Below are 217,039 nucleotides of genomic sequence, written 5' to 3' on the forward strand. Positions count from 1 at the left end.
AGGGATGGTTTTAGAGAAACCTGGAAAGATTTACATGAACTGATACAGAGTATAATGAGCAGAACCAAGAGAATAATTAATACTATAACAACAGCATGGTAAAGACAAACTTCAAAAGACTAAATGAAATGATAGACTATCATTCCATATCACCAAATGCCATGCACCTCCTAATAAAAAAGGTGATGGGTTCAATATAAAAAATGAAACATATATCTTTAGCTTGACCAATATGAGAATTGGCTATGCATATTAATTCCAAAGATTTTGCTTTTCTCTTTTTTTTTCCAGGGGATAGAGTAGGAGATAAAGAAAATAAATGTTTGTTAACCTAAAAAATTAAGAAAGAAAAAGTCATGGGTGGGGATAGATTGATGATAGATGGATAAATAAATGCAAACTAATTAACAAATAATTTAAGGAGGACCCAAAATGGCCAATGAGAATGAAGGTGGAGGGTGGCAGAGAAGTAAGTCGGTCATAATAGACCATGCAACTAAGTAACTCAAGCAAAGCTAATTGCAGAGACAACATAAAACAGAAAGGGGACAAAAATCTAAAGAACAATGGAAAAACAAATGGAGAAAATTACAAATTTAGCTTGCATAATTTTAAATGTGAATCGATGAACAAACCAATAAAACGAAAGAGACTAGCACAATGAATAAGCAAACAAAGTCCTATGATCTGTTGTTTACAAGAAACATATCTAAAAAGCAAAGATACACACAGAATGAAAATGAGAGTCTAGGCAAAATGTACTAATGATTAAAAGGAGATATATTAAATATTTATGCATCAGATAACATAGTAACCAACTGAATAAATGAATTATAAAATGATATGGATATTAATTTAATAATAGCAAGAGGTTTTAATATTCTCTTTCAGAACTGGGAAATTTAACAAAAGAAAATTGTTATCGTTGTTGTTATTGATTCTTCATTCTCAAAGAGAAACAATGACATCACGAAGATGATGTCTTGACTTGCATGTGAATTGGATTTGAGTGAAGCAGAGCTGAGCAAAGTCCTCAGTCTTGCTTTCTTCTCCAGAATCACTGGAGTCCAGTGGCAAGACAAAGATGAAGACAACAGGCAACGACCCAGGATGCCAACAGGGAATTTACTATATATTGAAGAAGCCCATTCAATGTCTACAAATGTCTAATGTTAGGAAATGTATCCTTGCCTCAAGTCTAAATTTGCCTGCTTTTCACTTCTATCCCTTGCTTCTGATTTCTCCTCTTGTGATGGACAGAACAAGTATATACCTTTAAATTCCTGTCAGTTTGATTTATAGGTACAGGCATTCATTTGTATGACTCTCCAGTAAAGGCAAAGAGATATTTCAGGGGGAAACTGTAAATACTTTGTAATCATTCAGCCAGTTACAAATATTTATCGAGCAAAAAATTATGCATGCAGCATCACAGAAGCTTAGATTTAGAAGTGAACTTACAAGTCATCTAGTCTAGGGGTGGAGAACCTGCAGCCTCGAGGCCACATGTGGCCCTCTAGGTCCTCAAGTGTAGCCCTTTGACTGAATCCAAACTTCACAGAACAAATCCCCTTAATAAAAAGATTTGTTCTGTAAAACTTGGATTCAGTCAGAAGGCTGTGCCCAAGGACCTAGAAGGCCACAGGTTCCCCACCATTGATCTAGTCCAATCCCATAATTTTATGGATGAGGAAACTGAGGCTAGGAGGTATCAAATAACTTGCCAAAGGTCACAGAGATACTAAAAGGGAATCAAATTGAGGTCCTCTGATTCCAAATCCACTGAACAAGTTTGCTTCCCAACATTAGCTATTATTTAAAAAAAAAAAGGAATATAAATTCTAAACAAGAATTAAAATATAAAATTGAGCAAACTCTAAGAGAATTTGGAACTAAAATATTAAGGCACCTTCTGAATGGAAATATTAAAGCTTACATGTTCCTCAGTGCTGTATAGCACCTTTCCAAAAAATAGACAATGCATTTTGATACAGAGAACGCATTTTTTAAATTAATAAAAAGCATAAATACGGCAGGAGTTGTGGGAAAACAGGCACATTAATGCACTATCAGTGAATTAATTGGTATATCCATTCTAGAAAGCAATGTGGAAGTGTAACCAAAAAGTCACTAAACTGTGTACAACTTTCAAATCAGAATACTACTACCAGGGTTATACCACAAAGACACCAAAGGAAAAAAAAAGATCTCATATATACAAAAATATTTATAGCAACATTTTTTTGTTATGGCAAGGAATTGGAAACAAAGTAGGTGCTCCTCAATTGGAGAATAGCTGAGCAAATCACAGTGTAATAATGTAATGGAATATTATTGCACAATAAGAATAATACTACTGCATTTCAAGAAATGATGAAATTAGCAAATTCAAAAGATTTATAGGAACTGTTGCAGAGTAAAGTGAGTAGAACCAGGAGAATTCTTTATGGCATGACCGTAATATTATACCAAAAAGACAATTTTGAAAACTTAAGAACTCTGATCAATGCAATAACAAATTAATAGTCATGATTCCAGAAGAATGATAATGAAGCATGTTTCCCACCTCTTAGTAGGGATGTGATGCAGTGCAGAATGAGATGTACAATGAAATAAACATTTTCATTCATGACCAATATAACACAAATTGATTTTTTTTAAAGAGAAAAAAAGATCATTGGCAAAAGCCTACCATCTCCTTTTCTTATTTCTCTACCAAAGGTCTGTGAATGCATAAATACTTTATTCTCCAGTAAATTATAGAATAACATCTACTGCCAAGCACCCACAACAGTTATTCAGCCTATGGATATTCAATAGCATTCATTGGCAGACAAATTGCTTGGAGTTAGGCTCAGAATGGAGGCTAGAGTTGGGCTGGGAGGTGTGGTTGCTTTCCTCTCTAGTCTTCTAGCTGTGCCAAAGGGCCATCTGGGATGCATCCATAAGGAAGAGAGGGTCTGGGTAGTGCCAGTTTTTCTTGTCAAACAATTGGGTAACCCTCTCCCTTGCCCCACCTGCTCCCTCTGAGAGGCCCAACATATGGATCCTGCTCTGACATCTCCATGGTGACTGGGAACAGAGGAGTTAGCTCTGCCTTTTTATCCCTGTACTACCTAGCCCTCTCCTACCACCTCCACTCCTTTCCTTCCTGTCCCCACACTAGGCATGTGCCTGGCCTTGGCTCCTCCCAAGTACTCAGGATTCAGACAGAACCTCCCTTTTTTTCAGTGCTATTTGCCATCTGTTTTTCTCCCTTGGCTGAAATAAATTGCAGATGTAAAGTCTGCTGCTCTGATCCTTTGCAGTCTCCAAAAGAATAATAGACAGACAAGACCGTGGGGTTTTGTTGTTGTTGTTGTTGTTGTTGTTATTGCATGTTTGCCTGTTGCTGTTGTTTGCCTGAGCAAAACAAGTTCAAATAAACTCTGCCCTGAATTACTTACCTAAGTTGTATCATTTAAAATGTCTATCTCTTGCCATCAATGCTTATCATTTGCAATTGTGCAGGCACATGCAGCTTAGGTCCTACGAAACCTTCTCCAGGGGTTCTTTCATTTCTATTAGCCAAGTTAACTAGTTTTTCCTCTGTCCCAGTAACAACATCTGGCTCATTTGATGTTCCACCAAAGTTTGTACCATCTGTAAACAAAAATAGCCCAGTCTTGATTTCATTACAGGCCCATGAATGGAACAAAAAATGTTCCAAACTGCCTCTGCCATGAGGCCACAGGCTCAGGGTAAGATTCCTTCTGCTGTGAAGAAAGGCGACAAATTCTATGCAGCAACTCCTCCAAATGGAATCAGGATTGGCTCCCTGGGTAATGGTCCCCAGGGTTCCCTTTGATCCCCCATAGAAATTTATCCTTTGCTGGAAAGGACAGATCCACATTTCTGAAGTAATAGCCTCTTTTGCCCAGCAGAATATGAGAAAAGAGAATGAGTTCATCATCTTTTTATAATAGACTTCATCACCTTTTACTTTTGACTCTTCAGCCCCCTTTGGGTTACTGGCACTAGGGCAGATTAGGCATGAGGAGGGAAAGTTCCTTTCATGCATTAGACTAAACGATCCTCTTCACTTTTCTAAGGGAGGAAGGTGGTATGAGGAGATCTAGTGGGAGAAGTACATTTCCAGACATTTCTCCAGTGTTGATTGTCTATAGAAGCCAGCCTTCTGAGGCTATGGCTGCACCATGACATTTCAGGGCTCTTCTCTCTCACTTCTCATAGGCATTTGTTTTCTTATGTGTCCACAGCACTTTCTGGGTTTTCATTAGTACAAGACCAAAGCCTACAATCCTTTGAAGAGGATCAGATTGTTTGGGAGGATTCTATTCAAGTACTTTCAAACCATTTAGAAAGAATTCTATTTGATTCCAGTACCTTTCCAGTCATTCTAGTGGTTGCATGGTCCTGATAAAGGAAATATGGAGAGTATGAAGGAATTGGGGAGAAATGGGCCCTGTCCTAGAGGAACTTATAATCTTAATGGGGTCACTAGGCCTACAGAGGAACCAGTTGGTGATGCTCCAAGGTAACAGTGAAGGAACTACATGCTGAAGCGGCACAGATTGTGCACTTAGGTGCTGAGTAAAATCAGACCAGAATGAATATATGACAATATGTCCCAATAATGGCACAGTGACTTATGTTTGTGAGAAATTTCTAAAAGTTTCCTAAAAGGCTTTCATATAACCCTTCTCTAATGATAAATACTAAAGGATAGTTGTTCTGAAAAGAATTCTCCTCTTTATAGGTCTATAAACACTCCTAAGAACTTTCTCATTCTCAGTGGGATTTCAGGAAAGGAGAATTCTCCTACTTGAGGCAAGATGAGCCTCACTCCCTATTTGATTGGTTCTTATGAGAAAAATCCATCAGTACTTCATTAGTGGATGCCCCATATTTTGGGGCTGACAGGAAGGCTTGAGTAGGGTCACCATGCTTTGTCATCTATTTTTAATATCTTTCAAATGTAATTTTATTTTACCTTTGTTTTCAATTAACATTTATTTTCTCTCCCTCTCACCTCCACCCCTTTTTGGGACAAAAAGAAAACAAAATTCTTGTAATAAATACACATAGTCAAGCAAAATTAATTTCCACATTAAATTCCACATTCCAAAAATGTGTGTCTCCTTCTACATCTTGAGTTCATCACCTCTCCTCAGGAGGTGGGTAGTGTGATTCATCACTATTCCACTGGAACCATGATTAACCATTGTGTCGATCAGAGTTCTTAAGCCACTCGAAGTTATTTATCTTTACCATGTTGTTGCTATTGTATTAATTATTTTCCTGGTTCTGCTCCACCTCATTCGTACCTTAGTTTACGGAAGTCTTTTCAGTTTTCTCTGAAATCATCCTGGTCATCATTTCTAGTGTCACAACAGTATTCCAATTTGTAATTTATTTAGCCATTCCCCAACTTATTAGGATTCCTTTAGTATCTAGTTCTTTGCCGCTACAAAGGAGTTGCCATGTATGGTTCCTTTTTTTTCTTTGTTTAACTTCTTTGGGTTAGAAGCCTAGTAGTAGTATTGACAGTCTAGTGACTTTGGGAGTACAATTCCAAAATGTTTCCAAAATGGCTGGACTAGTTCATAACTTCACCAATGTTATTATTTTCCAAGGGTGAGTTCTGGAAGTCTGCTAGAAGAAGTAATAGGAATACTATTGCACTCTAAGAAATAATGAAGCAGATGAATTCAGAGAAATCTAGGATGATTTGTATCAACTTATACAGAGTGAAGTGAGCAGAACCAAGATTTATTTGATGTAACAACAATATTATAAAGAAAACAACTTTGGAAGACTTGGGAATTTTGATCAACACAATGACCAACCCAAGTCCAGAGGACTCATGATGAAACAGGCTACCCACATACTGATAATAAAGTTGATAGATGAGTAGATGGACTCTGAGTACAGAATGAGAAATATTTTTTAAAGATATGGCCAATGCAGGAATATGTTTTGCTTAACTATACATGTTTGTAACAGCATTTGCCTTTCTTGCTTTTTCAATGTGGTCTGAGAGGAGGGGCAGATGGGAGAAAAGAAGCCAGACCTTAATAAAAATAAAATAATATCTTTTTTAAAAATAGGAAATTGTGGGAACCACACTGCTTCCTGAGGAAACCCATTCCATTTTTGTTTAGTTCTAATTATTAAGATTCTCCCCTCGCCACCTCCCTTTTTTTTTTTAACTCTCTGGGATTCAGCAGAAATCAGACCTGGTCTGAATTCAGGCCAGTCCAACGGTAGTTTAGATCTAATATTGGAACAATGTGAGACACTTGTAGGTGTCTCATTTTTAAAAAGAGAGTTCACTTAGTAACAGCAAGAGAAGAATATTTAATAAGGAGAAGTGCTGAAGACACCTCAAGTTCATTCAATTAACTGAAGTTTCCTTTCCTGAGAGGCCCATCCTGGTCTTCCAAGTATCAGAGAGAATGCCTGAAGCTTCTCATGGGAAGGGGGGGCAGTAAGATGAAAGGAAAAGAGAATAAGCATTAATATAGTGCCTACTGTGTGCCAGGCAGTATGCTAAGTGCTTTTACAAATATTACCTCCATCAATCCTCACAACAAACCTGCAAGGTAGATGCTATTATTATTCCCCTTTTACAGCTGAAGAAATCGAGACAAACATAAATAAATTGACTTGCCCAGGGTCACGCACCTACTTAAGTGTCTGAGGCTGAATTTGAACTCAGGATTTGAATTCCTCACTCCAGGCCCAGAGCTCTATCTACTGTGCCACGAGCTGCCTCATGACTATTTTATACCTAGGTGACTAGGAATTGAGGTCAACAGCCTAAGCCTTATTCCCTGAGCCAACTTAGTCTCAAAGAAAAAGAAAACCCCAAATAGGGTCACAAAGAGTTGAACACAAATGAAAGGATTGAACAATAATCAACATTTATAGTTTGCATTAAAGTTTGCAAATTGCTTTCATTATTACATCATGTGAGCTTCACAACAAACCTTTGAGAGGGGATGTTGCATGCATTATTATCCTCATTGCACAGATAAGGAGGCTAAGAGAGATTAAATGATCTGACCATGGCCACATAATAAATATCAGATGCAGAATCTGAATCCACATCTTTCTGAGTCAAAGTCGAGCCCAATGACAATCATCATTTATTTCTACCACTGTCTAGCAGAGCAAGAAATTGAATTGGTTGGGTGTAATTCTCCTTCACAAAGTTGCTGAATTATCTTCTGGTGGGAAAAGGATGCTTCTAAATGATTTCTAAATGATATTTGGTTGATTTGTTCTGAGAAGGAGAATTCTCTTCATAGCATATATCTCCTCTTCATAAGCACTTCTAAGAACTTTCCTATTCTCAGTGAGATTTCAGGAAAAGAGAACTCTCCTACTTGAGGCAAGGTGAGGCTCACTCCCTATTTGATAGGTTCTTATGAAAAAAAAATGTGGATTCTCATCTATCTCATCCTATTCCCCCTTGCCCACTTTATTAAAATCAGGCATAGCATTTGTCCTTTTGCAATCCTTAGTGACTTCTTTTGCCTGTTCTGATTTCTCCAGCATACTAGCTGCTTTACAGTGACATCTGCCAGGTCCTCAGATACCCCAGGCAGCTAGTCATCAGGCCCTACTGGTCGGAATCCATGTGATTTTCCTAAGTACTCTAGATCATTTCTTTTCCTATCCCAGTTTCACCCTTCCTCCACTGAAACGAGAACTTGTTCTAATCAACTGTTCATATCTGATCTTGGTATAGGTTAAAGTGAAGAAGTTATTAAAAAGCCTGGGCCTTTCCCTTCCAGTCTTGAATTGGGGTGGAAGACACAAAGTTGGAAGGGAGGGTATGAGATTTTCTCCAGGGTGACTCCTTTTTTTTTATTATTTATTTATCTATTTTCTCTCCCACCTCCCATCTCCCTTTGGAAAAAAAAAAAGACAAAATCCTTGCAGTATATATATATGAATAGTTGGCTATGTCCAAAAATATATATAGCTCACTCTTCGCTCTGAGTCCATCTCTTGGTTTTTGTTTAATATACTTTATGGACCCCTCATTGACTAGGTCCATAAAACCACCTAAGAAAGAGGGACTTTTCAAAAGACAATGATTAAACCTCCCCAAATTTATTGGAATTGATTTTGTAAATATTTTGTATTTACTTATCTGTACTTGTATTGTTCCCCACCACCACACCTACTCCCATTAGAATGGAAGATCCTTGAGGAACCAGGGTTTTTTTTCCCCTTTTTTGTTTTTTGTAGCCCCAGCACTGTGCCAGGCACAGTTACACAATTGCCAATTAAGGCAATTAATACATTTTTGTTGATTTGAATTGAATTGAACAGGATCTTCCTTCCCTCCTTGGCAAGCTCATAATCTTCATTTTCCATTTCAAGTCTTCTGGTCTCCCCACCTTCCACTCTTCTACACTGGCTTTCACATCTCCCTTTTTTGCTTCCCTATGTCATGCCTTCCAAATATTCCTCTAGAGGTTCCTTCTCTGGAGCTTAGGACCTAAATATCACCCAGCAAGCACATTACTGGTACCCTCAATATGGGGGAAGACCACAAGGAAAACTTAGAAAAGAAGCTTTGGAGGATTTAGGTTTGGGCTTCTGTCTGTGCGGAAACTGAAGGGAGATCAGTGGTGTGGAACAGAGACATCTACTGGCTACTGAAGAGCGTGGGACCCTGGAAAGCCCTGAGAATCTCTCTGCTTTTAGTCCAGGATCAGCTATTCAGGTAAATGCAGCTATTTGGCAGCTTCTGGTTCTCTCTGGGTCTGTTTCCTCCTCTGTTAAATGCTGAGATTGGATTTAAATGATCTCATAGCTCCTTCAGGACTGATAGTCTGTGGTCCTAGACTTCTTTCTCCTTCACTTTCCTAAGGCTCTAACCTGGTCCACAGGAAGATGGGTCAAGACTCTTCCCCCAATCCCTCTCCCCTCTCCCTATTCCACTTGTCCTGTCTCTGAGAACAAAGGCCTAGTGAAAGGGACAGCATTTGTGGCAAACTAGTGCTTCTCACAAGAGGTTGATCAAAGGGTGAGTTCTAAGCACTGGAAGCTGGGATACAGCCATCCTTTACAACTTAAATAAACAAAGGGTGGTTTTCTGTCTGTGATGCAAATTGAAAAATAACAACCCACTCCCAAGCTGATTTGATGTGGAATAAGTTATCCAGAAAGAACTAAGGCATCCCTGCTCCTCCTCTCTTCCTCCCAATACCTTTGAATCACTGTTTATAACCTGCATCCAAAAGGCTGTTTGATGCCGATAAATGAAGCATACCATTCAGGTTAATTGCCGCAATTTGACAATTCAAATATTGAGCTAGGGTGGGGTAGGAGAAGGGAGGTTTGGAAGGGATGGGGGATGTGCTGGTCTCTGGGTAATCAGTGACCTAAAGCAGTGGTCTCTAAATGTTTTTGATCCTGTACTGCTTTCAATCTAAAAAAAAAAGATTATGCACCCCCATATGTACATATGTACAAATCTGGATGAGGAGACTCTTCTACCAATGCAAATAGACACATTCTGTGTAATGAATAGCCTTAGGGAGTTGCCTAGATAAGAAGTTAAGTGACTTGCCCAGGGTCATAGAATCAGCTGTAGGTGGCAGAATCCAGATTTTTTACAGATCTCCATCCACAGTCATATTCTCCGTCATACTATTACTATACTATTACTGTGCTAATAATAATATAACAAAATACAAAAAATGGACATCTAAAAAGGCTGAACTAAAGATGACATAATATTTGATCCTCAGGTCAATAGGGAGACAGTAGAGTTGATGGAGTGGAGGAGTGACGCGGTCAGATATATATGCTTTAGGATATCCTTTGGGAGTTATGTGGAGAATAAATTAGAGGGGAGAGTCTTGAGGCGGGCAGATTAATTAGGAAGCTATTGTAATAGTCCAGGTGAGAGGTGATGAGGACTAAACCAGGATGGCGACTATGTGAGTCAAGGCAAGGGTATCTGCGGGTGAAATGTTATGGGGGTAAAAACCACAAAATTTGCCAACTGCTTGGCTATGTGGGATGAATAAGTTAGGTGTCGAAGATGATATTATAGATTTTGAGACCCTGAGATTGGAAGAATAGTGGTGCCCTTGATAGAGCTAGGGAAGTTTGGGGAAAAGATAATGGGTTCTCTTTTGGGCAGATGGAGTTTGAGATGCCTACAGGACATCCAGGCCAAATGTAAAAGAGATTCCCCTAGATAGGTCCATTGGAAGTAATATCCATATTGATGAGTTCACAGATTTCCCCCAGTATTCATAATTACTTAAGTAAATAAATAAAAGCATCCATTAAGTATTCCCTATATGCCAAGCACTGCACGACATACTGAGAATACAAATATAAAAATTAAAGAATCTCGGACCCCAAGGAGCTGACATTATAATGCGGCAGACCATACATTATAGTCTGGAAAGGCACAAAAATGGACCCACTAGAGCAGTCCATTAGGACATATTCTTTCTAGAGGAAATGATAGCAGTGATTTTACTTCTGAGAGAAAAGGGTAGAAAGCAGAGAAAGGGGTTGAAAGCTAGGTACACTTGTTGATTGGGTCTGTTAAAAGAAAATCTTTGTTCAGGTCTTGTCCTCAATAATGAAGCAAACTCAGGAGAAAATTAAAAGGAGTTTATTAAGCACATCAAGGCAAAAGCATTGAGCATAGCCAGGCAATGGTTTCATACTTCCTACTGCTTTTATAGATAACTTAAGTAAGGGAGTCCTTTTAGATAATAGGTTTCTAAGGGGCAGCTAGGTGACTCAGTGTGTAGAGTACTGGGCCTGAAGTTACAAAGACTCATCTTCCTGAGTTCAAATATGGCCTCAGACATTCACTAGCTGTGTGACCCTGGACATGTTATTAACCCTGTTTGCTTCAGCTTCCTCATCTGTCAAATAATCTGGAGAAGGAAATGGCAAACCACTCCAGTATCTACACCAAGAAAACTGCAAATGGTATCATGAAGAGTAGGACAAGACTGAAATGTTTGAACAACATTCTAAAAGGGGGTGGGTTAGTGCCACCTCAGCCCTTTCCTTATTACAGCATCATGCAGATGCCCTTTCCAACATGTTGTCTGACACGTACTCAAAGTTTTAAACAAGATTTTAAAATGGAATTGACAGACTGACTCAGAGTAAATAGCTGACTTCCCAAAGGTCCTATATCTCTACTAGATTATAAACTCCTGGGACTAGGTCTCATTTATAATTCACTAGTTCCCACTGTTCTTATTTTGCAAATAGCAGGCAACAAAATTACTGAATTCTTACTACATTCTGTTGTTGTTGTTGTGACTGGTATCTTCCCAGATTCTACACCAAACCTCAGAGCACAAGAAAGTCTCTACACCTAGTGCCCAGAAGTCTGTAGTCAACCCAAATTAGAAGGTGCCTTGTTGGGATTCAAATGGAATGCTCTAGGAGCATCCACATCAACTATAATTTGTCAAACGTGTTAGGCAATGTATGTAATGAGAAGAAATAAATTCTCCTTTCTATGAGCTTATCTTTCTGCCTTATTCACTAATTGGAGGAGAAGGAGAAAGGAGAAAAAAAAACACAGAAGAAGAAGGAAGAGAAGGAGGAGAAGGAAAAAGGAGTTGAGAAGAAAAAGGAAGAAGAAAGAAGAGGAAGAATAGGAAAAAGAAAAGAAGTAGAAAAAAGGAAAGAAGGAAGAGGAAGAAAAAGAGGAGGAAAAGGAGGGGAGAAGGAAAAAAGAGGAAAGGGAGAAGGAGGAAAAGGAAGAGAAGGAAGAGAAAAAACAAGAAGAGGAGGAAGAAAAGGAAGATTATATACAGTAACAGCAATATTGTTCAATGAAGAATGGTGAATGACTTTCAACAATACAATGATCCAAGACAATCCCAAAGGACTAATGTTGAAATATGCTATCCACCTCCAGAGAAAGAACTGATACCGACTGAATACAGAGTGATGCATGCTATTTTTCTTTTTGTCTTTCATTTTTTTCTTTTATTTGAGTCCTCTTGTACAAAATGACTAATATGAAAATGTTTTACGTAATTGTACATGTATAACCCATATCTGATTGCTTACCATCTCAAGAAGGTGGGAGAGGAGAGAGGGATAGAATTTGGAATTCAAAACCTTAAATAAAAATGGTTTTTTAAAATTTTTTAAAGGAAGAAGAGGGAGAGAAGGAGGAAAAGTAGAAAGAGAGGAAGGAGCAGGAGGAGGAGAAGTAAAAGGAAGAGAAAAAGAAGAAAAAGAGGAGGAGAAAAAGGAAGAGAAGACGACAGAGAAGGAAGAGGAAATAAAGGAAAAGAAGGACATAGCTCTGAAAATAGTTTGGGAAAGTCTAAGAGAAGTTTCTTTGCTTCCCTTCCCTTTTTGGGACCCATCACCCCTCCAGAATGTTGCTCCTAATTCCACTGGTTCTCATGCAGTGTCTAGTGTACTTTATGCTACCTACTCCATGCCCAGGTCTCCCACCTCAGGCTTCATCATCCTGGGCAATAACCTATTCTCAGGACTGACCACTTTTCTTTCTCCATATCAAAACCTACTCTCAGATACTAATCCTTGGAAAGGAGACAATGTCTGCTCAAAGGGAAATGCTAAGGTTAATTAATTATTAATCATTAATCTTAACAGCATCCAGGATTAAATGATTTTGATATCAAATTAGTCACTATTGACTTGCAATCTCCCCTTGCCTTCCTCTACATTTCCAATGATATAACCTTCATTCAAGCTTTCATCACTTCATACCTGGATTATTGTAAAGGCCTCCTAATTATGTTACTTCATTCCAAGTTCTTCTGTCCCTCCTCATCATGTCACTCTCTGATCAAAAAATCTTCAGTGATTCACCGTTGTTTACATTATGACATTCTTACCCTGGCATTCAAGGCCTTCCATTATTTAATCCTAACTTACTTTTTAAAAAAATTTTAATTTATCAAATAAAATAAGAATTTCCATAACATAGTATAATAAAAAGATGATTGTGCATGAAACTGAAAATCCATTATGTATAATTTGCTATTGCTTTTAAATATATAATGAAGTTATGTATATTTCTTTTTTCCTATTTTTCCTCCCTCCCCCCACTCTAGAGATGGCTATCATTAGACATAAATATGTGTGTGTGTGTGTGTGTATATATATATATATATATATATATATATATATATATATATATATATATGTATGTTTTATATATATGTATATACACACACACACACACATAATTATTCTGCAGAGAGCATCTTTCTTCATATGTCCTTTATGGTTAATTTGGGTATTTATAATAGTCAAAATGACTTATTTGTTCAGTTATTCTTGAAACTGTATTGCTATTACTGTATACAATGTTTTCTTGGTTCTGCTCATTTGTCTCTTCATTATTTTGTGCAAATCTATCCATGTTTTCCTCAGATCGTGTAGCTCACAATTTCTTATAACACAGTAATATTCCATCACTATCATATACCACAACTTGTTCAGCCATTCCCCAATTGACAGGCATCCTTGCAAATCTCCAACTTACCTTTCAACAGAGCAATAATCCTAAGGAAAATTTAAGCCAGGAGTGGTAATAGAGATCTTGTAGTCATAGGCTTAATAACTTCATGTGATAGCTGGACATCTTTACAAAGTTTCATCCAGCCCAAAGGTTCTTAACCGTTTTTTGTGTTATGAGTCTTTCTGGGAGTCTGGTGAAACTGATGGGCCTCTTCTAAGAAGAATTATTTTAAATGCATGCAATAAAAATAAAACACATAGGATTATATAAGATACCGAAAGTAAGGAAAAATGAAAGTGTAATTTTTTTTCATATTCAAGCTCATGGAAGCTTTGAATTTTATCCATAGACCCTAAGAGGTCTGTGGACCCCAAATTAAGAACTCTTGATCTAGTCCAAGCTTCTTGTTTAATGAAGAAGGAACTGAGGCTTAGAGAGTCTGTGACTTGTCCAGAGGAATATAGGTAGTAAGTAGTTCTAAGTCCATAATGTTTCTACCATCTACCTCCCTGGAAACTGAAGCTCAAGAAAGCAACATCCCAGAATCACATAGGAAGGAATAGAATACACATCTCTTGACCCCTGTTTCCCCTTCCTAACTGTTAGACATCCCAGGCCTACAGAAGGCAGAGCATCTGAATAGAAACTTCAGCTGCACAAAAGGATGAGTAGACATGGAAGCCATCCATAGAAAGCATGCAATAGTGTTGAGAGAGACAGAGAGAGAGAGAGCTTTGTGTGAATGTATGTGTGTAGGTTCTCTCTCTCTCTCTCTCTCTCTCTCTCTCTCTCTCTCTCTCTCTCTCTCTCTGTCCCCTCTCTTCTTTATGGTTACTTATCAGTGTACAAATTGTACCTCCACCCCCAAGGAGTTTACATTGGTAGCACAAATTGACCTCAAATACCTACTAGCTGTGTGACCCTGGGCAAGTCACTCTGCCTCAGTTTCCTCATCTGTAAAATGGGATAATAATAGTGCCTACCTCCCAGGATTGTTGTGATAATAAGATAAGATGATATTTGTAATCAAGCCATTAGCACTGTGGCTGACACATAGTAGGCACTATATAAGTGTTAACTACGTTATCATCATCATAATCTTCATCATGATGGCCTGTTTCCTTTTCGCCTCTTTTATGCCACATGCCTAGCAGATGATTCTGTGTGTAGTAATTGTCCAATAAATATTCGTTGAATTGAATTGAGTTACAAGACAAAATCTTAGCTGCTAAATTGAAGTAAAAGGGAATGAAAAGTGTCAAATACAGAGTAGAATGAAATTCAACTATGAGTGCTTCAGAGAAGTAATAAGTTTTTCACTGGACCTTGAAGGGCTGATAGGTATGGATTAGCAAGGAAGCCAAGACCTTGAGGCTGGAAGGGAACTTAGAGGTCATCTAGTTCAACTCCTTCATTTTGCAGGGAAGGAAACTCAGGCAAAGAGGAAGAGAAGTGACTTGTCCAAGGTCATTTAGCTATTAAAAGGCAGAACTGAGATTCAAACCCAGGTCATGACAGAAAATAATATGTTCTTATCATGGGGCTCTGCTCTCCTTCTGCATCGCTGAGTCAGGAGAATGGCACACGTAAAGAACACGAAGATGGGAGTTAGCAGTTTGTTTGGAGAAACAGCAAGCAGTATCTCTTAGCTGAGGTAGGAGGAAGGTGGTAGGGACCAAGGAATAACAAAGTAGGAAAATGGGATGTTTGTGGGTAGGGGGAAGGGAGGGAGAAGAGACATCAAGATGCCACTGAGAAAATGTGTCTCATTGAAAGGAATTAAAAAACCAAGGCCACAGCTGCAACTTTTGGATTTTGCCTGCAATTGTCTTATTGCTGGGCAGGTCTGCACAGCTAAAAGCAGACCCTACATGTTTGTTGTTGTTATGGATGGCCCAGCAATCTCCTAGCGCTTAGAACCAGACAGGCATATACACACATGTGCGCACACACACACACACACACACACACACACTCCCCACACTCACATGCTTTTGGATCTATTATAGAAGACAGGTTCCATAGCATAAAATTTCTATGCTATGCAGTTCTTACTCCTTCCTCCCACGAAAACAGTGCCTGGGAACTCAGGTGAACTCCCCCACAACCCCTCCTCCAAGCCAGTGAGGCCAAAAAGCAGGAGAATGCTGAGTTGCCGGGGTCAGGAACTCCAGGAAAGAATGTAAAATATGGGAGCATTTTGCTTACATGAACAAAGTGTGGGTGGTTAGAATCTGCAGGAGATTTTAGATTAAAAGAGTTTCCAAAGACATTTTTTCATAGGTCAGTAAGGAAAGAAAAAAGCATATCACATGCCTTAGGCCTCAAAATTCCTAATGCTGGGACCCCTTCCTGGGAGTTATGGTTTAAAAAAATTTCTTATGGACTCCTCTGATATGGGTAACTCCCATCCCCATGAAGCCTTTCCCACTACTTGGAATTTGAAGTGGAAATCAAATCCCTCCAGATTCCTTCTTGCGGCTTTTTGGTACTCTACATCCTGTATTATTAACAGAACACCTTTGATATCCTGTATTTTTAACCCTTGGAGTTGCCTCTTTAATATATATTTCTATAGAAAGAGCATGAGATTTAGTCAGAGGACTTGAGTTCAAATCCTAGCCATGCAATCTCCTACCTATGTGGCCTTGAGCAAATAATTAAATGCTTCTGAGCTTCAGTTTTCTCATTCCTAAAATGAGAGAGGTTGGACTAGATCAGGGGTGGGGAAGCTGCGGCCTTGAGGCCACATGTGACCCTCGAGGTCATAGGTTCCTCACCCCTGGACTAGATGGTTTTAAAGGAAAGGTCCTTTCCATTTTTAATCTATGATTCTTTGATATTCTTGTGGAGACCACAGCTGGATCGTCCTTCTCAGATCTAGTCAGGTATGGTGTTCAGGTAACTTTGCAATGTGTCTAGGGATTCAAACTGGTGCTGCTCACTCCCTGGAGGAATGCCCCATGGCGAGAAGCTGGATTAGCATAAACTGACTTTTTCTTCACCTTTCTCCCCCTTTTCATCAGAGCATTCCTTTGAGCTGTGCAAAGACATTCCCTGTCTGCCCTCCTCTGAGAAAGGGTTCGCTAGCTAAGGCCACACAATATACCTCTTACCCCTGGGCATCTGTTGGCAGGGTAGCTCCCCTCCAATGTCTGTCTCCTCCAGCAGGAGAGTCAGGCTTCCCAGCATGGGGCAGGAACAAACATTTGGGTTGGATACCTCAATCTAGTAGGTGGCCCTGGCCCTTAGAGATTTCAATAGTAATACTGAGTAGAGGATAGGAAGAGGGCTTGGAAGGGCTGTGTTCCAGGAAGTCTTTAGAATTCAAAGTCAAGGAAGAGGCAATTAAGTTCATGTGAAATTTGTCAGGAAATGGCAACTGCCAGTAACACTGCCCTAGTGAATAGAGCCTTTTAGCACCCCCTGATAAGGCGCTGAATATCCCTGGATCCAGCATCCAGTGAAATACTCCAGTAGATAAAAAGGTAGACAGGTAGATAGGTAGGTAGGAAGATAGACAAACAGATAAAACATGTATTAAGCACTTACCAAGTGTCAGCCATTGTACTAAATGCTGGGGATACAAATACAAATAAACAAGATAATCCCTGACCTCAAAGAGCTTACTTTCTAATGGGAGAAAACACAGTTTGTAAAAGGAAAGATAAAGGGGGTAGAGGGAAAGGACTCACAAAGTGGTAGAAAGTGCTGTAGAGGGCAGCTAGGTGGCACAGTGGATTGAGCACCAGCCCTGGATTCAGGAGGACCTGAGTTCAAATTTGGCTTCAGTCACATAACACTTACTAGCTGGGTGACCCTGAGCATGTCACTTAACCCCATTGCCTAGCCAAAAAAAAAAAAAAAAGAAAGTGCTGTAGAAGCCTGGATCCGCGAAGATTAGGCCAAATCTGATCTGTCAGAACCCAAGGAGGTTCCAGGTACAGAGTCTAATTTTCTGATGGCCAAGAGACTGAAATGATGATAGAAGCAGAGACCTTATGGTGTGGAGATTGCAGGAAAGGAAAAAAACAAGTTCATTATGAAATAATTTGGATCTCAAGGCAAGTTCCTATCCTTCCCCATGAGCTTTTCACATGTAAATCTTTAAGGCTGTGGAGAAAACTCCATTTTAGTCAGACTTTACCCTTTTCAGACCTAAATTCACATATGGAAGGACCAGGCATTCACTTGACAATTAGCATAGACAGTGATCTTGCCCTCTGGGCATCCGTACCTTTTCCTCAACCTATTTATTTACGTGGACAAATGGGTGAAATTCAGAAAGGAAGAAATGGTAGAATCCTGAACACCATAGCTATTCTGTGGTTTGGGAGAAAAGAATCATTCCCTGGGTTATAGGCTGAACTGGAGGGGTGAAAACTTAGGAAATATATTTGTTAGGTCTCTAAGGGCCCAAAGGGCAGTAGCAGAGAGCAGCTCATGGCCATGAAGTCAGTACATAATGACTCTGAATATTTGGATCAAGAAAAATACCTCACTGGCCTAAAATGACAGCAAGTGACTATATTCAATGTGTAACCTATGTTCCATGCACTCAAAGAAAAATGGTACCAACTGGTGCTACTTATCCAGAAAGTACAGTACCAGCAAGCCTCAGGAACTTGTATGTATTGACTTTCTGTCTCTAGGAAGATGTAATAAAAACATAAATCATATCAGCTGCGACTGTTTTATCCAGTGCACAAAGGCACAAAGGCAGAAAGTTACTACTGTTGCTACATTGTTAAAAGGAAAATACTCCTCTGGTTACAGTTTCTTGCCAGAATTTACTTCAAGGTATTTAGTAGTTTGAAGACAAATTGCTTAAGGATACATTCATCTTGGCCTGAATCAAGAAATCTAGAGGCACATATACCAATGCATGAGCGTTTCAACCACACTCTGCTGAATATGGTAGCAACCTTAAGGCCAGAATAAAAATCTCAATGGAGTCAGCAGTTAACATTACCAGTGCATGCAAACAATGACACAATGATGTCACAGGCCACAGGAGCTAGTGTGGTCACGGGACCATACTTGTCAATGTTTGATCAAGAACTCCATTTGCTTATTGTCTTGTAATTTGAAGTTTTAGAAGACGGAAAAGATATAGAGACTCATACATGTGTTAACTGGGAGATGTGTTGATAGAGGCTTACTGATTAGGTATGGCCTCAGCTCAGAAAAGTCCTGGCAGAAATAAGTGACAAGACTTACTTTCCTCTCTACTTGTGACCTCTGTGGGTGTCTACTCTCCATTTCATGCTGTGTATAGGAGAGTGTGCTCCCAGGTTTTTAAGGAACAAATTATGTTTCTTATTGTGCCATTTCAGTAAATGCCTTTGCTTTCAACTTTCTTTAGCTGTTGAAAGGGAACTACAACAATTCATTGAATGAATGAACTCCTTGGTACACTGGGTGAAATAGTGAGTCATTACTTCAACATAGTTTATCAGTCAATTCATACCAGTTCCAAGAGCTTGCTAGTATATATACTTTCTAGGCGTGTATATCATCAGGGACTTATGATCTATAATTTTGAGATTGCAGGCTCACAGAGTACCTTGAATCTAAGGTAGCTGTTCCCTGGGGAACCCAATTTGCTACTGTGAGTTGAGTTGGGGGAAGTCAGAGGGGACTCTGCAAGTCTTCATCAACTGCTTTGTGATTAAATAAATCTTATAATACAGCAGCTTCTGGAAAATAGACTTGAAAAAGGAATTGGAATTTCTGAGTTGGAAGGAATCCTAAAGAATTGTTCAACCCTCTTATTCTATAGTCGAAGAAACTGAGGTCACAAAATCACAGAATTTGAGAGAGAGAATGAACCTCAGCTTCTATCTAGTCCATCCCATACTCGAAAGGAATCTCGGTTACAACGCACCTGAAAATGGTCCATCATACAGCTTCTGCATGAAGACCCCCAATGAGCACAAACCTATCACCTCTCAAGGCAGCATACCTTACTTCAAAATTGTTGTGCTTATAAGGAAGTTTTTTGTTTTGTTTCTTTTCCCTAATGCCAAGCCTAAATTTCTCTCTTTGCAATTTCTATCCATTGCTCCTGGTTCAGTCTCCTAAAACCAAGTCTAATCTCTCTTCCATATAATAGCCCTTGAGATACGTGAAGACATCTATCATGTACTCACTGAGTTTCCTCTTCTCCGGGGTGAATATCCCTAGTTCCTTCAACTGATTGATGGGACAAGGACTTAAGGCTCTTTGTTCTCATGATTGACCTCCTCTGGACAATCTCCATTTTGGCAAGCAAAGCATGGCTTTCAAATCAGAACTCAGAGAGATGTGGCCTGACTAGGTTGGAGTCCAGGAATACTATCACCTCCTTATTCCTAGAAGCTAAACATCTCTAAATGAAGTCCAAAATGACATTAGCCTTTTTGGCTGTCATGCCATGTTTCTGAGTCGAATTAAGGTCACAGTCCATTAAAACCCTTGGATCATTTGAAAAAAATGCCATGTAACCATACCTTCCCCATTCTGTACTTGTTAAATTCACTTTTTTGAACCTGAGTGTATAAAACTTTAAACTTATTCCTGTTGGATTTCATCATTTTAAATTCAGTACAATTCTCTACCAGAGTGGATCACTGGCCCAAAATGATCAGTGAGGATAAGCAGAACAAGATGTAATTGGGAAATGTTTAACAAAATAAATAAAAATATAATACAGCATTGATGTTGCTAATTTGTGATTTTCTAAGTCAATATGTCATTTGTAGGATTCCTTTCTGAGTTTGAAACCATTACTCTGGCAGATAGGTGGTACAGTGTGTAGAGTGCTAGGACTAAAGTCAGGAAGACTCATTTCCCTGAGTTTAAATCTGGCCTCAGACACTTGCTAGCTGTGTGACCCTGGGTAAATCACTTAACCCTGCTTGCCTCAGTTTCCTCATCTATAAAATGAGCTGAAGAAAGAAATGGAAAACCACTCTAGTATCTTTGCCAAGAAAACCCCAAATGGGATCATGAAGAGTCTGAAATGACTGAACAACAACAACAATCATTGCTCTAGGCCAGCGGTCTCCAAAGTTTTTTTGATTGTAAACCCCTATTGGTAAATTTCTCTTGAGTACACATTCCCAGTATGTGTATATTTACTTATTTTTAAATAATATATATGTATTGCTGTGCTATGATCAGGTACATTATAAAATTTACATTAAAATGGACATTTTTAAGTGGATAAATGTGAAATAATAGGAGAGGATGGTACTAGAAGCTGGGAACCAGGGTGCGTATGAGGATAGTGGTGCCCTTGACAGTGATACGGAAGTTTGGAATAGGGGTAGGTTTAGGGATAAAGATATTGAGTTCCATTTTGACATATTTTTTGAGATGCCTATGGGACATCTGGTTTGAAATGTCCAGTAGGAAATTGGTGATGTAGGACTGGGGCTCAGGAGCAAAGCTGGGACCACATTATCAATCTGGTCATCATCAGGATAGAGGTGATAATTGAACCCATGGGAACTAATTAGATCACCAAGTGAGATAGTATAGAGTGAAAAGAGAAGAGGGCCTAGGGAGGAGCACTGGGAGATACCCATAGGAGTAACACGGAGAATGATCCAGCAAAGACTGAGTAGAAGCAATCAGACAGGAGAAGAACCAATAGAGAATAATGTCATGAAAATCCAAAGAGGAAAGATTATATATAGAGAATGTGATCAATAGTGCCAAATGCTTCAGAGAGTTTAAGAAAGATAAGGATTGAGAAAAAACCACTAGTTTTAGCAATTAAGAGATCAATGGTAAAATCAGAAAGAGCAGTTTTGGCTAAATGATGAAGTCAGAAGCCATGTACGAAGTATTTCAAAAAAAAATGAGGGAAGAGAAAGTTGAGGCGCTTGGTATATGAAGATTTTTTTCAAAGACTTTAGCTAAGGAGAGATCAAAAGCCAGTAAGGATTATAAGGTCCAGTTTTTTGTGTTGTTGTTGTTTGTAAGGATGGGAGAAACATAGAGGTGTTTGTAGGCAGTAAGGAAAAATCCAGTAGATAGGGAGTAATTGAAAATTAGTGAAAGAGTGGGAATGATAGCGGGGGCAATCTGCTGCAGAAGGTGGCAGGACATACGATCAAGCTTGCATGTAAAGGGGTTGGATTTGGCAAAGACAAAACAGCTTCTTCATCAAAGACTGGAGTGAGTGGGGCAGGGAGGTAGAGAAGATATCAAAGAGGTACAAAAATGAGAGAAAGGGACAAAACGGCCTCAAAATTTTTTAGGTGAAGTATGAGATGAGGTTTTTGGCTGTGAAGGTGAAAGGGGAGGAGCATGTCATTCATGGGAGGCTTGGGGAAGGAAAAGAATATTTAGAACAGCTGCTGTGGTGAGTGAGACAGAATTAGAGGGAGTAGGCTTGCCTTACTGCAGTGAGGGCCCATTTGCAATTAGATAACATAAATTTGTCATGGACTCAATCGGCATAGTTTCATGATTTCTTGAGCTCCATTTAACAGCACATGAGTAGGAGAGAAACAGGTAGATGGTAAGAGCAATCATAGGAGATAACCAGGTAGTTCAAGGGATAAAGCACTGGGCCTGGAGTCAGGAAAACCTGAGTACAATTCTGGCCTCAGACACTTACTAGCTGTGTGATCCTGGGCAAGTCACTTAACCTCTGTTTCCCTTAATCCACTGGAGGAGGAAATGGCAACAATTCCAGTATCTTTGCCAAGAAACCCCCAAGGACATCATGGTTCATGTGGTCACAAAGAGTTGGACATGACTGAACAACTGAATAGCAACAAGAGTAATACAAGGTTGGGGTTTGGCAAGGCATGGTTAGGGATTGAATGAGGGGGCAAAGGATGACAAAGTCAAATTGCTTTGGTTCACCAAGGGATTGAGACTAGGAGTGGAAGAAAGTGTAGCCAGAGCAAGATATGATACCCTGGGAATGTGATCAGAAGTGCAGGGATTGAAGGTTATGGTACTAGGTACCATAGGTACCATATGGTATAAGGTACCAAGATTAAGAAAAGTTGGAATAATGAAAAATTATGAATAGAATTATGATGAAAGAATTCCAGATATTACAACTGTGAACATGGAACATGTTTTAATTATTTGTTATTTATCCAGCTTGCTTTTTACATATTTATTTGCATGCTATTTCCCCTGTTAGATTGTAAGCACCTTGAGGGCAGGGACTGTCTTTTCCTTTTTTTTTTTTGTATCCCTAGTGCTTACCACAGTGCCTGGCACATAGTAGGCACTTCACAAATGTTTTTTGATTGATTGATAGGGTGATGGCGAGATCAAGGGTGTGATTATCCTTGTGTATAACTCAGGTGGACTGAAAGAGTAAATAGGTCATGAGAGTTAAGTAGATTGAGGAACTTGGAAGTATTTGAGGGAACACCAATATACATGTTGAAAACTCCTAGGATGAAGGTAGGAGTTAAGGTGGAAAGGAAGACTGTGATCCAGGCATTGAACTCACTGCAGAAGGAGGGAAAATGTTCTGGGGGTCAGTAGATAATTGTCACCAGAGTCTGGGATGTGTTGCACATGCAGTCTAAAGTCTTTTTTTTAAAAAATCAGTTACACGTGAATTTTTTTCTCAGGTACCGCATATTTTAGTTCATTTTTAGGTCTTGGGATCAAAAAGCCTAATTGGTGTGTTTCTGAGGGTATTTCAGTACTTTGAAATGAGTCAGACATTTTAAATGATGTAAATTACAACCCACCCATTCTTTGTGACGCCAGTCTACATATTCCAGTAAGATCACCACAGCGGGTCCACCCCCTGTGTCTCTCCTTTTGAATATTTGACATTGTGCGCACTCTGAGGTGGTACGCTAGATGTCCCACCCTTTGCTCCTATCATGTGACCAGCTCATCTTTTCCTCCAGTCATTATTTTTTTTTCTGATGACATCATGTATAGGCCTTCTCTATGACAGTTCTTCCTTTGTTATGTGTTGCAGCTTACTCATGTCTGTCTCATCTTTAGGGTGATAATAGGAAAAAGGCTAGGAGTTCTATAGACTGATCCTAAGCTCCCTTTGGGGCACTTATCCCTTCCTTTTCAAAATATCCTTGCATTACATGTATCTTTCCTGTCCCACTACTGTCAACATAAGCCTCCTCTCACTGATCCATTCTTCTCCCCAAAGGAATATGCAAATAGTAGATTCTTTGGGGAGAATTTTCACTTTCTAGCAAGCATCCTTCTCAAATTCAGCCATATGTGCTTACTGTATGACTCTGGAAAAGGTAAAATCTCTTTGAACCTCAGTTTCCTCATACATAGTGGAGATAATAATAACAGCTACTTCACTGGGTTGTTGTGAAATTAAAATGAGATATATGTAAAGTACTTTGCAAACCTTAAAACTGCACAAATGCTTGCTTCTACGTATTATTAGTAATCGTATTATTATTATTTCTCTGTTCACTGGCTACCGAATATACAAGATGGCTTAAAGAAAAGGAATTCCAAAAATGGAAAGTCTCAAAATTCAAAGCAAAGGGAAATGAGGTAGGAGTGAAGGTGAAGAGGAAAGGAAGAATCCCTTTAGTGTGAGGATCTCAACAAGGCCAAAAGACATCTGCTCCATGGTCTGAGTGGCACAAATCTGTGTAAACTTGCTCCCTCCCTGAATCAGTGCCTAGAACAGGCATTGTTCAATAGAGTTCTAAAGCTTCCCATCCCCCTAAGGCTAATAGAAAAGAATCTCTGCAGCCTGGAGTACGTTATCCAAAACTAGAGGGCAATTTACTGATTATTATAACAAGCCATTCTACTGACTAAGGTATTGAGCCAGGGCCATATTTTTTTTTAAATAACAGAAAATGTAGGCAAAAAAATAATAGAGTTGGAAGAATATGGACAAACAAAAGCAAAATGCCAAGATCTCAAATGTTAATAGTCTTTTCACCTCTGGCCTATGGACTGAGATTCTCATTGCTGTTTTAGGGCATTCTGCCTAGACAGTGACATCTGTGACTGTCCCTTCACCATCCACAGCTGACAAGTTTGGACAGAGAAAGATGGAAAGGCAACATTAGGACGTGGGTTTCTGTTGATTCCTTTTACTAAGGTTCCAAAGAGAAGAGTCAGCTTAATGGGAAATTACTCGCAGGATTCATCAGATGTGGGGAATTTGGGCTGGGATAAGATTCCCTTCCAGCTGGAGGGAAAAAAGAAAGAAAATAACTCAATGTTCTTAACTCTCCCCCCACTACACACACCTCCTGGGAGGCCTTGATCTCTCCCTTGTCAAAAAAGAAGGTTCCTTTAATCATCACTCTAAGTAAAGTGTGCCTCTATTGTGGCTATTTGGGCTGCTGTCATCAGAGCCAACACAAAAATCTGGAAATGAAAATGTCAGCTTCACTGCGGAGTTTAAAAAAAAAATCAAAAACATATAATGATGTAGATTATGCTCCAGGTTAAACCTCATTATTTTGTCTCAATTTAGGAGACCCTTATATTAAAAGACATTTACTTTTCTCCTGTCCTTGAATGTAGTTGAATTGTCAAGTGACACTTTGTTGGAAATATTAAAACCTGGAGGTCAAGTAGAACCTGGCTTGAAAGTAAGGAGACATTCTTTGGTTTTAGCAAAAGTGCATATTTGGAATTGTAAATGCAAATTCTTTGGAGACAAGATTGCCTTTCTGGCCAACAAGTACATGTGAAAGCAGGTTTTACTTTCATTTTCAACAGATGTTAGAAATAGATACTTATTCTCAGCTTTATCCAGAGAGATCTAATGAAAGTTGTTGGGAAGAGGGCCAGAGCAGAGAGAGAGAAAAGGAGGGAAAGAAAAGGAGAGGCAGTGAGGAGAAAAATAGGGAGAATAGGTGAGAAAAAGAGAGTAAGGGGGAAAAAAGAGGGTAAGACTAAGAGAAATAAGGAGGAGAAGGAGAGGGTAAGGAAGAGGGAGAGGGAAAAGGAGAGAGAGAGAGAGAGAAGAGAGAGAGAGAGAGAGAGAGAGAGAGAGAGAGAGAGAGAGAGAGAGAGAGGGAGAGAGAGGGAGAGAGAGGGAGAGAAAGAGAGAGAGAGAGAGAGAAGAAGAAGAAGAAGGAGGAGGAGGAGGAGGAGACAGAGAACAGAGGGGAGAGAGAGAGAGAAAGAGACACACAAACAAAGAGAACATGGCATCTAAAAGTCATTTGACAATTCAAATCAAGTCTTTCTACTAAGATCTTTGCAGTGAGGGGGTTTAAAGGAGAGTTGTATAACCATAGACTCAGAATTGGAAAGGAGCTTGGAAATTCTCTAGCCTATCCCACATCTGAAGTATGAATCCCTTCTACTACATCTTTGTTGTTGTTCAGTCGTGTCCAACTCTTCTTGACCCCATGGACCACAGTGTCCATGAGGTTTTTTTCTTGACAAAGATACTGTAGTTTGACATTTTCTTCTCTAGCAGATTAAGGCAAACAGGTTAAGTGACTTGCTTGGGTCAGACAGCTAGAAGTATCTGAGTCTGGATTTGAACTCAAACCTTTCTGACCTTAGGTCTAACACTGCACTGAACCACCTAGCTTCTTCCTTTACTACATCTAGCCTCTGCTTAAACATTTCCAGTGATGGAAAGTTCACAACTGTAGCTCATACTCTTGGGTTACTGGCAGCTCTGATCCTCAGAGGGCAGCTGGCTACTTCTTCACTCAGGAGGCTAGGGAACCCTGAGGAGCTAGAGTGTGGTTTTCTGATATAACAGCTAGAGCCCCCACCAGTGTGCTTCTGCAAATTAACTAGGCAGATCTAGTTATCTTTTCAAAAGATGTATTTACTAAACTGGTACGTACTAAACAGGCCTAGTAAAGAGGGATAGCACAAAACATGCCCCTAAAAGTCTTTGACACACTTCCCTACAAGTATAGACAGAGTCCATGGGAAAGTAAACTCAAGCTTTGAAGACATGATATGGCAAAAAGGGTACTTCACAGCTCCTCAAAGTTCTCTTTTCCCCCCCCCTTTGTGGGTCCCTTATCAAATTCCTCATGGATAAGGTGAATTTTTCTGCTGGGCTTCTTGTAGAGTATGGAGGCTGCCTTTTCTCAGTGTGCCCATGTTTCTCCTTAGCTCCTTAAACAAAAACTGCCACCAGTCACTGTTCTTCTGGGAGTATTATTAGGATGTATTTGCTTCTAGAGGTGGTAGGGAGCCTCTGGAGTCTACAGAGTAGGGAAGTGACGTGGTCAGACCTGCCCAAGGCACTTGGCTAGGTGTCAGGGATGCAAAGACAAAAATATTAATTAATACTTTTTCCTTTGAAAGGAAGTCTACTGATGTCAAAAGAATTTTCCCATACTATTTTAGAAAAGTTATCTTTACGCTGATCTTTTTGAAAGAAGAATCACTTTGTCCTCTTTTAGTTTCTCTTTTATCTGGTCAGACCTAATGTGATTTCTCTCCCTATTACTCAGGTTGTCTGAATATTTATATAAGGGAATATCTATACCGATGATATCATAGTTCCATAAGAGCATTAGAATAAGGCCTCTCCATATCCTAGGGAAGTGGAGTGGTCCCATGGTACAAAACATAAGGGGATTAAAACAGAAAAGTTAAGTGACCAGATTAAAGTCATTCAGCAGTAGAAGAAAAAGGACCAGAATTCACAGACTTTGTGCTTCTGTGACACAGTCTGGGCCTGGATAAAGAATTGCTCCTATGTTCCCTCTAGACCCAATGGAAAGTTCTACTATGGGCAACAGAAAAGGAATCCAAGAACATCCCAAGGCCCTTCACTTTTGTTCTTCAAATTTTTCCTCATCTTACCCACCTCTCTTAACCCCATGATCACCAGTTTAATTCCTGCCACCTTTTTATTTCCAACCTGTAAAAGATGAAAAGGAAGGAGAAGATAAGTGACATTTGAAGGATATGAAAGAAAGAAGGAGGAAAAACTACTTATTGGGGGTGGGGATGGGGAGAAGATTAATATCTCCTTCATAGAAAAATATTATAACAAGTGTTTTTCACTCTGTGGTATTGATAAAATTAAGGGAATTCTGTTTTTCTTTCAGCTTTAGGCCAAGTTCATAACCCATATGTCACCCAAACACTTGCCAAATATTGTTGCTTCTATTGCCACAGTATTTCTTGCAAATACCCCTTTCTCTCCATTTGCTCAGACACTGCTGTAGTTCATACATTCATCATTTCTTTCCTGGATTGTTGCTTACTAATAAACTTTCTAATAACAACTTACTGATGAGCTTTCCTGCCTCAAATATCTCTCAATTCCAAACCACTGTACTTTGGGTCACCAAAGAGATTTTCCCAAAGTGCACATCTGATTATGCCACTCACCCCCTTTCAATAAATTCCAATGGCTTCCTCTTACTTTGAGGATCAAATGTAAACTCCTAATTGGCATTGAAAGCTTTATATATACTGGCCCCAGATTACTTTTCCAGGCTTCTTGCACATGATTCCCCTCTACATAGTCCACTTATATGGACCCAGTTGCCACTCCCTGCGTGTGAGATCTCTTTATATAAATGGTCCATTCTAGTTCGTTTTCCCATGTTTGTTCTATTTCTTTTTAGTTCTATTTCCTAGTATGGTTCAAGTGTTCTGGTTCTACTATTTATTGTGGAGGAATATTTTTTTAATTTTTTGCAAATCTTTTCCAGTTTTCTTTTATTTGTAGTCTTCCATTTACATTCTTTAAATTCCTTTGATTAGGGGGAAACTTTGCTTAGTGGGAGACCGCGCCAAACTTTCTTTAAGCTGCTTTTACTCTCCGTTGTTTCTCTCTTCTTTATGAAAGATAATGCTCACAGAGATTTATCATTTTCTCTCATAAGGATGATGAGTTTATATTCCAAATTGGTATTGTCTTTAACATCCATTTCTTTCCACTTCATAATTCAGTCAAATGTTAGCTCACTAAGGTAATTTCTGGGCTTTTTTGTTATCCTCATTGTAGCAATTAATTTGGTTAAACTTTTATATTCTTATAACTGGCATCAATGTAATTTCTATTATACATTTCCCATTTTCTGTTATCAATTATTCATGTTTCAATATTGATACATTTTATATATTTATATATGTGTATTATATATATTTGTTATTCTTTCTTCCTGTTTTTTTTTTTTTACTAATTATGATGTTAGCTCTGACATATAAATGGTCAATTGTACACAGACAGCTGATTCGGGAATCCCATATAAATGACAGATTTTTAAATTTTTTTTAAGTTATTTGTTACTTACCATGTCCAGTAACTACTAGTTCTTTTCTCCAAGGAAGTGTTCATGATATAAAGTGAGTTTTCTGTATAATCTGTCTTTGATCTCACTGTGTCTTTCAAAACTGTGCTTTCCTATATATTTCTCCTCATTCTCAACTTTTCCCACCTTTCCATTGAAATCATCAAGTATCAGAGTATACATTGATTTAACTTAGTGAGTCACATCAATTTTTAATAGAATTTCTCCAAGTCATCATCTTCAGCAAGTGGTGTTGGTACATAACTTGCAATAATTTTTATGATGGGCTTTTTGCAAATATTAATCATCTATACTACAACATGCAATGGATAAATGCAATATGAATTAATGTTTCTGATTTTTTTTAGGGCTATGGTAAAATGCACTCCAATAATTCTTTTTTTACCTTGCCAAGCAATACCTGTGAATCATTCTTCCAGTTGGATGGAACTTCCTTTGTTCTTCTGGCTTCATTTCTAGGCAAGAATGTCAAAATTGATGATTCAGCTCTTCCAGCAATATGTCCACTACATTGAACAAGGATCTCACATTTTAGAGTATCAACAATCAAATTGAAACTTTTCATGGCCTAAATTCCTAGCAGCCTCGGCCCCCATTTGTACCACTCTGCTACCCTCACAACCAGAAGGAAGATGCCTCATATGATTAAAAGCCATTTCATGTTTTTCTTTGTCATGGGTTGCCCTGACAAAAAGAAAGAAAGGAAAATAGAAACAAAGGAAGGAAGGAAGGAAGGAAGGAAGGAAGGAAGGAAGGAAGGAAGGAAGGAAGGAAGGAAGGAAGGAAGGAAGGAAGGAAGGAAGGAGGGAGGGAGGGAGGGAGGGAAGGAAGAAAGATCTTCACCATTTAGCTTAGGTTACTGGTGATGTGCATCTCTGTAATTAGCTAGGTTGATCTTCTGAAAACAGTCTGTTAAAGCCTTTCCAACATGGTATATCTTTCCAGAGCTTACATTCTACTGGCATTTAAAACCCAATATCTAAATTTCTAGAACCCAATATCACTTATATGCCATAATGAAGCATCAGAATAAGAATTTCATGATGAAGCAGTCTAATGAGAAGGTGAGAATGGGATTTGTCTGAAGGAACCAATGTATATGCAAACAGAATTAACAAACAACTTAGATTTTAAAAAATAAATGTACAGAAAATGGAAGCAAAGACAGGTAATAGAGTATAACAAGCCATTCAGAGATATCCCCTAAGAAATGTGTTTCAAAGAGATAGTATTCCCTACCAAGCTCAGGAAAATGTAGGATCTACCAGAAAGTTTTCACTAGATTGGGTGGGATTGTGTTAGCATGAGAAATTGGAACTTGGCTATGGGAATGAGCACGGAAGAGAGAGAAACTGGTGGTAGAGAGGGACGATGGCAGCATCCCACTAAGAACTTAATGAAATGAGCTATGATAGAGAAAGAATTACAGCTAGAGGATTTGAGCGGGGAGTAGCCAAAAGAAGACTATCCTATACGAACTGAAGCAAAGCAGCAAAAGGTTTAAATCCTGTCCCTCTTCTCCCAATTTCTCTCCTTGTGCCTGGTGTGCTAACTGGTGATATAAACTACATTTTCTTTCCATCCCTTTACTTACTTATTTGTCTCCTCTTGTTTTCTCTTTGCATAAAGACTAAGATTGATCACAAGTATATACATTGTGTATAAAATGGAAATATTTAAAAGGGTGGCCAGATGGGAGCCAGTGGCTTTTTGAAAATACACAAATTACCTAGACTAGAGGGATATACCTCAGTTCAATCATCTGGGAATTTCATCTGACTTGGATCTTAGCAACTATATGGTTTATGATTTTTTTTAAAAAAATTAGTGATTTATGCATATTTCCAAAATAGTAGAGTGCAGTGTGGATTTAGAGCTTTTCTTTTGCCTCTGGACTAAGTAAGTCATTTTTCACCACCATAGCAGATCCTTGATGCTCATGAACCTCCCACTCCCAACATGAGAGCAGGAAAAATGGCAAAATGGAGAAGAAGGTTATGGCCAAAAGGGAATACTCCACCTAATGCCAAGACCCATGAATAGAGATAGGCATAGTCTAAGAGAATCAGGTCTTTCCTCTCCCTATTGAAGAAAGCCCTCTAAGAGTTGGCTTTTTTTTTTTTTGCTATTTTGGAAGAAAAACTAGGATCAATGATTTGGATCCTTGGAGAGACGAGGCTAATGATAACTGACAACAGAAAGAAAATGGAGCTGATCAGTTCTTGAACCCATGTTCTCCTGAATCCAGGCCCAGCATTCTAGCCATTACAGCACATAACCTCATATCTAGAAGGGCAATCAGGGTTTAGAAAGGTTTTATTAAGAATAGGTCAGGCTGAGGGCAGCTAGGTGGCACAGTGGATAGGACTCTAGTCTTGGAGTCAGAAGGACCTGAGTTTAAATCGGGCTTCAGACACTTGACACTTACTAGCTGTGTGACCCTGGGCAAGTTACTTAACCCCAATTGCCCCACCAAAAAGTAAAAAGAAAAAAGAATAGGTCAGGCTAAGGGTGACAAAAATGGGAACACTCAATGTTGGAGGGGTTATAGAAAACAAGCACAATAATGCATTATTGGTAGAGCTGTGAATTGGTACAACCATTCTGGAAAACAGTTTGAAATTATGCCAAGAAAATGACTAAACTATCTGTCCCCTTCAACATAGAAATTCAATCCCTAGGCATGCATCCCAAGAAGGTCAATAACAAAAAGAAAGACCTATATCCAAACATTTGTAGCAGCACTTTTTTGTGGTAATAAAGAACCGGAAACAAAATCAATCTCCATTGATTAGGGAATGGCTAAACAAATTGTGGTGCACAAATGTTAGAATATTACTGTGCTGGAAGAACCCATAAACTGATGAATACAGACATTAAAGGAAAGACTTACATAAAATGATTCAAAGTGAAGCAAGCACAACCAGAAGAACAATATAAAGAATGGCTACAACAATGTAATTGAAAGAACTACGTTAACAAAGCAAAAATTATATGTTGCAAAATTATATTGACCAAGCTTTACCCCAAAGAAAAGAATTAAAAGACACTTCTCATCTACTTCTTTCCAGAAGTAGGGACCTTGGGTGTGGAATGTTGTATACAATATAAGCCTCTTTTATATATGTTAGTTTTTTGGAACTTGGTTTCCTTTTCGCTCTTTTTTTTTATTCATTAACATGAAGGGATAGCTCTTGGGGATAGGGATAAGGGTTAACCCACAGAAAAATGTAGGTGATGTAAAAACAAAAAGTATCAAGAAAGTGTATTTTTTAAAACTGACTAGGTCATGATAAACTAATCTCATTTCCTTTTTTCCTTCTCATTTCCTACAGTATTGCTAAATTATCAGCACCAATCATGTCTGGCTCCTCCTGACCCTATTTAAGGTTGTCTTGGCAAAGATACTGGAGTAGTTTGTCATTTCCTTCTCCAGCTCATTTCCCAGATGAGGAAACTGAGGCAAACAGGGTTAAGTGACTTGTCCAGCATCACAAGTAGTACGTGTAAGTGTCTAAAACCAGATTTGAACTCAAGTCTTCCTGACTTTAAGCCTGGCACTATATCCACTGTGCCACCTAGCTGCCCTTGAAAACTATTAGATTAGGAGATATCATTTGTGGATATGTAGATATGTGGATATTATTTACCTAGATTTTAATAAAGGTTTTGATAAAGTCTCTTGTAGTATTCTTGTTGAAAAGATGTTGAGATATAGATTAGATAATAATATAATTAGCTAGATTAAGAACTGGTTAGCAGTAGTTTTTATTGGCTCACTGTCAAAACATCATGGAATCTTCAATGGAGTATGCCAGGGATCTGTGCTTGGCCCTGTGCCATTTAAATTTTTTATCAATTATTTGGATAAAGATGTAGATGGCATGCTCATAAAATTTGTAGATGACACCAATCTGGGAGGTATAGTTAATATATTGAGCAAGCATTGCCAGGAAATAAAAAGAACTTGACAGTCTAGAACATGGACCTGAATTTAATAAGATGAGATTCAAAAGAGATAAATGTAAAGTTTTATGTTTGAGCACAAAAATCAACTTCAGAAGTATAAAATTGGAGCTATGTGGTCAGATAATTGTTCTGAGAAATATCTGAGGGCTTAGTGGACTGAAAGCTCAACATGAATCAATGATGTGATGTAACTACCAAAAAACGACTTTACCATTTTGGGCTGAATTGAGAGGCACAGCTTCCAGGAACGGGAAGATGATAGTGTGATTTTCCTCCACCACTATGAGACCTTCAGACACAATAATTTAAGAAGTACATTGATAAGAGGCAGCTAGGTGGCTCAGTGGATACAGCACCAGCCCTGACATCAGGAGGACCTGAGTTCAAATCTGGCCTCAGACACATAACACTTACTAGCTGTGTGACTCTGGGCAAGTCACTTAACCCCAATTGCCTCGCGCCCCCCCCAAAAAAAAAGTATATTGGAAGAATGTCCAGAGGAGGGCAACCAAGATGGTAAAGGGCCTTGAGTTCATGTCATTTGAGGACTGGTTGAGGAAACTAGGACTGTTTAGCCTAGAGAAGGCTAGACAAACTATAAACATGATAAATACAGAGAAAAATGAAAAGATTTATATCAATGATATTAAGTGAAGCAGGCAGAACCAAGAAAATAAAGCAAAACGATGATTCTGAAAATGGAAATGGAAAGAACTACAGTGAAAAAACAGAAACTTTTAATCCTGAAAAATTAAATTCACCAAGCTTGGCCACAAAGAAATAATATGAAATGATACCTCTCCTTTTCTTCCTCTTTTTTGTTGGAAGATAAATTGTTGGATTCTCCCTCCTTGGAAGTCTTCAAGTAGAGACTGGAAAACTACTTGTTGGGGACATTATAGGGAGAATCCCTTTTGTTGAACTATATGACCATTGAATTCTTTCAACCATATGGGTTAGACTATACTACCACTGAGTTCTCTTCCAATCTTCATATTTTGTGAATCTATAATTCTACAAGGGGAATGTGATGGAATAAATTCTCAGTTTGTCCTGGCATTGGTTCAACCCAGAAAACAGTGTAGCAGAATTATCCCGTTTTGAAGGAATGACAGTCTGATAGTTAATCAGTAGTACATAAACTCCCTGACTGTTTTATGTTATTCCTCTGTATCCCCATCCCTTAGCATACTACCCTGCGCATAGTAGGCTTTGAATAATATTTGTTGATTTCAAATAACCACTCTATTACACCTTAAGCTCCATAGAAGCATGGACTAGGTCTTATCTAAACTTAGTTATCTCTCTTAACCCTAGCACAATGTTCTGCACACAGAAAGAGCTTAACTAATGTTTATTGATTATATGAATGAATGAATGAAATAATGAATCAATGAATAAGAAGGGCCCAGCTCTGCTATTTCCCGAACCAGCTGAAGCCTCAAAGTCCTTTCCAATTGTCTTCACAAATACCATTCCAGTACAATCAGCTTTAGTTTTACTCCCAAATCCACTGGCTGTTGATGCTATTATGCAGTCATTTTGCATATAATTTGCATCCTATTCGTTTACGCTCAAAAATATCGCCCTTCCTACCACCCTTTATTTTACTTCCCCTCGTCTCTCTTCATTTTATCCTCCTTGTGCTGAGTCTAAATGGGCTAACCTAGCCAGAAAAAAAAAAACAATATAGCTGAAAAAATGAGTGGTTGGGTTTGACACAAATGCTGTCAGGTTCAGCAGTAGCCCTCAGAGCTATTCAGGACCTTTCTCATTCCAAGCTGTCCCCTGAGCTGCTCTGTGGCGTGATTTGAAATGTTTCTATCTAAATGACACCAGAACAAAGCACTTGGTTGGATCCAGTTGGGAGCCTGGTCCCTGTGGATAATACCACAGAGTGTCCTCCATTTTCTTCATTTGAATTGCTTTGTTCTTGTTCCAAGCGGGGGGGGGGGGGAACATTTGGCCTAAAATGAAACATTTTCCTCTTAAGTCAAAAAACTTGAATAAGGTTCGAAGAAGAGAGTGTAAGCTCTGTAATCTTAGTCCTTAGCAATGCAGCAACATGCCTGCAGTTTCCTTTCTAGAAGAGAGCAGTCAGTGAAAGAGGTCCCAAACGATGCAGCACCCATAGTTATCAGGGCACAAGAAAAAGGGATTCTTCACAGACTCCGTCCTGCAGTGGCTCTGAAACCTTTTCCTAGAATGCAGCTGGTCCTGCCCCTCTTTAAAGAGGGCCAAATCTGTGCTTTGTTTCAGTTGTAAAGAAACTGCCTTGGCAGCTTTTCTGTAGCTCTTAGATCTCTTTTCACTTCATCCTTCTATGGAAACTGTTGGCCAAGCCCATCTTCCGTGTCTGGGGAAATATCCTTTGTAAACCCAGTGTTAGCCAGCTGGATGTCCTATTATTACTGGAATATAGGATTGATACCAGAAACAGATCTTAGACATCATCTTGTCAACTCCTGTCAGTTGAAAGAAGTAGAAATTAAGTTTGGAAGAGATTTCAGATATCATCTAGTCCATTGGTTTTCAAAGTGTGCACCAGTCCAAGGACCTGTGAGCATCCCCAATGACCTTTTAGGATATCCACAAGGTCAGATTTATTTTCATAATAATAGCAAGATGTTCACCTTTTTTACTCTCATTCTCTCATGAGTACACAGTGGAGTTTGCCAGAGGCTACACAATTTGTGAAATAAAAATTTATCTACAAAGGTAAAAACTGAGAGTTAATATCTTATCTGCAGAATTGTACTTTTCCCTCATAAATAGATAAATCTACAAACATGACTGGACCTGCTGTTCTGTTTATATTCTTCCAATATCAGCACCAGCTAATCATTGAAGAAGATCTTTTATGTAAATGCTTGGCAACAAACACAAATGATGTTGAAATATTCGAAGCATTGGATAACTTTTGAATCTCATGATTTATCCTGGAACAACTGAGTTGACTTCTGCAGATTGTGCCAAAGCAATTTGCAATTTATGTTTGCAAAAAGGTAAAACAATGCCACTTTTCTCACTAATTTTTTTTTGTTTTGGAAAACATAGTTATCTGCATAAAAATATATTATTTATGTTCATGTATAATGGGTTTGTTATTGTTATTTTACTGAATTAATGAATAAATTTTTTAAAATTTAACATTTTTAATTAAAAAAATCTCATTTCTAATATGGTAAATATCAATAGGTATAATGCATATAAACAAAAGCTCTTTGGTGTCAATAATTTTGAAGAATTTAAAGGGATCCTAAGAACAAAACTTTTGAGAACCACTTTTGAGTCCAACCAACCCACCCACCCTACATTTTATAGAGAAGGAAAATGAGGCCAAGAGAGGGGGAAAGACTTGCTCAAGGCATCATAGTGAGTAAATAGTGCAAGTGAGACAAAAACTCATTGACTTCCAGCATGAGCTCTTTTTTGTAGCCTCATGTTAAGGGGGTGTAAAGCTAGAAGCCCTGCTACCTTTGGACCAAACCAGGCTGATCACAGAGGGAGTTGAGTAAAACAAACATAGGACCTAGCAGTGTTTTGTTGTTGTTGCGTTTTTATGTTATTCAGAGAAAAAAAAATAAAAGGAGAAAAAAGGACTACACTAAGGAAGAAATAAGGAAGAAGGGAAGGAATTTCTTAATTGGGATATATTAGAAGAGTATTCAAACATGAAGGAAAGGGTGGGTAGAGAGCATCTCGCTGTTTTATACGAGCCAGGCAAAGGAGATTGAACACACTCACAGAGTTTGTTGCAGAAATATATTTAATTCAAATGATGAATTAAATTAATCAAATGCAACAAAGAAGTAGACAGGGATGGGTAGAGGAGCTAGTTTTTTAAAAGAGAATAGAATTGGGGAAGCAATAGTTGCAAGTAAATCAAACTTCCATTGAGAGGGTAAGTCATAAAGTAAGAATTAAAAGGAGAGAAAGTAAAAGAATCTCTGATCAAAATCTGGCTCAGTGAAGAGAGAAAGAACACAGGAATGAGGCAGACCCCTTCAACTATAAATTAAGAAGAAGATAAAAGGATAGAATGGAGAAAAAACACAATTAATGATCACAACTATGAATGTAAATGGGACAATTCACTCATAAAATGGCAAAGGGTAACAGAATGGATTAAAAAGAATCCAATAATGTGTTCTTTAAAAGAAACTAATTTAAAACATAAAGATTCACACAGAATTAAAATAAGGAGTAGAAGCAGAGTTTGTTATGCCTTGTGCAAATTTTAAAAAGCAGGAGTTGCAGTGATGATTTTAGACAACAGTAAAAATAAACATGATTAAAAGAAATAATCCAAGAAATACATTATGCTTAAAGTCGCCATAGATAATTAAATAATATCAATACTTAACCCATGAACATCTAATGGAATGGCAGAAAAATCTGACCAAATTATAGGGAGAAATAGGCTTTAGAAATAAATAGAATAATAAATAAGTTGAATATTTAGAAACAAAATATCATGTTCCTTTCATTTCTAGACAAATTTAATAAAAAGATAATTAAGAAAGAAATTAAGACCCTTAATAGATTTTTTTAAAAAATTATATATGGTTGCTCTTTGGTGATTACTGAATAAGAAGCAAAAAGTAGTATACTCTTTTTTCAGTCATGCATAGGTTTTTTACAAAAAAATTGACAACATTCTATGGCATTAAAAACTCATAAACAAATGCATCAAAGCAAAAATACTAAATGCATCATTTGCTGATCACAACACGATAAAAATTTTAATCAATAAAAGGCATTTTAAGAATGGAGACAACACAATACTGAAGAATAAGTGTATCAAAAAATAAATCATGGAAAAAAGAGATAATTTCATTAAGGAAAATTTCACTAAACAAAACTAAAAAACATACTTAATTTTTGGGTTGCAGCAAAAGGAGTAATCAAGAGAAAATTTATGCTCTAAACACCTCAATTAACAAAAAAAGAGAAACAACAAATCAAGCGATCAGGCATGCAAGTTTAAAAAAAAGCTAGAAAAGCAACAAATCAAAAATGCCAACTAAATACTAAAATACAAATTTTGAAAAGGAAAGAATAGAAAAATAAAAATGGAAAATACAAAAGCCATTAAATTTATAAATAAATATAAGAACTGGTTATTTAAAAGGTATGAGGACTAGATCTATAAATTGCACTGGTTAAGAGAATTCTCTCTGCCAATGCAGGTTAGGACCTTTTGCAGCTCATAGTCTTAGAGGGTTGCATGGAGCACTGAGAGGTTAAGTGACTTGCCCAGAGTCATACAGACTAGATAGATAGATAGATCAAAGGTAGGATTTAAGGGCAGTAAAATCAAATTGTCAAAATCAAATATGAAAAAGGAGAATTCCCAATGAATGAAGAAGAAATAAAGAAACATTTTGCCAATTATGTGGCAAAACTGATAAATGATTGAATTTTTTCAAAAAATATAAAATACTAGGGGCAGCTAGATGGCACAGTGATAGAGAACTGGCCCTGGAGTCAAGAGAACCTACCTCAGACACATGATACTCACTAGCTGTGTGACCCTGGGCAAGTCACTTAACCCTGATTGCTTTGCAAAAAAAAAATACACACACACACACACATATACGTGTGTGTGTGTGTGTGTGTGTATATATATATATATATACAATATGTATATATAAAATACTTACGTTAACAAAACAAGAAATAATTTAAATAAACAAGCAGATGGATTTATAAATGAATTCTATCAAGTAGTCAAAAATAATTGACTACAACATAAAGTGTTTGCAAAAATAGAGAAAAATCATATTAATAAACTCCCATAAGACAAATATGGTCCATATATAAGCCATAGGAGACGAATGGATGGATGGATGGATTTATTCAGCACTTACTGTGTGCCAGACATTGTGCTTAGGTCTGTGAAAATGAATGTCAAAAGAAAAAGATAACAGTAGTAGAAGAGAAATTTGGAAAAGAAATGAGAGTGATGCAAGAAAATTATGAAAAGAGAATTAACACCTTGGTAAAGAGGCACACAAAAAAAATACTAAAGAAAATAACACCTTAAAAACCAGAATTGACCAAATTGAAAAAGAGGTTTAAAAAATCACTGAAGAAAATAATTCCTTAAAAATCAGAATTGGGCAAGTGGAAGCTAATGATTCCATGAGACATCAAGACACAATCAAAGTCAAAAGAATGAAAAAAAATAGAAGAAAATGTGAAATGTCTCATCAGAAAAATAACTGACCTGGAAAACAGATTGAGAATAGATAATTTAAGAATTATTGGACTACATGAAAGTCAGGATCAAAGAAAGAGCATAGAAATCATATTTCAAGAAATTATCTAGGAAAACTGCTCTGATATCTTAGATCCATAGGGTAAAATGGAAATTGAAAGAATTCACTAATCACCTCCTGAAAGAGATCCCAAAATGAAAACTCTCAAGAATATTATAATCAAATTCCGGAGCTCCCAGGTCAAAGAGAAAATGCTTCAAGCAGCCCAAAAGAAACAGTGAAACATCACGGAGTCATAGTCAAGATCACACAAGATTTAGCAGCTTCCGCCTTAAAGGATCAGAGAGATAGAATATAATATTCTATAAGGCAAAGGAGTGAGGATTACAATCAAGAATAACCTACTGAGCAAAACTGAGTATAATTCTTCAGGGGGAAAAATGGATATTTAATGAAATAGAAAACTTTCAGACATTCCTGATGAAAAGAGAAGAGCAGAATAGAAAATTTGACATTAAACAGATGATTCAAGAGAATCATATAAAGGTGAACATGAAAGCTAAATCATAAAAGACTCAATAAAGTTAAACTGTTTACATTCTCTAGTAAAAATGATACATGCAACTCTCAAGAACTTTATCATTATTAGGTAGTTAAAAGGAGTTTACATAGACAAAGAGCATGGGTATGAGTTGATTATGTTGGAATTATAAAAAAATAGGATAGAGTGAGAAAGAGGGATGCACTGGGAGAAGGCAGAAGGGAGAGGTTGAATGGGGTAAATTTTCTCATATAAAAGATTTGTTGAAGGAATGAGCTTTTAAAATGGAAGGGGAGATGGGGAAGGTGGTGGGCAATGCTTGAACCTCAAGTTCAAGAGTGAAATACATACATACATACATACATACATATATATGTATATAAATGTATGTACGTATGTATGTGTATATATATGTATGTATGTGTGTGTGTGTGTGTGTATATATATGTACACAATTGTGTATAGAAATAAAAACCCAATAGGGAAATAGAAGAGATAAGAGATGGGGTATGATAGTTGTATGAAAAATGCTCTAAATCACTACTGATTAGAGAAATGCAAACTAAAACAATTCTGAGGTACCACCTAACACTATCAGATCAGCTAACATGACAGAAAAGGAAAATGACAAGTGTTGGAGGGAATGTGGAAAAATAGACGCTAACAAACTGTTGGTGAAGTAGTGAATTGGTCCGACCATTCTGGAAAACATTTTGGAACTGTGCCTAAATGGCTATAAAAATGTGCATACTCTTTGACCCAGTAAGTCTATATCCCAAAGAGATCAAAGAAAGCTGTTCTTTTTGTAGTGAAAAAGAATTGGAAATTGAGGAGATGCTCATCAATTGGGAAATGGCTGAACAAGTTGTGGCATACATGTGATGGAGTGCTATTGTGTTATAAGAAATGATGGGGGGCAGCTAGGTGGTGCACTAAATAGAGCTCAGGCCTTGAAATCAGGAGGACCTGAGTTCAAATCCACCCTCAGACCCTTGAAACTTACTAGCTGTGTGACCCTGGGCAAGTCACTTAACACCGATTGCCTCATGGGGAAAAAAAATGAAATGATGAGGGGAACAGTTTCAGAAAAACATGACAAGACCTATATAGACTGATGCAAAGTGAAGTGAGAAGAACCATATCACTGTGCAGTAATAGCAGTGTTGTAATGATCAGCTGGGAAAGACTTAGCTACTCTGATCTATTGATCTATTGATCTCTGATCAAAGATCCAAGAAAATTCCAAAAGACTCATGATGAAAAATGCTATCCACCTCCAGAGAGAGAACTGATGAATTCTGAGTGTAAATTGAAATATAATATTCTTGTTTTCTTTATTTTTCTTGCCCTTAAAAACGGCTAATATGGAAATATGTTTTACACGATTTCACATGTATAATTGATATATTGCTTATCTTCTTGGTGGATAGGGGAGGGGTTAGAGGGAGAAAGAATTTGGAACTCAAAATTTAAAAAGAAAAGAATGTTAAAATAAATAAATAATAAATTGAATTTTAAAAAAATTAGCAAGAAGGTTATAGCTACACATGTAAAAGACCCTGTAAGCAGCTGCTTCAACATGACTCCTAATTTTGCGAAGAGAATGATGACTCAGTGCTGTGTCCCTGCATAAGGGGGAAAATCAGTGGAAGCACTTTGGAAAGAATAGACATTTCTCATATAGGCTTTGAGAAAGGACACGTATGATTCCAGTTTCTCTTTAGAGAGAAACCAGCAAAGAGTGAGGAAAAAAAGACTTTGGGAAATCGGAGATAACATACATGATTGTAACAATGGATGGAGGAAAAAAATACAACATCCCTTTATTTGACACTAAAAAACACAAGAATAAGTTTCACTTGTCCTTAATATGGTAACTAATAAGAGCAAGCATTATGTTTACAGGAGAAATTCTAAAGGCCTTTCCCATAGGCTTAATGATAAAGCAAGGATGTTCACTATCACCATACTTATTTGATATAGTTCTAGACATGCTGTGTATAGCAATAAGAAAAGAAAAAGAAATTGAGGGGTGGCTCCAGGCCTAAAGTTAAGAAATTGTTCAGGCATTCAGTCATGCCTGACACCATAAAGTGCTTTCTTGGCAGAGGTACAGGAGTGGTTTACTATTTCCTCCTCTAGTGGATTACAGCAAACAGCGGTCAAGTGACTTGCCCAAGGTCACACAACTAGTTAGTGTCTGAAGCCAAATTTGAACTCAGGTCTACCTGACTCCAGGCCCAGTACTCTATCCAAAAAGCCACCTGGCTGCCTCCAAGGCAAATGGGATAAGTGACTTGCTTAGAGTCACATAGCTAGTAAATGTCTGAGGCTGGCTAGTAAGTACTTCCAGGTCCAGTGCTCTATCCACTGAGCACCTAGCTTCCTCTAAGTCCAAATCTGGCCTCAGACATTTACTATCTCTGTCACATAACCTGCTTGCCTCCATTTCCTCATCTGTAAAATGGGGATAATAGGAGCACCTGCCTCCCAGGTTTGTTGTGAGGATCATATGAGATAATAATTGTAAAGCATTTATCACGATATGTGGCAGATAGTAAGCACTGTAAATGTTATCTATTGTTACTATTAAACATAAGTGAAGAAGCAAAATTATCATTTTAGATGATAAGATGGTTAACTTAATCCCAGATATCAATTAAAATTTAGTAGAAATAATCAACAACTTCAATAAAGTAGCAGAATAGAAAATAAATCCACAAAAATCATTAGCATGTCTATATGTTAACAACAGAACTCAGCAAAAAGAGATGAAATAGATACAGTTTGGGATAGCTAGGTTCCTTTCCAATTGCAGAATGAACAAATTACAGTATATAGATGTAATGGAATATAGTTGAGCTATGAGAAATTACAAAAGGCATAGATTTAGAAAGAGTTTGGAAAGACTTGCAGGAGCTAATGCAGAGTAAAGTGAGCAGAACCAGGAAAAGACTGCAACAGTAATTATGTTATATATTACTGAATATTTGTCTTGTCAATTTGTGCTGTCTTTTGCATTTTTTAGTATTTATTTTGGATGGAGCGTAGGTTATGTTCAAGGGAGATTAGTGTCTCTGATATAAGGGCTGCCAAGCCCTTTTTAGGGCTGCTTTCCACTTTCAGCATTCACCTGATACACCCTACTGTCACTTGTGTCTACAAGAAGTTATAGCAGGGGCAGTGGCCACAACCCATAAATAGTTTTGGCAGATGGGAGTAGATTGAGGGTAACCAAAGGGTCTCAAAGCTGGCAGTGAGTTGGAGGGTTCCACCTTAAGCTGTGAAGACTTCCTCCAGAAGAATGGGTGGATATTCCAATGGCCATGAAGATGGCTGAAGCAGGCTCTGTGAAGTATTTAGAGGTTGGTAAGAGAACGAAGACATCAAGGTCATCACCAATTGTCTTAACTTTCATTTTGCTGCTGGATTTCAATGACTCTGGAAGAGAGTGAAGCCAATGACTTCATGCAACTCTGCCTCACTTAAATCCAATCTATGCATGAGTCAAAAGACATCACCCATACTATTTTACCATTTTTACCTACCTCAAAGCCACAGACAAATGACGAAGCAGTAGATGTGGATACACTGTAGTTACAACTCTGAACACAGATCACCCAGGCCATAAGATTGTCTTCTCACTGGATTGAAGCAGCAATGAGATTTGGCAGCCACTGGGTGAATGAGCAGCCTTTTTAAAGGACTGCACTGCTCATCTCCTGGCATGAGGAGGGGGCTAGGAAAAGTGCCCTAAAAATTGTTTGTTTCACCTAACCCTGGTGGAGACCCCACCATGCTGTTAACACACACACACACACACACCACACACACACACACACACATGAAAATATACAAAAACTTGCAAAGATGACTCCATTCACCATTGGTACATGGCAAGTGCACATACTTATGGACAACACAAAATCCAGTAGATCTGAAAGATGAACAGCTCTTGTTGTAAGAAAACTCAGTAGGTATTGCATCCAAATAGCAGCCCTAAGTAAAAAAAGGCTGGCAAATGAAGGTCAGCTTATCTAAGTCAGAGTTGGATACACATTTTTCTGGAGTGGCCACAGTGATGGATAGTGCCAGATTTTGCAATGAAAATGAATCTAGCTAACAAACTTGTGTGCCTACCAAAAGGAGTGAATGATAGGCTCACGATAATGTGATTGCCACTTGCAGGAAGTATCATGTCACCATCATCAATACATATGTTCCCACTATAAAGAACCTGATGAAGAACCCTAAAGAGAATTTTTATGAAGACTTGGAGACCCTCTTCATCAATGTGATGAAAGAGGACAAGCTTATAATTCTAGGTGACTTTAATGCCAGAATAGGCACAGGCTACCAGACATGGCAGGAAGTCCTTGGGAAGAATGGAGTCAGAAACAACTATGGCAATGGTCATTTACTACTGAAAACTTGTGCATCTTGTGACCTTCTCATCACCAACACTGTCTTCCATTTACCTAAATGCAATAAAACTTCTTGGATACACCCTTGCAGCAAACATTGGCATTTAACAGACAATGTCATTGTTAAAAAAAAAAAAGACAGGATGTGAGAGTGAAGAAGGTGATGTATGGTGCAGAGTGCTAAACAAATCATAGACTTACCCTCTTCAAGCTAAATATTCGCATTCAACAAAAGCAGCTGCCCCAAGGCAAGACAGCTACCAGAAGACAATGTCAACAGCTGGAACAGTTCGTTACTAACTCAGTAAGGTCTTTAGAATTGATTGTGTAGCATGGGAAACCGACAGAAGACCACCCAGTATGCCATGCCTGCATCAAAGAAGGCACTGTTCTCTATGAGTGAAGCAGAATTACAACAGCTCAGAAGAATTCTGAGATGCTCAAATTTAAGACGTTTCCACTCCAAATGTTTATGTGGACTATTTGGCCTGACCTGTGGTAGAGTCTTCTGGATTCATGCTGGTCTGATCAACCACAGTCAGACACACTGCACCTTAACTCCAACATAGTGATATCATTTTGGTCCTCCTTGAGAACAAAGGACAACAATCAACCCACCAACCAATTTATTTTGGGTATAGAAAATAAATATCTGTCCCATACTTGAGTAATATTGTACATTGGGGATCTTTCTACTCTGATAGGATTAGTATTTACTAACCCCTTTCCCCTACCTCCACTTCAAATTTGATTAGACCAGGGGGCTATAATTATAATAACAATAACAACAACAATAAAAATGACTAGCATTTATATAGCACATTGAAGTTTGCAAAGCACTTTCCATGTTATCTCATTTGGTCCCGATAACAGCCCTCTGAGGTAAGTGCTGTTGTTATCTTCATTTAACAGATCAGAAAATGAGATTGAGAGAGTCAGGTGATTTTCCCAGGTTCTCACAGCTGGTATCTAAGGTGAGATTCAAACTCTGGTCTTCCTGATTCCAAGTCCAGCACTCTATCCATTGAGCTACCTAGCTGCCTACATTGTACAAACAGCAACACCATTGATGCCGTTTCTAGTTGGCAGTTCTAGCAAGGTCATGTTTGACATGGCTTCATAAGAGCATAAAAAATATCCACCCGTGTAGACTCAGCATTCAGACTTGGTAGACATGCCAGGGCCACATGAGTCAACATACCATGCGCTATTGAGAGGACACATTTCCATATGAGGGGATGAGGGGTAGGAAACTACGTATAGCAAAGCTAAATGTTGCATACTTCTTGGATATCCTTTCTGTTACAGTGAGAGAGATAAGTGCATCAGTCACCTTAGGCCCAGCAACAGTTTCTTTTCTTTTCTTTCTTTCTTTTTTTTTTTTTTTTGCTAGGCAATGGGGTTAAGTGACTTGCCCAGGGTCACACAGCTAGTAAGTGTTATGTGTCTGAGGCCGGATTTGAACTCAGGTCCTCCCAGGGCCAGTGCTCCATCCACTGCACCACCTAGCTGCCCTGCAGCAACAGTTTCTTGTGGCTTAGTCTAAGATAATTGCTTAGCTCCAAACTTCTTATACCAAATGAGGACTCCTGGCTAATAGAGGTCTCTATCAGACAATCCCATCCTTCTAATAAATATTGTTTCTAATACATCTGATCACTGGACTCAATGTGGAATGATATTCTTCAACCTCAATTCTCTTAAATATGATTAATATTTTCAGTCCTCATTCTCCCTGGCCTTTCTGCTGCTTTTAACACTACCTACCACATACCCTGCCTACACACTTCCTTGGTTTCTGTGACATTATCCTCTGCTAGTTCTCCTTCCTCTTGTAGTTTCTCATTCTTCTTTCTTGGCTCATCCATTTCCTCCTCTCTAATCATGATCCCCCCCCCCAAGGCTCTGTCCAGGGCCCTCTTCTCTTATCTCTCTACATTTTCTCTCTTAGTGATCTCATCTACTCCCAAGAGTTCAATTATCATCTCTACACAGATAACTCCCAAATCTACATTGTGGAAGAAAAATTCTATACTCTTCATTTTAGCCAAAATCTGTCAGAGACAATTTGTTAATATATAAATATTCCTCTGGGAGAGAAATTCAGAGTTCCCTCTGCTAAGCAAAAGATCTTCTCTCCCAAGCTATCTTCAAATTACATTTTGTAGCAACCCTGAAACAAAACAAAATTCCACAGCAAAGTAAAACAAAGATACATAGTTTTTAAGTTTCTTTCCCAAGTTCTGATTTACTTAAACAGAACACTAGTAATGTTAGTGTTGATGTACCCTTGAAGAAAATAACTTCTTGACATGAATTACTTCCTTTTTAAGCATGCTAAGGATTCCCCCTTTCAATCTTGTCAAAGGTGAACAAAGAGATAACCTCTTTTAACTATATTAAACAAACAACAAAACCCCATTTCTACTCTTAGTTTGGTCATCATAAACAATATGAAATCCCTTTAATCATCCTAGTCTCAAGGAATTAAGATCTGTCCCTGAAATTAAGTCTCCTGTTCAAGGCAGATTCCTTAGTTCTTTGATTCAAATGAGACCAAGGACTTCAGACTAGGATACCATCACAATGTTATTTCCTAATCGGTTGCAACACAAGACCTTCATGATATATTGTTCCATTACGCCTTAATCTTTCTTGTGAAGTCTGGTCTTGCATTTTTAAATGCCTGCTAAACATTACCTGGATATCTCATCTCAATTTCAACACATCCAAAACTGAATTCATCATATTTCCCCCTAAACCTGCTCCTTCTCTAAAGTGCCTACCTCTGTAACCCAGATTCGTTACTTTGGAATTATTCTTCCTTCTCCCCCATATCCAATCAGCTGCCAAGTCCTGCTGATTCTATCCCTAAAATATCTCTCATTTCAGCCTCCTTCCCTTCACCGACATAAACACTACTTCATTTTGTAAAAATAATAATGATGATAATTCTGATTAAAAAAATAACAATGGCTAATATATGTGTAGTGTTTTAAGATTTGTGAAGTGCTGTACGTTTTCTATTCTCTCGCTGTGCTACTTCACTTGATGATCTCATCAGCTCCATGGATTTAATCTCTATGCGGATGATTCTCAAATCTACCTGTCCTCTTTGTTGACCTCCAATCTCACATCTACAACTGCCTTTCAGACATCTCAAAACAGACATCTCAAACTCAAGATGTTCAGAACTGAACTCATCATCTTTCTCCCTAAATCTTCTCACCTTCTGTTCCCTATTATTATACAGCGAAACACCATCTTCCCAGTCCCTCAGACTCATGACCTAGATGTCATCTGTACTACATGACTGCCTTTCATCTGCCCATATCCAAGCTGTTGCCAAAGCTTATTGATTTCACTTTTACCACATCTCTGAAATACACTTCTTTCTCTTCTCTGACACTACCACAACTCTAGTGCTGAACTTCAGCACCTCACACCTGAATTATTGTAACAATCTACCAGTAGATCTGCCTGCCTCAAGTCTCTCCCCACTCCAATCCATCTTCCATTCAGCCATTGAAGTGACTTTCCTAAAGTACAGGTCTGACCATGTATACACACACACACACACACACACACACACACACACTCTCTCTCTCTCTCTCTCTCTCTCTCTCTCTCTCTCTCTCTCTCAATAAATTCCAGTAACTACTTATTGCCTCCAGGATCAAATATAGGCATACCTCAGAGATATTGCAGGTTCAGATCTAGACCACTACAATAAAGCAAATATCACAATAAAGTCATTCACATGAATTTTTTTTGTTTCTCATTGCAAATTAAAGTTGTGTTTACTATACACACATCTATTAAGTATGCAATAGTATTATGTCTTTTAAAAAACCCAGTATATATGCCTTAACTAAAAAATACTTTATTGCTAAAAAAAAAAATACTAACCATTATCTGTACCTTTAGTGAGTTGTAATCTTTTTCGCCGGTGAAAGATCTTGCCTTGCTGTTGAGGGCTACTGAGTGATTGGAATAGTACTGTTAAAAGTCAGTATGGTTGTGGCAATTTCTTTTTTTTTTTTTTTAGGCAATGGGGGTTGAGTGACTTGCCCAGGGTCACACAGCTAGTAAGTGTCAAGTGTTTTGGTCTGAGGCCAGATTTGAGCTCAGGTCCTCCTGACTTCAGGGCCGGTGCTCTACCCACTGTGCCACCTAGCTGCCCCCAGCAATTTCTTAAAATAAGATGACAAGGAAGTTTGAAGCATCCATTGACCCTTTTACTTGAACACTTAGAGACTACTGAAGGGTTATTAACTAGCCTAATTTCAACACTGTTGTGTCTGGGGGAATAGGGAGGCCTAAGGAGAAGGAAAGAATGAAGGAATGGACTGTCAGTGGGCCAATCAAAACACACAACATTTATTAATTAAGTTCACCATCTTATATGGGTGAGGCTTGTGGCAACTCAAAATAATTACAATAGTAACATCAAATATCACTGATCACAGAGCACTGTAATAGATATAATAATAATGAAAAAATCTGAAATATTGAGAATTACCAAAATGTGACACAGAGACACAATGTGGGCTCATGCTATTGGAAAAATGGTGCTGATAAACTTATTCTATGCAGGGTTGCCACAAAACTTCACAACTTTTTTTTAAAAAACCACCATATCTGTGAAGTACAATAAAGCAAAGTACAATAAAACTAAGTATGCTGTATAGAATCTTCTGCTTGGTGTTCAATGCCCTTTATAAACTAGTCCCTATCCTACTTTTTCAGTCTTCTTACACCTTACTTTCTAAGAGGTTCTCTTCAATCCAGCGACACTGACCTCCTTGTTGTTCCATGAACAAGATACTCCATCTCTTGGCTCCAGGCCTTTTCTCTGGCTATCCCTCACGCCTGGGAGGTTCTTCCTCCTCATATCTACCTACTGACTTCCTGACTTCCTTTGAGTCTCAACTAAAATTCCATCTTCCACAGGAAGCCGTCCCCAATCCCTCTTAATTCCAGTGCCTTTCCTTAATTATTTCCCATTTGTCCTACATACAGCTTGCTTTGTGTATATTTATTTGCTTGTTGTCTCCTCTATTAGATTGTGAACTCCTTGAGGGCAGGGATTGCCTTTTACCTCTTTTTATATCTCCAGCACTTAGCATGGTGCCTGACATATAGTAGGCATTTAATAAATGTTTATTGATTGACTGATTGATTGATTGATTGAAAGAGTTGCTTAGAGCATTAGAGGTTAAGTAACTTGCCCAAGTAGTTTGTGTTAATGAGCAAATTTTACTGGTTTTGAGAACACCTTTCTATCTACTATGTCATGCAACCTCTTTGGTATTAGTAAACATTTTTAAAAATCTAATTTCTTGAATTCTCCTCTGTCCATGGTCCCTGTATATTAGAGCTACTTTTCACCTCCACATTTTCTGTTTCCAATATCCATGAGAAAACATATAATAGAAAGAATGCTAACTTACAGTCAATGAACCTAGGCTTCCTCATGCATGTACATATAATTTCCTCCAATAGTATACAAAAGACTCTTTCAGTTTAGTTTTGGTATTCCCAGGACCTACAACTGTTGATACTGTTCTGGAGGAGCACATAGTATGTCCTTAATAAATATATGATTATTGATTAATCATTTACCTCTTATATGTGTGACTTTGGGCAATTCATTTAACCTCCCTGCCCCTCAATTTCCCTTTCTGTAAAATGAAGAAGTTGGATATGATAACCTTAGTGATTACTTCCATTTCTCAGTCTATGAGCATGATCATAATCTATATTCACTTAGATTCTCAGAATTATGAAGCTAGATAGAATGGACCTTGAGAGATCATCTGATTCTGTCCCAGGCCTGCAGACAACTCCACATTCCGCTCATTTGGTTCTGTTGAGTATTCTCTTCATTTCCATTGCAATTGTCTCATTCCTAACTCTCTCTCACACATGGGCTTGTGACAAGCCCAGTGACTCATACATAGTAGGTTCTCAAAAAACATTTCTTTAGTGAGTTAATCCCACCCCCTAGTGTTTTTCATTTTTTTCATACTTGCTGTAGTTATGGAGATAATGGTAAGTCAACCCAATTCATGCACAGCTATAGCCTGATTTTTTTTTTTATATTCAACCTTCTAAGCTGGTCAAACTCAAAAATGACTATAAGAGAATATAATATTACATTATTAATTAATGTGATATTAATTATATTACATTAATTAATATTACATTATAGAAGTTCACGTTTATATGGCTTTTTATGGTCACAAAAAAGGACAGCTAGGTGGTTCAGTGGATAGACCACTGGGCCTGGAGTTCAAATCTGGCCTACTTGCTAGCTGTGTGACCCTAGACAAGCCACTTAACTCTGCCTTAGTTTCCTCATCTGTAAAATGATCTAGAGAAGGAAAAGGCAAGACACTGTAGTATCCTTGCCAAGAAAACCCCAAATGGGATCACAAAAGGTCAGACACAACTGAAACAACTGAACAATAATTATAGTCACAAAAGCCTTGATCATTATTATGTCCTTGATCTTCATGTAACAGGATATTGAAAATTAACGTCCATTAATGTATAGAAATTTAGCAATGTTTGTTTGCTTGAGAATCTGACAAGTCATTCCGATTGTTACTGAAAGTCTAGCCTCTCTCTCATTTAAGACCAAAAGAAGAGTGAGAGGGGCAGCTAGGTGGCACAGTGGGTAGAGACATCATTTCTGGATAGTCATTTTATTAATAATGCTAGCATTTTAATAAAAGAGGTCAGTGTAACTATTGAATGACAAAGACAATCATGGCAGCAGGCTCCCAGTTGATATGCCCTTGGAAGAGGTATGTTCTGAGGGTGGCAATCACCTCTGATTGGTTAACATTTAATAAAAGAATGAATATTACAGAGGGACTGGACCTATTCTAATGAACTTTGATTACATCATTTACTTCTAAATTACCCCCAGCCTTGGGCTATCTAATCAATACATTTATCCCTACCCAAACCTGAGTAGAACACAATGGGATTTAATTCCTTATAAGGGTAGGTGGGGTCTGACCAAGATTGAGGAGAGTTAATTCAATGTCCTTCAAGAGACTGAACTTTGAAATGAGGACTACAGAAAAAGGTGAGACTCTAGATCTCCTCAAATCATTGGTTAATAATTTCTCTCATACTTGAATTGGCTAGTGGGATGGGGCCTATGAGTTACAGAAGATAATTTAGGGAAGTGAATAATTGAGAAGGATCATGAAAGCCTTCACCTAAAGGTGGCATCTGACATAAACCTTGAAGGAAACTCAAGATTCTAAGAGACCAGAATGAAGGGAAGTATTCTAGGAATGGAGGGAAGCCTATGAAAAGGCATGGAATCAGAAGATAAGACAGGAATGCAGAGTGCAATAGGTCAAGTTGAATTGTTCATCATTTTGATTGAAAAAATGAAAATTTGGGTGAAAAAATCCATTAAATTTTCGCAATACAAGTATCTCTGATGCAATAGAGCTGCAAATTCCGCTTTTAAAGAATCAAGAAGCCAGAAGGCAAAGGAGTTTGGATTACAACCAAAAATCATCTACCTAGCAAAATTGAGCATAGCCTTTCAGGGGGAAAGATGGACATTCAATGAAATAGGGGGCTTTCAATCATTCCTGATGAAAAAACCAGAGCTGAACAAAAAATTTGATCTTCACATACAACACTCAAGAGAAGCATAAAAAGATAAACAGGAAAGAAAAAAAACCATGCTATTCAATAAGGTTAAACTGTTTACATCCCTACATGGGAAGATGATACTTGTGATTTTTTATAACTGTATCTTTATTATGGCATTTAGAATGGATATACATAGACAGATGGTGTGGGTATAAGTTGACTTTGATGTGATAATAAAAAAAAATAATTTAGGGGTGAAAAAAAAGGATTGTACTGGGAGAAGAGTAAAGGGGGAGGCAGAACAGGATAAATTACATCACATGAAGAGATGCAAAGACCTATTACCCTGGTGGGAAAGAAGGGATGGAGTGAGCTATCATCAGATTTGGCTTAAAGAGGGTGTAACATACACATTCAGTCAGTTATAGAAATCTATCTTACTCTATAGAGAAACAGGAGAAAGGGGAAATAAAAGGTAGCAAGTGGATAAAAGGGAGGGAAGAAGTAGTAGGGGGAAGGGGAAAGAAAAGGGAGTGGGGCCGATAGAAGGGAGGGCATTTGAGAGAGGTGGTGGTCAAAAGCAAAGCACTGGTTAGGAGATAAGGGGTGAAAGGTAAGAGAAAAGTATAAACCAGGAGAAATGGGATGGAGAAAAAACACAGTCAGTAATCATAACTGTGAATATGAATGGGATAAACTCTCCCATAAAATGAAAGTAGATAGCAGAGTGGATTAAAAAACAGAATCCTACCTTATGTTGTTTACAAGAAACACATTTGAAGCAAAGATATACACACAGAGTAAAGGTAAAAGGCTGGAGCAGAATATATTATGCATCAGCTTGAGTAAAAAAAGCAGGAGTAGCAACCCTGATTTCAGACAAAGCGAAAGCAAAAATAGATCTAATTAAAAGGCATAAGTTTGCTACGCCCTACTGAAAGGTACCATGGACAATTAAGTAATAGCAATATTAAACATATATTCACCAAGTGATATAGTATTCAGATTCTTAGAGGAGAAGTTAAGTGAATTATAGGAAGAAATAGACAGCAAAACAATACTAGTGGGGGCCTCAACTTCCCCCTCTCAGAACTAGATAAATCTAACCACAAAATAAACAAGAAGTTAAGGAGATTAATAGAATTTTAGAAAAGTTAGATATGGTAGACCTCTGGAGAAAATTAAATGGGGATAGAAAGGAATATACCTTTTTCTCAGCAGTATATGGCACCTACACAAAAATTGACCATGTACTTCTAGGGCATAAAAACAATCCAATGCAGAAAGGCAGAAATATTAAATGCTTCCTTTTCAGATCATGATACAATAAAAATTACATGTAATAAAGGGCCATGGAAAGACTGAAAAATTAATTGGAAAGTAAATAATCTAATCCTAAAGAATGAGTAGGTCAAACAACAAATCATCAAAACAATCAATAACTTCATCAAAGAGAATGACAATAATGAAACAATATACCAAAAACTTATGGAATTCAGCTCTAGCAATTCTTAGGGGTAATTTTTTTGTCTCTAAATGCTTACGTGAGTAAAATAGAGAAAGAAAAAAATGAATTGTACATACAATTAAAAAGCTAGAAAAAGAGCAAATTAAAAACTCCCAATTAAATACCAAATTAGAAATTCTGAAAATCAAAGGAGAGATTAATAAAATTAAAATTAAGAAAACTATTGAACTAATAAATAAACTAAGAGCTGGTTTTATGAAAAAAACAATGAAATAGATAATTTTTTGTTAATTTGATTAAAAAAAGAAAGAAAAAACCAAATTGCCAGTATCAAAAATGAAAAGGGAATATAATTATAATATATATATAATATATATAAATACAATAATAATAAAACAATAACTAGGAGCTATTTTGCCCAACTGTATGCCAATGAATCTGATAATCTAAGTGAAATTGATGAATAGTTATAAAAATATAAATTTCCCAGGTTAACAAAAGAGGAAATAAATACTTAAATACCCCATTTCAGAAAAAGAAATTGAACAAGCCATCAATGAAGTCCCTAAAGAAAATTGCTAGGGCTGGATGGACTTACAAATAAATTCTACCAAACATTTAAAGAACAATTAATTTCAATACTATATAAACTATTTGGAAAAATCGGCAAAGAAGGAATCCTACCAAATTCTTTTAATGATACAAATATGGTGCTGATACCTAACTGAGATGAGCAAAAACAAAGAAAGAAAATTATAGACCAATTTCCCTAATGAATATTGATGCAAAAATTTTAAATAAAATATTAGCAAAGAATCAGGAAGGAAGAATTTACATGGTATTTAAACTCCCAAACCAAAAAAATAAAGTGAGAACTTCAAAAATAAATCTCAGAAAGAATTCCCACATGTAGTCAAGTGTCTGTCAGGTTTGTTTACTCAAAGAAGAAAATAAAGCTCATTTTTTGAGCTGCTGCAGGAGTAAGGAGCAGAAATCTCACTCCATCTCCTTGGGTCCTACCCTTGGAATGTGGACATCACCAATCCAGTCACCCCTCTCCCTCCTACTGAGAGGGACCTACTCTCTAGTTGCAACCTTCAGCTCTACCCTTATAAAGGGCTTTGTCTGTGTATGCAGAGAATTGAAAAAGGCAATATGACCACATTATGGCACACCCTCCCATCCCCCTCCTCAACCAGGAAGCCAATTGCTATTTTTAGCTCTTAAGAAAGAAGATCCAAATCTATGTTTATTCTACTTCAAGAGATTTATAAAAATAATTTACAAAGGCCAGCTACATCTCCCCTCTGGGTTCTAGGAGCACCCCAAGGGTTCAGGAGGTTTCTTTCCCTAATGCTAGGGGTTTAAGCCCCCATTCTGGTATGTTCTACCCATTATTACCTGCCAGTTATTAGAGTCCAGTTCAATTTAACCAATTCACATCAATTAGCTTTTACAAAAATATATTTATTTTGAAGGTATAACAACAACAACAAAAAAAAAAGGAAGTACAAACATCACACCCTGTCTTCTAACACTTGGGGCACTCTCTATCTAGATCCTTAAAGAAACTGGTCTCAAACTTAATGCAGTTTTTACAAAGCATTTGTCCCACCAATTTTACTTCTAAATTTAGCATGGTCAATAAGTGGCTGAGTCTGCATCTTTGTTACTGATGGATAGGTGCCTAAGACTTTGATCCTCACTATTTGACTTCAGGAAAATCCCAGCATGGACTCAACCCATAGACCTCTGGTGGCTTGTCTCCAAACCTTTCAAAGCTCACAAGGTTTCAATTGTTCCTGATTTCCTTCACCTAAAACAAGAAAGAATAAATACAAATTGGAACAAAGGCCCATTCACATGCCACACATGGGCCTAGAATGAGGAGTCCGGAGGCTTCTCCCCTTATAGCTTGACCTCTCTCACCAGATCTTACATCCAGACAGGAAAAAAGAACAACCAGGCCCTAGCTGGTTAGTGCTTTTTTTAATACACCTTAGTTCTAGCTATGAAGCCAATCAACAGACCATATTCTCATCACATGGTTAGCAGACTGGAACCAGCTACAAAACATCTGGGAATGCTCCAAATTGGGGAACAAGGCATTATACATCACCAAACAAGCTCCCAACCTTTTCCATGTGAAGATTAAATCAGACTCCTTGTTACAATAGGAAATCAATGTCAATAAGAATTTCTCTCATTCATCTTCTGGTCCCCCAGTTGAGGAGTGGGTTATAGAAGGCAAGAAGAAAAACGCACTGCCCAGTGATTCAGACAGATCATATGTTCTCTATCTTTCTATATGAATACTTGCCACTCTTCCTCTCCATTTTTCAGTTCCCCAGTCAAATAATAATGCATGTCACCATGCTCAATCAATTCTTTGTCTAAGTCACCTGTGGTATTAATTAAACTAGGAAGCATAAATCAACTTTATTTTTTTTTTATTTTCACATTAGTCATGTTGTAAAGAAGAATTGGAACCAATAGCAGAAATCACAAGAAAGAAGAAACCAAACAAAACAGAAGGAAAAAAAAGATTAAATAGTATGCTTCGATCTGCATTCAAACTCCATAGTTCTTTCTCTGGGTGTGGATAGCATTTTCTATCATGAGACATTTGGAGATGTCTTAGATCCTTGCATTGCTAAGAAGGACTAAGTCTATCAACATTACTCATCACACAATGTGGCTGTTACTGTGTACGACATTCTCCTGGTTCTGCTCACTTCACTCAGCATCAGTCCATACAAGTCTCTCCAGGTTTTTCTGAAGTCCTCCTGCTCATCATTTCTTATAGCGCAATAGTATTCCATGACATTCATATACCACAACTTGTTCAGCCATTCCCCAATTGGTGGGCATCCCTTCAATTTCCAATTCTTTGCCACCACAGAAAGAGCTGCTATAAATATTTTTGTGCATGTGGGTCCTTTTCCCATTTTTATGAGCTCTTTGGGATACAACCTTAGACGTGCTATTGCTGGGTCAAAGGGTATGCACATTTTTATAGCCCTTTGGGCATAGTTCCAAATTGCTCTCTAAAATGGATTTCACAACTCCACCTATAATGCATTAGTGTTCCAATTTTCCCACATCTTCTCCACCATTTATCATTGTCCTGTTTTGTCATGTTGGCCAATCTGATAGGTGTGATGTGCTACCTCAGAGTTGTTTTGATTTGCATTTCTCTAATCAATAGTCATAAATCAACTTTAAAGAACAGGAAAATCTTGAACTCAAACTCTGCTCTCTCAGACAGAGAAAGGGAGAAAGTAGACAGATATACTATATGGTACTTATTCTCCCAATTGGAAATCTAGCCACCTACATAGCTCAGACAGTCCTTCTTTGGAGCCTCAGGCTGTCTCATAAGGCCACTTCACTTCACAGAAGGTGAAAGCACCTGCAGTACCCAAAGCTGGAGCAGTGACCTCTCCACAGTCCCACTGAATCAGTTCTCAATCTCCCTTTCAATTTGCATTCCAAGCCAAATGTAAAACCTAAACTGTCTGTACTGCTGTACCTGCGTGTGGTTTATATTCCTGCCACATGGAGGAACTCTGGCCACCCCTCTGTGGCTATACACATGCTGTCTCTCATGAGGGTCTCTCTGTCTTTTGCAGGGTAGGGAGAAAAACCACACTATCCCTTTAAGACACAGTCCCTCTTCACTTCTTGGTTCTGACATGCCAAAAAACTCCATTCCTTTAGCAGAACTTGATTCCTCAGTATACATTACTGTGTCAGATAAGTACCAGATTACACTTAAAAAAAAAAGCTATATAACTTATACTTTCATATACAATCCTCTCTTTCTGTTCTTCTTTGTATATGGAAATGAGTATGTTGTCAAATTTATGAACATTTAAAAAAACATTTAAAAAAATAACCATCTGGACATGAGGACTGTGAAGGACAAAGTAGGTGAGCAGGCCCACACAAGCTAATTCACCATATGGGAAGTTCTGGTCAAGGTAGTGTTGCTCTAGGAAGAGACATAGCCAAGGAGGAAGAAAACAAACTGGGAGTTTGGAGGGGGGAGGTGAGGGGAATGACCAGAACTGAATATGGAGATATAGGAAGTCAAAGTTCACAGGGTTACTGTGAACAGGCTCACCCAATTCAGGTATACCTGTCCAACAAGTAACTCAGTGATAAGCACCCTGCCTGATATTTTGTATAATTGAAGGAAAAAGAAAAGAAAAAGAAACAATCAAGCGCCTGGTACCACCTTTGGGTTGATAAGCCAATATCTTTCATCTTTTTTTTTTTCTTGATGACTGAAGTCCCCACTCTGTGCCCTTCGGCTCAAGCCAGCCACACTGGTAATAGTGACAAGACTTTGATGTCCCCCTCATTCAACAGACTGTTGTTTAGTTCAAAGGGAAGAACAGAGGCGATTCTTTGCTCTTAAATTATTAGCTGCCTAAGTCTTCTGTAATGGTATAGTTTGACTGAAGTGTGCAGTTTATTAACTACATAAAGACGATATTATTAGAACGGGAGAAAAAGCGGTTGGAAGCTTTGCCTTTCAGCTCCCCAGCAGGAGTTTTCTGATACTTTGATCTCCATCAATACTAAATGTCTTTGTGAGATAGAGGGAGCAGTAGAAATTACCTTTGGCATGGTGGCTCCATCAATTATGCAGGCCCTTTTGCTGCTAAATTAAAGTATTCTTCAACTTTTACCCCACCTGGGAGTCCTGGGTTTGGTTTTTTTTTCCCCCTGTCACGAGAAAGGCCCTTGGAATAAATCTCTCTCCTAATGGTAAGCCAGCTGACCTTTTGCAAATCTGTCCTCCACACCCCCCCTCTCACGCACGCACACACTCTCCTCTACCCTCAAGCTCATGTCTTCTCCCAGCTGACATAAAGAATCAGCTAGAAAGAAAGGGGACATTGTTCCAATTTGTCTACTGGCCAAAATGATCAGCCGAGGCTAATGAAGTGGCCCTTAAAAAGAAATTTTGGTATTGGGAATATGCAGACCAGGAAGAAGTTGTTCATTATATTTCTAGAGATATGGTTTGATTGCCTTTCTATCAAATGAGATAATATTTGTAAAGTGCTTAGCACTGTGCCTGGTACTTAGTAGGTATTTCATGTTTCCCTCCCTTCTTTCCTCCTTCTGCTCAAATCTCCATTCTTCTCCTCATCCAAGTGCTCCCCCCTTCTCTTCTCCACTCTTTATTTCTTTATTGTCTAATAGATACACACAAGTTATCCCCACCTTTGACCTATTCATAAGTACTTGAAGGAAGTGCCTACGTTTGAGAGATAGTATGCTGTAGTGGATAGAGTGTTGGACTTGGAATAAGGAAGAAGCAAAACTCTGACACTAACTGTGTGATCTTGAGCAAGTCACTTAACCTCATTTATAAAATGGGGGGATTGACCCTTAGTAAGGGACCCTCAGTTTCCTCATGTATAAAATGAAGGGGTTGACTTAGACAACCTCTAAAGTTTTGGGGGGGTTTTCCATCTCTTAAGCTATGATACTATGACTCCAAAGCCATCTTCAAAGCCTACATGGTAACTCTCATTCTTGGACCTTGTTTTCTGCTGTTAAGTATGCTATTTGATAATCCCTAATTGGTCAAGCAAAAAAGTATTGTCTTTATCTTTCTTGACCTCTCTGAGTTTTTGACACTATTGACCATCCCTTCCTTCTACGTATTGTTTCCCTTCTCTAGGTATGCTTAACAGCACCCTCCCTTCATTCTTCTAGTGCCTTCCCTCTGTTCATTATTTGCTGTTTATATAGCTTTTGTTGTTTGCATGTTGTCTCCCCTCTTATTGTACCTCCATGGCTTAGCATAGTAGTGCCTGACACACAGTAGGTGCTTAGTAAATGCTTCTTTTTCAAAATTTTATTGATCTTATTCTGAACTTAAGAAATAAAACAAGCATCTCCATAAGAGGGAAAAAAAAAGATGATTGTACATGAAACTGCTAATCTATTATGTACCACCTGCTATGCCTTTTAAATATATGTTATTATGTAAATTTCTTTTTCCCTTTTTTCTTCCCTCCCTCCTACCCTAGAGATCGCTGCCATTAAATACAAATACACACACACACACACACACACACACAGTTAGGTAAAACCATTCTATACATGCTTCTATTTATCAGTTCTTTCTCTGGATGCAGATAGTATCTTCCTTCATTTGTCCTTTGTATTTAATTTGGGTATTTATATTAATCGAAATGACTTAGTCACTCAGAGTTGTTCTTAAAATAATATTGTTGTTACTGTATACAACATTCTCTTGGTTCTGCTCATTTCGCTTTTCATTGTTTCATACAAATCTATCCATGTTTTTCTAAAATCATAAAGCTCATCATTTCTTATAGCACAATAGTATTCTATCACAATCCTTCTTGACTGACAATCTGACTACTCTTTCTTGCTCTCCTTTGCTGTGTAATGATCCTTGCCCTACTACCCAACCATTTTTCCACCTGCTTCTCACCAGCTGGCTAGAAGCCCAGACCAGAGACCAATAAATCAGTCAACATGTATTAAGTGCTTACTATGTGCCAAGAAAAATGCTAAATGCTGAGGATACAAACAAAGGCAAAAGACAATTCCTGTCCTCAAGGAGCTTACAATCTAATGGCGGAGGCAACATGCAAACAAATATATACACCAAAGCTATATACAAGGTAAATGGAAAATAATTAACAGAGGGAAGGCACTAGAATTAAGAGGGGTTGGAGAAGCCTTCCTGTAATAGATGGGATTTTAGTTGAGACTTAAAGGAAGCCAGGGAAGGTAGTAGGCAGAGTTGAAGAGGAAAAGGTAGAAGGACAACCAGGTCCTGACTGTTGTCATGTGTGGAGAGCTATATCTGTGTGGCTGCTCCAGCCATGCTTCATTTCCTTTCTCCACCAATTTCTCTATCATCATTTTCTTTCTCCTTTCTCCACCATCTTCTCACCAACTACCTTGACATGTGTAGCCTCCATGCCACTCTCCTCTGGCAGATTCTTAGCCCTCTCATAAAGTCCTATACAATCTCTCCCAGACTCATGGTGCCACCCTGTAGTTTGAACTCCCCTAAAAGCTAAACACACTTTGGACCTGCTAAACAAGTGATTCTCTTTCCATTAGACATACATTGTCCAAGTAATTCACCGGCTTTCCTGTCCAAGTTGTATGCTGCTCAGGAACCATGTGAGTGATCCTATGCTTTCTCTTACTGCATGAGGAAATCAATCCACTTTTCTCTGTAGCAGGTTCAATTCTCAAACTCTCTAACTGGGGAACTCTCAAATATAAGCTTACCTTCCATCCTTTCTTGAGCTATATAGACACACATATCTCTGCTTGTGCCGTTCACTTCTACAGGGGCTCTCCTAGTGTCTAGAAGTTACCATATCTTGCGCTAGAAAAGTCAGTTCTCAGACCTCTCCATGCTGGGTACATACAAGCACATCCAGACTACAAGTCTTGTGTTTGGACCCCAAGGCAACTATTTCTATTTCCTGGTAGAAGAAATTGCAAATAGACAAATTGTTCTGCCATCCCCTATACAGAATACAGAACACAGTCTGTTGTGTACTGGCCTGTCTTCAGACCTGCACAACTTGGCAGCAGGTAGGGGCCAAAATTAAAATAGGCTAAACTTCTTCAGGCCACAGATAGGCTAGTCACTAGAGACAGACTGACAATAGGTGGTTGCCGTGGGTCACGTGACAAACAGGAGAAAGTGCACAATGGCAACCCACCCACCAAGTTACATGACAGGTACAATAGTACCTAGTGGAAGGTGGGTTAAGCAGCGGACAGACAAAGCTCTTGTTCCATCTCTACTTTCCTTTATATCCTCTACATTTTTCACGGGCTGCCCAAAATCCTTTCGTGGGCCACAAGTGGCCCATGGGCCGTTATGTTGTGCAGGCCTTATATATATGTATGTATGTGTGTGTATATATGCAAATACACACACATACACACACACACACATATACACATATATACATGTGCATGTTTATATGTGTATACACATGTATGATCTATATGCTTATCTCTGTGTGTGTGTGTGTGTGTGTGTGTGTGTGTGTGTGTGTGTGTGTGTGTGTGTGTGTGTAATCCCAGTAAAGCCTTCAAGGAATTTATAATCAGGTGAGTCAAGATTTACATACACGAACCAAGATTGTAAAGCATTGACTGTTATAGTATATAGCTGGAATAGGATCACATGGTATAGAGGTGGAAATGACATTACAAATAATTTAGTACAACCTTTTCATTTTACAAAAGAATTATTTGTAAGGGATACAGTAGACTCCTCTACAGAAGCCTCCAGTGAAGCTAAATCAACAAACAAAAACAAAACAAACAAACAAAACACCTGAGTCACCTGAGTTATCAAGTCAGAATAAAACCAATAGTAAGGACCCAAAGCCCCTTTCAGCTTGACTCAAAATCTCAGAGACTCTTCCCTCCCTCCCACGAATCATCACCGGTGCCGCTATGCTCTTAATCCCTTCCCCCAGTGCTTGGGCTGACTAGATCCAGATAAAAATCTTATAAAAACTCACTAGACTCCATCCAGGGCACCCAGAAGACCCAATCTGTTTCCATCATTTTCCTTTGACTGCCCTTCATTTTGTATCTTCCCTCAATAAAGTTGGCTGGGCTGCTTTACTATCTTTTTGTGAGTTCTGTGTTTTCTCATAGGGACTTTGGTAATCCAAACTTTTTAAAGTCTGTATTAAGGTTGGAGTAAATAAGGTCAAGAGAAAAGAAGTTAATTTTTTCAAAGTGACATGGTGAGCAAGTAACACAGATTTGAACCCAGGTCCTCCAACTGTATAGCCAATACTGTCTCTAGCACACCACACCGAGATTTCAGGGAGGAATAAGGATTTGAGCTGAGCCCTTGAGAATGAATAGGTCTGAAATTAACAGAAATGCAAGGGGGAAAACATTAGTAAAGCATTACTCAAGTGATCCTGGCTTTCTGAAAGGGGGTTGAAGGAGCTTGACCTGACTGGCAGAGGTTGGCAAGTAATGGGAGGTAAAGTTAGACTAGATTACAAAGCAATTATATTTTGTCTATCCTGCTTAATAGGAGTCAGGGAAAGTTGACATTTGAATTATTATAGTATTAGCTGTCTTTCTAATTGTATCAACTATTTCCATAGTTTAGAATTGCCCTAAACAGTTCTCTATTTGAGGGCAAGGGCCATTAGTACAATGAGATGGGGGTAAGCAGTCAGTCAATAAACATTTATTAAGTACCTACTGTATGCCAGGGACTATGCAAAGCCATGGAGATACAAAAAGAGGCAAAAGTCAGTCAAAAGGTGGGGTTTGATGATAGGACCCTGATCAACCGAGACTCCTCCAATCCACCTGAAAAATTATAGGATGCAACAGGCAGAGACAACAGACAAGATATTAAGGTTTTGCTCTTCTTGGACTCAGCATTTGCATCCTTTTCTTTATTTAAAAAAAAAATCAATGTGTTTATTTTTAAGTAAACCAATTGATGAAATTAACTCAAAATAAAGGCATTTACTGAAATGGCACAGCAGAAATATAGTAGTAACAAAACATTTTCTTCCTACACCTAGGATTCACTGTCCCACAAACATGCACATGGGCAGTAGAAAAGTGGGTGCTTATTAGCAGAGACACATGTGTACGGAATGTATGTAGCCTCTGGCCCTGATTATCCCTTCTCTTCTTTGGACAAAATGTTCTATTGTGCACTTCTCTCTGCTGGGCTCACTTGGCCTGCTATTCTCCACACTCAACACACTCCCTTGACTAACCTTCTCTTCCACTCACCTCAGAACTGCCTACCTTGCATTTTAAAGGCCACCAAGCATATAGCTGATCTTTCTGCAAGCCAAAGGCTAGCCACCCTACATTCCATCAAGTCTGACTGAGAAACCTCTTCATACTTCCTAAAAGAGCAAAGAAACATTTACATTTCCTTTACAAATTGCGAATGTACCACTTCCAGTTTCTCACCCTTTGGAATCTATGTACAGGTCAGTCACTTAGGGCCACCATTCAATGATTGAAACAGAAGAAAGTCTAAAATGGGTTTTGACCTACACTCTCACGTAACTACATACAGTAGGCAAGCTTCTGGGTATATTTAATGTCTTAAGAGTATCTATGTGATGGTTATAGTAAAATAAGAACTGAAAGCTATTATTCCTGATAGGAAGATTTCACTTTTGGGGGGCTACCATGGTCCAAAGTCTGGTCTTCAGCTTTTCAAAATCACAAACTTGATTTTATCAATTTCCCCAGAGTTGGACAATCTCAATAGGAGCCTTCTTGCTTATCCATCCTTATTTGGTATCAGAGAATTTTAGAGTTAGAAGGGAATTGAGCAGCCACCTATTTCAATTGATTACTGAACAAGAATCCCCCTACAACTTACCTGACAAATGATTATCAAGGTATGTAAACTACTCCTCAAGGCATCCTGTTGCACTTTTGGGTAGCTCTAATTATAAGAAGTTTGTTTTTTGTTCATTTGTTTTAAATCAAGGCAAAACTTACTTCTTTGCAACTTCTACCTAGTTTTGTCCTTTGAGGCCAAGGAGAACAAGTTAGATCCCTCTTCCAGGGGACAGCCTCTCAAATACTTGAAAGCAGTCATCATGTCCTCAGGCTCCCCCCACCCAAGTCTTCTCCAGGCTAAACATTCTCAGTTACTTCTTGTATAATAGGACTTTAAGAATTGGCTGGCATCCTCACAGTCATAGTTCCAAACAATAATCATTCCTTCTCAATCCTGAGAGAAATTTGGGTATTATCAAGACTATCGACATCTTTGAGGCAGAAGGCAGATTTGAGTCCCAGCTGGGAGTTTTTAAGGGAACACACAGAGTCTATAAGAGGCCAACCGAGATGAAGGAGTGGGGACTTGGAGAGCTGAGCATCAACAGTAGGGAAGAAAGCATCTTCAGCTTCATGTACTTAATGAGCTGAGCCAGAAAAAATGAGTAGCACAGGGGCAGCAATTGAAAGAAGAAACTGAAAATAGGGACTGACAGGAGAAAGTAAAAGAAGGCTTAAGCTCTAACAAAGAAGAGAAAGATTGAAGAGAGCCATCAGACCCCTATGGGTACTTGAAGCAGGACTCAGACTGAAGCTACCAGGTGTATCCACCTCTCTGAGAACTCATGAAAGTTCCTCCCTGAAAACACCTGCTCTTTCCCTAACTTCCCCTCCCCATGCCTGTCTAGTAATAGATACTACAACATACTCTGCTTGCTCCTTTTACCTAATGTTTCCTATATCTTGGTTTTTGATGCAAATCTACAGAGAGAATAGGGGTGGGGGAAGAGATCTGAGAAAAGATCACTCTAAACAACTCCCAGGCAGGAGATAGGAAAGGCCTTCATCACAGACCAGAATGGATGATGGGACCAGAATGGATCAAGTACCAGAAAGTCAACTTGAAATTCCACGACACCCATGAACATCACATTTGTAAGGCATGAACTTGCAACCCTTCACCATTTTGGTTTTCTTCCTGAAGACAACCAAATGAATGTCATTCCTAAAACGTGGTGCCAAAAACTGAACACAATATTACAGATCAGAAGATACCCATTTACCTTCTAGTAGCTGGGAATACATGTGGTTGGTTTCAGTGTCCTAATTTATAAAGTGAATAGATTGGTCTAAATGAACTCTGATTGCTTCTAGCTCTAAATCCATGATCCTATAATCATCTTTCAGGTTGTATCTTTAACTAGCTATGCATTTATCTGACTATATGACAGTCTAGCCCACACTGCCACTTCCAGGTTCTCCTTCTTCATCCTTCTCTCAGTAATCTCTCTTCCTTTGAGTCTTATGCTATTCGTATCCACCATCCAATCAAAATCCTGGTAGCTGCTGTCTATAGATCCCCAGGCCACTCCCATTCTTTCCTTAATGAGTTCAAATTTGTTCTCTTCTCCCAAACTCCTTCCCTTGTACTAGGGAATATCAACATGCGTGTAGACTCTGCTCTCAAATACCCTGACTACTCAGTTCCTCAATTTACTCACTTCTGATGAGCTACTCCTCCAATCCAACTCAGCCACACACAAAGATGCTCATACCCTTGATCTTACCATTCCCTACAAATGTATCGCCTCTATGTTTAAGAATTCTAAAATCTCTTTATCCAAACTTAATCTATTGGCTTTTTACCTCTCCCTCCGCTTTTCCTTACAAAACTCTACTCTTTTTCCACACCATGACCTACAATTCCTTGACCCTTCAATTGTCTCCCAGGCAATCCCTCCTAATTAATCAATCTTATCACCATCTAGATCCCTTGGGGGAACCAATTCAACTCTACACTGTCCTCTTCTCTTGATTCCCTAACTCCCTTATCATATTGCTGATTACACCTAGCCAAGCCCCAACCTGGATCACTCCCACCATTCACAATGTTCACTCCTATAAAAATGCTGCTGAATAAAGATAGAGAAAATCATGCAACCATTCTGACTGGGTCCATTACATATTTATATTATACAACCTCAACTGGCCCCTCACTGCTCCCAGGCAATCCTACTATACCTCTCTTATCTTATAACCCACTCTCCATAGCACCTCTTTGAAATGTTTTCATCCCTCTTCAAACCTCCCATAGCTTCTCCTCCCCTGACTCTCTCAGTTCAAAGAGAACCTTCCCTCATATTTTACAGGAAAAATTGAGACCATTTGCTGTGACCATTTTCCTTTGTTTCCCCTCTTCTGTATCTCCTATCACTCAGGTGCCTTCTGCCACTATGTCCTCCTTTATCTGTCTCATAAGATGAGGTGGCCTTCTTCTTTGTCAAAACTAACCTCACTACTTGTTCAAGCAATCACATTCCATCCCATCTCTTTCAACAGACTGACCCCTCTGTCATCCTCACTCTCACTTATTTTCAGTCTCACTACTGGCTTGTTCCCTACTGCCTACAAACATACCCATGTCTTCCCCATGCTGAAAAAATCCTTACTCAATCTTTCCATCCCTGCTAACTATTATCCTATGTCTCTTCTGCCTTTTGTAGCTAAACTCCTTAAAAATGCCATCTCTAGTAGGTGTCTCCACTTTCTGTCCTCTTGGTTCCTTCTTAACCCTTTATAGTCTGGCTTCTGGCCTTATCACTTCACTAAAACTTTTCTCTCCAAAGTTATCCATGATCTCTTAGTTGTCAAATCCAATGGCCTCATTCTCCTTGACCACTCTGCAGCCTTTAACACTGTTGATCACTCTTTCCTCTTTAATGCTTTCCTCTCTCTAGGTTTTCTGGACACCACTCTCATTTTTTCTCCTCTTACCTCTCTGACTGTTCCTTCTCTGTCTCCTTTGCTGGATTCTCTTATAAGTTACTCCCTCTAATTACAGCTATCTCCCAGGTTTCTGTCCTGGGGCTGCTTCTCTTCTCCCTCTATACTACTTCCCTTGATGATTTCATCAGCTCCCATGGATTTAATTATCATCTCTATGCTGATCATTATCAAATCAACCTTTCCTGCTCCAAACTCTCTTCTGACCTCCAATCTTGCATCTCTAACTGCCTTTCAGACATTTTGAACTGGATATCCAATAGACACTAAATAGTATTCATCATCTTTCCCCCTAAACTTTTCCCTACTCCTACTTTCCCTGTTACTATAGAGGGCAACAACATCCTCCCAGTAGTCTCTTAGGCTCACAACCAAGGAGTCATCCTGGACTTCTCACTGTCACTCCCCATATCCAATCTGTTGCCAAGGCCTCTCAATTCCACTTTTGCTACATCTCTTGAATATACCTCCTTCTGTCCTCTGACACTGCCACCATTCTGGTACAAGTCCTTATCACCTCCTTACCTGGACTGTTATAACAGCCTGCTGGTGCATCTGCATGCCTGAAGTCTCTTTCCACTCTAATCCATCTTTCATTCGGCCACTAAAGTGATTTTCCTAAAGTGCAGGGCCGATCATATCACCTCACCTATTCAGTAAATTCTAGTGGCTCCCTATTGCCTCAAGGATCAAATACAGAATTTTATCTTGGTCTTCAAAACACTTCATAACCTAACCTCCTCCTACTTTTTTAGCCTTCTTACACCTTATTCTCCAACAGGTAGTCTTCGATCCAGTGACACTGGTCTCCTTGTTCTTCCATGAACAACACTCTCCAGTGCTTGGCTGCAGGAATTTTCTCTGGCTGTCCCCCATGCCTGGCATATTCTCTCTCCTCATCTCCACCTACTTACCTCCCTGAATTCCTTTAAGTCCCAAGTAATATCCCATCTTTCTACCGGAAGCCTTCCCCAACCCCTCTTAATTCTAGTGCTTCCCCTCTGTTGATTATTTTCTATTTATCCTGTATATAGCTTGCTTTGTATATATTTATTTGCATGTTGTCTCCCCTATTAGATTGCAAGCTCCTCGAGAGCAAGGACTGTCTTGCCTCTTTTTGCATCCTGACGCTTAGCACAGTGCCTGGCATATTAATAATATAATAATATTAATGTTTATTGATTGGTTTTTATCAACAAAGATATCATGAGAGCCTTTGTCACATCCTTCCTGCAATCAAAATGCAATGTGTATATGGCATTCTGCTGATTTACCAATCTATCAATCCTATTGTAACTTGAAGTTATCACTGTGGAAGGCAAAATTTGTTAGCTGGCTGACTAGAGTATTTTGCTCCCTTCTCCCCTCTGAGAGTAGGAGTCAAATCCACCCAGACCACTCCTGTCTCCACCTACAGGCTGCCTTGAAAACAGGGCTTTCTCTTCTGGTACCTTCTTTCTCTTTGTCCTTCACTATCTCTTTTGGTAAAAGAGTGGAGATCTTGCCTAAGAGACCCTCCCATGCATCATAGTCTCCTTCCCTTTCCTTTCCTTTCTCTCATTAGAGTTCTGGAGTTTTTTTTTTCATGCATACTTTATTACAACCGTAAGCTCATTATTATAGAGGCAAAAGAAAAAAACCCTAATAAAGTTTAAAGTTTTGCCTGTCGGGTTATTTGTCCAACTGCATGAATTAATAAAAATCATAACAGCTTATCACAGCCCCAGTTAGAGATCTTGGAATCTCTACCTTATCTTGTGTAAATTTCAGTTAACCATTGTATTTCCCCTTAACCCTCCAATTCAGCAAACTATGCAAACACAGCTTTCATTGTCAACCATAATTTAACGTGAAAAGGAAAACTAAGTCAGAGAGAAGGAATAACTTAGAGCATTTCAAAGAAACACATCAGGAGTGGACAACCAAGCAATGCCTGAGGGGAGAGTTGAAGAGAGAGAGAAACCTTGTTGACCTTCCTCAGCTTCTTGGAGTAAAGACAGTCATTTCCTGGCAACAAACATTCTAAGTTCCTTTTGTTTTCTGTTCAACCCATAATCCTGGTCACCATAGCAGCTAGTAAACTCCATAGTTCCCTTGTTCCTTTGCATTTGCTGCTGCTTCACTCTCACCCTGTTGCTCTTTTAGAATAGCTCAAAGCTTCCCACAGGCAGCACAACCCTGCTCCATTCTAGTCCAAATTGCTCAAAATTTTAATCTTCTCCTAGCATAAGAACAAACAAAAAGACTACAAGCCCCAGGATTTTCAGCATGGATTTATATTAATTCATCTGAACTCATTCAAACATCTATTACATTTTTTTAAAGAAAGGAAAAGAAATTAGTTCATTAATCCACTCAATATTTACTAGGGTTCTATTATGCACCCAGGACTCTATTAGGCCCTGAGGTCAATACAAAGCTTAGAAGACTTTGTAGCCCTACCCTTATGGAGCTTATAGTTTAGTAGGAATACAAGGTAACTGTGATATACAATATTACATAAACACAATAGAGAAGGGGGCAGCTAAATGGCACAGTGGATACAGCACAGGCCCTGGAGTCAGGAGGACCTGAGTTCAAATTTGGCCTCAGACACATGATACTTTCTAGCTGTGTGACTCTGGGCAAGTCACTTAACCCCAACTGCCTCAATAAAAATAAATAAATAAACAAACGAATGAATGAATGAATGAATGAATGAATACAATAGAGAGTAACAAGTGCTATGTTAGGACTAAAGAGGAAAGTCATCATCAGTAGGGAGAAACTCAGAAAAAGCATCCTGGAATAGGGATCAAGTGAGCTGAGCTTTGAAGGATGGGTAAGCTTTAGATAGTCAAAAAGGTGAAGAAAAATCCAGGAATAGGAAATACCATGAGCAAATTCATGGGGCGGGAAAGCACAGGGTATGTCAAAAGAATCATGTGGGAGGAGTGTAGAGTGTGTACAATGAAACAATATGAGTAATAAGACTGAAAAGGTATGGTGATATCAGTTGGGGAAGGGTCTTGGATTCCAGGTAATGGATTTTGAATTGTACTTAGTAGGTAATAGGTAGCCATAGCAATTTTTTGAGCAGAATGATGTGGTCAGAACTGTGCACAAGAAAGGTAATTCTGGAAGTGGTATGGAAGATTATTGAAGATTGGAGGAGGAAAGGAAAATCTTTGGGAAACTATTAAGATAGTCCAGTTTTACTTGGCATGACTTATTCTTAGTTCAACTTTGTTGGCCTCTTTTATTTCCTTAATGCTTAAAAACCACCTACCTAATAATTGATTTTCAAACTTACCAACCTCTAGTCTTTAATCTATTTGCTTACTTAAAATCCAGACCTTTTCTAACACTTCTGTTTTTGATGATTTATCAAAAATCACTGATAATGTTTTCATCCTTACATCTGGAACACCAGTGTGTCCTTTATCTAGACCTGTAGGCTAAAACAGTTAAAATATCCAATTACTTTCTTACCTTGCCCTCTTCTATCTGGAGCTTCCTAGACAGCTTCTACTTTAGTGTAATGCTATGTCTACAGAAGGGTATACATCCCTGAGAGTGTGCGTGGGGCCCCCACGAAAGGTAAATTGTCCTTAGGATGACTTCAAAGCCAACTTTCTCTTTTTTTTTCCATTTCGTCCTATTCTCTTCAATATTTTTATTAATGACTTAGATGAAGTCATAGATAAACTTACTAAATTTACAGATGACACAAAGCTAGAAAATATAATTGCCACATTAGATGATAGAATTGAGGTCCAAAAAGATCTCAACAGGCTAGAAAGATGGGCTGAATCTGAGATGATTAAATTCAATGATGATGAAAGTATAGTCCTACACTAGGGTTCAAATTAAACAATTGCATAATTATAAGTTAGCATTTGAGCAGCTCAATGGAGCAATGGATAGAGTAGCTACGCCTGGAATCAGGAAGACTCATGTTCATGAGTTCTAATCTGGCCCCAGACACTTACGAGCCATGTGACAAAGCCAACTTCCTTCTTCTCTTATTGAGTATCATCTTTCCCAGGGACTTTTGCAGTCCTCCAGATGTGTAGCACCACCCAGTGCACTTGAAGTTGTTTGGTAGCAAAACTTCTCCCTGTCCTCCCCTCTGGACTTGAACTTGTGTAATTCTCATAACTCAGTAACAGTACAGGGTTTGTTGTTGAATCGTTTTAGTCGTGTCCAACTCTTCATGACCTCATTTGGGGTTTTCCTGGCAAAGATACTGGAGTGGTTTGCTATTTCTTTCTCCAGATCATTTTATCAGTGAGGCAAACTGAGGCAAAGAGGGTCAAGTGACTTGCCTAGGGTCACCTAGCTAGCTAGTAAGTGTCTGAGGTCAGATTTTTAATTCAGAAAGATTAGTCTTCCTGGCTCCAGGTCCAACATTCTACCCACTGCATCACCTCGCTGCCCAATTCAAGGTTTAATCCTCCACATTGGGTTTGTTCTTTGCTGTTCCTCTAGCTCCTGGAAAATGTGCTTGCTCCTCCAAGAGTGTTGGTGAAGAACTCATATTGAACATCTGTACTTATTTCCAGGAGACTGAGTACCAGAACTCATCCTCTGAGTGGTTCCTCTAACAGAAATTCTTTCACTGGTCTACTACCACCTTTCCATAGCTACCATCTCTGGGGAGGAAATGAATGAATAAACAGGCTTTCCCTCCTGGGGTGTATGTGTGTCTGCATGTGTCTGTTTCTGTCTCTTTCTATCTCTGTGTCTCTGTCTCTCCATCTCTATCCCTTCCCTTTTCCTTCCCCCTTTTCACCTCTAGTGCCTATCTCTGTTTACTATAACTACCTTAGGGTTTTCTGGTCTACTAGCCAGATCTGTCTATTCCCTCTTAAAGGCCAGCCCAGAGGTAAAATTCAGATCTGTAATCATCATTACTTTATCTTCAATGTGCTGCCAGTGGCCCATCAAGTTCTGAGAACCCAGAAGCTTTCACATAACCAAAACTCTAAATATGGTGTTAAGATTGATGTCCATACTCTTCAAAGAGACAAGAAATAAGAACTGAAGTCTCAATCTTCATTTTGTCAAGCTACTTCTGGTCTCACCCTCTACACTACTTTCATTATCAGTGATAGCAGAGCTATCTTGATTATAACAAACCTAGTTGAAGATGAAATCATTTTTTCTGTCTTCAGAGTCCAAGACAATCCCTATCCCTCACCCTACCTCCATTTCCTGAAGTTAACTCTTTGAAATTCACCTTTTTCACATTCTAAAACTTTATTCCAGCACACATATCACTCATATTATAACAAAAACTACCTCTGCTACTTCTTTGTTTGTCCTGGGCTAATCTTCCATCAAAGCATCAGGCTTTTTGGTCCTTTGGTCTCTGGTTGTAACAAAAGGTAAGGTCTGGTCTGTGATACAATCTTATAAACTATGGTGTGGGAAAACCCATTCACATCTGTAGCTGTTCTTAGTATTTCAAATGATTTTTTATTCCAAGAGAATTTGTATAATTTAATTTAATCTCTATATATGCCTTCCTTAATTAACATCAGTATTATGAAGTGTCCTTCCCCCCTCTGTGAGAAGTTCAGCAATCAGACTCCAATTACTTTCTGAAACTCTTATTTTTCTAGGAATTTAAAGAGTGCCTACATCCTCATGTAATTCATGGAAAATAGGGTGTTGTTACATTTTCCTCATTTCTCTGAATACTTCACATTTCTCTACATTTTCAATCGCATCTTATAAAATAGTCTCAGATATCTTTATTTCTTAGGTCAGATGATATTCCCTTCTTTGTGGTTCTATCTGCATAACTAAACCCCTATGCTCTAAATATGCCATATCTGAATAGCTCATATTAACATCCTTGCATAATAACATTATAGGTAAATCAATAGTATTAATATTTAAATATCCAAATACTTAATCAATATTATTCAAATAATTTATTTATTTAATCAAATAGCTAATTAATTATTCAGTTGATTTGATTAGTTAATAATTATTCAAAATTATTCAAATAATTACTCCTTAATCAAAATTATATCACAGAAAATGATCTGATCTGATTTGTGAAAGGAAAAATATGCTGGACAAGCTGCTTAATTTTTTTTTAATTCCCTCTAAAGGATCTTGTGACTCTAGGGTCTTCAAGAAATACCAATTAGAGATGTCTCCAGTGAATGCTTGTCCATGCAAAAGGCACCCCCAATAAATCCCTGATGAGCCACCATGATATAGGCCAAGTGGAATCACCACCCCACTTGTGTAGGCAGTGAAGCCTGTGAGTATGGCATCAAATGTGGCATCTCTAGTCCCCTTCCTTCTCTTTGAGATGGTTTACTCACTTCTACCTGTACTCATACTGGCAGATCTAGGGGTCTGAAACTTAAAAGATAATGGAAGAGAGGCACATATACAGAAAATATATATGGCAAAGGAGTACCTCTCAACACCTGGCCCTGAAAGTCCTTTTCTCTCTTTGTGGAGTTCTCCTGAGCTATAGCTCTCTTCTGTGTTCAAAGAATGGATGTCCTAGCCAGCATTTTTCTCCATCATGACAGATTATAATCCCTTAAATCACTGTTATCCAGTAGATTGTGAGTTCCTTGGAGGCGAAGGCTGTCTTTGGCCTTTACATCTCCAGCACTTAGCACAGTACTTGGCACATAGTAGGTGCTTAATTAATGCTTATTGACTGACTGACTCTGTCCTCAAGGAACTGTCTTTCCTTATCTATGTTCCAATGCTTCCTCTTCCATTGATCACTAATGTTCCCTGGGACTACTGCCTCTAGTTGATGCTGAGATTTCTTCTGATGGCTGTGATGGAACCCCAGATACCCTGAACACACAAGGTCGCCATTGGGATGTTCTGTCTCTGGATAGAGTTCCCCTAAGATCAAGAAAATATAAAAATAAAAGAAACAGAGACTTTCAGTATTCACGACCCCCTGGGGACCAGGTAAGGATGGGTAACTACCCTTTCTCTCACCCAGTAATTCAGAACAATTCTGCTTTCTCACTCCAAGAAGGAAAAAGAGAATGAGAGATCAAGTGGTCATTCCCTTTGCGTGCAAACTCAGTTCCAACTTAGTGCCTCCTAAGTCATCTGTTCTTCCATGATTTAGAGACTTTTGATCACCTCATAACAATCCCTCAACCAGTCATGATCAGAAAGCCGCTCCCTATAACTCCATGTGTTTAATTGGAACCAAACGAGGAATATCTTGACATTTTCTGTATAAACTGTCAGGAATGGCAAATCTGGGTTTGCTCTAAGGACTGGGTTCTTATTGACCAATAATTCTATTACACAAATCTTTTCTCCTGGTACTCCTTTATACTCGGCTAGGTGGCACAGTGGATAAAGTGAGAAGGACTCATCTTTGTGAGTTCAAATCTGGCCTCCGACACTTACTAGCTATGTGTAACTTAACCTTATCTGCCTTAGTTTCCTCATCTGTAAAAGGAATTATAGAAAGAAATGGCAACCACTCCAGTTTCTTTGCCAAGAAAATCCCAAATGGGGTCACAAAAAGTTGGACACAAATGAAACAACTGAACAACAACAATAAATTCTGTATTTTAGTCAAACTGAATTATTCTGTATATCAGAGGTAGCGAAGTGGCACAGTGCCTGAAGTCAGGAAGATCTGGGTTCAGATCTGACCTCAGACACTAGCTGTGTGATCCTGGGCAAATCATTTAGCCTATCTGCCTCAGTTTTCTCAACTATAAAATGGGGATAATTATAACAGCTACGTCACAGGATTGTTGTGAGGATGGAATAAAATAGCATGTGTAAAATGCTTACAGTGCCTAGCCCATAGTAGGCACTTAATAAATACTTATTCCATTCCATTCCTATTGTCTGTGCTCTGAACCTTGCCAGTATTTTTCTATAGATATAATTTTGTTCATGGTGTTATCTGAGAGCAAGCCTCCAAGAGTCTAGGAATTCAAGTCCATGCTATATTTTGCAATCAGTCTATCAATGCACTGAGGAGTGAGAAGTGACCTTCAGGACCCAGCCCATCAGTAGGTGGGACAAGGATTCACCTAGCAGTCATTTTGTATCTGCATGTAAAAACCTGAGCAAAGTCTGAGCCCACTCTCCCTCAGAGACCAAAGATGCTTTATGATAGAGTATGCCCCCAAAATACTTTTTGTTATTGCTATATCATTGTAAAATTCCATTGATGTTAATTTATTAATTCATATTGATTTATTATTAATTGATGTTAATTTATTAAACTGATTATTAAATCTAGAGGTCTAGTCATTGGTGCCTGACAGTGGGGAGATGGTATAGGTGGGGGAGAGGGGTGGGCAATACAACCAAAGGGGGATTAAGCCTATAGTATTAGAGAAGAGACACAACAAACCTTTCAGGGGTACCTCTAGAACTCTTATGGGTGAGGGAATGTGACATTCTGACTCTGAGATAGGGAACCACAGCATACAAGATACAGAAATATATTGTTGTTCAATAGTGTCTGCTATGTGAATGTCATAGGATACTATCATGCCATGAGAAATGAGTATGAGAAATTCAAAAAAACATGAGAAGACTTTTATGTAGAGTAAAGCAAGCAAACCCTGGAAAATATACACAGTATCTACAATAATAAAATTTAAAGTACACTAAAAACTAACTGATATGGAATTACAATGATCCATCTTGACTCCTCAGAAGAGATGAGGAAATATGCTCTTTCCCTTCCTAAGAAAAGTAGGGAATCATGAGTTCTCTTGCAGATCAGGCCTGACTCAGACTTCATCTGGTGCTTCAGGCTTGGAATTAGAACAAAATGAAACATTCATAAATCACCTGGCAGCTAACAAAAGGGGGATTACTTAACTATAACAGAAAAATTGTATTCAACAGGGTTACAGTGTTCATTCAATTGGGTACAATTTTCTTGCCTTTGTTTTGACCATCCTGGGCCACTGGTCCACAACTTGAAGGTTTTGCCGTTGCTCAGTCATGTCCAACTCTTCATGACCCCATTTGGAGTTTTCTTGGCAAAGATACTGGAATGTTTTGCCTTTTCCTTCTCCAGCTCATTTTACAGATGAGGAACTGAGGCAAACAGGGCCCAGGGTCCCACAGCTAGTAAGCGTCTGAGGCCAGATTTGAACTCAAGAAAATGAGTCTTCCTGATTCTAGGCCCAGCACTCTATCCAGTGCACCACCTAGCAGCCCTGAAGCTTGAAGTAGGAACTGCCAACTCCTTCATGCTGGCTTTTTGTACTTAGGCTCCAAAGGCTACATCAACCATCTGAGCCTTAGACCCCTGAGCCAATGAAGTCTCAAGAATGGTTTCAATACCTTTTAAGGAAAAACCATCCCAGTTTCTGTGGCAGATATTGTTTCTACTATATCTCATCTCTTCTAGATTTCTCCTCCTAAATTTCTTCTAGAGGACCTTCTGAAACTTAAATGGCTCTAAGGCCATTATGGATAAACCTAATCACAAGGGTATATAAAACTATATATCTCATATATATGTATATATGAGATATATAGTTTTATCAATAAACATCAGCATCACTAAACAATGTAATGGCATTTTGAAGGAGTGACAGAATGTTGAGGAGAACAAAGACCAGCAACCCCTGGCTTTGCCTCCTTCCCCCTTCAATATAGGACTGAATATTAGATCTTAATGATCTGTTTTGTGTGTAAAAGATGCCAAATCCACAGTTCATAGTGGATTTTCTCATGTATATCATTTATGATAAGTAGGAGTAGCACCAGGAACAGGTCAGGGGCATTTATTGTAAGGAAACTAAGAAACCATAATCCTCTTGCATGCAGCCTGTCCCTCCCAGCGCCAGGGTTGATACCACCTGGTCTTCTCCCTAGGAGCACCACTTGGGAGGAAGGGGGCGGGGGGATTGATGGATGCCAAATCTTTATTCCTTTAGAGGCCTCTCCTAATATGGCCCAAATATATGGTTTCACCTGCCCTTGTCACCAGAAAACAAGCCATCTCCCAATATTGCCCAACCCCTTGGTCCTCCCTGGGAAGGAGCCATCCAATGATCACTGGGTACTGTACTGGGGGCAATGTGGAGAGAGCCCCACAAATTACACATTAAGATCAGCAAAGGACTATATTGCACCTGTCTTTCCTGCTGCCTATGCAAGTGCCCACTCTCCTGACACCTGCATTGTTGATTACTTAGCTACCTATTGCCCATTTACTGTCAGTGTACACACACACACACACACACACACACACACACACACACACACACACACACACACACTGCTTATGCTGTTGGAACAAAGCACTACTCCACTGTGGTGGGGCCTAAGATGTCCTCTTATTAGGGGGCCTAAGGACTGTCCCTCTATGCCAAGGCCTGAGAAAGTACTCCATTCCTGTGCTACTTCAGGCACTGCCAACTCTAGGGCCTGGCCATAGAGGCTGCTATGGGTGCCCCACTGTACCTGATTAGGCCTTATCATATGCCTGCTGGATGGAGAGGCCTGCTCTGAAAAAAAACCACTCTTCATTGGAATCGGGGTTGGGGGAGGAAGAGAGAGACTCAGAGAGACAGAGACAGAGACAAAGACAGAGACAGACAGAGAGACAGACAGAGACAGAGAGAGAGTTCATAAGATTGAGAGTAGAAGCTGTCTCTACATTTTTGAAATTGATGCAGTCTACCTCCCCCCCCCCATCAACAAATGAGCTGGGGTACATTTGACACATTTGTCCATATCCCCTTTCTAGAAAGGTCGCAAAGTTCCTGGAGAGAGTTGAGCATTGTTCTTTCAAATGCCATGCACCAAAGAGCCCCAACAAAGTCTCCATGGCATACGACCCAATGGCCTCCCAAGTGCCATATAAAAAGACATCAGAGTAGTTCCTTCAACAGAGTTCTTAGACAATCCCCAAATTCCAGTCTTTAGGGCGGGCTTATGATCAACCCTGGAGTGAACCTAACTCAGGCTAATCTAGTAGCTCAGTTTCAAGATGGGAATGAAGTGAGACACTCATGGAACTTCTGACTGTTAACAAAAGGAAGTTAATTTAGCCACAGCATATCCAGAAAGGATATAGCATTGATTGGGAGCAGCTTCCCTGCCTCTGTATTTTCCATACTAGGCCTTAAGAAGTTGCTCCTGACCCTTCAGTGCTGAATTTTTGTACTTGAATCACTATGAGCTTAGCCCCCTGAACCAATGAAGACTGAAAGACAGGTTTTAAAGACTTTCAAAACTACAAGAAAAGAAAAACTAAGGAAAAAATCTGCCCTCATGGTAAATGTTGCTTCTACCACAAGTTCAAAATGTTACACGTGTTGTCAGACATGGTCAATGTATTAGTTCATCTTGCCTGTCTTTGTTATAAAGGGAGATTCACTGGGAAGTGATTAGGAAATTTTCCTAATTTCTGAAAACAACTTTTATAATAAAAGATATCAATAAAATGTATTTTTTAAGGAGAGAAGAAAAAAATAGGGAGAAGCCTGAGTTTGTGGAGATACCTCTCAATGTCTGCGGGTAATCTGCTTGAACTTAAGAGCACTGGAATAAAACTTAGGAGACTTAGGTCTGTTTTCTCTTCTTTTTTTTTTAAATAAATTTTTTATTTATTTATTTTGAACATTCAACTTTTTAAAATTTTGAGTTTCAAATTCTTTTCTCCCTCCTGCCGCTAAGAAATGTGATATCAACTATACATGTAAAATCTTGCAAAACGTATTTCCATATTAACCATGTTGCAAAAAAAAAAAAAGGTGGGGAGGGAGAAAAATAAAGTGAAAAAAATATGATTCAATTTGTACTCAGAGTTCATCAGTGGATGGAAGTGGATAGTATTTTTCATCATAAGTCCTTCAGAATTGTCTTGGATCATTGCATTGATCAGAATACCTAAGTTATTCAAAGTTGATAATTATGCAATACTGCTGTTACTTTGTACAATGTTCTCCTGGTTCTGCTCACTTCACTTTGCATGAGTTCACATATGTCTTCCCAGGTTTTTTCTGAAACCATACTGATCATCATTTCTTATAGCTCAATAGTATTCCATCACAATCTGGTTCAGTCATTCCCCAATTGATGGGCATCTCCTCAATTTCCAATACTTGGACACCACAAAATAGAGGTATTATAAATATTTTTGTTCATATAGGACCTTCTCCCTTTTTCTTTTATCTCTTTGAGATACAGACCTAGTAGTGGTATCTCTAGGTCAAAGGGTAGGCACAGTTTTATAGCCTTTTGGGGATAGTTCCAAACTGTTCTCCAGAATGGTTGGACCAGTTCATAACTCCACCAACAGTGCATTAGTGTCTCTATTTTTCCATATTACCTCCAACATTTGTCATTTTCCTTTTCTGTCATATTAGCCAATCTAATATGTGTGAGGTAATACCTTAGAATTCTTTTAATTTGCATTTATCTAATCAATAGTGGTTTAGAGCACTTTTTCATATAGCTATAGATAGTTTTGAGTTCTTCTTCTGAAAGCTACCTATTCATATCAACTTATCAATTGGGAAAGGACTCATATTTTTATGAATTTGACTCAGTTCCCTATATATTTGAAAAAAAAAATGTAGCCTTTTTCAGAGAATGTGCTATAATTTTTTCCCTTGTTTCCTGTTTTCCTGTGAGATCTGTTTTCTAAGTAGTGGTGTGACTTTGGGCGTGGCACTTTTCCTTCCTCTCACCCTTATATTCTTATCTGGAAAATGAGAGGATTGGACTAAATTATCTTCAGGATTCCTTCCAGTTCTAAGTCTGTGATCCTGTAAGTCAATTTAGGAAGGTATCAAGAGGCAAGATGGCTTGACAGTATCTCGCTGTTCCCTTCATTCATTGTGCTGTGTGGAAATACACCAGAAGCCATACAATAAAACAGTAGTAGAAACATATCCAAAAGATTTTATTGCATATCCCAAACCTTTTATAGATCTGAACACAGCAAGGATTGTAATCTGGTCATTTTGAAAGTCTCTCACAGGAGAGTTCTTTTTTCTTTCCCAAGAAATGGAAGATTCGTATCAAGGGAAAATTTTTTTTGAAAACAAAACAGAGACCCTTTCCCATCAGACTTCTCTCTGCCTCCCCAGCTTAAAATCATGATCTCAATGAATTTTGGATAAAGAACAACTTCCATCCTTGCCCCCATCTTTGCAGAGTCACCTTTCCAGAATCTGAGTCTGAGCATTCCTCCTTGTCAAAAGGGGATTGGCTCTCCTGTGTCTCTAGTTTATCCTGTTTCCCCTTCATCCAGACTCCCCCAAGGGCAGATAATGTCTTTCTCCAAGGCCTGGATGATCAAGTGGCCTACCTAAGGACTTTTCTTCAGAGTACATCAGGCATTTCTTACTTTCCAGATGAATGTCCACTTTGATCTAGGTAAAGCTTTGTTTGCAAAAGGAAGTCAGTCAACCACTGCAGGAAGGTTGTTGTTCATCCTTTGTTTTCAAAGAGGATTAATGACACTCACAGGGTGATAAAGAATTGGATTTAAGTGAGGCAGAGTTGCACGAAATTGTCAGCCTTGTTCTCTCTTCCAGAGTCGTCAAAATCCAGAGGTAAGACAAAAGTCAGGATGACTGGTGATGGCCTGGGATGTAGTGGATGACCTTGGCATCTTCATATCTGACCAAGCTCTAAGTGCTAAACAGTGACTGCTTCAGCCACCTTCATGGCTATTAGAACAAATTGTTCTCATCCACCCATTCTGCCAGGGGAAATCCTCACATGCTTGGGGTAGACAACCCCCTAACTCCCAAACAAGTTTGAGTCCTATTGGTTATCCTCAACCTGGTTTGATTCAGCCCCTCTGCTTTGCCGGGGTATGACAGCTGTCCATGCTACAGCTTCTTGGAGCCATAGGTGATAGTTGGGTTGCAGGAAGGTGGTGACCAGATAAATGAGGACCTTTGTCTTCTGATTCCCCTCACCTCTACCCCTCTCCATTCCAAGACAGGATTTGTACTAGAGCCATTTTCCCCAAAGAGTGTCTTTAAGATACAGTTTTACCAATCAGGCATGATTGACTTGAACCATCAGTTCCTACAATGATGATTTTCTTTCATTTCTCACTAATTCTCTCTCTATCTCTCTCTGTGTCTCTTTATCTCTTTGTGTCTTTATCTCCCTCTATCGCTGTCTCTGTGTGTGTGTATGTGTGTGTGTGTGTCTTTTTTTTTTTAAGACAGGGTTTCCTATCTCTCTCCCAGGATTCTAGCCTAGTACAGCAGCCATTCACAGCCTCAATCCCACTACTGATCTACATAGGAGCTTTGACATGGTCTGTTTCCAACCTGGGCTAATTCACCCCTCCTTAAGCAGCCTGAAGCTCCCTTTGGAGATGGAGGGGGTAGAAGGAGAGGAGAAGAGGTTCAACATAACATATTGGTGCTGGACTTAGGACAGACATCTAATTCTTTTAGTCCCACTACAACTTAGAAGCCCAAGTTCAAGTGATCAATCAGCCTTTGCCTGCCAAGTAGGGATTACTAGTATGTACTATCACAGCCAGCTTTTTTTTTTCATTCATGATTAATTCTAAAGTGGTTCTTGGTATGTATTCTATGTGTTTGCATGTATTTGTAGTTAAATCTCAAGTTGCTATGGTTGTTCATAGTCTTTGTGACCTAATGTGGGGTTTTCTTTGCAGAGATACTGGAGTGTTTTGCTATTTCCTTCTCTAGCTCATTTTACAAATGAGAAACTGAGGCAAATAAGGTTAATGACTTCCCCAGGGTCACATAGCTAGTAAGTGTCTGAAGCCAGATTTAAGCTCATGAAGATGAGTCTTCTTGATTCTAAACCCAATGCTCTAGCCACTGTGCCACCTAGCTGCCCCTCAATCTCAAATATGAACCCTGTTTTCCCTCTGAGTCAAGTAGTTAGAAAGTGTTGTACCACAGCAGAAACAACACTGGATTTGGAGTCACAAAATGTGGATTTGAATCTTGGGTCTCTGCTGCGTACTAATTGGACATCCTGGGCTCTATTTTCTCATCTGTAAAATGAAGATAAACCGGATGATCTCTAAGGTCCACGTCTAAAATCACATAATGTCATCTTAAAGTTAGTATAGTAGGAGGAGGTTTATATGGGAGTCGGGAGACTAGAGGACAAATTCTAGGTCTAAACAGATCCATGATTATGATGAAGTCATTTCACTTCTCAAGTCAACAAGGATTTATTAAACTTAGCAAATTACATCTGGGTCTCCACTGCATTATTTGTCAAAGTAGCACTGCCCAGGAAAAGACTGGGCTTGTGGGAAAAGGCGCAGCACAGGTGCCAGAGTCCATAGCCAGGTTGTGGACATAGCTGTGGGGAAGGAAAGAGGTTTTGTGGTGGGTAAAGCTTTCCTGGATTCCTGGGAATCAACTTGAACCCTGTGAGCAGAATCACATTCCACATTCCTATGAGTGGTTCATAGGGGAGAAGCGCGTTAGGAGGCTTACATGTTGGCAGGACCTTATTCTTGTACAATCCCCATGTCTACACTTGGGTTCCAAATTTTAAGACTTTGTCCAGCTCATTCCTCACACACACAAAATGCACAATCCTCAATCCCACAGAGTTATAGACATTTAAAATACTTCCAGTTGAGGATTGAAGGATCAGAAGAAATCCTATCTATATTTTAGAAACCACCAGCACCGGTTGTTTTGCACTTAAGGAGTAACTAACTAAACCTTGTACTGTAGGGGTAGCTTGGCTGCATCCTTGATTTAGCCCTGTATCATGCCCCTAGGGCAGCTAGGTGGTACCATAGTGCATAGAGTGCAGGGCTTGAAGTCAGGAAGACTTTCTTCCTGAGTTCAAATCTGGCCTGATACTTACTAGCTGTGCAACTCTAGGCAACCCACTTAATCCTATTTGCCTCAGTTTCTTTATCTGTCAAATTAGCTGGAGAAGGAAATGGCAAACCACTCCAGTATCTTTGCCAAGAAAATTCCAAATTACTATGCCCAAAGGGTTATAAAAATGTGCATACCCTTTGACCCAGCAATAACATTTCCAGGGATATATCCCAAAGAGATCATACGATTGGGAAAAGGACCCACATGTACAAAAATATTTATAGCAGCTCTTTTTGCGGTGGCAAAGAATTGGAAATTGAGAGGATGCCCATCAATTGAGGAATGGCTGAACAAGTTGTGGTATATGAATGTAATAGAATACTATTGTGCTGTAAGAAATGATGAACAGGCTGACTTCAGAAAAACCTGGAAAGACTTGTCTGGTCTGATGCTGAGTGAAGTGAGCAGAACCAAGAGAACGTTGTACACAATAACAGCCACGTTGTGCGATTGATAAACTTAACCCTTCCCAGCAATACAAGGATCTAAGACATCTCCAAAGGCCTGGTGATGGAAAATGCTATCCACATTCAACGAAAGAACTATGGAGTTTGAATGTAGATCAAAGAATACTATTTGCTATTTTTTTTTCTTCTGTTGAGTTTTGTTTCCTCTTTCTGGTGGTTCCTCCTATTGGTTCTAATTCTTACAACATCACTAATGTGAAAATATGTTTAATAGGAATGTATATGTATAGCCTATGTCAGATTGTGCGCCATCTTCGCGAGAGTGGTGGGGAGGAAGGGAAAGAAAAATTTTAAACTAAAAAGCTTATGAAAGTGATTGTTGATAAGTCAAAATAAATTAATAAAAATTTTTTAAAAAGAAAGGTGGTTGACGATAGATGATCTTAAATACTTTTTAAACCATTTTGCAAGGAATGATGATTCACTGAATTCTTTGGCCTTAGGAATCCAACAGAACAAAAGGCTTTGTTCCAACTGAGCAAAGATGAAGAAATGAGAATGGACCTTTCACAGACCATGTCTACTGTCATCTTTTTGGAAAACGCAGAACTATCTTCCTCATAGATCTGTTTTCTTCCCTCCCCCCAACCTTCTTGGCGGTCCCCTTTCCTCCAACCACCTCAGCACAGCAGCCCTTTCTCCTCCAAAGTGACCCCACATTAAAGCCTCAGCAGGAACGAAACTACAGAATGGATGGCTGGTTTAGTAATACAGTGTTGGCAGCATTATCCTCTTCAACAATGAAATCCACAATGGCTCCCAGAGAGAATTGAAAAAACAAATCCCTAAGAGCATAAACTCTAAACTTTGTAAATGCCACTCAGCCATCCTATTGCAGGAATCCAGCCTGTCCAGCCCAGGACCTAAACAATGATCCTGAGGGCAGCTGTTTTCTTCTCAAGACTTGGTCTTCAGATCACATCACTCCTGCCTGAACCAACTTGAAATGCTGAACAACTGTTCCTAGGAGGGAAACTTTGAGAGAATGAGGAAGGCACTCTGGATCACCCCAACCCCTCCCAACAGCCACTTGGACTTCAGGAAGATTTCATTCTTTGTGGCCTTTGGCTTTCTGGCTATAAAGAACATACAGCCCAACAACATAGTGGGATTCTATCTCACTCTGCGGCAATGATTGTTCATATCATAATACAGTAAGGAGAACAAACCAGAGCTAGGATTACTGTGTGTAACAGTGTTAGCCAAGCCAGGACCAGTGCTTCAGGCCAACAGGTGTCTGAAGGTATAAATTTCACTTCAGCAGGTCCCTCCTTACAGGTAAATACAGCGAAAGATCTTTAATTAGCAAGGCCTATAGGGGATTGTCTCTCTTGAGCTTAAGGGAAAGTGTCCCCTGTTAAAAAAGCAAATACCTGAAAAAGGGTTACATACACTTTAATCTCTTATTAGATAACACTTTTGCACAGTTCAGACCAAGGTTTTCTGAAAAAAGAGAAAAGAAGCTCTTAGGGCAGAAAAGACCAGGGCCCCTCTCTCGAGGGCTTTGCCTGAGATTTAGAAAGTTCAAAAATATAATACACCCTGCTCCTCCTTAGAAACAGCTGAGTTTAATACCTACTGAGCAATCCCTAATTAGTCAAACTAGGAAGCTAACAGAATCCCTCACCCCACTTAATAATGTGAGTCTCTGAACCACTGTGGCAAGTCACCCTCCCCAACTGAATAAGGCTCTTTTCCCACCCCTACCCCATTATTTTGTATTTATTTATGTATTACATCTCCCCACCCACCTCCAGGACAGGAACTATTTCCTTTTCATTTCTGTATACCGCAGGAGATATTTAATGTATTGTTTGTTGAATTAAATTGAATCAAAATATTCTTAATTACCTCTTATTCCAACATCGTGATTTATTAGAGCTTGTTGTCCAGGGCAACAAAATTGATAGTTACAGCTCTGCCTTAGGGGGAAGGAGGGTACATAGGAGATGGGGATGGGGAGAGGAGGGAGAAAGTGGTATAAATGGTGCAAAGGTATAAAAGAAAGTTCAATTGCATTGAAATTTAGAGTTAGAACAACACTGCCTTTTAATTTGACTTCTAATATGAATTCATATTTGTCCTATCAGGCACTAGGCTGAAGTTTACCTGTGTATGAGCCAGTGGAAGAAAAAAAAAGATTTGAGAAGGAAATTAAACCAAAGATGATTAAAGTAGATTATTTTCTGACTTGAGAAAGCAGACTTTTTTAGAGTCTTAAAACTAGTTTAGAAACAAGTCTAAAAGGACCTCAATTTGTCAATAATTCATTTGCCAATACAGGTTACTATATATATATGAAAGTAGAAAAAATGCTTTTCTCACTCCCCTCTCCTCACCAAATCTAAAATTCTTATCTTCTTTCCTCTTCATCCCTTGATTAGAAGTTGAATAATCCTCCCCCTTCTTTCTTTCTCTCTCTCTCTCTCTCTCTCTCTCTCTCTCTCTCTCTCTCTCTCTCTCTCTCTCTCTCTCTCTCTCTCTCTCTCTCTCTCTCTCTCTCTCTCTCTCTCTCACACACACACACACACACACACACACACACACACACACACTCACACATACTCAATCACTTACCCCTCCCAGGATGACTATAGGACGTTTAATGAAAGAAATAATCACTCCTTTCCACCTCTCCCTTTCATTCATTTCAGTTGTGTATGACTCTTTGTCGCCCCATTTGGGGTTTTCTTGCAAAGATACTTCAGTAATTTGCCATTTCCTTCTCCAGCTTATTTTACAGATGAGGAATTGAGGCAAATAGGGTTAAGTGACTCATCCAGGGTCACACAGCTAGTGTCTGAGGCCAGATTTGAACTCAGGTCTTTCTGACTCTAGGCCAGATGTACTATCCACTGTAACCACCTAGCTGCCCACCCTTTCCATTTACCTGACCTCAGCTGTCTCTCCCTCTGGACAATTGGTTATTAGCCCAGTTAGCTATGAGCTGTAACTAAGTAAATTTCCTATTTCCTCTTCTGCCAGAGTAACTGGTGATGCTTAGCTTTGAGCTCAATTCAATTTTATGTTATGGGACCGATTTCCTTCACTTTACACCAAGACTCTCTCTCCAGCAGCATGAAGAAACAAGACAGTGGTATAAAAAAACATGCATGGCAATAAAAACAGCAGGATGGAAGGATAGGAAACAGTCAGTGATATAAACCAGAAAAGGGCTTTGTTTCTTGGCTGAGCTGAATTTTATTGTACAAGAGATGCAAAGAAGAGTGAGCATGATACAGAGAAGGTGAGATGATGTTAGAAGACAACAATGATTAGACACAAATCCACATGGAAGGCAAAGCATATGAGTAGCTTAAGAATGCTTCGTTCAGTTTCCTCAGACAGAACTTTGCTTAGAAAGTTGAACCCATCTTTGGAGCAACCTAGGACCTAGGTTCCAATTCTGTCCAGCTGCCAGGACTGCAATGCAAGTGGACTCCCCACTTAAGTCCCTAACCCCCCTTACCTCAGAATCCCCCAGTAAATAAGCAACGAGATGTGGAAGTTACAGCCTCAAATGAAGCTGATCCCTACTAATGAGTTTTTCTTTCTCCTACCTGTGGCTCTTATTTGAGCACCTCTCCTGCAGCCCCCCTTTCCTAAACCACAAATGACCCATAGCACCAATGGCCACACACATATAAAAAGGTTGACCCCCATCCTCAACTCTTTAATTTGCCTTCTTAGTGTCCTTATAGAAATGATTAGCTCACCCTTAACATTAGCCTTCTAGTCATAAAAGTTGGGCTTCCCTCCTTTCTCACCTAACAATTAGCATATGCACTGAAGCTACAGCAGAGAAAAATCCAGAAGGATCAAATCATAGTTGAGCCTGAAAAGATCAAATAGAATTACCTACATCCTGGTTTGGCTAATGCTATTGGGATTATCAATAACTCTAATTAGAGGATCCATTCCATCAGCCTACTTTTTTCATGTTGTCCATCCCCCAAATATTCAGCAGAGCCATAGTGACACAGCCCTGCCCAGTGCCAATTAGCAAGAAGCCTTTAAAGATGTTCCCTTAGGGGCAGCTTGATGACAGAGTGGATAGAGCACTGGCCCTGGAGTCAGGAGGACCTGAGTTCAAATATGACCTCAGGCACATAATACTCACTAGCTGTGTGCTCTGGGAATGTCAACCCCAATTGCCTCACCAAAAAAAAAAATAAAGTAAAAAAAATAATAAAGATGTTTCCTTAATTGTGCATATTCATTTCATTTTTCACACTTCTGGTTGTTTAGACTAAGTCCCCAGCAGATGTTATTATCCTAGAGGAAGGTCCATCATAAGAATTACTGAAACTCTTATTCTTGGGCAAGAAGGCAAAAATATGCCTTCATTCATTGGCCTAGAAAGTGCTGCTAAATACAAAAAGAATTGGGGGCGGGAGAGGAGTAATTTAATCTTGACAACTGTGGACACGTTATACAAGCTGTTGTGTGTTAGAGACAACCTAACAATAACCCCTTACAGCTGATTTTGACCCTAAGAATGTTTCCAGTAGAATGCAGATTCCTTGAGGGCAATTGTCTTTGTAACCCCAGCATTTAGAATAGTGCCTTGCACTGAGGCAGCTAGGTGTATGGTGGATAGAGTACTAGACCTGGAGTCTAGTTCCTGAGTTCAAATCCAGCCTCAGACACATCCTAGCTATGTGACTCTGGGCAAATCACTTAACCTCTGTTTACCTCAGTTTTCTCAACTATAAAATGAAGATAACAACAGCACCAATTTTGCAGGGTAGTTGTGAGGCTCAAATAAGATAATGTTTGTAAAGTACCTAGCACTGTGCCTGGCACATAACAGGTGCAATATAAATGCCTATCCCCGTCCTCCCTCTCTCCCTTGTGCATGGTAGACCTTTAATAGAAGCTTGTTGAAATGAATTAAAAAGTGTGTGGACAAAGAATGGCTCATCTAGACCTGGAGGGGTTAGACAGCCCTGGGTGAGTGGGACAAAAAAGAAAGCAACTGCTGAACCCCTCAACTACCCCCACCCTTGCCCCTAAACTACTTTAATAATCTCATTCTAGCAGAGCATCAAGTGAAATGATAGGAGGAGTGAGGGACATTTCAGTTTTACTTTTTAACTAATGTTCTTAAGATAGCTAAGCTTGAAAGAAGGGATGATTCCATTTCTATGGTTCTCTAATTGAAATACCACTCAAAGTATCCTAGTTCTCTTACTTCCTACATTCCAGAACTTAACAAAAGCTGTTACATGGTAATTGTGAGTCAGATGTCTCCTCCATTTCCAAGCTTTTCATCCTCTACTTCTTCTACTTTATGAAATAAGGATGGGGAAATTAGCTTTGGTTGCCCTAGTGATACTAGTGGTGGTCCTCAGCCAATGGGAGAGGAAGGACCTGGGAAGGAAGAGAGCCCACTGAGGATGGGAAATGGAATAATGTGTGCCCTGGATTTCAGTTCAGTTACTTTCTTTAGTTTCCCTGCCCCTTTGAAGACCCTTTTCCCCCGCCTCTTCCTCTGCCCTGCCAGGACCTATTAGTTTATTTAGGAGGAATTTCCTTTTTGAGTTGGCTCCTCCGATCCAGTTTGCTCATGACCTGGGTGATGTCCACCGTGTTGGCTGCTTCTCGAGCTTTGGCCTCTTCCTCCAGCTGCCGAAGGATGACAGGGCTTGGGCTGGACCGGAGATGACGCCTCCTGAATGGGAGACTGCTACTGAAAATAAAAGACAATGAGAGAGACAGGGTGCAGAATTATTAGAGTGAGGCATGGAAGAAAGCACACTGATTGCCCAGCAAAGATGCTAAGGAGAGGGGAAAAGACATCTGGATTTGTTCAGCTCATCCTCCTAGTGGCTTCCATTCCAATCATAACTCCTCTGTTTACCACCCAACACAACCACCCTACTTCTACTTCAGGCTGTCAACTAGTTCCATTTGCCTCCTAACTGGTCCTAACCAGCCAATCCCTTCTACAAACTATCCTTCACACAGCTTCCCAAGTGATACTCCTTAGGTGCAGGGCTGACTATGGCATGACACTCCCTGCTTAAGAAACTTTAGGGACTCCCCATTGCCTGCAAACTCCCCCATTTGGCGTTTAAAACCGTTCAGTCTGGCTCTGGTCTATCTTTCCAAGGAAATGACATATTATTGCCTTTCATCTTCCACAAAACTGGCCAAACTGCTATTTCTTATACATAACATCCTTTCTTTCCTTTTTTTTTCTTTCTTCCTTGCTTCCTTCCTTTGTCTCTCTCTTTCTCTCTCTCTGTCTCTCTCTGTCTTTCTGTCTCTCTCACTCTCTTTCTTCCCCTCTCCCCTCCTCTCCTCACATTTGCCTCCTGGAACCTCTGGCTCTGTTCAAGACTTGGTTTAGGGGCAGCTAGGTGGCTCAGTGGATAAGATTCTTGCTCTGGCCTTGGAGTCAGGAGGATGTGAGTTCAAATCTGATCTCAGGCACATGACACTCACTAGCTGTATGACCCTGGGCAAGTCATTTAACCCTGATTGCCTCACCAAAAAACAAAACAACAACAAAAAAAAGGACTTGGTTTAAGTGTCATCTCCTTCAAAAGACCTTTCTTGATTCTCTCCACTATCAGCATCCCTCATCATATCACTATGGACTTATTTTATATATTTCTTGTATTTACTTATCTATGACATTTTATATCCCCCAATAGAATATAAGCTCCCTGAGGGCAAGGACTGTCTCACTTTTTACTGTGTTTCTACAAAACTCATCACAGTGTCTGACATATAATAAACTATGAATAATTTTTGTTAATTGACCAATCAGATAAAGAGGCTTCCCATCCCCAGGGATCCAAGTCTTCTCTGTCTATGTACTCTCCTGTCTATGCCTTTTAGCTTGGTGCTGTGCCCACCCCCCAATTCTGGGTCTGTTTTCTTTTAAAGGCCAAATCCAAGGACTAGCCAGCCATAACTCAGTCAAACATATTCAGATGATAGGACTCAGTTATCTGCCATGTAATAATGAATAATTTTTGTTAATCAACCAATTTTCTTGGAAAACTAAAGGTAGAGAAAGAGGGCTAGACTAGGAGCTGGAGATTAAGTTTGCATCACAGTACTAATTTGATTTCTGACAAATCATTTAACCTTCCAATTTCTTCACCTATAAAAATCAAAATAATATCTTTACTACCTACCTTATAGGGTTGTTGTGAGTAAATCTCTATATAAACCCTAAAACTATGTAAATGTCACCTATTATTGGGAAGTAGATAAAATGTGGATGCCTTAAGTTAGACTTTAGGAAGAATTCTTTACACTGAAGTTATTTGCCAAGCCTCCTTTTTTTATAGTAGTCTTTTTGAAAAGGAATAGTTATGGGTTCCTTTTATCTCGTGATCTGTTAAAAAGGAATAGTTATGGAGTAGGATTAAATGGAAACCTGACAATGTGAACATGTGACATCCTCAGTATGAGTTCAGTCAGCAAAGAGACTTGTTGAAAGGTCGGGGCTATGCCTTTCCCTCTTAGAATCTCATGTTGTATAGTACTCTATGCTGAAAAAATCATGCTAACTCTGCTTTATGTAATAAGCAGTAGTAGGGAGCCTAAACAATTTCCAGCTGGGCTGTGACCTGGGCTTCCCATCTAGAATCTGTCTCCAGAGTCACTGCCAACATGACGAGGAACTCCAGTTCCAAGTCAGAGCTATAACTAGGAATTTTTGCTCTTGGAGTGAGCAGTACACATGAGATGCACACACATAAACAAAAAGTTCCCTCAGCTGAGAAGTAAGGAAAGCACTGCCCTGTGGTAGGGAAATAGAAATCCTGGGATACTGGCTTAAGGTCACTGCTAAAGAAGCTGCCCTAGGAACTAGGGGTGCCAGGCACCTCAGTGCACTGAAGCATTGTAATAAGTGCCCTTGCAATATGGTGCCCCCTAATTTGGCACCCTAGGGAAAAGCCCTGGTCATTCCACTCTCATTACTGCTCTGCACCCTGTGAAGCTTAATTACTTGGCAAAATTCACGCCTTGCCCTCCCATCAGGGAATGGCAGCTAGAGCTCTGATGAAGTACTATACCCAGGCACCCTAGGAATAAATATCCTTTTCTGACTAAATGCCCCCTCATGCTACAGGCAGGCACAAAACTTGAGAGGGAGGAGGAAGAGGAAGAATGAATAGATGAATTGGGAAGAGCTGGAGCTCCCTGCTAAATGCAGTGACAGGTACTGTCACCATCATGTTATGTGCATCTTATGACATTAATATGTCCCCACAGTTTCCCTAACTGAAAGAAAGTAGGTGTGTCTCCCTCTCTCTCTCTTTCAACTTCCTCCTTTCCCACCTTCTCTTTCTCCTTCCCTCTTTCTGTCTTTTTCCTTCCCTCCCTCCTCACACTTTTTTTTTTTGGCTAGGCAATGGGGTTAAGTGATTTGCTCAGGGTTGCACAGCTGTAAATGTTATGTGTCTGAGGCCAAATTTGAACTCAGGTCCTCCTGAATCCAGGACCGGTGCTCTATCCACTACACCACCTACCTGCCCTGTCTCCTCACACTTTCTAACAGCAGCTTCTCAGAACTGTTCTTTCTGTCCCATAAAACTCTAAACTGTACTATACTTGTCTGTGGATTTACTGTAACTCCCAGTAGAATGTAAATTCCTTGAGGGCAAGGATGGTTTCATCTTTGCATCTCTCCTGCCTGGCACATAGTAACCACATAATAAGCATTTGCAGAATTGTATTGAAGAGAGTAGCCAGCACTTACTAAATTCTGATCAATCAGGGCTTTGGAGGTACTTCCCTGATTCTTAGCACTTACTCCTTAATTCTTCCCACCAATCTGATACTGCCCTCCATACAAAAATCATCCAAGACACGAATGGTCATAAAACCAATGTTCTTTGCCAAAGATCTCAACAGCTCCGTCACGCAGGCACCAAGTCATAAGTGATCTGAAGGTACTAAGTCCCTTCCTCCTATTTTATTGGCAGGGTGTGTAAAACTATCAAAGTCCTTTCTCGCTGCCCAAGGAAGAGGCTTTCCTGTCCTATAGATGCTCCTAGCCATAGGAGTCACACAAAGACTTCCTTCTTCCTCTTTTTATTACAGGCCCATTATCCCTAACAATGAAATCAAGTTTGTTTTTGTTTTTGTTTTTGAGACTCCTTTGATGTATGGCTCTGATCTCTTTCCTCCCTCTTTGGATTGCCTGAAGATACAGGCTAGTGGAGAGGTTGTCATGAGATGAACCAATGACCTGTAAATGAAAATGTATTTGCCAGTGTTCAAAAGAATTGTGTTGGCAGGGGTGGGAGAGTTGGTGGCTGTTCCAAAACCCTGAATCTGCTTTGTTTAAAGTAATTCAGCTACTACTTACAATATTAATAAAGCTTTTGGTTTCTACAGTCCCAATTCCAAAGAGTTCAAAATATTTCCCATGTGTTATTAAATAGTTCAAAATATCTCCCATACGTTATTCTAAAGAAGAACTAAAGAATTAGCCAAAGAAGGACATGAAAGAACAATATTGAAAAGTAAAGACCTATTAATTCCTAAGCAATCTGCCAATTGTTAGGAGAAAGAAGGAATATTGATTTAAATCCAATGAGATGCTATTATTCGTGCTATGAAAATTTTGAGGTCAAAATATAACCAAATTCTTCTAAAATAATTTCAGGGAGAGAAACTTACTGGAAGTGGTTGCTCAGGAAAACATTAATGGTAGCATGAGTTACAAAGTATTGGTCTCCTGGAAACCCGCAAATATCTCAGTACCCTATCATTTGATGGAAAGAGATACTCTCTTTTCCTCCTTTGTGCCTTTATACAACAAAAAGTTGGTTGCTTACAACCACCAGTTAGGGCAATTCCACTTGCCTTCTCCTGGATGTCTCCTGAGGTTCAATGGCTTTAGCCAGCATTTCCTTGTAGATTGGAGACTTTAAGTATCGAGCATAAGAATCCTGGTAGGAGTAAAAGGAAAAGAATAATTATGGGAAAGAGTGGGTCAAATCAAAAGGAAAGGGATTGTGATTTTCCAGCTATTGCAAGGCATAAAATAACAAAGCTAAAGAATTGTTCTCTTCCACATATGATGTATAAGTCTAGGTACTACAAACCAGGAGGTAGTCCTCCCTCAAAGAGATTTTGTCACAAGACGGACCCCTACAGATAGTCTTCTCTACATAATGCATCCCCTAGGAAGGAAATTGCTAGAAATGAGCCCTAAACACAGTCTTCTAAGTCTTTTAACAAAAGGTCCTCCTTACCTTTCAGGTTCAGGTTATGGGAGAAAAAACAAGGAACAATTACCAAGTTCCATTTCCGTGAATGTTTCTCAGAGCTTCAGGGAAGATTCAGACCACTGAAGCTTAATGTTCAAGGTCTGAGACTTTATAATAAAACAAATCATAATAACAAATCATAAAGATTTTATAGGATTCTATAAATTAAGAGTGAGAAGGTACATCAGAGGTAACCTAATCTAACTCTCTCTCTCTCTGAGGATAGGGAGGCTAGGTGATTTGACCAAGTTAACATAAATAATAATAAGTAGCAAAGTCAGGATTCTAACCCAAATCCTGTGACTTTCCCACCCTTGCAATATAGATCCTATACTATATTATACAGTACTGCCTTCACAATAAGGATCAAATCTCACACAACAAATTCCAAAGGCCAGTTCACATGATTTATGGAACCGAAATAGGGTTGTGCTAATTACTGCATGATAAACATGAAAGGTATTTGAAAAGTCACATAGGAAGTAAGTATCAGAGACTGGTTCAAATCCCACCTCTAATGCTTACTATCTATGTAATCTTGGGAAATCACTTAACCACTCTGAGCCTCAGTTTCCTTATATGTAAAATGAGGGGGTTGAATTAGATGAAACGTCCCCTAAGGAAACTGAGGCAAACAGCAAGTTAAGTGACTTGCGCAGGGTCATACAGCTAGGAAGTGTCTGAAGCAGGATTCAAACTCAAGTATTCCTGACTGCAAGTCCACCACTTCTTGGCCACCTAGCTGTCTATTGAGAAAGAGCTCAACTGAGACACAGCCATTGGAGAAGGGGGGTGAAGGTAGGCAAGGGATAGCAGGTACCAGGGGAAAGTGGGCCATCTGGTAAACGCTGATTATTCTTATTAATTAGATGCTAAACTCAGTCCATTCTATGTTGCTGAAAGAGTGTAAGTGCTGTCAAGGCTCTAAATTTCAATGCCCTGGAGGCAAAGCCTTAGTTTTTCTTCCTCTGACCATGCTGACATGGGATTTGCCTTAGGAAAAGAGTTGAAAGCGTCTGCACATTAAAAAGATATTTCTTGGTTATACTTTGTGAATCCTTAATTGTAAGCCAAACTGATTCTGGTCACTAATATTGAAGGTATTACTCACTTTAGCCGAAAACTTGTGTGCAGATGGAATTTTTCATGAACCAAATAATATTTTTAATATACTAGAGATAGTTACTATTTAAAGAAATCCTGCAGTAAATCCTCTGTAAGGTGAACCCATTTAAATTTCCCTAATTTTTTTAATGGGATAGGAGAAAAACCAGTCTCATTCAGTGAAAACTTGATTGAATGTTTTAGAGGAATTAAATTTTGTTATTATAGCAAGGGGTTGGATTGGAGCATATTATTATTAGAGCATGTGCAGAGATGGACTTTTGGGGGACATTCCATGAAGTATGCTTGGAACTGAGCCTGTACCTGGGCCATTTCTTATGAAATACTCCCCTTTCTCAGCACAGAATGACTTGGTACTTGGAAATTACTCAGCAATCCTTTATTAGTCCCATGGTCCCCCAATAAGGGGATGAGGAATGGGGAAGAAATTGAAATGGGAAGAAACTGAAATGGGAAGAATTGTGAACTCAGTAGACTTTGAGAGAAGTGACTGTGCCCCCTTTCTCTTTCTCTCTGTCTCTTTCTTCTTCTTCCTCTTCTTCTTCTTCTTCTTCTTCTTCCTCTTCTTCTTCTTCTTCCTCTTCTTCTTCTTCTTCCTCTTCTTCCTCTTCTTCTTCTCCTCCTTCTCTCTCTCTCTCTCTCTCTCTCTCTCTCTCTCTCTCTCTCTCTCTCTCTCTCTCTGTCTCTATCTCTCTGTTTTTTTCTTTTTCTGTTTCCATAACTCTCTGTCAAGCATTTCAGAACTCTTCAAGCTCTCCCTCAGACATCCAGTCTGGGAAAGAGCTATGTTTTTTTCTTTTCCCCACCCTTGCAGCAATGGCAAATGCTTGCAAATAATAGTGAGGAAAGGTACTGATCTGCTCTAGACAAGCCTGAGACTGGACTTTGAACAAAGTCTCTGATTTCCTCTCCTGAGATGGATATTTCTAGCCTTGATGACAATCTCATGAGTTCAAGAGGTCAGAAGCTCCTGGGTCCAGGTGCTGATTACACAGCAAAAGGAGTTTGCTGCTAGTATAGTACTTTTCAGAGAAGATAACCAGTGACAGAATAAACCTTACAGTTGACCAAAAGATATAGACCTTCAGAGGGTTGTATGGACACTGAAGATGCCAGGTCAAAGTGAAATGTCTGTTTAACAGTTTTTTAAAGTGTTTCACATTATTATTATCAATCTCCTTTGGAGAGTATAAAATGTAATGTGTTATTATATCATGTTTAGGTGTCAATATGTTTGTGAGGGTTTTTTTTATATTTTGGGCATTTCTTTTGTGGTAGAGGAAATAAATCTCTGTGCTATACCTGATCGACTTTGTATGTTAAGAATATTTCCAGAAGAGACCAAGTTAATCCTCTCAGGGGAGATCCTAGGCACAAGCCATGCTTATGTTCTATTTAACTAATTTGCACTGGGGATCCAGGGTGTGGGTAAAATGAACAACAAAGTTTGAGAAAAGCCTGATGCCTTCTTTTAGTAAGGGATCACCCCCAGACTGAATCCAGTTCACATGAGCCCAAAGCCAGACCTCCTTAATGGACAGGACTCTGAATCATGGGTTTTACATTATCTTCAAGCAAAATATATGTCATCAGACTAAAATATAAATAGTGCAAATAAGCAAAATGAGATGAGTTAGTAATTTTGCCAGCTACAGCAACCTAAACTGTGTAATATACTAATGATTTTTTTTTAATTTCAGCCTTTAATTTAAAATAATTCATTGCTGAGACGGGAAATTAAATGCATATGGAAGGAATTGATTTCTTGAGTCCTTGACTTGAAGAAGTAACTGATTTTACATCAAGTTCCTCTTGCTTATAACTGAAAATTCATATAAAAAGAAATTTCTTGCTTTATTCACAAGAAAAGAAAAAAATCTGGTGTAGTAGAAAGAGTACTGGAATCAGAATAAAAAAAAAACATGGGATCAAGTGCCAGTTCTATGAACCCCTTCTTAGAATAATGTCTGTTGCCAGTATTCATAATTGAAGGAAAAGTTAAATTTCAGTTAAAGGTTAATGAAAATAAGATGTAATTTTTCTTCACATCCTGAAATCTATCCACAGATCCCTTGGGAGTCTATGAACCCCAGATTAGGAACCCCTGGACTAAATAATCTCTAAAATCATCAATTACAGATTAAGAGATTAAAGGGACCTTCAAGGTTATCTAGCACCTCATTTTGTAATTGAGGAAACTGAGTTAAATCCCTTCTATATGTAAAATTATTCTATACATATGTCTATTTAGCAGTTCTTTCTCTGCATACAGATAGCATCTTTCTTCTTATGTCCTTTACAGTTAATTTGAGTATTCATAATAGTCAAAATAACTTATTCACTCAAAGTCATTATTAAAAAATACTAATTTTCCAAAGGTGGTATAAGGAAAACAATTTATAAACTGCTTTAGAAAATAAGCAATTAATCAAGATCAAGTAAACCACTAAAAGTATCAAATTGAGTGTGGGTGGTCCAAATTAGTGAAATTTTATTTAACTTGTTCAAATTTATGATTATAAGTTCCTCTTTTAATATATAGAATTTTCTTGAAATAAGGTACACCTACTTTTTGGGGGCTGACATTTTATTCATGCTTTTTAATTTTACATTACAGTCATTTCTGGTTAGACTACTACTAAAACCACTGCCATGTTTCCCAAGCCATCTTCCCTTTTAACAAATAAAAATAGTTAAGTCAACTAACTGACTGACATAGGGATGACAACTGACTGCATATGCAATATTCTACATCCATAGTCCTCCACCTCTCTAAGGAAAACAGCAAGGATGCATAGATATACTAGATTATGATATAGTAAGCTTTTGTTTTTCTGGTCTTTGTATGCCCAGTGCCTAACAAGGGGCTGGCAACTATAGAAGGCACTTAAATACTTATTGAGTTGAATTGTACCTTATCAGGCTGAAAGAGTAGTTTCCAAAAGGACATCTCTTTTGGCCCTAAACAGTTTCAATATAGGAGGCCCTAGTTCAGGGGTTGAGGAATTATTTGTATAGTATCTGCCTCAAACAAAATCAGACTGCTAGTCAAGCAAAACTTCCTTTTCTTTTTCAAAATCACTAATTCCCCAGCTTTTTTTAGAAAGGACTGGGGTCCTTTGTAGACACTTTTTTAAAAAAATGTAATATAATAAGCATTTATTAAGCACCAACTACATGCAAGACATATGCTAGACTGTGAAAATACAAAGATTTTTTTTAAAGAACAAATATTTCCCACCCTCAAGGAGCATATCCACTGTGGGGTACAATATAGGATCATAAAATGATAGGTTTGGAATAAGAAGGGAACTTTCAGGTTATCAAGTGACTCCTTCATTTTAAAGATGAGGAAACTGAAGTCCAGGTAAGGTATGAGATTTGCCTAACATCACACACCTGTGTGGCAGAATCAGGACATGAACCCAGATCCTCTGATTCCACATCCAGCACTCTTAACACTACACGACATGGTCCTCACAAGATAAATACTATAAATACAAGACAATTTCATGAGGGAGAGAATACTGACAATTGTAGAGATAAGGAAAGGCTTACCTTCTTTTATTTTGAGGGGTGGCACCTAACTCAGCCTTAAAGGAAACTAAGATGTCTAAGACGTGGAGATGAAGAGGGAATACATTCAAGATATGGAGAACAGCCTGTACAAAGGCATGGAGTCAAGAGATAGAATGTTGAATTCAGGGAATAGCTACCAGGACAATTAACATAAATTATTATTATGAGTGTTTATGTGCTCTTCTTCCATTCCCTCTAAGTCTAAGTTAATTAGGAAGGAAGGAAGGAAGGAAGGAAGAAGGAAGGAAGGAAGGAAGAAAGAAAGAAAGAAAGAAAGAAAGAGAAAGAAAGAAAGAAAGAAAAAGAAAGAAAGAAAGAAAGAAAGAAAGAAAGAAAGAAAGAAAGAAAGAGAAAGAAAGAAAGAAAGAAAGAGAAAGAAAGAAAGAAAGAAAGAAAGAAAGAAAGAAAGAAAGAAAGAAAGAAAGAAAGAAAGAAAGAGAAGGAAGGAAGAACTAACAAACCTTTTTCATGAGCATATAGATGTGAGTTTGAGCAGCATCAAGAACATAGCGATGAGGGTGTTTCAGCCCTTTGACTGTGATGTCCATGGTTTTGCCATCTATATTAATCCACCGCCTTGCTCCTGGAGCCAGAAAAAGCCTAGGGGGGTTAATAGGAAATTATTAACAAGAATTATTAAACCTTCTGAGCCAGAGAGGTTTGGGCCAAGATGGAGCCTTCATCTACTGAATCTGTAGCACCAGACAGAAACAAGACCAAGGAGACCATAATAGGTATCAAGCTTGATCACCACTCTCTTTGCCATACTCTAGATTTCTGTTTAGTGAGGGTCCTAAACAAATCTGAGCTGAACTAGTCTTACAATCACCAAAGCCTAAAAGCTCAGCATAAAATCTCGTGAAACACAGGTCCCGCATCACCATTCTCTTCCCATTACCTGGTTTCCTTCAAAACTTAGCTCAATAACCACATTATCCAGAAAGACTTTCTTGTTCCTCCAAACTGCAAGGGCCTCCCTGCCCTATACACAGACAGACAGACAGACATACACACACACACATATACATATACATATACATATACATATACATATACATATACATATACATATACATATACATATACATATACATATACATATACATATACATATACATATACATATACATATACATATACATATACATATATACATCGTGTGTGATGTATATGGATTACTTAAGCTCATAACAGAATCATAGATTTAGAGCTAGTAGTGGCTTCTATTCACGTTGTCCCTCCATCAGACTATAAGCACCTTTATGGCAGGGACTACTGCTTTTATCTTTGTATCTTCAACATCTAGCACTCTTTCTGATACTAAGCTTAAAAAATGTTTGCTAGTTGGCTGGTTAGAAATTCAGACAGGAAATTCCCACCAATGAAATTCAAAACACATTTCACAAGAGTCTGTTTCCTTTTCCCCAAATGACTTCCCCACCCCTGTTCTAATGACTGTCCCAGAAACATTCTTCTTTTCATGAATCTCCAAACACCTCAGAGTTTGCTTGGACAATAAATTTGTTCATAAACATGGCACCCTCACCCCACTCATCCCCCATTTTTATTTCTCAATAGACCCGCTGTTGGCCCTAACCTAGGACAAAAATAAACTGCCAGATTAATGACCAGAAGAGCTGTGGTTTTCAATTTCCAAATATATTCTTTTAAATTAATGGAGTCTGAATGCAGATCAAAGCATACTTTTAAAAAAACTTTATTTTTCTTACTTTTTTTAGTCTATGTTTTCTTTTATAACATGACATAAGAATATATAAACATATTTTCAATATAATTCTATTGATCCCTTTTGCTTTTATATCAGCCTCCAATATGTCCCTCCCTCAATGTCTCCCAGAGAACCACCCTTTATAACAAAGAATAGAAAAGAGGGGTGGGGAAGAGGGGGAAATAGTCCAACAAAACTAATGAATACATCAAAAAAAAAAGCCTGGTTATATATTTCATACCTGTAGTCCCCCATTTCTGTCAAAAATTAGGGCAAGATAAATTTCTCACAAATTCCTCTTTGGAGGCTTGGACATTTTAATTTTATAGAATTGATCTGTTCTGTGAAATTTGGATTCAGTCAAAGGGCCACACTTGAGGACCTACAGGGCCACAAGTTCCCCACTCCTATTTTAGACTAAGTTCATCCTGAGAGCCCCATCTCTCATCACAGGCACACAGATCCTATTCTAAGGGAGTGCTCTTCAGCAGGACCCTTCCCCCTCCAACTGAAGTGAAATATCTCCCAGTGCCCCAGATTCAATCCTCCTACTGCCTTGCCCATTCTCCTGTTGCAACCCCCCACTTGCCAAGATACTCTAGGGTTCACTATCCCTCTGCTGTTCACTCATGCATTTGGTAGGAGTATGACACCCATCCCTTCTGTCTCTTGCCTTCTCTCTCTCATTCTGTTGGGTTTTCCATTCTAAGCTTCCATCCCACAAAAAAGCATTGAGAGTCGTCTGTCCGAGTTCAGGAGGTTAGTCAATGGCAGTTCAGTTCAGCTCTTGCACTTTCACTTCTATCTCTTTATCTTCTTATATTTTTATTCCTTTGTTTCTTATGCCTCTTGGAGTTCTGGGTTTTTTTTAACCTATTAGATCAATATTTCTCTCTCACTTTAAAAAACCCTCTAAATATGGGATAATTGATTTCACTACTAATTAGTGGATAAGTAATAATTATACTTTATAGTTGTACTTACTTGTTTTTATTATTTTATGTTGTTTGGGATGATGTTTGCAAGTAGAATATTCTCCTCCTATCTGATTTTTTTTAAGGACTGCCTGTCTTTTGTTGAATAACCATCTTTTTTTTCATTGATGATTACACTCACCTTCTCAGGGAATATCATTTTCAGTTGCTTTTTCATTCACTTCTCCAATTTCTCATGGCTACAGAATAATCAAATTTCCTTTCCTTCATATTTTAAAGTCTTTCTCCCAGATGCTGGAAAAGTTTATTGCTTTCATTTAAATTGTTCAATTTAGCCAATTTCGCCTTCCAGTTTGAAGCACAGGTTTTGTGTGTGTGTGTGTGTGTGTGTGTGTGTATAATCCATGGATTCCCTCAACTGATGCATGGTGGTCTACATTTAGAAGTTTTGAGCAGTTTTCTGGTATTATGTCCTGCATTGTGGCATTCAGATTTTTTTTTGGTCATGCTCTTCTTAGAAACCTATGAACCTTAAGTTATCCCTGCATAACTTGATTTCAAGGTCAGTCTCTTTGTCTTATGTGGAATTCATAAATTCTCAATATTATTGCATTTTGTTTTTCTTCTATCACATTTTACTCCATTTAAGTATTTTCATGTTCTAAATCTGTTCATTTATTTTCCCACTTATTTTAAGAGATCTTTCATCATAAATTAAATTTTTTTAAATTCTTCTAATTGAGTATTTGAATTCTGCATGTAGAGATCTAGGTTCTGACCTGTGTTCCTTCCTAATTTCTTCTATGGGTTTCATTTTGTCTTTTTACTGTAGAGTTTCTTCTTGTTGTTCTGTTCTCTCCTTGAAGAACTCAGGAGTTTTTATTTCATAGAACATTTGTTAACTTTCCTTTGTATTCTATTTGTTAAGCTAAGCTTTAAGGCATTTCAGCCTCCTTGAATTGGGGGACATGAGTCTCTCTTGGTCTGGGTCCCTACTCTCAATAGCCTCTTCAGCAACAGGACTGTCCCCAGCACAGCTTCCATCCCCTTTCCATCTTGAGGACAGGGTGCAGTGAGTGGGGCACTACGGAACAAGAGTAAAGTATCTTTATTGGTAGGTGGGCTTTGAAAAATCTTGTTAGTTAATTTATGCTCCTGCCACTTGGAAGTTGATTGGGGAAGGGTACTAAGTGAGTATTTTAAGGATTAGAGTCCTTTGGTGTTGATCCATAATGATGTTGCCACATGGGGTTAGGGTGTCTTCTTTCTCCAGTTGATGTAGTTGTGATTAATCTAATATGGTGCGAAGTTCCTTTTTCTGGCAGAAAACTGGGAAACAATTTTTACAGCCAGTGTCTCTGATAAAGGCCTCATTTCTAAAATATGTAGAGAATTGAGTCAAATTTATAAGAATACAAGTTATTCCCCAATTGATAAATGGTCAAAGGATATGGACAGGCAGTTTTTAGATGAAGAAATAAAAGCTATATATAATCATCTGGAAAAATGCTCTAAATCACTATTGATTGGGGAAATGCAAATTAAAACAATTCTGAGGTACCACATCACACCTATCAGATTGGCTAACATGACAAAACAGGAAAATGATGAATGTTGGAGAAGATGTGGGGAAATTAGAACACTAATGCATTGTTGGTGGAGTCGTGAATTGATCCAACCATTCTGAAAAGCAATTTGGAACTATGCCCAAAGGTCAACCAAATTGTGCATACCCTTTGATCCAGCAATACCACTACTAGGTCTGTATTTCAAAGAGATCATAAAAAAGAGAAAAGGACCTACATGTATAAAAAATACTTATAGCAGGTCTTTTGAGGGATGTCCATCAATTGGGGAATGGCTGAACAAGTTGTGATATATGAATGTAATGGAATACTATTGTTCCATAAGAAATGGTGGGCAGGCAGATTTCAGAAAAACCTGGAAGGATTTGCATGAACTGATGCTGAGTGAAGTGAGCAGAACCAAGAGAACATTGTACACAGTAACAGCAATGTTGTACAATGACTGACTTAGTTCTTCTGAGCAATGCAATGATCTAAGACAATTCCAAAAGACTCATGATAGAAAATGCTATCCACATCTAGAAAAAAAACAACAACTATGGAATCTGAATGCAGATCAAAGCATACTATTTTCTCTCTTTTTTTTTCTTTCTCATGGTTTTTCCCTTTTGCTCTGATTCTTCTTTCACAATATGACTAATGTAGAAATATGTTTGATATGATTGTACATGTATAGCCTATATCAGATTGTGTGTCATCTTGGGGCAGGGGAAGAAAGAGGGGAAAATTTAGAACTCAAAATCTTATAAAAGTGAATGTTGAAAACTAAAAAAAATATATTTTTTAAAAAAATAAAAATAAAATATGTGGTCAAGAGAATGCTAAGAAGGCTAAAAAATAAGTTCCTTTTTCTGGGGAGTTGTAGAGCTGAAGTGGTATAGAGAAAAAAACTAATCTGTCATCTTTACTGGTCTTAAATATTTTCTTATTGAGGAAGAAGTTACAGAGACCTCTTAGATTATCTTCAGAGAAGCCCCAGAAAAAATATATCCCAAGAAGGGTTGAAACGTTTGAATTACCAGGGTCAAATCTCACCTTAACTGATAAGAGAAATATGCAAAGCCCAGCACTCATGCATACATACCACAAACACACACTCTTCTTTACTGACACAAACACAAACACAACTGGGGAGATGAGCTTTTGATTTCTGGTCTTCCATTGTGTACTCCTGACTGGTTGGCTTTAGATAGACAAGGAGTCCAAAGACATTACAAATTTTCCCGAGTCAGGGAAAGCATGGTCTCCATGGTTTCTTGCCAATACATGCGACCATAACTAATTTGTAAGCAATACAACTTCACACAACTCAGATTTGCTCAGCTATTCACAAAAGGATGGTAATGCACAGGGTGGTAGAAGAAGAGGCTGAGGGAAGATTTTCACAAAACATCAATCTTTCCAATGCTCACTTGTAAATTTCCTGGGCCTTCTCTTTGACCTTGGACTGATCTCCATACTTCAAATCTTCACAAGCTTCCCAGAATCCCAGATTCTCCCCTGAAGAAGTTAAGAGGAACCAGACAGACAAGAACCAAAAGAGAAGTGAGTTGAAGGAGAGGAGAAGAAAAAAGGAACAGGACAGCAGAGGTTGATCAAAATTTCATTCATTATTTACTACCTCCTTATAAATTCATTGGGCTGCTACTTGCTTTCTGAATTCTGCAAAATACTCCCATCTTCAAATGGTTCATAGTGAATAATTACCCTGGGCTTAGTGCCAGGCTTTCCATCTATTGAAGTACACAGATCAAATCCCATTGCAACAAATTCAATGAGATCATCTGCTGTTCCTTTATTGTATTAGAATTTGATTGTGGCAAATATTGTTTGAAACAAGCTGACCTATAACTAGGGCTTAGAAATCTTTTTTTTTAAATTTAAATTGAACTAATCTGCCATTTTTGTCAGATCATAATAGGATTTATCATTATGAGTTATTCCAAGGGTAGTATTTATGGATGTGCATGGCCTGCCTCTGTGTGTGTGTGTGTGTGTGTGTGTGTGTGTGTGTGTGTGTGCATCCCATTTCCCCAACTGGATTTAGGCAAGAACAGTACCATCTATGTCTTTCATGTTATCCCCCTCTCTCCTCATCCAATATGCACAGAATGCAGAATAAAAGCTTGACTTAATAGTTTTGATGAATTGACTGACAGAGTAATTAACATCCAACTAAGTAACTTTTTGCATGGCAAAGCCAAACTACTCTAATTTGATGGGAGGGAAAGATCAGTACATTTTTGGAGAAAAATACAGAAAGCAGAACTCCCCACAATCCTTCAGTTCTTTCTCAACCAAGTTAGTGCCTCATCACATTTGGTACTATGAAGAAGTCAATGAGCTTCCTTATCTTGACATTCTTCAGTTTAAAAGTAAGGTAGAGAATAAAGGGAGAATTACTTGGGGGGATGTTTATTTTTTATTTATTATTATATAAATAGATAATTACATTTTATAATAATATATGATAATATATTAAAATATAAGTTATATAATATATAATAATATATTATATTGTGATATTATCATATAATAAATATATCATTTATCTATTTGTATATTATATCATTGTTGTATTAATATTGTTGATTTTATAATTTATTATCATTAATATATAATAATATAAATATATATATCATTTTTTATTATTATATACATAATGTGGCAATAGGAATGCAAAATAGAGGGTGATGAGTATGAGTTAGAAGATGGCAGGAAGACCTCTTCATCCTTCTGCATGTAGGCAAGTTCTTGGACGTGTCACAGATAGAAAAAAAAAAAAGATGGCAAACACTAGACTAGTTGGCAGTTGAAGTATGAATGCAACCCAGGATTCCAAAGAGAAGTATACCCTGTTCAGTAGAAGCTACAGGAAGGCAAAATTTTAGAAGGAAAGGATCTTAGAGATAATCTAGGCCAGTCTCCAATACCATGCACACTACTAATTACTATATTGATTGTCATTGTGTGGGAGCCAGTCTGTAAAAACCTAGCTGGTGAACCTCACTCTATTAGATTAAGTACAATACCAAAATGGTTGGGTCATTTCACAACTCCACCAAGAATGCATTAGTGTTCTAATTTTCCCACATCTCCAACATTTATAATTTTCATGTTTTATCATGTTGGCCAATCTTATAGGTGTGATCACTTGTTTTTGACAGCACTCCATCAGTAGTATAGAAACAAAAGCTTAGCATCTAATTAACACACACACACACAAATGGCAAAACCAAAAACAAACAAATGAAAAATCCCTGTCTTAAGAATATACAACTCACAAAACAAAAAAAAAAAGAAAACAAAAAGCCCAGTGGAGGGGAAACGGGGGAATGTGAAAGGGAATGAGTGAATCTTATTCTCATAGGATTTGGCTCAAGGAGGGAATAACATATACACTCAGCTGGGTATGGAAATCTGTCTTACTCCATAGAAAAATAGGGGGAGAAAGGAACAAGAGAGCAGAGGGATGATAGAGAGGAGTGCAGATTGGGAAAGGGGCTAATCAGAAGCAAATACTTCTGAGAAGGGACAGGGACAAAAGAAAGAATAGAATAAATGAGGGGGCAGGATAGGATTAAGGGAAATAGAGTTAGTTTTTCACAACATGTCTACCATGGGAGCATTTTGTGTAACTGCACATATATAACCTGTATTGAGTTGCTTGCCTTTTCAATGAGGGTGGGTGGGGAGGGAGGAAGGGAGAAAATTTGGAACCCAAAGTTTTAAAAACACATGTTTAAAAAAAAACACATGCAACTGGGAAATAAGAAATACAGGAAATGGGGTACAGAAATCTATCCTGCCCTACAGGAAAATAGAAGAGGAAGGGGATAAGAGAAGGGGGGGAGAGAGAGAAGACAGGGCAGATTAGACGAAGGGGTATTCAGAGTGCATGCCATCTTGGGGTGGGGGAGGGGCGAGATGGGGTGAAAATTTGGAACTCAAAATCTTGTGTAAGTAAATGTTGAAAACTAGAAATAAATAAATTTATATTTAAAAAAAGAATATACAATCTAATGGGAGAGGCAACATACAAACTACTATGTACAAACAAGATATATATAGGATAAATTGTATTTGACCAAGCCACCTTAAAAAATATTCCTCTGTATAGGAATGGTTACAATAAACATAATCACTTTTAAATTTAAAAAAATAGATTAAGTACAATAGAAAATAACTATCTTCTTCTATGGGGTAGGCAATTAGATAATGTAGGCTAGGTTAAGTTGAAGAACTAACAATTTATTTGCCTAATTCACACCTGAAGCCTACATATTGCCTACAGGAGGGGATAGGCAACAGATAGCAAGAAATGACAGAAGGACTGTTGCAGAGAATTCTTTTTACAATTAGTAGAACTGTGGGTGTGATATATATACCAAGGGCGAATCGTTAGCAGCTGTATTTTGATGCTTGGACCACTAGATGGAGCCGTACTCATCTGGCCACTTGGTTCTCTGTGGAAATGAATGCACTTCTCTTGGTCTGGGTTTTATCACTATAATTAGGCTGCATTACAGAGAAGAATTTTTAACAAGTCATATCATTAAATAATATTCTACAAGAAGCTGTCAGACAGGTTATTGGTATGTCAATGAGAATTAGCTAATGGATCTTACAGAGGAGTAACAGAATCTCAGTTGGAAGGGAAATAGGGGCCATGTAGTTGTTCTCACGTAGGTAACTTGAGTATCAGACCTCAAATAAATAGCTCTCTCTGAGGGGTGGGTTAGGGGATGGGGAATGATGAAGAGATAACGTTCAAGTAAGCTCACACAACCAGTTTGACTCTTTGCCTAAGGAAGGAAGGGATTTGTGTACGTGTGTGTGTGTGTGTGTGTGTGTGTGTGTATCTGTGTGTTGTTTTTGCCCTCTGACATTGCTTCCTGATCTGGCCAGCTGTTTCTCAGACATCACTTCATATTTATGGATGCGTGAGGGAACAACTTAAGGAGACTTTTATTTTTCCTGAGATTGGACATCAAAGTTGATCCTGCCCAGGCAGGACAAATAGCATGTGACAAAGAAAAAAAAATAGCTAAAGGGAATCAGGAAGTGAGACATTAAAGACGTTCATACACTTCGCTTTTCCATCCATTCCCCTTCTATGTTTGTCTCAGAATTTATGTTTAAGAAGAGAGAAAAAAACTTCAAGGATATGCGTCATAGTAGAGTACTTCGCCTGCTGAGTGACAAGGCGGGGGAGGATGTGGGCAAAGGAAAAAGGTGAAAGAAGTCCTGTGACGTGTGGCCAAGGTTAACTCCACATCTGTCACTTGCTAACTATGTAACCACGACTCACTTAACCTCTCTGAGCCTCAGTTTCCTCACCTGTAAATTGTAGATAATAATTCCTACAGTACCTATCCTGTGGTGAACCTCAAATGAGACAAATTATATAAAATACTTGCAAACTTAAACGCCTTATATAAATGTCAGCTATTAGCAGGATTGACAAATATTTCTGAAAGCTTTAAAAGGAAGTAGTTATAGAGTGAGCACAAAACAAATAAAACTGTAAGAACATCCAGGAAAGTGTACTTTCCTGAGAACCTCCCAAGATTCATAGAAAAGAGACATAAAAAAGAGGATGTGTAAGGGAGATTAAAGTTAGACATACCACTGAATTCTTTCTTCAGAAAAAACTGGAAACTCTGTCGTCCCTTGGGATCTCGGATCAGTTCACTGAAGTTAAAAGCCCAACGTTCCACCCTCATTTTGGTTGGGATCTCCACCCTGAAAGAGGAGGGAGGACACCTACATCACATGTACATACAGACTCAGAAAAAGAAGATGCTATAGCACCAACTTTGTATGCTCTCTCCTCCCCCACCTCATCCCCCACCAACCTTCATGGAAGAGCAAAAACAGAATGGGATAGTGGAAATCATGCTGAAACGGAAGTTAAAGGACTAGGATTTACACCCTGCCTTTGTTGCTTGCTACCCACAAGACTTCAGGCAAGTCACAACCTCTCTGGGACTCAGTTTCTTCTTCTGGAAAATGGCAGAGTTGAACTAGATAATCTCTAAGGGCCATTCCTTTCTAAATCAAGTCTTATGATCTGTAGTCCTAAAGAAAGGTTCTCCTTGCCCCAAAATAAATTTGACCTGAAAGAATAAGAACTTGAAGGGGCATCTTGGTGGTGCAGTGGATAGAGCTCTGGCTTTGGAGTCAGGAGGACCTGAGTTCAAATCCAGCCTCAGATACTTGACACTTATTAGCTGTGTGACCCTGGGCAAGTCACTTAACCCTGATTGCCTCACCAAAAAGCAAAAAATAAAACAAAATAATAACAAGAACCTGAAAGCAAGTAATGGCATTAGCTTTCCCCCCCCCCTTTTTCTTTCTTTATTTTTAATTTATGGAATAAAACAAGCATTTCTATAACATAGTATAATAAAAAAGATGATTGCACAAGAAACTGCAAATATATTATGTACAACTTGCTACTTCTTTGGTAGGTTACGAAGTTGAATCTCTAAGGAACCAAAGCCTTACCCTGGTGCTTAGGAGAAATGGGAGGGAGTCTGTGTCCCAAGGCAGATATGCATAATTCCTAATCTTTCAGGGGAAAAAATGGTCATTCAGTGAAATAGAGGACTTTCAAGCATTCCTGATGAAAAGACCAGAGCTGAATAGAAAATTTGACTTTCAAATACAGGACTCAAGTGGAACATGAAGAGGTAAACAGGAAAGAGAAATCATAAGAGACTTATTAAGATTGAACTGTTTACATTCCTGCATGGAAAGATGATATTTGTGTAACTCATGAGACCTTTGTCAGTATCAGGGTAGTTGGAAGAAAAAAATTATATGTATGTATATGTAGATAGATAGATAGAGGGCACAGGGTGAGTTGAAGATGAAGGGGTCATATCTGGAGAATAAAATGAAGGGATGAGAGAGGATGGATACTCAGAGAAGAAGAAAGGGAGAGGTAGAATGGGGTAAACTATCTCACAAAAAAAACAGAAGAGAAAAGTCTCTTACAGTGGAGGGGGAAGCAGGGGAAGGTGAGAGGGAATGAGTGAATCTTATTCTCATAGGATTTGGCTTAAGGAGGGAGTAACATACACATTCAATTGGGTATGGAAATCTGTCTTACCCTACAGGAAAATAGGGGGAGAAAGGGACAAGAGAGCAGGGGGATGATAGAGTGGAGGGCAGATTGGGAAAGGTGGTAATCAGAAAGAAATACTTCTGAGGAGGGACAGGGTCAAAAGAAAGAATAGAATAAATGGGAGGGCAGGATAGGATTAAGGGAAATAGAGTTAGTTTTTCACAACATGTCTACTATGGAAGCGTTTTGCATAACTGCACATGTATAACCTATATTGAGTTGCTTGCCTTTTCAATGAGGGTAGGTGGGGAGGGAGGAAGAGAAAAAATTTGAAACCTAAAGTTTTAAAAACATATGTTTAAAAAAAAAGTTTTCACATGCTACTGGGAAATAAGAAATACAGGAGATGGGGTATAGAAGTCTATCCTGCCCTACAGGAAAATAGAAGGGGAAGGAGATAAGAGAAGTTGGGGAGAGATAGAAGAGAGGACAGACTAGGGGAAGGGATATTCAGAATGCATGCCATCTTGGGGTGGGGGAGGGGTGAGATGGAGTGAAAATTTGGAACTCAAAAACTTGTGGAAGTGAATGTTGAAAACTAAAAATAAACAAATTTATATTAAAAAAATAAAATAAAAAATAAATCTCAAAAAAAAATTTCCTTTGGGGTGTTTCAGTGTTTCTATTGTCTCTCAGCACTTTGTTAACAACATGATCAAGAATTACTTTGATCAGTTTATGTTCCCCTACCTAGAAGATATTTTTTAGCTCTCCCCAAGCAATTGCAGATGGCGGCCAACTCTGAGCCAACTACTAACTTGCACCAAAGGCAAATGTTCAATTGAATCCAGTTCAAGAAATAGTTATTTAGCACCTATTATGTGCAATGGGCAAGTGCTAGACACTTGAAGCACAAAAATAAAAATCATCACAGCCCCTAGGAATTCCTCAGGTTCTGCAATTTCAACTTGTGCTTTATCAATAGGTTTTCCAAAAAATGTACCACTGCCTGTTATGGCTCTGTTGCAGTAAGGTGAGCATTTTCCCATCTATTTCACCTACCCCCCAAAGCCTCACTCAACTGAAAGCAAACAATTTGGCCAGCCTAATGTCACATGGCCATTTATTGTGGAGGCAGATGATGTCATCATGTTCCAGTTACATGCTCTATGAATGCAGCTTCTATTCCCATCAACTAACTACTACTGAAATAACTTCTAGCACAGAGAGCTTTCACAACACAAGTTGCTTTTGATGGCTGAAGAGCTCAGGAGGCGCACAATACATTGTCCATCATGGAGAGCCCTTAGAATACTGAAACATCTGGCATCAAAGAATCTCTGAATTCATAAGATTTAGGAGTAGAAGAGATTTGGGAGATTATCTAAACCAACCCCCTCATTTTGCATAAGAGGAAAATGAGTGTGCAAGGATCTCAGAAATCATCTTGTTTAACCTCTACAAAAATCATGAATCCCATCTATAAATCCCATCACTAAAAATTGCTCAACTGGGCTTTGAGGTGCCTACAACAAGTAGGCCTTTATTTTCACATACTAATTTCCACACTGATGATTCAATGTTGATGCCTAAGGATCTGTTTGTTTGCTTTTCCTAACCAGTATAAAATCTATTTATAAATGTCTTGTCCTCCTATAAGGTCACAAGCTCCTTAGAAATAGAAACCATTTCATCTTTGTAGCCCCATTGCTTAGCATGGCATATTATAAGTAGTAGACACTCAATGGAGGCAGCTAGATGGGGCAGTGGATAGGCCCCCAGGCCTGGGTCAGGAAGACTTATCTTCCTGAATTCAAATCTGGCCTCAGAAACTTACTAGCTGTATGACCCTGGGCTAGTCACTTAACCCTGTTTGCCTCAGTTCATCATCTGTAAAATGAGCTGAAGAAGGAAATGGCAAACCACTCCAGAATCTTTGGCAAAGAAACCCCAAATGGGGTCAGGAAGAATGGGACACAAATGAAATAACTAAATAACAAAGCCACTTAATGGATATTTGTTGCATTGTTATTTGTCTCTACTCCATTTCATTCAAAAAGTAACTTAATTCGCTGCTTTAAGGGATCATAGTACTGTATGGGGGGAGAAGGAGGAGTATGGGGGAAATTACAGAGATATAAAAATAAAATATATTAATAAAAATCTATATTTTTAAAAGATTAAACTTAATTACCTCCTAAATGAAGCTGATCCCTCCATCTTCTAGGGCCATCCCTTTCAAAATAGCCTATATTTAGCTACTTTACTTTTATTCTCTTTATATTTATTCTGTATATAATCATATATGTCTTTGCTGTTTCCCCCAGTAGGATATAAGTGCCTTGAGAGTAAGGGCTGTTTCTTTCTTTGTACTCAGCAGCTAACACACACATTGTTGTTGTTGTTGTTGTTCAGTTGTATCCAACTCTTCATGACCCCCAGTGGGGGTTTTCTTGGCAGAGATACTGGAGTGGTTTGCCATTTCTTTCTCCACCTCATTTTAAAGATGAGGAAACTGAGGCAAACAGGGTTAAGTGATTTGTCCAGGGTCACACAGCTAGTGAATGTCTGAGGCCAGATTTAGGTGCTTAATAAACATGTTGATTGATCAATTGATTTCCTTCCCTTCCATATCTTTACCATTATATGAAGCTACAGGTTAGTAAGATCATAGGATCTAGGGCTACAAGGGACCTCATAGGCCATCTAATCCAGTCTCCTTATTTTATCTATTAGGAAACTGAAGACTGAAGAGGTTAAGTGACTTGCCGATAGTCACACAGACAGCATCACAAGCAGGATTTGAACCTAGGCCATTTAACTCCAGAGCTAATGCTCTTTCCACTATACCCTACTGCTTCTTCAATGGATGCTGCATAATAATAATAACTATAATGATATTATAATATAATAGATCATGTATAAATTGATTAGACCAGGGATTTTATCCATGTAACAAACTTTTAGCATGGAAATTCACTCCACCAATGCATATCGACAACTGTACTGTGATTTATAGTCTTAGAAGTTTGCCTGGGGCACTATGTGGTTAAGTGACTTGGCCAGAATCACACAGTCAACACGTGTCAAAATGTGGGTATATATCAAGCCCAGGTACATCTGGCTTTCTGTCCTCTATACCACATTGCCATTCAATAATGTATACAATCACAGTGACGTGATAAATACAAATCATGCTAATTTTTAAAATACTAATAGAACCACAAGAACCAGCGTGATCTTGCACAAGTCACGACTTTTCTGGGGCATAGTTTCCCCATCTACAAAATGAGTGGGATGACTTCTGAGGTCCCTTCTAGTTCTAAACCTATGAAACTATGAACCCAATAAATTGATTGGCAAAATTATTGAAACAAGGCAATCCCTGCCTTTCAGAAGCTTATAGTCTAAACCTTGGTTCCCAAACTGTGCACCCTCACGCTCTTGGGTGGGCAGCAAACTCATAATGATATCAAGGGATATTTTAAATTTTCAACCTAACTACCCAATAAACAGAACTGTTAGCATTTCTTTTGGCCTAGGGGCTCAATGAAAAAATTACTGAGCCACTAAGTGAATTATTACCTAAGAAAGCCTGAGAACCTCTGGTTAATAATATATAAAATAGGAGCAGCTGAGTGGTACAGTGGATAGAGCACTGATCCTGGAGTCAAACTGAATTTGAATCTGAGTTCAAATCTGGCCTCAGACACTTGATACTTACTAGCTATATGACCCTGGGCAAGTCACTTAACTGGATTGGCTTGCAAACAATAATAATAATAATAATATATAAAATACACAAAAATATTTGAGTTTTGTTTTTCAAAATGTCTGGTACATACAATTTGGCATTTAGCTCCCAGAACTGAGTATCATCAGTTATCCAGGGGTTGCTAGGGAGACATCCTGACATGATAGGATCATTGGAAGAGAACTGTTCACTGTACTTCACAATTCTGAAAAGAAAACGAAAAAGAAAATTGATCAATCCAGTGACTCATCTTGACTCCAGGAAATCAGCAGTGAAACATCTCTCCCTCCTCTCAGGAGAGCTGGTAGACTATAGGTATGGAATGAAGCATATCTCAAAGCAGATATGACTGGTGTGCTGGTTTATTGTGCTTAACTATTCTTTATTCCCAGAGAGGGTTCTATTGGCCAAAGGGCAAGTGGAAGGAGGTTAACTGAGGATATGACATTGATGTAAAGAAAGCAACAGTAAACCCTTCCCCCCCCCTTATTTTTTGTGGTGAGGCAATCAGGGTTAAGTGACTTGCCCAGGGTCACACAGCTGGTACGTGTCAAGTGTCTGAGGCCACATTTGAACTCAGGTCCTCCTGACTCCAAGGCCCGAGCTCTATCCACTGCACCACCTAACTGCCCCTAAAACCCTTATTTTTTTCAAGCATTATATTTTTTGAAAAGAAAATAAATATTTTCCTAGAAGTTCACCATTCATTCAAATGACTCCATCAATATTCTGTCAGTGTTACGTTAACATAAACAAAATACTCCATCTCTCAGCTCCAGGCATTTTCTCTGGCTGTTCCCTATGCCTAGAATGCTCTACCTCCTCAACTGTACCTATAGACTTCCTTGGCTTCCTTTAAGTATCAACTAAAATCCCATTTTTTACTGTAAGCCTTTCTTAACCCCTCTTAATTATTATCCCTTCCCACTGTTATTTCCTACTTATCCTGTAAATAACTTGCTTTGTATTGTTTCTTTGTGTGTTATCTCCCCCATTAGATTGTAAGTTCTTTGAGGGCAAGGTCTGTCTTTTGTCTCTTTTTCTATCCCCAGCTCTTAGCACAATGCTTTGCACATAGTAGGCACTTAATAAATGTTTACTGATTGTTTGCTTCTCTTTCACCTTCATCAACACAAACTCACAATATGACTGTAATAGGTCTGGAGACTCATGACTGGGTTTCCCAATTGGTTAGAAGCCAGAGGTATGCTGGACCCAGTTGGAATTATTTCTTGAAAGCCAGCTGTTAAAATTTCACTGAGAACATTTACAATTCAGAAATTGCCAAATCCTACAAATCAGGTCTTGATGCATTGTTTTAACTGTTTAAACTTAAGAAGTGAGGTAGAAAATATTAATGATGCAGATTAAACTTACAAGTATGTCATAGGTATTTTTTTTTTCAGAACCACTTGTTAAACATTTACCAATACACCTTAGAGCACTATGCTAAGGAAGTTGAAATCATCTTTTTAAGGGTCAGTAAACTTTGCACAAAGAATTTTCCTCTATGGTCATGGATGATAGCCCTGACCAAGCCAACTGCCTGGAAAATGTCTTCCATCGGTCACAAGAACTAAGATCTAAGAAGGCTTGATCCCAATCTACTCTGAAGCTGATATACACTGGGTCAAATCATTACAAGTGTCCTCTCTAAAGCAGGCTACAGTGTTGGTAACCACAGAAATTACAGTGTGGTTATAAAGTCCTTGTCTGACTCTAAACTTTAGGTATACATAAGTTAGAAGCATATGGTAAATGATATAGAAAAGCTAAGACTTAAGAGTTTTAAAGGAATAGAGCTTGATTGTTTTTAACTTTCAACATAACTGTCCCCACTTGTGATGCATTTATTAAACCAATTTTCATTTACTATTCAGTAATTCCACGAATTGTTTTTGTGAAAAGAAATAAAAACTAATTAATCCTAAATTGACAACATAAATATATACCAACTTTAAGAATCCATCTTTTATATGGTCATGATGGAACATGATTATGTTATAAGAAATGACAAGTGAGATGATTTCAGAAAACCTTGGAAGACAGATGAACTGATGCAAAGTGAAGTGAGCAGAACCAGGAGAACGTTGTTCATGGCAGCACCAATATTGTAACAATGATCAACTGTGAAAGACTTAGCTACTCTGGTCAATACAATGACCCAGGACAATTCCAAAGGACTCATAATGAAAAATGCTATCTACCCCCAGAGACAGAAGTGATGAACTCTGGGTGCAGATGAGAGCATATTTTTTTCAATTTCTTTATTTTTCTTGCTTTTTTTTTCAACATGGCTAATATGGAAATATGTTTCACATGACCACATATATAACAGATATCCTAATGCTTGGCTTTTCAATGGGTGGGGAAGGGAGAAAATTTAAAGCTCAAAATTTTAAAAAAATTGTTACCCAAAAATATAAATTAAAAAAAAATAAGTATCTACCTTTTATATGACATTTAGAATGTGCTTCTATCATTTCTATAGCTAAGGTTATTAAAGTTTAAAGTTGCACACAAACTTTATAACCAACCTACATAACCTCCTTTCATAAAAATATTTTTCTCCCTTCTCTTCCCTTTTCTTCCGCCCTTCAGTACTGACTGAATCCTTAAACACAGTTGGTTCAGTGCCACATAAGTGGACTCACCTTAACTACGACCTTGGTTGTTTAGACAAATGAGAAGGCTAATTGTATTACCATTTCTGGTAGCAATTCTTAGCACAGTGTTAGGAATAGTGTGGGAGTTCAATAAAATCCTGTTGAATGAGTAAACTTGCTATGCCCTGATTTCAGTTCCTGCCCGTGACAAAAACACCACTGAAATATCAGCTTAGAGGATAGCTTGTTTCTTGGTATTGTGGTTTGAAGTCCTTTGAATTTGCCAAGTATTATAAGGAATGAGCCTATTATCTGCAAAGCAGAGGAGAAGGTGATGAGCCACCCTCCCACACCAGTCCCTTTAGCAAATATTTTATATGTATTTTTAAACATTTTCCTCCCTTGGAAAAAATAAATCTCTCATATTTGAAATTAACAGCAGGCTCAACTTTTTTTTTCCATTTCTTTTTACAGGAACATTTCCTTATATGTACAAAGAATAGAGGAAAAAAGAGGACTATATAAGAAAACTTTAATCTTTATTATGCATAGTTTGGGATTAGATTTAGGTATTTTTTTTTCCTGTAGGGATGTATATTCTGCTTATCCTCTTCTGAACCCTTCTGCCACCTCTCTCTATATATTTTAATGATTTCTTGACATGCTTTTCTTTCTTTTCTTCTCTTTTTTTGTATCACTATGACATATATACAGATTGTTCCTCCCTTCCTACAGTGTTGGGCATATAACTTGAGATGAACAATAACTTTGATGTGGTTTCATTTTGCGACAGCAATGGTCACGTATGTGTGCTTCTGCGGATACCAGACTGACGCAGGAATTTGACCTTGATCAGATGAAACCAAATTAAGCTTATTTCTCCAGTTTTAATTAGTTCTGTATCATTTAAATACTGAGGAGCCAGTCTGAGCTAACTCCAGCACACCCCCCTACTTAAATGCCATTGAAAATCTTATTAATTATTAGCTATAATCCAGGTTAGATTCGGAAAAATATACTGCTCAAAAGTACAAAATGTGGTAAGTGTATTTTCATGATGAAGAATGAAAAAATATTGTCAAAAGCTAGTGGAATCATGACAATCATGGAAAACAGATCATTACAACCAAGAGGGCCACATTGCATATTCATTAATTTTTTTACAGAGGGAAAAATTATAAGTTTTTTTGTTGTTAAGTCATTTCAGTCATACCCGACTTTTCATGACCACATCTTTGGGGTTTCCTTGCCAAAGATTCTGGAGTTGTTTGCCATTTCCTTCTCCAGCTCATTTTACAGATGAGGAAATGGGGGCAAACAGGGTTAAGTGACTTGCCCAGGGTCATACAGCTAGTAAGGGGTGAAGGGCAGATTTGAACTCAAGAAGATCAGTCTTCCTGATTCCAGGCCCAGGACTCTATCTACCACATCACCTACCTGTCCCATAAGGTTTATTATATGTCAATAAATTTGTTTTGCTTTGTCCCACTTAATTTGCATGTCACTGTAACTCTTCCCTTTACAAATAAAAGCCCTTCCTTGTAATATGTAAGTTCTGAACTTAATGTCAAATTATGTAAAACAAGTGATTACAGCAAAACAATATACTGCAAAGTAAAACTTTTTTAGGGTATAAAGTTTGTAAGGATTATTATGTAAGTCAATAAAATTAGTTATTTTACATGGTTTTAGCTAATTTGTATGACACTGTAACCCTCTATCTCCTCCCCAAAAAGTAAATGCCCTTCTGTATAACAAATACTCAAAATAGTCCTATAAAACAAATCCACATATTAGCCATATCAGAAAATGCATGTTTCATTCTGCACCTCTAGTACATTATCTCTCTGCCAAAGGATAAGGAGTATGATTCATCTTCGGTCTTCTGGGGTTGTAATGGGTCATTTAATTGATCATAGTTATTAAGTTTTTTACAAATGTTGTCCTTTACAATGTTGTAGTCATTATATAAATAGTTATTCTGGTTCTGCTTATTTAGCTCTTCATCAGTTCATAAAAGTCCTCCCAAGTTTCTCTGAATCCATTCCTTTCATCATTTCTCAAAGCATAATAACACTCCATTACATTAATATGCTATAATTTTTTCAGTTACTTCCCAAATGATGGGTGCCCACTTTGTTTCTCTAGTTTTTTGCTACAACAAAAAAGATTATTATAAATATTTTTGCCTATGTAGATCCTTTTTCTCATTCTCTGATCACTTTAGGGAAGAGGGCAGTGAGGAAATGAACGGTATATGCCTACTAGTAAATTGTATCACTGGGTCAAAGTGTATGAGTAGTTTAGTGATTTGGGAGGTATAGTTTCAAGTTGTTTTTCAGAATGGTTGGACCCCTTCACTACTCTACCAACAGAGCATTAGTGTGTCTGTCCCCTTATAACCCCTCTAGAAAGTGTTATTTTCTTTTTTTTATCAAGTTTGCCAATCTGGTGATTATGAGGGAGAATGTATATTCTCTTATTATTAGTGATTTAGAGCTTTTTTTTTATATCATTGATGATGGCTTACCCTTCTTCTTTTGAGAATTCCCTGTTCATATCCTTTAGTCATTTATCTGCTGGGGAATGGCTTTTGGTCTTATAAACCTATATCAGTTCCCTATACAGTCAATCCTCAACATTCGTGCATTTAACTTTCCTGAGTTGAAGCATTCATGTGTTTTTATTAGTAACCTCATAGTTGAGGGAAAAAATGAGAGGCAAAATGCATGCAAGTTTGTGGAGTGGCTGGTATCCTACTAGGCACTTCACTGGTCTTGTTCACCCTACTGTTGCGGAGAACTCCCCCATGCATTCATTGAATATTTTCATTATTTTCCTTTAAAATTCAAGTTTTATGTTGCAATTATGCCCCCAAAGTGAAGTACAAATCCTTTGTGCTCTAAGCCCAAGCATGCAAAATCAGTGATGCAATGTAGTGGGAAAAAAAGATGTTAGATAAACTTTGCGTCATAATGTCTGCAGCCATTGTTGGTCATGAGTTTGTGTTAACAAATTGAAGATTAGTTATACTCACAAAAAAGAAGGAAAGTATTTGTGGTGCTGCAGAATTCGTGTATTATGAAAAGTGAATATTGTCTGAAATTAGCTTTTTTATTGAGATGTTAGCACAAAAGGTCACAGGATTCTAGGGAATCACTAGTAAGAAAAAATGTTTTGCATGTTACCAATTTTATTTTGTGTACTGCATTTTATGGGTTAGTTATCATGGTTACTATGTTAGGAAAAGTGCATATTATCAGAATTATTGTTTTCTTATGAAGAATTGTATGCAGAAAGTATATTTTCAGCAATTTCTAGTGAAAGATTATGATTCTTGCTAGTCATGGGAACCTAACCTCATATTTCCCATAGGTTCAATGTGTCAACATTCATGCTTTTTACTTTTGTACCATTTTCTAGGAATGTTACCCCTGTGAAAGCTTGAGGATTGACTGCATATTATGGATATTAGAACCTTATCAGAGAAATTTGCTGCAAAGATTCTTTCCCAATTAGCTATTTCCTCTGTAATTCCAATAGTTTTGATTTGTTTATACAAAAAATACAATTTTATATAATCAAAATTTTTCATTGTATTTATTGCAATCTTTTCTATCCTTTGTTTTATCAAAATTCTTCCCCAATCCAGTTATAAAGATATATCCTTCTCTGCTTTTCTAATTTGTTTGTGATATGATCTTTTATATCTGGAATATATATATATGTATATACATAAATATATATGTATTTCATTGGGAGGTTATTGTGATAACATAAATGACCTGTGATGGCATGTGATGGCCATCTAAATTTAATTTCAGCCAGAGTGCTTTCCAGATTTCCCAGCAATTTTTGTCCAGTAATGAGTCTTTTGTAGTTGGAGTCTGTGGCTTTATCACTGTGCTACTCTGCTCAAATGCTTTTGAGTTTTGTATGCCTAATCCACACCACTGATAACTTTTCCATTTTTTAACTAGTACCAAATAATTTGGTACTGTTTGAGAACTGGTACAGATATATTCACTTCCTTCCCACCTTTTTTTTTAAATTTGAAATTCCTGGTTTTTTGTTTTTTCAGGTAATTTTATTTTTTCTAATTCTGGCGAGTAAGTCTTTGACAATTTGATTGGTACTAAACTGAATCTATAAATTAATTTAGGTAACACTGCTATACCATATTATGTTGGCATGACCTTATCATGGGCAATTAATAGTTGTCTAATTATTTATTTCTGACTTTCTTTCCATAAAGCATGCTTTGTAGTTGTATTCAAATAATGTTTGTGTCCTCTAAGTAAATTATCATCATCTGACAAAAAAAAAAAAACAACCAGATAATTTGTTTCCTCTTTGCCTAACCTTATTCTCTCAATTTCTTTTTCTTGTCATAATAGTGGTGACAACAGACATCCTTGCTTTATACCTGATCTTACTAGAAAGACCTCTAGCACTTCTCAATTATGTGTAATGCTAATTCTTGGTTTCACATAGTTACTATTACCAAGGTAAAGAATGGTCCATGTATTTCAGTGTTGTTAAATGTTCGTTTTTTTAAAAAAACATTAATGAGTATTGTAGTTTCTCAATTTTTTCTGCATCTATTGACACAATAGCATGATTTTTATTGTGTTTGTTGTTAATATGATCTCTTACATTGTAGTTTTCCTAATTCTGGACCTCTGCATATCTAGTATAAATACAACCTGATTATACTATCAAAACTTTCAAAATATGCTGCTATGGCCTCTGTTATTTTATTCAATATTTTAGCACCAATATTCATTAGACATCAGTCTATAGTTTTCTTTCTCTGCTTTATCTTTGCCTGCTTAAGTACCAGGACCATATTTACCTTGCAGAAGAAGTTTGGTAGGATCCCTTCATTTCCTTTATTTTTTAACAAACAATTTATGTAATGTGATAATTAATTGTTCTTTGCTGTTTTTGATATAATTCATTTATAAATCCAATGGTTTTTCCCTCTCTTTGGGAGCTTTTTTATGGATTATTCAAAACTTTTGGGGGTTGGATTATTTACATTCTCCATTATTCTCTTAATCTTGGTATTTTATAACTATGTTTATTTATAACTATTCATCAATTTTATTTGTTATCCATTGAGTTGGCATATAATTGAGAAGAATATTTCCTAATAATTTAATATCCTCTTTATTTGTTGTAAGTTCTCCTTTTTAATTTTTGCTATTAGTCAATCTCATCTTTAAAAATGGAAAAACTAGAAATGGTTTATCTAGTTCATTCAAGTTTCTTTTTTTTTTTTAAAGCTCCTACTAGCAGCTTCTTTTCATGCAATTCTTAACTGGAGAAAGAAGCTTATTTAAATTTATTTTTGGTTCTTTTTCCATTAGTCTTCCTGGAGCTGTTTTAAGTTACGTATTGGAATTTATGAGGAAGACTAAGTTTCTCTACAACTTTCCACATAGCCTTCTTAACTGTAAGTCTCAACTCAACTTTCAAATATTCTGAACTAAGGTCAGTTTGTACATAACTCTGTAATTAACAGGCACCAAAGGCAATTAGATATTAACAGGCAACATCAATTTATGGTAATTAACTAGCACTGATGGCAATCAAGGGAGTATATAAACTAAGGCTTGAACATTACATTAAGTTCTCACTTCTCCAGAAAAATGGCTAGGTCCAGGCACTTTCATCAATTATACAAACACTGTGGCTGAATTGAGATATAAACCCAACCCCCAGATTTTGTGCAAAAACAAATTTCTTCTAGAAGAGGCCAGTGGTCTTGAATCAACACGTATTTTTTAGGCAGCTAAGCCATGTGGAAAAATGATTGTGCTTCTAACCTAAAGGTTAAGCACTTTGCCTACAGAGAAGTTAAAACCACATTGCATATTCCATGAGTCATGGGGAAGTCATCTGTACTTTGAGTGTGGTGTGGTGGTAAAAGGACCTAGAAGACAAGTTCAAATCTCAGTTGCAACACTTACTAAACTGTATGATCTGGGGATACATCACTTAACCTTGTGCCACTTCGCTTTCCTCATCTATAAAATGTGGGTAATAATATTTATACTACCTAACCCATAAGGGTATTATGAGGAAAGTTTTTATAAAGCTTCAAATAAATCTGAATCATTATTAGCACTGGAGATCAGTACTAATGTGTAACCAAAGTCATAGAATTTTGATAAACAGGCTGTGGCTTAGAAATAAATCACAAGGCATGTGGCCGCACTAAAGAAGATATCCTAATGTCTGCTACAATTATGATTACAGTTTTGGTTAAGTCCTTTTCATTTGATCAAATATTATGTGGGGTATCATATATTTTACTTCATTTAAGTTCTGATAGTGATGGAGAAAAAATAAAAAATTAAATCATATATATCAGCAGGAATTAGCCCCTTTGGCTTTATTCCTATTCTTATCTCATTTTTTTAAACCTGATCTTTAAGTTAAATAATGATAGTAATATTTGCTATTTAGGTAATGTCTTACACACATGATCTCATTTGACCCTCCCCTTGTGAGGTGGGTTATAGAAATATTATCATTTTTCATTTACAATTACATTTAATCATTTCATTATAAAGGAACTAGAATCCAAAAAATTTAAGTGATTTGCCTAAGGTCACACTTTGGTGGTAGGGGGGTATGGCAATTGGGGTTAAGTAACTTGCCCAGGGTCACACAGCTAGCAAGTGTCAAGTGTCTATTCTGAGACCACATTTGAATTCAGGTCCTCCTGACTCCAGGGCCAGTGTTCCATCCACTGTGCCACCTAGCTGCCCCTATGGTCACACTTCTTGAAAGCGGCTGAGCCAAGATTTAAACCCTTGTCTTCAGGCTCCAAGTGGAATATTCTTTCCATTTAAACAGTGAGAAAACAAGAACTAAACTACTATCTAAGCTCTAATGAAATCTAATTGAAATAAGCTGTAGCCCTAATTTTTTTTTCAAATCAGACAATGGGCCTAAAAATTATTTGCAAGTTTCTCCCTTGTCTATTTGCTTTCCATTTAGCGCTACTGAACAGTGTGGGGAAAGGCTAGGGTGGAAAGTTATTAACTCCCTTATAGACAGTTATCACTATTAGCCAAACAAGATTTTCCCAGACTAAGGATTTTTACCCACTTTGATGCCAAAAAGAAAGCACCACCATTTTCCATTCTAATAATGCTGTGATATTGAGAAGATGAATGGCGTTGTAGATAAGAGCCTTAGAATCAAGAAGACCTGGGTTCCCCTACTATTTCTGTGATGCTGGTCAAGTCACTCTGAACCTTTCAGGACCTGGGTAATTCTTTAATACTAGAAGTTATAGATGAGTTGCTGATCTTCAAGAGTAGAGAGATCTTCTGTGATGGGAGTTCTTTACCCCAATGAAATCATATGTCTAGATCTCCCAAAACACATGCTAACATGCTCTAAGTATTTGATTAGTCACTTTATGGCTGGCTCTGCAGGAATAAATAAAATCTGTTCTTATCTGCCCAGAAAACTTCCAGAGCTAAGAAGAAATCTTTCAAGGAGAATACTTAATTTTTTAAAAATTACTTAACTCTTTGGGAGTCATGGTGTCCCTTAGAAGATGTGAAAGGTACTATGGAGGTTATAACCGGGAAGGTTTCAGCCACATCAAAAAGCACCTATCAGTGCTATGAGATTTAGACTCAAAGGTTTAGCTGTGATCACTTTAATATAAATTCGATCTGTAACAGCAACACAAATATACCACGGTAAAATCCTCCCTTTCTGACACTTACTAGCTGTGACACCATGGACAAATCACTTCATCTCTGAGTTTCGATTTCCTATCTGCAAAATGGGGATAAGACTTGCAGGTCTATTATCAGGATCAAATAAGATGATGCACATAAAATCTTTGTAAATCTGAAAGCTCCGTCTACTGCCACAGGAGGCAGTGGGTTATTCAAAACTGTCAGTTTTCAATAAAAGGTTGGATAGCGCAGTGGATAGAGCACTGGCCCTGGATTCAGGAGGACCCGAGTTCAAATGTGGCCTCAGACACATAACACTTACTAGCTGTGTGACCCTGGGCAAGTCACCTAACCTCATTGCCTAACCAAAAATAAAATAAAATAAAATAAAAGGTTGGGAAACCACTTGCTAAGTGTATTGTGGAGGAGTTTCCATTTTAGTTATGGGTTGAACTACAGGTCTCTTTCAACTCTAATGTTCTGTGATTCTGAAATGTCTGCAGTTATTATTCAGAACCTTTTGTTGATGACTGTAAATGCTTAATGACAATAGCCAATAGTCCATCTTGATGATGGAAGTATAGCTGGACTCCAAAGACATTTTGGATTTTCCTTAAAGTAGCATCTTTGACATGGCCCAGTGCAGTCTGATCACTAAGCATGTACTCTACAATAAGAGTTGGTAACAAAACTGCAAAGGTTCTGACCCATGGTTTCAAGATGATCAATTTCAGAGTTACCTAATCAGTCATAGGCCAAGTAGAACCAATTTCCCATCTTCCATCCCAACCCTATGTAACACTTCTGGGCACTCAGGTTGGTCAATGCCTTTAAAGCCACCTCTGTGATTATTATTCACTATACACATGTAGTGAAACATGACTTCTGAGTAGCTAGGAGAACATTGCTCAGTAGCTGTGAGGGTAATACCTACATGAGCAAAGAAAGTACTTCTTCAGATGGTTGGAGGACTTCCAAAGAGGCAGTTGTTAAAGGCAAAAACAGGGTTTTGAATGGTGGACAAGATATCCCTTATCCCACCAGACATGTGATGAATCTAGCTCCTTATCATATCCCTTGACTTCTAGCACCTGCGACCTTAGAGACTGCTAAGAGTGGATTCCCCTTGATGAAATAATTTTCTCTATCTTTGGTTGAGCTGAGGTCTGATTTCACTACCAGTTAAAGAGTTCATTTACTCTCTTGCATATTCTTTGGTCTATTCCATTATGTATAATTTACTCAGTTTCTGCTTTTCGTTTACTTTGACAAATACTCTAGCTTTTCATGAAGACTTTTTTATAACTAGCATTTGTGGAAGGGGGCTAAGGTGGCAAGAGTGAGCTCTATGATCAGGAAAAGTGTCTTTTATTCTGAAATGTTTAGCATCATACCCCTAGACTACAGATATCTGAGGTGTGATAGACAGATATAATCCTAACCTAATAACCCTCTTAGAGATAGAAAAGAGAAGCTCACAGCCAGTCGTGATTCTCTTCTTGTTCCTCACAAAGCTGTAAATTACAGTTTCCCTTGAAAAAGGGGTGGAATAGATTCCAGATCAAATATCTATCCATACCATACATGTGCCAGCCATATCTTTATATATACACAGGCCATTCGCTTACATTTTACACTTGTTTAAAACTTCACCTGCATGATTACAAAGTCAGTAACATACCCTCCAAGAGAGACTGATGATTTCACTGTAGATCTCATTAAAGCCTGTTGGTAGTACATGTTCTGTAAGGAACAAAAACAATTAGAAGATATTCATCCTCTCACCTCTCTGGACCACCTCTAATGGACTAGCAGTTCCCTCCCAAATCTTAGGTTCAGGGTGTCCTCATCAACACCAGAAGGTGTGCTGCCATGGTTGATGGGTGACTCCCACCTCCAAGACAAGTGGTCTTTACCAACCTTTCATTTATTATTTAAAAGGCAAGATGCTGATTGAAAAATGCTCTAGCAGTTCCTAAACACAGAGATAGGAAACAGACTCTGAAGCATCATCTTCCTTCACATACTGTTGACAAACCCCAATGATTGAAAAAACCGGGAAGTAGTAATGCCTGACACAGACAATACCTTTCCCACTTCCTGGTTCTAAAGCTGATATTAAACAATCTCTGTCCTCTCCCTTCTCTGTCCCAATCCCCATCAGCACAATCTGCTTCCCTGGCCAACATTGACTCTGGCACAAAAAAACCCTATGCTATGCCTCTGTGGGAAGCACTTCAGATCCAGGGATGGCCATAAATAATTTCCTACCCTGGACAGACTCTGAAAGGGCCTATGGAGAGAGGTGAGGGGGGGGGGTAAAGAACAAGGACTACAGCTGAATGGAAAAAACACAAGGCCCAATCCAATAGGTAGCAGTGCAGCCTAGTTCAGATCTTAGAAATCAAACCCATAGAAAAGTCAATGTCTTTCAACAGATAGAAATGATAGAAATTCCAAAGTCTGTCAAATTTGTTGCATTATACAAAATTTAATCTTCCTGGAGTTTATTGGAGTAATTACCTCTTTTCTGACCAAGGCAATTGTTATTTTCTGTAAAACAAAATACAAAAATCATTAGGCAATTAACAAAATTACTTTATTTTTAAAAATTAGCCTATCTCTTCCTTATTTGAATAATTGAACATCTCCAACCCCGCCCAAACCACAGAAGAGCTGGGTAATAAAAAGGTGATGTAGGTCTGATCTGCCAATATCATGTTCCATTGCTCTAAGAGTACCATCAGTGAATCTCATGGTTAGGTATAAGTTGGTTTGATTCTACCACAATGTATATAGATGCACCTACAATATAAAACTGAGACAACCACTAGTAATAGCTTATATTTATACAGTGCTGTAAACCTTGGTGACAGTATTATAATCCCCACATTTCAGATGAGGAAACTGAGGCTCAGAGAGGTTGAATACACAAAATCAATACAGCTAGTAAGTGGCTGAGTTCATATTTAAGTCTTCTGATTCTTAAGTCCTGTGCTTATACCAACCTGCCTAGTCAAAAGAGCTTTGAGCTTGGGTTTTCAGTATTTCTCTGTCTGTGTATATATATATATATATATATATATATATATATATATATATATATATATATATATGTATATATATATATATATATATATGTATATATATTATGTAAATATATGTATGCATATATGCTTATAAGGTTTTATATATGATTTATATATATGGATGTGTTTAATTCTATGCTCTGTTAGATATATGTGAGGGTCGGTGTAGTGTGACAGAGGGCCAGCTTTGGAGTGAAAGAAACCTGGGATGAATTCCTGCCTGTGGAATCTAGTGTGACCATGCCTCAATCACTGAACTGCTTGGTGCCTTAGACAGTTATCTAAGATTATAAACTGCAGGTGAACTGATAATCTGAACTGGTAGATAAAGTTGCACGTTGGAAGTTCCCTATACCAATGAAAACTTAAATTTGGGCCCTCCAAAAAAATAGTTAAGTGTGCTCTATATCAAGTCACCTTAACATACCTAGCTATACTGAATGAGTTTATTAATAAATTTATTCCTCAGGGATATGTAATGATTGGTTCTATATTGTAGGATGAAAATGGAAATATTTCCCCAAAAATTAACTTTATAATTTAAAGTCTCAAAAATATATAATATCAGCTGTGAGCGTTATCTTAAAGCTGTTTAAACTAAAGTAGGTCTCATTAGATATCATCCACAAGATGGCGCCATGCCCAAGAAGCAGGTTTTGCCCTAAAATAGCCAGATCAACTGCTATTGTGAAGTAGGCTACTTCAAATTCAGTTCAGTCAAAATTAGAGCTTCTCAGAGAAAGGCCTTGATGACCTTCTAACTTACGTCTCCCATTAAAATCAGCAAAGAACTCCCCTAGCTCAAAAAGGAAGGCTCTAACCCTCTTCTTTCTTCCTGATCCACTGGGTGGCCCAATGCCACCCTTTCCCATTAAACATAACGTCACTTTCAGCCTCATTTTTACGGGCCTAGTTTTTTTACTTTTGTATTGTTTTGTGCTTTGACTCACAAGTTCTAGGATGAGCCTCAAAATTCAGGGACTCTAACATCTGTATTTTTAAAACTAATTTAGTTCTTACATCAAGGATCTGTGATTTTATTAGACTGGGGACTATTGTAATTTAATAGATAAGTCTTGGAGAGTTGACTAAAGTTTAGTGACACTGTCTGGTGTTCTCTCTACTATACTATCCTACCTCTCAATTCAGTACTTAAGTAGTAATAAAACCACAGTTCTGAAGAGCTTTGTTCCAGTTACCCTGAATTATTTCATCTGCAGTCCTTAAAATGCTTAGCCCATTCTGCCAACCATGAAAATAAGTACTGGCTCACATGCTCAGGACCAGTTAAAAAAAAAATTCTAATGAGAATCATGAAACAGACTCACTTTTCTATTTCATTTTTGTTTTTAATGAGGTTTGGAGAGGGAGGAGAAGAAGGTGGGAGAGAGATGGGGAGAAAAGTTCTTTGTGTATTTGTTGCCTCACTTAAATCCAATTCATTTGCAAATCAGAACATCACCCTCCTGATGTCATTGTTCCTCAAGCGGAGGAGCCTCCCTGTCCACCCTTTCCACTACTGGCTGCACCTTCAGTCATTTCCTTCGGCTTACTGGTCAAAGTGGCAAGGGTGGAATACTTGCTTCCCATTGTCATTTCCAGGTTCTCTCTCTACCTCCATCACTCAGTAACTCTCCTCCTTTGGTGTTCATACTATTTGTATCTGCCATCCAATCAAAATCCTGGTAGTTATTGTCTACATACCTCCAGATCATTCTCCTTTATACATCAGTGAGCTCAACACCTGGCTCACAATTTTCCTCTCCTCCTCAACTGTTGCTCTCATAACAAAAAGACCTCAGCATACATATAGATTCTCCCTCAAATACCCTAACCACTCAGTTCTTCAACTTATTCATTTCCCATGACCTGCTCCTCCACCCCACCTCAGCTGTACACAAAAAGGGTCATAACCTCAATCTTACCAGCATCCACCAGCGTACCACCTCCACATTCAAGAATTCTGAAATCCCCTTATCCAACCGTAATCTATTGGCTTTTCACCTCTCCCTCTGCCTTCTGTTACTAAACCCTACTCTTTTCCCACACTGTGACCTCCAATCCCTTGACACCGCAATTCTCTCCCAGCTATCTTCCTTGAACTTAGCCACTCTCTCCTTTTTCTTCCATTTTGATCCCTTGATGAACCAATTCAACTCTATACTGTCCTCTTCTCTTGAACTCCTAGCCCCTAATCATTTTATGAATTATGCCCTGCCAACCTCAGCCTTGGCTCATACCCACCATATGCCACCTTTATTTTTTCAACTACACACTTCACCAATACATCTATACATTTACTGCTGGATGCAAGTGGAGAAAATCATGCAACTATTCTGACTCAGCTCACTACAGGTTTATATTACACAATCCCAACTGGGCCCTCGCTGCTGCTGGGCAATCCTACTATACCTTCCTTTTTAACTAACCCACTCTCCATCCGAACCTTTTCACCCCTCCTCAAACCTCCCATGGCTTTTCCTTCCCCTTTTCTCCCAGATAAGAACTTTGCCTCTTATTTTAAAGAAAAAAAATTAAAGGCATTTGCCATGAGCTTCCTCTTCTCCTGCCTTCTCATCCCATATTACTTATATGCCTTCTGTCACTACCTGTTACTTCACACCTGTCTCACATGATGAGATGGACTTACTCCTTACCAAGGCTAACCTAGAGAGGTTGCATGTTCAAATCATCCCATTCCTTTCTGCCTCCAATAAATTGCTCCCTCCGTCATACCCACTTTATCACTTATTTTCAATTTCTCCCATTTACTGACTCATACCTTATTGTCTACAAATATGGCCATGCCTCCCCCATCCTGAAAAAAACAAAAACAAAAACCCTCACTCAATCTTTCCATCCCCACTCTCATCCTATAGCTCTTCTGTCCTTTGTGGCTGAACTCCTCACAAAGGCCATCTGCAATAGGTGCTTCTACTTCTCCTCTCACTCTCTTCTTAACCCCTTATAATCAGGCTTCTGACCTTATCATTTTACCAAAATTCCTCTCTCCAAAGTTACCAATGATCTCTTAGTTGTCAAATCCAATGGCTTTTTCTTACTCTTCATTCTCTTAACCTCTCTGCAGCCTTTTTATACTGCTGCTCACTCTCTCCTCTCTTCTCTCAAGGATCATGCCAGGCACTGTGCTAAGTGCTGGGGATATACGAAGAGGCCCTCTTTATAATTTTCTCTTTGTTCTCCTCCTACATATTTGACCACTCCTCTGTCTCCTTTGCTGAATCTTCATCTATATAACTCCCTATAACCATAGGTTCGCCAGAGGGTTCTGTCTTGGGCCCTCTTCTCTTCACCTCCTATACGACTTCACTTGATGGTCTCATCAGTTCCAATGGATTTAATGACCATCTCCACACTAATAATTCTCAAATCTACATATCCTGCTCTATTCTCTCTGCTGACTTCCAATCTCACATCTCCAACTGCCCTTCAGACATCTTGAACTTGAATGTCTAGTAGACATCTTAAACTCAACATGTCCAAAATGGAACCCATTATCTTTCCCTCTAAACCCAACTTCTTCCTTATTATTGTAGAGGACACCACTGTCCCAGTCCCTCAGGCTCATGATCTAGGAGTCATTCTCAACTCCTCACTATCTATAACTCCCTCACATCCAATATGTTGCCAAGGCCTGTCAATTTCACCATTGCAACAACTCTCATTTAGCCCCCTTCTCTTTTCTGATGCTGCTGCCACTCTAGTGCAGGCCCTTATCACCTCATAGCTAGACTATTTCAATAGCCTGCTGGTGGGTCTATCTGTCCCTAGCCTCTTCAATCCATTCACCCACTAAGGGGATTTTCCTAAAGCACAGATTGGACCAAGTCACCCACCTGCTCAATAAACTCCAGTGGCTCCCTGTTGCCTACAGAATCAAATACAAAATACCTTACTTGGCATTTAAAGGCCTTCATAATATAACCTTTCCAGTCTTCTTATACCTTTCTCCTATCACGTACTCTTCAATCCAGTGACATTGGCCTCCTTGCTGTTCCACAAATAAGACACTCTATCTCTAGGCTCCAGAACTTTCTCTAGCTGTTCCCCCCATGCCTAGAATACTGTCCCTCCTCATCTCTGCTTCCTGACTTCCCTGGCCTCCTTTAAGTCCCAACCAAAATCCCATCTGCAACAGAAACCTTTCCCAAGCTCTCTTAATTCTAACGCAGTCTCTGTTAATTACTTCCTATTTGTCCTGCCTGTAACTCCATTAGATTGAGAAGGCAAGAGACTTTAGGGCAGGGATTGTCTTTTGCCTCTTTGTATATCCCCAGCACTTAGCACAGTGCCCGGCATGAAGTAGGTGCTTAAAATTTTTTTATTGAATGATTGATTGAGTGTGGGAAGAGTCAACATAAATTACTAAGCCAGATAATATTTTTTGTAGTCAACAATTTTTTTAAAACAATATACAAGGCTGGCCTACACTACCTAATAATTCAGGTATTTTATCATGATTATCAGGGCCTGTTATCATTCTGCATTTGAAATTTCATTATTCTGTACATATTTCAGCAGTTAGCACAGCACCGGGCACGTGCTGGTCTTGCTGAGTCATTTCAGATATGTCCGACTCTCCATGACCCCATTTGGGATTCTCTTGGTAAAAGATACTGGAATAGTTTGCCATTTCTTTCTCCAGCTCATTTTACAGATGAGGAACTAAGGCAAACAGGGTTAAATTACTTGCCTGGGGTCATATAGCTAGTAAGTGCCTGAGGCTATATTTGAACTCAGATCTCCCTGACTCCAGGGCCAGTGCTCCATCCACTGAGCCACTTACCTGAGACATAGTAAGCACTTGATAAATATTTACTGACTGAAAAGAATGGAGATATTTACAGTGGATTTCTATGTAGACTTAAAACATATTGAATCCTCCTAACAAGGTGTGGTTGGTCACATCCAGGTAAGAATTTGGATCTATCTGCTGTTCAGAAAAGGTTACAGATCTAAATTGTTGACCCATTAGAGACAAAATAGAAGTACAATGTACTTTCTTCAAACGAATTCCTCCTCACCCCAGCTGAGAAAAGCTTATATGCTGAGGAAAAGAATGATCCTGTTTCTTAGGAAGCCATAAAATCAAGCAAATCCAGAAAAGGTGGTTATTTCCCTAGAATCTCGAGAATTGTGTCAATGGCAACTGGGGCAAGTGTTCCCAAATTAACAATACCATCATGGGGAAAAGATATCATATGCTGCCAGGGGTATAGATTTCATACATACTCCCACAAAAATGCCAAAGATAGTAATATCAGCATTCTCCTTAAATGAATGAACTATGGTGTTAGGGAAACATATATTTTTTTAATCTCCTTTTTAGTTTCTCTAGGAATATTAAAAAATACTATTTCTCCAAACTAAGACCTTCTCCATACCTTCCCCTTTAGGAAAACAGTAAGAACAAAGTCTAGGGCTCCCTCCTTTGAAGCCTGAATAAAGGTGATAACCTAACTTAACTCCTGTCTAGATGGAATCACTGCCTTCTTACCCACCTGGGGTGATTGGTGCCATGACCCACATAAGGACAGTGTATTCCCTTTTGAAATTCAAGGTTTAGATATTGATCACAAGAAGGAACTCTTTTTTTTTTTTTTGGCAATCGGGGTTAAGTGACTTGCCCAGGGTCACACAGCTAGTAGTGTTAAGTGTTTGGTCTGAGGCCGGATTTGAACTCAGGTCCTCCTGACTTCAGGGCGGTACTCTATCCACTGCGCCACCTAGCTGCCCCTTTACAAGACAGAACTTTAAGAGGAAATGACAGAAGGAAATGAATGGTCAGTATCCAAGAATGTTAACCCGAAATTGTATTTTAATATATTATGATCATTTCCTTGTTCAAGATTCCAGTCAATGTTACCTGAGATCTTTTTGGGGCAGAGAGCCATGCAGCCAGACATTGGGGACTATGCCAGTTTAGACATAAGATCTCTCTCTCTCTCTCTCTCTCTCTCTCTCTCTCTCTCTCCCTCTCAGCTAGAAATGACTTGAAGAGCATTAAATAAAATTGTTTCTAGAAGACTTGAGCCTAAATCACCGAGAGTAACACTAGTATTAGTATATTTTTCCTTTGACAATGCTATAACCAAGAGAACAGCAAATATTTCAGTGAATCCTCAATGTGCCTTAGTACATTGAGACACAGACATTTCACACTTGTGAGTCAACAGCACTACTGTCTCAAGTGACACGAAATGAAAATAATTTTCTATTCTAGTTCATGTGGTTTTCCTTTGGCCCAATACTTTGGTTTCCATGACCATAATCTCCTTAATCAGAGGCTTTTGCAAAATGAACAGCAAAAACAGTATGTACTTCATTTGATTTTGTTACTCTGATAGGGTTTTGCATCTGGGATTGTTTTTTGTTTGGTTTGGTATAGCTTGGGCTTTTGGGGTAGTTGTATGTATGTACTTGTTTGTTTTTTAATGTCCTATATTAACAAACATCTCCTAGGTATGTTGTTGCAACATATACTTTGGTAAGAAGAGTCCATCATTTGGAACAACTCCCCACCCTCCCTCAATTTGGGTCATTGGTATTCTTTTTTTGCTTTTAAAAAAAATCTGATCATGTTTATGTTGGTAAGTTTGTGTTAACTTGTGTGCAGTGGAGTTTTTATCCCTGTCTAAATGACTTCATCAGAGCTACATCCCACAAAATTTAAAGCTAAAAAAGGTTGTCCCAAGAAAACCTCAATGTTGATCAGAGAATATTACTCTGTCTTAATTTGTATGCACAAGATGACAAGCTAAAAGAAATTAAGACTTCAGTTCTGGGAATCAGATATTCTTCCTCAAAGCATGTGACTTCCACCCACATGCACACACCTTCCATAATGAGTCATTTTCTAGAGGCCTTTAAAAGCTCATGTATTTTCCTCTTCAAAGAAGTTCCAGAAGGTGGGATAAGGCAAAGCTTCTAAAATCTCCTGCCAAAATGCATCAATCTAAACAGGAAGTGGCAATGCTATCTATGTACTCATGCTGATACCATCACTTCCTGGCCCATTGTCAGGAAAGACCAGACATGTCCTCTAACAGCATTAGTCCCCAAATCTTAGGCTATTTAGGAATATGGCATTATACATTTTTATTTTGGTCAGGAGCTGTGATTTCTTTGATGCTAAGAACTCCCAGCCTGGAAAACTCCTCCATTTTGCAAATTGACCACTTAGCTATAATTTAAAATCTTGGAGAGTTGCACAGGGTACTGAGAGACCGACTGGTTTTCCTATGTTCACACAGCTGGTATGTGTCTGAGGTTGGAGCTGAACTCAGATCTTCCTGACTCCAAGATAAGCTCTCTATCCCTACACTATATGGATATATTTATTACATAAAAGACATATTTAGGTATTTTTATATCATCTCATGGGCAGCTAGGTGTTGCAGTAGATAGAGTACTGGGCCTGGAGTCAAGAAGACCTTGTTTAAAATTTAAATTAGAGTTCAAAGCTGTCCTCAGGCACTTACTAGCTGTGTGATCCTGGTCAAGTCACTTAACCCTGTCTGCCTAAGTTCCTCATCTGTCAAATGAGCTGGAGAAGGAAGTGGCAAACCATTCCAGTATCTTTGCCAAAAAAAAACCCAAATGGGATCACAAAGAGTTGGACACAACTGAACAACAACATATATTATTTCATATGTCTGGGACCCCCTCTACTTAGTCTGCCAAGTCAGCCCTCACTGAAATTAAGGGAAGTTTAAAAGAAAGTGGTGCACCTGTCTGGGTTACTTTTCTTTCCTGCAATTCTAGACAAGATCAAGTAGATTCACCTAGAAGAAGGAGCCCCTGAACTATCTTGGGTGTACTTCCATTCCCAATGGCTACTTATATCCAAGATCCAAGTCATTAGTCATATATACTAACCACCATTTAAAAAAGAAAAAAAAAGTAAAGGTACAGCATCCCCCAAAAGATTTGATATTCTGTAGATTTCCTTCTTCTACTGAAGTAGTGGTTGCCCCTTTTTAGTTAGCTGCCTCCATTTTAGCAGGCTTCCCTTTATAGAGACTCTCTCCAGGAGGGGCTCAAAGATGATAGAAACAATTCACCCACTTAAAGTTTTTACTCGTTTTGGAAATTTTCTCTTTCTTACAATCACGCTATTTCATATGTATTGGAAACCAAAGTCTAAGTCAAATCAGACCAAATCAGAAACCTCTTTCACTTTTCGCAATGCTCTTTTTTTCTTACAATAAGATAGTTTAACACAGATAGGCTAAGATCATAGAATCATAATGGAAAGGGCTTTATAGGTTGTCTACTTCAATACCCTTTAAAATTTTTTTGAGGAAACTAAGTCCCAGTGAAATGAAATGATTTGCCCATTGTCACAGAGGTGGCAGTGATTTGAACCCAAGTCCTATCCCTCCAAATCCAGTCATCTTTCCACTGTATCACATGGTATAGATACACAGTCAGACCAAATCATAGTCTAAGACATGGCAAATAGAATGAAACATTTCATAAATCCTCATCTTCATCACTACTTCCCCTTAGTGGCTGCTTCTGATAGGTGTGCTGAAGTTGAGAGTGAAAAGAGGGTGGAAGGCAAGGTTCCAGGACTATGGATGGCACACAGCTTGCAGAATTAACAGCTCTTATCCTTCTACCAAACGACAGACTGAGACCATCATAAGAAGGAACAGTACAGAAATGGGAGAAAAATAGCTGGTGGGAAAGAAAAAGAGAGAGAGAGAGAGAAAAAAAAATGGGTAAACAAAAAAGAAAACATGACACAGTTCAAACATTAACATAACTAATGCAGCTCTCAGCTCAGCCTCTCTTCACAGAAGCTAGATTTGCTGACATTCAGCTGAGAATAAGCTGAGAAGAATACCCTACATATATGTATCGCTATATTTTTTTTATTTTTTTAATCTTATTTAATATTTTATTTTTCCCAATTGCATGTAAAAACAATTTTAACATTCTTTTTTTTCAAATTTTGAGTTCCAAATTATTTTCTTCCCCTCCCTCCCCCCTCACTGAGGAGGCAAGCAATTTGACATAGGTTATACATGTGTAGTCATGCAAAACACATTTCCATGTAAGCCATTCTGTGAAACAAAACACACACACACACAAAAAAAATAAGAAAAATAAAGTAAAGAAAAAGTATGTTAGATCTGCATTCAGGCTCTACCAGTTCTTTCTCTGGAGATGGACCTCACCTTTCATCATAAGTCCTATAGAATTTACTTGGATCATTGTATTGCTGAGAATAGCTAACGTCATTCACAGTCGATCATCATACAATATTGCTGTTAGCGTGTATAACGTTCTCCAGCTCTGCTCATTTCATTTTGCATCAGTTCATGTGAGTCTTTCCATGTTTTTCTGAGAGTGTCCTGCTCATTATTTCTTAAAGCACAATAATTTTCCATCACAATCATATACAACAACTTGTTCAGCCATTCCCCAATTGATGGACATCCCCTCAATTTCCAATTCTTTGCCACCACAGGAAGAGCTACTGTAAATATTTTTGTACACACAGGCCCTTTTCCTTTTTGTTTTTATCTCTTTGGGATACAGATGTAGTAATGGTATTGCTTGGTCAAAGGTTATACATGGTTTTATAGCCCTTTGGTATAATTCCAAATTAAGCACTGTCATTTTGAAGAAAATATTTTTTTAAGTGATAGATGCAATCTTTCCCAGACGGTGGATGATTATTGCTGAAAGATACCTCTTCTGTGGAAGGAAGAACAGGAGCAGGGAAGGGGAGAGGCAAGGTACATATAATGTCTTTCCACATTTCTCAGAGACTCCAGTGGTCTTATCTCCCAAGGTAAAACACTTCAATATATCCTTGCTGCCTTCCCTACGGAAAATGCCTTGATTCCACTCTGGAATACCTTTAAACTCTCTGAGCAAGAGACTAGATTAGTTGGCTACTTAGGGTTCTGTCCAGTTTTAACATCAAGGCACAGGGGTCAAGGTAATCATAGCAAGAGGGTAGATAGTACCAGACCTGAGATTTCATTCACATAAGGGTGAGGAGAATGCAATTCCTCCCCAGTTCAACTGATACAGTCATAGAATATAATCATACAAGATGAGGTTTCAATGCATATACAAAATATGTCCACATTCTGTTCCCTTGTGAGGTGAGAACATCCCTCTAATTGAGTCAAGAAAAGAACACACCATTGACTAAGAAAACAAATTAGCCTTTAAATAAGCATAGGGCCTGAGGAGCTTGAGGCAGTCAAAGCTCCGAATAGTTATAGAATAATACTTCTGGGTGTGGAGGAAGGAAGGATTTCTCTCCATCTCCCTTTCCCTCCTAGGTTCTGGTATCTGTAAGTATTGTGTAAGAGACTCTATTCAGAGTTCAAGAGTTGGAGCAGGTTGTGGAGGAAATCCCTGGGCCTGTACTAGAAGACAACAAAGAGAGGGAATGGATTTTCTTAATTCCTACTCTTCCCCACCAGTCATGTCATTGGAGCTATTAGAGCAGAAATATACACAGATGATCCACACAGTCATCCAAGAAAGGAAGAAGCTTCAAGGAACTAGTCCTTGAAATAAAGAGTAATCTAGCAGAAAGAGTAGATCCTGAGAACCCTGCACCCCCAGCAGAGACCAAGGAAAGCTATGTGAAGATTCTACATAAAGAAAGAAAAAACTTCCAGAACCTGTGATGACAAGAGTTATCAGTTGTCTTTGTCATGTTGTTGAGGTGTAAGGTTTAGGGGTGCTGGGATCCCAAAATCACAACACATGGGTCCTGCCTGAATGAATTTGACCCAAGCCTTCTTTTAGCCAAGGACAAGGTTTATTAGAACATGGGGTGGGGGTGGGGGACAAGAGATTTAAAGAATCCATCATATTGGCCAGACTCTTAATGAATCTAAGCATTTGTATGGCTAATGCAAGCAGGCCAGATCTTCAGAATCTGAGCACCTTAATGGAGACAAGATGAACCTTATATACAGAAAGACTGTGGGAGGGATCTAGGAGTGGCCAAGTAGTTTGGAGTGACTAGAGGAGAATCTGGGAGAAAGGAGGTCTAGGGAGGATCATGATGGGAATGGGGTGACTGGAGGAGGGGTCTAGATAGGACCAAGGATGGGAAGTAGCTGGGGACCATTGGGAGGTAACAGACAATGGAGGGCTGGTCGAGGTTAAGGATAACAGAATATTGGGAGATTGGATGTAGCTAATAATAAAAGGCAAATTGATAGGATTATAGCCTCAGGCAAATGCCTCAGACTTCCTTGACTGAGTGGAAGAGTTCAAGGAGAGTCCAAGCCCTAGGACCAGCAGACAAATGGGACCCAAATTCTTTTTGGGGTAAGGGGCAAAGGTTTGGCTTGGGCTCATAATCCATGGATGTGTTTATCCTACATATATATCCTCACTATAATCATACTCTAAATTTGAGCAGAAACGCTTTGTGTATTTGTGGGAGAATGAGCTCCAGATTTACAGAGGGAGCATTTTACATCTACTAGTGTTACTGTCCATCAGTAAATTTCTTTGATAAGAACTAATAAATGGCATCTGGCTGATTATTCATGGAGAGCACACCAACATGGGCTATACTCCCATAGTGTCAGGAGCAGCCAAATAAATGGTTATAGATAAAGCCCAGGGTAACAGCTGCCCTCTGAGGAATGAACCCTCAAGTTCCAGTGCGAGTTGAGAGAGTATCCCAAAGAGCTTTGACTTTAATTCTAGGAGTTAAAAATACTTTGTTATTTATAGAACAGAACTCCACTGACATTTTCTTTTATTCTCTTCTTGAGAACATTCTTACTTCTCTTCCAAGTTTGAGCTTTTGTGAATCTTTATAAAACACAATGGCCCAAATTCTTAAAGCACCGGCAAGTTACATGATTTGTCCAGCATGTGTCAGTTGGTAACTAACTGATCAATACAGTGATGCACCACAACTCCTAAGGATTCATGATGTAAACTCAGATAGAGAAATGATGGTCTCAGAGTCAGATGGAAGCATATTTTTTAATTCTTTCTTTATTTTCCTTAGTTGTTTATTTGTTTTATTTTGGTTTGTTTTGTTGGGTTTGGTTTTTTTTTTTTGAACATGGCTAATGCAGAAATATGTTCTGTATGCATACAAAACATATGTATAATGGGTATCCTATTTCTTGCCTTCTACATGGGTGGGGGAAAGGGTGTAGGAAGGAAAGAACTTGGAACTTAAAAATAAAATAATGTGAAATAAAAATAAAATCAAATAAGAAATGAACTTGAACCTATCTTGTTGGCTCTGAAGCCAGGATTCTATCTATTATGTCATGTTGCATCCCAATCACAGCAAATTAGGAAAAGTAATAATAACTCACATTTCTCTAAGACCTTAGGATTCACAAGGCACTTTCCTCATACAGTGAGACATTTGGAAACTGGCTTCTTTGGGTGAAGAAAAGGCTCAATACCTATCTGTAAAACTCTGGAAAAAAACTAGGGTGTCTGCCCCAGTAAACACCAATCCACTCCTCCCTCACCTAAAGGAAGGAGAGGGGAAAACTTTTAAGAAGGAACAAGCAATGTGCAGAGGCTTGAACTGAGTATTCTCCCAGAAAAACTAGCTGTTTTGTCAGTTTGGCAATTTAGAGTTCAAGCTGGCCATTCTAGAGAAAGGCTTAAAGGGTCCCTGATGTCACCAAGTTTTTCTAAGACTATATTAGATTATTTTATATTTGGAAACAGTGTGGTATAATGGATAGGGCAATTCCTCCTAATCTGATCCTCAATCATGAGTTGCCAACATCTTAATGTTGGAGCACCATGGGTGTTCTCTGGTGCTTTTCTCTTGAACCCATCTAGAGCACCAAGCCAAAAGCAAAAGCTGAACTCAAAGGGCTTGCTCTGTCAAGCCAGCATGCAGATCCAACATCCACACGCTTGCCCACCTCTTGCTCCTTCTACAGGGGCTTCCCTTCTCCCTTTTCTTCAGGGAAAGGCAGATTGTCTTTTTTTTCTGAGTCATTGATAGCCTCACTATATTCAGGGGCTCAAGAAGACATGAAACCTTTACTTGTGCCTACAGAATCTATTCTCAAATCTAACCACAAAATAAACAAGAAAGAAGTTAAGGAGATCAATAGAATTTTAGAAAAGTTAAATATGGTTGACCTCTGGAGAAACTGAATGGGGACAGAAAAGAATATATCTTTTTCTTGGCAGTACATGGCACCTACACAAAAACTGACCATGTACTAGGGCATAAAAACCTCACAATCCAATGCAGAAAGGCAGAAATACTAAAAGCATCCTTTTCAGAATCTACTCTCCAAATGTCCTACCACCTTTACAATTCTGTAAGGTAGGTAATGTAAATATTATTATCCCCATTTTACAGTTGGGAAACCCAAGATTCTAGAAGGCTAAATGACTTGCCTACCCTCACAGAACCTCTAAGAGAAGGATCTGTAGCATCCTATCCACTACATCACTCTGTCTGCGTATATAAAACACAAAATAGTCCTAGTGATGGGGTGCTTGGGTACTTCTGTTTGGGTGCTCGTACTTGGACCCCAATTTCTCCCTAGCCTCAGAAACACTACCCCTGACAGTTTCTCCTCAGCCCAAGGACACTGTGTCTAGCAATTACTCATTAGTGGGCCCCAGCAAGACCCTTATCTCTTTCCTTGGTGCAGTAACAAACAACACCTGAAGGAATTATTAGTTTAAACTGGCTTTGCACTGGGTCATAAAGATATTCTTACCACTGGACTATCTATACTACAGGCCTACCTCATTATCTACATCCTGGACACCTCATTATCTGTATTCTAGACCTAAGATACTCCCTACATCTATCTAGTCAAACAAGACATTGATTGGTGGCAGACTGGACAACTCTCAGTTACCCTTGAACTCTAGTTAACTTAGTGACTTAGCAGGCCTAAAACTACACCTCCATGTGGCCCCCCTTGTGGGCTTTTCCCATGAATTCTGGGTAAAACACCTGTACAGTAGGTACAAGAAGTGCATGTTCTTTTAAGAACTGACCACTCCTTAACCACTCCCTAATCCCACCCTGAATCACCTACTTAGCATATTTGGCACATGTTTTATCGTATTTTATGCTATATAAACTTTAACTGTACCCCTCTAAGGTGGCAGTTCCTTAAGAATCCTTGCCTGATGAAAAGCATAACAATAAACTTTTTGCCAACTTGACTTAAAGAATGCTTGAGTCTGTGAATTCATTCCAAACGACCCGTCTTATACTCTAGTCTTTGAGGGATCGCAATCTCTCAAACTGAAACACTAGAAAAGCTCTATGACAGCAAAGACTATCTTTTATCTAAACCTTGCACCTCTTCCAGTGCCCTGCTCAGTATTTTTCATATATTGTAGATACTTAATCAAGGAATTTTAATTTAATTGCATCATGGACACAGATTATTATTTATCTTGACCTTTTTATTTTATCTCTTGGTCCTCAGATTTCATTCATCTTATTGGGAGAAGTGTTATAATGGCTACCTCCTGACCTCCCCCTCCTCAAAGCCAGAGCTGTCAGTTATCCATGAAAAAGCAAAGCTTCAACCCCAGTACAGCATTTTATTCAGTGATTCAGTTTCCATAGCAACAAAGCTTACAAGGACACCGCAATTATCTGCTATCTAACAGAGAACAGTGACAAGGGCTGTATGAAAACAGAATGCGAAATAGTGAGATAGTTTGGGGTAGCAAAGAAATGATCATCTTTGGTTCCTTAGATCAAAAGGTTTCCACTACATTTTTCCTACTCAGGTTCAATTCCCATCTTATCTAATCTATGGAAATAATTGGTTGGTCTGTATGCCCCCATTCTAATTCAAGGACTTGAGGTATTTATTTGTAAGGTGAAAATAGGGAGAGAAAAAAATAGGGCCACTACCTTAATAGTCACTGTCTCATGAGCAGGCTGAATACAGTTGGGAGTTACCAAAATCCAGTTTCAGTTCAGTTTTCAAGATATATAAGTATGATCCTTTTTTTGACTTGAATATTTCTCTATGGCAGACAAACGTGTTTGGGGATCATATATTTCCTTATTTTACATATCCTTTTATATTAATGATTAAAGAATCATTGAACAAGGTGGGGGAAAGGTATATAGGTATGGCAGCTGGATGGCACAGTGCTATACCTGGAGTCAGGAAGACCTATGTTCAAATCCAGCCTCAAGCTAGAAACTATATGACTAATACTGTCATCTATGAAATGAGGGTAATAATAGCAAGGATCTCCCACAGTTGCTGTGAGAATAAAATGAGGTAATATTTGTAAAGCGCTTTGTAAACCTTAAAGTGATACATAAATGCTAGCTATTAAATGCTAACTATGGAAACAACAGGTGACACAGTGGATAGATTGTTGAAGTTGAGCTCAAGAAGACCTGAACTGAAATCTCCTTTAGACATTTACTACCTATATGACCCTGAGTAAGTCACTTAATCTCTTTCAGTCTCAGTTTCCATATCTACAAAGTAGAGATAATCATTTCCCTTAACTCACAGGGTTGTTACAAGGACAAAATAAGATAAAATATGTAAAATGCTTTACAAATCTCAAAGCACTATATAAATAACATTACTACCACTACTACTACTACTACTACCACCACCACTACTACTACCACCACCACCACCACCATTACTACCACTTCTACTACTACTATAGGAATAATTCTATACCCTCTATATCTATCTATATACCTTGAAAATTGAACTGAGACTAGATTTGGGTAACCCCTAGCTCATGAGAATCTCATTCAGACTCCTCATGAGACACATCCACTGAGGTAGTGGCCCTATTTATACCTTGCAAACAATAACTAAGGCTCCTGGCCAGAGATGGATGGTGCCTAACAAAACCCAGCGAGAATATATTTACTGAGCATTTTGCTAATCTAATCAAAAGGGCTTTAGGAATAAGATTGACTATGCATATCCCCCAAGTTAGATACCCAAGAAGGACCTGCAAAGATCGAATCAATGAAGAAACATTTATTAAGCACCTAGTATGTGCTAGGCGTTATGCTGGGCCAAAGAAGAAGTATAACAGTTAAGAAAGTCAGAATTTCACAGGAGGAAAAAAGTCCAAGAAAGAAGCTAGCAGTAAAGCTCATGGCCTCAAATATCCCTTCACAAATGCCCAAAGAGTAGGTAATAAACAAAAAGAACCAGAAGTCACACTGCAAGGAGGCAAATTTGACTTTCTATCTCTGTTCTCTGCCAAGGAGAATGACTTTAGGACTAGAAATGACAGCACAAAAATTACTGACAGGGAATTGGTATCTAAGATAAATAAGAAAGCTCCTAGCCGTCCTTGATGAATTCAAGAGACATGGCCCAGTTGAACTATATCCTCAGGTACTGAAAGGACTGACAGATAGGATAGCTGAGCCACTATCAGTGATATCTGGGGGGAAAAAAACCATAAAAAACAAAAAAGATACTACAAAATAGATGAATGGTTTGTTTTCCCAGTTTGCAAAAACAAGTAAAAAACACAGTCTACAAACTGTGGACTGGTAAACTTAATTTTGATTCCTGGGAAAATTCTAGAAGGGGTCATTAAAGAAATGGCTAGTGAACATCCAGAAAGAGAAATATTGATTATAAAGAGCCAGCTTTACTTCATCAGAAACAGGTCACAGGACATGCTAATCTATTCTCATTTCCTTTTTTTGACAGGATTACTAAACTTCTAGTCTTCTAGATGAGAGGAATCTTGAGGATACTGTTCGAGGATATTTTAACGAAACTTTTATAGAACATCTCATACTATTCATGTGGAGAGGATGGAAAAATATGGATTAGATTATCTTGAATTAGATGGACTCAACTGCTCACGTGACCAGGCTCAAAGAGTAGTTGTTAATGGTTCAATGTCAACGTGGCAGGATATCCCTAGTGGAATACCAACAGGATCTATGCTGTTCAACATTTTGACCAGTGACTTAGACAAAGGGATAGATGGGATGCTCATCGAATTATCAGATGACACAAAGATGGGAATGATAGCTAAGACAGGGGGCCACAGAGTCAGATTCCAAAAAGATCTCTCTTGACAGACTGGAGCATTGAGATGAATCTAATAAGATAAAATTCAGTACAGAAAAATGTCAAGGGGAAAAATGTCAAGGTTTACACCTGGGTACAAAAAAAAAATACAAGATGTGGGAGGCATGGATAGAGAGCAGCTTGTCTAGAAAAGAAAACTGAACTCATTATCTCTCCCTCCCGCCACCCCAAAAAATCCTCGCTCTCTTCTTAACTTCCCTATTCCTACTAAGGGCACCACTATTTTCCCAGTCACCTAGGCTTACAGCCTAGGTATCATCCTACACTTATTCTCTCTCTTACCCCTCCCCATATATCCAATCCTTTCTACCTTCATAAAATCTCTGGTCTCCTTTTCTCTTCTGACACTATTACCACCCTAGTACAAACCCTTCTTAACTCAAACCTGGATTTTGGCAATAAACTGCCGGTTGGTCCCCCCATCTCATCTCTCCCCACTCCAGTCCATTCTCCATTCAGCCATCAAACCAATTTACCTAAAACACATGTCATCCCCTACTCAATAAACTCTAATGGCTCCCTATTACCTCCAGGATCAAATATAAAATCCTCTGCTTGGCTTTTAAAGCCCTTCATAATCTAGTCCCTTCCTACCTTTCCAGTCTTCTTACACTTTGCTTGCTTCATGTACTCTACAATCAAGTAACACTGGCCTCCTTGCTGTTCTTCCCACACTGCATTTTCACTGGCTGTCCACCATGCCTGGAATTCTGTCCCTCCTCAACTCTGTCTCCTGGTCTCTCTGACTTCCTTCAAGTCTCAGCCAAAAGCCCTCTCTCTTTAAGAAGCCTTTCCCAATCTCCCCTAATGCTAGTGCATTCCCTCTGAAATCATCTGTAATTCATCCTGTCTTTTACAGTTGTTTGGATGTTGTTTTCCTCATTAAACTATGAGCTCCTTGAAGGCAGGGATTGATTTTGGCTTTTCTTTATATCTCCAGTGCTTAGCAGAGCACCTGACATAAAGTAGGTGCTTAATAAATGCTTGCTAAAAACTCTCATTGATGAGTCAGCAGTGTGATATGGCACCAAAAATGAAAAAAAGTTAATTTGATCTTGGGCTTCAATTAAAAGAGAAATAGCTTCCAAAAATAGGGAGATGACAGTTCTACTGCACTCTACTTAGGCAAGGCTTCATCTAAAGTACTATGTTAAGTTCTGAACACCACAAATTAAGAAAGATTTTAAGAATGCTTCTGCTGGAGAGTGTGTCCAGAAGAAAGCAACTAGGGTGGTGAAAGACCATCTTTGTCATATCAGGATCAGTTGAAGGAACTGGGCGTGGTCAGTCTGGAGAAGAGCAGGGACAGATGGATGTCCTCCAGTATTTGAATGGCTATCATGTGAAATGGGCTTTCTCAAGAAGAGAGGCTAGACAACCACTTGTCAGGTATGTTACAGCACATATTTCTGTGTTTATGGGTCCCTTCCAACACTCAAATTCTGTGACATGTGCCTACTCTACCTTTAAATTAGAGAAGAAATTAATTTTTAAAGCATAAAATTGCTTAGATAATTTGCCGTTAGTCAAGAAGGGCTCTTAAAAAAATCCTCACAGCTGGAAGGGACCTTACAGTTGTAGTCCAAGAAGAAGTCTCTTCATTTTGCAGAGGAAGTCCAAGAGACTGAATGACTTGCCCCCAGTCACAAAGGTATTAAGTGTCAGACCCAGGATTAGAACTCAGGTCCTCTGATCCCAAATCCAGCACTCTTTCCATTACATTTCCATCTCCGTGCGGCTTCCTAAAGAGGAGTAAAGAACAAGATCTTCCCATGCTCAGATTCCAAAGAAAGCATGGAAATTAAAGCTTAAATTCAAATTTGGCCAAATGGTTGATTTAGGTACAATCTGCTTTGCTTCCCACTCCCTGCTCCCTTTCTCCACCCCAGTACCTTAATCATTGTCCTCCCCTGATTCTGAACATAGATGCTTTTAGCCCTTCTCTTCTGGTCAGCATCCAAGGGTACCTAAGCTAACAAGAAGGTATTTGTTCCTGGCTTTACACATTAACTTACTCCTCTACAAAGCACGCTGTATACAGAAAGTGTTTTGCAAACCTTAAAGCAATACATAAATGTTTATTATTTTTGTTATCAAAGTGCAAAGCACAGAAACATACCTGTTTACCTTATCTTCATTTGGATTGGTCACTCGATTTAGGCCATAGTCAAGGACGTTGTCTGTTCCCGGCTAAGGAAACAATCAAGAACAACTTCCATTAGAATCCTTTTTTGTTAGTAGGATTAAATTACCTGCCCCATTCCCTGATTCACATTGAGTAGATTAGTTATTCCTCCTCTTCTGAGGAACCCTAGACTCATGAGCCATAATCTCATTTGTCATAATTAGGATTATCCCAGGACACTGGAGTAGAGGCTTGTTGTTGAGTCAATGAGTTTGAATAAAAGAGGGCTCTGTCTTATTAGAAGCCAGGATCCCCAGGACTGAACCTAGTTAAAAGTAATGGTTGGGCACAGGATAGGGAGAGGCAAATTCCCTATCCCCTGAGGACTCTGCTGAGCAATTGGTGAGCTAATATTTTTAGAGAGTACTCAAGTACTCAAGGTATTTTTTTAAACATCTAGAAAGAGGAATATACCAAAGAGTCTGCAAAAATTAAAAAAAATAAAAAGGCAAACTTCCCAAGGCATCATCAAATTATCTTTCTAATTACTAGTAAATTTCTTTCTGAAATATCCTCTCCTAGCAGAAATCTGTCTTCTGGTTGTCTCCTGACTCTAAGGTTGAATCTTGTTCATTATAAAATGAACATCATCATAGGGGCAGCCAGATGGTGAAATGGATAGAGCACTGGCCCTGAGGTCAGGAGGACCTGAGTTCAAATCCGGCCTCAGACCAAACACTTGACACTTACTAGCTGTGTGACCCTGGGCAAGTCACTTAACCCCAATTGCCTAAAAATAAATAAAAATAAAATGAACATTATCAAAAGTCACAATTCTATGTAGAAAAGAGGGAGTTCACTTCTCCCCCTCAGTTATTGTAGTCATAGAAGGGCCAGAATGTAATCACAAAGTATAAAGCAGGTTTCCTACAACCCCACAAAAACATGGTATGAATTCTTTCATTAAATTGAGAAGATTATCAAGTCTTGGCCATTAAATAAAAGCAGCTGACACCATATAGGAAAAACCTTTTGATTAGCTAAGAGAATCAGTCACATTCCTCGGGACTATATATAAAGGAAACAAACCATTCAGCAGCGGAAAAGTTTGAGTCTGAGGTCAAGTTGTTCCTTTTCCAATCCAAGCTTCAGTTTTCATTCAAGAGTTGGAGGAAATTGTGTAAAGACATCCCTATACTGTACTATAGGTCAGCAAGGGAAGAGAGAGATTTTCTCTTCTCCCCCCCATTGGCCATGTCATCAGAGCTGTTGGACCAGTAGGAGACATTGCTTCCAAGCAGGGGCAGAAATGTACATTTCAAACACAGAGATATCACCAAAGACAGTCAGCAGCTTCAGAGAGGTAGCCCTAGAAATCAAGAGTCAGCTTTGGAGAGGAGCAGACCTTGCTCCCCAACCAGCAGAAATACTATACCCGGGGAGGGAGGGTCTTTGTAAGGATTCTACAAAAAGAAAAAGCTCCCTATAGTAACAAGAGTTATAAATTGCCCCACACATGTGTGCCCCACACATGTGTTTCACCACCATTAGACAAAGTTTGAGCCTACTCTTCCCACAAAAGTCATGTGTATTTGTAGGAGACTGAGATCTAGGTTCATGGCAGGAATATTTCTTACCTATTATTCTTACCACCCTTCTTAGTAAAGACCTTTGCTAAGAGCAATTAAGTCTACTGGATGATTGTTAATGGGTAGTATATCATTGGGGGCTCATGAGCTAGGAGGTTATGAGTAGCAACAATATTGCCCCAAGGTTATGTCTAAAATCCAAGGGTAGTGGTGATTCCCTGACTAGGTACCAGACCTTAAAGTTTGAGTGCAAGATAAGGTACTGTGTATATAGTCTCATATGATGCCTTTGATTACCATTCTGGAAGTCAAATATACTTTGTCAAGCATTGCTCCATGTTTTTGGCAGAACGGCTTTCCACTGGTAACTTTCTTACATTTTCTTCATGACAAGATTCTTATGTCTCTTCTAAAGTTTAGCCTTAGTGAATTTTTACAAAACACTATGGCCTGAATCCCTACTTTCATAAACATAAAAACGGATCCTACAACATACAAAATTATTCTTCTAATGATGGAAGAACTGTTGGAAAACTACCCTAAAGGCATCAAAATGTCTATCACCTGCCAGACACACAACAATGCTTTTTGTGTGTATTACTTTTCTGTTCTGCCAAAAACTACTCATCCCTCATGTGGGAGTGGTGGTTGGAGTTTATGCCAGAAGAGTAGGAAAGAATGTTGGTTTCGTTTGTTTTTTCAGTTGGCTACTACTTTCTTCTGACTCCTAGACCTCCTAGTTCCAAGAAGTGGAAAAAGTCCAGGTAAAACATGTCAGGAGACATGTTTGTAACAGGTTCATGAATCAATAGTAAGTCTTTGGGTTTTTCACACCATGGTTTACCCTCGTGTGATCTGAAAGTCACTCCCTTCATAACAAACTTGTAGAATCTGAGCCACTTGTGCAAATCCTTTCCCTAATCAAGCCTACCCAGCTTATGAAATCAATATATCTACAATACTGTGAGTTCTAGTCAAAAAAAAAACATATTTCTTCTTCTACCCAAAAGAGATACTTGGATATTCAAATGTCATAAGCAAATCAGCTGGTTGGTATAAGCCAAGCACCATAGATAGATAGGATTACAGTAGGCCTGGAGTAGAATGAACATGGGAGAATGAGAAAGATGGTAGAGCCCTTGGATGGAATTCATAGGCAAAGCCATAACTAGTACAGGGTGAGTAGAACTTTGCCATTAGTACACCAACCTAGTGCAGTTCTTTATTTCTTTATTAGGTGAACACTATCCTAAAACCTCCCTAAAAGGTTCTCTATAGGCCCATGCTGCCATGTAGCATAGCTACCATCCCCAGGTCCCTTCTCTCTCAAGTTTGCCCTTTTTCCTCAATTCCCTATCCTAATCCAACCATCACCTCAATTAGATTGTCCTCCCTACCACCTTTACTTGTCCCTCCTTTCCCCTATTGCCCCAAATGAAATAATTTATAATGATAGATCTACTCACAGGGCATCGGTGGACCAGCCAATAAGCTTTTTCTTGGCAATCCAAGGCATACCGGTCTGCTTTCTTCCTTTCCTTTCCAGTTCTGCAAAGCCAATAACAGTAAAAGGCCCATAGTTCTTTGTTCATTTAAGATGAGCATTGGTGCCCATCCCTGATAATCTGCCTCCTTCTTTCCTTTCCTATCCTTCCTCCCCAGCAAAAATAGCTTCAATCTTGACACTGAAATTTGAATGAATGAGATAGCATTTATTAAACCCTTATTAAGTACAAATCACTATGTTAAGCACTAAGGATACAAATAATAAAGTAAGAGACAGCCTACTCTCAGGCAGCTCTTATTCTAAAATGGGGGTAAGAAATACAGGAAGTTTGAGCAGCAAATCAAATTGAAATGGCCAGTGGTCCTTTGGGGTAGAATCAAATGGTAAGGAATCTTCTTTCATGTCATTTCCTTCAATAAAACCGTATCTTTTCTGATGTTGAGCCATTTAATGGTGCCAAGGAATCTGATGGTAAGGATCTCTTTTCTGGGTATTTAGTAAGTTGGTTGCTGAGGAAGCAGGGGCTTTAGCCCCTGCAGAACTCATATTTCCACAACAGTTGCACCTTTGGACAATGACTTTAGAAGCACTATTCCCAGGTATCTTGGGAGTTGTTTCCACCTGGGTCTAAGGAGAAGTGGAAGTTGAGGGAATAACAATTGTTTAACTCCCTGCTTTTCCCTACACGTTCTGCCCTCTATCTATCCTTCATGATGCCTTGCTGCTCTAGCCAGGGTGGTTTGCCTTCCCCATTGGTGGCAGTAAGTGAGCAGTTGGTGATGATGGCAGCAGGGATGACAGGCCCCTTCTCCACAGAGGATGGTTCCCTGGTTGATGGATTTGGAAAGGCACATGCTGGAAACAAGGCCAGAGGTCTTGATTGTCCCATATTCAACTCAGCTTTCACACAAGTCCTCGATGAAATCTAACTCTCTGGCAGCTTAATTTTTCCCTGATGTCTCACTATATGCTCACGGAAATTACAAAATCAACATCTAAGTAAGACTGGCAATAAGAGATCAAGGCCCACAGCCTCCTGATAGAGTAGAGTGACCTATAGGAATCTGGCTACCTTCCTGCCTGTTGGTTCTGTTCTATCATGTTGGACTGTGCTCCCCAGGACAGGTATTTTTTTGAAGCTTTGTTTTATTTCAAAAGGATTTTAATTCTTGTCTTTTTATTCTTTGTATCCATCGTGTATCAACATCAGAAAATTATGCTGAGCTTTCCTGCTACCGGGGAATGAAATCTACTTAAATCCATAAGAATGACTGATCAGTATTACCATGTCAGAATTCAGAACCAATTACCAAGAATGGCATAGTACCACTTGGCTTGTTCTCCATAATGCATATTTTTACAGACAGGCCAAGAGCACAATGTGCAGCGATGAATGTATGCTATGAAAAGCAGAGCTAGTGGATTTATATCCTATATAATGCATTATGAATAATACATGGAAAGCCAGGCTGAGTAAATACCTCTTCCAACTGCATGGTGTTCTGATTTTGGGATTTTTTTTTTAAGACCACTGTTAACACTAACATAACTGAGCTAAGCTAATTATATTTACCACTAGGTATGTTTGTTTGTGAAGGATGAATGAGTAATAGGTGCTTCTGAAGAACCACAGGATTTCTATTATTCAAGGCAGCCTTGCAAATATCCTCAGTTTTTTAATTATCTGTGCCACTGAAGGGGAAGCAGTGATGTGGATGAAGCCAAAATAGGAGATAATCAAAAGGTCATTTTTGTACAACATGTTTTTATCTTTTTACAACAGATTTTCTTCTTAACTATATTTTCCTAAGAGTTAATATTAAACAAGTTTACGTTCCCTGAGTAACTGAGAGTTACCAGGAGGGGAACCATCTAAGAGTAAGTTGGGTGAGAGAAAAAAAATTGGGGGGAAAATTTTCCTCCAATGAAAAATACAATAAGGGGGTTCATTCCAGTAGAATATAAGCTCCTTGAGGGCAAGGACTGTTTGGTTTTTGGTTCTGTATCCCCAGTATCTCACACTCTGCCTTGTACAACACAGGCACTTAAACGTTTGTTGACTTGTAAATAGATAAAACACTGCTGGAGAATTGAGAACAGTCACCGAAATGAACACCTAGTATTCGTCTTTGCAGCGTATCCTTCCCACAGGAGGAGTAAGAGATCCAAACCCATTACTCTTTGCCACATACTCCACATGAAATGTCACTTAATCAGTCAATGAGTCAATTAATTTAGTGCCACCTATATACTGAGCTCTGTGAAATGCTACTTAAGGCACACAAGTGCGTTATGTGAAAAGTGGAACTCCCAGTCCAATATAATCCAGGAAATGTAATTTTTATGGTGCTACCATTCATAAACTACAAAACGCTTGGGTTGATCTTTGACTAGTGACTCTTTCTTACCTCTCATATCCAGCTAATCATCAACACCTCTCATATCTAGCCAATTTTCAAGGCCTGTTGATTCTACCATTCATCACTTCTGTAATTGGTTCCCTCATTTTCCATTTCCACTGCCAATACCCCAGCATAAACAGTCATCACCACCTACTTGGACTATTACAATTGACTTCCAACAGGTCTTTCTGCCTTAATTCCATCCTCCTAATCCATCCTACACACACCTGCCAGACTGATTTTCCTTCTTCATGAATCTGGTTATGTCACTCTTCTACCCCAAACTCTTCAATGCGTCCCTATTACCTACCAAGGAAATGGTGGGTGGTGACACCCTGGTAGCACAGTAGATAAAGCGGTGGGCTTGGAGTCAAGAAAACCTGGATTCAAACATGGCCTCAGACATTAACTGTGTGACCCAAGGAAAGTCACTTAACCTCTGTCTGCCTCCGTTTTCTCAACTGCAAAATGGGGATGATAACAGCACCTACCTCCCCAGGTTGTTGTGGGGATCAAATATATTTATATTTATATATGAGGTAATATTTTTAAAGCACCTAGTATAGTACCAGGACACAACAGTTGCTTAATAAATGCTTCCTTCCTTCCTAATAGCATTCAAGGCCCTCCATATTCTAATGTCACTTTTCATTTCCAGCCTTTTCATACTCCTCTAATCCAGGTTCTTTGTGCTCTGAACAAACTATTTTACTCCCTGTACTCTGTTCAGGCCTTGGAGTTTGCCACCTCTGTGCTTTTTTTTTTTATATTGTTCCCTATCCATAGAATGTCTTCTTCATTCTTCTCCTTCCCACACTTCTTCCCACAAGCCTGTTGAATTCCTACCTAAGTTTTGAAGCCCAACTCAAATTCTACCTCTACTTCAATAGTCCATTGACCTTTCCTGCCTTGGGCCTCAGCTGGCACTTTGCACTTGCCATGTATTATTTCCCTATTAGATTACAGGCTCCATGCTGCCAGGCATTGTGTGATATCTATTCTTTCTTTCTCTTTGCCTAAGCAGAGGGCTCTGAATGTGATAAGCATTTAATAACTGTTTGATGAATTTTAGGATGTGGAACTTTTAGGGAGAATGAGGTTGAAGAACATGGACCACCCCTTCCCTCCCCTTTCCCAATAGCCTGGCTCTTCCTGCTTAGACAAAGCTCTTCAAAACCACATGGCAACAGAAAAGGAGGAGGAAACAGAGTAAGAAAATGGTTTTTCTTTACTCACTTGTACTGCTCTTTGGCCTGCATGATGACAAAGTCCCATTTATGGTTAATCTTTTTGTTCAAAAAGCTGTAATTTTCCTAGAACCGGAGAACAAAATGAGAGCTAAGAACATATGTTGCTGTAAGTTGCATGGGACAAGACAGCAGGGGACTCTCCTAAGACAACTAAACTGAAGTGTGTCTAGGCTTATTCTAGGTTTGTGACCTAAGGTGTCTCTTAAGAGATACCTTACTTCTAGGGGCAGCCAGGTGATGCAGTGGATAGAGCACTGGACCTGGATTCAGGAGGACCTGAGTTCAAATCTGCTATATAACACTTACTAGCTGTGTGACCCTGGGCAAGTCACTTAACTCCACTGCCTAGCCCCCCCCAAAAAAATTGAAACAATATTGCTAAATTCTCCAAAATATATCAGAACAAACCCTCATCCACTTCTTAAAAATTAAAATCTACCAAAAAGCATATTGAGGTGGGGAGGAAGCTGCAGCATCAAATAAAAGTCATTCAAAATGGTTGTTAGCCACTGGTCTAGCCCATTTAGATAAGATCATCTGTGTGATGTTGGGAAAGTTGCTCAAAACCTCCCTGAATTTCAGTTGTCTTTTCTGCAAAATGAGGGGGTTGAAGTAGAGAGTTTCTAAGGCCCTTCCAGTTCTAAGTCTCTGATTCTATTACAGCTGTGACAACCTTTTTAAAATATAGAAGTAACAGCAGTATTGTCCCTATCTAACCAAAATTCCAATCTTTCAAGGGTTAGACTGGGTTCATTTGGAAATCTGAACAGAGCAACAAGGTCCCCCAGTGGCTCCCAAATCGTACCACGTAGACCACTGAGTAACACATGGTACAAAGCAGGCCCTGAAGCAAAGCTTTTGACTCAAAAACAGCAGCTGATAAAAAGTTCCTGATTTTCTAACCCCACCTCATATCAGCTGCAGACAGAACCCCTGGGTGATGAGTTATAAATTGTGGCAGATTCTCAGGGTGACATAAATAGGAGCTACGAGGTATTGCGATGTAGGAGTGAGGGACAAGAAAAGCACTTACTGAGAACCAGTATTCAACCAACAAAAACATACAGTTCTAAAGCATCTCTGTACCTTTTCGTATTCTTCTAAAATTCCTCTCTTCTTGATATTTCTCTTGGCTAGATAGATGGCTGAAAAAGGAAATGGATTATATTCCATCATCCAAAAGTAGTTTTTCAGCCCCTCTCTAGGAACTGATATATTGATATTAAAGGTGATATACTAGGACTGCAAAAAGAATTTTCAGCTGACATGGTTCTTATTCTCTGAGAGCTGATCTCCTAAAACTAGCCAGTTGATGAGACAGAACCAATATAAAAATAATATTAAATAATAATAAATTTATATGTTAAAAATATATACACAATATGTATTTGTTGTTTTATCTTAATATTTAAGTTAATTAATATTTTATATTCATGATAAATAATTTTACATAATTAATACTAAAAATAACAGGATAAATATCAAGTCAGTGAAGAAATAAGGTAGCAGGGCTTAGTGGACGCCAAGGGGCTCTACAGAAGCCTTCCTTCTGAGACTACTCTCAATTTATCTTGTATATCTCTAATTTGTACATACTTATTTGCACATTATCTCCCCTATTAGATTGTGAGTTCCTTGGGAGCAGGGATTGTTTTTTGCCTTTCTTTTTATCACTAGTGCTTAGCACAATGCCTAGATAGAACATAGTAGGCATTTAATAAATGCTTGCTAACTGACTGATTAAGATCAATTAATTAAGATTAATTAAGCTTAAGAAGGCCAGCCCTGCATTTAAGAAGACCTCTGTTCAATTCCTGCCTCTGACATATGCTGGCTATGTGACCATGACCTAATATACCCCTCTAAGATTATAAATCAACAGAAGAGTTGCAGATTTGCATCTGTGTAGAGTTTCCACACTGGACATTTCTCAAACCAAAGAAATCAGAGGTCCAGTTGCCCAAAAAAGAAAGGGAAGCAATAGCAAACAAAGCATAAGTAAAGGAGTACTTGCCTATAGTAGAAGGGGGGAGAGAGAGGAAAAGTGTTTACCATAGTCTGTGTCTTCAGCTGACCACTGCTGAGTGGGCCAGAAATAGGGTGTCTGTAAAAGGAATTGGAGAAATCATGCTTGGTGATTTATCAAGGTCTTCTTAGTTTCCTGATTACCTGAGAAGAACCTTACAAATAGGTCCAAAAAATTGCCAACCACCATTTTCTCCCATCCCTGGTATTTAAGTCCCAATGATGCTGACTTGTAAAGACATGAAATTAATCTTGGCTTCTTAGAACAGAATGGCACTACAAGTGTCAGGCAAGGTTAGCCAAGGGTACAACTCACCTGAAATCGGTAAAGACTGTTGCTCTCAGGTTTGAGGATAAGATTCTTGGGGTCCTGCAGGGGGTAAATGTAGCCATACTTGACAATGAAATTTCCCAAGTTCTGTGCCTCTAGAAAGAAGCAGGTCAGACCCAGAGATTGAGATCAGTTAAGTACTTAGAAATTCTACTGCCAAATTTCCACATGTACCCTGCTCCTCCACCCCCCCCAAACTGTGGGAGAAGAGAATTCATCCTAAAGAGCCCTCATTTTTTTTCAAGCATTATCAGAAGATGAAAAGGTCTAGTCAGGTCATAGGGATCTATATGGGGACATAAAAATCAACCAACAAACAGGAAGCATTCATTAAGCATCTGTTCCTGCCAAGAACTGTGGTAGGAGCTAAAATACTAGAAAAAGGTAAAACTGTCCCAGCCCTCAAGATGCTTACATTCTAATGGGGAGACATGAGACAGAGAGAGAGAGAGAGAGAGAGAGAGAGAGAGAGAGAGAGAGAGAGAGAGAGAGAGTGCACATACATGTATGTACTTAAACTTCATATGTGTGTGTGTCTATATATATATATATGTACTCATATAATAAAGGTCTGATTTTAAATAGGAGGAGCTGGTCTTTTGCTATTCTATATTGTTAGTATCACTGATGTAGGTTAAAAAATCTTAAATTATGTACATCAAAAGATCCTTAATCTTCCTTTTAAAAAAAAGGTCTCAACACTAGTATCTGAATATTTGAAGTATTAAACATGATACATGTGTATGTATGTGTTCATACACACACACACACACATACACACACACACTGAAAATTTAACAATCGGCTCTCATGAACCTGTACAAGTTGGCTCTAGTTACCCTCACCAACTCTCACACCCACCTAACTTCATAGCATTGTTGTGAAGGAAGTAGCTTTGCAAACTTTAAAGATTTATATAAATGTAAATGATAAAGATAAGGAGGCAGCATGGTATATATTATAAGGAAAGAATGCTAGATTAAAAATCAGGAGACCTAGGTTTGAATATAACTTCAGTTATTTACTAGCTTTGACACCATGGATAATTCATTTTATTTCTCAGACTCTTATTTGTAAAATAGAGAATATATCTCTACTCTCTGTATCACAGAGCGGTCATGAAGAAAGCTTTTTTTGTAAACTTAATGCCCTATACAATTGCAAGCTATTCATATATACATTTATATGCATGTGTATATATGTATGTGTATATGTGTGCATTCATATATAAATGCTCTGTGAATTCAAGAGTGCCAAGGCTCCCTCTGCCAAAACAGTCCTAAATTCAACTATGAGTTAATATGTTAAGTCTTAAGAAGCTACCTAAAATACAAAGAAATTAAGCAATGTGCTCTCTGGGTAACATAATTAATAAGTTTCATTTGTGGGATTTGAACCCAGATCATGCTAACTTCAAGCCCAGCATTACATCCATTATGCCACACTATCTCTCAGTGCAATTACCTCTCATAGTTGATGATCTTCTTACTGTCCCTACACATTTCTTACTCACTACAAATTCATTGCTTAAATCACATTATTCCCTCCTCCTCGAATATCTTTCCAGTTCCCCTCCATCAATATGCATTCATCACTTCCTTCAAAGAACTACATCCACATTACTACCTTCTTTTGTATTCTGTTTGTGCTGTATAACCACAAACTAAATGTTTCATAAATGTATACTTTGTTTCTCCATCTAGGCATATACTTTTTTTTGCACTTGCTAGCTTTATTTTCTTTTTTAAATTTTAATATTTTTATCTAAAGTTTGAGTTCCAAATTCTATCCCTCCCTCTCTCCCCTCTCCTCTCCCTTCCTTGAGATGGTAAGCAATCAGATGTAGATTATACATGTGCAATCATGTAAAACATTTCCATATTAGTCATGTTGTACACAAAGATTCAAATAAAAGAAAAAAACAAAAGAAAGTGAAAAATAGCATACTTCAGTCTCAATTCAAACAACATCAGTATGCTCCATCATCAGTCCTTTGGGATTGTCTTAGATCATTGTATTGCTGAGAATAACTAAGTCATTCACAATTCTTCATTGAACAATACTGTTATTACACAGATGCAATGCTGTCCTGGTTCTGATCAGTTCATGTAAGTCTTTGCAGGTTTTTCTGAAATCATCCTGCTTGTTATTTCTTATAGCACAATAATATTCCACAGCTTGTTTAGCCATTCCCCAACTGATAGGCATTAGGGCATATATTTTTCTTTTTATATATATATAAATTTATTTATTTTTAGTTCTCAACATTCACTCCCACAAGTTTTTGAATTCCAAATTTTCACCCCATCTCCCCCCTCCCCCCACCCCAAGATGGCATGCATTCTGAATATCCCTTCCCCTAGTCTGTCCACTCTTCTATCTCTCTCCCTTTCTCTTATCCCCTTCCCCTTCTATTTTTTTGTAGGGCAGGATAGACTTCTGTACCCCATTTCCTGTATTTCTTATTTCCCAGTAGCTTGTGAAAACATAGGGCACATATTTTTCAAGGAGGGACCATGCCTCCTAATTCTTTAGTATCCACTGAAGAGCCTAAAACAATGAAGGGAGGGAGGGAGGGAGGAAGGAAGGAAGGAAGGAAGGAAGGAAGGAAGGAAGGAAGGAAGGAAGGAAGGAAGGAAGGAAGGAAGGAAAGAAGGAAGGAACTCACCTATGTTGCCAATCCAAAGCCGCTGGGCAATCCATTGTAAGATATCATTTCCTACAAGCAGAAAAAATCCTTTGTAAGATATTATCCTCTACAAGACAGAAGAACTCCTCAAAAACCACTCAGAGGGGGCAGCTAGGTGGCATAGTGGACAAAGCACCAGGCCCAGAGTCAGGAGGACCTGAGTTCAAATTCGGCCTCAGACACTTGACATTTACTAGCTGTGTGACCCTAGGAGAGTCACTTAACTGCACCACCTAGCCAAAAAAAAAAACAGTCAGAGAAGACCCTTTGGCAAAAAAGGGCTGCTCTGAGACTTCTCTCCTAACATCACCCAATATATAACATGTAAGAGGAAGGTATTAGCAGACAGGAAAAAACACAGGTGGTGCACACATTGGGAATTAACCCAGCATTTTCACCTATGTCAGGCTGATGTTTCTAAGGGATTTATTTACAGTGTTTTAAGAATACGTTTTGTATATATACATATATAAACATATATTTGCATGTGTATACATAAATTAATTTTTAAATAAGGTATATATATATGTGCGTATGTGTATGTGTGTGTATATATACATGTGTAGGTATAATATACATACATACATATGTAATTCCCCAGTACACTCCCTACACGATAAAATTCTCCCTTTTAACAGAGACAAATAGTTTAAGTAGTCACATTTTATAGTGTATGCAACATTCTACACCCATAGTCCACCACTTCTTTACCAAAGTGAAGAATATGTATGCGGCCATGTAATTTTTTTCTTGAAGAAAGAAATCCAAGCTACCAATAGTTACTTGGAAAAAAAAAGTTCTGTTTTACATGGCTGTACATGTATAACCCATAACCAATTACTTGCCTTCTCATTGGGCAGGGGGAGGAAGTAGGAGGGAAGGAGATAGAGAATTTGGGACTCAAAAATTTAAGGAACAAATGTTAAAAATTAATTAAATTAATTAATTACTAATTAAACTACAAATTAATTATTTAATTTATTAGTGATTTATTAATAATGATTTAATTTATCATTTATTATTTTATTAGTTGTTAGTTATTAATAAGAAGATATTTATTCACAATTTTAAATATAAATTAATTCAAAAATCAGGAAAATGTTCTAAACCACTAAAAAAGAAATGCAAATTAAAGCATCTCTCAGGCTCCACTTCACACCAAATCGGATTGACAAAGATAACAAAGAAAGAAAAGATAAATGTTGTAGGGGCTATGAGAAACAAATATACTGATGCATTTAATACCAAGATAGGTCCAAATAGATATATGGCTGAGATATAAACGTTCATATCATAAACAAATTAGGGAAACAAGGAAAAACTTACCCATCAGATTTATGGATAGAGAAAAAGTTCATGACCAAAAAAAAGGATAGAGAGGATCATAGAAGTTAAAATGAATAATTTTGATTACATAAGACTAAAAGGCTTTTGCATTAACAAATACAATAAAGTTAAGATTAAAAGAGAAACAATGAACTGGGGGCAGGGGGCAGGCATCTTCATAGCAAGTTTCTCTGATAAAGGTCTCATTTCCATGTTATTTAAGGAACTGATTCAAATTTATAAGAACAAGAGACACTCCCCAATTGATAAATGGTCTAAGGACATGAATAGTCAGTGCTGAAGAGAAGAAATCCAAGCAATCTGAATGATGCAGAAAAAATGGTCCAAATCACTAATAATCGGAGAAACATAAATTAGAGCAATTCTGAGGTTCTGCTTGGCACCCATGAGATTGGCAAAGATAACCCAAAAAATAAACAACAAATGTTGGAGGGGCTGTGGGCAAATGATGCATTGTTGCTAGACCTATGAATGAGTCCAATCATTCTGGAATACTACTGCTTTGCTTATACCTCAAAGAGATCAAAGAAAGAGGAAAAATATGTATAAAAATATTTGTAGCAACAATTTTTGAACAAAAAAACACAAAACTAGAAACTAATGGGATGTTCATTAGTTGGAAATGACTGAAGAAATATATGAATGTAATGGAATATAATTGTGCTATAAGAAATGAAGAAATAAATTACTTCAAAGAGATATGGAAAGACTTGTATTAATTGATGCAAAGTGAATAGTAAAGCCAGAAAAATAATTTATAACATATATATATATATATAACATCACCATTATTTAAATCAATATTATATAAATATTATATAAAAACAATTTTTAAGTCATATAAATTAATAAATAATAATAATGTAAACAGAATCAGAACAACTTATACAATACCAACGTAAAAACAAACAACGTTGAAAGCAATAAGAACTTTGATCAATGCAATGACCTTCTATGAATCTAAGACTAATGATGAAGCATGCTATTCACCTCCTTACAGACAGGTGGCAGACTCAGGCTGTAGAATGAGACTTTTTTTTGACATGATGGATATGGTCAATGAGAGAATTTGTTTTGCTTGACTATGCATATTTATTACAAAGATCTTGTTTGTTTGTTTTTCACAATGCAGTAAGAGTTGAGGGAAGAGAAAATCATTTTCTCTTCATTAAAAAGTAAAATTTAATTTCAAAAAAGACTGGCAAATATTCCAAAAAGGAAAATGGCAAATGTTGGAGGGACTTCAGGAAAATAGGCACATTAATTACTCTTGGTAGAGAGCTGTGAATGGTTTGATCATCATCAAAAACATTTCAGAACCAGAATCCTACAATATATTGTTTACAAGAAACACACTTACGGCAGAGAGACACACACAGAGTAAAGGCAAAGGGCTAGAGCAGAATCTACTATGCTTCAGCTGAAGTAAAAAAAAAAAAGCAGGGATAGCAATCCTGTCTCGAACAAGCAAAAGCAAAAATAGATCTAATTAAAAGAAATGAGAAAGGAAACTACATTTTGCTAAAAGGTACCATGGATGATGAAGTAATATCAATATTAAACACATATGCACCAAGTGATATAGCATCCACATGCTTTAAGCTTAAGCATGGCCAAACAAGAGATGAAGAACATTATGAAATGTAAAATAGATAATTTTGATTATATTAAATAAAGGCTTTTGCAAAAAACAAAAACAAAAAGAAAAACAACGCAACCAAGATTAGAAGGAAAGCAGAAAGCTGAGAAACAATCTTTATAGCAAGTGTCTCTGATAAAGGCTTCATTTCTCAAATATATAAAGAACTGAGTAGAATTTATATGAATACAAGCCATTCCCCAATTGATAAATGGTCAAAGAATATGAACAAGCAGTTTTCAGATGAAGAAATCAAAGCTATCCGTAGGCATATGAAGCTCTGAGGTAGCTAGGAGGCGCAGTGGATAAAACACGGCCCTGGAGTCAGGAGGAACTGAATTGAAATCTGGCCTCAGACACTTGATATTTAGGGGGCAGCTAGGTGGCAGCTAGGTGGCACAGTGGATAGAGCATCGGCCCTGGAGTCAGGAGGACCTGCGTTCAAATCTAGCCTCAGACACTCAACACTTACTAGCTGTGTGACCTTGGGCAAGTCACTTAACCCCATTGCCTAGCTCAAAAAAAAAAAGCAAAAATAGACACTTGATATTTACTAGCTATGTGACCCTGGGCAAGTCACTTAACCCCAATTGCCTCACCAAAAAAAAGAAAAAGTGCTCTAAATCACTTTTTATTAGAGAAATGCGAATCAAAACAATGCTGAGGTGCCACCTCACATCTATCAGATTGACTAATATGACAAAAAACGAAAATGATAAATGTTGGAGAGGATGTGGGAAAATGGGACACTAATACACTGTTGCTGGAGTTGTGAACTAATCCAAATATTCTGGAGAGCAATTTGGAACTATGCCCAAGGGGCAACTAAATTGTGCATACCTTGATCCAGCAATACCACTACTAGGTCTGTATCACAAAGAGATCATTTAAAAAGGAAAAGGACCCAAATGTGCAAAAAATATTTATAATAGCCCTTTTCATGATAGCAAAATACTGGAAACGGAGGTAATGCCCATCAATTGGGGAATGGTTGAACAAGATGTGGTATATGAATGTAATGGAATACTATTGTGCTATAAGAAATGATGAACAGGCTGACTTCAGAAAAACCTGGAACGACTCGTATGAACTGATGCTGATTAAAATGAGCAGAACCAGGACAACATTGTACACAGTATCAGTAACTTTGTGTGATGATCATCTATGAATGACTCAGCTCTTCTCAGCAACACAATGATCCAAAATAAAGGACTCACAAAGGAAAATACTAACCATATCCCTATAAGGAAACTGACTGACTCTGAATGCAGATCAAAGCATACTATTTTCACTTACTTTATTCTTTTTCATGGTTTTTTCCTTTTGATCTGTTTCTTCTTTCAAAAATGTGACTAATATGGAAATATGTTTTACATGATAAGCACCTGTATAACCTATATCAAATTGCCTACCATTTTAGGAAGAGGGAGAGGAGGGAGGGAGAAAAATTTGGAATTCAAAATCTTATGAAAATGAATGCTAAAAATTATCTTGACATGTAATTGGAAAAAATAAAATACTACTGAATGTTAAAAAAAATAAAATGTCTAATGGGAAAAAACTAGATTATAAAAAACTATTCATTAAAAATAAATAAGGGCAGCTAGGTGGTGCAGTGGATAGAGCACCAACCCTGGAATCAGGAAGGCCTGAGTTCAAATCCGGCCTCAGACACTTAACACTCACTAGCTGTGTGACTCTGGGCAAGTCACTTAACCCCATTGCCTAGCAAAATACAAAAAAATTTTTAAAAATTTTAAAAATTTTCAGAATTATTCCCTAAGACTCTAAGAGATTAGGTGTACCTTTTGATCCGGTGATAGTAATCCTAGCCTATTCCCCAAAAGAGATCAAAGAGCAGAAGACAGTGTACACTTTTCATGTGCACAAAAGTATTTATAGCAGTTCTTAAGCAGCATCAAAGAACTAGAAACAAAAGGTTGCCCATCAATTGGAGAATAGTCTATCAATATGGCATATAATGTAATGGAATACTGTTGTGCCGTTAGAAATGACAGAAAGGGCATATTCAGAGAAACCTGGGAAGATTTACATGAATTGATGCAGAGTGAAGTGAGCAGGAGAATGATTTATACATAACAGCAACATTGCAGAGATAAACAGTTCTGAAAGACTTAGGAACTCTGATCAGTGCACTGATGAATCACAATTCCAGAGAATCAGTGATGGAGCACACTACACCCAAAGAAATTAAAGACGATGTAGAAGGAGACATACTTTTGGACATGACCAATGCAGGAATTTGTTTTGCTTGATTATGTATATTTGTTATGAAGATTTTGTTTGTCCTCTCATCTGCAAAACCGGGAGTAGGAAAGGTGGGAGGGAGAGAAAATAAATGTCTATGGGGGGAAAAGGGGGAAAAAAGGAATATCTACGTAATGGGAAAAGGAGTTAATCAAGACTGCTCTGATCAATTGATATTCTACCCCCCAGCCCAGTTGATGTAATTATATAATGTAAGGGTCAAATAATAAGGTATTTTGAGTATTAAGGTATTTGGGTTTTAATAATAAGGTTTTAAGGCATTAAATTAAGTGCCAAAAGCATCTATATTTAGTTAACCCTTTGAAAAGTGTGAAAAACTTCTTCAGTCACTTGATGAAATCATAGGATGGAAAACCATCTTTACTGAAGCAAGACATGCTATCTAGGGAGCCAGTTGCAGAAATGGAAAGCTCTGAAGAATGCAAGCTTTTTGAGTTGAGAAGAGAACGTGGCCCTTGACCAGCAAATATTCCTCAACCTCTGAGGGGACAGAGAGTCCCTCTCCTCCTCTCTTTCCACCACAGCCAAGACTTCTTTCAGCAGAGACCACTCACTCTCCCCGTAGGAAACACTACCCCCAACAGGGAGCAGGCCAGTAAGCCAAGGCAAAATCAGAAGATCTCTGTGAGTTGAGAAAGACTTAGCCCTATCTGGAGATAAAAGGCAAAGATAAACTTTCATAAGGAGTCTGGCTGAAAGACTCACCCAGCAGAGACTCTATAATAGCCTAGGAGACCAATACAAAGACAACCAGAGAGAAGAGAAGACCTGGGGCCCAAAAGTCTGAATTGTCTAGGCCATGCGCATTTGCTGAGTCTTGGCCTCTTTACTAGTGTGCTCTATGTGCGTGCCCATTCTTCCTACTGATGATACATGTATTTATGGAACAACATGTCCCAAGTTTATTGAAAAAAAAATTTATGGCTGCTTTTATTACTATGCTACTTCAGTAAATGACTTTTGTAAGTTATTTGTGTCTTCTGACTATTAAGGGTCAACACACCACGTGCACAAAAATAGCAGCTCTTAAGCATCATCAAAGAACTAGAAACAAAAGGTTTAATATTTTATATAATAATAATAATAATATAATGTCTTCCAACTGTTAAAGGTAAATACATCAGTAGAGACTTGTGAGCTATAGTTTTAGAAGTATAAAATCACAGGGTAGTTTGAATTTGGGGTAGTCATCCTCCTGGGGAAACCCAAATGTGAGTGTGAGTTGGGGTGGGTGTGGTAGTGTGAATACTACATGTGTTTCATCCGCCCTTCTCCAGAACCAAGACTATTCATCGCAATTGATCTGAGTTTGAATACTTTTTAGCATTGTTTCTATTAACATTATTATAGTCATTATTTATTGTTCCCTTGGTTCTGTTTTCTTCATTCTACATTTGGAACTGGAAGGAATGCTAGCATCTTGTCCATTCCCTTCATTTTACAAATGAGGAAACTGAGGCCCAAAGTGAACAAGTATCTTTACTGGTAGTAAACAATACAATGCAAAGTCTCCAGCCTCACATCTCAGACTCCTCCACAATCTGACTCCCACTTCTATTTTCAGGCTTATTTTACATTCTTCTTCTTCTTTGCATACTTTCTGTTCCAGCCACACTTGCCTACTAGATGTTTTCCATTTATGGCATTCAATCTCCCACTTCTTTGTCTTTATACAGTCTTCATATCTGGAAGCTAGGTGGCACCATGGCTAGAGTATTGGACTTGGCATCAGGAAGATAAGAATTTAAATCCTGCTTCAGACTCTCACTAGCTGGATGACCTTGCCTGGGCAAGTGACTTACCTTCCCTCAACTTCAGCTCCTTATCTGCAAAATGGGGATAATAATATCATCTATCTCATAGGGTTGTTGTGAGGATCAAATGAGATAACATATATAAAACGGTTTGAAACCTTAAAACCCTCTATTAATTCTAGCTATTTATCATCATTATTATTATGTTGCTGTTGTTATTGTTATATCTCCCCAGTAGGAGATAAACTCCATAAGAGCAGGGACTATTTGGATTTTGTCTTTTTATCCACAGAACCTAGCACAGTACATGGCACATAGTATATGCTTAATAAATATTAGTTAAATTGAGCTATATCACTTTATACAATTCTTCTCAAGTTTTATTGAATTCCCTAATATTCATTGTTTTTTGTTGTAATGGAAGTAAAAGGGCAGTCCTATATCTGCCTTTTGGGGAACATACCTGAAGCTAGAGCCCTTTAGTGAAATATGTGCCATTCCTGGAGCTGGACTCTTCCAGGAACACATTTGCACTGGCCCTTTCTGATGGGCCCCTCAATAAAAAGATATGCTCCGCTAAAGGTTGGACCCCATGGGCTGCATTTTCGCTGTCCCATCATAGAAGATGGGGAAAGAGACTTAACTAAAGAGGATTGGCTTCTGTGTAGCAAGAGCTGCCAACTCCGGAGAATTTAAGGAGTGAGACAACTTCCATTCTCATTCTTCTCCCTTCCTTCTGAATATGGCCTTGAAACTCTGAGAACTCACCTTGGAGATGCTCACTCATCACTCCAAAAGCATGTGCTTGTCGAGGTGACAAATCTAGCCGACTCTTCTGCCTTATGTTTCTTTCCCTGAGGACAGGTGACCAAACAGTAATCTCGAGGCAGGTTTTTCCAGCTTAAGTAGCTCCCTCATGAACTCCAGTGGTCTAGAGTCACTGAGAAGTCCAGGTCACTGGCAACTTAAGGTGCTCCCTACAGCTACTACAATGTTTCTCAGAGTTGAAAATGACCCCTGACAGGAGCCATACTCTAGAATATCAGATGCTATGGACCTTGAGAGGTTTGCTCAGGTAAGATGAAATGATTGTTCAGTAGTCATACTAAATTTTTCATGTTTTGATGTTTGCAGTGTCAGTTTCCCTAGAAAATATAATAGGCATTATTATTGATACATGCTTTTTTTTCATGAAAATGCATGCTTATGAGTCTTCTATGTTTTAAGTTTTTTCTTCTGTGGTAGAAAAAATAAATAGCTTTCCTATACCTGATCTACTTTGTACACTGACTACCTTTCTTTATATATATATATATACACACACACACTTTGTTTTCTCCCCAACTACATGTAAAAACAATTTTTAGCATTTGTTTTTTAAAATTTTGAGTTCTAAAATTGAGTTATCTCACCCTGAGATGGTGAGCAATTTGATATAGGTCATACATGTGCAATCATGTAAAACGTATTTATATATTAACATTGACTACATTTCTAGAAGAGACTCTATTCATCTCTTTTGGAGAAATCCTAGGCATAAGCCAAACTCAAGATTTTGTTTCAGTGATTGTCCCCACAATTCTGTTTTGGGATGGGAAAGAGAGACAGAAAATGGCGGCAGGGGTGGGGGGGGGGTCTGACCCTTTTTTCTAGAACTAAAATCTTTCAGTGTAAGTCTAAAGCTAGGGCTCCTTTATTGAAAGTACCCCTGCCCCTTGGGCCAGAGGATTTTCTGTTCCATTGTGATGTAATAATATTCTATTACATCCATATACCACAATTTGTTCAGCTATTCCCCAATCAATGGGAACTTGCTTTGTTTCCAGTTCTTTGCTACCACAGAAAGTATTGTTATGAATATTTCCTTTTAGTCCTTGGGAGTATAAAACCAGAAGTGAAATAACTTCAAAAGTCAAAGGGGATGAAGTAACTCTTCTTGTATAATTCCAAACCATATTTCAGAATGCTTGGACCAATTTTGCTTGTAGGATATTTGAGCATAAGAAATATGGGTAACAGCATAGTTGTATCTAAACTATTAGATGGCGCATTAGATAGAGTGCCAGGTCTGGAGTCAGGAAGACTTGAGCTCAAATCCAGCCTCAGATACTTACTAGCTGTATGACCTTGGGCTAATCTCTGAACCCTATTTACCTCAGTTTTCTCATCTGTAAAATGAGCTGAAGAAAGAAATGGCAAATCACTATAGTGTCTTTGCCAAGAAAACCCCAAATGGGGTCACAAAGACTTGGATGCAACTGAACAACAATCATCTAAACTGGCCATTACAATGCAGTTATTAATAAGAGTGTTTCATGAGAAGCAAGAACCAGATAGGACACTTGGCGATGGTACATTTCCCTCATATATGTATATAGGAGAGAAACAGTGTTCCTCTCTCTCTCTCTCTCTCTCTCTCCTCTCTCTCTCTCTCTCTCTCTCTCTCTCTCTCACACACACACACACACACACACACACACACACACAGAGCTGGTCGGCCAGCCTACTATGTTGTCATTGTGCTCCAAAGTCTGAAAACAGATCACTCCATCAGGGGAGTTTGTCAGTGATGACCTGTGTTCTAAATTCATCCTGGAGATACATATGTGACTGTACCAGCAGAGACCACTGCCCTGCTCCCTTGGAAGTATACACTATTGGAGACATGAGGGCACAATAATAGGGAAAAACTACAGAAGTTCTCTCATAGTTTCTTGGAGAAGAATCTAACTAAAATGATTACAAATACCAGGTGCCCCATGAAAGCTGAAAAGTTAACCTAAAACAACAACAACAACAAAAATTAAGACGTTATCACAGATTAGAAGACTGCAGCATCTCCAATTTCTTCCTTTTGCCTTCTGTAGTTTATTCAGAATCCTTAACCTGAACATTTAGGCAGCACTCAAAAAATGTAAAGGTCAACTGGACTGTAAGAACATAGGGGAACCAGTTGGGCATGGTTCGTTAGAGTCTATTTTGAGCTTCCTCCTGAGTTCTCACCACTTACAGGTTTGGGGACTAAAGCTTTCCAACAGCTATCACTAAAGAGATTTATTTTCAATTTGATTCGATAAATAATATTAAGTACTTATTATGTTAAAGGCACTGCGGATAGGTACTAAGGATACAAAAAAAATCGGTGTCTGCCCTCAAAGAGCTTACATTCTAAAGGGGGGGGAGAAGCTCTGGAAAATATAAAATGTACATGGATTAGCCTCTCCTCCTTCCACTGTGCCCTGGACAAGGCAGGAATTCTCTAGGGAAGTTAGAAATTCTCCTTGACCAGGTTCTTTTACTGAGGCTTTTGTTCCCTACCTGGCTTGGTTTTACATCTTCTCTGTGGCAGCAACAACGGAGCGTCAGAGAGATGAAATAGGGGAAGAGAAAGGAATACACATTTATATAGCACCTACTTTGTGCCAGGAACTGAGCTAATCACTTTACAAATATTATGTTATCCTCACAACACCCCTGCAAGGCAGATGCTATTATTATCCCCATTTTATAGTTAAGGAAACAGAGGCAAATCTAGAGATTAGTGATAAATATCTTTCAATTAAGACAACGTCAAATCAATGCCTGAATGTTAGGAATTACCTCCAGATCTGGACTCTGAGTAATTGGGAATATACTCTCCACTTTTAACATAAATTCCAAAAAGCACAGGAGAGAATAACGTTTGAGGGGCCATTATGCTGCCTCTAGGCTAAAACCATCTAATGGTTATAATGCTGTAGCTGATTCAATAACTAAAGATGGAGAGGGTAGGGAGGAAATTGTATCTGTCCTCAATGACTGCTGCAGCATCCCCTAATATTAAATCAGCATAGCCAAGAACTACCTATATCAAGAAGCAACCCAGACCATACTCTATTAGTTCTGTGAGTCATGGGAACTGTATAGGTTCCAAGGGAAGATGGGAGAATTGTTAGATACCCTCCAGAAAGGGGCAAGAATTTTACTATCAAGGAGTTTAAGAGTTTCAGAAATACATTCTATATTTTCTTTAAGGTTAAATAAAAACCTACTCTATGTTTTATGTCTTTATCACATGAGCAAAGATAGGTGAAACGAGGGCCCTTTTAGGAAAAGCAAAATGAGCCAGATTCTGATATTCTCTAGAACCTAACACACAATATTATAATACATATCACAAGATAGCACTATTTGGAAAGATCAAGAAAAGCTTCATGGAAGAAATGTCCTCTCCCATCATTCTGCTATCTCATGAGACTAAAATGCTACCTCCAGAAACAAAACTCTGAGTCTCTTCCACAAAAACAAAATAGAGACTTTTTAAAAGTCAGTGACTTATAAGGAACATCCTGGAAAGCTTGGAAAGAAAGGAGCACCCAGCCATCCCAATTTGGCATTCCTTACAATCAAAAATGGCCACATCTTCCAACAACCATCTAAATTTCCAAAAACTGTGTGCATCCCCCCTGGCTCCATGGGAAGGAACATGCAAAACAGCAGTAAAATGCCCGCAACAATATAACAGATCCAGAAGCCAAGACCTGCCAGAGATTTAGTAGTATTGTATCACAACTCTGAAAAATTGTAGTCTTACTGAGGTTTCTAGATAAAACATTAATTCCCTGGATCAAATGTTTTCATCTTCAGAGAAGATGAAGGTTTCCTTCCATACCTTTGAGGAGCAAAGCCATTTGTTAAACAGTATAATTGATTCATACACTCTCTACCTTGTAAGGTCATCTACAATAGTGGCTAGATTTGGATTTGTTGTTGTTCAGTCATTTTTCAGTTGCGTCCAACTCTTCATGACCCCATTTAGGGTTTTTTTGGCAAAGATATTAAAGTGGTTTGCCATTTCTTTCTCCAACTCATTTGACAGATGATGAAACTGAGACAAACAGGATTAAGTCACTTGGCCAGGGTCACACAACTGTTTTAAACTCAGGTCTTCCTGACTCCAGGCCTAGTGTTCTATCCACTGTGCCATCATGGATAGCATGTCTTTTCCCAATCACATCTTCTGAGGAGTATCATGCCTAGATCCAGTTCAGCCACTGAGATTAGCTCATTTATATTTATTGCATGCTATTACCAGTTGATGCCCCTGTCTCTTCCTCCTCTTAGCCTTCTACATCCATGATTGTTTTTCCAGGAGTTAAGACTCTCCATCTGAAATTCCACTTAAAATACCAGAGGTCCATGATTGGTATACTCAATCCAAGTCACTTTCTGTAAATGTCACATAGCAATATATATAGGCTGTTCTGGTGTCCTTTGCTGACATTAAACTAATTACATAATGTCACCCAAGGAGCCCTAGGATTTTTCTCCCACTTGACTACTTCCTGAAATAGATCAAATTACAAGATTATCCTGTCACTCACAGCTGGACAGCTTGATCTGTAGACATAGCCCAGCAGGGTGGTTCAGGTTCCTGGTTTTCTAGCCTGGTTTTCTGTCTGCAATATTGGCTCTCCCAAGATGTATTTGTTGCCCTGTCTCTTGAAGGAATTCTTAACCAGGGTTCTATGAGCTTGATCATTTATTTGAGTATTCTGATGACTGTATTTTAATATAATTGCTTTCTTTTGTAATCTTATGTGTTTTAAAACATTATTCTGAGAAGGGGTCCATAAGCTATGCCAGATTGTCAAAAGAGTCCATGACACAAAAAAAGATGTCTCTAAAGCCCACCTTCTAAGGAGTCAGAATTTACTTACATTCATTCAAACTGACTTAAAGAATGCATAGGTTCTCTATAACTTCTGTTTTAGCACCAACTAGAAAATCATAGGGTATTGGAAGTGAGTAAAGTAAAGTAACTAAGTAAGGAAGTAAAAGTAAGGAAGTCCAGGGGTTATGATTTTACTCCAGCCCCTGAGCCTGGGGTCTAATGCACCTGCCTGCTACCACCACGCTCATTTTCACCTAGTATGTCCTTGTCACTCTAACCCAAAAGAGGGCAGCTAAGTGGCACGGTGGATAGAGCAGCCAGTCAGGAGGACCTAAGTTCAAATCCAGCCTCAGACACTTAATAGTGGTATGACCCTGGGCAAGTCACTTAATCCTGTTTGCCTCAGTTCCTCATTTATAAAATGTACTGGAGAAGGAAATGCCAAATCACTCCAGTATCTTTGCCAACAAAACCCCAAATGGGGTCACGAAGAGTTGGACATGACTGAATAACAACTAACCCAGAAATCCTATAGTGTTGGGTATAAACCATTTTCCATGATACCACTGTATGTATGTGTGTGTGTGTGTGTGTGTGTGTGTGTGTGTGTGTGTGTGTATGAGAAGGATGTACTGGTATGTGTGTGTATGTGATTTTACCAGATGCCATTATTATAATGGGGTCCTACATGGATCTATGGTCTATTATAATCAATCTTGGATTACCTTCTTCTCCTTCAGTATAGGTGAAGGTGCTAGTAGCAGATGATTCCATTTTTTCATTCTTTCTATTTATGTTGTTATAGTTATCTATACTGTCTTGGTTCTGCTTACTGCTTACTCTGTATCAGTTCTTAAGTCTTCCTAGGATTATTTTTTTTAAGACTAGTCTCCCTATCTCAGCCAAGCTGGAAGTGCAGCAACCCTTCACTGACCCCATCACTTCTCAGCGGGGAGACCCTTTCTGACTTGGGCCCATTCACCCCTTCCTCAGGCAGCCTAGTCCCTCCCAGGGACTTACCATATTGGTGTTAGATTCAGAACACTCAATCAGCTTTAGCCCACTGCAGCTCAGAACTCACTAGCCTCAACCTCCCCACTAGCAGAGTTCATAGGTTTATACTACCACACTCATCTCCTCAGTATCACCTTTACTGACCAAAAGTTTTCCCTATAGATAGGAACAAATCTACCACACTGAAAAACAACAACAACAACAAGGAGCATTTTTTAAAGCAATAACTTGCTCCCACAACAAAGGGCCCCCACAATGACACTGGACATCTTTAGCTCTCCCCAAAACACAAAGCAAAATGAAATGTCAAATTAAAATGTTGTAGGAGCTTCTGGGTCAGATAAATTGTGAAAGGTTATAGTGAGCCTAATTTCCTTAACAAGCACCACATCAAAGATTTAAAAGGGCACTAGAAGAAACAAGAAAACCTAAAGAAAAATACCAGTAAGCACTTCCATGCAGTCTAGGACTTCAGAAGCAAAGGGCAGGAATCTGAGGCATTCTAAGCAAAGACGGGAATGGGGGAGGATTCTGGCAAGTCATTGCACAGAGAGACAAGACAGTTGCACATTTGGGAACCCTCCTAGGAGCCTGAAGCCAGTAATCCTCTTGGCACCACAGAAGACAAGGCCAGCCCTACAGACCCAGTTAAGTTCCAAGGGAGAGAGAATAAAAACACCACCCATTTCACTATTTCTTATTGCTTATTGCTATTGGAATTCTATCACTGAATTAACAAAAGTGAAATTAAATGAGGTCAAGCTGGCTGTATATGTATAGAAACCAGAGTGTCTCCATGGACTTTCTGAGAATCACGCTGAAGTGGGGAGGGGCTCCATTCCCCCCAGACCCATTGCAGCAGCCATTTAATCATGATCCCAGTTTAACATTGTTACTTCAGGAAATCCAAGCTATTAGAGATAACGTGTAGGAGAAGGGTAGGAATAGAATGGATTAAGAAAAAATACCCCATGTTGGTTCCTCCTTGGTTGCAAGTGCTGGCCTTTTCCCTCCCAAACCTACCCACTCCCCAAGATTGAGATCTTTCTGGTATATCTAACCACTACCCCAAGGGTATTCTGATAGGGATTGTATATTGAAAGAGATTAAGAAGTATTCAAGGAAGCAGATAAACCTCTTGTAGGCTAAATATTACCAGAAGGGAGGGCCCATAGAGACCTGACTCAAGGATGGGGGTGTGGGTGGAACCATCTTGGCTCTTACTACATTTTCAGCGTAAGCATTTAAACCACAGAAATGAGTAATCCTAAAAATCAGGGTTTGATTTATTGTTTTGTCAATTTCTAGACTCAAGAAAGTGATGGAGTAAGTGTTAAAAATGCAGATTAAACTTAAAAGAGTGTCTTGTGTACTTTATAAAGGAGAGCCAGTCACTAAACATTAACCATCACACTCTTGCCTGACTGGTTCTTTTGGATTAATTTACTGAGACTGAATTTCATAAATTGAGGGGATTAACTCTTTGTTAGGTCATTTTGATGCCCCATACTGTCAGGATAGGAGACTTGCATCTCTGTTCCAGAGAGTTCAGGAAATTCCAGGCTTATCCTGTTCCCATTTAGAGACTGAATAGGGAAGGTGTTCATTATCTGCAAGATGAAGGGAATTCTAGCTTGGCTGCATAATTCTGATCATCTGACCCCTGTGCACAGCCTGTTTCAGAGGCTTTAGAGCTAAGCGCTTGGAGGGTGCTCCCCCCCCCAGTGGAAGCTATCTCTTGCAATGGGCCTTCCCCCATTTGTTCTTGGCTCAAGATTAGGCAGATATGTTTTTAAAGTTTCTAGGCAGGATAGGCCCCCAATTGTTAAGCAGACTGAAATGGTACTTCATCTCCAGTGGCCTGCTGTGAGTTTTCTTATTGTTTGGTCATTTGCAGTCATATCCAACTCTTCATGACTTTATTTGAGGTTTTCTTGACCAAAACACTGGAGCGGTAAGCCATTTCCTTCTCCAGATCATTTTACAGATGAGGAAGCTGAGGCAAACAGGGTTAAGTGACTTGCCCAGGGTCACACAGCTAGTAAGTGTCTGAGGTCAGATTTCAATTCAGGAAGATAAGTCTTCCTGACTCCAGGCCTGGCACTCTATCCACTGCGTTGCCTAGCTGCCCCTGTGAAAGGGTAGGGAGACAAAAAGACTTGTCTAAGAAGGAATTATGGATTTGGTCATTAAAACATGGATTTGATAAGAGAGAAATTGACAAGCAGCTCTTTCATATCCTAACTAGGGAACTCCAGGAGAAGAAGGAAGAGGCAATAGGGCCTTCAGCCCTATCATCTTCTCAGACCCCACCAATTCCCACGGACCCTGAATTTATGGAATTTAAAAATTATCAGGGGTGGGGTCAAGCTCTCCATTCAGTTCTTGACATCTGACGAAGACAGTATCAGAGATCCTAGGTTTGGGTAATGTTTTTTTCAATGGAAGATGGGGTTCAGATCCTTAAAGATCTTCTGGATACAAGGAGTCATGCATGTGACCATCATCCCTGGGGATCCTATTCAGGTGGAACATGAAATCCCCATGGAGATGGGAGCTTTATGGGGATGTACCACATGGAGAACAAAAACCACTGTCAAATCCAAGATAATTCCAAAGGACTCATGATAAAAAAAAAATGCTGTCCACATCCATAGAAAGAACAGATGGAATCTGAATGCAGATCAAAGCATATTATTTTTCACTTTTTAAAAAAATTTTTTCATGTTTTTTTTTCTTTTGGTCTGTGTCTTCTTTCACAAAATGACTAATTTGGAAATACGTTTGCATGTTTGCACATGTAGCACCTATATCAAATTGCTTACCATCTTGGGGGTAGGGGGAGGGTTGAGGAAGGGAGGGAGAAAATTTGGAACTCAAAAACATTTTTAAATGAATGTTAAAAATTGTCTTCACATGTAATTGGGAAAAATTATTATGAAAAAAAGACCACTGTCCAGATAAAGGCAAGAGGACAACCAAAAGTATATGTACCCTTGTTATGGTTATATATCACCCTGTATATATAGTGGAGATGGATTTGTTGGGTTTATGGGCACTGGTCCCAAATTAGGCAGTTGTTTCGTCATCCTGGTATGTTACAGTGGGGAAAGGTCATCAAAAGGCCCTTGATTCATCTAAGTTATTTGATACTATTAACAGTCATGTCTGCTATATTCCCATGGATTACTGAGTTACTAACTGAGACTTCCATTCTCCAATCTGGCCCCAGGCACTTACTAGCTGTGTGATCCTGGAGGAGTCATCAACCTCTATCCTCGACTGGAAAATGAAAATAATAACTGGACCTCTCCACAGAGCTATTGCAAAGATCAAATGAGATAATATTTGTAAGGAGCTTAGCACAGCGCCTGGTACATAATAAATGCTTGTTTCCTCCAATCACAGCAGGAATAAATTTTAGCAGAATGCAGTGGGGTCAAGGAGTATGCTGAGCCTGGACCCATTGGTGCGTATACCCTCTGTGGAAAAGTCACTGACCTCCTCAATATTCCCAGTGAGAGCCTTTCCCTAGCATTGTCAGCACTGGTCACCTGGATGCTTCCTTATAAGGATCTGAATTATCTGAGCTCCTCTTGGAGTTTGCTTGGTTTGCAGACAGTTCTGCCCATGATGGGCTTGGCATCTTCTGCTGATTCTCTGCTGAGTGCATCTCTGTCTCTGGCTAAATAGCACAAACACTGGAACCGAAGTCTGGCCTCAGACGTTTGCTAGCCATGGGTCTCTGGGCAAGACGTTTTACTTCTGTCTACCTCAGTTTCCTTATCTGTAAAACGGAGAATAATAATAGCACCTACCTGTTGTGAGGATCAAATGAAATTATATTTGTTAAGTGCTTCGTAAACCTAAAAATGCCATATATACATATGTGTGTGTAGATAGATAGATAGATAGATAGATAGATAGATAGATAGATAGATATAGATATACACATATATACACATATGTTAGAATGTGGTAAGCCCTGGAGGGATGGGGGACCTGAATAGTCTTCCCGGTCACTAAGTAGTCAGGTGCCTACAAACTCCAGTGATTGGACCATTAAGTGGTAGAACTTTGCTGGCATGTATTCAGGTGGACCTGACATCAGTACTTACTAGAGCAGAGCAAGATGAGGGGAAATATCATCTCAGGAGAAGGCTAAGCAAGGGGACTATAAGCCTTTATCTTTTTTTTTGCAAATGTTTTGGAGCAGAGAGCTTTTCAAGTGCTGCTGGTTCTGGTGCTTGTTTTTCTGCTCCTGGCTGCTGTCCCACTCATAAGTTTCACTATGAATTGCACCAATTAATGGCTTGGCCACACCACAGCTGTTATGACTTCAAAGTACGGTTATAGTTTTAACTGTGACTTCCGGTTTTTTTTTCCTTTTGTTGGCAGTATGCTTCATATACTGTTCTCTTTCAGTAATTTATTTGTTAACTTAAAATTAACATCTAGATAATTTATCCCTGGACACAAAATATGGCTTCAGTTCTAGGTGTGGTCATGCTAAAGAATGTATTGAGTGTTATTTGTACTACCCAGGCCCTGGGCCCTGAGGGGCTGATTATGCTGTATGGTTTTAATGATCTAAAGTAGATGGATAGTTTTTAGTCTTGGAGATCTAGAATGATGATAAATTAAATGCACTAAGACCTGCTTTGGGAAGAATTTTATATAAATTGATATGAAGAAGGGAGGATAACTCTTAGGATTTCAGAAATTGTTTATGCCTTTCTAGAGCTTCTAGTTAAAAAAAAAAATATTCCAAGCAGCCAGAAAGAATTCAAATACCAAGAAACCAGAGCCAAGATCACACAAGACCATTCTGTAACTAGTACAAAGAAGAAAGAAATCTTAGGATGCAATATTCCAAAAAGAAAAAGACTGAAAGCTAAGAATGCCATATCCCAAAAAGTATCTTCCTATAGCAGGGACGTGAATCTTTAACAGAATAGAGAACTTGAAAGAATTCCTGATTAAAAGATCAGAGCTAGAGAGAACCTCTGATACTTAACCACAGGAGACAAAAGAAATCTAGAAAGGAAATTCCACTTGAGCCATTGGAACCTGCTAAATCATAATTAAGTACTTACATTCTAATATGGGGAGAAGACAAAAGTTTTCCTTCAGATTCTGTCTTCAAGAATAATAAAGAGTATAAAGAAAGACAAATACAGGGCAAAGGGTTTTCTTTTCTTCTGATTTTGTTGATGTTGAGAGGAAAGAAAAGGGAGGTGGGGAGTATAAATTAGAGAATAAATGAGAAATGAGGAGAAAGAACTTACTACTTCTCATAATTAGGTTTCACCCAAATTAAAGAATACAGAAGAGGAAAAAGAGGTAAAAAGAGAGGAGAGTGGACATCAGATGAATCTCACTATCATCTGACCTGGACAAAGCAGGATCAAACACATTAAAATATAAAGAATTTGGTATTGATATACATTAAATTAAACAAGGAAATGGCCAGGGGCAGGGAAAGAGAGTACAAGAAGGTACAATGAATTTGAGAGGGAACAGTTACAAGTAAAACAAGCTTCAACTTTGAAGGATTGATCATACAGGAAAGATTCAGTGGAAGGGGAAAAAAGTATTAAGTACCAATGACCTGAGTCTGAGCTAAATGAAGAGAGGAATGAGAACACACCATTTCAGTTATAGATTATTAGAGTTGATTCCATTCCATTTCTTTCGCTATCTTATTCTTCCTTATCAATAAGGAGGAAAGAAAGAAAGAGAGAGAGAGAGAGAGAGAGAGAGAGAGAGAGAGAGAGAGAGAGAGAGAGAGAGAGGAAGGAAGGAAGGAAGGAAGGAAAGCATATGATAGAGGAAAAAACACAATTAATCAAAACTGTGATTGTGAATAGGATAGACTCACCCATAAAAGAGAAATGAGTAGCAGAATGGATTAGAAAGCAGAATCCAACTATACATTGTTTACAAGAAACATACTTAAAACATAAAGATTCGCAAGGAGCTAAAATGAGAACTTAGAGAAGAATTTATTGTCTCAAGCTATTTTTTAAGCTGAGGTAGCAATCAAGAAATCAGACAAATCAACAGTTAAAAATGAACAGGGTTAAAAAAATTGAATTATACTTAAGGAAACATATAGAGTGAAATAATATCAATACTTAATGCATATGCACTGAATAGTATAGTACCCAAGTACTTAAGGGAATTTTAATTATAGAGAGAAATAGCAAAATAATAACAGTTGGGCTCCTCAGTGCGCCCCTTTTAGATATAAATAAATCTAATAAAAAATATAAACAAGAAATAAGTTATTTAATTGAATTTTAGCAAAGTTATATATGATAGATTACTAGTGATTACTAAATGGAAACCAGTAGAAAGATACATAAAACTCCTTAGATTCTTTGGCACCGTTGACAATGTGCTACAGCATATAACATAAACAAATACAGAAAAGAAGAAATATTAAACATCCTTTACTGATCACAATATAATACAAATAATAATCAATAAAGAGCATTTGAAACTTCTGAGCAGAAAGACTAAGCAATTAATCTTGAAGAATATATGGGTAAAAGAACAAATTATAAGAATGAGATGCTATCAACAAAAAAACTGTAAGAATGAGATAACATTTCAAAACTTTTGGGAAGTAGTCAATGCAATCTTTAAGGGAAAACCTATAATTCTAAACACATTCATCTGTAAAAAAGAAAAACACATCAATGAATTGCACAACTAAAAAAAACTGTAAAATCAAAAAATTCTAACTAAACTTAAAAATTGCCTGAAAAACCAAATAAGATATAAAACTGAAAACAAAGAACCATTTAATTAATTTTTTCAAAAACTAGGACCTGTTTAGGTTTTTTTTTGGGGGGGGAACTAACAAAATAAATAAACTATTAGGGTTATTTTTTAAAAAAGAAAAAAATTGCCAATATCAAAAATGAAAAATGAAAATTTATAACGAATTAAGAGGGAAAAACATAAGCAATTCTTCACCAATGGACTTGTTAGCACAGAATACCTTGCCCACAAATGATGCTACCAAAATTAATCCTCTGTTGGGAGGCTCTGCCTTGGAACATGTCATGCATGGCTCTCAAAAACCATGGACTTAAATACAAGTGAAATACAAAGAAGACAATAGGGTATCACAGCTCACAGATGATATATGTTTCTGTCAAGGTTCATCTCCTTTACAGAAGAAGTTAGCAACCTGACAATGAAATGTTAGTTATCATGGCTATAGTGAAACAAACATGGGACAGCTAAGAGGAGTAGTGAGGGGCAGCTAGGTGGCACAGTGGATAGAGCACCAGCCCTGAAGTCAAGAGGACCTGAGTTCAAATCCGGCCTCAGACCAAACACTTGACACTTACTAGCTATGTGACCTGGCAAGTCACTTAACCCCAATTGCCTATACACACACACACACACACACATATGTATATATGTGTGTGTGTGTACGTATAATGAAACAAACAAAAAGTTCTATATAAAACAAAATATTCATAGTAGCACTTTTTATATTAGCAAAAGAACTGGAAATAAAGTAGGTGCTCTTCAATTTGGGGATAACTGAACAAATTATAATTTGTTCCATTAATGTAATGGAAGATTTTTTTAGTATGAGGAGCAATGGAGATGAAGAATTAAGAGAAAGATGTGAAGATATCCTGAATGAATGCAGAGTAAAGGAAACAAAAGCAAGAAAACAATATACCCATTGTTACGACAATATTAAAAGTGGCAATACAAAGAAAGCAGAACTCAATGATCAGAATTGGTTCCAGATGTTTGATATTTGAATACAATATAATTTTTTTAGTAAAAAAGTGGAAAGCTATGAATGCAGAATGTTACATACTCTGTCAGTTGTGATCATTGCATCAATCAGTTTTGCTTAATTTTTTTCTATTACAAGAAAGAGCAAAGGGGAAGGAATTAGAAAGATTATTGAGAAGTGGTTTTGCCATAAAAACAAACTGCATTAAATAAAATATTATTTCTTTTAAATAGTCACCTTCTAGGAGAAATAGTTTCAAGAAATGACACATTCAAGTCATCTCTTTCCACTCTTACCACTGGGAATTACAACATCAAAGTCTTATTTTAGAATTGACTTCTATCACTTCCTGTTTATGACTTAATCCAACTGGTGTGACAAGAATACATTCTGTTCCAGGCACAAACCTCAGCTCCGGGACACTCTCAAGTCTTTGCCAGACCCTACCTGTCATTGCATGAGGGATGTTAGTGATCATGACCCTCTGGCTTTGCATTCTGATTCCCGTCTCTGGGTTCTGCATCTCCTTCACCAAGTCCTCAATCTGAAAGACAGAATGGAAGGAAGTCAAAAGGTGAGTCCCAACAAAGAATTTCTTGTCTATTTCCTCTTATTTCAGATTTTTTAAAATTATGTGTGTTTTATTAGAGCCAGAAGAAAAAGAAACCTGATTCTAGATATTTGGCTTATTTATATGGATATTCTATTTGTGCGATGCCAGATATCCAGAATCAAGTTTCTTTTATTTCTGGCTTTAATAAAATATAAATTAAAGTATTTGTAATTTTTTTCCATCCAGCTCATCTGGTCCTCAGATGACAGACATCATCCACCACTTGAGCCATACTTGAAGACTTTCCAACTTGGGAGGACCTCTCAAAGCATTCACTCTACTGACAGGCTTGGAGAAACCAGGGTTACCCCTAGCATGGAAAGGCATTGAAGTAGGACTTCAGTGAGTTTCTCTACAATCAGTCAACAAGTATCTATAAAGTACCTACTACTTTCCAGGCACTATGCTAGGCACTGAGGATACAAATACTATGAAGAAAACAATCTCTCCCAAGAAACTTACATTATAAGGGAGGAGACAAAAGAGGTATATACATATATATGTATATATGAGAGGAGACAAAAGAGGTATATACATATATATGTGTGTATATATGTATATATGACAGGAGACAAAAGAGGTATATATATGTATATGTATTACATATGTGTGTATATATGTATATGTATTATATATGTGTGTGTATATATAAGAGAGGAGACAAAAGAGGTATATACATATATATGTGTGTATATATGTATATGTGACAGGAGACAAAAGAGGTACATATATGTATATGTGTTATATGTGTATATGTATTACATATGCATATATATGAGAGGAGACAAAAGAGGTATATATATGTATGTGTATTATATGTGTGTGTATATGTATTATACATGCATATATAAGAGAGGAGACAGAGGTATATACATATATATGTATATATGAGAAGAGACAAAAGAGGTATATATGTATATGTATTATATGTGTATATATATATGTATTATATTGTATACATAAGACAGGAGACAAAAGAGGTATATATATGTATATATGAGAGGAGACAAAAGAGGTATGTATATGTATATGTATTATATATGTATGTATATAGGTATATGTATTCTATATGTATATGTATTATATATGTATATATGAGAGGAGACAAAAGATATATACATATATACCTCTTTTGTCTCCTCTCTTATAATGTAAGTTTCTGTATTTAATTGTATGTATACATATACATACAATTAAATATGGAATAAGTATAAAGAAAATGAATACAAAATAGTTAATAATTGTAATAATAGTTAGCATTTATGTAGGTTTACAAGACATCTTTCATATGTTAACTCATTTGATCCTCACAACAACCCTGAGAGATAGGTGCTATTATTATCCCCATTTTACAGATGAAGAAACTGAGGCTGAGAGAAGTTAAGAAATTTGCCCTCCATCACACAGTTGGTATCAGAGGCAGGATCTGAGCTCAAGTCTACCCTGAATAACCTAATTGCCAACCATACAATATAATGTTGTTTGAGAGGAGGAGATTAGATAACCATTGATGACATCAGGAAAGGCTTCGTGTTGCAGGTGATGTTTGAGAGGCATCTTGAAAGAAGAGGCATTTCAGCTTCAGACACTTGACAATTAGGAGTTGTGTGACCCTATGCAAATGACTTAACCCCGATTACCTCACCGAAAAGAAAAGGAAAAAAAGGCATTCAATAAGGTAGAAGTGAGTTGAGAGTGCATTCCTTAGGTTTCGACTTTTAAAAGTTGTAGCTAAAGTCCCACTGTCTGCAAGAAGCCTTTCCAAGACCTCTGGGATGATCTCCAATTTAACCTTGATATACCTTGTTAGTACATAGCTGTTCACATTGTTTCCCCCATAGGACTGTAAATAAGCTTCATGGGAACAAAGGGTGGTCTTTTTTGTTTGTTTGTTTGTTTGTTTTGCCTTTCTTTATATCCCTAGAACTTAGAATAATGCCTAGCACATAGTAAGCACTTAATAAAGGCTTCTTGACTTGGTGTAACTTAACCAAGTATCAAAACTTGTCTATAGTGAGCCCCTAAATAGCAGTTTCATAAAAGAATGAAGGTAGTTTTCGTACAACTGAATCAGTTAGCTTAGAGTGTAGCAATAGACTCAGAGTTCTGAGTTTGTTTTGTAGCATGCCTGACAACATCAGAGGACGTCTGAGCCTTGTTCTAGCAACTGATGCTTTTTGAAAGCAGTCAGCTGAAAGTGTGAATATGGAACAGAGTCCACTCCAGAAGGGGAGTGAGTGTAGGAGATTATGTGAAGGTTCAAAGCTCTTATAACTATAGCAAGATGTTGAACAGGAAAGTTCTGATCAACTGTGTCCCTATAATCCTGTGACGGAAGTTACAGTAGTTAAGGGGCAGGTAACGGAGACAGTGAGATGTAAAAGTGTGTCCCTTTCAGACTTTAAGAAGCTATATTTTCAAGCTTTCAAAAACTCTTTAAATTCTACAGGACACATTTCCATACAAAAGGGCCAGGAATATTGGCTGGGGAATTGAGACTTGAAAGTTTGGAAGGTGGGGCAGAGCTGACCTTTGTGACATTTGATCTTTGAAGAGAATCTAGAAGAGAGCCAATTATGGAGAAGGACACAGCTGTTAAGAGTTCGCTCTGTCGCCTTTTCCCTCGCATCTCTTGGATTTTTCAGGGTGATGCTGGGGGAAGCAGGGATTTCTCTTCCCATCTCATCAGCAACGGCATTTTGCCACAGAAGCACACGGTGGAATCCAGCTTTGGAATTCGGCAGTTGTCAATTCCAGGAGAGCCTGGGGCCAGTACCACACTCCTCTTGGAGAAAACAATGTTCAGAGTCAAGACTGAGAAAGCTGAAGCATGGAGGCTTCTATTTATTCCAGGATAATCATTCCAGCTCCTTCTAGAAAAATGGATAGTAGCTCTCTAGGCCAGGATTTCAGAGAATCCATAAGAAGGAGGCCATGGTGACTATGGTATAACAGCACCCAGAGGAATCTGCAAGTCCCAAGTCAGGGAGAGCAGGTCAAGGACTCCAGCAGCCATGCAACGTCAGAGATGTAAGTTGTTCTTCCTCACCTGTGCTTTGGCTACAGGTGCCTCTCTACTTGTGAACTCTATGTGTGTCTACTCCTCCCATTGATGCTGTAGGTATTTGTGGGAGAGTGCAACCCAGATTTATCAATTAATAAATCAATAAGCATTTATTAAGCACCTACTGTATGCCAGGCACTGGGGATACAAATTAATAAAATGAAACAATCTCTCAAGGTCTTGCATTCTATTGGGAGAGCCAATATGTGTTTATAGCTGGTATGTAAGGTAAAAAAAAAACCAAAATAAATAGGAGGTAGCTAGTAAGGCAGTTAAGTGGAGCGGTGGATAGAGTGCTAAGCTTGGAATCAGGAAGATTCATCTTTCTGAATTCAAATCTGGCCTCAAACCCTTACTGGCTGTGTGACCATGGGCAAGTCACTTAACCCTGTTTGCCTCAATTTCCTCATCTGTAAAATGAGCTGGAGAAGGAAATGGCAAACCACTCCAGTATCTTTGCCAAGAAAACCCCAAATAGGGTCATGAAGAGTCAGAGAGGACTGGAACAACAAAATCTAAAGTAGATGAGGAGAAGGTCAGGGAAGGCTTCATGTCAGTACTTTATGAGGCAGAGCTTGAGGAGGGAGTGCATTCTAGGGATAAGGAATAGCCACTGCAAAGGCATGGAAGTGACAGGTGGCACATTATGCTTGAGGAACACACGACAGTTTGAAGGCCAACTTGGCTAGATCATAGAGTTTGGGAAGGATATTTTCTTTGTATGGTGCCAAATATTCAGAATCAGGTTTCTTTTATTTGTGGCTTTAATAAAACATACTTTAAAAAAATAAGCCTAAAATAATAGACAGGGAATGCTTAGTTAACAATAAATTCTCATATTTGCATATAGCATTTTAAGGCTTGCAAAGTGCTTTATACACATTATCTCATTAGATCATCACAACCCAATGAGGCAGGTGCCACTGTTAGTCCCATTTTTGTTGCTGTTGCTGTGTCTGACTCTTTGACACCCCATTTGGGGTTTTCTTGGCAAAGATACTAGAGTGGTCTGCCATTTTCTTCTCCAGATATTTGACAGATGAGGAAACTGAGGAAAGCAGGGTGAAGTGACACTCCCAGGGTCACACAGTTAGTGAGTGAGTGTCTGAGGCCAGATTTGAACTCAGGAAGATAAATCGTCCTAACTCCAGGCAGAGCACTGTATGCCCTATGGTGCCACCTTGCTGCCTGATTTTACCGATGAGGAAATTGAAGCTTAGAGAAGTTATTACTTGCTATTTTCACTGGCAACTCTGGGAAAGTTAAGAGTTCATAAACTGTTAGATTATGCCCTTAGGATCTTCATCTATCACATGAGGGAGAGGTTGAACAGTCTCTGAAGGGACAATCTCTAATGTCCCTTTCAGCTCTAAATTTATGATCTTGAGATGCCAAGGATGGGATTTATCATTTGGGTCTCTGGAACCAAATCAAGTGCCATACTAAGGATGATACAATTTTAGGAATTCTGCCACTAATTCGATGTGTAAACAAATGCTAGCAAAGACATCCCGTCTGTCTCAGTCTCATCGCTCCCTGGATAACAGCTACAGACAGTTAGCTAATATGTAGACAGATGCTCTTGGCTTCCAGACAGCTCCCACTGGCTCCTAATGTAGAAATATGTTTTGTTTTCATCAAAGCCTTGGGATGGGGAGGGGGTAGGAGGGAAAGGAGGGGGTTTGGAACAGAAAACTATTCATTTAGTTCCATTTTAAACTGTTGTCCCTTGGCTTTCCTCAATGACAGGGTCTGGCAGACTTTCAGACCACTAGGTCAATGACACAGCCGCAGGGAAAAGAGGCAAATTAATAATACCCATAGGGGAGAGTAGGCTAGAAGGTAGAACCAGCTGCTAGTCCAAGATACGATGTCACTCCTCTGCTTCAGAAGCTTTAGTAGTTCTTTATTGCCAATAGATACTCCTCTATTTGGCATTTAAAGCCCTTCACAAATTGGTTCCAATCACTCTTTCCAGGCTAATAATATATTATTCCCTCTCACATGTTCTATATCCTGTCCATCTTTCTATTACTCACACATACCATCTTCTCCCTCTTTACATAGTCTGTGCCATATGCCTGGAATGCTTTCCCTCCTTGGAACTTCTGCCTCTTGGAACCCCTAGCTCCCTTCAAGGCTAAGCTGAAGTGTGACCTTCTACAAGAAGCACTCCCTAATTTCCCCAGTAATTAGTGTCCCCAACCACTGAAATTGCTTTGTATTTAGTTGTTGTTGTTTTAACTCTGAAAATGATTTTTTTTAAAAACAAGTGTTCAGGGAGGAGATGTGACTAAGAATTTGGTCACCATAGGAAAAAGGATTCAACTGGTTGACCCTCCTCTCATTCCTCTGGGAAGATGATGAGCAGGGATGGTAGTGAAGGAGGAAGTGACCAGGACCATCTCCATTTGACAGAGGGGTAGTTAATATTGCTATAGATACAGATATGTGTGTATATATATAATATATATATATGTATGTATCATATTTACTTATCTGTATATGTGCTGTTTCTAATTAGTAACTTTCTTGAAGTCAGAGACTATCTAATTTTTGTGTCCCAAGCACCTGGTACATATTAGATGCTTAACAAAAGCCTGTTTTGAAGATACAAAATACATTTCCACCAGGAGAGGCCAACTGTTCAGCCTCCTCTTTGAGCAGAGAAGTCTTTTTAAAAACACTAAGGCATGGGGAGGAGGGGGTGTAGCTACATGGCAAAGTGAATAAAGCATGGGCCTTATAGTCAGGAGGACCTGAGTTCAAATCCAGCCTCGGACCAAACACTTGACACTGACTAGCTGTGTGACCCTGGGCAAGTCACTTAACCTCAATTACCAATAAATAATCAAACACTAAGGGAACTTGTCACCTGTAATCTGGACAAGTTTCCTAGCTATTATTTACATATATATTAGGAAGTGGATAGGTCATAAGATTGACCTAGAAGGGACCTTAAAATCCATGTAGTCCAATCCCCTCATATTACAAATGAGGAAACTGAGGCCCAGAAGGTAAAGCATGTGCCCAAGGTCACAAAAGTAGTGTCAGAGCCAAGATTTGAACCAAGGTTTTCTGACTCCAAATCTTTCCACACCATGAAATCCACAGCACCATGCACCTTCCGCATTTATTTCTCCTTCTTACTATACACTTCAGCTGTCCAGGTAAGAAGTTACATTTTAAAAAAAAATTAGATGAGCCCACAACTTTCTGTTCATATGGGAGAAAGATGGTTAATAGTGATACAGGGAGATGCACCTGGTTTCTGAGTTAGGCTCTTGAGTTCACTTTTTTCTCTCCAAAGGAAAAAAAAATAACACTTATTAAAGATTCCTATAGACTTAAAAATAATCTTCCTGAGGATCACGTGGAAAGAACTAAGGAGCCTTTTAGAAACATAGTGAGATTAGCTTTCCTTTTCAGCATTTGCACAACACAGAGAAGAGTGCGGGAGATAAGTGGGTAGCACAGAAATGTTTAAAAGATGCTGCCCATAAGGGCTGTGATAGATTTTTCTATGACTGCATTCCTTGGAAATTCTATTTAGGATAAGGCAAGGTGTATCAAGGTCACAGAGTCCCAAAGCTGGGAAGCACATGCAAGGCAACCTAGACCATCCTTTTTCAAATAGAAACACACCTGTAACATCATAGACAAATGAGGATATGTCTTATTTATTAAGACCTCCAGAGAAGGAAATTTCACAGCCTCCTACACATTACCCTTCCAGTACCTAACAGCCCTCAGTAACAAGAAAATTTTATTTGTGTCTCATGTACATCTTTTCTACACTGGATCCTGTCCATGAAGATGGAGGACTTGATGGTCTAATCTAGGCATTAATTTCAATGTGCATAATGTTGGAGAGAGAGAATACCCTATTCAACTCTTCTTGAAGTGTTAAGTTGCCTATATGCATTTTTCTGAAGGCATGAAAAAATAATACTTAGATTAGCCCTTGGGAGGGCCCCACCTGAGCTGGGGATTCAGGGTATATTATTTAAGCTTAAAAAGGAATCCAGTTGTTCTCTCAACGCATCTGTTCCTAATATACTAAACTTCTGAGGTTTGAAATGTCTAGGAATGAGTGTAAACCTAAGTTAAGTAAAAGGACAATCAAAAGGTATCTTGCTGCTTTCAATGAGTTTAAATCACCAGACCTGGATAAATTAAATTGTAGAGTAATGAAAAACTGGCAGATGTAATTACTGAGCTATTATCGGTCATCTCTGAAAGCTGCTGGGAGAAAGTGAAGGGATTGTAAATGGCAAATAATGTCTCCGTTTTTTTTTTTAAAAAAGAACAGAAGATTGATTTGGCAAATAATACGACAGCGAACTTGCCTTCTATTCTTGGCAAAATTCTAGCATGCACACAACTTCATGAGTAACAGGTCACACTACACTACTCTCATTTCCTTTTCTGACAAAGTTGTCAACGTAGCAGATCATGGGAATGCTAAAAACAGAGTATGCTTAGGTTTTGGCAAAGTATTTGATGAACTCTTTAATTCTATGTTATGGGTGAGATGGAGAGATGTGGGCTAGATGATAGAGAAAGGTGCATTTGGAAGTGGTCAAATGACTTGTCTTAAAGAATAATTATTCAGGTGTCAATGTTAACTTGGAGGATACTCTCTAATGGAGCATGCCATAAATCTGCCCAACATTTTTATTAATGACATGGATGAAAGCCCAGATAGCATGCTTGTCAAATTTGCAGGTAACATTAAGCCTAGAGAAATGACAATACTGCATGATGGAATCTGTATTTATGAAAAATTTCCATAAGCTAGAACAGTTCTGAATTTAATAAGCTGAAATATAATAAGAATAAATTTGAGTTCTACACTTGAGTTCTACAAAACAATTTCATAAATAAAGGTCAGGGCAAACATGACTAAACAGAAACTCATATGAAAAAAGATCTGAGGATTTAGTGGATTTCAGGCTCAAAATGAGTCAATAGTGTAATATGGTAGTCCCCAAAAGTAACGTTATTCTAAAATACATTAAGAGGCACAATGTACAGTGTAGAAGAGTTGATCTTTGATCACCTGCTCAGTCATAAAGCCTAAAATGGTATCATAAGTTGTTAACAAACCGAAAAACTAACTGGTCACTAGCTTCATCACACAGCTCAGTGGTCCATCACCTATAATCATAGTGCCAAAAAAGAATGGATAGATATAAATGTATGTAGACTACCACACTTTGAACAAAGAACTAAAGTGGACCAGTACATCATCATATTGGTTCAATGCTATGCCCTGGAAAGGTAGGCAACGTTTATCAGTATTGAATTTAAATAGGGTATACAATCAGATTACTATGGCAGAGGAAGAAAAAGAGAAGACTGCTTTCTTTTGCCTGGCTGCTTTCATCAGTCTGAGTGTATGCTCCAAGGCAGAAGCACATTAACGCACTATTGGTAGACCTGTGAATTGGTTCAGCCATTCTAGAAAACACTTTGGAACTTAAATAATCAGATTGGTTTTGTATCTTTTTTAAATTGATCCTGCTTACAGTTAATTGACTTTCTCCTGTAACTGCCTAAGTCATGGTTCTTTCTTGAACATAGTTCAGAAATTCAGTTGTGCTGTAATGAGTTAAGTTTAGAAATCCAGTTCTCCTGTTAATCACTGTTCTACTCTAGTGTTGAGGAAATCTGTTATCTTTGAAGGAGGCAGGTGGACACCAGGGAGTCCGGTCTAGTATCTTTATACCTATCCTTTAAGGATAACCAAGTCTGGTTTGTTAGCCAGGGAAGTCTGGTTTGCTCTCTCTTCCTTGAAGATGCAGCTGGACTCTAACAATTACCATTTCTTAGTCACAGAAGAGAAGGAAGGAGTTGTTACTAGACCTCATTACCAATTTCCACCTAATCATATTTTCTTCCACCTATGATGCTAGCCTTCCTATTTTCTCTGCTCCCCAAAACTATAAAAAAGAGCTGTCCCCCTCATTTTGGATTTTATCTTTGTTGGAGAAGCTGAGAACTATTTATTGGTAAATTTGCACTTTACTAATAAATTGATTATTATGCTCAGAACTTTGTGCCTCAGTCTACCTTAATTTTAACTGTTACATAAACATGCTCCAAAAGTTACTTGACTAGACATACCCTTTGGCACAGTTATACTACTACTAAGCCTATACCCCTAAAGAGCTAGAAGAAAGAAAAAATGCTCATATGTACTAAAATATTTATAGCAATATTTTGTACAGTGGCAAAGAACAGAAAACTAAGGTGGTGCCTATGTGTTAGGGTCAATAAATTATGGTATACAAATGAATTGAAATACTATTGAGCCATATGATATGATAATGAGAGGAAAAGAAAGTAGATTTTTATTTTAATTGGACATTTTTTTACCATAATCATGACCAAAAAAAATCAAACTTATGTGCTTCATTTGTTTGGATAATTGGCAGCATATGTGCAACAGGACAAGAAGAGGTCCCAGATCTCATCTGACCTTATGCAGGGAGTAGGAACAGGTGCCAACTGGCAACCCTGTCACTTGCTACGCAGTGCTGGGTCATATATTCAGTGTTGACTGAGGAGGGCATCTGCACCTGGGCCTGGGGAGGAGGGGTGCGGGGGGGGGGGGGGGGAAGAGCATTCCTAGTGGTTGCAGGTCCTAGGCTGTGTACTGATCAAGAAGCAAATAAAGAAGAAAGCAGAGACTGTCTGGTTCTAAACTCAGGAATGGTTCAGGTTCTCAGACTCAACCCCAGTCCCAACCCTGTCTGAAGCCTGCAGCATAATAACTAGGGTAGGAAGCCCCTATCAAACAGAATCCTGCAGTTCTGTCACTCTGAACCCGAAGAGCTTTCCAACTGACAGTGGCTGAATCCAGCAGCAATCTATGGAAGCTCCAAGCCCACATCTGCATTGCTCAGACCCAAACCCAGGTCAGGGACTTGTAGTGCTGGAGCCAGGAAGTCAGCTCTCAGACTTCACCTTTGATCAGACTGCTTTCACTGAAAGCATAAAAATTCCCAGCCTCAACTGTGACCAAGATCCTGGAATAACATGATACTCAATACCCCTAAATAAAGAAGCGCCAGAATAGAAAATAGAGCCATGAGCAACCAAGCCAATCCCTCCAAAAGTACAAGTAGGTTGGCCACAACCAAAGTCTGAAGTCAGGAAGTAAGGCTGGAAGAAGAAGGAAGAAAAAAAGGAGGAAGAGGAGGAGGAGGAGGAGGAGGAGAGGAAGAAGAGGAGGAGGAAGACAAGGAGGAGGAGGAGGAAGAGAAAGAAGAGGAGGAAGAGAAGGAGGAGGAGGAGAAAGCCCCCTCCCCTTACCTCCTTCTCCAACTCTTCACCCTTCCCTTTTAATCCCCTCTCCCCTCCTCTCCCTCCTTCCCTCCTCTCACATCTCCATCCTTCCCTCCATCTTTTTTCCTTCCTCCCTTCCCCAGCCTAGACAATGCCATGGTGGAGATGGCTGAGGAGGCCCAAGCCACTAAGGCAGACATCAAGGGGCTGATGGCCACATACCTAACAGGCGAGCTGACAGCCACCAGTGAAGATTATAAACTTCAGGAAAATATGAACAAACTGACTAGCTTGAAGTATCTAATGAAAGATATTGCAGTAAACATAAGTAGAAACTTAAAAGACTTAAACTAGAAATACACAGCACCTCAGCCTTATTTGGATCAGATCACTTTAACTGAAGAGCAAGCAGCAGCTCTTGAGCCAGCAGCTTACAAGTTGGATGCATATTCAAAGAAACTAGATGCAAAGCACAAGAAGTTAGAGAGGGGATGAAAGAATTCTTTAGCACAAAGACTTCAACTACCCCAATATTTCATAAGAGCTGAAATAAGTGGGATGGAAGTTATCTCTATACTTCAGTTCCTAAAAGGAAGCAGTGCTGCTCATCTAAGGAGAATCTCAGCTCCCACCTCTAGTTGAATTTGTAATTTTGTCCACCCCTTAATGTTTCCTAAACCTGCACCCCCTGGAACCTCATCTTATCTGTGCTTCATTATGTGCCCTGGACCAAGGCTCAGAAATCAGGATCAACCCCATCTAGAGCAGACACCGAGGAGAGGTTCTCATCTCCCTGTATCCTCCCTTCTTCCCTCTTCCCTAGAGCTCCACCCTGGACTCTCTTATGAATGTCCTCCCACCCCCTTCATAACCTGTTCTTCAACTTAAATAATAAATGCCAACCTATGGAAAAAAAAGGAGAAGGAGGAGGAGGAGGAGGAGGAGGAGGAAGAAGAGAAGAAGAAGAAGAAGAAGAAGAAGATGATGATGATGAAGAAGAAGATGATGAAGAAGAAGAAGAAGAAGAAGAAGAAGAAGAAGAAGAAGAAGAAGAAGAAGAGAAGAAGAAGAAGAAGAATCCCACCATAAAGAGCTATTATAGTGATAGGAACCTAGAAAAAAAGAATGACTCCAAAACATCTAAAAGCAAAGCCTTAAAGAAAATACAGTTTGGACACAAGTTCAACTATAATTCCTAGAAGAGATAAAGTGAGCACTAAAAAAATGATTTTATGAGTGAAATGAAAGTGCTAAGAGGAAAAATGGAACAGAAATGAGAGCTATGGAAGAAGGAATTAGACAGAGAATTAACAACTTAACACAAGAGGTACAAAACTTTACCTTAGCAACAGACTCCTTAAAAATTAGAATAGATCAAATAAAAGTTCATGACTCTATGAAACAATAGAGATATTAAAATAATGGTATCTCATATCAAAAACAACAGACCAAGATCAAACAGATCAAGGAGAGGTGATTTTAAAATCACTGGACAACCTGAAAGCTATGTATTAAAAAAAAAAAAGAACCTAGATATCAAATTTCAGGAAATAATAAAAGAAAACTTTCCAGCTCTCAAAAACTATACAGCAAAGTGAAAATTAAAGAATCCACCAGGCACATCCTGAAAGAAACCCAAAATAATGATTCCCAAGAACTTTATGGCCAAGATTCAGAGTTTGCAAGTTAAAAAAAAAGAATATTGCAAGCAACCAGAAAGAACTCAAATGCCAAGGAGCCACTGTTAGGATCACACAAGATTTAAGAACTACTGCTATAAGGAAATGGAGAGCTTGGAATGTAATGTTCTAGAAAAAGAAAGCTATAGGCTTACAATAAAAAATAATAATAACTTACCAAACAAAACTAAATGATCCCATAAAGAAGGGGTGAGTAATGAACCTTTAATGAAACAGAAAACTTCAAAGCATTCCTTATGAAAAGATGAGAACAGCATAGAAACTTCAAAATACAAACAGAGGGCTAAAAAGGGGACAACAAAAAGGCAAATGTGATTGAACAATCATAAGGAACTAAACAAGCATGAACTGTTTGCTTTTTACTAAAGGAGTGATGATACATGAGTTCCCTCAGAACTCACCATCAGCAGTCATAGAGGAAGTTTAATAAGATAAAGGGACTGGGAGTGTTTTGGTTTGCTTTTTTTTTCAAGATTTTATGGTTCAACTATGCCCAGAGGGCTATAAAAATGTGCATACCCTTTGACCCAGCAATAGCACTTCTAGGGCTATATCTCAAAGAGATCATAAAAATGGGAAAAGGACCCACATGTACAAAAATATTCATAGCAGCTCTTTTTGTAGTGGCAAAGAATTGGAAATTAGGATGCCCATCAATTGGGGAATGGCTGAGCAAGTTGTGGTATATGAATGTAGTGGATTACTATTGTGCTATAAGAAATGCTAAACAGGCTGACTTCAGAAAAACCTAGAAAGACTTATATGGTCTTACGCTGAGTGAAGTGAGCAGAACCAAGAGGACTTTGTACACAATAATAGCCATGTTATACAACGACTAATATTGATAAACTGAACTCTTCCCAACAATACAAGGATCTAAGACATTTCCAGAGGCCTCGTGATGGAAAATGCTATCCACATCCAAAGAAAGAACTATGGAAGTCAAATTGCTATCACTTATTTTTACCTTCTGTTGAGTTTTGTTTCCTCTTTCTGATGGTTCCTCCTACTGGTTTTAATTTTTACTTACAACACCACTAATGTGAAAATATGTGTAATGGGAACGTAAATGTATAGCCTATAACAGATTGTGCACTGTCTTGGGGAGGGTAGTGGGGAGGAGGGGAGAGAAAAATTTTAAACACAAAGCATATGGAAGTGATTACTGATAAATAAAATTAAATTAATAAAAAAAATTTTTAAGAGTTTATGGTTCAAGAAGAAAGAAAAGGGATGGGAAAAGAAATATACTGGAGTGAGGAAGATTTATCTCACATAATTGGAGTGCATAACTAGAAGACTATACAAATAAGGAGGAAAGAATAGGGAAGAACATGTTACATTTGAAGTTCACTATCATTCAAACTAGTCAAAGAGATGAATATACACACATTAGGGTGAAGAAGTACATTTTTCAACAGGAAATCGTGTGAGAAAGGAGAGAAGGGAGGAGAATAAAAAGGAGGGTACATTAAGGAAGAAAATTGTCTTAAGCAAAACAAACTCTAAGCACAGAAGGTGGATTAGGAAGAGAGGTTTAAAAAGAAAGAAAGGGGCAGGTAGGTGGTGCAGTGGATAGAGCACCAGCCCTGTATTCAAGAGGACCTGAGTTCAAGTCAGGCCTCAGACACTTAACACTTACTAGCTGTGTGACCCTGGGCAAGTCACTTAATCCTATTGCTTAGAGAAAGAAAGAAAGAAAGAAAGAAAGAAAGAAAGAAAGAAAGAAAGAAAGAAAGAAAGAAAGAAAGAAAGAAAGGAGGGAAGGAGGAAGGGAAGGAGGGAAGGAGGGAAGGAGGGAAGGAGGGAAGGAAGAAAGAGAAAAAGAACCTATGACTGGGCAAGGGGGAAAAGAAGCAGATAATACCAAATCTAGAACACTGGTGCTGAACACACTCCATCTCTCTTGCCACACTCTTCTTTATAAAGAGTGGATAGGAAACAAAGAGAAGAAAAAGTATAAGAGAATTGGATGGGGGGAAGTACACAATAATGACGATAAATTAGTGTGAATGGAATGAACTCACCCATATAATAGAAGAGATTAGAAGACTGGACTAGAAAACAGAAAAAACATGCTATTTACAAGTAACATAATTGAAATACAAAGATTCACAAAGAGGTGAAATGTAAAGATAAAGCAAAATCTATTATTCTTCAGCTGAAGTGAAGGAGATAAGGGTAGTAATCATGATCTCAAACAAAGCAGTAGCAAAAATAGGCTTAATTAAAAAAGGCAACCAAATAGACTACATTTTGCTAAAAAGGCATCATAGACAATGAATTAATGGCAATACTAAAACATATGCACTAAATAGCATAGCATCTAAGTACTTAAAGGAAAAGTTAAATGAGTTTGAAAACTAGACAAAATTACAATAGAAAAATAAGATAGAATCATACAAACAATAGATGATTTTATTAAAGATAATAACAACAAAGAGACAACAAACAAAAATTTGGGAGTATAGCCAAAGAAATCCTTAGGGGAAAAAAAGTGTATCTTTAAATGCTTTTACCTATAAAAGGAAGAACAGATCTATGAATTGGCCATGCAACTAAAAAAAACTAGAGGACCCACAAATCAAAAACCTCAATTAAACATCAAATGCCTTAAAAGGCAAAGAAGAGATTAACAAAATTAAAGGCAAAAAAGTAACTAATAAATAAAACTAAGAGCTGGGTTATTTTAAATAGATAAGCCATTAGTTAATTTGGTTTTTTTTTAAAAACAAAAGAGCAAGTCTAGTGTTGACAAAGTCAATGATCTCAGCTATTAGGGTAAGAACTCACTATTCAACAAAAACTTCTGGGAATATTGAGAGAAACTTGGTATAGGCCAATATCTCACACCATCTACCAAGTCAAGCTCCAAATGGATACCTGACTTAGGCATACAGAGTAAACAGATCTGAGGACTGATGAGAAAATTACCTATCAGATTTATGAAGGGAACAGCTCATGACCAAACAAGGGATAGAGATTAGAGATTAGAGAAGGTAAAGTGGACAATTTTGATTACATAAAATTAAAAAGTTTTCACACAAACAACCAATTCAACTAAAGTTAGAAGAAAAAAGATTTGCAACAAAAAAAATGTACAAGTTTCCTTCAAAAAGATATTTCTAAGATATAGAGGGAACTTATTCAAATATATAAGAATAAGAGCCAATTCCCACTCAATAAATAGTCAAAGGATATGAACAAATAGTTTTCAGAAAATGAAATCCATTCTATCAAATAGCCACATGAATAAATGTTCCGTAATGATTAAAGAAAGGCAAATTAAAACAACTCTAAGGTACCACTTCAGCTTAGTTAAGTTGATTAAAAAAAAATGGAAATGACAAATGCAAAAGGACTATAGGAAAACAGGTACTTTAATGCACTATTGGTAGAGCTGTGAACTGGTCTAGTCATTCTAGAAAGCAATTTGTTAACTTTGCCACCCAAAATTACTAACATGTACATACCCTGTGATCCAGTGATAGTAATATTGCTAATAGTGATACTGCTATTAGGTCTATACTGCAAAGAGATCAAAGAAAAAGAAAAGGTACCTATATGTACAAAAATGTTTATACCAACTCTTCTTGTGGTGGCAAAGTACTAGAAACTAAGGGGATGCCCATCGATTGGGAAATAGATAAACAAATTATGGTATATGAATATAATGGCATACTACTATACTCTAAGAAATTATGAGAGAACAGTTTCAGAGAAACCTGGGAAGGCTTATATAAACTGATGCAGAGTGTAGTGAGCAAAACCAGGAGAACAATTTATACAATAACAACAAGTATATGTATCTAAAAAACTTTGAAAGACTCTGATTAATGCCATGGCCAACCAATATTCCAAAGGACTCATATTGAAACATGCTACCCATCTTCTGACAGAGAGGCAGTGGACAAGGGTTTCAGATTTATACAAATTTTTTTGTACATAGACAATTGGAGGAAGTTTCTTTGTTGGAGTATGCATATTTGTTACAAGGGTTTTAATTTTTTGTTGTTGTTGTTCTATTGGAAGTGAGAATGAGAGGAAAAGAAAAATAAATGCCTATTAAATGAAAAAATAAGAAAAATTAAATCTAAAATTGTTTCTTTCCTTTCTGTGCTTTGCAAGGATTATTTCATTGAACACGTAGTAAAGCTTTGTAAGAAAAAGACAAAAAACTGCTTAGGAAACAAGGACAGTAACCAGGGACTGGGAGAACAAATAAGATTATATTATGCCCAGAATCATAACCTATCATAGTATTTCAAAAGAACCAATCTATAAAATAAGAGTTAAAGGATCTCACATTTTAAAGGGACTGAAAGGTAATTAGACCAATTCGTTCTCATATAGGAATCACCTCTGTAACATTCCCAACAAGTGGTCATCTAGTCATCACTGAAAGCCTTCTACTGAGTGGGGAATCACAACTTCCTAAAGCAGCTCATCCATTTTTAGATAACTCTAATTGCTAGGAGGATTTTCTTTATATAGTACATAGGCAGATTTAGCCTTTCTACAACTCCTGACTATAGCCCCTTGTTCTGCCTTCTGTGGCCAAGCACACAAAGTCTAATCCATCTTCCATGTGACAGTTTTTTTCATAACTTATTGGCAGCTAAAATGTGCCTGTTAGAATTTAAAACAGGAATCAATATTTAGTTTGGGGTTTCCGTATAAGGATGGGATGATGATCTTGAGTCTCAACTGGGAGGTGGGATTGGGGAAGGAAATTTTCAATTAGAAGGAAATAGAACGAAGATAATAGACATACTTGTAAAGCCCTCAAAAAAATAGTTTTAAAAATTTGGCTGGTACTGGTTTCCCTCTGGATTGAAGATACTAAAATATTCAACGTAAGGATCTCTGAGATATAACTAGATAGACTACTACTCCGGTCTTCTGCATCCTTCATTGATGAATCTCCTACATTGACTAACTGAAGTAGGTTCCTGAGTGTTTTGGAGTAGCTGGACATATTTTCTAACTGACTGTATGGGGATCTGGGACTCATCATCAATGTAAAGAAAGGGGCTATGTCTATCACAGAGGATTCAGCTAATATTGTTCCCAAAGATAAGCCTAAGAAGATGAGCAGCATTCAGAGATAAAGCCACTGGGAGGGGGGAAGTGGAGAAAGGGTGGATTAATGCCTAATCTCCTTCAAGGCTTTCCACTCCAGTTTTCTTAAACCCCTCTCTAACAGACTGAAACTAAATGAGGCCAAGCACAACACTTCTTCCTTCAACAAGGCTCTGCAAAGCCTACGTATATACCTGGACAATGCTTAGTGTTCTGGGTTGCTCAGTCCCACAAACCTTTGTAATTCAAGAGAAACAGTATAGAAGAGTCACTGCGGACACGAAAGAACAGATATATACAGATTCGAATATGACCAATGCCCCTATGAAATACCTCATTACAATAGTGTATGCAGGGTATTGCAAACAAAAAACTTTCAAATATTGTATTTCAGCTCAGTTACAGTACAGAATACATTTGGTAGCCAAGTGTCTATTACATGAGGAGGGAAATATCTAGACCAGATACAGATCTGCCAAGATGCTCCTTAACACCCAATTTTCTCATCTAACAGGTTGTTTTCATCTACACACTGCCCTAAATAAGAGCTCTGTGTGTTTTGATTCTTCTGTATACCCAGACAGTTTGGAAACCTAAATAGCTTTTTATTTAAACAAACACATACACACATACACCATTTCACAATGCATTTACCAAAAATCATTAGTGATAACAATTAAAATTAAATGCCTTTTTACTGGGACTGTACTTTGTCCTCATTCTGTCCCCCTCCCACAACTTCTAAACCCGAAGATATTGTCCAGGTTTTGGCTCCTAACGAAGAGTTGGTTTTATTCCCCACCTATTTCCCACCAGGTTACCTTTCTGAGGAATGCCATTCTTGGCCTGTACTGCTGGCCTTGATGTTTGATTGTCATCCTGGAAACTGAACAGTCTCAGAATCACTTAAGTAAGTGATGGTGTAGTGGTTAAAAATAAATTTAAAAGACCAAAAAAAAAATTGAGAAGACAAGAAATCTTATGGCCTAGGGATAAGGAGAGGTAATGATAAGGAATTGGGTGGTAAATGGTGCTGGCTGCTGCTGCTGCTGTTGCTGCTGTTGCTATGATTTAGTCTCGCTCTGCAAGCTGCTTGAAAAGCAGCTGTGGAATAAGGCACCCACCCAATCAGCAAGTGGTTCTGTGTTCATTAGCATGAGCTGTACTTGTGCCATCTGGCCACAAGGGGGAGGGCGTGCACCCAACCAAGGCTACCTCAGCATTCCAATGAGGTAATGGGGAGCTGAGGATACAAGAGGATTTGTAGAAGGCAATCATCACCTCTGTACACGTCTTGAGTGGGTAGAGCCTAGGCTAACACACTACTTCAGTGCCTCACTCACTGAAAGATGCTGTCAAATATCCAATAGCACAGTTAGTAAGACTGATGATAGACGTGTGGCATAGCATAAAGAATACTGAATCTGGAGTCAGAACTTTTGGATTCAAGTCCTGGGTCTACAAATAATAATAGAGGTAGCTAGCATTTATATATTGATTTAAGGTTTGAAAAGTACTTTACTAATATTATCTCATCTGATCCTTGCAACAGTAAGTGCTATTATTACTACCCCTCATTTTGCAGATGAGAAAATTGAGGCAGACAAAGGCTAAGTGACTTATCTGGATCACACTAGTAAGGATCACAACTAGTAAATGTCTGAGATGGGATCTTAATTCAGGCATTCCTGACTCCTAGTTCAGGCTGTATCCATTGTGCCACCTAGCTGCCTCAACTATCTGGGTGTTCTTAAGCAAGTCACTTTCCCTGCTGGGTCTTTATTTTCTTAGCTATAAAATGAAAGGGTGAGATTTAAAAGATCTTGAAAATCCTTTCCAACCCTGGGATTCTATGACTCAAAATGGTCATAGAAAGGAATCTCACTTTATCTCTTCCCTCTCCCTCACCTTTTTGTATGCATTGAGGAGCTGGGGATGGAGGGTGAAGGATGGAATTGTGGAAGAAGATGGAGATATTTTCTTCAAGATGGCATAATCTTTTTTCCTGAGTGGGGAATAACTTACGATGCTGTTTAGTTTTGTCTTCTCGGTATGTTGGTCAATTTTCAAACTGCTAACTACAATAAATTATATGACCTTTAAACAAAGATGGCATGATTATCCATAGCATATCATATTAAGGCTGCAAAGGACCTCAGAGATTATTTAGTACAACCCCTTCATTCTAGAGAAAATTGAGGATGACAGAGATGGATCCAAGGCTTTACAAGAAATTAATGGCTGAACGAGACTAGAAACCAAAGTTTCCAGAATCCCCGTCTAGCACATTTTCAACCTCACACGGCACAATGACTCTCAACCCAGATTGGTTCAGAGAACCTGGTTTCCATCCATTGTGAATAGATTCCCCAACAAGATAACTTGACAACCAATATAATGTGCCTGGGGTTATCTTAGCCTTCTTTTCATCAAATAGGTGGGGACTGTGGGTGTAGACTTGTCTCTGAGTTTATTAGGTTTACTCCACTTTCTTTATACTAAAAGGTTCTTTGGGAGGAAGAAAGATACATCTGAAAGTGTTATCTACACAAGGTGGATACTATGACCAGTAAAAGGATTCAGCAGAGGTATCTCTATCCCATCCAAGATCTTCAAGGAACATCAAGGCAGTAGTGCATACTTTCTGGTCCATCCTGTAGTGTACATGCCAAGATCTTTATGCCTTTGCTTGCCCTCCACCAAAGAAAATATGGCTTCAAATTTTTTTATTCACAATATCACAATAGGCCACAAGATGGCAACATCACTCAAAAAAATAAATCTTTCTATGTAAAATTAGATTGAATTCAATTTAATTTAATAAACAATTTAAGAAGCAATGGGGTAAGGCCCTGAGCATACAAAAACCCAAGAAAGAGTGTCTGATATCTAGAAGCTTGCATTTTACCAGGAGGTTTATATACATATCTATATCTATACACACACACACACACATACGTGTGTGTATGTATATATGCATATACATCTATACGTGTGTATGTGTGTGTATATACACATATATGTGTGTATGTGTGTGTATAAATATACATGTTAATTTTGAAATGAATGAGTGGATTATTTATTGCTTACTCCCCCTATCGGAAAATAACCTCTTTGAGAACAGAGATTGTGTCCTTTTTGGTTTTCTTCCACCCCATCCCATCCCTTTGCACAATGCCTGCATATAGCATTTCATATTAGAGCAGCAGTAGAGGGGTCCTCAAGGAAGTTATATTCTAATAGGGGAAGACCATATATATTAGATGCTGATTGCTAGGGAAGAGTGTTTTAATCTGGGAAGTTACAGTGATGGAGAATGGAGCCATAGGACAGTTGATTAACATATACCTTCTAGAAGTAATGATTGGGTGGATTTGATTACTTATCTCAAAGCATGACGTAAAAGGGATAGGGTGAGGGAACAAGGAAGAAATAAGGCTGGAGTTAAGTATGGCTGGGCATCTAGGACCTAGTAAATAAGATGGACTCTCATCAGTCAGAACAACACAACCCCAAGGCAGCAGTTCCAAAACAGTCTGGATTAGCTACTCCTAGGCATGGTCTCTGGAGGTCTGGTTTCAGGGTACAGAAGCAGTGGCAAATCTACAAGTTGACAGCAGGAAAATTTCCCTAGTGAAATATGGTTGGTGATCTGAGAGGTCCAGCCATGAGAAGCCCTCACCAATCAGGATTGCAAGACCCCTTGGCAGGAGAGGTGAGTGGCTTAGATTCTCCAAGGCATGACCTCTGAAAGTCTAGTTCAGATAAGACCAGAGCAGAATGGTGGCATGGCATAAAGATAGTCCAAGTAAAGCATTGTTTGGGGTCTGGAGTCACTTTGAAATAGTAAGCTCTCACAAATAAGTATGGAACAGCCCAGCTACATTCATCAGCTGGGATAGGTGCCTGAGTTTTTTGGAGTAGCTGAACATGTTTTCTAACTGACTGCTGGGGAGCTGGGACTCCATGACCAGCTAGACAGAGGAGTGATACAAACAAAGGAAACTAGAGTACAGTGCTATGAAATCTCCTTTTATAATAATCCTTTTTGTTGTTTAGTAGTTTCAGGCATAATCAACTCTTCATGACCCCATTTGGAAGGTTTGTTTGGACAGATACTGGAGTGGTTTACCATTTCCTTCTCCAGTTCATTTTACAGATGAAGAAATTGAGGCAAACAGGGTTAATTCAGAGAGCATAAAGGAGAATTGTTGTTCAGTAGGCGACTTGCTCAGGGTCATTCAGCTAGGAAATGTCTGAGACTAGATTTGAACTCAGGTCTTCCTGACTCCAGGCCCACTTTTCTATCTGCTGTGCCACCTAGCTACCCTACAGTATATTACAGGGAACTGAATGAAGTAGCTATGTCAATTGATGTGGCTATTCTTGATCTTGTCAACATGGTAGATCAAGTAGCCGAGGCATCAGGTGAGTGGCATGGGGTTATTGATCTTACCAAGGCCTTTTTCTTCATATCCATAGGTAAGACGAGACAGGTGATTTCACCTGGGAAGGAATTCAGCATACCTTCACTATTTTTCCTTGGGTTTACTTGAACCCTTCATATTGCCACAGTTTTGTTGGTCAGAGACCTAAAAGAGGCCCTATTTCTTGAGAACATTTACATCTACCACTGCATTGATGACATGAGGTTGACTGACATCTGCCATGGTGGCAGAGACTCTATTTATAATGATGGAATAGTTAATCATATGAATAACAAGGTTGAAAAATCAACTATAAGAAAATTCAACTATAAGAAGTTACTTGGAACCCAAAATTTTTAAAACAAAAGTTAAAAAAAATTGTTTTCACATGCAACTGGGAAATAAGATATATAGGAAATGGGGTATAGAAATCTATGCTGCCCTACAGGAAAATAGAAGGGGAAGGGGATAAGAGAAGGGGGGGGTAATAGAAGAGAGGGTAGATTAGGGGAAGGGGTACTCAGAGTTTATGCCATCTTGGGGTGGGGGGAAGGATGAGATGGGGAGAAAATTTGGAACTCAAAATCTTGTGGAAGTGAATGTTGAAAACTAAAAATAAACTAATTAATTTTTTAAAAAAGAACAGTTACACATATAAGTAACAAAGTTGAAAAATCAAGTGTAAGAAAATTCAGGGTCCAACCTACTCAGCTAAATTCTGGGGAATATACTAGATGAAGAAAACTCAGATGATTCTGGGTATAGCTACTTACATTTACTCTCCCATAGTCTAAAAAGGAAGCTTAGAGGTTTATCAGCCTCTTCCAGTTCTGAAGAACTCATATTCCCCACTTAGGTATTGTAATGGTCTTATTTTTAGTAATATTGTCAGACACCTTCAATGAGGGCAAATTTGGCATCAAATCAGCTACCGTATTGATGGTAAATTCTTCAACTTGAAAAGGCTACAAGCCAAGACTAAAGTAGAGGGAAAGTTGGTGCATGATTTTTTTGTTTGCACATGACTGTGCACTCAATGCAGCCTCTGAAGCTGAGATGCAACAAAGTATGGATAGATTCTCTGCTGCTTGTGCTAATTGGGGCCTAATAATTAACACCAAGGAAACATGGGTACGGCACCAGCCAGCACCACACCATCAATATGTGGAACCAGGAGTTACAGTAAATGGAAAGTTTTGAATACTGTGGATAAGTTCAGTTACCTTGGCAATATACTTTCCAGTGATGTACACAATGATAAGGTTGAAGCATGCATTGCCAGAGATAGCTCAGTGTTTGGGAGCCTCCAAAGGAAAGCATGGGAGAGAAGAGGTATTAGACTGACCATCAAATTTAAGGTCTACAGAGATGTTGCCCTGACCTCATTGTTGTATGCCTATGAAACCTGGACATTATATCAGTGCCATGCCAAGAAACTGAATTGCCTCCATTTCAATTGTCCAAGAAGATTCTAAAGATTACCTGGAAGGATAAGGTACCAGATACTGAGGTCCTCTCTTGAGCTAAACTGCCAAGAATTCAAACTCTACTGCAGAGAACACAACTCTGAGGTTGCCATATTGTTTGAATGTCAAACGTACGTTTGTATATAAGACTATTTTACAGAAAACTCACACAAGGAAGATGCGCACATAGTGGACACTGTTGAATATAAGGATAATATCAAGGTCTCTGTGACGAACTTTGGAACTGATTGTGTGACATGAGAGACACTGGCATAGGACCACCCAGCATGGTCAAATATAGCTCTGTGCTCTACGAGTAAAGCAGAATTTCAGTAGCTCAAAAGAAACACAAGATGGGCAAATTTAGAGAATCCATCCCAAATGTTCACATGGCCTATTGGTGCCCAACCTGTGGTAGAGCATTCACAGCTTATATTGGTCTGATCAGTCACAGTCAGACACACTGAACTTGACTCTAACATTGTGATGTCATTTGGGTCCTCTTGGAGATGAAAGACAATAACCAACCATTGTAAGGGTCTCATTTACCATATCTCCCACGAGTCTCTGTCTCTTGTGCTTTGTGTTTCTTTCTTTGGTACTGGTGACCATGAAAGATTCTGAGATGAACAATTACAGCCTCAGAAGCAACCTTATGAGTTCAAGAGGCTCGGAGCTCTTGACCCCTCAGTCAGTGATGGCTGTACTTTTGAGAGGCAATCACTCCCACTTTTTGACTAGTGATAAATTCCTGAAAAATGATACAAGCAAGAGGACAAATCTAAGCCTTGGTTTGGTTTTCCAAAAGACTTAGACCTAGAGGAAACTGTCTGTGCAGTGAAGTGACAAAGTGATGGTAAAATGCCAATTTAGCAGTCCCACAAAATGAACCAAGGGAATCAACCTTCCAATATGTTTTGCAGATTTCACATATTGCTTGCCTTCTCCATGGGTGGGGGAGGGACTGGAGAGAGGGAAAGAATTTGGAACTCAAAAAAATTTTAAATGAATGTTAAATAATGTTTTTTAAGAGAATCAACCTTCCAAGAAAGTATAACAGAAGTTGTAATTAACTACTGTTGCTTATTCAAGTCTTTGTTAGTACAGATCTGTAAATCTTATGAAAACATTTCTTTTTATGTCTGACTTACATTGCATACTAAAATCTTTCTACTTTGGAGGAAACTTAGATAGGAACCATATCTAAATTTTAACTGATTTTCCACAGGGATCTGGGGTAGGAGCTGAGAGCTAAAGACTTCAAGAAGTACACTTGATCTCCACAGAAGCCACGTTCCTCCAGGACTGAACCCAGTCTTCCTGTGTAAATCTAAAGCTAAGAGTGCATCTCCCAGCCCCCCAAAACCCTAGCAGTGATTGTGTAATATTATACAGGTGACTAAAGTTTTTAGGAAATGAAGACGGGAAGAGAATCTATTCCAGATATTTACAAAAGCACAGAGAAGGGAAATGAATGCCAACTTCTGGGAATGGTACACCGGTTGGTGGGAATCCAGAGGGCCTAAAGGAGAGCTGTTACTGAGTCATGTCCTACCCTTCAAGACCTTATTTGGGGTTTTCTTGGCAGAGATACTGGAGTGGTTTTACCAGTTCCTTCTCCCATTCATTTTAAGGATGAGGAAACTGAGGCAAACAGGGTTTAGGTGACTTGCCCAGGGTCACGCAGCTAGTTAATATGAGTCAGAATAGATGACCTCCAAGGTCCCTTCCATTTCTGAAAACCTTTGTTCTATGATTTCAGCCTAACCCCCAGTACTAACATTTCAGTTGGAACCGTGGGTCTGATTAATATCCTATGGTAAAATTCTGTTCACTCACTTTCCATCTCCTATCCCCAATCTACCTTCTTTCTTCATTCCCAATTTGCAGAGTCATGGCCTAAGCAAGGCCTTCCCCATTGCCTTCTTCTCCTATACTGTCATCCCTATCCCCCTCTACTACTATCTCCATACCCCCTTGCCAATCCACCTCCTGTTAGCTCCTTCTTCTGAGTCCTTGGGGACGTCAATGTAATGTGAACAGATCTCTTATATATTCCTTCTCTTCCCCTTCTTCTCCTTAACAAAAAACTTGATTCCTCTGACACCACCTCCTTCCTTATCCTTCAGTTCAATTCAACAGACATTTTATTAAGGCTTAGAATACAAACTATTCCCTCTCCCACTCCACTTTTCCCTACTTCTACAGGACTCAATAATATCCTTACTCTCTGGGTCTACTTCTAGACCATCATTCTACAACCCGTACTCAACAGAATCACAGAATCCTAGAGCTGGAAGAAACCTCAGAGGTCTTCTGTTCCAACTCACAGTGAAATCACAAATCTGATAGACATCTCCAGATGGTCAGCCAGCCTTCACTGAACACTCTGGTGACAGAAGACTTAGTTCTAGTTACTACTCTACCCCCTCAGCCATACCATTTTGATGTAGCTCTAAGTGTTAAGAAAATTTTTCCTGTGTCAAACTGAAATCTTACTCCCCTTAACTTCCATCGATTGTTGCATTTAAGAATAAAAAGTTTAATCCTTCAAATAGCAATGTTTTAAATATTTTTAAACTACCCACATACCCTGTAAGACAATTATTCTTTAGCTAAATGATTTTTCTCCAATATCTAATTTTTTCAACCAATCATATATGACAGGATTTCAAGTCCCCTCATCATCCTGGTCATCCTGCCTAAACTCGTTCCATGTTCCTTCTAAAATGTGATAATCAGCACTATATATATTATACTCCAGATGTGAACAGTTGAGTATAATAGGACCATCACTTCTCCAATTCTGAACATTCTACTTCTATTAAAGCAGCTTATGATCACATTAGATCTTTTGACCGCCATATCCACATCACAAATTCAGATTGAATTTTCAAGGCAACAAGCATTTATTAAAGGTTTGCTATGTACCGGACACTGTTCAAGGCGCTAGGGATACAAATACAAGCAAAAAGACAGTCTTTGCTGTCAGGGAGCATACATTCTGATGGGGGGAAACAATACCTAAAAGGGGAACTGAAAGGTCAGGAAGAGGGGAGGAAGGTACCCACCTGGGGGCATGGTAGCTGAAGTCCAGTGAATGAAAGATGGATGGTTTGGGCCCTTCCTCAAAATGGAGGGTCCTGAATTCACCAATAAGAGAAAAAATAACTTTGTAAAAGGTTTGGCATCCAAAATATATAGACACCTAGCAGTAATATATAAGGCCAAAAGTCTTTCCTCAGTAACTAAATGGTCAAAGGATGTGAACAATCACTTCTCAAAAGAATTGCAAACTGTTAGCAACCACATTGAGGGGAAAAAATGACCCAAGTTGCTAATAATAAGAAAATGCAAATTAAAGCTAGCCAGAGGTTTTACCTCACACCTAGCAAACTGGCAGATATGACAAAAGAAGGAAGTAGTCAGTGTTGGAGAAGTTGTGGAAAGATGAGCACAACCGTGCAATTTGGTGAAGCCCTGAATTGGCATAACCATTCTGTTTTGTTTTGTTTTGTTTTGGAGGCATCTGGGGTTAAGTAGTGACTTGCTCAGGGTCACACAGCTAGTAAGTATCTAGGACTGTCCTAGTGCTCCTCACTCCAGGGCCAGTACTCTATCCACTACACCACTTAGCTGCCCCACGATAGCCATTCTGGAAAGAAATTTGGTATTATGCAAATAAAAGCGACTAACATGACCATCCCCTTTGACACAGAGTTTCTACTGCTAGACATATATGCAAGGTCACTGACAAAAAGAAAGGCTCCATATACACCAAAATATTTACAGCATCACTTTTTGTGGTAGCAAAGAACATGAATGTAATAAAATTGTGCTGTAAGGAACGATAAACATGATGACTACAGAGAAACTTGGGAAGGCACATGAACAAATATAAAATGAAATAAGCAAAGCCGGGAAAGCAATATACACAATGACTACAACAATGTGAAGGGAAAGAACAACCTTAAACCAATTAAAACTAAATGTTGTGGAATAATTTAAAAAAAGAAGAGGAAGAAGCTTGATCCCGAAGAGATGTTAAAAGACACCACCCACTGCTCCTTTGCAGAGTTTGGGATCCATGGAACACTGCATATGACATCAGATTTTTTTTTCAATGTGTTGATCAGTATTACTATTTTTAAAAACATTCTTTGTTTTCAAGAGTCATTCTCTAGAAGGCTAGAGGAGGAGGGATACAAGTGAAATCTAGGCAATGTGAAAACAAAATCAATAAAATTATTTGTTTTTAATGATTTAATTGACTCAGAGGACAAAGCCTGAGGCTATTGACATGGCTTCCTGGTAGTCTGTGTACAAAAAGCCAGCAGGAACTCTAACTGGGCCCTGATGCTTGACTGGCAGACTGCCATGGACAAAAGGGAGGCAGGGGAAGTGCTTTCAGCTGAATCAGTGCACTGCACTGTCATAACTGAATATCCTTGTCGAATATTCTTCCCCCACTTTGGCAAAGTAAATCTCCTTTTCTTAACTGGCAGAGTTACAAATATTTCATTTCATTGCAATATTGAACCAGAGGATAGGCTTGAGTCAGGCCTTTCCTACAGCATTTGGGAATAGTTGGCAGGATTGGCTCAGAATGATCCCGTCAAAGTGAGGGATGGGCAGTGTAAAGGAAGATGAGAATCAGCTGGCCTCCATACTTGTGGTGGCACTTCTGATGATGCTTCTATCAGTGGTGGCTACTTATTGCAAGGTACCCCTTACCATCATCTCTGGGAGGACAGAGAATAACTATCTATGAACATTCAGTAACTAGAGACAAATATAAATATGTTTCTTGTCTTTAAAAACTGTACCCTGAAGACAACTTCAAAAAGCTATCATTTGTTGCATATATTTTTTAAATTTCAGGGTGATAGTTGTCTCCTAGGATCTCTAACCCCCTAAAGACGGTAGTTTTGGGATAGTCTGAAACACTGTGCTGAAGGAACTTCTTGGGGTTTTTTTTATCTGGTATTTAGGAGGACATTGGGAACTGTGCCACATGGACTTTGTTGGGCCTTTTTGGTACACTTGAAATGCATTGCTTGATCCTCAACAAGAGCCCACAGACTTTTCCAACTGATCAATTTTATCAGTCATAAGGGGCTGCATCAGTTTAGAAATATTAAAAAGACTCCCTCTCCATCTCTCTCTCTCTCTCTCTCTGTCTCTCTGTCTCTGTCTGTCTGTCTCTCTCTCTCTCTTTCCCTCTCCTCCCCCTTCTTCCCCCCCCCCCAGAAGGGTAGATGAGGAAGGCTTTCAGAGTTCAGGCCCTAGGCATTTTCTCTAGTCTAGCAGAAATGGCAAATGCTTGCACAGATCACATAAAGCATGTGTCCTGTCTTAGAGGAGGTGTCTCTGACTTTCATGCCTTTCTGGGGTTTTTCTGTATTTTTTTTCTTTCCCTTAGCATAGGATCCAGAGCTGGACGTTCCTAGCCTTGGTGGCAGCCTTCTGAGTTTGAGATGCCAGGGGTTCCTGGATCCCTCAGTGGAAGCTAAGTGGCAGCAAGGCATATTTTGCATATTGGAGATGATAATTGCCAGAAGGAGGAACCCTTCCAAGTTGCCTGAGTCTTCCTTTGGGGATGTTATCCATTAGACTATAATTTACTGGGACAGGGGGTGGAGACTGTCTTTTGCCTCTTTTTGGTATACCTAGTGTCAGGCACATAGTAGATACTTAATAAATGTTTATTGAATTAAATGTTCCTGACCTTATCCACGTGTCAGACTAACCAGGAACAGTACCCCACCCACCCATCACGGAGAAATGCTCAGCCCTGCCACACAAGGCTGGCCACACAAGACAGAACCTGTTCCCAGCAGGGGCAATACCTATAGTAGTGTTCCTGACCTACTTGGCCCTGGAAAGGGAGCTGAGGGGTAGGGAGGAAATGACACTATCCTAGTATAGAAGGACAAGGACAGGTCCCATCAATGGCAGCACCTGGGGATAGCACTTGGTCTCACAAACAGGACAGCTTAGCCCCAGAGACAGCTACATCAGACAGAAGCACAGGCTTCAGTGGCAGTAGAGTGGGCAGAAATATGGGCCCTAGCTGAGTGGGCACTAGTATAGATAGTGACAAAGACCTAGCTAATGCGGCCTTTTGCTTACTGTAATCTGGAACTGATGAGGCTGCTCCCCATTGCCTCCACTGTTACCAGTAAAATAGCCAGTAATCACTGGATAACTCTACCCAAGGGAGAGCTTAAGGAAACCAAGGGGTGGGAGATTGGCTTGGATTCTGATGAATTAGGAAGAGATGAAAGCGTCTATCCAAGTGCCATAGAAGAAGCAGGACAGTGCTTCAGAGGCTTCCAAACAGTCAAGGATTTTGGGAGCAGCTAGGTGGCAAAGTGGATAGAGCACTGGCCCTAGAGTCAGGAAGACCTGAGTTCAAATCCAGCCTCAGACACATAACACTCACTAGCTGTGTGACTCTGGGCAAGTCACTTAACCCCGATTGCCTCACCCCAAAAAAAAAAAGAAGAAGAAGAAGAGTCTAGGATTTGGAGAGTCTCACCCTCCACTCTACCCCCTTGACACTTCCAGGGAGCCTGGCTGATAGGACTGGGAATTCTGGTCTTCATTCCCCTGTATTTCAGTCTCTCATTCTAAAGGCCGTCACATTTGCTTTGGTGTTTTTGTCTTTTTTGTTCTTGTAGCAATTTCTTTGGCTTCCTTCTCCCAGAGCAAAGCCAGCTACATCACCCCTCAGAGGTTCTAAGATACCCCCTGTGGGGCAATGAAGTGTGTTTCTCTGAGGTCATGGCTGGGATCTAATTCCTGGGTCTAATTCTTCTTTCCCCTCCCACCCTATCAGTAATTAGCATCCCAACTGAATTTAACCAATTAACATTAGTTAACTTTCACAAAGTAAAAGTAATTACAACGTACAAAGGTACGTTTAAACAGCTAGGTAACATAGTGGATAGATTTGAACTTGGAGTCTGGAATAGCTGAGTTCAAATCCTGCCTACTTTGTGTGACCACAAGTGAGTCCCTTAATGTTTGTGTGCCTCAGTTCCTTTGTCTTTAAAATGGGGATAATAGTAACACCTACTTTACAGGATTGTATATGTAAAGCTCCTTGCAAACCTTAAAGTGCTATCCAAATGTTGGCCAGTTATTTTAAAGCAATAGCAAAAACGGAAATATCAACATTTGCCCCAAGCACCTAGTAGCACACTTTCCCCTATTTCATCTCAGTCCCTAAGGAGAGTGGATTCAGATTTAACACCAAGTCTAAGTAGCAAGCATCCCGTCAGCTTCATCTCTGCTACAGCTGTGCTAGGGACTTTACTCCTCATTGTCTGACTTCCTGGAAATCTTGGCATGGACTCCAGCTCCCAGATAACTGGTGTCCTCTCTCTCTCTCTCTCTCTCTCTCTCTCTCTCTCTCTCTCTCTCTCTCTCTCTCTCTCTCTCTCTCTCTCTCTCTCTCTCTCCTGTCTCTCTCTGTTTTTTCTCTCTCTTCTTTCTCTCTTTTTTCTCTCTGTCTTTCCTCTCTTTCTCTCTGTCTCTCCCCTCTGTTTTTTCTCTCTTTTCTTTCTCTTTCCTCTCTATCTTTCCTCTCTCTTTCTCTATCTGTCTCTCCTCTCTCTGTGTCTATCCTTCTGTCTGTGACTCTCCTGAGTTTCTCTCCCTCATCCATTTGAAACTCCTAAAACCGTAGTGATTTTAAATTTTTATCTAAAAGACAAGGCAAGACAAAAAGTACCTATCAAGCATTTACTATGTACCAGGCACTGTGCTAACCCCTGGGGAGACAAAAATAAAGGTAGTCTCTGACTTTAGGGGGCTTACATTCTAATAGAAGATAACACATAAAAGGAAGCTGAAAAGTGGGGAGAAGGTATCTAAAAACCAACCTGTCTCTGTCCCTAAAATGGAGGCCCCTAGAAGACCTATGGGAGATGGGGGATGTTCCAGGTGAAAAGGAAGGCTACTTAGTTAGGATTGTAAAGTCCGGAGTCAGTAGGAAGAACAAAAACAAAAGCAGCAGTAAAGCTTCATGCTGGCTCCAGGGGAAAGAGGGTCTGAGGCCCTTCCCCCACCCAGAGGGCCACAGCGGCTCATCCTGTTAGCTATTTCTGTAAATGCTGCTGCTGCTGCTGCTGCTGCTGCTGCTGCTGCTGCAGCTGAACGTCTTGGTATTTCGAAGGCCTATTGATTCTATTGTTGCTTTTAAATTTGTTTGCCTTTATGCATATTTCCTTGTGTTACATGGATATCAATTTACTATTGTTAGCGTTTATGTCAGGTATGTAATTTAGACTCATAGTCACTGAAGCTGCCTCTGAAGTGATGCTTTGCACTGACTATGGCTATTGCACGCACTGTTGATGTAGATTTGTTGTTAATCGCACCCATAGGTGATTTCCTGGAACATTGGGCAAACCATTCTTGCTCTGATAAGTGCTAGTATTGGTTTTGATGCTGTGCTCTGTCGTTCTTAACACCAAATGCACCACAACTGACTTTTGTAAGATCTTCAAAATTTCGCACCCCAGGGAGGAAACACAATCTTGAGACAGATTTCCCCCAAAGCCATTTGTCGCGGTTGTTGTTCAGTTGTTTCTGTTGTCTCCAACCCTTCATGATCCCATTTGGGGTTTTCTTGGCAGAGATACTGGAGTGATTTGTCATTTCCTTCTCCAGCTCATTTTACAGATGAGGAAACTGAGGCAAGCAGGGTTAAATGACTTACCTAAAGTCACATAGCTAGTAAGTATCTGAGGCCAGATTTGAAGCCAGGAAGGTAAGTTTTCCTGACTTCAGGCCCAGCACTCTATCTAGCTGCCGCCCTATCAAGCCAGTTAGCTGCAATGGAAAAATCCAGAGCGGCAGCTAGATGGCACAGTGGATAGAGTACTGGCCCCAGACACTTGACACTAGCTGTGTGACCTTGGGCAAGTCATCCCCCAAAAAATGGATTTGAAAAGTCCAAAACTATCTCTGAATTCTGTGAATTGTAGTCCAAGAGAGACAGTTAGTCCTTGATTTGAAAGGGAATGTGATTATCAAGATCTCTGAGGAAAGGGGAGGTTTTTGGTCATGTCAAAGAGAAAGGAACCTGCCATAGAGGGAACACCATGAGTGTCAAAGGACTGAACAGCTGGTAGCAACAGCAGGGTGTCAGTAGAAACAGTGATCAATTTTTAGTTGTATTTTAGTTGTGTCTGACTCTTTGTGACCCCTTTGGGGGTTTTTCTTGGCAAAGATACTGGAGTGGCTTGCTATTTCTTCTTCCAGCTCATTTTACCCATGAGAAAACTGAAGCAAACAGGATTAAATGATTTTCCCAGGGTCACACAGCTACTAAGTATCTGAGCCTAAATTTGAATTCAAGAAGAAAGGTCTTGACTCCAGGCCAGGAACTCTTATCTACTGTGCCATCTAGCTGCCCCTTGGTGGGTCATAGAGAAAGATAAAGAAACCTCTGCAAGCAGTTAGGTGGTGCAAGGGATAGGATGTTGGACTTGGAGTCTGGAAGATCTGAGTTTGAATCACACCTCACTCACTAACCAGCTGTGTGACCCTGGACAAGTCACTTAGCCTTTGTTAGCCTCAGTTTTCTCATCTATAAAATAGGATAATGATAGCACCCATCTCACGGGATTGTTATGAGGATCAAGGGAGGTAAAATGTGTGAAGTGCTTTGCAAACCTTAAACTGATATATGTATCAACATACATACATGCATATATATACATATATACATGCCAGCTATCATTAGACATTGTTATTTTGCAATACAGATTCTGAGAGTCCACTTTTCCCATCAAACATCTCCCTCATGACATCCCTTATGTTGTACAACATCTTGATTATGTGTTTCCTACTTACACCCACTATACACCTCTTCGTTGCCCTCTGAAAAACCCTCAGCTTCAATTCGTCAGAAACATTGATATTCCATGTCTCACAGCCATACAGTGTCTCCAGATAAACACTGGTATTTAAAGGACAAGCTTCTGTTTCAGGGAGAAGTTTGAGGCCGCCAAAAGCACTGTGAAATTTCTCAAAGGCAATGCAGCCCACTCTCCTCCTGTTGCTCAAGAAGTTTTAAAAATTTAGAGAAAGATGGGACTTTAAAAATCATCTGGCTGTCCAGTCTCTTCACGTTAGAGATGAGGAAACTGAGACTGAGGAGGTTAAGTGACCTGCTCAAGGTTACTCAGATACTAAATGGCAGAAGTCGCACTGAGGGGGAATACCTCTTCAGCAAGTTCCTATTTTGTTTCACATTAGACTTGTAATAAAGTAAACTTTGTAAACCTCCACGTTATCTCCAGGTTGCTTGTCTTCTCTCCTTGTTGGTATTCAGTTGTTTCAGTGGTGTCTGACTCTTCTTGACCCCACTTGGAGTTTTCTTGACAAAGACACCAGAGTAGTTTGCCATTTCCTTCTCCAGTTCACTTTACAGATGAGGAAACTGAGGCAAAGAGAGTTAGGTGACTTGTCCACAGTCACACAACTAGTGTCTGAGAGTTGAACTCAAGAAGATAGTCTTCCTGACCCCAAGCCCTTGCTGCCCAGACTTGCTGATATGGACAAATGTATAGGGCATAAAGGCTGTAGAATAAAAATATTAAATTAAATTATTAATAACTGGGTTTTATGTCACATAGTAATACCGATAATGATAATAATGGTTGAGATATATATATATATATATCTATATATATATATAGATATATATATAGATATATATATAGATATATATATATAGAAAGAGAGAAAGAGAGAGAGAGAGCTGTTTAAGGTTTACAAAATGCTTTCCATATATCATCTCATTTGCCTCCCAACAAACCTGTGAAGTAAGGATTTACAGATATTATTTTACCACTTTTACAAATGAGTAACCTGAAGCTAAGTCAAATAATTTGCCCATGGTCAGTATTACAGATAGTATTCAAACATAGGCCTTAATGACATTTAAGCAACTAGGTGGGACAGTAGATAGAGCACTAGAATCAGGAAGACTTGAGTTCAAATCTAGCCTTAGATACTTATTTGCTGTATGACCTTAGGCAAGTCACTTAACCTCTGTTTGCCTCAGATTCCTCAGCTAGTAAAATAAGGATAACAACAGCACCTATCTCACAAGGTTGCTGTGAAGATCAAATGAGATATTTGTAAAGCACTTAGAACAATGCTTTCTCTTCCCCCTCCTAGCCTCTCCATGATTCTGCTCTTTGTGACCTTAGACACTTACTAGCTATGTGACCCTGAGCAAGTCACTTAACCCTCCAAAAATAAACAAAAATGAAGAAGGAGAGGAGAAGGAGGAGGAAGAAGAGGAAGAGGAGAACCTATGGAGATTTTATATGTACAGTGGCCAGCATTAGGAGAAAGAATTAGTTCTTTTCTAGAGGACTAATAATATATAAGGATAAATAATAAAAGAAGGTTTCTAAGAGGAAGCGGAATTTGAAAAGCCATTTAAGTGATGACAGGGAGATAACAAAGCAGATTAGACAAAGTAAGGAGAAAATACAAGATAGAATGTGTTTTGTAAACTGGAAAGTATTCTATATTTACTATATAATACTTACATGTTTCTTACCAGGCTACCAAGCACTTTCTTGTAACCTTGTTGAAGCTGGAGATACAAGTGTAACTACAGCAATTTTATTTATGAGGAACACTGAGTTCAGAAATAATTAAGATTTTATTACTGCTACCTGCTATATGCCAGACACTGTGCTAGACACTGAGAATGCAAAGACAAAAATAAAACTGTCCTTGCTTATCTGTCTTTGCTTACAGTGTATAACGTGTGGCGGGGGGGAGAAACAATATGTGTATAGATAAGTAAATACTTAACACAAAAAGACATTTTAGAGAAGGCAAGGTCACTACAACTAGATATCAAGTACTCACAGGAAGGCAGAACTTAAGGAATCCAGGGATTCCAAGAGGCAGAGGTGAGGAAGACATTGTAGGAGAGGAGGTGGGGGTGGGGAGTGAAAAAATGGGCATCCTCAAATCAAAACAACTCTGAGGTACCACATCACACCTATCAGATTGGCCAACATGACAAAACAGGAAAATGATAAATGTTGGAGAACATGTGGGAAAATTGGAACACTAATGCATTGTTGGTGGAGTTGTGAAATGATCTCAGCATTTTGGAGAACAATTTGGAACTATGCCCAAAGGGCTACAAAAATGTGCATACCCTTTGATCCAGCCATAGCACGTCTAGGGCTGTATCCCAAAGAGATCAAACAAACGGGAAAAGGACCCACATGTACAAAAATATTCCTACCAGCTCTTTTTGTGGTGGCAAAGAATTGGAAAGTGAGAGGATGCCCATCAATTGGGGAACGGCTGAGCAAGTTGTGGTATATGAATGTAATGGAATACTATTGTGCTATAAGAAATGATGAGCAGGCTGACTTCAGAAAAACCTGGGAAGACTTATATGGTCTGATGCTGAGTGAAGTGAGCAGAACCAAGGGGGACTTTGTATACAATAGCAGCCATGTTATGCAATGACTAAGAATGTTAAACTGAACCCTCCTTCTCAGCATTACGAGGATCTGAGACATCTCCAGAGGCCTCGGGATGGAAAATGCTGTCCACATCCAAAGAAAGAACTATGGAAGTCCAATCGCTCTCATTTATTTTTACCTTAAGTTGAATTTTGTTTCATCTTTCTGGTGGTTCCTCCTATTGGTTTTAATTTTTACTTACAACTTCACTAATGTGAAAATATGCTTAATGGGTATGTAAATGTAAAGCCTATGTCAGATTGTGCGCCATGTTGGGGAGGGTGGGGTGGGGAAGAAAAAGGGAGAAAAAATTTTCAACTCAAAAGCATATGGAAAAAAAATTTAAAAAATAAAATAAAATAAAATAAAAAATTTAAGAATTAAAAAAAAAACTTATAGTAGGGAGCAGAGTAAGAGGGCTATTTTTAAAACTGAGCAATACTGTCTGTACAACCAAATTTCTATTTATTGTTATCAGATATGTCATGTCTACCCACAATGAGGAAAAAGCATAAAAAAAGAGTCTTCATGCAATGACCCCTAAGAAATGTGTACATAAAGTGATCAGTGGCTTTATTTGAATTTAATAAATATTCAATGAATAAAAAAAAAATGGGCATCCTCCACAAAAATTCAGAGTCAGGAAAAGTAGTGTTGTATATGAGTATAAATGGAAGTGTCAGAACCAAGACACTAACCTATGGTTGGTGGGGTTTGTTTGTTTGTTTTTTACCACCATACCATAAAGTCAGATATGCCATGTGCCAAAAATCCCCGTCCTTAACTGTGTACTTCTAATTTCTTCAGCACGACTTTTTTTAGACTCTGCAACCTGACCACAGTAGACAGCCCTGAATAAGTAGAGTTTTTGGCTTTTTGTTTGCTTTTATTTGTTTTTATTCTGAATTTAACAATCATCAAACAAAAATGAGCAGTTCTGTATACAAAATAGAAAAAAAAAGATTGTTCATGAAACTGCATCTCTATTGGAGGTAGCTGATTTTTCCTTTAAAAGTATATTAAAAGTAAATAGATACTATTGTATTTATTGCATAGTTGTTGTTGTTTGTTTTTAAATAAACAGTGTGGGGCAGCTAGGCGGTATACTAGCCCTGGAGTCAGGAAGACCTGAGTTCAAATCCAGCCTCAGACATTTACTAGCTGTGTGATCCTGGGTAAGTCACTTAACCCCAATTGCCCCTCCACACACACACACACACACACACACACACACACACACACACACAAACTATTTACTTTCAAAGAGCTTATATTATACTGGGGGAGACAACCCATAAGGAAGGTTTCAGCTGCAAATCAGATGGAAAGTTCCCATGGCCTTTACGGTGGAGCAGATGCTTTGTTCTTCTTTAACTGTCATTTCCACTGATAAAATTATATCAGTTTCTAATGCTGAACCATTTGACAGTGCCAAGGACTTATTGACTTCTCTGGCTCTTCAATAGGTGTTAACTATAGCACCTGCAGGAACAGTTGCAACACTGCATCTCTAGAAGGGTTATTTCCCAGGATGATGGCTGTGGGCAGTGAGCTAGACAGAAACATCGATTCCAAACACTCTGGGATTTAGAGTATCACCCCTATCTGTGTGCATTTACAAAGGCCTAGAATGCACTCCCTTCTCATTTCTTCCTTTCAGAATCTTTCTTTCCCTCCAAGGTTCAAGCTGATGAAGTCTTCCCTGATCCCTACCAGCTGAAAGTGTTCTCTTCCTCACCAGATATTCTAAAAACATTTTGTCTCGTTCCTTCCTTTTGTCATATCATTCTACTTTGTATTATGCCTAGCTGCGTACATATCATAGTCTACCCCTTGGCAATAGAATGTAAGTTCCTCAAGGGTAGATAGAGACTGTGTTATATTTATTTTTGTATCCATAGAAACCAATACAGTGATTATTGACAGGAGGAGATGACATGAGGGATGCAAGTGGAAAGATTACACTTGGCAAAGTGGAGGACCAACTTATCCTCTAAGTCTGGACACATGGCCCTCAGAGAAACTTGGGAAGACTTACATGATCCGATGCAAAGTGAAATGAGCAGAACTAGAAGAACATTGTATACAGTAATAGCAATGTTGTACAATGATCAACTGTGAATGATTTGGCTATTCTCAGCAACACAATGATCCAGGACAATTCTAAAGGAGTTATAATGAAAAATGCTACCTCTCTAGAGAAAGAACTTATGGAGTCTGAATGCAGATTGAAGCATACTTTGCTTTGTCCTTCTTATTTTTTTGGTCTGTATTTTCTTTCACAACATGACTAACATAGAAATGTGTTTTGCATGACTGCACATGTATAACCTATATTAA

The 217,039-nt window shown here is 38.6% G+C and overlaps 1 protein-coding gene across 1 annotated transcript; it reads right to left on the bottom strand.

Annotated features, from left to right (window-relative positions):
• Window positions 1-84,477: 84,477 nt before the first annotated feature.
• Window positions 84,478-197,339, bottom strand: RGS9 (regulator of G protein signaling 9). The gene is made up of 17 exons (XM_021000908.2): window positions 197,107-197,339; window positions 178,981-179,077; window positions 157,046-157,096; window positions 154,363-154,472; window positions 154,074-154,125; window positions 153,108-153,166; window positions 152,008-152,084; window positions 148,329-148,410; window positions 145,276-145,338; window positions 125,493-125,522; window positions 124,651-124,712; window positions 112,746-112,859; window positions 107,458-107,573; window positions 103,241-103,328; window positions 98,040-98,178; window positions 92,468-92,553; window positions 84,478-88,319 (listed from the first exon to the last, which is right to left on the bottom strand). Exons 1-17 carry the CDS (start codon window positions 197,161-197,163, stop codon window positions 88,148-88,150), a joined length of 1,455 nt encoding a protein of 484 aa, XP_020856567.1. The 5' UTR covers window positions 197,164-197,339; the 3' UTR covers window positions 84,478-88,147.
• Window positions 197,340-217,039: the final 19,700 nt, after the last annotated feature.

This window comes from Phascolarctos cinereus, unplaced genomic scaffold (assembly GCF_003287225.1).
Source record: "Phascolarctos cinereus isolate Bilbo 61053 unplaced genomic scaffold, phaCin_HiC Scaffold_5;HRSCAF=322, whole genome shotgun sequence".
Lineage (NCBI taxonomy): Eukaryota > Metazoa > Chordata > Mammalia > Diprotodontia > Phascolarctidae > Phascolarctos > Phascolarctos cinereus.

What these genes read in the sequence shown, in the direction of transcription:
- RGS9 (XM_021000908.2), bottom strand. Translation starts at nt 197,163, where the DNA reads ATGACAATCAAACATCAAGGCCAGCAGTACAGGCCAAGAATGGCATTC. An exon ending in CCAATCCAAATGAAGATAAG is followed by an intron (nt 125,523 to 145,275) that starts GTAAACAGGTAT and finishes TTTGTTTTACAG; the next exon opens with AAAATAACAATTGCCTTGGT. An exon ending in AAGGCCCAGGAAATTTACAA is followed by an intron (nt 98,179 to 103,240) that starts GTGAGCATTGGA and finishes TAACCCCCCTAG; the next exon opens with GCTTTTTCTGGCTCCAGGAG.